General features: G+C 41.9%; 1 protein-coding gene across 1 annotated transcript; it reads left to right on the top strand.

Moving 5' to 3' along the window:
• Positions 1 to 55375: 55375 nt before the first annotated feature.
• Positions 55376 to 274701, top strand: TULP4 (TUB like protein 4). Its single transcript, XM_089669724.1, has 15 exons — positions 55376 to 55466; positions 128818 to 130794; positions 151788 to 151916; positions 165313 to 165474; positions 201494 to 201674; positions 224951 to 225085; positions 231389 to 231555; positions 234933 to 235157; positions 243572 to 243806; positions 245070 to 245214; positions 251852 to 251996; positions 254107 to 254200; positions 265075 to 265218; positions 267339 to 269911; positions 272737 to 274701. The coding sequence occupies exons 2-15, from the start codon at positions 130543 to 130545 to the stop codon at positions 272851 to 272853; spliced, it is 4704 nt and encodes a 1567-aa protein (XP_089525850.1). The 5' UTR covers positions 55376 to 55466; positions 128818 to 130542; the 3' UTR covers positions 272854 to 274701.
• The last annotated feature ends 3980 nt before the right edge of the window (positions 274702 to 278681 follow it).

Here is a 278681-nt window from a genome sequence, read left to right as displayed (position 1 = left end):
ATATCACACAGGCATACATATGACCTAATGCCTACTAACCCTACCAATTTAGACAAGAGCCAATTAACCTAGCAGCATGTCTTTTGAGTGTGGGTGGAAGCAGGAGTACCCAGAAGAAACCTATGAAAACACAAGGAGAACATGACAAATCCTTGAATGTCACAATTATTATACTTTCTCTGTAATACTCAGACTGCAGTAAAAATCAAAGTATTCAAAATTTAACCACTTGCACGTGCTCCAAAGCAGTTTTACTGCTATAGGGTGGCCACTGTGCACAGAATCATGTATATATACGTGATTCTGCATTTTCAGGTAGGGGGCATGCGCGTGTGCCATCCTACCTGCACTGTCATTGGCTCCTGTAGATGTCAATCACCAGGTCCCAGCCAGCAATCGGTGGAACAGCTGACAGGAGAGAGACCTGTGAATGCAAACAACACAGATCTCTCTCTTGTCAGCGGAGGCGTGCTGGTGTTTATCTCTCTGCAAAGCACACACACACTTAACCCTTTGATCGCCCCAGATGTTAACCCCTTCCTTGCCCAGTGTCATTAGTACAGTGTCAGTGCTTTCTGTTAGCACGGGAGATTGGAGATGTCAGTGACAGCTAGTCAGTTCACACCTAGTGTCAGTGTCAGAATGCCCACTGTACTAGCGAAGTCCCGCTATAAGTTTCTGATTACCGCCTTTACTAGTATAAAAAAATTAATTAAAAATTCCAGTATATATATATATCATAGTTTGAAGACGCTATAATTTTCACGCAAACCAATTGATATACACCTATTGGGATTTTTTTAACCAAAGACATGTAGCAGAATACATTTTGGCCTAAATTTATGAAGAAATATTATATATTTTTTTATTTTTTATTGGATGGGTTTTATAATAAAAAGTACAGTTTTTTTTTTGTTTTAATTTTTGGTATTTTTTCATTTATAGCACGAAAATAAAAAATCCAGTGATGATCAAATGCTACCAAAAGAAAGCTCTATTTGTATGAAATAAATTATGTAAATTTCATTTATGTAAAAGACCACGCAATTGTCAGTTAAATTAGCGCAGCAAAAAATGGCCTGGTCATGAAGGGTGGTGGTTAAAATACAACATACAGTAAAGTTCTGTAAAGCTAATCTCCACCTTTCAATAAACCTTACATAGTATACATATACAGTGCTCTGCATAAGTGAGTACACCCCAACAGATTTGTCAGAAAATCTTTACGTTCCTTTCAGTATCAACCTTTTCTATGAGACACTATAGTACTAAATACTCCCACAAATGCGGGCCATTGATTGCAAGCAAGATTTGTTCATTTGCACACACAAAAAAGTATTTTTCCTAACAAATGCATTCAAGACCATGTTGCAAAAATGAATTCACCCCAATGGAGCAAAGCTAAATTTTAGACAACAAAATCCTAATTAACAAGAACTCAACTACAGGTGAGTCTAATTATTCATTAAACAGGTGTCCAGCAGACAGTTGATCATAAAATACTTAACAAAGAAAACCCTTTCCCATTTCATGCTGTCAGCAATGGCACCACATGGAAGAGAAATGTCACAAGAAAGGTGAAAGCTACAAGAAGATCAGCTTTACTTATCAGTCAGAATACTGTAGCAAAAGTGATACAAAATTTAACAAAGATGGAACTGCAACCATCTCACAGAGATGTCCAGGCCATAACACCTCGACAGAAGCATCTTCTGATAGGGGTTGAAGAAAATCACCATGCAAGTTCACTGCAGGTAGCTGAAGAAGTAGAACGCAAAACTGGGGTGATTGTTTCCCGTGACACAATACCGCGTACACTGCAGAGCAATGGCATGCATGGGTGTCATCCACATAAGAAGCCTCTCCTAAAGCCCATGCACAAATAAGCCCGCCTAGAATTTGCCAGGGCCCATGCTGAAAAAGAAGAAGATTACTGGGACTCTGTACTCTGGAGTGATGAGACCAAGATAAATGTTTTTGGAACTGATGGCTTCAATACTGTACAGCATCGCAAAGGTGAGGAGTACAGAGGAAAATGCATGGTGCCTGCAGTGAAACATGGTGGTGGCAGTGTCCTTCTCTGGGGCTGTATGAGTGCTGCTGGTGTCTGGGAGCTGCATTTCATTGATGGTATCATGAATTCACAGATGTACTGCTCTATATTGAAAGAGAAAATGCTACCATCACGCCGTGCCTCTGGTTGTCGTGCACTTTTCCAACATGACAATGATCCAAAACACATATCTAAGGCCACTGTTGCATTTCTGAAGAACAGGGTGAAAATAATTCAGTGGCCAAGTATGTCTCCTGATCTGAACCCAATTGAACACCTATGGGGAATTCTGAAGAGACAAGTGTGCATCACTCTCCATCCAGCATCCAGGCTCTAAAAGAGGTCGTTCTTGAAGAATGGAAAAAGATGTTGCAGTATGTCGCCAACTTGTTCATTCCATGCCTAGAAGTCTTGGTGCTGTCCTTACAAATCATGGAGGTCGTACAAAATACTAGATGTAGTATTTTTTGTTGTGGGGTGTATTCATTTTTACATCAACTAATTTGAGTAAAACTGAAGATTTTGTAATAAAGTTATATTATTAACCTTAGTTTCATGTAATGAGCCAAACAAATGTTCTATAAAACTCAGTTTTATCGAAATTGTTCTTGTGTTCATTGAAATATTGATTAAAATCTTACTTTTCAAAAGCGGTGTGCTCATTTATGCTGAGCACTGTATGTACTATGTCCCCCAATAACCTGTGAGGCCGCTGGATGTGCAGTATAAACTGTATGTAGCTGCGGCTACATGCAGCACACTGCACACTGTGTTCTGGGTTCAAGCTGGGACTTCCAGTCTTAGTCACAGAACACAGTAGAGTCTATTACAGCGGTTCTCACCCATTCAGAGTAAGCAATGCATTCTAGTACTAAAACCATAAATAAACAGGCGCTTGCTCAGTATGGTGTCACTCTAAACATAAATAACATATGACATGAAAGATATTACATAAATATGTATAAAGTGCTATCCCAGCACCACACTCAATATTAAAAGTCCTATAGTCCAAATGTGTATATGAAATAGAGTCCTATAGAGAAGTGCCACTTTGGTCCAGAAAGAACTTCACCACTTGTCAGTAATGTATAAATGTTCTTTGTCTCAGGGAAGCCCAGCGCCCTGCACCAGATCAGCTGTTCAGCTTTCCTCCTCCTGGCCGGGCAGCTGCCACTCTACATTGATCTGGCTGTCAGTTCTAGAATCCGCTATCCGCCTTGCATCTTTCACAGGTGAAGAATCTGAAGAGGTAATTGATGGTTGCATGGTACAGAGAGCCAGTAAGTGGAATATAGGCATGAAGATCTAGTTACACATCGCCTGTCAAAGAGGATCACATCATATTTCCAATGAGTCCTTCTGAGAGCCACTATTGAAAAAAGGAGAGCCTGGAGACCCACCATAGGAGAGCTTACAGATGGGAATCCACATGCCATTTGATCATCTAAGTGATATTTGACCATCCATTATGGGGTCAACACCTTCTAGTGAGTGGGAAATTTATACATTACTTACAAGTGGTACACAAGATCTTTCTGGACCAAAGTGGCACCCCACTATAAGACTCTCATTCATATACACATTTGGACTATAAAACTTTTAATATTGAATGTAGTGTTGGAACAACTGCAACACCCAAATAAGAGGAAAAGAGTTCTTCTCCCCAGCCCATAGTTAAACTATTTAACTGCACAGTGACAGTATTTTGTATTCTAGAAAGGTAACATTACATCTACAGTAGGTGGAATTCGGTATAATGTTCTCAAAAATAAATAAGTCCTTGGACATTTATAAAGGATTACAGCTGAGCATGCTTTGTAAAATGAGAGGAATACTATATATCTTCATGCACAAGAAATGATGGAAAGTTAGACCGGTACAAAAGTCCCATATGGGCCAATCCATACCCAAAGTTGAACAAACTTTACGGAAAAATAGAAAAAATATCAGAAAGCTACATTTTGTCAGGCATTTCATGCCACATTCCTTAAATCCTTTCAACAATTGCAGTAGCAGTCTGAGTTACCATAAAGTACATGATTTTATTATCTTCTGCAATTAGATGATCGTAGCCAACGAGGAAAAATAATTTGCCCTTTTACTTCACCTGGCAGCAGTGCAAGGCAAAATTAGCCAAAAAAGTTTCAAGAGGAGCATGAAAGATTTCTACTGTCTCTAAATGTTTCAAGTTTCCTTTTGCACCGTATTTTCTATCTTTAAAGGAGAATAAAACTATAGAGCAATACACACAGGATTTAAAGAATATTTAGAAAACAAAGTTAGATAGTTTGAAGTAGCCTTAGAATAAACTGGAAATACTCAAGGCAGTTATAGTGTCACTTTAAAAATATGTTGATAACCTTCTTGAAATTTTTTAGGCATAGTAGTGGTTGGGGCTTTATCTGGTTTAAAGGGCTTAATAAAGATTACATTTTTAGTTCTTTACAGTAGCTTTGACCCATGGTGGTAATGAATCACCTCAGCCACAGATATTTTTAATTTATCCCATAAAGGGCATTAAAGTGAAGGTTAGGGCCCATTCACACCTGGCCATTACAGTAATACTTGTCAAAATTAATGTTTCCACAACACACCGCATATAGAGCAGGCGCTTTGTGGAAAGGTCTTTTTTTGGGAAGCATTGTCATTCCTTGTAACTGGCACCCCGACACATTACAGTAAAGTAGAATGCACAACAAACTGCAGCACACCACTAAACACATACTGGATGTTTTAGAATGCTGCGTTGCTTTGTTCTGTTGTAGTGTCCTGAAATGGGCTGCCTTAACTTAACACAAAACACATCACATGCCATAATACGTGTCATTACACGTGCATTAACACACTGTAATGAAATGCTTAAAGTGCATGTAAACCCTTACCCAGTACCCAGTGACATTACTAGCCTCAGGTGATACACAGATATGAAACAAATCCTCCTACATTAGTTGTTCCTGTTTATCTGCAGGATTATCTTCTCTACATCAGTTTAAAGTTCAGAATTTATCCAGTTTATCTGAGATTCCAGAAAGCAGGGGGGAGGGAAGCTAAATTTGCACTTTGCAGAGCTCAGTGAGAGCTGATTGGAGGAGATGGACACACCCCTTCACACAGCACACAGGAACAGAGCTGAGGCTGTCAATCGCATGCTTTGTGCTGCAGCTCCCCCTCTATTTTTCTCTTGGTGTCAGGAAAACTTGTTGGAAGTGACTAATGCAGATAGCAGAGGAGCAAGGCAGCAGACAGAATTGACACTTAGTTTTCTGGATTGGGACAATTACACACTATAGTGAGATATGCTCTGTTCTTATTTCATGTCTGAGGTTTACAACCATTTTTAGTGAGAATGAGCCCTTAAATTAGGGATCAAGATCCATTATTTTGATCACATTTTTCCAGGAAAACTGAACAGTAAAATCTGATGAACAACGTTTTTTTCTCCTGTTTTTAACCCAAATAAAGTCTAAAACAACCTAATGTCTTTTTTGTATAGGTATGTTTACACATAACACTTTTTACTGGTATTACATGGTAAAGTAGATATGATTATCCTACAGAGAATGTGCAAAATTTTCAGATACTAAGTGGTATACAGAACCCAAATGTAGATACAGTATCTTGAGACAATGAACAACTGAGGTTCTGACAGAAAATACCAATTCCCTGGTATAGAGCATTTTGACCATTTTCTGATGTATATATTGCCAACTGAATAAAATGTAAAAAAAAAAAAACAGAAAGCTTTAATGTAAGATGAATGAAGGGATCTTCTCCTCCCTATCTGTTGCCATTCCCGTTCCCATTCCAAACAAAACAAAGACTTTTCGGAATGGAGAAGAGGACAGAAAGGGGACAGAAAGGGGTGGATGGCCATCAAGTAATTTTACTAAACCTATATCCCACCTCTCCCCCCAAAAAAAAATATTAACTAAACTTAAACTTGAACCTTACGGTGAAATCTTTGATGGCTTTACATGCCTATGTAACTTAAGCCAAACACAGCAGCCACAAGCTTGTCAGCGTGATTCAGATAAACCTCAATGGTACAGTGTGGGTGACAGTTCTGAGATTGCGTTTGACCTGCTTTGTGCTGCAATGAGTTTCTCCGAATATAGCATGTACCATTTGAGATGCTTTCAAACATATTGGTTTGAGCAGGGCTGCGTTTAAATGAAAAAGCCAGAAATGACAGCAATACCTGCGTATACAAACCCTTATTGTGATAGGACTGCAAGTTCACCATATAATTTCTAACATCACAATACTTACAAATGCATTTTAATATTGTGTGTCCCATTACGGTATTATTTGTGACATCAGAAGATGTACAATAACATAATAGAACAGACAGTATTATCACTTTAACAGTATTTGCAATGATAGGAGAAATACAGATGCATCTCAATAAATTATCATATTATCAAAAAGTTAAAGTGTTACTAAACCCTCAACAGTAAAATCAGTCTGTATATGCAGTAGAGCATGCTTGTTATACTCACTGTGCAACCTAAGGGGTTCATCCTCTGCGTTATATAAAAGTTCTGTTTGATCCTGACTTCTCTGTTCCTCCCCCTCTTCCAGTGTCCCCCTCTTATCTCCTGATAAGACATATCATGTAGAGACACTCTGCACATGCTCAGTTTGGAGTGTATTGCTAGAGAGTTTTTTTTTTTTTCTTGGGAGAGTGCATGTGATCAGCACAGGGCCAATCAGCACTGTCCAGACAGAGATCAGGGGTTCTGCATCATCTTAGAGCAGAAAGAAAACTCTTCCTACAATCTTTAACCAGTGCTCTGCTGAACACTGATAGAAGTCACAAGACTGCTCTAACTGCTGATGAGAAAAGGTATTTAGCAGTTTATATTTACTAAAATAATTGCATTTCCATGCAGTGTGTACTGTGGGAGACCAGATATAGTGAATGCAGGGTCCTAGATTTAGTAACACTTTAATTTATTTCAGTAATTCAATTCAAAAAGTGAAACTCATATATTAAATAGATTCATTACACACAGAGTGATATATTACAAGCTTTTCTTTCTTTTATTTTTGATGACTATGGCTTACAGCTAGTAAAAACCCAAAATTCAGTATCTCAGAAAATTAGAATATTGTGAAAAAGTACAATATTGTTGACTCATGCTGTCACTCTCTAATCAGCTAATTAACTCAAAACACCTGTAAGGGCTCGTTCACACTTGGCTGTTTTACCAACGCTTGCCAAACGCCCCTATAGCGTTTGGCAAGCGTTGGTCCGGCGTTTGCGGAGCGGTTTTTAACGCTTGGCAAACGCTCCGCAAACGGCGCATGTGCGGTTTAGCGGAGGTTGCTAGGCGTTTGCCAAGCGTTAATAATGCCCCACAAATGCCTATAATGCAGTTTAAGTGGTGTTACCGCCCCGCAAACGCGTCGCAACCGCACCGCAAACGCCGGCCGGGCGTTTGAGGAGTGGCACCATAGACAAGAATAGGAGGCTTCAACGCCTCCTGACTCAACCAGAGGCGTCCGTTTTGCCGTGACACGACGCAAACGCTCCTGTTAGAATGTGTAGAATTGGCAGAGGCGTTTGGAAAGCGGTAAAAACGCTTCCCAAATGCTTCTCTGCCGCCTGCACACAACGCTAGTGTGAACGTAGCCTAAAGGTTTCCTGAGCCTTTAAATGGTCTCTCAGTCTGGTTCAGTAGGTTACACAATCATGGGGAAGACTGCTAACTTGACAGTTGTCCAGGAGACAGTCATTGACACCCACCACATGGAGTGTAAGTCACAAAAGGTAATTGCTAAAGAAGCTGGCTGTTCGCAGAGTGCTGTATCCAAGTATATTAATGGAACGTTGAGTGTAAGGAAAAAGTGTTTTAGAAAAAGGTGCACAAGCAACAGAGATAACCACAGCCTTGAGAGGATTGTGAAACAAAGGTCATTCAGAATTTGGGGGAGATTCACAAACGGGACTACGTCAGGTGTCAGTGCATCAAAAGCCACCACACACAGATGTATCCAGGACATGGGCTACAACTGTCACATTTCTTGTGTCAAGCCACTGCTGTCAGAAGCGTCTTACCTGTGCTAAGGAGAAAACGCACTGGACTGTTGCTCAGTTGTCCAAAGTTCTCTTTTCGGATTTAAGTAAATTTTGCATTTCATTTGGAAATCAAGGTCCCAGAGTCTGGAGGAAGAGCGGAGAGGCACAGAATCCAAGTTGTATGAGGTGCAGTGTGAAGTTTCCACAGTCAGTGATGATTTGGGGAGCTATATCATCTGCTGGTGTTGGTCTACTGTGTTCCATAAAGTCCAAAGTCAGCGCAGCCCTCTACCAGGAAATTCTAGAGCACGTCATGCATCTCTCTGCTGACCAGCTTTATGGGGATGCTGATTTCATTTTCCAGCAGGACTTGGCACCTGCCCACACTGCCAAAATTACCAATACCTGGTTTAATGATCATGGTATCACTGTGCTTGATTGGCCGGGCAACTCGCCTGACCTAAATCCCATAGGGAATCTGTGGGGTATTATCAAGAGGAAGATGAGAGACACCAGCCCAACAATGCAGATAAGCTGAAGGCCACTATCAAAGCAACCTGGGCTTCCATAATACTTCGGCAGTGCCACAGGCTTATCGCCTTCATGCCACACCGCATTGATGCAGTAATTCATACAAAATACATTATATTAATTGTTATTGGTATATAAAAAAGACTAGGACATGGCAAAAATGACCAACATCAAACCTCTGTGACACAACAATACTGTTTGTAAAATGTTTCCATAAAAGCATCATTATATTCAAGTCTAGATCAAGTGGTAGGCAAAATAGGCGTCTTGGGTTTAAAGGACCTTCTCCCAGCACTGATTATATGGATTGTAACATAATGGCTACTATAAGACCCATGATATTTAATATGATCATAAGTTCTAATGAGCAGGGCCCTCTGTTTCCTCTTGTGCCAAATTGTATTGTAACTGTTATGTCTACCTTCATTTTGTAAAGCACTGCGCAAACTGTTGGAGCTATATAAATCCTGTATAATAATAATACTATGACATACAGTTGCAAGAAAAAGTATGTGAACCCCTTGGGATTACGTGGAGTTTTGCATGAATTGGGCATAAAATGTGCTCTGAACGTCATCTAAGTCACAACAATAGAAGAACACAGTCTGCTGAACATAATACTACACAAACATTAGATGTTGCCATGGTTTAATTGCACATAACATGTAAACATTCACAGTGTGGGGAGGAAAAAGTATGTGAACCTTTGGACTTAATAACTGGTTGACCCTCCTTTGGCAGCAATAACCTCAACCAAACGTTTCCTGTAGTTGCAGATCAGACCTGCACAACGATCTGGAGTAATTTTGGACCACTCCTCTTCACAAAACTGTTTCAGTGTAGCAATATTCTTGGGATGTCTGGTGTGAATCGCTCTCTTGAGGTCATGCCACAGCATTTCAATCGGGTTGAGGTCAGGACTCTGACTGGGCCACTCCAGAAGGCGTATTCTGTGCTGTTGCAGCCAGTTTTGTTGAATTACTTGTATGCTTTGGGTCATTGTCCTGTTGCATCACCCATCATCTGCAGAGCTTCAGTTGGCAGACAGATGGTCATACGTTTTCCTGCAAAATGTCATGATAAACTCTGGAATTCATTTTCCCATCAATGACAACAATCCGTCCAGGCCCTGAGGCAGCAAAGCAGCCCCAAACCATGATGCTCCCTCCGCCATGTTTTACAGTGGGGTAGAGGTTTTGATGTTGGTGTGCTGTGCCTTTTTTTCTCCACACATAGTGTTGTGTGTTCTTCCCAAACAACTCAGTTTTGATTTCATCTGTCCACAGTATATTTTGCCAGTAGTGCTGTGGAACATCCAGGTGCTCTTTTGCAAACTTCAAACGTCCTGCAATATTCTTTTTGGACAGCAATGGCTTCCTCCGTGGTGTCCTCCCATGTACTCCATTCTTGTTTAATGTTTTCCTTATTGTAGATGTGTCAACAAAAATGTTAGCATGTGCCAGAGATTTCTGTAGGTCTTTAGCTGACACTCTGGGTTTCTTCTTTACCTCATGCAGCATTCTGCGCTGTGCTCTTGCAGTCATTTTTACAGGACGACCACACTTAGGGAGAGTAGCAATAGTGCTAAATTTTCTCCATTTGTAGACAGTCTGTCTTACTGTGGACACATGAACATCAAGGATTTTGGAGATACTTTTGTAACCCTTTCCAGCTTCATGCAAGTCAACAATTCTTGATCGTAGGTCTTCTGAGAGCTCTTTTCTGCAAGGCATGGTTCACATCAGACAGTGCTTCTTGAAACCAGTAAACCCAAAACAGGTGTGTGTTTTTTAAGGGCAGGACAGCTGTCAGCAACACATCCAATATCATCACACTGATTGGAGTCAAGGTTGGCTCACTCCTGGCTCCAATTAGCTCTGGGAGAAGTCATTAAGCTAGGGCCTCACATACTTTTTCCTCCCTGCACTGTGAATGTTTACATGTTATGTGCAATTAAACCATGGCAACATCTAATGTTTGTGTAGTATTATGTTCAGCAGACTGTGTTCTTCTATTGTTGTGACTTAGATGATGTTCAGAGCACATTTTATGCCCAATTCATGCAAAACTCCATGTAATCCCAAGGGGTTCACATACTTTTTCTTGCAACTGTAAATCATGAATGAAATCATAGTATTGACATCGAGATTTCTTTAAAAAAACCAATAAGAATAGTAGTTGTGAGATCACATGACCAATATCATGATATTGCAATCATACCTCGATTTTGTAACATTACGACACCTACTATGCCCAAGATGCGCCATAGTAGAACACAAGCTCTGAGTGAGGGGGCATGAAAGTTGCTGGGGTTTGTAACCATGGGAAGAACTCTCCCACTGCAAAACATTATTACATTATTAGCATTAGAGGAACAGCAAAAGAGTCACACCTGTTTGTGATGTAATGGTGACGTGTGATGGAAGACTCTTTCCCACCAACATAAGTTAGGACAATAGGATCAGCTTGGGGGGCAGTAGAGTGCAGGACATGGACACGGCATGAATTTTATGGTTTATTTTCCCAAGTGCCTTTATCCTAATTGAGCAGTGGATATAGGAGGAAGGTGTTCTAAGGGCTCACATAGCTCCTATAAATAGTGCAGCTTGGGTGCCATAGTAACATAAAGATAGCCACAGGAGAGTGCATGCTATTATGCTACTGTGCAAACAGTAGAATTATTACAAACCTATGTATAAAAGAAATACAAATCCTAACTGTTATGTAAAACACAAAGATAAAAACATGCAAAGCAAAGCAAGAAGAATTCTGATCGTTATTTAAAAAGCACACAGTTGGGTGAATCTGCTAGCAAGACTCAAAAACGTATGACTGTTTCTTGTTTATATAATTTACTGCTTAATGATGGTATAAGTAAGGATTTCTTGTTTTTTGAATCCTTGGAAAGGAGAACTGGGGAAGATATTTTTAGCCAAGTTAATAAATTCTTTCAATCAAACAACATGTTTTGGGCCAACTGTGTTAGAGTTTGTACTGATAGCCTTGGCTGCTAAAAAAAACCCCCAAAAAACAAAAACAAAGCACTTCAATATGCCATTATTATTGTGAATTTTGTGAAAGCAAGTGCATTAGACAGACAGCTTTTTCTATCTTGCTTATAAAAGGAAGTTAGCACTGACCACAATAACCTCCTATTATAGACAAAATTAACTGGCTCTCAGAAGGCAAGGAACAATACCATCAATTACAATCTTGAAGTGTATGTATAGCCAAAAATGTTTTTGGGGTTTCTTTTTTTCTGGATAGAGTGGGGAAGAGTTAAATATGTGTCAGTTTATTTTTGCCTTCTATGTTCCATTGGGTGGATTTTCCTGCACTTTTTTCTGTGGAGACACAACATATAGTGTACAAGACTCAGAAATGCAGGACTTAGGCATAGGTATCACATGGAGAGCAGGGCTTAGGAATGGGTATCACACACAGCGAAGGGCTTAGGAATGCATAATGCAGAGAGTGCAGGGGTCAGGAGTGAGAAGATCATACTGTACAGAGTGCAGGGCTCTGAAGTGCATCATGTACAAAGTGCGAAGCTTAGGAGTGCATAACGTAGAGAGTTCACGGCTCAAGAGTGTGTATCACACAGAGTGCAGGGTCAGGAGTGGGTAACATAAAGCGTGCAAAGCTAAGCAGTGTGTAATGCATGAAGTGCAGGACTCAGAAATGTGTAATGCACAGTATGCAGAGCTCAGAACTGCGTAATGCATGAAGTGCAGGACTCAGAAATGTGTAATACACAGAATGCAGAGCTCAGAATTGTGTAATGCATAAAGTGCAGGACTCAGAAATGTGTAATGCACAGTATGCAGAGCTCAGAATTGCGTAATGCATGCAATGCAGGACTCAGAAATATGTACTGCACAGAATGCAGAGCTCAGAATTGCATAATGCATGAATGGACGGGCACAAGAGTGCAGGGGTCAGGAATGCTCATCACCCAGTATGCTGGCTCAGGAGTATGTATCACACAGTGCAGGGCTTAGGAATGCATAATGCACAGAGTGCAGGGATTAGAAGTACATACATGGTTCCCTTCTTGATGATTCTTCATGGCAGCATACACTGGGTTGTGACTGTACTCCCTCAACCTGATAGGACTGGTTAACTATAAGTTTAGGTATTGTCACGGTCGCCCGATCGCCGCCACCAACATGCAACAATCGCACGACCGCGACCAACAATAATACGTCACGCCCGCGGCGTTAGACCCCAGGCCTTCTCACCAAACTTGTGACCGAAGGACCGGCCGATCTAAAACCGCGGTGTGATGCACGTAACAATGCCACACTCAGCTGCACCCTGCACGATTGTCCAGCTAATGGAACGCAATCGATGCACCGGCAGCCTGAATGCGCTTGTTACTGGGTCGGGTTAATTACGCAACTAACCCTTCACTGCCACCACCACTTTTTGTACAGAGAAAGGGGAAACTCTCTTTATCAAATATACACTGTAACGGCTGAAAAGTCTCCTGTCCAATACGGTCACCGCAGGCTGATTGGGCAAAGGATTAAACAAACACAGTAGCGTCTCTTCAAAAGGCAAGAATTCGTGAATTGCAAGTAAGCGCTTAGAAACAGTTTAACACTTTCAGAAAGAAAGATTTATTACTAAAAGAGTCAAACAGGTGCAATAAAATATTTACAAAGAAAATGTAACTAGATATATACAGTGGGGCAAAAAAGTATTTAGTTAGCCACCAATTGTGCAAGTTCTCCCACTTAAAAAGATGAGAGAGGCCTGTAATTGGCATCATAGGTAGACCTCAACTATGAGAGACAAAATGAGAAAAAAAATCCAGACAATCACATTGGCTGATTTGGAAAGAATTTATTTGCAAATTATGGTGGAAAATAAGTATTTGGTCAATAACAAAAGTTCATCTCAATACTTTGTTATATATCCTTTGTTGGCAATGACAGAGGTCAAACGTTTCCTGTAAGTCTTCACAAGGTTGGCACACACTGTTGCTGGTATGTTGGCCCATTCCTCCATGCAGATCTCCTCTAGAACAGTGATGTTTTGGGGCTGTTGCTGGGCAACACGGACTTTCAACTCCCTCCAAAGGTTTTCTATGGGGTTGAGATCTGGAGACTGGCTAGGCTACTCCAGGACCTTGAAATGCTTCTTACGAAGCCACTCCTTCGTTGCTCGGGCGGTATGTTTGGGATCATTGTCATGTTGGAAGACCCAGCCACTTTTCATCTTCAATGCCCTTGCTGATGGAAGGAGGTTTGCACTCAAAATCTCACGATACATGGCCCCATTCATTCTGTCCTGTACATGGATCAGGTGTACTGAAATGCAGGTGTATGGGAGATGATACCCTTTAGTGCATTGGGGTTACAATCAAAATGGCACTGCACTATTGTGTGCATATTGTGTTGCTGTGCATTGAGGAAACATACTGTAATTACTGCTATGTATAGGTGGGAACCCAGCCTTAGTCAACATAGCTGTGATGATAAAGGTATCCTATTTATTAATCCTCAGATGGCAGCTGCAAAAACTATAAAGATGCTTGCTGGCAGATGTTTCATATTAAATGTGAATATAAAAGTGATATACTAAAGAATTATAAATGTGAATGCTCCTCAGTACAGAGGAAAAAGAACTTCTCAATTTGTGCAGATTAAATTGTGTCATTCCACTGCAAAAGTTTGACTGATTAATTGATGTATATAAATATCAATTCCCCCATAGCTTTGGTTATATTTACTGTAATTGCAATATTCAGTTTGTATATAAAACAAGAAAACTATATGTTTAATTCACAAAGCCTTAGCATAAGGTTAAAATGGAGCTATCGGCAAAATAAAAAAGACATATATGCTGCGGTCTGTCATTAGCATTAACACAGCAGTTTTTGTTTTTGTAAGTTCTCTTGTGAAACAGTTTTATTAGCTGCTGCCACTGCCAGTAGAACTGTTAATTATCCGTTTCCATTAATAGGGTGACAATGCTGTTCATTCTGCAGTGAAATCATGCAACAGCATTGCCCCTGCCCCATCCTGTTCATAATAAAATAACAATATAATTTTTTTTCAGGGGCTTTTCCTGGATTGTTTTTTTCTGGTGGCCCAGCTCCCCTGCAACCATTCTGGCCTAGGCCTAGGCCAGAATGACATGCCTTTCTCCCACAGCCTCCTGGAACACCCCACAATCCCAGGAGCTTGCAGGAACCCATTCAGAGATTTTGTAGGGGCGAAGCTGCTCCATTATCTTGGGCTGTGCTGCCTGAACCCGGAACAGACAGTCTAGTTTAAGAGACAAACAACTTAATCATAACTCCAACGAATACATTATAAGCAGGTATTGCAACCTTTTTTCCTTTTGAAAAAATAAAAGGTTTAAACCATATAAATTAAAACTTACCATTGTAAGCACTCAAGACCTGTTATATTGTTTATCCAAATTGTAATTGACAATTTTGCTGGACAGTTTGAGGGGGTATGTCTTTAGAAGAACAATAGCTGATGTGTAATAATATTGACAGAATGCATCATATATGGAATTTGTGCCCCTATTTACATTTTAATGATCATTTAGTCATGGGACTGTCAGTTTGAAAATTTTTTTTAAAATAAAGATTCTTTTTCTGGCGTGTAAGCTATGTAAAACAAAGTTTATATTTTATAAAGTTTAATTAGGGAGCCTTAAAAAGATATTTTCCCACTCTTTGTTAGTACCTCAAAAATTGATCCCTAGATAATTACAGACTCTCACTCTACTTTTGTAACAGTTCAGTTCTAGGTACACAAATGCAGACTAAGCTAACTGTAAAGGCACAGTACAGTATTCCACCAACAAAACTGTATAGGCTGTACTTAGGTAGCAACATCAAAGACCCAGCCCATGGGATTGGCATATAGGGTAGAATTTTAAAACTCTTAATATCTGTCAGAATGTGACTGCATCAGTAGAATTTGTAGGCAGCTGTGTGACACTCCTCATGCCTTCTGCTCTAAGCAGAAATCTGGCCTATGGGTAAGAGATAAAAGAAAGAAACCATTTACCCAAATCAGAAGAGTGGTGTCTATGAAGGATCATTCCTGGATATTCTTCTTAGAGCCAACCTGAGCATGAGACTCTTACTTCAGGGACCTTGCTACATCTTGGTGTCCAGGGCATGTTTCACCTTTTTTGCTCCAAATCTTCCCAGTAGCAGCCAGTAGACTTGGACTTTAAGCCAGTTGACAATAATTATAATTGTCTTAGACCCAAATCCGATTCAAATATAAATATAATTTTTCAAAACCAATATAATGCATTCTTAGATTTCAGCTTAATTATATACACGTTATTTAAGAATTAGGGATGAGTTTAAGGTTTGGTCATATATCTGAGGACGCTGCCAGGTGAAACATACGTAGAAGCTTGATACTGTCACTTCTGGGTTCCCGTGACGTCACATTTGGCCCACCGAAAGTGAGGCTTGAAACACAAGCTGGCCATCACCATTGGAAATAATACAAACACAGGATGCATAGACTGGTGCCGGTTTCTGGGCACTAATACATGTGAGTGCATCGATATTTTATCTACTTACAATTTTCAATAAATACTACACTTTAATTTTAATTTATTTGGCTTATTAAAGCTGCTTATTTAAGCTGCTTGGAGCAATATATATATCTTGAGGAGAGCCTGGGACTGGGAATCCATCCACTATTTGTATACCCAGAGTCCTGTGATCACTAAACTGGGGGCAGTTATCTTTGACCCCCCTGGATCCACATCTCATATTAGGAGACCAGGAGGCCTGATCCAGGAGAGCTTGTTGCTGGTCGTCAATATTTATGATTACAAAGTGCTATTTGACCACCTTAACCGGGGTCAGTTTTTTCTGGTGGTTGAGAAATTCACGTATTGTCTGCATGTGGTGACAGAGGAAATCTTTGGTCTACGGGACTACATCTTTATGGGACTGTCAATAAATATATGTTCGCTTTTCATCATATTGTGTCCAGGATTATTATTTGTTTTATGTTATTGTTAGATAATTTTATTTTTGTCATATGACATATTTTAGCGCCTACCTATTCATGTATCTATTTGTAATAAGTGTATTTCCCTATTTAGGGGCAGCTGCTAACTTTTCCGGCTTAGTGCGGGCATCATTTACTATTGTTTGATGTATTCACCTATCTAGGCGCCACAATATTGCTTTTTCACATATCAGTCAGATATCTGCCTTTTTGGGCAATAATCTGACTTTTATGTGACAGCTTCCTGTAAATGGTTGTCAACCAGTGACCTCACCCACATGCCCCCAAATATTTACTGGTTGGGAATTCCCAACCATGAAAAACAAAGGGGCAAGGATAGCACTGAGATCACTGACCAAATATGGCCACCACTTTATACTTTTCACTTTTTGTTTTTGAATGAGTAAGGGTACTTATTGTTAAAGGGGGCTTGCAGATTCCAATAAGTCCCACACCTGCAGATCCCCACAACAACTGGGCCACAGTGGTTGATTCAATACAGGGGAAGCCCCTCATTTTCCCCACCAGGCTACATGCTCAAACAAATTTCTGGTATGGATCTGGGGAAGGGGATTTAAGAGTAATTTAAATGGCATTTTTTTTTTTGTAAATGTTAGTTTTTCCCTATTGTCTAGATTGTCCTTGGGGTGTAGAGTTCAAAAGGTGCTTGGAGCACATTGTCAACATCTTTCTCAACGCTAAGTTGCAGAGACCAGATGGTCCTCAGAAAACAGATGATATTATCCTAAGGGTGCAGTGTTGAGATGGTCTGCAGAGGCAAAATGCTCTCAGGGAGTAGTTTTGAGATCATCCTCAAGTCACAGTGTTAAGATGGAAACAAAACATGCAGTGCCTCCCCTAATCATCCAACTCAGTTATGAAGCCAGTGCTCTGGGAAAATGGTTGCTGAACACATAATCTAGAGAAAGAAGCCGACACAATAACATGTATCAGTGGCATGAATATAGGCACATAAGGCCTGGATGGCTGAAACATATTGATTTATTTGTGGCTGTAATACCCTGCATTAAATAAAACCCATCATGCCACTGACACATGGCATTGTGTCGGCTTCTTTCTCTGAATACAGTGCTGAGATGAGCCTCATATACATAGACAATAAGGTCATCAGTCATAATGGTGCAGAGACAATATGGTCCACAGGACACAGTGTCTAGATGGATCATAGTGGTCCACATAGATGACATAGTCGGCAGAGCGATGTGTTGAGATGGTCCTAAGGGTGCAAAATCAAGATGTTGAGGCTCAGAGAAGAGGTGGTCCATGGAGTGAAAATGCCAGTATCTTCCACAGGGTACACTGTTGAGAACGTCCGCAGGGCACATTTTCACTATAATCCTCAGGGTACAGAGATGAGATGTCCTCAGGGCGCTGAGACAAGATGATCATTAGAGTGCAGAGACCAAATGGTTCTCAGGGCACTTTACACGGAGACGTGTCAATAATTAAATAAACACAGAGGAAAAGTGACTTCAGACACCACACTGAGTAACATGCCCACCCAATTATCTAAAAGTATCACAATTTATAGAACACCATCCCTGCTTGACCCCCTAGCCAATACCCTCTCAAACTGACTAAAGCAAACAATAAAAAGTATGTAAAATAAAAGTACTCTATGCAAGTATAAAAATGCAGAAAAACTTGATAGAACATTAACTATACTCAAAGCAAATATAATAAAAGGCAATGCAACATAATGTGAGAAAGTCCATCCGCTTAAGTTGCAGTCCATGTCCAAGCAAGGCAAGCAGAAGGATCTTAAATTCAACATGCAGTAATTGTAGAAAAACAGCAGAGATGATAGAAGCTTAGGACAACTACATAAACCATGCTTAGCCAGAAGGGGAACAAGGGAAGAAGTTATCAACATAGATCTATGTTCAAACTTGTAGCTGTCACATCAGTCCCAGCATTCCATTTGGGCTTCCTTGATTTAGTATGCAGCAATACTTTTGAATATAAACTCTGCCTTTAGGTTGTCTCTGAGACTTGTATTGTCTGCCCAGGAATTCCGAGACTATTGAGCATCTCAGGGAGGGCCAACAAGCTTCCCAGCTTATCATCCAGCCATTACACAAAGCAGCGGAATGGGGGGCATATCCAATTATATCAATGCATTTTGTCACATAATAGACTTCTTCAGGGAATAATGATCCTCCTACAGACGGGGTCTTTTCACTCAGAATTTTTCCTCATTATTACAGTCAATCTTGGTACATTATCCCCCAGTGGCTTTAACAGTAAATAAATTAAAATTGCAGCCATTTTTGTGATTTTTGGTCCCTAGGGGCAATCAGGATTTCGGGGCTCTGATGTTCCTGTGTCATATTTACTGACTATACTCACCAATGCGTTGGTACCCCTTTAAGGGAAAAAGTGAGCATAATTTTGAGACAAAATTCTGAGTGAAGAAATCTGCTATAGGACAAAAAGTGTCAACCTCATTAGATGCGCCCCACCCCCTCCTGCTCTTTGGCTGTTGGCGTGGGGTGTCTCCCCTCCATGAGATGCTCAGTAGCCACAGAATTCCTGGGCCAGCAAAACAAGCCTCAAAGACAACCTAATGCATGGCTAATGTTGTTTTCCTATGCTTAAATTATCTCTGTTGTTTTTATACAATTAATGCATGCTGTATTTAAGATTCTTTTGTTGGCTTGTTCTTACTTGAACATGAACTATAGCTTAAACTGAAGGACTTTGTTTCCTTTGAGTATCAGCAATGATCTGTCTGGTTATGCTGCATATTTATGTTTACATAGAGTACTTTTGTTTTACATACTTTATAGTGTTTTGCATGTAGACAGTTTGAAAGGGGAGTGTGTAGGCACGTGGCTACTTTAAACTGTACGTGTGTATGTGTGTAGCCATCTAATATGTTCATATAATATTGGCTAGTGCATGTAGGGGTTTAATGTATTCTTTGACATACAGTTGCAAGAAAAAATATGTGAACCCCTTGGGATTATGTGGAGTTTTGCATGAATTGGGCATAAAATGTGCTCTGAACGTCATCTAAGTCACAACAATAGAAGAACACAGTCTGCTGAACATAATACTACACAAACATTAGATGTTGCCATGGTTTAATTGCACATAACATGTAAACATTCACAGTGCAGGGAGGAGAAAGTATGTGAGGCCCTAGCTTAATGACTTCTCCCAGAGCTAATTGGAGCCAGGAGTGAGCCAACCTTGACTCCAATCAGTGTGATGATATTGGATGTGTTGCTGACAGCTGTCCTGCCCTTAAAAAACACACACCTGTTTTGGGTTTACTGGTTTCAAGAAGCACTATCTGATGTGAACCATGCCTCGCAGAAAAGAGCTCTCAGAAGACCTACGATCAAGAATTGTTGACTTGCATGAAGCTGGAAAGGGTTACAAATTATCTCCAAAAGCCTTGATGTTCATGTGTCCACGGTAAGACAGGCTGTCTACAAATGGAGAAAGTTTAGCACTCTTGCTACTCTCCCTAGCCGTGGTTTTCCTGTAAAAATGACTGCAAGAGCACAGCGCAGAATGCTGCATGAGGTAAAGAAGAATCCCAGAGTGTCAGCTAAAGACGTACAGAAATCTCTGGCACATGCTAACATTTTTGTTGACACATCTACAATAAGGAAAACATTAAACAAGAATGGAGTACATGGGAGGACACCACGGAGGAAGCCATTGCTGTCCAAAAAGAATATTGCAGCACGTTTGAAGTTTGCAAAAGAGCACCTGGATGTTCCACAGCACTACTGGCAAAATATACTGTGGACAGATGAAACCAAGATTGATGTCATTGATGGGAAAATGAATTCCAGAGTTTATCAAGACATTTTGCAGGAAAACGTACGACCATCTGTCCGCCAACTGAAGCTCCACAGAAGATGGGTGATGCAACAGGAAAATGACCCAAAGCATACAAGTAATTCAACAAAACAATGGCTGTAACAGCACAGAATACGCCTTCTGGAGTGGCCCAGTCAGAGTCCTGACCTCAACCCAATTGAAATGCTGTGGCATGACCTTAAGAGAGCGATTCACACCAGACATCCCAAGAATATTGCTACACTGAAACAGTTTTGTGAAGAGGAGTGGTCCAAAATGACTCCAGATCGTTGTGCAGGTCTGATCTGCAACTACAGGAAACGTTTGGTTGAGGTTATTGCTGCCAAAGGAGGGTCAACCAGTTATTAAGTCCAAAGGTTCACATACTTTTTCGTCCCTGCACTGTGAATATTTACATGTTATGCGCAATTAAACCATGGCAACATCTAATGTTTGTGTAGTATTATGTTCAGCAGACTGTGTTCTTCTATTGTTGTGACTTAGATGACGTTCAGAGCACATTTTACGCCCAATTCATGCAAAACTCCACGTAATCCCAAGGGGTTCACATACTTTTTCTTGCAACTGTAGTTTTCCCTGCATGTGTGTTACTAAAGCAGGCCATAGATCATGTGATTTTCTTTCCTGCAACCACTGGAGCTGTCCCTGCAGGGAGAACACAGTGGTTACTGCTAGCAGCTATAGCTGCTAGCAATAATTGCATGCTAAAAATTTGACATGCTGGTTGTATCCAAGTCTTTTGATGGATTGACTTGGGTACAATCCGACTGCCCACAGATGGATCAAACCTTGGCCCTGCTGTACCTACCGAGGGCATAAATACAGGGGGACCCTCCTGAGTCAGAGAGTCTGGACTTGGAGCTTTAGTGTGTGGACCAAAGCAGCATTTTACTGGTTTTCTTTGCAGTACACCCTTCTATGGGACCCGTTCTTTAAGGTTTGCATGTACAGTTGTGTTCAAAATAATAGCAGTGTGTTGAAAAAAGTGAATAAAGCTCAAAATCCTTCTAACAGTTTTTATTTCCATACACAGAAATGCATTGGGAACACTACACATTCTATTCCAAATCAAAACATGAAGAAAAATATATCAAATTGTGTTGTTCCTCTAAAAAAATTGAAGAAAAGTGAATATTAGAAAAGAAAAAACCTCAGCGCCCAGGACTCTCCTATTAAACGCACAATTCCCCGTGAGATGCTGCTGTACACAGGTGCAAAAACCAAAAAAACTTATATCAGTAAATACCAGCGCAAACCCACATAATAAATTGCATTACCCAACCAATTAAACAAACTTAAAAACCGTGACACAAAACCACTTTTGTGCTGGTACAATAAAAAAATAATAAATTATATATAAATAAATATATAAATAATTTTTAAATTCATAAGTCCAGTGACAAAAAATCCCAAAAAAATTAACAGTCCCGTGACAAAATAGGTCAAATTGTAATTATATTGTAATTTTCATTGGATTCTTCCGTGCCTTTGATCCCTTCACCATCCACCAGTGCAAAAAACCAACATAAACCGCACTCACCAGATATTAGTGAGTCACACGCCTTTCAGGAATATTAAGGGCTCCTGGACCCCCTTTACTTTTTATGAGACCTCCAAATACTGCTTCCTCTTGTATATGGGTACCTCTTCTGGTTACTCCTCTCACCGAATCCCCCAAGGAAAATCAGGAAGAAGAAAAGACCATAGCGTGATACCGTAGTGGTTTCTCATCAAAATAATCTCTCCAGACCACTCACATTTTAGCGGGATATAACCCGCATTTTATTTGAAACAACAACGATTTTCTTTAAAAAACGATCCACTTTCCAAGTACAGCGACTTTTGCATAAAAGACCCCACAGCCTAGTATACAGCAGGATGGCAGACCTCAGATGCAGACTCATCCACTATGCTAAGATGGCCCCTTGGAACGCACCGCTCGGTGTGCGCTCCACTCACCGGAAATGACGTCAGACGCCGGAACAGGCAACCGGAAGTGCGTCAACGCATTTCGCCCCACCCACAGGGCGTTATCAAGACGCTCTTTTCCACTTCCAAGCCGTTTATAAAGTAATGGGAGATCCCTCCCACTAATTAATCTGGACACAAACCTGGACACAAACCTATCCATCACCGCCATCCCTCTGTATACCCATGTGGGGTCCCCTTACAACAGAAACAGATGCATTTAAATTAGATGCATTTAAATTAAAAACCATACTTTTATCCATCACCTTAAGTCTTCTACCCCAAACATAAAGGTAAAGACAGGGAATTACAATACATTAAATATAAAAATAAAAATCTATATGGAAATAAAATAAAAAATAAAATAAAATAAAAATAAAAATAAAATTAAGAATAAAAATAAATAAAAATAAAATAAAAATAAAAATAAAATAAAATAAAAATAAAAATAAAATAAAAATAGAAATAAAAATAAAAATAAATAAAATAAAAAAGAAAAGAAAGTAAAAATAAATTAAATAAAAAACAAATAAAGATAAATTCCAAATTTATATAAAAATATATATATATAATATGTAAATACCGTATATAATATAAAAATTCAAAAACACCTAATCATGAAAACGCACTTCGGACATTAACTATATTTTACCAATTGGACAAAAAGCAATTTATATCAATATCTGCATTCAACCCATTAGGATACAATGTACCCATTTGATAAATCCACTTCGTTTCATTTTGAGAAACATTTATTACCATATTTCCTCCTCTCCAAGGGGCTTCTACTCTATCTATCCCACAAAATTTCAACGATGCCGGATCTCTATTATGATGCTTTCTAAAATGATATGATAAACTATGATGTTTGAATCCCTTCTTTATATTTCTAATATGTTCTCCCAATCTGGTGGCAAGTTTTCTCGTTGTTCTCCCTATATACTGGAGTTTGCAAGAGCACTCCAGCAGATAGGTGACATGCGTACTGTCACATGATATAAACTTATTGATCTTATGGGATGCTCCATTATAACAGGATTGAAAATCCTTGTAATGCTTTTTCCTGTCCCTTTTCAGGGATCTACAGGCCAAACATCTCCCACACTTGAAAATTTTTGAAAAAACTTGAAAACTTTTAAATTTAGCTATGTCACATAATTACTTTTGGTATTCTGGTAAATACTATAGGCAAGCAAGGGGTGTGGCCATGGGGGCCAAATATGCACCATCGGTGGCGAATTTGTTCATGAGTAGATGGGAAAGTGAAGCCATTTTCAAGAAAAGAACTACAGAGTTGCTAGTTTATAGAAGATTTATCGATGATATTATTATAATTTGGAAAGGTACAAGAGAGACATTGGAGGAGTTTATTCAAGAGATGGGGAATAATTCTTTCAATTTATCATTTACTAATAATATTAGTGAGGAGGTAGTAGATTTTTTGGACCTGACAATTTACAAGAAGGATGATAGGTTTTATACCAAGACATATTTCAAGCAAGTCGATAGGAATGGATACATCCCAAATTTTAGTTGCCACCATAGAAATTGGCTAAAATCCATCCCTAAGAGCCAGCTTATTAGGATCAAACGTAATTGTGATGATGAAGGTGTTTTTTTGGAGCAGTCTGAGGTGTTATTGCAAAGGTTTAGGGAGAAAGGCTATGGAGAAGAAAATCTGGCTGTTTCATTGGAACAGGTTAGAAAGATTAGTAGAGATGAACTCTTAAAGAAAAAAGAAAATAAAAAGAAGTTGGGAGATGTGGCTTTCATTACAGGATATTCTAAGCATTATAAATTGGTTGAAAACATCATTAAAAAATATTGGCCAATTCTAATAAGGGACGATACTCTTAGGAAAGTGCTACCTAGTAAACCCTTGTTTATATATAGAAAACCACCAACTTTAAGATCTCGTCTTGTAAAAAATGTTCCAGATGTACCTAAGAAAATGGTTACTTTTTTAGATAGGGCTGGTTTTTTCAAGTGTGGGAGATGTTTGGCCTGTAGATCCCTGAAAGGGGACAGGAAAAAGCATTACAAGGATTTTCAATCCTGTTATAATGGAGCATCCCATAAGATCAATAAGTTTATATCATGTGACAGTACGCATGTCACCTATCTGCTGGAGTGCTCTTGCAAACTCCAGTATATAGGGAGAACAACGAGAAAACTTGCCACCAGATTGGGAGAACATATTAGAAATATAAAGAAGGGATTCAAACATCATAGTTTATCATATCATTTTAGAAAGCATCATAATAGAGATCCGGCATCGTTGAAATTTTGTGGGATAGATAGAGTAGAAGCCCCTTGGAGAGGAGGAAACATGGTAATAAATGTTTCTCAAAATGAAACGAAGTGGATTTATCAAATGGGTACATTGTATCCTAATGGGTTGAATGCAGATATTGATATAAATTGCTTTTTGTCCAATTGGTAAAATATAGTTAATGTCCGAAGTGCGTTTTCATGATTAGGTGTTTTTGAATTTTTATATTATATACGGTATTTACATATTATATATATATATTTTTATATAAATTTGGAATTTATCTTTATTTGTTTTTTATTTAATTTATTTTTACTTTCTTTTCTTTTTTATTTTATTTTATTTTATTTATTTTTATTTCTATTTTTATTTTATTTTTATTTTTATTTTCAGTTTTATTTTTATTTTATTTTATTTTTATTCTTATTTTTATTTTTATTCTTAATTTTATTTTTATTTTTATTTTATTTTATTTTTTATTTTATTTCCATATAGATTTTTATTTTTATATTTAATGTATTGTAATTCCCTGTCTTTACCTTTATGTTTGGGGTAGAAGACTTAAGGTGATGGATAAAAGTATGGTTTTTAATTTAAATGCATCTAATTTAAATGCATCTGTTTCTGTTGTAAGGGGACCCCACATGGGTATACAGAGGGATGGCGGTGATGGATAGGTTTGTGTCCAGGTTTGTGTCCAGATTAATTAGTGGGAGGGATCTCCCATTACTTTATAAACGGCTTGGAAGTGGAAAAGAGCGTCTTGATAACGCCCTGTGGGTGGGGCGAAACGCGTTGACGCACTTCCGGTTGCCTGTTCCGGCGTCTGGCGTCATTTCCGGTGAGTGGAGCGCACGCCGAGCGGTGCGTTCCAAGGGGCCATCTTAGCATAGTGGATGAGTCTGCATCTGAGGTCTGCCATCCTGCTGTATACTAGGCTGTGGGGTCTTTTATGCAAAAGTCGCTGTACTTGGAAAGTGGATCGTTTTTTAAAGAAAATCGTTGTTGTTTCAAATAAAATGCGGGTTATATCCCGCTAAAATGTGAGTGGTCTGGAGAGATTATTTTGATGAGAAACCACTACGGTATCACGCTATGGTCTTTTCTTCTTCCTGATTTTCCTTGGGGGATTCGGTGAGAGGAGTAACCAGAAGAGGTACCCATATACAAGAGGAAGCAGTATTTGGAGGTCTCATAAAAAGTAAAGGGGGTCCAGGAGCCCTTAATATTCCTGAAAGGCGTGTGACTCACTAATATCTGGTGAGTGCGGTTTATGTTGGTTTTTTGCACTGGTGGATGGTGAAGGGATCAAAGGCACGGAAGAATCCAATGAAAATTACAATATAATTACAATTTGACCTATTTTGTCACGGGACTGTTAATTTTTTTGGGATTTTTTGTCACTGGACTTATGAATTTAAAAATTATTTATATATTTATTTATATATAATTTATTATTTTTTTATTGTACCAGCACAAAAGTGGTTTTGTGTCACGGTTTTTAAGTTTGTTTAATTGGTTGGGTAATGCAATTTATTATGTGGGTTTGCGCTGGTATTTACTGATAAAAGTGAATATTAGACTGTTAAAAAAAATAGCAGTGTTTGTATTCTTCTTTACAAACTCAAACATTCACTAAATAATCTGAAAAATGTTTGAAGATTTTGCTTTCCTTTGAATCACTTAATTAATATTTAGTTGTATAAGCACTGTTTCTGAGAACTGCTGTACATCTGTGTTGCATGGAGTCAACCAACTTCTGGCACCTGTGAACAGGTATTCCAGCCCAGGGTGATTGGACTACATTCCACAGTTCTTCTCTATTTCTTGGTTTTGCCTCAGAAACTGCATTTTTTATGTCACCCCACAAGTTTTCTATTGGATTAAGATCTGGGGATTGGGCTGGCCCCTCCGTAACGTCAATCTTATCGGTCTGGAACCAAGATGTGGCACGTTTACTGGTGTGTTTGGGGTCGTTGTCTTGTTGGAACACCCATTTCAAGGGCATTTCCTCTTCAGCATAAGGCAGCATGACCTCTTCAAGTATTCTGATGTATTCAAACTGATCCATGATCCCTGGTATGCGGTAAATAGGCCCAACACCGTAGTATGAGAAACATCCCTATATCATGATGCTTGGGCAACCATGCTTCACTGTCTTCACAGTGTACTGTGGCTTGAATTCAGTGTTTGGGGGTCGTCTGGCAAACTGTCTCCGGCCACTAGACCCAAAAAGAACAATCTTACTTTCATCAGTCCACAAAATGTTGCCCCATTTCTCTTTAGGCCAGTCAATGTGCTCTTTGGCAAATTGTAACCTCTTCAGCACGTCTTTTTTTCAATACTGGGACTTTGCGGGGGCTTCTTGCAGATAGCTTGGCTTCACATAGGTGTCTTCTAATTGTAACAGTGATCACAGGTAACTTTAGACCTTCTTTGATTTTCCTGGAGCTGATTGTTGGCTGAGTCCTTGCCATTTTGGCTATTCTATCCATTCGAATGGTAGTTTTTCGCTTTCTTCCACATCTTTCAGGTTTTGGTTGCCATTTTAAAGCATTTGCGATCATTTTAGCTGAGCAACCTATCATTTTCTGCACTTCTTTATATGTTTTCCCCTCTCCAATCAACTTTTTAATCAAGGTACGCTGTTCTTCTAAACAATGTCTGGAACGACCCATTTTCCTCCGAATTTCAGAGAGAAATGCACTGTAACCAGCATGTACACCATTTGCTGCCTTTCTTCCTTAAATAAGGGCAATAATTGCCACCTGTTTTTCAAAGAATGAATGACCTCACTAATAGAACTCCACACTGCTATTATTTTGAATATGCCCCTTTCAATTAGTGATTCAATTATACAGAATCAGCAGCATGCATGTCATGACTGTTGGGTCTGTTGGATTTCTATTACTCTACTACACCTGCTAGTAAATTATTTGCCATGTAGAAATATCATTTCTACCAAAAACAGTGATTGATCAGGTTAGTGATGTCTGACTGCTATTATTTTGAACACAACTGTATATGGACTTGATGCAAGGACGTCTTAAGTTATGGGTTGCACCATTAGAAACATTTAAGCAGATGCATGTACCAATTAATTGTGCACAGCAAATTGCAACACTTGCCAACTATGTGTAAAAAGGTGTTTTGATGCACCAAATTATTCTACTTCAATTAGTAATCATTTAATGATTCAGTAAATGGAAAAGTTATTCAAAGGAGAAGTTGTGTGTGTCAATTAATAGGGGAAAAGGAAATCCATGTTTCTAGCAGTGTATAGTTATTGTGTATCAAGAAGAATTGGGAACTGGGAAGGAGAATGTACTCAATCCTCTGGGTTTTTAGAAGTCACTCATGTGCCCCTAGGGGGTGATGTTCCCAACACTTGGCTAATCGGCAGGATACACCATGCAAGAAACTACACTGAAGAAAAGACATGTGACCAATGGCATATGCATGATTGGCTGTTGCAACATAGCAGGATGGTAAATCATGCTTGGTGCAGAAATGCCCTCCCTACCAAGTGGAGGGTGTGTATTCTGGAAGCTACGTCACTATGGCCAAACAGGTGCTGCCTTAGAAAGTGTTGGCAGAAATGGATGTGCCCATTCTAGATACTGGGGTACATTATGGGTCCAGAGGAGGACTGTTCACTATATTCTAGTGGGAAATAGTAGCGTTCTACATGGGTGACCCCATGCCACTATTTAAAATGGTGGCTTATGCCAGATTTTGCAAGAAACAAGCACACTAAAGGCACAGATGTGTGCTGGCTTCATATGAGAGCCAGAGTTAGAGCTCAAAGCCCCACTGTCCAAGGGGGTCATTGTGTGAAGGGAGCCATGAGAGGTGCTGCTATGCACCATACTGTCCAGGTTGGGACAGACCAAGGCCTGAACCTGAGAGAGAGTCCATGAGGGATAGAGCAGCTAAAGAGCAGCAAGGAAAAATGCAGATCTGAGGTGCAGAGTCTGTGCATGAACACTGGGACATGTTTGATGGTCAGGAGGACCAAAAAGATACTAAGGGTCAGGAGGACCAAGAGATACTAATCAGAGCAGTAAAGCTGCAAGAAAGAGCTAGGAGGCTGAATGTCATGTTTTGTTTGTATTGATAATGAGAACCCCCTGCGTAGGAAAATATACCGGTATGAACTTTACTTTCTTTTAAATAAAAGTGGGCAGGGAAGCCCTGAAAACTGTTCTGACATGCAGTAAACTCACTGTTTTGGCACTAACATTGAGCTAAGAAACCCTGATGGTTATCTCCATCCTACTCTCTATGAGCACATTGTGCCAGCTGCAAACAATTCCTCTTTGAAAAGATGATGGCAGAGACAGAGGAACCCAGGGACATTGATTGGGATGGACTGGTTAAACCTGCTCCTGGTAAACTCCAATAACCTATAGTAGTGGATGCCTTTTCCTAAAATACCATCTAAAGATGTTCCCCCCAGACCCTATTGCTGGCAGTTTGGTGCAGATCCCTCATGGATTTATTGGCTGTGCCAGACTGTGGGGGACCCGTCACTGAAAGTGTGGTGTCTGTAGTATCTCCTATGCCTCAAATGACTACAGATCTTACTGAAATGGAGCCCATCTTAGCTCAGTTCCAATTCACCATGGAACCACAGTATACACAGCATGGAGAGACCACTAAGGTGACACCTGCTCCTCCTTCTACTTAAGAAGCACCCCTGTAAGAGACCCTGTGTCTAGTACGGCACCTATGGTTTCTGTGTCTCCACTCATCCTAGCATCTTTACTATGGAATGATCTGCTCTCTCCAATGGTCTGTAGCAATGAGGCAACAGAGCCTCCAGAGTCAGCACCCCATAAGTTGCTGGGCAACAAAAAAGCGGTCTTTTACATCAGCTATCAGCAGTATGCTTTTTCTAAGCAGAGGAGTGGCGTTATACTACTGCAAATTACCGCAGAGTGCCAGATGCATAGCTTCTTCCCAGTGAAGCCCAAGGAAAGCGTTTGACCTTCCAGGCTCACGAGCTGTGACTCATGTGCCCCTAGGGAGCGATGTTCCCAACCCACCCCAAAGCAAGGGGTGAAGGGAGGAGCACGCCACCCACCAATGACTGGGAAACATGAATTTTTTTAGTTTATATGCAGTGTCGAAAATGTCTGCAGAATGGAGTTTTGTGGTGGTCCTCAGGATGCAGTGCCATCCAAGCTCACAGATGAGATTCTCTGCATAGCTCTAAGAGAAGACTGTCCCAAGGGCACTGAGACAAGAATGTCCTCAGAGTTGAGTATCAAGATGGCCCTCCAAGCTTAGAGACAAGATGGTCCACAGGGCTCAGAGACAAGATTGTCCCCAGGGCACAGAGAAGAGATCGTTCTCAGGGTGCAGAGAAGAGGTGGCCCTTGGATAGGAGAGCTGAGATGGTCCTCCAGGCACAAATGTGAGATTGTTCTTAGGGTGCAGTATCAACATGAATCCCCAAGGCGCAATGTCAAGATGGTCCTGATGGTCCACATTAGACGGTTGTAGTGCTACCCTTTTGAGAGCCACTGAGTTTTTGGGTCCCCCTAAGCTCTGCAGAGCCAGGCAACATGCATTTTCACTCTTGCATTCAAAGTCAATAATAGTCCAAGAGCTTGGTTTTTGTTGTTTTATTAGGGGTTTATAACTTGGATGGAGTCTAGCAGTACACGGGATGCCTAATGGAACTGAAACAAATTGGAGGACAAACTTCCTATGTTCAAAAAGGTGGAAAAATCCAGTCAGCACACAGTCTTTTCTAGGAGCACTTAGTCCCCTTAAAATTAACCTTCTTCAGACCCCAAATGAAAATCTCCTCATCCACCTGGCTGTCGTGAGGAATATTCCAGGGCAGGGGATTCTAACACACATGAGAATGCTGCCCCAGGGAGAACTAGCTGGGTATTGCACTGGACTGCCCTCTCCCTTGTAGGCCCAGGAGGTGTAGAGATACTCACACTGTCCAATTCCTGTAGCTGTAAAGGTAAAGCTGCTTTCAGGCCTTAGGCTGGGCTGGCTTCTTCCCCTACTGACAGGCTGTCCTTTTTTGTAGACTGTAGAACAGTGGAGGTCATTCTTTCCAGCTCCCAGCCTGTAGGTAAACCCTCCTCCTCTGGGATCCCCTCCCAGGCTCCACACCAGCAGCACTTCCTCACTTCCACCCAACTCCCCTGCTGGCCAGGCTTTCTCATATTTATGAGCTGATCTCCCACACTGCCAAGCCTCCTGCCTGGGATTGGTCAGATTCCGATAAATATGCAGATCAGCCCCTCTTCACCTCTGCTCACTAGCTTCTAGACACTTCTCCCAGTCTCTAGAGCAGGGGGAGGTACCAGAGGACTGAACTGTTGAGCCCTCCAGTTTTAACCTAAAGTAACCTTGCTGACTCACACCCAGGCTTCTAGCAAGCCTTTAACTATACACAAGAAAAACTATCTACACTGTTACATTGTCTACAAGGCACAGAGCAGAGATGGCCCTTAGGGCACAGTGTCAAGATGGTCCTATGGGTGAAGAGATGAGTTAGTCTTCAGGGTGCAGAAACAAGATAGTCTAGAGGGCACAGAGTCGAGATGATTTGCAAGACCAGTGTTGAGATAGTCCTTATGGTGCAGTGTTGAGATGGCCCTCAAGGATTGTTCTCTGGGTGCAGTATCGAGATTGTCCACACTACACAGAGAGAAGATAGTCCTCAAGGTGTAGTGTCAAGATTGTCTGCAGGGCAGAGATTCAAGATGCTCTTCAAAGCGTAGAGATGCGCTGGTACTAATTGAGCAATGTTGTTATGCAGTTCAAATGATGTAGTTATCCTTGATGCCCACCGCACCATTGTTTGTATGCACTGCAAGCAATTCTTTTTACTGATCATTTATGACCACCTGGAGCAGTGTTTGTATGCAATGTAAATTATTTTATTTTGTTGCTCTTTAAAGCCCTAATAGAACAGTGTTATTTATAAAATGCAAATGATGGATATATCATTGAAGTCCAGTGCAGCATTTGTTGTATGCAATGCAAGTAGTTCCTCTTTACTGTTCTTTTATGCTCACCTAGAGCAGTGTTAGTATGCAATGCTATTGATTTCCCTTTGCTGCATATTAACTCTCAAAAAGATCAGTGTTCTTATGCAATGCATTTGATGTATTTATCATTGAAGTCCACTACAGGGTTTTTTTTTAGCAATTCAAGTAATTACTAGGTTAGGATGCTAGATACATTTTTGGCAAACAAGGGAGCAGTGATTGTTTGGTCTGGTCTGTTCACAGTTTCACAAGCTGAGAGTTTGATTGCTTCCCCTTGCCTCTAGGAAATTTTCTAGAGCTTAGGGTGGGAGAATTCAAATGACCAGTCTGAATATTGATTAGGGCCCAGCCAATCCCTGAGGAAGTGTGCCTAGACGATGGCTGGGAAAGCTGATAAATAGTCTGAAGACCTGGACAGATTGTCTTTCCGTAAGAAGGAGAGTATCTGGCCTCAGGGGGCTATTGCCCCTGAGACAGCCTATGAACTGTGTTGCTGTTCTGTAAGGTTTCAGTGAGGGCAGAGCTGAGACCTGGAAGTGTTTGGGAACTGACTGCAGGAGTTCCTCAAACGGATCTGGTCTAGAGAAGGACCGTCTCACTCACTCAGCTGTCCTGGGGACTTGTGAGTAATGACCCTGAATTGATTCCAGGTGACTGTGTGCTTTTAGGATTTAAGTGCCAGAGGTAGCTTGGACATAAGGTCTCAGATACTGGCCATTCCCCATCCTCAGCAGTGTCCTGGACTGTGAGCTTAGAGAAGTATGCCCTCTTGTACTGTGCAGTGTTCCTGAGATTGCACTGAATACCAATAGCTGTGAAGTGGTGCAGGGTAACCCATCAGGCCATCCTCATGAAGTCTGTTTCTGATTGAGGTAATTTTGTAGGGCTCTGGCAGTGCTCATCCTGTTCCTCTTTGCATAAAGGAGCAGAAACCAGTCCTGCTGATGGGTTAAGGACCTTATATGGCTCAGTCCAGCTCTCCTAGAGTAACTGCCTGTCTCCTGGAATCTCCTCCATGCTCTTGAGACTATGCTGGGAGACACAGCAAACCTTCTGGCAATGGCACTTATTGATGTACCATCCTGGAGAAGTTGGACTGCTTGTGCAACCTCTGTAGGGTGCAGCTATCGCCTAATGCTACCAGTAGTGACAGTGACCAAAGCCAAATGCAAAACCAGTGAAAAACAGTCAGAAAAGATGAGTATGGAAAAAAATGTCAGTGGCATCCACCTGTAAAACCATTCCTGTTTTGGGGGTCATCTCATTGTTGCCCATCTAGTGCACCTGTTGTTAATTTCATTAACACCAAAGCAGCTGAAACTCATTAACAACTTCCTCTGCTACTTAACTGACCAGATCAATATCCCAGGAGTTTAATTGACTTGATTCTATACTCAGATTGAAAAGTGTTCCTTTAATTTTGTGAGCAGTGTAGAACAATGTTCATATGCTGTTCAAACAAAGTATTTATTATTGAAATTCATTGCAACATTGTTTGTATGCAATGCAAGAAATTCCCCTTTACTGCTCATTTATGGAGAGGAAGATACAGTGGGGTTTATTTACTAAAGCTGGAGAGTCCAAAATCAGACTCCCTTCTGCATAGAAACCAATCAGCTTCCAGGTTTCTTTGCCAAAGCTTCATTGAACAAGCTGAGGTTAGAAGCTGATTGGTTTCTATGCAGAAGGGAGTCTGATTTTGGACTCTCCAGCTTTAGTAAATAAACCCCAGTATGTCTGATGAAAAAGGTAGACAATGTGCCCCCACTGTTCCTGGGAAGAAAGTCTGTTTTCAAGGGATTCATATGCTTCCTTTTCTCTTCCACCCACAGTAGACTGGGAGAAGAGAGTAGAATCCTTTCACCAGCAGCAATCCCAGTCACTATTCCGCCTAACAGAAGTGACGTTGCAGTCACTCCTGGCATTTACCAGAAAGCTGGAGAACTAAGCCCTGTTGCCAGAGAAGTGAAAACTTGGCATCACCTGTACAAAGCCAGTAAATTACCAGGTATGCCAATAGCAGTGGAGTTGGTGTCTGCAATGAGTCCGGATGCATTGGATGTTCTGGAGACAGCCTGGGTACTAATGAGGTGCTGGGAAGGTTTTGGGCCAGATATGTGTAGAATGGACACAGGAATATGCATTAGCAGGAAGTGGAATACTAGTCTGGCCAGCCAGGTGTCAGCAATAGCTGACCAGCAGCAGAGGCATCAATTCAGAAAGCAGAAGAAAAGTAAGAGTCTAGGCCAAGTTTCAGATCATATGGGCAGCAGAGGTTCCTAAACAGAAAGCAGAAGGCAAAGTTTGGATATGAGTCAAAGTTAGCAGTGGGAGCGGACTACCACCCAGCAAGTTTCCTAAGATGTGCTGAGTTTTAAATAAGGTGATGGGCAACAATGTCAGTGCTGGATGTGCATTAATTTGCATGTAGCATTATCTAAGCACTGGACCATGGGTTGCAATACAGTATGTGCATTTGCAGATCTTTGGGCACAGTCATGAGTCTGATCATATTTTTTCAAATTTCTTATCCCAGAGAAACCAGTGAGAAGTCGGTAGCCATCAATATTACTGGCTGTGCAATGGGGTCTACTGCACTTATTTTCCAAATCCTTCACTATCTAACACTAGATCAGACGCCCTTATGTCCATGAATATTTTTGTCTAGCAAGTTGGTTCTATGATCAAACCAATCAAACTTATCAGACACTAGTGCTGATAAGCTGTTTTTGTAAAGGGTTGGTATATCTATGTAGGGCTCTAAGTGAGCGGCGTCTTTAACACAGAGTAAGCCCTCTCTACTGATTGGTTACTGGCATGTGGTAGGAGAAAAGTGAAAGCTCTGATGGGCAAACACAGTTCGCTTTTGACATAAGTTTGCTTCTGGGATCATTCAGAATTCATTCCAGGTTCAGTTGACCTGCATTTGACTACTAGCGATGGGTATTAAGGTACAACATCTGTGCTCCCTATATGGATATGGATGCTGGGGTGTGTTCTTGACCCTCACTAGAGCTGAAGAAATATCTTGGATCAGCTACAAAACATCCTCAACATTACAGTTGAATGTGACTAACTACTACTAGCTGCTTTTGCCATTCTTCTGCAAGAAGTCTTATTTGCATATTTTGATACCCTAGTGCATGTCATGTGTTTGCAGGATTACTACTTGTAATATTTTTTATAAAATTGTGTTATGTTAATGTGAGAGGTCGGTGTGCCCTCTCTTTGCTGTTGTTTTCTGGTGCATGAAAGGATACCCACAGTCCTAGGGGGGCAAAATGATTTCCGTTATATGTGCAAGCTTACCAAGTAGAGAGTTCATCAAATCTGCAAGCACCACACCTAAGTGCAGGAGGTTATTCTTTGGGTAAATTACACTGACCCTGACCTATGATCCTGACTTTTACTCTGAACAAGACCTTGTTAATATTTAATTATATTTTACACACTTTTTTGCTTACAATTTTCGCCTCTAGCAAGGAGAAATGATACAAATGATCTTTTTCTCCATTCAAGGAGGAAAAAAACATAGGGGTGGGCTGTATAGTGACCAATCACTCTGATAGCCAATCACAGCGATCAGGTAATTGAGAACCGGTCCTTCTGTTATCTGATCATTAGTAAGAGACCTGGAGATGTTTGTGACACCTCGGTCTCTGTTCTGGGACCACACTGTGCCCTGCGCTCTCAGCACAAACAGCATATATGTGGCATCATGGATAAAGACCCTTTTTTGTGAAGCTCAATATACAGATGAAACTCGAAAAATTAGAATATCATGCAAAAGTTCATTTATTTCAGTAATGCAACTTAAAAGGTGAAACTAATATATGAGATAGACTCATTACATGCAGAGCAAGATAGTTCAAGCCGTGATTTGTTATAATTGTGATGATTATGGCTTACAGGTCATAAAACCCCCAAATCCACAATCTCAGAAAATTAGAATATTGTGAAAAGGTGCAATATTCTAGGCTCAAGGTGTCCCACTCTAATCAGCTAATTAAGCCACAACACCTGCAAAGGGTTCCTGAGCCTTTAAATGGTCTCTCAGTCTGGTTCAGTAGGAATCACAATCATGGGAAAGACTGCTGACCTGACAGTTGTGCAGAAAACCATCATTGACACCCTCCATAAGGAGGGAAAGCCTCTAAAGGTAATTGCAAAAGAAGTTGGATGTTCCCAAAGTGCTGTATCAAAGCACAGTAATAGAAAGTTATGTGGAAGGGAAAAGTGTGGAAGAAAAAGGTGCACAAGCAGCAGGGATGACCGCAGCCTGGAGAGGATTGTCAGGAAAAGGCCATTCAAAAGTGTTGGGGACTTTCACAAGGAGTGGACTGAGGCTGGAGTCAGTGCATCAAGAGCCACCACACACAGACGGATCCTGGGCATGGGCTTCAAATGTCGTATTCCTATTGTCAAGCCGCTCCTGAACAACAAATAACGTCAGAAGCGTCTCACCTGGGCTAAAGAAAAACAGACCTGGTCTGTTGCTCAGTGGTCCAAAGTCCTCTTTTCTGATGAAAGCAACTTTTGCATCTCGTTTGGAAACCAAGGACCCAGTGTATGGAGGAAGAATGGAGAGGCACACACTGCAAGATGTTTGAAGTCCAGTGTGAAGTTTCCACAGTCTGTGTTGATTTGGGGAGCCATGTCATCTGCTGGTGTTTGTCCACTGTGCTTCATTAAGTTCAGGGTCAATGCAGCCGTCTACTAGGAGATTTTGGAGCACTTCATGCTTCCTTCCGCAGACGAGCTTTATGGGGATGCTGACTTCATTTTCCAGCAGGACTTAGCACCTGCCCACACTGCCAAAAGCACCAAAACCTGGTTCAATAACTGTGGGATTACTGTGCTTGATTGGCCAGCAAAATCGCCTGACCTGAACCCCATAGAGAATCTATGGGGCATTGCCAAGAGAAAGATGACAGACATGAGACCGAACAATGCAGAAGAGCTGAAGGCCGCTATTAAAGCATCCTGGTCTTCCATAGCACCTCAGCAGTGCCACAGGCTGATAGCTTCCATGCCACGCCACAATAAGGTAGTAATTGCTGCAAAAGGGGCCCAAACCAAGTACTGAGTACATATGCATGCTTATACTTTTCAGAGGTCCGATATTGTTCTATGTACAATCCTTGTTTTATTGACTGCATGTAATATTCTAATTTTCTGAGATTTTGGTTTTGGGGTTTTCATGAGCTGTAAGCCATAATCATCACAATTATGACAAATCACGTCTTGAACTATCTTGCTTTGTATGTATTGAGTCTATCTCATATATTAGTTTCACCTTTTAAGTTGCATTACTGAAATAAATTAACTTTTGCACGATATTCTAATTTTTTGAGTTTCACCTGTATGTGTATGCAGAGTGCGATGGGGTTTAAATACAAGGGAGAAACATCACCAGCAGACCAAAGTACTCCAATATGGGACCAAAGCTTTAATAAGCAATCACATAGTTACAGCAAGAGCAACGTTTCTGAGTCTCGCAGGACCCCTTCATCAGGCATGGGACAAGTTGTGATAACATAGAGAAACTATTTAAAGAAACCATTCACCGATCAGTGCGAGCTGAGAAGGCTAAGCCCCGCCCCTAAAATGTCATATTCCCACCATATGTATGTCTAAAACATATAAACAACATCATTGCCATTTATCATAAAGAACACAATGTAAAACAGGGATCAAACAAACAAATTGTTTAGTACATGAGTGGTATAGAATGTGGTCACATACATTGTTATAATTTGCCCCTCGAGTGTCTGCTTGTTAAAAACGGTACTCCACAATGTAAACTAGGAGAAGATGGGTGACAAAACAGCTGGGTCTCATATCCTGGAGACACAGACGGTGTGTCTCCGTACTCCAATTACGTGCCCCGTGATGCGCATAAATAACTCCCTACGTCATGTGGCAAGTGACTGGTCTCCTAGTGACTGGCTCATGTGCATTATAGCCTATGCACGCACACCTTTCTTTCTTGCTAGATCAGGATAGGTAGATGGGTGGGCTCAGCTAGAACAGAATGTGGATGTGGCTCATGAATTGCATAGAAGTCAGAACCAATATTGATCAGTCCGTGAATGGATGAAATCATGAAAAGAAAAAAAGGGGGAGAAAAACAGAGAAAAAGGGAAAATGGAGAAAGAAATGTAAGAGTGGATGTATGGAAATCAGCAAGCACAACCAAAAATCAAAAAAGTAGAAAAATTAAAAATGGAAAAAAAGGAATGAAACAAAATACAAATAAAATTCAAATTAATAATTAAGAAAAGTGAAAAAATTAAAATATAAGTTGAAAAAAAAAAATTTGAAAAAAGAACGAAAGAAAGCAAAAGTACAGCTCACAAGCTCAACTAAGACTAAAAAGAGGTGTGAAATGAGAAATTTGAAAAAACTAAACCCCAGAAAGTATGTAGAAAACAATATACAAATTCAATCATGAGGAACCACTACAACCCAAATTAATCGCTCATCCAAAAAACAGATACAACGTATTAGTATTCAAACCCCCTGGCTGTATTGTGCCAAGGGTGTGTATCCAATAGGCTTCACAGCAGAGGAGCAAGTTGTCATGATCTCCTCCCCTCGCTGGCCAATCGACATGTTTGATAGCCATGCCCCTTAACTCGTGTACCTGGTGTCCCGCCGGAGTGAAGTGAATTGATACAGGTTTACTTAAATCAACGGGTTCCCCCACATTTTTTTAGTCAAGGTTGTTTTTATATCACTTCTATGTTTTTGGAACCTACATTTGAACAGGCCTATAGTTTGCCCACATACGCCAGTGAGCACGGGCATTTAATAGTAAACACACAATAATCAGTATTGCAGTTCAAATAACCCCGTATCTGGTAACGTTTACCACTGTGGGAATGTGTGAAATGTTCAGTACATATCAATGAATTACATATGTTACAATTGTAACTCTTACAACAGCCCTGTTTTTGTGAAATTTTTACTACTGTCTTGGTGTATTTCGACCTAGGGTCAGCCTGAACCAACATATTGCATATGGATCTACCCCATTTGTGGACTATTAATGGGTTTTTAAAATCATGTGTAAGTGTTCCGTCAGCTTTGAGGATGTTGATATTGTGCATGGTTACCTGTTTAATATGTGCAGATTCTTGGTTGAAGTCTTGTATAAACAAGGTCTGTTAGCTGTCTTGGGGCCTCGTTCCAGACTTGAAACTGCCCTAACTAATGCGTTAAGCAGTACGGTGGTGGGATATCCATGTTTCAAAAACTTTTCGGACATGGCTTCAAGCTGTTTTGTTCTATCATCTGCACAGGAACAAATCCGAATCACCCTCTTGAACTCTGAGATGGACAGGCTGTCACGAAGATGCCTGGGATTTGCGCTCTGATAGTGTAGTAAAGTACTGCTATCTGTCGGTTTAGAGAAAATGGATGTCTGCAACGTGCCATGCTTATTAGTGATCATTACATCAAGGTATGTGATAGTACATGGAGAAATTTCAGGGTGCCATGAAATATGTAAGTCAGATGATCAACAAAATCAAGAAAAATGAATGATTCAGCTTCTCAAATGAGGAAGATGTTGTCTATATATCTTAACCAACATTTAACATGATCAATGAACAAATGCATTGGGTAAATATAATGTTCTTCCATATACCCAACAAACAGATTCGCAAAAGAGGGGGCAGCAGAGCTGCCCATAGCGGTGCCCTGAATTTGTGCATAAAATGTACCCTTGAAAGCGAAAAAGGTGCTTCCGAGTACAAAATGAAGACATTCGATAAGATATTCACATGGGGGTCCCCTGGCTGTCGACCCAGACAGAAAATGTCTGACTGCGGATAAACCTGCTTCATTTGGTATACTCGTGTATAGGGACGAGATATCCATCGTGGCTAATTTCTAGTTTGCATCGAAGGCCAGGAATCCCCCAAGTTTATCCAAAAAGTCACCTGTGTCCTTGACATATGACAGCAGATATTGGACTATAATTTGAACATAAAAGTCCAATAATTGAGCTAGAGGTTGTGTAATTGATCCGGTTCTGGACACAATAGCCCTGATTTACTAAGAATTGAGTCTACCAGTAGACGCTGAACATTCAGGCAGACTCAATTCAATCAATCTAGACCTGTCAGTCATCAGAAAGGCGTCTAGCAAGCTCATTGAAAAGAGTCTACTTTGTAGACTCTTTCCTGTTAGTAAATCCAGAATCACGTCAGGCACATTTCTAGATGCAATACCGTATATGTTTGCTAGGTGGTGCACAACCGCGGGCTTTGTCCCGTTCGCATTTTTCTGTTTGCATATGAGAATACTTATAATTTAAAATAAAAGCACACCTATATTATCATTTTTTTTTTTTGCTGTTTCTCCAAAAATGATCGGCCAACTAATGCATTTCCTAATGAATGTCATACATACTATTTTCAAATGTCAAACATTTTCACACTTTTATCTCAAATAATTTGAATGTCTAGTTCTAATTCCCAATATAATTATATATCTTCCTTCTCTTTAATCATGTAACTATTCTACATTGCAGCTCAAACTCTGTTTCCTACAGTGGCTTAGTGGTTAGTACTCAGGACTTACAGCACTTGGGTCATGGGTTCTAATCCCAGTCATGACTGGCCTGTCTGGAATTTGCATGCTTTCTCTGCAGGGGTGTGTCTCTACCAACACTCCAAAGACATGCTGTTAGGTTAATTGGGCCTAGTATATGTCTGAGCTTCTGGCCTTAGATTGTAAGCTCCTTGACATTTGTGAATGCCCAAAATATGGAGATCAATTTCCAGGGTTCTGTCAGTGCCAGGAATATTGACAAACAATGGGAGTGAATCTTACCTGCGTCCTGTTCTTCTGACAAGTTTGAAACTTTCAATTTTCCTTCTGTTTATATTTCATTACAACTTTGTTTATCTTCTCTTAGGCTACATTCACACTAGCTTTGTCAGCAGGCATCAGACAGGCGTTTGGGAAGTGATTTTAACACTTCTCAAATGCCTATGAAAATTCGGCACATGGCAGCACACTGTGCTGTTCACACTGAAGCGTTAGCGTTGCGTTGCAGCAAAACTGGTGCCTCATGTCGAGTCAGGAGGAGCTGAAGTCTCCCATTCAAGTCTATGGTGCCGCTCCTCAAACGCCTGGCAGGCGTTTGCTGTGCTGTTGCAATGCGGTTGCGAGGCCTTTGTGGAGCGTTAATACCATTTAACTTCATTACAGGCATTTGAGGTGCAGTTTTAAAGCTTGGCAAATGCCTATCAAATGCCTCAAAACCGTGCATAGGGCATTTGGGGAGCATTTGAGGAGTGTTAAAACGCTTCCCAAATACCTGTCAAACGCTATAGGGGCGTTTGGCAAGAGTTAGAAATAAAGTCAAGTGTGAACGAGACCTTAAACCTCTCTCCTTATACAACTTGACCCCCTCCCCCATCCTCCCTGTCATCACCTGTTCCATCTGCAAATATATGTATCCCTGCCCCACTCTTTTTATTTATTTACTGATCTAGTTAATGTGCCTCATTTCCTATCAGCTACAGCTCAGATCTCGCATTATTATATGATTCCTGATTGTATCTCACCACTAGTCTGATTGAATTCACAATTCCTGGTCACTCCCATTCCCTTACCTATAGGGCCTGTTCACACTACATGTGTTTCAGTTTTTTTTTGCATCCAAAACGCACAGAAAGAAGATTATATGGTTGTCAATGTCATAGTCACATCAGCGCTTGCAGTTCCAGTGCGTTGCAAGTGTTGCCAAAAATGTCGAACAGGCTGCATTGTTTATGCATAGAACTGTACTGGAATGCAGTAAAACGCCCTGGAACGCATTAAAACGCACCTGTCCCTAATTAAATTTAAGAAAAAGAGAATGGAAAAAATTAACTGGAATGCATAAAAAAATGCACTGGAACACATCAAAAATGCATCCAAAATGCACTAGAACACATCAAAAACGCATCCAAAATACACTGGAACATGTCAAAAACGCATCCAAAATGCACTGGAACACGATGTTTAGCATCGAAAAAGTGCATGAAAAAACGCATCTGGAACACATCTAGACTGTGTTTCTATAGTGTGACTTATATACTGGCCCTTAGGACTTGTTCACACCATTTGTGGTGCAGAAATGCATGCAAGAGCACGCATTTTCCTGCACAGCAAAGAAATGCAATGCCCTCTGCAGATGTGCGCGGGTACCATGATGAAAACTTAATTGCACCTCCACACGTCTAGTAAATACAGACGCATTCACAGCCACCAAAACGCATGGCACCACACTACTGTGCGGTTAGGTGCCACACACTTTCAAAATAATATGCCTGCAGTATTTTTGCATGTTCCCACACGTTAGGCAGCCCATTGAAATTAATGAGCTGAGGGAAAAAAAAGTAAAAAATGCCACATTCGCACAGGTCCTCTGGCCTGTACAGCATAAATGAGTGGGTTGTTCATGTGGCTGGAGCCACATGTTACACTATGGGGACTCAGCAGCTGTATGAACACAGGTATAAATCTGACAGGTGTGAAGGCGTGGGGAAGTGGCCCTGAATGCTGTCTGTGTTCAGGGCTATACACCTGCACCCACATGCTTGTCAAATTAGGACCTGCAGCATTTCCATAGTGTAACATAGGTTGCCTGCAAATGGTGACAGCCATAAAAACAAACCACTGATTCTCACTCTACAGGCCACAGCACCCATGTGAATGAGCCCCAAGACCTCAATTACACACACAGCTTTATTTATGAACTCAGTACAGTTTTATCATTTAGATTTCACAGGAATATGGTTGGGATTGTGTCCATTAATAATATTTTTAGTGTATTTTTACCATAAATATAATTTGGATATTTTCTCTGGTGATGGGGGGGCTGTCAGGTATGCTGTACGAGGCCCTGTGAAATCTAACAGTGGCCCTGGGTGTATGCTTGTGTCTGTACCACCTGTATAGTTAGGAAGAACAATAACTCCTTCTATGGAATACCTTGAACCTCTGCTATGTACCTCAATGTATCTAGGAATGGGACATGTTTTCAACTGAAAATACAACAATTAGTAATGTTTCCCCTGCAAATGAGGATCAGCTCCTCGGTCGAGAACAGCGATCTCGCCATGTCCAGATGTGGTCTGGAATTCCACAAAAGAACAATTCACAAAGCTAAAAAATAGACTTGCAAATTACCACTAAACTCTCCTAACTACACTCCCATCCACTAACACTCCCCACTAACACTTGAAAACCTCCTTCTGCAAACGTGATGACATATTTCCAGTATGACAGCTGCTCTAGCGCCTCCTCCAACAGCCGTCTTGGCGTTTATTTGTGCACCATAGCAATTTTCCATGTGACTCCATTGTGTATATGACATTCGCAAATATATGTTTGCAGTTCTATTGTGGATTTGGCATTGGTGAATATATGTTTGCAGCTCTACTGTGTATATGACATTGGTGAATGTATGTTTGCAGCTCTACTGTGTATATGACATTGGTGAATATATGATTGCACTCTACTGTGTATATGACATTGGCGAATATATGTTTGCAGCTCTACTGTGTATATGACATTGGCGAATATATGTTTGCAGCTCTACTGTGTATATGACATTGTTGAATATATGTTTGCAGCTCTACTGTGTATATGACATTGGCGAATATATGTTTGCAGCTCTACTGTGTATTTGGCATTGGTGAATATATGTTTGCAGCTCTATTGTGTATATGACATTGGAGAATATATTTAAAATGGGGCCTAATTTATTACTGTTAAGAGGATTGTAGAAAAAGAATAGCTAGCTGCACGACCTATTCATTGGTACATAACATGGTCATGTGGTGCAATAGGGGGCTTTTGGTTTGTTAGTTTGGACATACTTGCATATGTGCACTCTAACAAGCTAGATTTGGGCATATTATAGAGCTCACAAAATATAAGTGTTAGGGGTGCTAGTATATTGAACTTGAACATGAAATAACCTCCCCAAAAATAAACATAGTCCAAACGTTTATTGATCAAATATATATTCCACATTTATTTGGAAAGCAAAGTAGGTAGTAGGTAGGTAGTCAATTTCTTGGTGGGGAAAAAAAAAGCAGGATTGATGTTGCTAAAATAGAATGGTCCTGCTCATAAGAGCTTACAATCTAAAAGATTATACTTCTAATGAACTGTGCTGTCACAGGTTACAGCAGGAAACAAACAGTTAATATGAATCACTTAGTTGGCTTATCTATCCACAAAACAGGCTGCAGATCAAAATATCAATATAAAAATACATACGTGCCAAAATAAAACACCTCCCCAAATCCCCCACACATACATTTCTCATCAGGTTTGTCCAAAAACTGCATTTCAGTCTAAATAAGCAAGCAAACTATAGCCAAGTGCAGATTTGGAAGAGCAGAGCAATTGACATGTGTTAGGGTTACAATGTAAAGATAATAAACACACAATCATTGTACAATAACACACAAACACACCTTAGAAGGTAAAAAATGCAAAACATTTACAGCCCACATCAAAACACAGTGTCAGTGTGGCCTGGGGCAATTCACCACAATATCTCTTCCTCCCAAAACCACCACAGGCAAGGACTTGCTGAAAATAACCTGGCCTGTACAAGGAAAAATCGCCCACTACTGCATCTCTTTATATAAAATAGACCACACCCACCACTGTTATTCATTTGGTCAGAGAAAGTGTTTGCACCTGATGAATCCTCTTCCCACCTGCGTTAACCCTTGGTATATAGGCCCCACAAATCAGAGTCAGAAAGAAAGCCACAGTGAAGTGTACCAGTGCAGCACACAACAGAACATTGAACAGGGATGTGAAGGGGAACCCCATTGGCAATATTTATTGGCACAATTCACTCCAGATTATTCCATGAGTTAAGGCAGTCACATGACCACATCTCGCATGCAATACTGAAAATGTCAATTCACTTTGGCTAGCATGCGGGATTTCCCATAACTCGGAAAAACACTCAGGAAATCAAACATAAAAAGGCCTTACACCCTGGTCACATCAAAGCCAATTTAGAAATCGTGAGACTTACAGTGAAGATACCGATTTCCTTGCGATTTGCAAGACATCTGACACAGATATCTATGCAAATTGCCACAAAAGTAGTACATGTACTACTTTAGAAATCAGAGTAGAAATGCGACTGCTCTAATAGCAGACAATAGGGTGCGACTTGGCATACGATTTGAAAGTCACATTCAATGTGACCGGTATTAGAGCATTCATATTGGTGTGGTTCAAACTTGGTTGGAGCCGCAACAATTTCATGCAATTTTCAGAGAGATCTGTGTCAGATGTCTTGCAAATCGCACTTTAAATCAGCATGTCCCCCGACTTTGAAATCATGCGACTTCACTGTAAGTCACATGATGTGACCGTAGTGTAAGTCGCACCACTTCAAAATCCACTTTGATGTGACCGGGGTGGCCCCCATTCACATCGGGTGCAATTTGGCATGCAATTTGCATGCCAGGTGACTTGCAAATCGTAGGCCAAGTCGCACTCTATTGTCCACTATAGGCTCCATTCACATCCAATCTGATTTTGAAATCGTGCAACTTCACTGTAAATTGCCCAATTTCCAAATCGGATTAGATGTGACTGTGCTGTTAGCCCCCGGTCACATCGGGTGCAATTTGGCATGCAATTTGCAAGTGCGATTTCAGGTGCAATTTGGGAATTTAAATTGTACCTGATATCGGATCTAATGAATGTGGATGTGAGTGTCTTAACGTAAGAGATTTGCTGCAGCACAATTTCAAAAATAGTTCTTGTCTAACTTTTTCTGCATTTTGTATCGATTTCACATATAGACAACAATAGAAATCGCAATGCAAAACACAATTGAAAACGCAATAACTCATTGGTAAATCTACAGAAAGCACGGTAAAATTGCCAACAAAAAGCACAATTTTAAATTGCATCTAGTGTGAACCAAGCAGGCAATTCAACAAAGGAATTAAATCTTTGAAGGCATGCGGTATCTGCATGCTCGGATAAGGGTCTGTTATGGATTTGGAGGGGGACTCCATGCCATTATTTTATTCATTTTTTTTTTTAAATCCTTTTCTCTCTCTCTCAGCTCTTGGCTTGACAAATCCTTCCCAAAAAGGGGGTGGAGTGCAAACCAGCATTATCAAATCAATCATTAGTCCAGGCCCTTATCGCATCCCATCGTTTGACATACACATAAGGTGCAGCTTTAAATGTGTTTGAACAGACAAGGCCTCATTCTAATTCACAAACTAGGGATCATTTAGACAGAAAGCAAAGATGCTGCCACCAGCACATCTATGTTAGGGTAACCACCCAGGGAGATCATGCAACTTCATTGCCCTGGTTGGGATTCAAACCGACGACCCTAGCGCAGTGAGGCAGCAGTGATAACCACTTATCCACTGAGCTGTTGAACACTAATCCAGCCTGTATTTCTGTGTTGTGAATCAACCCTAAGTCCCTGGGCAAGGTCAGTGTAACTAGCCAGATATCTCAAATGTGACACAAATGTTGTACTATGTTGCCAATTCAGATGTATGTTGGTTCTATGTATCCCAATACAAAGGATTGCAATACTAGTACAGGCGTATTTTGGTTTACCAACGCCTCGGTTAACGTCATTTTCGGTTTACGAATGAAAATCCATTGAAAATAATGCCTCGGTTTACACAATTGTTAATAATTTTTTCCAGAATACAAAGTGTATGTCGATGCTGATTTTTAAATGCAAATGCCAGTCTTTTTTTGTTCTTCACTATAGTTCACAAGTTTAGATATCACTTTCCCTGAAGCTACAGAAAACTTTGTATCTTTTAATAAACTAAAAGTAAACATTGTTTCCTTTAGGGATATAAACTCAAAGAAAACTTTCTCTTTTAGCTGGGGGAAGTGACAGCTGAATTTCTGAGCTATAGTGAAGAAAAAAAAGTGAGAATTACATTTAAAAACCGGCACCATAATAAATAAAAAAAGGCGTGGGGTTCCTCCCAAAATCCATACCAGACCCTTATCCGAGCATGCAGCCCGGCAGGTCAGAAAAGGGGGGGGACGAGTGAGCGCCCCCCCCGAAACATACCAGGCCACATGCCTTCAACATGGGAGGGTGCTTTGGGCCCGTGGGGCTTTTCCCCACAACCCTGGCCGGTGGTTGTGGGGGTCTGCGGGCAGGGGGCTTATCAGAAGCTGGAAGCCCCCTTTAACAAGGGGTCCCCAGATCCCAGCCCCCCCCCCACGTGAATGAGTATGGGGTACATGGTACCGCTACTAATTCACAAAAAAACAAAAAGTGTAGTGTAAAAAAAACACAGGACCGGGTCTTTGACAAGTCCTTTAATAAAAGAAAAATCTAAAAGAATGTCCCACGAAGTAGATCAAATGTCAATCACGGCTGGCCCCGCCCCTTACATATTTAAGAACTGTCAACCCAGCCAATAGCAGTGTGCTGGATGCCATCGTCGGGAAAGCAACCTTTTTTTGTTTTTTCTCTTTTTACCTTCGAAATATGTAAAACCATTACAGAAATAACTATAAAGGATAAGAAACAAAAACAGAATCAATAGAACTAACAAAATCAAATTAGAATACATAAAGATATGCCTAGCTACAAAAAGTGCTGTTTATTAAACACATGAGACGCGATCGAGTGCCGTCTGTCAGAGGACTCCAAACTGAGATTTACTAGTAAACAGCGTCTAAAAAGAAAGCGCCCACGGCAGACGGCTAAAATGTGTTCTGCACATGCGCATTTATATCCGTGCATAGATGCTGGAAAAGCGTCTAGTTCTTGACTGTCATGAATTCCTTTAAAAAAAAACTATTTTTTACACATTTAAAAGTTTTTTTGAAATGTAAGATATTGTTTAAAGTGAAGTCCCAATATTTGTGAAAGCAAATTTCAATGTGAACATGTCTCTGCAGTGATTTTTCATTGTTAGGCATGCTTCTTAGCAAGTCTGCTTTCTTAGACTGATTCCTGGATTGTACCCGGTTAGTAAATTCAATTTCGCATCTACTTGTTGACGCTTTCTTTAGTAAATGTCTTTGCCGTCTAAAAGGAGATGGTCGCTATTAAAAAGAAGATGTTAGCCCACGGAAATGCGCCTAGGCACATTAGTAAATCAGGGCCGAAAAGTCCAGATGAGTAGGTGTGAGTGAAATCCTAAATGGAGGGGAGAGTACTTACAGACTGCAGAAGATCTGTTCAGCCTGCATCAGAGCGAGGGGAGCTTGTTGCTGATGGGATGTTGGGAAGGGAGCATTTCCGGTCCTGAAATGTGTCCCAGGAGCGGCCGAGCATTGGTGCTGGAGATCTCGAGGCAGTGAAGCCCGCCGGGCTGCATTGTGTCTCCCCCAAAGGTAGCAGGTGATTAGAAGACAAAATGGTCTGGGCTTTGTCCGGGATGGTCAGCACGTGACTACGTAGGAGAAAGAGAGCTTGCATGGGAAGCCCCAGCAGTATCTTATCTGGTGGGTAAGCAGAGCTGACACATAGGGCTTCATCGGCGCTGTTTCACAATGGTGGTTTGAGACAGGTCTGCAAAGATCTGGTAGTGGTTGTCCTGGAACTGCAGGTCCACTTTCTGCCTGGCCGCACTCAGGATAGTTTCTTTGGTATGGTAGATGGTAAATTTAATGATGATGTCTTGGGGTGGGCCCTCTGGTTTTTTAGGGCCAAGCGCTCTTCTTGTAGAAAGTCTCAGCTAGAACCCCAAAGGGCTTGATTCCTCATTACGGCAAATGAGATTGGACCTAAGCTGCAATTCAATTGCATATCTACTGTATCTACCAAGATCCCAGATGACTTGGCTGACAGCTCAAGCAACATGCCAGAAATCTCAATAATATTGCTAGCAGTGAATGGCCTAAGTTATTCATCCAAGTCTCTTCCACCGCAGGCTTCCAGTGGGAGTGTCCTACAGTTCAAAAGTTGAAAGCAGTGCCTCCCGAGGAAGGAATAATCTGAAGATCCTTTGGATCTGCAGGAGAGATTTTTTCACTTCACTTTCAATTCAACTTCAAAGTGGTTATGCATGCTTTACCACCCATTGAGAAGTGACTCAGTTCCCTCAATGACTGCTGTAGGCATCAAGACACCAACATCAAATGACCACAAGTGAGAGTGGGTACCTGTCAAAACCATGTTTTTGCCCACCCTCTGAAACAAAAATATATTCTAAATGTGACAGAGGAGAGGGGCAGGTTCAGGATCAGATAATCAGGCTTGATGAAGGGGAAACAAGAAGAAACAGTGCAATTTTTTAATGTGATGTGTTCACTTTAAAACATTTTTGGATGGTATTTTGAAGATCCATGGTGTGCTGATGATATACTGTATGTTTTGACTTGCACCATGAGACATCAAGGGATGTGTCCAGTAGTGATGCTTGGTTCTCTCCTCCTCAATCTCTCTCAACCTTTTACTTTTCCAGGGATGAGCTCTGGTGTGTTCGGATGCTAGTCCGAACCCATGTGAGCTATTCAGCCAGGAAACTGTCACTGCAGATCACCAATCATGAATGGCTGAGGCATCTCCCACCCCACAGTTGTGTCTGTACATGCCCATTGTATATGTGCAGGTTCAGAAAGGGAAACGCCTTAGCTGTTAATGATTGGCAGTGCATGGTGACAGCTTACTGGTGGGATAGCTGGTGGGATGCAGGTTTGGACTAGTATCTGAATACACCTGAGCTCATCTGTTCTCTCCTCAACAATGAGGAAGAGAGCCACAGCAATCAAATTGCTTGTACGAGCCATCAGATGTTCCGAAATTAGCAGACAGCCAGTTAGCACACCTCTCACAGGACCAGGGAGCAAAAAATGGCCTCAAGATATTATATTTGCATAATTTATTTACATAGTATATTGATTTTTATGAATTTGGAGATAATTTATGACCTGGGGAAGTGATTACAGTATTAAACATGTCTAAATGCTTTACACACAAAAACATGAATGATTTAGATGCCAATGTACTTGTGTCTCACACTAACAGCTTCTGAAATCTGGATTTGTCATTTATTTGAATACAACCATATGCCTGTGTGTACATGAGGCCTTTCACTTAGTGGTATGGCACCTATTTCTATGGCTGTACATTCCAATGTTGCGTTTGCAGCATGTCCATTTGAGGTGTGTTTGCACTGAAAATAATGCAGGTCAAACATTGGCTTCATATTTAACGCAAAAGGCAGCATTGGGCAACATTGCCGGTGAACACGAACCATATGCCTGACTGGCCCTGTGGATAGCAGACTATTGGAATCCTCTTCAGCCTGGTTTCACACTTGTGGTGCGATTTTCAGGTTCATTTTCAATACGAATTTCCAAATTAGTTCTTCAGCGGTTCAGGTGCGATTTAAGTGCAGTTTTGGCAAAGCTCAAACTGTGCTCAAATCGTGTTCACAACTGATGACACATACGATTTTAGAAGCATTCCTATTTAAAGCAGAGCTCCACCCAAAAGGAGAAGTTCTGCTTTAAGGCTTTGTCCCCCGCTGCCCATTAAGGATTGGCACCTTTGGAGAGCGAGGGGAGTAGGTACCCGAATTTGACAGGTACCAGCTCCCACTTCCACTGCGATTGCCCCCCCATCCCCGTAGTCTTCTGGGACACGTGACAGGTCCCAGAAGACTACGGGACCATTCAAAAAGTGTAGGACTAATTGCCATGCGCAGTGGGCACCCGGCTGTAAAGCCGCAAGCTGTCACAGCCAGGTGCCCACACTGAAGATGCCGGTGTCGAGGAGACAGGACAGTCTGTCAAACCGACCAGTGTGAGAACACCACGGGATCGAGGGACAGGTGAGTGTCCGTCTTTTAAAAGTCAGCAGCTACAGTTTTTGTAGCTGATGACTTTTATTTTTTTAATTCCCACTGGAACTCTGCTTTAAGTCATTGACCCTCTAATTCACACCAGACCCACACCACACTGCTCAGAAAATGAACAGGACTCTTTTTAAATTCACACTGCGGGTACACTGCATATATGTGAATGGCCACAATAGAAGCCAATGTTATTTTACATGTCATGCAAATCAATGCATTTTAAAGGTGTGAACTGGGGATCATTGATTAGAAAAGGGTGAGACAGATTTATAAAGCACCAATGTACAGTCAGGCCTGGTTCACACTGAGGTGATATCAGATGCAACTTGTGTCACATAACAATGGAAATAACATTGCTTCCAATGGAGTCTGTTCACATTAATGCAGCGCAGCTGCGATGCATCTTTGGGAAAGGGTCCTGAGCTACTTTGGCACGATTTGCAGTGCTATTTGGTCCATAGAGTATGAAACCACATCCAAAACCTAACCAAAGTCTCACCACATAATGACACTGCAAACTGAGTCAAAACTGTATCACAGTAGTTTGAACCAACCCTAAAAAGACAGATTTGTTTTTTGGAATTTGTTGGTAATGAATAGACAGAGATGATGATTTTATCACACCCACCACTGGTCTTCAGGTACACTGAGATAGTCAGGTATGATATGCATTTATAACATCTTCCTATGGATATACAGTAATAGCCAAACATATTGGCACCCCTGCATTTCTGTCAGATAATGCACCATTTCGCCCAGTAAATTGTTGTAATTACAACTGTTTAGGCATTCTCATGTTTATTTCTTCTGTTTGTATTGGTATGACACAAAAATTGGAGAAACAAAAAGCAAAAATTGACACATTCCATGCAAAACCTAAAAAATGGACTGAACAAAATTATTGGCACCTCATAATTGTAAGAAGTAATTGCATTCCAAGTTTGTGATGCTCCTGTAATTTGTAATTAAACTCACCTGTATCAATTTGCAGGTGCTGGCAATATAGACATCACACCAGCAACCAGTTAAAATGGTGAAAAATTGACTCAACCTTTCTGTTGTGTGTCTCTGTGTGCCACATGGAGCATGGAGAAGAGAAAAAGTAGCAAAGAATTCTGAGGATTTGAGAACAAAAACTGTAGGAAAGCATGAACAGTCTCAAGGTTACAAGTCCATCTCTAGAGATCTTAATGTTCTTGTGTCCACTGTGTGCAACATTGTCAAGAAGTTTACATCCCATGTCACTGTAGCTATTGTAGCACCCTCCTAGTTTAGCTAGGAGGCGCTAGACCCTAATGGTTAATGAGGAGCTGATTAGCAGCTCAGGTGAGATAGTCAGAGGGGTCAAATTCTGGTCAGGACTGAGAGACTCTGCAGGCCACCCCCTCTGGAATTTTCCCTTGCTCTGAAGTTTTCGGAGGAGGGCCTTAGGGGCAGTGGGTGGATCTGAGGAGTGGCTGGCTACACTCTTGAGGGACCTCAGCCAATTCCCAACAGGAAATTTTGAAAGTTGCTGGGGCTCCCTTGAAAATGAAAGAGCCTGCTCAGTAGCAGCAGTGTGGTGGTGGGAGAGCTAAAGAGCTGAGGGAAGATGAGAGGCTGGAGGAGGAAGGCTGCCAGGAGGCCTAGTGAGATGGGGCCTGCCTGCAAGCTTGGAGCTGGAGAGGAGGAAAACTTGGAGCTCACTGGCCCTCTGAGTGAGGACCACCTGTATGGCAGGAATGGAGCAGCCCAGCTGATAGACTGGTTGCAGCAGCCAACCCGCAAGCGGTACAGGAGAGAATCTGAGTGAGTACACCTGCACCCAATGGGCTGATAGGGGAAAGAGCACTCTGGTGGGAAACCAGATTAGCCCCTACTAGTGACTGTCTACCTCATTCAAAGGAACAGGAGCCAGATCCTCTGCTCAGGAAGGAAGTCTCCAGATTGCTGGGTGAAGACGAGTTCATCTAGGATCTGGGGTTGTATAACTAGGAGATGCTGGCTAGCACTCCAGCAGAGAATGCATCAGAGAAGAGAAGCGTGTGAATACTTTAGGAGGTTGTCCTCAGATATCAGTTCCCTTTGGCATCCAATACTCCCTTACCCTATCCAAGTTCTAATCCCCTCAATAAAACAACAAAACCAAAGCTCAAGGACTGATCTCTGTCTCTGGATGAAAGCTTGTGCGAAAAATACTAAATGACTGGCTGTGCAGGACTATAGGGGGACCCAATTCATTAGCAATCCCTAAGGGGGTAGTACTACACTAATCTCCCTGGACGTGGACGAAAGAGAAAAAATGATCAAAGACTGCAATGAAGGATTGTTCAAATGGTGGCTAAAGAACCTCAATCAACTTCCAGACAAATTCAAGCTGACTTTCAGGCACAGGGTACAACTGTGTCAGCTTGCATGAAACGTCCCCATCTGAATAAAAAGGGATGCTATGGTAGGAGACCCAGTAATGACACAGAAACATGAAAAAAGCCAAATTTTACCTTGCAAAAACTTACCCGAGGAAGTCAAAATCCTTTTTTGGAGAATGTGCTATGGACAGAAAAACAAAATTACAGCTGTGGGCAGGGGTGGACTGACCATTTGGAAACTCGGGCACTGCCCGAGGGCCCGGGGTCAGTAGGGGGCCCCATGATCCCCTATTGCCCGGGGGCCCCATGAGTTGTCAGTCTGCCCCTGGCTGTGGGTAAAGCCTATCATTCTACTGTTTTCAGAAAAAGCAATTATTTAAAGAAACTTAAAAGAAAAGAATACAGTCCCTACTTTGCTGCTTCAGGCACTGGATATCTTGACCATGTGCATGGCATTATGAAATCTGCACTGCGCCTTTTAGGGCTAGGCCCTTTGGCTAATTCCTGGGCAATTTTTGCTACGGGCCTCAGGGCCTGGCCAGTGCACAGTCTGCACGGCCACTTATTTATTTATTTTCTCTCCCACTTTTGTCACTCTTCACTTTTGTGTGTGTTTTATTTCTCACAGGATGGTAGGGTGTGGGTCCTTGGGCCTACCCTGAAGTCTAGGGGGAGGATGTGTGGCCTTTTGGTTCCTTCCTCCCCTGTCCCTAGGGGGTTTTCTCTTCGGGAAAGCCCCCTTACCAAGTACTTGGTGGCTGGCTTCGGCTGGCCACAGGGAATGAGGGTCCACCAGTCCATTTGGCTAGGCAGACCACATGGGAACCTTGTCCCTGTCAGGAGCTTCGTGCCCCGGGGGATCAGGGTAGAGGTCCATCCCCTTCGGGGGAAGGAAAAAGCACACCCCTAAGTGCACTTTTTTGTGTGGTGTTTTGCACTTGCACGTTTTTTTGTGAACACTTACGGGTTTTTCATTATTCGCAGGTTCGCGGACTTAAAAAAAAAAATTTGGAAACTTGGGCACTGCTCAGTAGGGGGCCCCATGAGATGCCCTTAGTACCTTTTTCATAGGTTTTTTTTTAGTTTGGGCAAGGACACAGGGGCCCCATGATCCCCTATTGCCTGGGGGCCCCATGAGTTGTCAGTCTGCCCCTGGCTGTGGGTAAAGTCTATCATTCTACTGTTTTCAGAAAAAGCAATTATTTAAAGAAACTTAAAAGAAAAGAATACAGTCCTTACTTTGCTGCTTCAGGCACTGGATATCTTGACCATGTGCATGGCATTATGAAATCTGAAGACTACCAAAGAATTCTGGGGTGCAATGTAGGGCCCAGGTGTCATAAAGTTGGGTCTCCGTCAGAGGTCATGGGTCTTACAACATAACAATGACCCAAAGCACATGTCAAAAAGCTCCCAGAAATGGTTTCAGACAAAGCGCTGGAGAGTACTTAACTGGCCAGCAATGATTCCAGATCTCAGTCCTATAGAGCACCTGTGGAGAGATCTGAGAACAGCAGTTGGGAAATGAACCCTTCCAATCTGGGAGACCTGGACCAGTTGGCGAAAGAAGAGTGGTCTAAAATTCAAGTTGAGAGGTGACCAGGAAGCGATTGATTTCAGTTATTTTTTCCAAGGGGTGTGCTACCAAATATTAATGGGCAACACAGTGGCTAAATGGTTAGCACTTCTGCCTGGCAGTATTGGGGTTGTCGGTTCGAATCCCAACCATGGCACCACCTGCCTGGAGTTTGCATGTTCTCCCTGTGCCTGTGTGGGTTTCCTCCGGGTACTCCAGCTTCCTCCCACACTCCAAAGACATGCTGGTAGGTGAATTGGCTCTTGTTTAAATTGTCCCTAGTATGTGTATATAGGAATGTGAGTTAGGGACCTTAGATTGTACACCCCTGAGGGTTAGGGACTGATGTGAATGTACAATATATGTATGTAAAGCGCTGTGTAAATTGACGGCTATATAAGTACCTGAAATAAATGCCAATAATTTTGTCCAATCCATCTTTGGGGTTTTGCGTGGAATGTGTCAGATTTGGCTTTTTGTTTCTCCACTTTTTTGTGTCATATCAATACAAACAAAAGAAATAAACACGAGAATACCTAAACATCTGTAATCGCAACAATTTTCTGGGCGCAGTGGTGCGTTATCTGACAGAACTGCGGGGGTGCCAATATTATTGGCCATGACTGTCTATACGTAGTACATATGGGGAAGGGGATGTTTACATGAAGGTTACCTTTTTCTTATGAAATGAAAGCAGACTCCAGGCTGCCTATCTATCTGCAGGCCTTGCTGGCAGTGTGCTAGGCTCAGCCATTCCAGTCACACACTCCATAGGCTGGCAGAGGAGGAGGCAGGGGGGAAGTGACAGACAGCCTGGAGCAAGGGGCAGGCTTGGGAAGCCGAGTCATGTGACAGGGATCACGTGCTCGGAGGGATGGAGGAGGGGGGGACATTGGAGAGATAGGCCCTGCATTGAAGACCCGAGACAGGCAGAGGAGGGCTGCTTCTGCACTGAGGTGAGGTGCGGGACATGAACGATTCGGTGTGTGTTGTCGTAGGTGGGAGCACAGGATTCGGAGGGGGAGCCGCCATGTAGAGCGCTCATTGCCGCAGGCTGGGATGTGTGTGATTGCATGCAGTCATCTGTCTAGCCATGCATTGGGGTGTGCGGGGATTGCTGCAGATAGCACGGCTGCCGCTGCCAGGCTGGGGGAAGTGGTCGCTGATGGAGCGGTGCAGGCGCGATGTACTGATGTGTAGGCGGAGGGCACCCTACATCACCTATCACCATCACCACCTATCACCATCATAACCACCATCATCATCATCCACACCTATCACCATCATAACCACCACTATCATCATCACCACCATAACCATCATCATCATCCACACCTATCACCATCATAACCACCACTATCATCATCACCACCATAACCTATCATCATAACCACCATCATCATCCACCTATCACCATCATAACCACCATCATCATCCACCTATCACCATCATAACCACCATCATCATCCACCTATCACCATCATAACCACCACCTATCATCATCACCATAACCACCTATCATTATCACCATCATCATCACCACCACCTATCACCATCATCACCACCAATCATCATCACCACTTATCATCATCACCATCACCACCTATCACCATCATCACCACCACCACCTATCACCATCACCACCTATCATCATCACCACCACCACCTATCATCGTCACCACCACCACCTATCATCGTCACCATCACCACCTATCATCGTCACCATCACCACCTATCATCGTCACCATCACCACCTATCATCAATCACCATCACCACCTATCATCATTCACCATCACCACCTATCATCATCACCATCACCACCTATCATCACCACCACGTATCATCATCACCACCTATCATCACCACCATCTATCATTATCATTATCACCATCACCACCTATCATCAATCACCATCACCACCTATCATCAATCACCATCACCACCTATCATCATTCACCATCACCACCTATCATCATCACCATCACCACCTATCATCACCACCACGTATCATCATCACCACCATCTATCATTATCATTATCACCATCACCACCTATCATTATCACCATCATCATCACCACCATCACCACCACTACCACCATCATCACCACTACCACCATCATCACCACTACCACCATCATCACCACCACCACCTATCATCATCACCACCACCACCTATCACCACCTATCATCGTCACCACCTATCATCGTCACCATCACCACCTATCATCGTCACCATCACCACCTATCATCGTCACCATCACCACCTATCATCGTCACCATCACCACCTATCATCAATCACCATCACCACCTATCATCATCACCACCTATCATCACCATCACCACCACCACCTATCACCACCATCTATCATTATCACCATCACCACCACCTATCACCATCATCATCACCACCATCACCACCACCTATCATTATCACCATCACCACCACTACCACCATCATCACCTCCACCACCATCATCACCACCACCACCACCACCTATCACCATCACCACCACCATCCATCCATAGATCATTGCTCTGTGCTTTTCATCATGATTATATGCTGGGGACCCTGGGAGGATCATAGGGAGGAAGGCTGTGTGTGATGATTATGATGATGATGATCTCTGTCGATGTGCAGCAGGTTATACAGAGCTCTCACCCCTGCCATGGCACCCTGTAATGCTACTACTGTTTAGAAACGCGTCATCATACATGAAACCCATATCAGCAGTAGCTGCTGCCCCTGCCATGGCACATAGGATGCTACTACTGTTTAGAAATGCGTCATCATACATGAAATCCATATCATCATCGCTGTCACCACTGCCATGACACATAGGATGCTACTACTGTTTAGAAACACATCATAATACATGAAACCCATATAATCAGCAGCTGCCGCCCCTGCCATGGCACATAGGATGCTACTAATATTTAGAAACGTCATCATACATGAAATCCATATCAGCAGCTGCCGCCCCTGCCTTGGCACATAGGATGCTACTACTGTTTAGAAACGTCATACATGAAACCCATATCATCAGCAGCTGCCGCCCCTGCCATGGCACATAGGATGCTACTACTGTTTAGAAACACGTCATCATACATGAAACCCATATCATCATCGCTATCACCACTGCTAATGCACATACAATGCTACTACTGTTTAGAAATATGTCATCATACGTGAAACCCATATCATCATCAGCTGTCACCCCTGCCATGGGGTGCAAATCTACTACTATTCTTAAACATTGATATATATGTCGTGACTATATACACAAAACCCTATCGCCCCTGCCATGACACACAGGATGCTACTACTGTTTAGAAACATGACATCATACATGAAATCCATATCATCATTGCTGTCACCACTGCCATGGCACATACAATGCTGCTAATGTTTATATACATGTCATCATAGATGGAATCCATATCATCAGCTGTCACCCCTGCCATGGCACATACAATGTTACTACTGTTTAGAAACATGTCATCATCGCTGTCATGGCACATAGGATGCTACTGCTGTTTAGAAACACATCATCATACATGAAATCCATATCATCATCGCTGTCACCCCTGCTGTGACACATGCAAAGCTGCTACTATTCATAAACATTGATATGCGTGTCATGAGTTCATACACAAAACCCATATTGTCATTGCTGTCACCCCTGCCATGGCATCATGTAAATCTACTACAGTTTATATACATGTCATCATACATGAAACCCATATCATCATCAACTGTCACCACTGCCATGGCACGTGCAATGCTACTACTGTTCATAAACATCAATATACATGTTGTTATAAAATCAATATCATCAACTCTCACCCCTGTCATGGCACCATGGAATGCTACTACTAGTCATAAACACTGATCTACAATTCATGACATCATACATGAAACCCATATGGTCATAGCTGTCAACCTTTGTCATGGCATAATGCAGATCTACTAAAAATTATAATCATCGATATACCGGTCATCATACATGTGATCCATATCATCATCTGTCACCTCTGCTATGGCACCATGTAATGCTACTACTATTTGTAAACATGAGTATACATATCTTGACTTCATACAAGAAACACATATCATCATAGCCATCACCCTTCTTTGCTGTGACATCATGCAAATCTACTAATATTTATAAACATCGATATACTTGCCATCATACATGAAATCTATATCATAATAGCTGTCACTCTTTGTCATGGGACCATACAACATACTAACATTTATAAACATCAAAAAACCTGTCACTATACATGAAATCCATATCACCAACTGTCACCCCTGCCATGGCACTATGCAAAGCTACTACAAGGCAATAAAATTGATATACATGTCATGACATCATACATAAAACCCATATGGTCATAGCTGACACTCCTTACCATGCAAACATACTAATATTTATGAATATCAATATACCTGTCCTCATACATGAAATCCATTTCATCATAGCTGTCGCCCTTTGTCATGGCACCCTGCAACTTTCTAATATTTAAAAACACTGATGTACTTTGCATTATACATGAAACCCATATTAGCAGCTGTCACCCTTGCCATGTTATCCTTCAAAGCTACTAATATTTATAAACATGGATGTACTTTGCATCATACATATAATCCACATCCTCAGCTGTCACCTTTGCCATGGCATCATTCAAAGCTACTAATATTTATAAACCACAATGTGCATGTCATCATGCATGAAACCCATTATATTATAGCTGTCACCTCTTGCTATGGTACCATGCAAACCTAATAAAATTTATAGACATCAGTATACATGTCATGTAATCATACATGAAATCCATGTTGCCAGGCCACCATGCAGACTGCTAATATTTATAAACACTGATTTACATGTCATCATACATGAAATCCAAATGATCAGTTGTCGCCCATTTCCATGCCACCATGCAAACTACTACTATTTATGAACACTGTTGTACATGTAATCATACATGAAATCTATATCCTCAGCTGTCTCCCATTGCCATGGCACCATTCAAAGCTACCAATGTTTATAAAGCTCAATATACATGAAATCCATATCATCTTAGCTATCGCTTCTTGCCATGGCACTATGCAAACCTGCTAATATTTAAAAAACACTGATACATGTCATGTCATCATATGTGAAATCCATATCATCAGCTGTCACTCCTTGCCATGCTACCATACAAATCTGATAAGATTCATAAACATTGATATACATAAAACCCATGTTATAGGTGTCACCCATTGCCATGGCACCATGCAGACCGCCAGTAGTTAATTATAAATAATACACGTCATAGCAAAATATATGTAATCCATATCATCAGCTGTCACCCTAGCCATTGTACTATGCAAATCTACTGATTTTCATAATCATCAATACACATCATGTGAACATGAAATTCATGTCATCATAGCTGTCATATCTTGCTATGGCACAATGCAACCTGCTAACATTTATAAACACTGATATACATGCCACCATACATGAAATTCATATCATCAGCAGTCAGCCCTTAACATGGCACCATTCAAAGCTATTAATCTTTATAAACATCAATACACATGAAATCCATATCATCATAGCTATTGCCCCTTGCCATGGCACCATGCATACCTACTAATATTGATAATCACTGATATACATGTCGTCATACATGAAATCCATGTCATGTTACCCCTTGCCATGCTAACATGCACGTCTAATAAGATTTGCAAACATTGACATACAGGAAGTTCATGTCATAGCTGTCACCCATTGCCATGGCACCATGCAAACTGCCAATAGTTTATAATCATTAATACACGTCAAAATATGATCAAATACGTCAAAACGTATCAAAATATATAAAATCCATATCATTGGCTGTCACCTTTGCCATTGTATAATGCAGACCTACTAATATTCGTAATACACATCATGTCAACATGAAATCCACAGCATCATAGCTGGCACCCCTTGACATGTCATCATGCAAACCTGCTAATATTTACAAACATACTACATGCCCTATCATTATAGATGTCACGTTTGCCATGACACCATGCAATCCTACTACTATTTATAATCATCAGTACATGTGAAATCCATGTCACCATAGCTGGCACCCCTTGACATGTCGTCATGCAAACCTACTAATGTTTACAAACATACTACATGTCCTATCATCATATCATCACAGATGTCACGTTTGCCATGACACCATGCAAACCTACTACTATTTATAATCATCAGTACATGTCATGAAATCCTTGTCACCATAGCTGGCACCCCTTGACATGTCATCATGCAAACCTACTAATATTTACAAACATACTACATGCCCTATCATCATAGATGTCACGTTTGCCATGACACCATGCAAACCTACTACTATTTATAATCATCAGTACATGTCGTGAAATCCTTGTCACCATAGCTGGCACCCCTTGACATGTCATCATGCAGACCTACTACTATTTACAAACATACTACATGTCCTATCATCATATCATCATAGATGTCACATTTGCCACGGCACCATGCAAACCTACTACTATTTATAAATATCAGTACATGTCATGAATTCCATGTCACCATAGCTGGCACCCCTTGACATGTCGTCATGCAAACCTCTTAATACTTATAAACATCAATATAGAGGTCATGTCATTATACATGGAATCCATTTCAGCTGTCACCCTTGCCATTGAATCGTGCAAACCTACTAATATTTTTTAAACATTTTAGTTAAACAAGATCCATATCATCATAGTTGTCACCTTTCCCATGGCATAATGCAAACCAACAATATTTATAACCATCAATACACGTCATGTCATCATGCATGAAATCCTTATCATCATAGTTGTCACCTTTCCCATGGCATAATGCAAACCAACAATATTTATAACCATCAATACACATGTCATGTCATCATGCATGCAATCCTTATCATCATAGTTGCCACGGCTTACACAGATCTACTACTAATTATAACAATCCATATACATGTCATGTCAACATACATAAAATTTATATCATCAACTGTCACCCCTTGTGATGGCATCATGCACCTTACAAATGTATATTATTATTATACAGGATTTATATAGCGCCAACAGTTTGCTCAGCACTTTACAATATAACGGGAGACAATACAGCAACAATACAGTTCAATACAAGAGGGACAGGAGGGCCCTGATCCTGGGAGCTTACAATCTAGGAGGCAGATATAAACATATATATACATGTTATATCATAGGCATGCTTGAAATCCTGTATTATCATAGGCCCAATTCACAGAGCTTTGATGCAAGGATAAGGGTCTTTATTTTTTCAGCCATGTGACTGTATATTTCCAATTTTATTGAACTCCTCTGAAAATAACTCCCATTTTCTGAAAATAAAGATCCTCCTCATGGTGTGTTATCTGTGTGAATTGAGCCTCCTAGTTCATACTGTATATGAAATCAACTAAGCTGAAGGCTTGATGGGGATTGGTGTTACGGTATGTTTAGTTTTCAGCCCAGGCTTCCATGGTATATTAGCATTCGGCTGGCAATTGCACTGTATGATCTGTCCTGTTCACCAAAGCAATAACCCAGATAGGTGGTATTCTAAATGTAACTATTTAAAATCAAGATACTTTACCATCCCCTATTTACTCTAAATATTACTGCCAATATTTAGGGCAATATGTCCTATTCGGAATGATCGTTAGTATTTTTGTTTGGTTTTACTCTGAACTACAATGCAAAATTGTCTTTTTTTTTTTTTTGCAGTCATGTTGAATGTGAGTGGTGTATTTGTCACAATAGCGTATAGATCTGTTTGTGTATACATATAATTAACATTTTTGTTATTTTTTTAAATTTTTCTTTCACAATATCTAAAATACATTGTTGCTTTTGTTGCTGTTTGAGGAATTGCTACCCCAAAGAAGTGAATTTCTTTTGAACAAATAGCAATTCACACAAGCTTTAACGGACTGTTAAATCTATTGTCTTTAAAAAAAAACTTGTGGCGTGCGCAGACTAAAGAGAGCGCTTTCAGAAACTAAGATTTCTGGTATGACCACTCCCGAAGGTTTTTTTTTTTTCTTAGCTTACCAATAACAAAAGAAGATGGCATACGATATGCTGTCATTGTCCTCTCCCATAATCAAAGATATGAGTGCATGATGTGCTTTAAATTGAAATGTTTTTTTAATGCCCTGAAATCTCTTTTTCGTAATGGAAGCATAGAAATCCTTGTAACATAGGCAGTGTTGTCGGTTGTGTTTGCTCAATGAGTCTGTCTGCTATGCCACAATTGTTCTTTTTCCAGCTTACTTTTCTGTTCGCAATGCTGCTTCTTTGTATGCAGTAACATGCAGAGAGAGTAAAAACCTCTGGCTTTCTTGTTTTTCAAATGAAGCTGTACTTGGCACCATATCTGAAAACAAATGTCACCTAAAGTATTAAACTACTGGCAGACAATTTTATACCAAGCCTGTGTGAAAGTGACCTGTCTGTAAAAATATGGTTTTGCTGTCTACGCATTATTTTTACTTGATGACTCTGTGCTCCGTTGGTAGTGGTATACAAGATATGTATTTTTTGAGCCATGTTTAATCGGGAGATCACATTCCTGTTCAAGTGTTACATTGAGATGGGATTATATAGGGAGGTGAAGGTGGTCAACTTTAAGCCCTGGTTCACATATATACGGCCGTGAGGGCTGCATTTTGCACGGGCACGAAAGCCCATTCATATGAATGGACTCCCGTGCCCCGTGACATGCAGGGAAGAAATCCCTGCACTTTTGAAAACGTGGCTAGCATGGGAACCTTGGTTCCCAGTATGGTTGCGCTTTCCAGTGCAGGCGGCGTTCCATTAGAACTAATGGCATCCGCCCGCAGGTCCGCATTCCTCTGTGCGGGTGGTGCGGCTGCACGGATTTTCGTGCTGATCCGCAGCGGCACCACCTGCACATAAGTGAACCAGAGCTAAGAGGATCTTCAGTGTCCCCCCCCCCCCCCCCCCTCTCCCAAAAAGTAAAAGTCAGCAGCTGCAAATACTTTGGCTTCTGACTTTTAAGATAATGAGACTTACCCATCCAGGGATCCAGTGCCATCCTCACCTGAGCTAGTTCCTTGCTGCTCTTCTGGTTACCAACTCTGGCATGTTTACTAAAGGAAGCCGGCTGTGAGTCCTTCCTATTGCGCATGTGTGAGGCTTGTTGTGCTTCGTGAATGATCCCGCAGCTTTCTGGGACCTGTAACGTGTCCCAGAAAACTGCAGGGAGGGGGGAGTGGGCGAACGTCTGCTTGGATTGCCTAGGAAATTCCCCCTAAAGAAATTGTGTTGGGAACTGGCCAAAATTCACTTTGTGGGTGGCCCTGTCAGCTCTCTTGTCCAATATCCTTCACTTGAAAAATTGAAGGTACCAGGCAGAAAATTGTCAGCTAAACAGCAACTGCAGCTAGTCCAATGCAGCCGTTGTTCAGGTATTCTGACAGCTGTCTGTGGTGGCTGTCGGAACACTATAGCCCAGCAGGGGGATTTGTCCATTCATGTAAGCTTAGCTTATATTGGATTGTCAAAAATATGTAACTATTGTTTGTACTGATGTTACAATGTTGATTATTTAAAATAAAAGTGTTTACCGTGACCATAAATTTTCTTTAATATTTGTATTTCAGTATGTGAGCAGCTAGGCAGAAAAATGCTGATTGCTAGCTGCTGAGATCCAACACTATGTACTGAAGGGTTGCAGGTTGGGCAGCAGGTATCTAGAGGAGAAAGGCAGTACGAGGAACCAGTGTGCAGCTCCAGATTGGGCATCTGAGTTGTAAGGGATCTAGGGTAACTGCATTGATATTGATTACCTTGCTGCAGCAAACTGGTGGTGATGGTAGATCCCTAGGGACAAAGGTAGCCTGGTCCTCTGGAACTCTATAACAACGCTATAACAATTTATTTTAAACTTCACGACGTGTTATTTGTACAGAAAACCTCATCGGGCTGTTTTGCCTCTTGTGCTCATGCGCATTGTGGTATGTTTACATGAATTGTGTTGTGTTGCACTGAAAAAGGGTAAGGCTACTTTTTTCCCCATTTCATCTTCCAGGACAGCACGAGAGGATCCACCCACCTAAAACAGGAAACGCATCATCCACAGTCAAATAAAAAGAGGATAGTCGCCTAGTGTCCTCCAGTATTTGTGTTTCCTCCGGCCTAGCAGGAACATCAGGATGGGTTGTTATTCTTTCCTCAGGCCTTTGTGCTCCTTGCAGGGGCCTCCTAGTATGTGATTCCCCTTGATTGCAGGGACAGTGGACTTGGAGGGGTCACATAGCTGGGGTTTTCTAGTCTACTTTTGTAAGTATCCTAGTTGTGGGACCTTCCCTCTCCATTACTTTCTTGGTTTTCCTCAAGGTTTCTTCTCCACTGGAGGAGCAGCTATCCCTGTGGGCTCTGAGGCTCTAGTGAAGCCCTCCCTTACTCACATTTGGTCAAGCTCCAAGTCATCCGTTGCTGGCTGAGCTCCTGATTGGTATGGATGGATCATGACTGCTGGCTTCCCCAAATCTTTTGGAGGGAAAAATGCATGGGTGGAGCAGGCTCATACTCCACCCCCATGTTTATCAGTGATGCTGGAGGCATCTGGAGTCCCTGACTACTTCCAGATGTGGGGTGCATGGCTGCTGAGCCAGGTGAACTATGGTGCATAGTCCAGGACAGAATACAGCCTGCTATGTTGCAGGTCCCCCTAAATTTGCAGCAATATGGTGGGTTTGTGAGTATATCTTGGTGCCAGCATCCACAGACACCAGAGAGGGAGCGCAAATGGGTGGGGGAATGGAGCAGTGGGTGGACCTGGATCTTCCCAGGAGTATTACAGCAGATTTCATCTGGTCGGCAAGGCTACACCATGCAGTCTGATTCCGCCATGACAGCTGCTATGAATCTGGCAGATGACTCCAAAATAGGTTCAATGTAGTTTTTTTTTTTCCCCTACCTCTCCTTCCTTCCATGTGGTGAGGCACTCTGTGGGGTTACCGTTAGGAGGATGTCCTCCCTTTGGCTGTTGATTGCTATGGGTGTTTGCGTACCTCTTACAAGCACATGGGGAAAGTGCTTTGTGTTCCTGTTCATGATTAGTGTGGTAATTTGGAGGCAGAGGCCCTAACACCTGTCAGTCTGCGGAATAGAGAGATCAGCAGAAGCTGCAACCTGTTAACTCCTTCCTACATTTATATTACACGTTTGCATGTGCAAGGCTACTGAGGTCTATTTACTCCATGTTTACCATCAATTACACTCTCCTTTTTTCAGCAAGGGGAGGTGAGTGGACAATTTACACTTCTGATTGCCTAGGCCAGCCTTTCTCAACCAGGGTGCCTTGAGGTTTCTTCAGGGGTGCCTTGAGGTTTCTTCAGGGGTGCCTTGGCAAAATGTCTAAAAATTGCCCAAAACTTGTATACAAGCCAGAGGGTGGAACAAGCCTGCCTTTTAGTTACACAAAGCCAAAGGTTTTCATTGTGCACCATTACGACCTTCTAGCTGCTGGTGTCCTGACAACTAAAGACATCATCAGTTGATAAGGAGGATGTCAGCTGCCTGAACACCATCCTAGTTTGACCCTCCCCTGCCCCTCTCCATCAGTGCTGGGGTCACATTAGCTCAGTGATGGAGAAAAACTGGGGGAGAAGAGAAACATTGGAATACTAGGCAGCACCAGTGTGCAAAAGTGTATTTGCTTTGGAAGAATAAATCACCTCTAATGTTGGGTGTACTACATGTGTGGATGTTGCTGTGTTATATAAAAGTATTCAAATGGTTTTTCACATTTTAGAATGGGGTGCCACAAGACTGTCCATAATTTTAAAGGGTGCCTCGGGACCGTCTATAATTTTTAAAGGGTGCCTTGACTGAAAAAATTTTGAGAAACACTGGCCTAGGCGATCGCAGTGAAATTGGGAGGTGGGTCCCCCCCCACTCCCCAAAGGTGCCATTTCCTCCCAGGGAGCAGGGAACCAGTACTTATGTTGTCTTGAGGCATGTACGTAGACAAAAGGGGAGTAGATGGTTTAGGCTCCATGCACACTGGGTGTTTTGATAACGCTGGTAACGTTATCTGTGTAAAGTTACGTTAAAAACGTGAGTTTTTTAAGCATTTTTTAGCATTTTTGCATTAGCGTTTAGTGGCGTTTTTCCATGTTTAGCAGCGTTTTGCCACGTTTGCGGTTTTTAGTGGTTTTTTTAACCAAAATTTTTTATTTTTTTGCTCAAAAAAAGTCCAAAAACGCTGGTTTGTGGCGGTTTACCACGTTTTACCACGTTCTTCAGCGATAGAGCGTTTTTACAGCTAAAAAACTCCTTTAGAAACCCACTAGTCCTGGAGTTTTTTTTCCAGCCAAAAAACATCCCTGCCAAAAAACGTTGATCACAGTCTATGTGTGCATGGACACATAGAATAACATGCTGGGGGGCTTACTAGCTGTATAAAAAAAAGTGTCAAAAGCCAAAAAGAGCAGCTGTAAAAATGTCCAGTGTGCATGAGGACTTAAGGTGGGAACACACGATTAAAAAATCGACCGATTGGTCATCCGACGACCGAGAGGCTTTCGTTTGTTGGTAGAAATTGTAGCCCACATTAACCAATCTAAAAAAACATTCGTCAGGTAATACGTATTGTTGACATCTTTCATACAAGTGGAAGTGATGCAGTGTGCGTATGACCTTATAGCCACACCCTTCCGGCCAGAACGAGCGATATATAAAACAATTACCAGCAATGAGTATAATATAGTTTATTACATTATCTGTATACATAAATAGTGATGCATAAAATATAATATGCAGAATTATGGTTTTATTATCTCATTAGGCCAATCTACTTTTAACATTTGGATTTTTCGTTCGTGTTTACGAAGATTCCCTGGACATAAACATCCGGGTCATCTTCTGTTTCTGCTCGTGCGTGATAGCGCTTGATAGATTTTTTTCATACGACCGTCATACCACCGCATAGAAAATCGATCATTCGTATGCAAAACGACAAATTTTTCACTGTTGTTCAACTGGATTTTTTCGTTCATAATATTGTTATCGGTTAAAACATTCTGCTCATCAACGAACAGAAAATCATTCAATCTGTGGTTCCGTGAAATTTTTTGTACCATTTTCTTATCATGTGTACAGGACATTAGAGAGAAAATCTCTGGTCACTGAGACCTTAGGGAATCTTTATGCAATGTAACAGGCCATACATACATATAAATTTCACAACCTATTACTTTATATATGTAGTATTTGTTATTACATAGTCTTTGAAAGATGGTCCTTGTAGAAGGTTCTGCAAGATTTGTGGTTATTTCTTGTATGGATATACCTCAATACTGACCCTGTGTATGCTACAGGTTACGTTAATTTTATGTTCTATTTTACATACATGACTTTGGAGGGTCATTCTCCTTTTTATATATGCATGGAAAGCCCATGGATTATTGCTGCTGAGGCTTTGTTCAGCAGAGAATCAAATTCCTTACATTCAGCACACATTATAAGGTGCACTCCCCGTGCCTGAATCTGGTAAGAATCGAGGGCAATCTGGTAAGAATCGAGGGCAATCTGGTAAGAATCGAGGGCAATCTGGTAAGAATCGAGGGCATGGTTCCAGTCATCTCCCATAGGAGGTAGATGGAATAAGAAAAATCTTCTTTTTAGGCATGTAGTTCGTAAAGTAGCTTAGCAGGTTTCCTCATCATATATTTATAGTCTTCTTCTGGTGGTGGTATTAACATTATAGTTGAATATGTGAAGCCATATAATTTACAACACTGGGCCCTTTACATGAGGTTGTGTGGGCACTATAAACTTTCCTATGGTGTATATCCTTTATATAGTAGTATAAACTTGTATGACTGGTTGTGTAGCTGGGGTAATGGGCCATTTTGCTGCAGATGCAGACAGCTTATTTATTTGATGCATACCATGCGGCACAATGTATGCGGAGTTATGGGCAGGAATGTGGCCTGTAGATGTGGTAGTATGACTTGCTATGACCCTTATACCTGACTGGGTATGTTTAAGTTCAGTACTATATGTTAAACATCAGTCCATTTCAATTACACAGTTGGCCTAACAGAACAGGTATAGCAAGTCAATATGAATGTTCTGTTACTGCTACAGGCTCAGTCTCCTGAAGTAGTGATAAATTAACGCACGCCAGTATCACAATGTGCCATATGGGGTTGGAGCAGAGTCAGATTTCAAACATTGGGCCGGGTACCTGCCGTTTATAAAACGGTCAGGTTCATTATTTACCCGGTTCCTTTACGCTTTATATTGCAGTTAAATGTAGGCGTTTGGGTATACAGAACACTCACATAGTTGCCATACCAACATTCAGAGGGGAGAGAGGACACAGGTATGGGACTATGCATTTTGGGTATGTATGGGTTTGGGGCAGAAATCTCCTAGAGAAATACAAGGGCCTATTATCTAGATGTCCATAGGTATCTCTGGTATGAAAGTTATTATGTGGGCTGTGAGGTGTCATTGTATCTGATTGTCCTTTGATATCGCTCATATGCAGTTGAATATTTCCTATACATGATATAGCAAAGCTGTAAATAAATAGGTTTCGTAGTTGCTGTCTGATACTAACCTGACTGCATGGAAGTAAATGGGGGAAAGTCTCAAAACTCCTTTCCCTAAAGGAGAAGATGGTGGCCAGGTCCTAGGCACATGCCTAGTTTTTGTGATGTAGGTTTTTCCTGCCTTCCCCTTTACTGCCTGCTTGATCCAAGAATCCCTTTGGGGGAAATGGCAAGGTTTTTCCTTACAGCCCTAAATAGCCAAAAACTGTTGTGATGCTATCATGCTACATAGACAGTGCAAGACTTCTCATAGCTCCAAGTCAACAGTGATCTAATGCGCCAGTGCCCTATTCTACACCCCCAAGGCCACTGCATGGTTTAATGGCTATTCAGCAGTCCTGAATGTCTTTCTTTTGTACACTGTTAGACAAGGACATTATTTTTAGGACCATGTTACTAGTAGATAGTTAGCCTTCATGAAATTCCACTATACGTTTTAACCCAGACTGGTTACTTTTTACAGTAGATCTGAGGGTTGGAATGCCTAAGCTACAGGCTTAGGTATTGGTGATTCCTTCCTTATTTCCAAACAAATCCTAAGATGGAAGTAAAGCCATAAAAAAGTAAAGTAGCTTTCTGGTACTATTCACAGGACCCAAGTCAGTTGCTCAGGTGTCTATGAACACTGTAGGCAGGTGGATCACATTCACCATTTTGGGGCACACTACATAATTTTAAAAGTAGAACCTCCCAGTGGATTTGGGTCATTTCATAGATCTTTGGCCTTAGCATGGACAAGAGAATAAGGGGTTTTGCCTCAACAACTCTTCAGAGTTACCAACTGGTCTAAATTTCATAGGGTGTTTTGACACATCATGATTGCCCTGCTGTCCTTTCAGGACTAAGCTTTGTGGAATGGTTCCTGGAAGCAGTAGCCTCACCCTAATGAGTATGTCTATAATGTCCTCTCGTGCTGTCTTGGAAGATGAATGGGAAAACAAGAGTTAGTTACCTGGTAACTCCATTTCTATGAATCTTCCAGGACAGCATGGATTCTCTCCCTATATTCTGGGTTGTATTGACTTATGTTATTCCATTAGTTGCTTTTGGTTCTTCCTTACTACTGAGGACATCTGGTGACTATGCTCTTTTTTGTTTGATTGTGGATGATGTGTTTCCTGGTTTAGGTGGTTGGAGCCTCTCATGTTGTTACCAGATAGCTAACTCTTGTTTTTTTTTCAGTGCGGGGCAGCACACATCTGCACAACGGACTGGTGTAAGCTGCTCCTATTACCATACATTGCTGGAATATATTGATCAATGCTTGGCCATTCATCTGGTGTGAATGGACCTTTAAAATTACAGTTGCTTATGTAGTCAGAACTCATGCTTTGCAAACTTGCTTGGGGTCAATGACTCAAATTTTTGAAGCCCCTGGATAAGTATTACTGGTGGGAAGATAGCATTTTAGGAGAGGTCAACAGTGGCAGCCCCCATACTTTCTCAGGACTCAGGATTCATTTCATCTGCAATTTGCAGCAGGGGTTTATCCAGTGCAGTGCCATGTCCAACTTAGATGGGCACATGAATGGTAGAATGGACGGAGCTTTCATCAGGGGTAACCAGCCATGGGTAGCGTTTCTGCTTGTGGCTTACAACTTCTTTAATGGTTTAAACACAATCATTTATCATACTCTAGTATAATGTTGTAAGAGAGTTTGGAGAACCCTGACCTACAGTTACAGAGGATGGCTTGACAGAGCTACTGTATCCTGCTGCATGTTGTTGGTTTTAAATAGAATAGTTAAAAGTCAATATTTCTTTAATGATTTTATTTCTGTTTGTGACCCTGTTGTGGTATTTTCCCCCTGTGACTTCTGTACAAGAAATGAAGGGAAAGGGCGTGCAGTCATGGCCTCCATTAGAAACAATGGGGCCTACCTGACCGCTTCCTCCTGGGCAGTTGGAGAAGGATGAGGCTGCACGCTGCAGTGATTAGAGTGCAACTGAATTGCGCAGACAGTGGGGGGGCATTAAACATGAGCCTACATGTAGAATACAGGAGTCAGACGTATGCAATGTAGAGAGTGGAGGTATCAGGATTATGTAACTTACAGAGTGCAGGGCTTGGAAGTGGGTGATGCACGGACTGAATGTATCGGGAGTTTGTAATGTAGCGCAAGGGCCAGGTGTGTACAATGGTCAGAAGAATGCAATGTACATGCGCTACAGCTGGCTGAGTGGTTGCTATTGGTTATAGCATGTTAGCACATTACCATTTGCATTGCCAAACTGAAAATTGTAGTTCATGTCCCAGCTAATCAGAAGGAATCTGTCATTGACTATGAAGTGATTAGGGTTGTTGCACATTATTATGTTCCTAATCCATAAAATAACCCGAGCAGTGCCTTATGCATCTCACTAAGCTGTAGCAATGGTGCCTCTGCAAAGTCTATCTCCAAAGGAGCAGCCATCATCTTGGCTGGACAAGCGACATGCTTATCCTTGCACTCATCTCCAGGCTCAGGCTATAATGTGCTCAGTTCTTTGCAGCCAGCTCCAAATCCCATCTGCCTGATATAGGGTCACATAGCAGGACAGAACACTTCATCTACAGATTCTTGTATTTCCCCCGTCCCTGATTATTACATTGTTGCAGTCAGCACTGAGGGTAACTGGTCCTCAACATGCATAGGACTGACCAGAGTCCTTCTACTGAAACTAATCACTCCTTGTGCACCTTGTTTGGGTTATGACCTAGAAGACATTATTATTAGAACTGAACTATGGTGATCTCATCTCATAGCCTGCCAGGTCAGGGCTCCCCTGCTGATCTGATGGGGCCTTGTACTGGGGAACTGCCTGTGCCCAATTATTGGCAGCCCTAGGTGCGGTCATCCGCATGGCAAGAAGGCAAATACTGCTTTAAAATCCTTGTCAGAAGCTCAAATCCTCCCTCACTTAAATAAATGTGTGCTTTTTGTTTTTATCTCTGTTGTAGAGATTTCCCATCACATCCTCTCCTGACTATTAGGATAAAGAAAATATGAAAAAGCACTGCAAAAGTAGAGCGGCTGTAAAGGTAAAATGTTTTTTACCTTAATGCATCCTCTATATTAAGGTAAAAAAAACCTTCCAATAACAGCAGCTTAAATTGGTGCAATATCTTTCTTACTGCAAATGCATGCACATTGATCCCACATTGACATTTTGTGGTTCTTAGCTACTTCTTTTAACAATGGTCATCTCTTGAGTTGAATTTGCAGGGCCTGCCTGTCCTAGACAAATTATCATTTGATTGAAACCTACACCACTTGTAGAGCATTTTCCTTGCATTGAAATGATTGATTTCAAATCATTTGGCAATCTTTTTAAATCCCTTTCCAGACTCAGACATCCACAGCCTTCTTTTTGAGGTCCTTAGAGAGCTCTCTTAATCTTGTCATGGTGATACCACACATGTCAATAGCAAAGAGAACACCAGTCCCTAGGTGTATGAGTTTAAATAAGACAAGTTCCACCTGCGTACTCCCTAGGGCTAGCTCCACACGTATGTGTTTGGTGCAGCTTGTGCGCGCACAGCATTCCATTCATTTTAATGGAATGGTGAACCTGCAAGCAATGCGGAAAAAAGATCCCTGCACATTTTAAAGTCATAGCTGCATGGAAATTGCATGATGTTTTTGCACCTTGTGATTTCCCACACTCGGCAACACTCGTTTTTGGGAGTTAGTGGGGTACCAATTAAAAATTCATGGCACCCCCACCTGTTTGCTGAAAAGCAGCACATTTTGCCTGTGGGTGTGTGAATGCATGTAAGGAGGTTCTATTCATTTGCACCTAATCTAGAACCTTGGATTCTAATTGCATGGATTTGAGGTGGTGGTAAATGTTGGAGTGTACCTACTTTTTCCATATGACAAATCTGCATTTTAATTATTTAGATCATGTAAATTAATATCCCATATCAAGGTTATATGTCATTTTATCTGTAGCCACAATTTGAATCAAGATACCACACAGGCTATCCCCGCTTCAGTCTATCCTGAATACTGCGGCCAGACTCATCCACCTTACTAACCGCTCCGTATCCGCCACCCCCCTCTGCCAATCTCTCCACTGGCTTCCGATTGCCCAACGGATCAAATTCAAAATGCTAACATTGACATACAAAGCTGTTCATAATACTGCCGCAAACTACATCACCGACCTGATATCCAAATACCACCCTAAACGTACTCTCCACTCCTCACAAGACATCCTACTCTTTAGATCCCTGGTCTCTTCCTCCCATGCCCGTCTCCAGGACTTCTCCAGGGCTTCCCCCATCCTCTGGAACTCCCTACCCCAATCCATCAGACTATCGCCTACCCTCCTCTTCTTTAGACACATCCTGGAGACCCATCTCTTTAGGGAAGCCTACCTCTCCCTCAGCTAATTGCCGATCTCCTCCACTCTTCCTACCACTCCATCCCCCACAGCTATCTCCTCCTATACCACTATCCCCTCCCTCCTAGATTGTAAGCTCCAAGGAGCAGGGCCCTCGAACCCCTTGTGTATCGAATTGTATTGTTACTGTACTGTCTTGTGTACTGTCTCCCATTGTAGTGTACAGCGCTGAGCAAACCGTTGGCGCTATATAAATACTGTATAATAATAATATAATGTTTGCCTGTTTGAATTTGAGTGAATATACTTTACTATTTCATGACTATATATTAAAGGATAAAAACTAGTTCATGACAGATGGACATCTAGTAGAATTTAAATCTATCTATGTACGTATGTATATGTATGTGTGTGTGTGTATATATGTATATATGTGTATATATATATATATATATATATATATATATGTATGTATGTGTATATATATATATATATATATATATATATATGTGTGTGTGTGTGTGTGTATTATATTATTCCAAAATGGATTAAATTAATTTTTTCCCTCAACATTCTACAAAAAATACCCCATAATGACAACGTGAAAGAAGTTCATTTTGAAATCGTTGCAATTTATTAAAAATAAAAAAATTAAAAAAAACCACATGTACATAAGTATTCACAGCCTTTGCTCAATACTTTGTTGAAGCACCTTTAGCTCCAATTACAGCCTCAGTTCATTTTGAGTATGATGCTACAAGCTTGGCACACCTATTTTTGGGTAGTTTCTCCTATTCTTCTTTGCAGTACCTCTCAAGCTCCATCAGGTTGGATGGGGAGTGTCCGTGCACAGCCATTTTCAGATCTCTCCAGAGATGTTCAATCGTGTTCAAGTCTGGGCTCTGGCCGGGCCACTCCAGGACATTCACAGAGTTGGCCTTTAGCCACTCCTTTGTTATGTGGGCTGTGTGCTTAGAGTCGTCCTGTTGAAAGTTGAACCGTCCCCCCAAGGTCCAGAGTGCTCTGGAACAGGTTTTCATCAAGGAAGTCTCTACATTGTTGCATTCGTCTTTCCTTTGATCCTGACTTGTCTCCCAGTTCCTGCCGTTGAAAAACATCCCCACAGTATAATGCTGCCACCACCATGCTTCACTGTAGGGATGGCATTGGCCAGGTGCTGAGTGCTGCCTGGTTTCCTCCAGAAATGACGCTTGACATTCAGGCCAAAGAGTTCAATCTTTGTTTCATCTGACCAGAGAGTTTTTTGTTTCTCATGGTCTGAGAGTCCCTCAGGTGCCTTTTGGAAAACTCCAGGTGGGTTGCCATTTGCCTTTTACTGAGGAGTGGCTTCTGTCTGGCCACTCTACCATACAGGCCTGATTGGTGGAGTGCTGCACAGATGGTTGTTATTCTCGAAGGTTCTCCTCACTCCAGAAACCTTATACAGGTTTATGCCTTTCCTAATCATGTCCAATCAACTGAATTTCCCACAGGTGGACTCCAATCAAGTTGTGGGAACATCTCAAGGATGATCAGTGGGAACAGGATTCACCAGAGCTCAATTTTGAGTGTCATGGCAATGACTGTGAATACTTATGTACATGTGTTTTTTTTTTTTTTTGTTTTTAATAAATTGCAAATATTTCAAAACAAACTTTTTTCATGTTGTCATTATGGAGTATTGTTTGTAGAATGTTAAGGGAAAAAAATGAATTTAATCCACTTTGTGTGTGTGTGTGTGTGTGTGTGTGTACACACACACGCACACCGATCAGCAATACTTGACCACTGACATGCTAAGTGAATAACATTGATTATCATGTTACAGTGCCATCTGAAAATCAGTGGAATGTATTTTACAGAAAGTAAATATGTTTTGCCTGAATTTTATGTGTTGAAGGCAGAAAAAATGGTCATTACAGCTTGCTGTGTATGGGACTGCGTAGCCGCAGACCAGTCCAGTTGCCCATGTTGACTTGTGTCCACGGCCAAAAGCTCCTACAATGGGCACATGGGCATCAGAACTGGACTACAGAGCAACAGAAGAAGGTGGCCTGGTCTGATGAATCACATTTTCTTTACATCATGTGGATGGTCAGATGCATGTGTGTTGCTAACCTGGGGAGGAGATGACACCAAGATGCAGTAGACAAGCCGGAGAAGGCAGTGTGATACTTTGGGCAATATTCTCCTGGGAAACCTTGGGTCCTGCTATTTGTGTGGATGTTACTTATTATTTTATTATTATTATACAGTATTTATAAAGCGCCAATAGTTCGCTCAGCGCTGTACATTACAAAGGGGGACAGAACATGTGACAGAACAATACCAATACAATGTGATACACGAGGGGTTCGAGGGCCCTGCTCTTTCGAGCTTACAATCTAGGAGGGAGGGGGTGGTGGCACAGGAGGAGATAGCTGTGGGGGATGGGGTGGTAGGAAGAGTGGAGGAGGTTGGCAAGTTAGCAGGGGGTGGGGTAGGCTTCCCTGAAGAGATGGGTTTTCAGGGTGCGCCTAAAGGAGAGAAGAGTAGGTGATAATCTGATGGGTTGGGGCAGGGAGTTCCAGAGGATGGGTGACACCCTGGAGAAGTCCTGGAGGCGGGCATGGGAGGAGGAGACCAGGGAACTAGAGAGGAGGTCTTGTGAGGAGCGGAGTGTGCGTGCTGGGCGGTACTTGGATATTAGGTCAGTGATGTAGTTCGGCGCAGTATGGTGGACGGCTTTGTACGTCAGCGTTAGGATTTTGAATTTGATCCGTTGCGCAATCGGAAGCCAGTGGAGGGATTGGCAGAGGGGGGTGGCGGAGACAGAGCGGTTAGAAAGGTGAATGAGTCTGGCAGCCGTATTCAGGATGGACTGAAGCGGGGATAGCCAGCGGCGAGGCAGGCCAGTGAGGAGGGAGTTGCAGTAGTCGAGTCGTGATATGATGAGAGAGTGGATGAGCTGTTTAGTGGTTTCTGGGGTTAGGAACGTGCGGATTTTGGCGATGTTGCGGAGGTGGAGTCTGCACGAGTTTGTTAAAGATTGGACTTGGGGCTGGAAGGATAGGCTGGAGTCCAGAATGACACCCAGTACTCTGGCCTGCAGGGCGGGCTTGATGGTAGCGTTGTTGGATGTGACGGAGAAATCAATGGGGGGTGGTGTCCGGGCTGGGGGGAAGACAAGAAACTCGGTTTTGGAGAGGTTCAATTTAAGGAAGTGGAGCGACATCCAGTCTGATATGTCGCTCAGTAGGTGTGTGATTCGGGCTGAGACCAAGGGGGTGAGGTGGGGGGTTGAGAGATAGATTTGTGTGTCGTCGGCATAGAGGTGGTAGTTGAAGCCGTGAGAGTGTATGAGTTGGCCAAGGGAGGAGGTATAGATGGAGAAGAGAAGGGGCCCAAGGACAGAGCCTTGAGGGACCCCAACAGAGAGGGGGAGTGAGGGGGAGGTGGTAGCATTATAGGTAACGCTGAAGGAGCGTTGTGACAGGTAGGATGAGAGCCAGGAGAGAGCAGAGTCTCTGAGGCCGAGGGAGTGTAGTTTTTTGAGGAGGAGGGGGTGGTCGACTGTGTCGAAGGCCGCAGAGAGGTCAAGGAGTAGGAGCACTGAATAGTGACCATTAGCTTTGGCGGTTAGCAGGTCGTTGGAGAGTTTGAGTAAGGCGGTTTCGGTGGAGTGTAGGGGACGGAAGCCGGACTGTAGGGGATCGAGGAGGTTGTTGTCGTTGAGGTGAGAGCATAGGCGGGTGTAGACTAGGCGCTCGAGGAGTTTAGATGTAAATGGGAGCAGGGAGATGGGTCTGAGGTTGTTCGGGTCATTGGGGTCCAGGGAGGGCTTTTTAAGTATGGGGGTGATGTGTGCATGTTTCAGAGGGGAGGGGAAAGTGCCTGAGGAGAGGGAGAGATTGAAGATGTGGGTGAGGGAGCGTAGGATGGAGGAGGAGGAAGGTCGTAGGAGTTGTGAGGGGATAGGGTCGAGGGGGCAGGTGGTGAGGCGGGCATCAGAGAGGATCTTGGAGACTTCCTCGATGGTAGTAAGGTCAAAGGTGCGGAGTGTGGGGGGAGCTTCAGTATGAGGAATGTAGGGTGGGGTGGAATAGGAGGTCAGAGCAGTGGTGGGGCCATGGGAGAGGGGTGATGAGGGGGTAGCTGAGTGAGGGTGAAGGGGGTTGGAGAGAGTTTGAGCAGCGACAAAGTCCCTGCGGGTTATGTCGAGGGGGAGGGGGGATAAGGGGGTAGCTGTGTGAGAGGGGACGGGTTGAGAGGGTGTGTGAGTTGCGGCAATGTCCTTGCGAATTGTGTCAATCTTGTTTTTGAAGTGATTGGCAATCTCAAGGGCAGTGAGTGATGTGCTGGGTGGAGGGGGGGGTGGAGAGAGTAGAGAGTTGAAGGCAGAGAAGAGTCGGCGAGGATTGGAGGAGAGGGCCTTGATGAGGGTCAAGAAGTAGGCCTGTTTGGCAGCATGGAGGGAGGAGGTGTAGGTGTGGAAGGCAGATTTGTAGCGGGTGAAGGCTTGTTGGGATTTGGTTTTGCGCCGTAGTCGCTCCAGGGCACGACTTTGTCGTTTGAGGGTTTTGGTGGGATCAGTCTGCCAGGGCTGGAGCGGTCGGGGTCTGATGTTGCGTGTGGTTAAAGGCGCTAGTGAGTCAAGGGCTGTTGAGAGCGCATTGTTGTAGGCGGTCAAAGCCAAGTCGGGGCAGGACAGGGGGAGGATGCGGTCGTGGAGTTGATCAGCTGCAGAGTGGAGGGAGGCAGGGTTAAGGTTGCGGAGGTTACGGCTGGTAGTAGTGTGACATTTGGAGGGGTAGGCGTTGGAGGACGAGGAGATAGAGAAGGTGATCAGGTTGTGGTCAGAGAGATGGAAGGGGGTGTTAGTGAGGTTGTGGGGAGCGCAGCGGTTGGAGAAGACAAGGTCGAGGATATTTCCGTCGGAGTGGGTGGTGGATTGTATGCACTGTGCAAGTGCAAAGGAGGAGGTTAGGTGGAGGAGACGGGCTGTGTCTGGGTTGTCGAGGTTGACAGGGATGTTGAAATCCCCAAGGATGATGGTGGGTAGCTCGGAGGAGAGGAAGAAGGGTAGCCAGGAGGAGAAGTCATCCAGGAAGCGGGGTATGGATCCAGGAGGCCAGTATATCACAGCAATCTTCAGGGGGGTTGGGGAGAATAGTCGGAGGCAGTGGGCCTCGAAGGAGGAGAAGGATAGGGAGGGGGGGTTTGGGAGGACTCGGAAGGTGCTCTGCCGTGACAGGAGCAGACCAACCCCACCACCTTTACGCCTGGGTGAGTGGGTCCAGGTGAGACCTCCGTAGGAGGGTGCAGCAGGGGAGGTAGAGTCAGTGGGCTGGATCCAGGTTTCCGTCATCGCCAGGAGGTTGAGGGAGCGGGAAACAAAGAGGTCGTGGATGGCGGTAAGCTTGTTGCACACCGATCGGGCGTTCAGGAGTGCACATGAAAATGGGGGGGAGATTTTAGAGAGCAGGGGGACAGATACTAAGTTGTGGGGGTTGCAGTAGGACGTGGAGGCGGGAGGGTTTTGTGCGGGTGAGGGAGGTGGTGGAGGGCCAGGATTCAGGGAGATGTCCCCCGCGGTTATGAGGAGGAGAAGGGTGAGAAAGGTGGCATGGGAGCGGGATGTGCAGGAGCGTGAGAAACTCCTAGTGGAGGTGTTGGGGTCAGTGGGAGAGTGGAGTGATAGGAGGAGGTGGTGGGTGCCATAGAGGGGTGAAGGAAGCAGTGAGGACACAATATACAAATGTTTGGGAGGGGCAGAGGGATATAGTGAATGGATTTTGGGAATGGAGGAGAGGAAAATGAGGAGGAGTGGAAGAGGCATTTTGGGGAGGTGAAGAGAGCAATAGTAGGGAGATGATAGCAGTGAGGGGGAGATGTACAGGTTGTGGGGTGGAGCAGAGGGGTAAAGAAATGAGATTTGGGAACAGAGGATAGTAATATGATTAGGAGAAGAGGGGCGTATTATATAAAGGTACACAGAGTGGGTCTCAGGTATGTAAGATGTTTCCCAGGGTGTTTGCTTGTAGTCTGTCCAGCGTTGCAGTAGAGCTTCTTGCTGTTGTTGTGTCTTCCTGCTGCTTAAGTTCTCCTGCTTTAGTTCAACTGCTGTGTTTAACTGCTTCTTCTATGCACTCCTTCTAAGCCGCACTCACTCTGAAGCAGCACCCCCATCAGAGACTGTGCCCCCCATCAGAGATCTCCCCCATGAGCTGATCTAAATTTATAGGGGGATGCTCAAATGAGCATTCAACTCCACCCCAATTAGAAGCTTATAAGGATCAAGTGAGTAGTGGGGGATGATTCTCTCAGGAAACAGACACGATCATAAAACGGGTGCAGCTGGAGGTGAGAACTGGTCAACATACACAAATATAAATACACCATTTGTTCTGAATATAGCAGGAGTCAATGCGTTTTGGAGTTAAGAGTGGAGGTAGGAGAAAGGTGCATTTACTCTGAAGCAGACACATACCACCTACCTAAACATTGTTGCTGACCAAATATACCCTTTCACTGCCTTTTTCAGCAGGATAATGTGTTCTGCTGCACTACCAAAAGGGTTCAGGAAAGGCTTGAGCACGATGGGTTTGAGATGTTGACTTGACCTCCAAATTCTCCAGATCTCAATCCAATAAATCATGTGGGGAATGTGCTGAAAAAATAAGTCTGATTCACGGAGGCTCCATGATTCTACTTATTGGACTTAAAGGATCTGTTGCTGACTGCTTGGTGCCAAATACTGCAGCATACCTTCTAAATTCTAGTGGTGTCCATGCATGCCTTGATAGGTCAGGACTGGTTTGGAGGCAAAAAGGGGGACCTACTCAATATTAAGTGGGTGATCATTATTGCTGATTGGTGTGTGTGTATGTGTGTGTATGTATGTGTATATATATGTGTATATATGTATGTGTGTATGTATGTGTATATATATGTGTGTGTGTATATATATATATGTGTGTGTGTATATATATATATATATATATATATATATATATATATATACAGTCAGGTCCATAAATATTGGGACATCGACGCAATTCTAACATTTTTGGCTCTATACACCACACAATGGATTTCAAATGAAACGAACAAGATGTGCTTTAACTGCAGACTGTCCGCTTTAATTTGAGGGTATTTACATCCAGATCAGGTGAACGGTGTAGGAATTACAACAGTTTGCATATGTGCCTCCCACTTGTTAAGGGACCAAAAGTAATGGGACAATTGGCTTCTCAACTGTTCCATGGCCAGGTGTGTGTTATTCCCTCATTATCCTAATTACAATGAGCAGATAAAAGGTCCAGAGTTCATTTCAAGTGTGCTATTTGCATTTGGAATGCTGTCAACTTTCAAGATGAGATCCAAAGAGCTGTCACTATCAGTGAAGCAAGCCATCATTAGGCTGAAAAAACAAAACAAACCCATCAGAGAGATAGCAAAAACATTAGGCGTGGCCAAAACAACTGTTTGGAACATTCTTAAAAAAAAGGAATGCATCGGTGAGCTCAGCAACACCAAAAGACCCGGAAGACCACGGAAAACAACTGTGGTGGATTACCGAAGAATTCTTTCCCTGGTGAAGAAAACACCCTTCACAACAGTTGGCCAGATCAAGAACACTCTCCAGGAGGTAGGTGTATGTGTGTCAAAGTCAACAATCAAGAGAAGACTTCACCAGAGTGAATACAGAGGGTTCACCACAAGATGTAAACCATTAGTGAGCCTCAAAAACAGGAAGGCCAGATTAGAGTTTGCCAAACAACATCTAAAAAAGCCTTCACAGTTCTGGAAAAACATCCTATGGACAGATGAGACCAAGATCAACTTATACCAGAGTGATGGGAAGAGAAGAATATGGAGAAGGAAAGGAACTGCTCATGATCCTAAGCATACCACCTCATCAGTGAAGCATGGTGGTGGTAGTGTCATGGCGTGGGCATGTATGGCTGCCAATGGAACTGGTTCTCTTGTATTTATTGATGATGTGACTGCTGACAAAAGCAGCAGGATGAATTCTGAAGTGTTTCGGCAATATTATCTGCTCCTATTCAGCCAAATGCTTCAGAACTCATTGGACGCCGCTTCACAGTGCAGATGGACAATGACCCAAAGCATACTGCAAAAGCAACCAAAGAGTTTTTTAAGGGAAAGAAGTGGAATGTTATGCAATGGCCAAGTCAATCACCTGACCTGAATCCGATTGAGCATGCATTTCATTTTCTGAAGACAAAACTGAATGGAAAATGCCCCAAGAACAAGCAGGAACTGAAGACAGTTGCAGTAGAGGCCTGGCAGAGCATCACCAGGGATGAAACCCAGCATCTGGTGATGTCTATGTGTTCTAGACTTCAGGCTGTAATTCACTGCAAAGGATTTGCAACCAAGTATTAAAAAGTGAAAGTTTGATTTATGATTATTATTCTGTCCCATTACTTTTGGTCCCTTAACAAGTGGGAGGCACATATGCAAACTGTCGTAATTCCTACACCGTTCACCTGATTTGGATGTAAATACCCTGAAATTAAAGCTGACAGTCTGCAGTTAAAGCACATCTTGTTCGTTTAATTTCAAATCCATTGTGGTGGTGTATAGAGCCAAAAATGTTAGAATTGTGTCGATGTCCCAATATTTATGGACCTGACTGTATATATATATATATATGTATATATATATATATATACACACACTGTATGCACTTGGTGTGTCAAGGGTCCCTTATTAGACCAATGAACAATAAAAAATCATAAAATGTTAATATACAAAATCTAAGACCCATATACTAACAAGCATCCAGTACAAGCAAGCTGCTGCTAGCAAGTGCCCCAGGAAAATTAAAAATGAACATGGACTGCAGCATCGGTTCAAGCTGACTTGCAGAATTCTTTCAAAGTGAGTGTACCGGGCTAGTTGGCTGTGATACAATTTTCCTGCAATTGTCAGAATTGAACACTCAGAGGCTGCATATGCCAGATATCAGACTTTAGAACCCCAACTGCACAGAACACAAACTTCAAGGCATCCTGCTTATATTTAACAAGGCAGACAGTGAAAGGGCACATTTAGGTAATTGGGCGGAGGTGTATGTTGCTAAAGCTGTTATTTTCTTCTTTGACTTCACTAACTATGCCATAAAATCTAAAGGTGCAGAAGACGCTAGAGAATGTTTGCCTAGTATGGCAACTATCTTCTGTCTGCAAGTCTTCCCCCAACTCTGTTAAACATCACCAGATAGTGTTTTTGGGGAAAACGATTGGCCTGGTTGGATTTTTCCAAATTTGTGATTTGTATGTACCCAGTTTTCCCACCCTCATTGTCAAAAAAAAGGTTTGTTTCTTGGCCATACTGTGCATGTGGCATTTGGCTGCCATCTTGAGTTGGCATGTTTTATATGTACAACACTGGATATAGAAATGACCAATAGGTTGCATCACATCAACTATTCCAACGCTCTCCTTGTTAATTGGCCCACTGGGGGTATTATGTAATGCATTGGACCTGCACACTGTGACTTGCATTGGTTTGATTTGTCAAAAGTGAACATTTTGCTCACATAAGAATTTAAAAGCCATTTGACTTAATGTCCAGCCTTCAGTCAGAATTCACTTAAGAATGTTTGCCTAGCATCCCCCTTTTAAACATTTTTTCTTTGGCTAAAATATTGATTTTGCTCATGCCACTTCTCTGTACATTTGTGTTATGTGTAGGGATGCACTGAAATTTTGGTGGCCGAAATGAAAAAAAAAAGCACCGATACGGGTGCTAAATAAAACCTGCCCCTCGCCGTCGACCGCCCAACGCTGCTGCCACTCGGTAGTTCTCAGCCTTACCTGAGAAACCATCGATCCCAGCGCTGGGCATAGAGATGAGTGAAGAAAAGATGGCCGCCACTCATCTCTATGCCCTTGGAGGACCGAAGTGATGTCACTTCTTGTTCTGCCCATTTTTTTTTTTTTTAAAGCACTAGATCAATGCTTTTTTTTTTTTTTTATCCAAATGCTTTGCATTGCATAGGAGAGATGTGGGGTCTTATTCACCCCATATCTCCATAAAGAGGACCTGTCACTAATTATTTCTATCACAAGGGATGCATGTTTAAAGTACCCCCAAAATCGCATGCATCAGTGAACGCATGCCCACATATGTAAATGGTGTTCAAACCACAAACGTCAGAGCAAGAACAGTAATTCTAGAACTAGGCCTCCTCTGTAACTTTACACTGCTAACCTGTAAAACTGTTTAAAGCATCACCCATGGAGATTTTTACTGCAGTTTCACGCCATTCCACGAGCGTGCACAATTTTAAAGCTTGACATGTTGGGTATCTATTTACTCGCCGTAACATCCTCTTTCATATTTTACTAAAAAATTGGGGTATATATATATATTTTTTTTTAATTAAAGTGTATTTTTTTCCAAAAAATATATATTCATTTTTAAAAACTGCGCATTTCGGTTTTCGGCCAAGTGCATTTTGAATTTTCGGTTTTGGCACCAGAATTTTCATTTCGGTACACCACTAGTTATGTGTACACAATCAACTACCATGGCATCACTGAGCATGAATAGTACCACCTGTACTAGAACCTATATACTACAGTAAGCTTGAGCCCAAGAGCTGTACAAGCAAACAGCCATAAGTGGTGCCTTTTTGTGCATGAATAATCTTGTTATTCCTGTAAGGCTATTTTCACACTAGTGCAACCCCTTTGTTGCGTGACTTTCATGCAACATTAGAACTTATGGGACTCTAAGTTGCATCAAAGTAGTGAAAGAACCTTTTTTTGAAGACGCTGCAACTTGAGTTGCATAGATTGGATTATTATTATACAGTATTTATAAAGCGCCAATAGTTCGCTCAGCGCTGTACATTACAAAGCGGGACAGAACATGTGACAGAACAATAACACTACAATGCAAAACATGAGGGGTTTCGAGCTTACAATCTTGCAGGGAGGGGATGGTGGCACAGCAGGAGAAAGCTGTGGGGGATGGAGTGGTAGGCAGAGTGGAGGAGGTCGGCAAGTTAGCAGGGGGTGGGGTAGGCTTCCCTGAAGAGATGGGTTTTCAGGGTGCACCTAAAGGAGAGGAGAGTAGGTGATAATCTGATGGGTTGGGGCAGGGAGTTCCAGAGGATGGGTGACACCCTGGAGAAGTCCTGGAGGCGGGCATGGGAGGAGGAGAGCAGGGAACTAGAGAGAAGGAGGTCTTGTGAGGAGCGGAGTGTGCATGCTGGGTGGTACTTGGATATTAGGTCAGTGATGTAGTTCGGGGCAGTATGGTGGACAGCTTTGTACGTCAGTGTTAGGATTTTGAATTTGATCCGTTGCGCAATCGGAAGCCAGTGTAGGTATTGGCAGAGGGGGGTGGCGGATCGGGTGCCATTGAAGTAAATGGGTTTTGACATGTCATGTGACTTTGTATCACAAGTCGCATTAGTGGGAATTGAGCTGCCTGGAAAAAAAACAGAACTAATGGGTTTCACTAGGAGTTTTTTAGCTGTAAAAACGCTCTAGCGCAGGTAACCGCGGTAAAATGTGGCAAACCTGCAGTTTTTAGCCAAAATTGGTATTTTTTGCTAAAAAACGCTAAAGCGGAAAAACACAAATGCAAAAAAACTTGTGGTTTTCATGCAACTTTATACAGCTAACGCTATTGGCATTTTGTAAAATGTCTAGTGTGCATGAGGCCTAATTGTTAATTAGAAAACAGGGCACTTATAGGCATGTATAATGCTTTTGTGCATGTCTCTCTGTACTGTATTTTTATTGTTTGGATTGTAATTTGAAATATAGAGAGTAAACACAATACATAACAAAAATGGTTTAGCAATAAATTTGTATTAGACTTATACACTCGCTGTCCACTTTATTATGTTCACCTTGCTACTGCCAAGAAAATATCCCCCCACACAATTACACCACCACCACCATCAGCCTGAACTGTTGATGGATGGATTCATGTTGTTTGTTCCAAATTCTAACCCTACCATCTGAAAGTCGCAGCTGAACCAGTCTGCCCATTCTTCTATGACATCAACAAGGCATTGTTGTCCACACAACTGCCACTCACTAGATATTTTTTCTTTTTCGGATCATTCTCTGTAAACCCTAGAGATGGTTGTGCATGAAAATCCCAGTAGATCAGCACTTTTTGGAAATACTCAGACCAGCCTGTCTGGCACCAACAACCATGCCACCTTCAAAGTCACTTACATCCCCTTTCTTCCTCATTCTGATGCACGGTTTAAACATCAGCAAGTCGTCTTCACCACGTCTAGATGCAGTGAGCTGCTGCCATGTGATTGGCTGATTACCAATTTGTGTTACCAAACAATTGTACCTAATAAAGTGGCCGGTGAGAGTACATACAGTTATACAATAGGTACAAATATCCAAGTATGTCATATTACATCAAGCATAATATAGCAAAGGTATTTACTCCACTGTTGAATCACAGCAACAAACATGCATGCATATAGGTACAGTGAGCTACATTTAGAACGTATAAGAGCTGATGTTCATAAAAACAACAGGTGTACCCAGAATAATGAAAAACAGCTGAACCAAACCCTGGTGAAAAACGAGAGGAGGAAAAGGAAAAAAAAATCTTGGGAATGTAAGAACCTCTTTACAAAACATTGTTTTTTTTTTTCTCCTCCTTTCCTCTTTTCACCAGGGTTTGGCTCAGTTTTCCTTTTCATTACTGTATTCTGGGTATTGAACTCCTGTATGTATTTCTGAACATCAGCTCTTATATGTTCGAAGTGTAGCTCACTTTACCTATATACAGTGCCTTGAAAAAGTATTCATTTTGTCATGTTACAACCAAAAACGTAAATATATTTTATTGGGATTTTATGTGATAGACCAACACAAAGTGTTGTCTAATAATTAAGTGGAAGGAAAATAATAAATGGTTTTCAAAGTTTTTTACAAATATCTTAAAAGTGTGGCGTGCATTTTTATTCAGCCCCCTTTACTCTGATACCCCTAACTAAAAATCTAGTGGAACCAATTGCCTTCAGAAGTCACTTAATTAGTAAATAGAGTCCACCTGTGTGTAATTTAATCTCAGTATAAATACAGCTGTTCTGTGAAGCCCTCAGAGGTTTGTTAGAGAACATTAGTGAACAAACAGCATCATGAAGGCCAAGGAACACATCAGAGAGGTCAGGGATACAGTTGTGGAGAAGTTTAAAGCAGGGTTAGGTTATAAAAAAATATCCCAAGCTTTGAACATCTCACGAAGCACTGTTCCATCCATCAATTGAAAATAGAGTATGCCACAACTACAAACCTACCAAGACATGGCCGTCCACTTAAACTGACAGGCTGGACAATGAGAGCATTAATCAGAGCAGGTAGGAGAATCTGTCTACAGGACAACCATTATTCATGCACTCCTCAAATCTAGCCTTTATGGAACAATGGCAAGAAGAAAGCCATTATTGAAAGAAAGCCATAAAAAAGTCTAATTTGCGGTTTGCAAGACACCATGTGGGGGACACAGCAAACGTGGAAGAAAGGGACTCTGGTCAGATGAGACCAAAATGTAACTTTTTGGCCTAAAAACAAAATGCTATGTGTGGCGGAAAACTAACATTGCACATCACCCTGAACACCCCATCCCCACCATGAAACGTGGTGGCAGCATCATGGTGTGGGGATGCTTTTCTTCAGCAGCGACAGGGAAGCTGGTCAGAGTTGATGGAAGATGGATGCAGCCAAATACAGGGCAAATACAGCAGAAAACCTCTTAGAGTCTGCAAAAGACTTGAGGCTGAGGCCGAGTTTCACCTTCCAGCAGGACAACAACCCTAAACATACAGCCAGAGCTACAATGGAATGGTTTAGATCAAAGCATATTCATGTGTTAGAATGGCCCAGTCAAAGTCCATACCTAAATCCAATTGAGAATCTGTGGCAAGACTTGAAAATTGCTGTTCAGACTCTCTCCATCTCCATTCAATCTGACAGAGCTTGGGCAAAGAAGAATGGGCAAAAATTTCACTCTCCTAGATGTGCAAAGCTGGTAGAGACATTCCCAAAAAGACTTGCAGCTACAAAGTAAAAGTATTGATTCAGAGAGGCTGAATACAAATGCACACAACACTTTTCAGATATTTATTTGTAAAAAATGTTGAAAACCATTTATCATTTTCATTCCACTTCACAATTATGTGCCACTTTGTGTTGGTCTATCACATAAAATCCCAATAAAATACATTTACGTTTTTGGTTGTAAATGTGGAAAATTTCAAGGGGTATGCATACTTTTTCAAGGCACTGTAGGTGAAATATAATGTGCTGTTGTCTCTATTCTCAAAAAGAAACAAGTACTTGGACATTTATAAAGGATTACAGCTGAGCATGTTTTATAAAATGAGAGGAATACTGTATATCTTCACAAGAAATGGTGGAAAGTTAGACCGGTGCAAAAAGTCCCATATGGGCCAATCCATACCCAGAGTTGAACAAACTTTAGGGAAAAATAAAAAATATATCAGAAAGCTACGTTTTGTCAGGTGTTTCAGAACACATTCCTTAAATCCTTTCAACAATCACAGTAGCAGTCTGAATTGCCATAAAATACATGATTTTTTTGTCTTCGGCAATTAGGTGATCCTAGCCGAGGTAAAATAATTTGCCATTTTACTTCACCTTGCAGCACTGCAAGGCAAAATTCGCCTTGTATTTTTTCTAGTGTGATTCACCAGTGGAACAAATACCTTTTCTGTATTATTCTTGATGTGATATGACATACGTGGATATTTGTACCTATTGTATATATGTCTAATACAAATGTATCGCTAATGCTTTTTTGTTATGTACTTGCTCTCTATATTTAAAATTCTTGTATTAACAGATTGATACACTGTGGTTTAAGCACTATAAGAAATAATCTATTGTTCGACCCTATTACTACCGAGGAGGTTTCCAAACTCCTTTCCAAGGTTCATTTCACCACCTGTCGCCTGGACCCTGTCCCCTCACGATTATTGCAGCCTCCTTTCTGTTCTATCCTAAACATTCTAACCCACATCTTCAACCTCTCACTCTCCACGGGCACCTTCCCCTCCCCGCTCAAACATGCACTGGTTACCCCATACTTAAAAAACCCCTCGCTGGACCCCACCTGTTTGAATAACTTGAGACCCATCTCCCTGCTCCCGTTTGACACCAAGGTTCTCGAGTGCCTTGTTCACAACCGTATGAATTGCTACCTCGCCGACAACAACCTTCTCGATCCTCTACAGTCTGGCTTCCGCCCACAACATTCCACCGAAACTACCCTACTAAAACTCACTAACAACATATTAACTGCTAAAACCAATGGCTATTACTCCATACTCATACTCCTAGAGCTTTCCGCTGGCCTCCGTGACTCTGCTGTCTCCTGGTTCTCCTCTTACCTTTCTCAGCGCACTTTCAGTGTCACATACAACAACTCCTCTTCCTCTTTCTGTTGGGGTACCCCAAGGCTCCATCCTTGGGCCTCTCCTTTTCTCTCTATGCACCTCCTCCCTGGGCCAATTGATAACCTCCCATGGCTTCCAATACCACCTCTATGCTGATGACACTCAGATATATCTCTCCACTCCCCAGCTCACTCCCTCAATCTCCTCACGTATCACTAATCTACTAAGTGAAATCAGTATGGATTTCACACCACTCCCTTGTAATACTAGACTCTGACCTCTCCTTCGGACCCCACATCCAATCACTGGATAAATCCTGCCATCTCAACCTCTGCAACATTTCTAAAATCTGCCCCTTTCTGACCAATGACACCACAAAACAACTTATCCACGGTTTGGTTATATCCCGCCTTGATTACTTAAACTCCCTCCTCACTGGCCTATTGTTACACGTGTTATCCCTTCTTCAGTCTAATATGAATGCTGCTGCTAGACTCATACAACTTGCCAACCGATCAGCGACTTCTGCCCCTCTCTGCCAATCACTTCACTGGCTTCCTCTAACCCAGCGTATAACATTCAGAATACTAACCACAACATACAAAGCCACCCACAACACTTCCCCTAATACAAACATTATCAGCAGTGCTTTACAGTAAAGAAATCAGTGATGTCAGGACCCTGCCCTCAATGGAGCCTGTAATCTAATGTTACTACGTCAGTCATACACATGGGCATACATTCTACTGCTAAAGGGTAATCTATACTGCTTTTTAAAATCCACCTCTAGCTGAAGCTGATTCATAACTATCAATGTTCTTATTGGTAATTCTTACTGCTTCCAAAATCTTTAACTCTGTCCATATTACTGTGGTGTTTATTTTGCTCTTATTGTCTAACCCAAATTTATGAACTGATGCTAACTTTTACAACCCTGCCCTCCTGCTCTTTTGTTGTCTCTTGTAGTCCTCCTTTGGTGTGAGAAGTTTGCCCTGCTAGCCATGTCTCTCCTATGCATTCCTAATTGATTAATTGGCAATACCCCCACCCAACTCAGTATAAATGTAGGCCTTCCTTAGGGGAGGCACAGGTAAGGGCAGCACAGCCAGGGGTAGTGTTGACAACTATCATCTTGGATTAAGTATTGAGCATTGTACTTCGGCTCTGCACTTCATCGAAAGCACAAGACAAGAAACCACAGCAGACAACTTCAAATACTAATCAGACTACAGGTGACCTGTTACCCCATCCAGCTCTTTCGGCTCTTACCCAGTCTGCTTCTTTATCTCACCACTCTGTAACATGCACACCTTTCTCCTCCTTCTTACAGTTGTATCCTCTCTTCAAACTCTCTCGACTCTTCTTTACCCTACAGCTTATATATATATCACCCTCACTCCTGTCTTCACCTTATTACTGTACTCATCAACTCTGGCTAATTCTGAACCCACATATTAATAAAACCTCCAGGACACTGAGACCTGTCCCTCCATGTAAGTCATACTCCCATATTACCTCTCACCTTTCTGCTTCTCCTAACATCTGGAGACATTTCCCCAAATCCTGGGCCACCATCTTTTTCCTTTGACCAACACACCCTGCAAACCCTAGCCTCTAACAGTGACCGCAATCCACACAATCTGGCTACTATTCCTCTTCTTCCTAGAGCCAGCCTCCCGTTTTCCTGTGCCCTTTGGAATGCCCGCTCTGTCTGTAACAAACTCACCTTTTGTCCATGACCTTTTTATCACAAACTCCTTTAACCTACTTGCAATTACGGAAAACTGGCTTCATGAATCTGACTTTCCCTCTCCTGCTGCTCTTTCCCATGCTGGTCTCCTCTGGACTCTCCCAGGCCTAGTGGACAGAAAGGAGGTGGAGTTGGAGTTGTCCTATCCCCTCAAAGCACTTTTCATCTCCTTCATTCACCTTCCTCTCTGTCCCTCTCCTCATTTGAAGTTCATTGTATTTGTCTATTCTCTCCAGTTTCTTTAAGAATTGCTGTGATCTTTCGGCATCCTGGACCGGTATCAAGCTTCCTTGATGACTTCTCTGCCTGGCTGCCTTACTTTCTCTCTTCTGAAATTCCCACAATCATTCTTGGCCACTTCAACATCCCTGTTAATCTTAACACTCCTGCTACTTTTAAACTTCTGAGCCCAACCTTTAAAAATGGACACATGCTTCTACTCTAATGGTAACTGCCTCAACTTTGTGTTCTCCTACCTATACACTCCTTGCAACCTCACCAACTTTCCCTTTCCTCTCTGATCACTCGCTTATTAGCTTCACTCTGTCCTTGGCTTCCTCCTCCTTGTCTTCCAACTACCGAACAGTTATCCGTAGAAACCTTTACTATCTTAACTCTTCTCTTCTTTTTTTGGTGACAAGTTGTCTCTATGACAAATTCTCTATGACAAAGTAACATTGTACTACTTTGGTCATAGTGAAATATGAAAAAAAAAATCTTAAAAAAAAGAAAAAAAAATATAATAAAAAATAATAAAAAAAAACTAAATATATAATTTTTTTTTTCATACTGTCACCAGTCAGTGTCCCTGATCACTGCCATGCCAGTTATATGATGACGCTGTACTGCACTGGTGACAATATGTAAAAAAAAAAAATAGTGAAACTAATTTTTTTAATTTTCCGAAAAATTATGACCAAAAAAATACAACTTCAAAAAACTCGCCGTGCCTCTTATGAAGTACGTCGGACTGTCTACTTTGCAAAAAGGGGTCATTTGGGGGATACCTGTACTGTTCTGACATTCTTGGACCTCAAGAAATTAGATTGGCTGTCAGTACTTCAGGATTGATCAATATTCAGATCTATACCATAGTTTGTGAACTCTAAAACTTTCCTACAAACTAAAAAATACATCCTAATTTGGGTTATTTTCACCAAAGACATGTAGTAGAATACATCTCGGCCTAAATTTATGCAGAACAATTATTTATTTGCAAACGTTTATAACAAACAAAGAAAACCTTTTTTTTTTCAAAATTTTTGGTCTTTTTTTGTTAATTTAGCAAAAAATAAAAACCCCAGTGGTGATTAAATACCGCCAAAAGAAATCTCTAGTTGTGTGAAGAAAATGATAAAATTTTAGTTTGGGTACAATGTTGTATGACCGTGCAATTGTCATTCAAAGTGTGAGAGCGCTGAAACCTGAAAACTGGCCTGGGCAGGAAGGCGTAAAATTGCCCGGTATTGAATTGGTTAATTAGGCTACTAGTTTTTATGTTACCACTTACTTTGATTGAACTTCTTTCCGCACATAGAACATGCTTATGCTGCAGTTCAGTACCTGGAGACAGACGTGTCATAGATCAGAGCTATAGAAATGCGCCATCCAATGTCCAGGTTCCTCCATCCTTTCCTAATAACATGGAGAGCTGTCAGAGAGCAGACTAGCAAATGTGCTGCACCTTTCATGTGATCTGTCACAGAGCAGTGATCAATCCGTGTGCTGTCTACAGAGGGGAAATCACATGGGGCATGGACCACATTTAAGCAGTGTTTGGTTAGATGCTGCAAATAACAGCTGCAGCCCTGATGTCATTCACCTTATATTTGTTTTATACTCCTGTATAATGGTTTCCATTATTACCTTGCACTCCTGGGTCCCTAGGTTTAATTTAATTAGAATCACTGTTTTTGGAGCATCTATATGTTTTCCCAGTAGTTATGGATATTTCAAACTCTTTGCAAGTCTTCCACTATCAAAAACCTATGGGTGGGTTGGTTATCATTTGTTTACATTTGGCCCTAGCATTTAGGAGTATTATAAGTTAAAGTGATATTAAACCCAAAAGCACACATTTGTTATGTTACAGCTTCCCAGTTCTTAGATGTGATGGCTGTATTAGTTTCCTTTTTAGGCTTGCTTTCTTCTATTTACATTGGTGATTCAGCCAGCAAGTCTGCTGATTTCAGAAGCTCAAGCTTTCCAAGGGGAGTGTATCAGTTTACATGGATGAAACAATCCATTTACCACGGGCAGGGGTGATTAAACTGATCAGCTTTTATTTATTCATGTAAAATCTTCATCCCAAAAGAAAAAAAAATGCTGTAACTGATTATAAAGGGTGAACTGGAGTTTGATTTATTTGTTATTGTATTCAAATCTGCTAATACATTTAACACTACCCCCCCCCCCCAACTGATAAGGCTGCTGTGTCCTGTGCTTATTTCTCCAAAGTGGTTTATCACTAATACAAGAGATTTCTTACTGGCCAGATCACCAGGGGAAAGCAGATGGAAAAAAATCCAAAGAAGAGAAAACTGATGCAGCCACCACATCTAATGACTGGTAAGCTGCAATATAATACAGTTTTGGGTTTGGGTTTGAGTTTAATACTGATTTAAGATTCTAAGCTAGTTCAAAAGCAAGCTCTAAATTTAGGCAATCTTTACTACATCAACTCTTTATAAATAGACACTTTCTTAAAGGAGAAGTACAGCCAAAGCTCATTTGGCGATACTTTTCGTTCTGCACTCTAGTGACCCGTTTTCTGCTGACAGTGGGCCAAAGCTGACATCATACTGATATCACAGAGCTGGTCTAGGCTGGGAAAACCTCCTGACTGGAACCTGGCCCCGCCTCTTAGAGAGCCGCTGAGAGCCTGAGCCAGCCGCTTATGCCCCCTCCACAACCCAGTGCTTGGGGGGGGGGGGGGGGGGGGGGGTCAGAGCAGACTGTGGAGACTGACAGTCACCACTCTCTGCTTAGAGTGGCTGGGAGAACTGAGTGATCCGCAGTGTTTGATCTCTCAGTTCTCGCTCTTACAGCCGGGAGGGGACAGGTGCAGCATCAGATTGATGCGGCATTCACCTAGCTTAGTATGATTAAAAAAACAAACAAAAAACAATGCTTCTTTTTTTAAATATACGTTTTGTTTAATTAAAATTCCATAATAGATTCCATAATATATGCAAATGTATAGTAGGCATGCAAGCAATCATTCAACCTGTGAATGGTGTTGTAACAATAACACAATTATTTATTGGCCCTGTTCCCACTGGTCTTAATGCCATGTCCCTATTAATGAAGAGACTAGGTGAAAGAGACTGTGTTTCCAAGCAACTGTCACTTCTTTTTTTTTTTTTTTACTTTCCATTCATGTGAATCAGGTAAGGTTAGGCATGTCAAGAAGTTGTACCTAGAGAAAAAAGAAATGTGACACAGTAAGCTTGTTGATACACACACACACACACACACACACACACACACACACACACACACACACACACACACACACACACACACACACACACACACACACACACACACACACACACACACACACACACACACACACACACACACACACTGACCATAATACAATTTTGTGCAGTTCAGTTACATTATTTTCATTTTGAGACCATGTTGCTTGGAAGGCAAGATCTTTCCATTCAGATGGTTTACCCCCACTGGCAGTTATAAATGTAATCATAGAACACTTCCAGGGGTTCAGGTGAAATGGCTGCACTAATAACACGCAATTGATATAAGTGTAAGCTATTGACTAGAAACTATTGTGGACATACCAAACTGTACAGTATATGTGCATCTGACATTTTTGTGTGTACATGTCCTTTATGGAGAAATAGACACTGCATTATGATGGGAAATGACCGTTCAATTTCTTGGTGAATTAGAATTTTGCAATGTTATTGGCCAGCTCAAGTCAAATTTGAAATGTAATTGTTGACCCTCTGCTGCCTATAGACAGATAATGCCTGATATTGTATGCATCTGCTTTCATCGGGATCAAGGATCATTCAATTTTGTCAGGAAATAATCTTGTTCAGGACTCAAAACAGGTTATAATGCCAACAACAAATAGAGCTGGCTATATACTGTATAATATAGTATGGAGAATATACTCTTTAGCAGGGTGTATGATGTGCAGCTGTGTCAAATGGAGACTTTTCAGTAATATGCAGTAAGAAATGTACACCAGTGTAGAATACAGCCTCATGGACACCATGGAATATATTATATCCAGCACAATGAACAGAACTAAGCTGTGTATCAGTATATAATGTACACCACAGTCTACAGATCAGAACAAATTACAGTATACACCAGAGTCTGGCATATCTAATGCATAGCAAAATGTACTGAGCAGAGTGGTGTGACCTAGTATATATAATGCATAGCACAGTGTGTAGAGTGAGGGGATTTGCAGTATGCAGCATAATGTATAATATGGAGCTGTGTGGGGTATATAATGTAAAGCACAGTGTATGCAGTAAATAGTGCATTACTAGCATTAAATCACTCTACACCATTTACAAAACTATATGATATTGCAAACGAATATAAATAAAATTTAAAAATCCTTCACAATTGACTGTAATATAGTGTACTTTGCCTTTAACTATGTACCACCTTCTGTGCTTGTTTTCAGTAGTACGTAGTAGTAAGTAGTGCGTGCATAAACCACCACCAGATGTACTCTCACCTTTCGTTTATTGACCTCACAATAATGTTCGGTCATAATGCACTTGTGTCCCTTAAATGAGAAATGTCAAATTCCTCCTGGGTACAGCCGATGTTAGTCTCCACAGCTTAATAATCACCTCCTTTAACACAAAGATGGTGTTTATCCTTTATAAAATATATTTCCTTCAACAGATGAACAAGTGTACACTCACATTAAAAGGGTGCTGAATCACACTAGATATACACAGTTTATTGTCTCAGACTTGGCAGTCTTGTGCAATATGGGCAGCACAGTGGCTAAATGGTTAGCACTTCCGCCTGGTATTGCTAGGGTTGTTGGTTCGAATCCCAACCATGGCACCAGCTGCCTGGAGTTTGCATGTTCTCCCTGTGCCTGTGTGGGTTTTATAGCACTTCCGTCTGGCAGTGCTAGGGTTGTTGGTTTGAATCCCAACCATGGCACCACCTGCCTAGAGTTTGCATGTTCTCCCTGTGCCTGTGTGGGTTTTGTCCATGTACTGAGGTTTCCTCCCACACTCCAAAGACATGCTGGTAGGTTAATTGGATCCTGTCTAAATTGGCTATGGAAGGTGTATGTATGAATGTCATTTAGGGAGTTTAGATTGTATGCCCCGTGATGGTTAGGGACTGATGTGAATGTACAATATATGTATGTAAAGCGCTGCGTAAATTGACGGCACTATATAAGTACCTGTAATAAATAAAATAAATAAATATCGCCGCAAACCACTATAGGTTACCACACTTCCACCTTCAAACAAGCGTTGAGATGTCATCCCTACGTGTTTCGTCACCATACACGATAAATGGTGTATAGTGATTTAATGCTAGAGCTGCACTACTTACATTTGTTTATTTGATTACTGATTGGTATTGAAATTCCATTAGGTGCCTAGCAGCTGGTACAGGGGTAGTGCACTTTGCTTTTATTTATAATTTTGTAATTGTGGTTTGCGTTGACTGACGTTTTGATACACATAGTGAAAATGCCTGCTTAAAGCGGCCTTCCAGTGAAAATAAAAAAAAAATAAAAGTCATCAGCTACAAAAACTGTAGCTGCTGACTTTTTTAAAAGACGGACACTCACCTGTCCCTCAATCCCGTGGTGTTCTTACACTGGTCCTGTCTCCTTGACACCTGCATCTTCAGTGTGGGCACCTGTCTGTGACAGCTTGCGGCTTTACAGCCGGGTGCCCACTGCGCATGCGCAATTAGTGCTGCACTTTGTGAATGGTTCCATAGTCTTCTGGGACCTGTCACGTGTCCCAGAAGACTACGGGGATGGGGGGGCAAAATGGACACTTACCTGTCCCTCGATCTCACGGTGTCCCCCCCCCCCCCCCTTTCCTGCAGCCAGTTTCACAGGCTGCCCTGTGTTCCTGGCACCGGCATCTTCAGTGTGGGCACCTGGCTGTGACAGCCTGTGGCTTCACAGCCGGGTGCTCATTGTTCATGAGCGAGTAGAGATGTGCTTTGTGAATGGCCCCAAGTCTTCTGGGACCTGTCACGTGTCCCAAAAGACTATGGGGAGGGAAGGGGAGAAGGACAACTTCTGCTTCCGATCGCCTAAGCCACGGGTCTCTAAACTTTATAAACAAAGGGCCAGTTTACTGTCCTTCAGACTTTAGGGGGGCTGGATGGGGGCCAAAGGGGGTAGAACATTTCCTGGGCCTAGCATCAGTGAGAATAAACCTTGCCTCAGGGTTAGTAGTCAGTGACATAGTGCCATTGGTGAGGAGGAGGAAGAATAGTGTATTACTGGGAACACCAGTACTCCATCATTGGTATCAGTGGAAGGAATAGTATACCATCATTGGTATCAGTGGAAGGAATAGTGTGCTATCATTGGTGTTGGTGTGAGGAATGGTGCCCCATCATTGATATTAGTGGGAAGAATACTGCCCCATCAGGAATAGTGCCTCGCAGGACTTTTTTTTAGCGGGAATGCGGGGGAGCGCAGTTCCGGAACCCCCAGCACTAAATGTTTGTAATGGCAAGGGGTGCTTGGGTGTGCTGGTCTAATATTGCTGGCTATTGGGGGATCTATTGTCCCTGAAGGGTATGTATTTTTATGTGGTGGTCTATTGTTGCTGCTGGGGGATTTATTGTTGCTGGGGGTCAACTGTTGCTGGAAGGGATCTATTGTTGAGGGAGGTGTCTATTGTTGCTGGTTCCTGGAGAGCCTACTGATGCTGGCTGCTGGGAGATCTGTTGTAGCTGCTGGGAGTCTATTGTTCCTGGGGTGGTATTTTGTTTTGGGAGTCCATTGTTGCTGGAGGAATGTATTGTTGCTGGGTAAGAAGGTGGGGCTCTGCGTCTGGCAATGGGGAATCTATTTTTCTGCTTTTCTTGTTATTAACAATTTCCAAGTAAATTATTTAGCACCACAAAATGATACTTGGCTATGCATCTAGAAGGAGAGGTACTGGGAAGTGGGTAGGGGGTGGAACCAAGTGAAAATGCTTGGAGGTGGGTAGGGGACAGAGATGAGAAGTGACTCAAAAGGGGGGAGTTCCTGCAGCTATTTTTTTTGAGAAAAAAAGCCCTGGTGCCTCATATCAGTGGGAGGAATAGTCCCCAGGGGCCAGATAAAGGCTAGCAATGGGCCGCAGTTTGGAGACCACTGGCCTAGGCGATCGCAGCGGAAGTGGGAGCAGGAACCTGTCAATTTTGGGTACCCGCTCCCGAAAGGTGCCAGTCCTTAAAGCGGAACTTCCCCTTCCTCCCACTGATATGAGGCACCAGGGCTTTTTTTCTCAAAAAATAGTTGCAGGAATTCCCCTCTTTTGAGTCACTTCTCATCTCTGTCCCCTACCCACCTCCAAGCATTGTCACTTGGTTCCACCCCCTACCCACTTCCCAGTGCCTCTTCTTTTAGCAAGGAGAAGGGGGCAGAGGTGAGCAGGGCAGTTAGATCGATCCCTGGCCACAGCTACAGACTCCCCCCAGGCAGCAGCAGCACGGGTGAGCCTCAATGAAGAATGGAAAGCTTCCTCCAGCCCCTACTCAGGTTTTTGCTGTTCAGTCATGGTCCACTGCTGTCATGGTCAGAAAACTGACCCATAGCAGTAATATGCTACCAAATCGGGAGCAAGAACATGTAGATCAGTGTTTCTCAACTGGGGTTCCGCATCGATCTACCTGTCAGTCGCAGGCAGCTGACAGGTAGATTGCATGGACATGTGTAGGGAAGCGGCTGGCATACTATTGGCTGTAGCATGCTATTCCCCGCCGGCCCCTCTTGTCCATCTCGGGTGCTTGTATGTGACATCATCTGGGATGGAGAGGAGCAAGGGCCAGCGGGGAATAGCGCACCATTGGAGGACTGTTGAAAGCCGCTTCTGAAGCCGGGTAGAAGAAGAAGGAACCCGGTACAGTAGTGTGCCCAGCCGTGGCCCACACACTGTGCCCAACAGTCTGTCCCATGTAATATGCTCTGTGTTTTGCCCTGTGCAATGTACCATGTCCCATGTAATGTGCCCTGTGCTCTGTCCCATGTAATGAGCCCTGTCCCATGTAATGTGCCCTGTCCCATGTAATGAGCCCTGTGCCCTCTCCCATGTAATGAGCCCTGTCCCATGTAATGAGCTCTGTGCTCTGTCTCATGTAATGAGCCCTGTCCCATGTAATGAGCCCTGTCCCATGTAATGTGCCTTGTGCTCTGTCCCATGTAATGAGCCCTGTCCCATGTAATGTGCCTTGTGCTCTGTCCCATGTAATGAGCCCTGTCCCATGTAATGAGCCCTGTGCTCTGTCCCACGTATTGTGCCCTGTGCTCTGTCCCACGTATTGTGCCCTGCTCTTGTGTAATGTGCCTTGTTCCCACAAAATGTGCCCTGCCTCCATGTAATGTGCCCTACCTCCATTTAATGCGTCCTGTTCCCACATAATTTGCCTTGCCCCCCTGTAATGTGCCCTGCCTCCACGTAATGTGCCCTGCCTCCACGTAATGTGCCCTGCCTCCACGTAATGTGCCCTGCCTCCACGTAATGTGCCCTGCTTCCCCTCATGTAGTGTTCCCTCCTGAGCCCTTGTATCATGCCCTGCTGCCTCCCACACACTGTTTATCCCAAGTTGGACCCAGAATGGAGCATCTCTGCAGAAAAAGAAAGCACGAGTTTCACAGTAAATATGTGCATTTTATTATTTATTCTTTTATTTAATGCTATTTATAAAAATAATTGATATTATCAACAGCTCACTAATCATACCAATGTTCCGTGAACTGTAGATACGAACATTATTTCAGGGGTTTCCCGAGATGTCAAACTTTTTGGCAGGGGTTCCTTGAAGGTAAAAAGTTTGAGAAACACTGATGTAGATGAACATGTAGAGCAAAGGTGGCTGAAAGGTTGTAAGGTTTTACAGGTCAGCATCACTGACCTGTAAAAAAAAAAAAAAAAAATATTTAGTGGAAAAAACATGGCGATTTTTCTTTTTCCTTTTTTTTTTAGTACGCAGTGCTTTATCAAACTAATTGTCACCCAGTTAGGGTTTAGATCGGCTTTAGTGAAATGGGGAGGTGTTCTGTAGTGCTGTCCAAAAGTGGCAACAGCTAGCAGGGTCACCAGGTGATGTCAATGGGTATGAGGGAAAGCCTAAAACAAAGAAAATTAAAGGCATTGTACACTTTTAGATGTTTTCGTTGTTTTACCTAGGTGTTAGTATAGTTATATTCTTTATTTTGTTTGATTACCTTACCTTGTAATGATGGGCTAACATTTTGTGCTGTAGTGTCTTGGCCAATCAATTCCCTTGTCCATTTTATTAAAAGGACAGTTAGCTTCTTGTTCCGTGTTACACAGCGTCCTGTGCATGATTCACCATTTTCTCAGTGTTGCTTCACAAATGTCATGTGTATATGATGTGAAACTGCATGGTGAATATTAATTGCTCTGCCCCTTTATATCTGTGTCAGATCTGATAACTGTTTAGCTCTCACCTGCAGAACCCTAGACCCAGGGATTGTGGGATATATAGTTTCTTCACAGGAAATGTCAATTTTCACACTACAGACATAGGTCATGCAATATGCTGTGCAGTGCTATGCAGCATGCCTCTTGTTTAAACACTAGCCTACAGGGCACTTATACCCCCTTCCTGCCTAGGTCAATTTCCAGTGCTGTTGCACTTTGACAATTGCGTGGTCATGCAACACTGTACCCATATGAATTTTGTATCTTTTTTTGTGACAGAGCTTTATTTTGGTGGTATTTAATCACCTCTGGGTTTTTATTTTTTTCTTAAACCAAAAACCACAGAAAATTTTGAAAAAAAAAAGTTTTTTCTTAGTTTTTGTTATACAATTTTGTAAATAAGTGATTTTTCTCCTTCACTGATGTGCACTAATAAGGCTGCACTGATGGACACTGATAGGTGGCACTGATGAGGAGGCACTGGTAGGTGGCACTGATGGGCATTGACAGGCATCACTGACTGGCACTGATAGGCGGCACTGACTGGCACTGATAGGCGGCACTGACTGGCACTGATAGGCGGCACTGACTGGCACTGATAGGCGGCACTGACTGGCACTGATAGGCGGCACTGACTGGCACTGATAGGCGGCACTGACTGGCACTGATAGGCGGCACTGACTGGCACTGATAGGCGGCACTGACTGGCACTGATAGGCGGCACTGACTGGCACTGATAGGCGGCACTGACTGGCACTGATAGGCGGCACTGACTGGCACTGATAGGCGGCACTGATAGGCGGCACTGATTGGCAACACTGATATGTGGCACTGACTGGCACTGATGGGTGACACTGAAAGGCAGCTCTGATGGGCACTGAAATGTGGCACTGATGTGACACTGGCAGGTGGCATGGATGAGCACAGTGCCGGCACTAATGGACACTGACAGGTGGTGCTGCTGGGGCTACACAGATCATCAGGGCACACTGATCATCAGTGCTCTGATGATCAGTGTACATTTCCCCTCCGAGGAATGCCAATTACCGGCTCTCCTCTCCTCTCGAGCTGTCAGCGTGACAGCTCGTGAGGAGAGAAATGCCGATAACCGTCATTTCCCTGTTTACATGTGACCAGCTGTGATTGGACACCGCTGATCACATGACCGAGCCGACAGCTTCGGCTCTTTCCGTGGATCGGTGATCCGCTGTGTCCGAGGGAGCTGCGCATGCGCGGTTAGAATGGGAGGACGTCATATGACGTCCTCCCAGAACGAGAGAACCGCCTTGCGTCCGTCATTTTACTATATGGCGGGTGGGAGGCTGTTAAACACAAACAGAAACACCTGACACAGAAATGTGAAGATTTTACTCTACTACAGTCCGTGTGTACAAGGCAATAAATGACACCATGAAACCTTGTGATCAATGCACATCGTATGCTGGTGAAAAACACAAGGTGCAGGTGGGAAGGTTTATAATGCCTTTAATGCAGCTGCCACATCTAAGGACTGGTGAGCTAAAAAAGTATTTTCCTTTGGTTTTGAATTTAGTTTTAAGTCAGAACATGAATATAGTCGTGACAGTAGGCACTTTCAGCTTGCCTGCAGTCTTTAATGTTTCTTTAACATAGGAACTACATGGGGGGAGTAAGTCCTCATGCACACTGGACGTTTTTACAGCAGCTGTTTTTGGCTTTTGGTGTTTTTTTTCTATAGCCAGTAAACCCCCCAGCATGTTATCCTATGTGTCCATGCACACATAGACTGTAATCAACGTTTTTTGGCTGGAAAAAACCCCAGCGGAGTTTTTAGCTGTAAAAATGCTCTAGCGCTGAAAAATGTGTCGAAACGCCAATACAAAAATGCTACAAAATGCTGAAGAAACTCACGTGTTTAACATGACTTTACACAGCTAACGTTACCAGCATTATCAAAATGCCCCGTGTGCATGGAGCCTAAGGGAATGGAATAGTGCAATGGGTGCTTTGCTTCTTCTTCTACTTGCATGTAAAGTGTTGTGGAGTGGTGGGATACATGCCGAGAACAGAAGATGACAGTTTACATTGTTGCAGGGAACCCAGCCTAAAGTATAATTTTTTTTTTGCATACACCATAATACAAATATATGCAGTCCACAGAATTACATTTCTCCATCATTTATTGAAGAATATAGAAATTCTGAATCTGCGGCCTACAGATGGTTATTCCAACCATCTGTAGGCCGCAGATTCAGAATTTCTATATTGAGCATTCCGCTCACAAACAGAGAAGTTTTTAAGCTAGCCCATGTATAACCCCCTTTCTACCCAGCATGTTTCAGTTTTGCTAGTATTCCAAGAGGTTGGGCACTTTTTCTTTCAGCTCTACTGGAAAAAAAAAAGTATAATTTTTTTATGCTAGTCTTCTATCCTCATAATAGTTGTCCCTTAGTGACTTCAACGGAGATTCTCATGGCACTGCTGATGGTTTTTTCCTCTGGTTTTAATTGTTTTCCACGTTGTTGCTTGAACTGTTCTCTGGCCTCAGCAATACTTTTGGTGGCTGTACGTGGGCCTTGCTGGTTTGAAGGATTGTGGGGTTGGCCTTGAATGTGACCTCTGGGCACTGGCCTCTGCATTGGGGTGCATTCTTGACTTTTGTGTACTGTGTTAGTTTGCCATGGATCACTTTCTGGGTTCAGAGACTTTGTGTGTCAAACCATGTAAGAATGGGTAAAATCCCTCAGACTCGGTTTATATCTGTGCGGTACCCACATCAACAGCCGCAACCACCCACAAAGGAAAATACGGGACCCATTATTCCTAATGGCACGCTGCCTGCACTTGAAATCACACCCATACTGGGAACTTTGGTTACCGTGCGGGCTGGGATTTAAAAAATACTGTAGGGACTTCTTTCCCTGTGGGGCACGGCAGCCCATTCAAATGAATGGGCTTTTGTGTCTGTGGAAATCACAGACTGCACAGCCGTACAGGCATGAACCTAGCTTCAGAGAGGATCCCACTAGAACAGGGGTAGGCACTCCATTTATAAAGCCTTGTACTTTAGTTATGATGGTTTGTTACAAGCATTTCTACTTATGTCTCATGTGGGAATGATTTCTTTTCATATTTGTAAAGCACTCTGGCTGCATACCTACAGCTTAGGAAAGGACTTCTGTGACAGATGTTTTTTCCATGCTTGGGTCTTCCACCTGGTTCTTTGGAACTGATGGTCAGGGGTTCCTTTTGCGAGTCAATATTCTGACCTGATCTCCATTGGACACCACCTAAGCCCATCAGGACTTTCACCTGTGAGATGTTGGGGTTAGGGAACTCTCCCTGCAAAAGGTCTAATGACCTTTTCTTGGTGCTGGATGGCGCAGTGTGTATCATTACTGAGCAGATTATCTGTCTCTCCTAGATATAAGCTGATGCTGTATTCCCTCAACATTGGTCTTCACATTGAATGTTGAGCGTGTCTTGACCCTCTGTTTGGCTCCATGTACTGCTTGCTCAAAACACTGAAGCAAGCTTGGTAGAAGAGGGGTTGTCCGGAGGCTGGCTTCCAGCTTTTTGTTTGCTAGGTTCCCAACCTCTTGTAGCAAGCATTGTATAACCTATTTCTAAATTCCTGTGTATTTTATTTTATCACAATAGCATTACTTTCACTATGAATGTTGCCTTGCCAGTATGATAAATTCTCTTCACTAGTATTTTACAGCTGAATTCCCAGTATGCATTTTAGCATGGAAGTTGGAAATCACTGTAGTAGGCACTGCTACTACAGTGATTGCTGCTAGCTTCTGGTTCCTGCGTACAGCAGCTGCCCTGCTGCCTCCTGAACACAGAATTCCCAGTATGCATTTTAGCTATGCAAAGTTAGATTGGTCCAGCTTGGATCAATGTAAGTATGCATGTGTTATACCGGGAAGATCTCCGTGGAAGTTGGAAATCACTGTAGAAGCAATGCTACTACAGTGATTGCTGATAGCTTCTGGTTCCTGCGTTGAGCAGCTGCCCCGCTGCCTACTGAACACAGAATTCCCAGTATGCATTTTAGCTATGCATAGTTAGATTGGTCCAGCTTGGACCAATGTAAGTATGCATATGTTATACCTGGAAGATCTCTGTGGAAGTTGGAAATCACTGTAGTAGGCACTGCTGCTACAGTGATTACTGCTAGCTTCTGGTTCCTGTGTCGAGCAACTGCCCTGCAACCTACTGAACACAGAATTCCCAGTATGCATTTTAGCTATGCATAGTTAGATTGGTCCAGCTTTGACCAATGTAAGTATGGATGTGTTATACCTGGAAGATCTCCGTGGAAGTTGGAAATCACTGTAGTAGGCACTGCTACTACAGTGATTGCTGCTAGCTTCTGGTTTCTGCGTTGAGCAGCTGCTTATGGAACACAGAAGGTCACTTCCACTTAATTGCATGAGCGCAATTCAGAGAATATTTTTCATCTTCTCAATTACTGCAAAGCATTTCCTGATTTAGCAAGGTGCTGACGCTCCAGCAGCCCTCTTGGATACCTTTGTCACACATTTGGGAGGCAGTGGGAGCCTATTTAGAGCAGCCAGTGTGGCGGAGCTGAAAGTCAGGGGGCTGGACAAACCCAGATAGGGATTAGTCCCTATGAGGAAGTCGTTGTACAGAGTGACAAAACGCATCAGGGTGGCACCGTCAGCATGCCCAGAAGGTTGTGAGTCGCCATTTTACCATATCTCTCCTGCTGATGTCTATACTTAAAGAAACCACTTGTCATTCAATAGCGATTGGGATTCAGTGTACTGGACTATAGAACGCACTTTCTTTGTGAGTAACATTTTAACTTTGAATGAATAAAGGCTTGAGCAGTTGTATATTACACTATGAGATCGCTTATTCTCTTTATATCCTCCTGGGTGGAGGAGTCTGTATGTGATTATGGAGCAGTGAACGCTGGGAGTATTGCAATATTTCCCAAAGCCAGTGAACTGGGAAGAGGAATTTGACTTTCACCATATGGTAGCTCATGTGTTGGAGGTAAGAGTCAGTGGAGACAGGTGGTGGTACACAGCGGTGGAACGATTTGCACTTTGGTGTGGAGCAGTACACAAATTACACTGATTAGGGCCCCATGTACACGGAACGTTTCTGAATGATGGAAACTGACTGCTGGAAAACGTAGGTTAAAAAACGTCTGTTTAGCCGCATTTGTATAACGCATTTATGCGCATTTGCGTTTAGAAGCGTTTTTTATAGATAAGCACAGGAGAACCTCCCAAATGCCCAAAATGCACTGAAAGTGGTAAATTATTAACTATTTCAGACCCTTTCATAGATATAAACACAGAGTAGAAGCAGAGACAGCAGTATGTGTTGACACTAGCTAGGTGTGAGTTGCTCATTAACATTTCTTTTGTTTCCAAGGGTGGGAAGGTGTCTGCTAGAGTGAGTCATTAAGGTCACCTGGCAGGGGGTCTTCATGAGGAATTTGAGGTGTGAATGGGCATTAACATATCTTTTGTTTCCAAGGGTGGGAGAGGTCTGAAGTGTGAATTGGTCATTACAATGTGTGACAAGCTTGGTAGGAACATCCTGTGTTAAGTGTTTTGTCTATCTGAGCACCTTGAAAACTCTGCATGCATTTTTCATGATGAGAAAAGGCTCTGGATAGCATTGGGAAGTGGAAGAGTTAAAAAAAAATTTTCAACCGCAAAGTCTTATAAACGTGATTTGATGCCTTTACAAGCATTTTGCGTTTGAACAGCTGATCAAATCAACATCTGAACGCAAGTTTTTTGCGTTCACAAAAACGACTTGTAAACTCAACTGCCTGTAAACGACTGCAAACGAAGATGTGTACATGGACACATAGGAAAACATTAGGGAGAGTTCAGGGGCTGCTGAAAAAAACGCTGAACAGCTCCTGAACGTGAGTTTATCAGCTGCAGTGTACATGAGCCCTAACGGTGAAGTCACGGGAATATCCAGAAGAAATCTTTCCGAATTTCATTTGTTATATAAGGACTTAAAGCTTTATTTTGACACGGGATTGCACTATATTTATTTATATGTTTTTGGATGGCATATAATATACACCATTGTAGTGCACAGTTGATGGCATTTGTTAATAATTTTGATGATATTCACTTGCATAATGATTTAGGGGTGTTTTACAAATTAAGGGGCTTTTGTTGCGCTTCACTTTTTATAGATTTTCCTGATGGGGATTAGGATGGTGGCGGAGGATGGAGGTTCTTAACAACTGAATTGCTGCAGGGCAACGCTAGATCTGCAGAGCAAGTGAATGTGTTTTTGTTTTGTTTTTTTTTTATGTTTTAAGAGAACCTAGTGAAACAGAAAAGGGGAAATGTACAGGAGCAATTGTATTCTATTTTAATTTGGTTTCTCCCTGATTTGAGTATAACATATGTCATATTTTTATTTTTGGATGTTTTATTGCTTCTTTATTTTCTATTTTGTGGCTTTATCCAAATATTCAGATAAAGCCACAACCTAAAAAAAACCCAGAAAAATAGTAAAACATATTTCATCTTGTTTACAACTACAGTATACTTGGTTGGTAAAGTGCTGTTAATAATTTAACTATTTACAGTATCTGATTTGTCTGGTCCTCTTATATTTTTTTTTTCCCCTCATTTCACTGTGAAACCTTATGCTGTCTGTCAGTGTAATTCAAATTTCAAAACATGTTTAAAAATGCTTTTTCACTTGATTTGTCTTGATGTCTGTTCTGACTGGTTACTGCGGACACATTTTTCCATGTGTGACAAAGCATTGGTGCTAAATTCTACTTGGGTAAGTGCTCGGTGTTGGGTGGGGCACCTCAAGAATCTATTTGTGTAAACCACCGCCAGACAATGAAATAAAATCATGCAGTTGCCAGGAGACTGGCTGCACATCTTTGTACTATGAAAACCATAGAAATATTGACTAAGGTCCACAAACTCTGGTGTGCAATTACAACCAGAACAAAAGACCTTGTAAAATTCAGCGTTGCGTGTTCTGTAACTGCAGTATCAAAACGGCAAGCAGATCCAGCTTTTTTACTTGTGATTTTTAAACCACCCGTCCTTTAAGGAGAAAATATCTTAAAATGTACATATGATTTCAAACGTGTGATTCCTCTTCAGCTGCATTTTGTTAAAGCTTCTGGAAACAAAAACTGCACTTATTGCTCTTTTTTTTTTTTTTTTTTTTTAATATATATTTGCATTTAAAGCAAACCTGTTGGATATGAAATCAGTGTTGCAGAACAGACTGACGCACTGAAGAAATTGCTTCAGTTGTTTTTCACAAATGCTGCCATTGCAGAGTAAGCTGTAGCTGGGAAAATAATAGGTTTTGATGCCATTCCTTTTAAAATGTATCTCTTAACCACTTCAAGTCCGGACACTTTTACCCCCTTCCTGTCCAGGGCAATTTTCAGCTTTCAGCGCTATCACACTTTGAATGACAATTGCGCGGTCATGCAACACTGTACCCATATGAATTTTTACCATTTTTTTGAGACAGATAAATCTTAATTTTGGTGGTATTTCTTCACCGCTGGGATTTTAATTTTTTTTGCTATGTAAATGACAACATCCAAAAATTTAGAAAAAAAGTGTTTTTCTTATACAATTTTGCAAATAAATAATATTTCATCATAAATCTTGGCCAAAATTTATTCTGTTATCTTTTTAGTAAAAAAAAAAATAAGCCAAATTAGTTTATAACCAAAAATTATAATTTTTAAATGTTTATTTTTACATTTTTATTTTATATTTTTGTTTTTTTTTACATACGGTCACCCTAGCACTGTACTACTTGTGGGGGTGATGAAGATTTTTTTTTTTTTTTTACGCTGATTGCTTTTACACCCATATAGGATGTAAAAGCAATCATTTCTCTTTCTCTCTGTCTGCATTCTTGCAGCCATTGAGAACTACTGAGTGAGCTGTGATTGGTCACAGCTTGTCACATGGTACAAGGCTGTTGTGAATAGCCTTGTACCATGTGACCTCTGTGATCATTCACAGAATTCACACGTAGTAAGCAATGTCAGAAGTGACATCTTGCTTATTACTTTGCATGTGATCACTGATTGGCCAATCAGTGATCACATGATCAGGACCTCATACAGAGGTCCCGTCCGACGATCGGTGTTTCAATGTGTCCAGAGGACACAGCGGGCACCGGATCGCAGTGCTGTGCGCTCCCAGGGAGCGAGCACAAGCAGGGTGCGGGGAGGCCGTTTATAAACGGCCTCCCGACCCTGCATTGCCACTGTCCAGCAGTTTATATACAACGGCCGGACGGGAGGTGGTTAACTAAAGCTGGCCAAATGTGACCGGTCCAGTAGGGATTGGCCATATTTTGATCTTGATTGTGTTTGGGCTCTCCCAATCGTCAGAGATTGTTCATTCAGCCTATGCCAATCAGGGTTCTTTGTCAAAATGCCTTAAAAACTGCACCAAATTGCCCCCAAATGTTCAACAACCCTGTAAGTGAAACACGCCTGTTTTTTTTTTTGTTACAGAAAGCCACATGTTTTTATTGTGCAGCATTACATTGTTGGACACGGTGCAGGCCAGCAGCTGGCATCTTAACAGTTAATGACGTCATCAGTTGATAAGGAGGACAAGTGCCTGCAGAGCATCCTCATTTGCCTCCCCTTCCCCACTGTGTCAGCACTGGGGTCACATTAGCAGAGAGAAGAACAGAAACTGGGGGAGCAGAGAAATGCTGGAATACTACTCAGTACCAGTTTGCAAAGGTGGATGAATATATCTCCTATTGTTAGGTAGCCCTTGTGTTTGGATGCTGCTGTGAAATGTAAAACTATTATTTTACTTTTTTTTTTTTTTTAGTTAGAATGGGTGCTCTGAAATTTTACATACATTTAAATGGTGCCTTGACTGAAAAAAGAAAGGTTGGGAAACACTGGCTTAATCTACTTCTGTTGAAGGGACATGTTCGAAAATTTTTGGCTACACGCCGGATGAAGCTGCTGAGCTGTGTATTCTGACAGCGACGTGTCCTAACCGTATATGGCCTGCTTTAGCCTTTTTCAGGGAAAGATTATAACCCATCAGTTTTTAATTGTGATCTGTGTCTTTTGTGTTGATGTAGGATCACCTGTTTCAATGACATCTGCCAAGCGGTCCTTTTACATGAACGTTGTTTGTTTCCATCAGTTTGTATATACCTCTCCGGTTCAGTGTACATGAATATGCACCAGTATGCATCTGTTCAGCTTACGCAGATGTATACATCAGTATATATCTGGGGTTTTTATTAGTTATTAAAGAAAAAAAGTATAAACAAAAAATATTTCTTGCCTAAAAACGAATGTAAACAGGCTTAAACGTTTTTATCCATTTAAGGCCACTTTTACATGGGGCAGATCAGTTTTGCTCAACAGGTCCACTGATCCACTGTTGAGCAGAGTGAAGTGGATGGATGACAGGTGCGTGTCCGCTCTGCATAAGCATAGGATAACAAACACAGTCAGACCCCTTTCATGCTGCGTGGACTCCACTTACTCAACAGGGGAACTGCATATTCTGTAGATGCAAGGATCTGTGAGTTTTTTCCTTCAACCCGCTGGTGTGCCTATATCATTCTTTAGAATGGACATAGAAAAGAATAGGACAGCAAACACAGGACTACGATCCCCCCACTGATCAGAGCAGAGCGGGTGGATGACAGGTCAATGTCTGTTCCGTTTATGCAGAGTGGACACGGACACAGGCCGCTCTGCTCTATGGACAGCCAGATGTAAACAGACCAGCTGTTCCTTTACACCTGACTGCCCTCCGATCCTCTCCGCTGGTTTTTTCGCTGGATTGGATCGGATTTGATGTAGGTGAGTGTAAACGGACACAAGTCCGTTTACATCCACTGCTACATAGAGATGAATGGAGGGTCTGGTCAGAATGTTCTTGTGAAAGGGGCCTTCATCTACTAAAACAGAAAAGGATGCCATCTGTTTACATCCACCTGATCATAGACTTGCATTGTGGTTCCATCTGGATTCATCTGAAAACCTGAGACTGATCCAGGCTAAATGTTTCTCTAAAAGGGCCCAAAATTAGGATTTTCCCCTCACTTTGCAGAGATGTCCTCTTACTCCTTGTGTTGCACAGGGAACGAGGGAAAATCTACTAATGGGTCAAAGATAGCAAAATTATTTAAAAAAAATGAACAAGGTTTTAATCGCCCCTGTCCAAAACTGCTTTAAACAATCATGTTTAAAAACTCATGTTTGGTGTTTATAAAGTCATATACTGAAGTTGTTTATATTGTTTCTTTTTCCTTAGGATTTAAATCTTCAACTATATAGCATATCTAACTATTGAGGTGGAATCCTTCAACTATTGTCACAGTCAGGGTTCAGGCTCGGAGACCAGTAGCTTTAGCAGTGGAGAGATTCCCACCGACCAGCTGGATAAGTTTACAAGGCAGTCACCCTGAATCATGGCATAGGCTCACCCGATGAGAACATCTAAGCAGTAACCAGTATTCACCAAAGGTTCTTATGCTAGAGATGGGTTTTGCTCAGGTCCTCAGGATTGCTCCACCAGGAGGTGAGCAAGCCGAGGTCCAGTAGCAGATATAGAAAGTAGGGATCAGGCAGAAGCATAGTCAGTAAACAAGCCAAAGGTTGGTAACAAGTGGTTGATGGTTGGGATAAAGCAGAACTGTGGTCAAGGAGCAAGCCAAAGGTCGGTAATGAGTGGTAGCAAAGATACGAACAGGAAATATGAAGACATGGCTTAAATCAGAAGTTCGTGGGAGGGGCAAAGAGTTCCAGGTTTACCAAAAACAAGGTACAAGGCAAGATTGTCTAACAGATCAGACAGGGAGCTGCCCAGCAACTTGGGTGTCCCAGCAAGAAGAGTTACTGAAACACAGCAGAGGTCCATGGTTCAGATCCAGGCCCTGACAACTGTTTTATGCCTGGGCACTGCTTGTAATTATTCAGCATGGCGTTGTGTCAGGAGGGAATTTTGTGTTTTATTGTAACTTAAATCTGGGAACTAACTAATTTGACAAACCTGTTACAATATCTAATGATTAGATCTCCAAGGGCTAGATAGCTTGTCACACAGGATTAACAGCACTGCATTGGCACTACATTGAAAGCATCAGTACAAACCTTCATGTTGTATATTCATGTTGGATGGTGCCACTGGACTTGTATATATGCAGGAAGGGGGGAATGGGAGCAGCTTTTTAATCCTTGGAAACCCAGGTGATGTATAAAAGTGGATAATTAATTAGACAGCGCTCCTTGCCAAACTATTCTGTAAATGTGCAAACCCTGAATATTATGATGTTAGATCCCTCCACCCAACATCACAACAAGCTCATAATTCATAAAAAAGTAATCATATACAATAATACATGCATATATAATCATACTAATGTGAATAAATGACTATACAAAATTAATATCCCAGTGTCCAAAACGTCCATAAATAAATAAAAAAATGTACTTATTCAATTTTCTCATAAACCTTCAGTGTTATGCAACACCACCACCATGTGAAATCCACCATCAAACAGAATGAATAAACTCACCAGAGCTCCATGCCGGTAACACTATAAACCAGCTAAAATGCAGTGGCTCTGGGAGCAATGATCTGCAGAGACGCCAACTGACTGTTACAACTCCTTAGTCGGGTCCTGGTATACATATATGGAACCATAAGAGGAAAGGAAGAGGAAGTGTCATAGTGGACACTCGAATAACACAGGAAGAAAGGTCTGCCGCACACCGGAGGATCGATAAACATAGTGTATATTTATTGATCTATAGGACATACAAAACACCAGGACATGAATACAGGTTCTGTGTGTCCTATGGATCAATAAGTATACACTATATTCATTGATCCTCCGGTGTGCGGCTGGCCCTTCTTCCTGTTGCATCGTGTGTGGTGGCGAGCCAGAGCCTGCACCTGTTGTGGATTGATCTGGATCAGACCAAAAGAAAGCTCTATTTGTGTGAAAAAAAATTATAAAAATTGCATTTGGGTACAGTGTTGCATGACCACGCAATTGCTAGGTACAGTAAAGTAGCACAGTGCTTAATAGCAAAAAATGCTCTGGTCATGAAGAGGGTAAAACCTTCCAGAGGTTAAGTGGGTAAATCAGACCTTACCTTAAAAGTGGTAATTGCTGTGGTTTGCCAAATCTGTTTCCAATTCTTCTCCAGACTGCCTCCAAGATCTCTCTTGATGTTCCAATTATGGGGGGGATTAAGGGCCTATCCTTCTAACAGGGAGTTAAATATCTGGTAATATTTATGCTTTAGAGTTTGTAAGAGAGAGAAAAAAGTGTGGGCAAGAGAGTTTTTAATCTGTAGGACGCTGCCTATTTCTGATGGTGGTGCTTTGTGTAGATCAACCCTTTTCAACCAGGGTGCCCTGAGGTTTCTTCAGGGGTGCCTTGGCAAAATGTCTAAAAATTGCCCAAAACTTGTATACAAGCCAAAGGTCGGAACAAGCCTGCCTTTTAGCTACACAAAGCCACAGGTTTTCATTGTGCACCATTACAACCTTCTAGCCGCCAGCATCCTGACAACCAATGACATCATCAGTTGATAAGGAGGATGCCAGCTGCCTGCTCAGCATCCTAGTTTGACCCTCCCCTGCCCCTCTCCATCAGTGCTGGGGTCCCATTAGCTCAGTGATAAAGAAAAACTGAGGGAGAAGAGGAAGACTGGAATACTAGGCAGTACCAATGTGCAAAAGTGTATTTGCTTTGGAAGAATAAATCCCCTCTAATGTTGGATGTCCTACATGTGTGGATGTTGCTGTGTTATATAAAACTATTAGAATAGTTTTGCACATTTTAGAATGGGGTGCCCTTTTAAAATTATGGAAAGTCTACAGGCACTCCATTTTAGAATGAGGTGCCTCAAGACTCCATAATTATAAGGGTGCCTCGGGACTGTTCAGAATTTTAAAGGGTGCCTTGACTGAAAAAAGGTTGAGAAACACTGGTGTAGATTTTGAAGGGAAGGAAAACTAATAACTCCTGAGAGGGTTTACAAAGTAGGGTTGCCACCTCATCCTTTTAACCGCTTGCCGCCCTGCCACTGTATATATACGTGTGCAGGGCGGCACTCAGGCGCAAAACCACGTTTTAAAACGGGTTCCGCGCTCCCGCCGACCCGCGGGTGACACGATTCGATCCCGGAGGGATCAATCATTAGATTTCAGCCAGTGATGTCTGGCTGAAATCAGATGATCGGTCCCTGTCCTATCCCGTTCCAGACAGAGAAGAAGACACAGTAAAAGTGAGTACAAAGCACTACACTAACAGTTAGAACACACCTAGGTCACATTTAACCCCCTGATCGCCCCCCCCCCCAGTTAACCCCTTCACTGCCCTGTCACCAGTGTCACTGATCAGTGAACCGATTTTTACTGATCACTGTATCAGTGTCGCTGGCGACTTCCGATAGTGTTAGCGCCCCTCCCAGATAGCGCCAGATTGCCCGCCAGTACACCAGTAATCCCGTTTAACCCCTTGATCGCCCCCCCCCCCAGTTAACCCCTTCACTGCCCTGTCACCAGTGTCGCTGATCAGTGACTCAATTTTTATTGATCACTGTATCAGTGTCGCTGGCGACTTCCGATAGTGTTAGCGCCCCTCCCAGATAGCACATATTAATTACCCAGGTCCTGTGGCTGATTAAGGCTGTATCTGCATTAATTTAGCCTCAGAACCTGTGTAATTAATGTGTTCGGGTTTAAAGGGATGAGGTGGCAACCCTATTACTAAGTCATAAACTTTGTAAAGGCTCTTTGCCACCCACCACCTAAACCTAGTCGGTTCTGTGTATTCGACAGCGATTAATGGATTCAGGCTGTGAATAATGGAAGTGCATGGAGCATAGGGAGAAATTACTTTACTAGAGTACTTGACATTCTCTCAAACTTGTAATGAGTGGTTTATAATCGGGTTGCATCCTTTTGTTCGGAAGGATGGATTCAGAGTAATGTTTCCACCAAGTTTTGATCTCCTTCAAGGGGTTCAAGCGCAACATATGCTGTAGTGGTGGGTTTGTCGTATTGTAGTATGTTGAGGATTGTGCCGCTGTAAAAAAATTATAAAAGACAAATCTCTTGGATGGTCCATTGCCCCAGATGAATGCCAATATTTGACTCTGGAGGATGTTCAGAATACGAGAGGGAATTTTAACAAGGAGCATGTGGAGTGAATACTAACGTTCAGATATAAACATCATTTAGACTGCTGATTTTGTGGTCTAGCCAAGAAAATTCCAAGTGAAAAGGGAAATTGATCTAGTCTTGCAAGGTACTTTTCGCTCCTTATTCAGGAAAGCTATTGGCACAATATAAATTGTGTATAATAACAAAAGTTAAAATGTAGTGGAAGGCAGTGCATGTCACTTCTGTCTTTGAAATACATCGGCTATTTCATAAACTAAGGGCGTGTTGACAAGTGACATAGAAATATCACTTCTGAAAGCCTTATTATAAATCTACACCGTTTCCTCTGGTTTATCCCCCTTACTAAATACAGGCTGGTGTTTTATGTTATCTAGCAAAAAAACTCTAACCTACATAATTTTACTGATAAATCTGTTCTATTTGGACTGTGAGCAGCATGTAGTAGAGAAGGAAGTCTAGACTGACTTGGTTTCGGATTAGGAATGAAGGGGTCATTATCACAATATGATGGAAATCTATGGTTGGGTTCATACAGTTTATATGTCTTTTCCTTTCATACATTTTATATAAACACAGGCTTCCACCTACAACAATTTCTGCTACAGGGACAATTGATAGCATACCATTTTAATGCTTTGAAACATCTTTGGCTATCAACATCAAGTCTGAAGTCTGAATGGGCCTTACGGTTTTATAATACAGATTATTCTGAAGAATTTTTTTCTATTCATTTGACTGGGTTCTCTTTTACTTTTCAACTGAATTTTAATGAAAAAAGCCTTTTTTTTTTCCTCTTAACAGGCCACGTTTGCTTTCAAGACAGATGTGTATTTTGCAGATTGAAAGCAATACTAAAGGTTTGATTTTTTTGGAACATAACAAAGATGTCATACTTACCTTCTCTGTGCACGGGTTTTGCACAGAGCAGCCTAGATCCTCCTCTTCTCGGGTCTCTCATTGGTGCTCTGGGCTCCTCCTTTCTGTCAGGTGCCCCCATAACAAGCAACTTGCTATGGGGGCACCCTAGCCGCTGCTCCGTGTGTCCATTCACACACGGAGCCGCAGCTTGCCCCCCTTCCTCATTGGCTGACTGACTGACTGACAGCAGTGGGAGCCAACAGCTCCTGCTTGCTGTCTCAGCCATTGAGGAGGCAGAGACCCGGGACAGCTGAGGTTGTTGTGCACATCCATGGCTTGCGATGGGGCTCAGGTAAGTATTGAGGGGGCTGGGGGCACTGCTGCACACATAGAATGCATGAAGGTAAAAAACTTTGAGCCTTTACAACCACTGTAATCACTGCAGCCCCAAGCCTATTCTGACACGTCTCTCCAAATGTAAAAAAATCACCATTTTTTTTTTTTGCTGGGAACTACTTAGATCCCTCAAACATATATAAACTTATTTTTTTTTAATACAGTTTAAAGCATTTTAATGCACAAAAACACAATATAATACCCAAAATATAAAAGATGATGTTACGCTAGATACTGAGTACTTAAGTTGTCACTTTAAAATTGTGCATACTCGTGGAATAGTAACAAACTACGGTACTTAAAAATCTCCATAGGGGACGCTCTAAAAGCCCTTACAGGTTACCAGTTTAGAGTTACACAGGAGGTCTAGTGCTAGAATTAATTCTGTTGCTATAACGTTTGTGGCATGATGTGAACAGTGTTTACATGTGTGTTCGACCTAGAATGCGTTCACCTTTGTGCATGAGCACAGGGGCGCTTTAAAAATGTTTGTTATTATTTATTTTATTTAACCACTTGCCTTCCTGAGGATTTACCCCCCTTCCTGACCAAGCCATTTTTTGCTATAAAGCGCTGCGTTAGTTTAACAATTGTGCGGGCATGCAACACTGCACCCAAATGAAATGTATGTATTTTTTTTCCCACTAATTGAGCTTTCTTTCGGTGGTATTTGATTGCTTGTGTGGTTTTTATTTTTTTGTGCTATAAAAAAAAACAATATTTTTGACTTTTTGCTATTAAACATGTCCAGTAAAAAAAAATTAAAAAATCTAATTTTGTCATAAATTTAAGCCAAAATGTATTCTGCTACATGTCTTTGCTAAAAAAAATCCCAATATGTGTAAATTAATTGATTTACGTGAAAATTACACATTTTCTTTTGCTAATAATGGCGGCGATCAGCTACTTGTAGCGGGGCTGTGACTGACATCCCCAGTGACACCAATACAGTGATCAGTGCAAAAAAAAAAAGCACTGACAGTGTACTGACACTGGGCAGAAAGGGGTTAACATGAGGGGCGATCAAAGGGTTAACTGTGTGCTGGGAGTGTTTTACTAGGGGGTGGTGTGTTGGTGGTTTACTGTAAGGACATTGCTCTCGATGGCTGTACTGTGCACAGCCATCCACAGCACTGTGCCCAAGCTGACAGGGAGGTGGACTTTTTTATGGGGCTATTATACTCCATATCTCTCCTCTGCCCTTAAGAGCATGTGTTCAAACCAAGATTGGTTTGATCAGATACTTTCACCAGCCAGTAACAGTTTTTTTACATCCTATTGAAACCGAAAGTGACAAAATGCTTGTCCAGTTTCTTAAACCATAGAGATGATCGGGGACATTCTGGTCCTCTATGGTTATCTTTATGGTAGGCCGGCAGAACTGGCTACTCAGTGGGAAGGGAGAGGCCAGGAAGATGGCTGAAGGCGGTGGTGGGGTCTTTTAAAAGTGACCCAGTAGCTCATTAGGCGCTTGTGTCACGTTTACATAAAAGAACATCGCCGCCTGAAAAGAAAGATACTGGGATGATGCCTGTAGTTGCAGGCATCATCCTTGTATAATCACTTCAACCTGGTGATGAACAGGTATGTCGCTGAAGCTTCAGTGGTTAATGGATACGTTTCCTTGCGTGGGAGACGCAGCAAATGACTTGTTATGCTGATCTACATAGCTACTTGCTTATTTGTCTTTAGTGTCTGAGGTGGCAAATGATGATTTCCACATTGCTGGGATTACCAAACTCCGGCACATTCGGCAGATGGGAAAATTGTACACTGAGCTGCGCATAACATTGTCGAGGGAATTTGCAAGAAGGGAATCTTACCTTCCTGTTTGCAAAGACATTTAGTATGTCTCTGCTGCAATAAAAAGCCAGTTTAGTCACTCTTTTTAAATTTGTATGTAGGGCCAGTTCACATCAGTACGTAGTTCGGGAAAGATATTGTTCCATGTGTGTTTCTGGCATTGTGTTCAAAATGCATGGTCCTTGTGATCTGCTGCAGTTGCCAATATATTGTCAGTGGAACTTTTGAAAAGTAGTGCATGCACTACTTTTTGAACGATCTGATGCGATTTGCAGCCCATTCGAATAAATGGACTGAAAAATTGCACTGCACTTAATCACACAAGAATTGCACAGGAACTCTACCTTAAAATGCATATCTGATATAAGGTGTTTGCAATTACCAACATTGCAGCCATGGCAACTAAAGGGACAAAGTTAGCATTGTCATCCTTTAAAGAATAAGTTCACCTTTTAAAAATAAAATAATAAATGCACATTTTTTGCAGTAAAAAAAAAAATTAGCATTACTAAATTTTTTTCTCTCAAGAGCCCATAAAGCATTGCACTCGCAATCAACAGATCGTGGGTGCAGTGTCAGTTTTCTAAAGACTTAGTGTAGCTGTCTCCCCAAATCTCTAATACGTGCAGGCAGTTATTGTTCACCAGCGCCCTCACAGTTCCTTGAGAGTTACAAGCCATCAGCTGCAACTGGGTGGAACATGTAATATGTTCCCAAAGGTGTACTTATCCTTTAAACAGGAGGTGCTTGGCATACTGCGAATTCCTGCAGGAACACCAGGTAATAAGCATAGAAATGTATTCGGTAACAATAAAAAAGACAAAAATAACAAATAATCACTATGTGCTAGATCTGCTTCCTAAAGAAAAAAAAAAAAGAGAAAAACTGTACATATGATTATAATACATATCTTTCAATAGTGACTGGTATATGGAGAAAACTGTTTAACTTGTTAAAAAATGTTCCTCATTTAAGTAAATCTCATATCCAGCATATAGCACTGTGTCACCACAGTATCACTGGGCCTCTATCACACCGGGCGGACTCTGCCTGCTATCCATCTGCTCATCCCTGCAGAGCAGGTGGATGACAGGTTCCTTTCTGCTCAGCTTATGCAGAGTGGACACAGCTTGCTCTCCTCTATGGGCTTTCGGATGTAAACGGACCGCCTGTCCATTTATACCTGATCCCCATCTGTCTGGTTTTGGCGGATTGGATTGGATGTAGGCGGGTGTCAACAGACACATGTCAGGTTACACCCGCAGCTCCATAGAGGAGAATGGAGGTTCTGATCAGTCCGCCTGAAAAACGGACAGGTAGACTCGATTGGTCATGTGAAAGGGCTCTAAAATTACAAAAGTGTTTCATATACAGTTTATATTTCAGTATAAAGACCACTTTGGAAATAGACAGTAGAAAGAGGCATGGATAATTTTTTGAAGTTGTAATAAACATAAATAAAACATTTGTGAGACTTTTCACTGCCTAGATGCATAGAGAGGCCCAAAATCCAAGGATGACCCTTTTTGGGCTTTCAAGGAACATAAGTCAAGCATATCATTTTTTTAATACCTATCACATTCTTAGAGGCCCTGGAGCACCAGGACAGTGGAAACACCCACATTTTGGAAAGCAAACACTCCAAGGTATTTTCTGAAAGGCATACTGAATTTTTTAAATATGCCATTTTTTGCCACAAGTTTTTGGAAAATGCAGGAATGAAAACAAAAATGTATTTTTTTTTTTTACACTAAGTTGTCAATAAGAAAGTTCTAACACACATAATGGACATACTTAGCATTACAACCCAAAACACATTCTGCTACTCCCCTTGAGTATGAGCCTGTGAGACCTTTTCAAAGCCCAACCACATATAGAGTTCCAAAATCCAAGGAGCAACTTTAGGCGTTCTAGGGGCTAAATTACGCATCTAATTTCCTGACTATCACATTTTCGGAGGCCCTGGAGCACCAACACAGTGGAAACACCCACAAAATGGCCACATTTTAGAAAACAAATACCTAAAGGTTTTTTTTTTCCCAGGCATGTTGAGTCTGTTGAAGACTTCATTGTTTTGCAAAATAAAGAAAATAAAAATGTATTTTATACACACAGTCAGTTTAATAAGATACAATATTTCTCACACACCGCACGATCATACTAAGAATTACAATCCAAAACACGTGTGAGACATTTTCACTTTTTGGACTGATTATATACCTGACATTGTATCTTGTGTATCACACAAATCAACCAATTGTATCAAAACAAAAGTACTGTAATGGTCACATCTATACGAGTGGTGTAGCATCACCTGTAGCAGTCCCAGTTCCTATAAGCCAAACAAGCCTAGCCTACATGCACATGGTTGACTACAGGAATGCCATGGTCACTGGCCAGAAATTGCAGGATGCTAAAGAAAAAAAGAACAAGAGCTTTCTTGCGGTTCCATAAGTGCAGTTGTCTGCAGGGCATGGATGAGACTGGTGTCTCACAGAAACCTAGTCTGTCGAACATGCTGATGGGTCAGTTCAGGCTGCAGGCAGAGACATGGTCAATAAACAGGCCATGGTTAGTACAGGTGGCAAGCAGAGGCAACACTGCATTGGTGTGGCGGTCATCAGGATCACTGTTATTGGCTTACAACTGGTCTGGTGACACTGGGGACTAGTGTGGCAGCAATTAGGAACATGTCTAGTGACACTGGGACTGGTGTGGTGACAATCGGGGAAACCGTTGCTGGCTTACACTGGTGGGTGGGACTGCGACTTTTGTGGCTGTGATAAGGAACACTGTTGCTGGCATTTACTGGTCTGGGGACACTGGTCTAGTGTGGAGGTGATCAGGGAACACTGTAACTGATGTGAAGGTGATCAGGGACAATATGACTGGTGAACCTGTACTACTCTAGGAAGGTGATTGGTATTTTTTTTATACACTATGATTTCTTAATACAGTAATGATCACTGTATAAGCAATCATTTACACTGTGTAATGGCATCCATTCATAATGGCATTGTCTACTATGGTGATATTTGTGATTGGCCATAGCTATCATATGGTACAAGGTCGCTGTGATCGGCCCTGTACCATGTGATAGTTGTGGCCAATCATAGAGATCACACCAGTAAGCAATGGTGTCATAAATGACAGCCATTTTTTGCTACTGGACATTGTGATTGTTTTGATTGGGCACAGTGATCACATGGTATCAGGGTGGAGCAAAGTGGCCCCATAGGCTGGCTCTTGGGAAGAATTATGCAAATATCAATATGTCTTAAAGGGTGGGTGTCAATATAGAGGAATGAGTGTTGCTAGGCAGACTGTATTTGCATGTAGACCATGCTAGGTAACACCCACATGTGATGCTGAGCCTCCATGATTGAAAGAACTGGTATCCAGTGAATGAAAGGGGTGGGCCAAGGACAGTCAGGCTGAGAAGGAAGAGGCTAGAGGATGGTGGACATCCTCCAGCCAGGAAGTGAGTCAAATATCAGACTTGCTGCAGCTTCTAATGCACACTGTACAGAGTTCACAGTGTGCAGTAAAATTGGAGTAAGCCATTTGAGTACAGGAGATGAGCCTGTGCAACTGTGCAAGACTGAAGGGAGGACCGGAGTTTAGCATTAGGCTGATTTAAACTGTGGGTTCAATTGGGCTTTAAATTTTCCCTACAGCTCTGTGCAGACATCTGGGGAAAGCAATGAACCAATTACTCAAGCAAGAAATGAGATTTCTGAAAATGTTCTGTGCACAAACCGTACTACCAAAACTTCAGTGTTGCTTTGGTTAATGGGAAGTAACATTTTAATTTTTATAGCTGCCCGCAGCTTGACATGGAAAGATAATCCTTAAAGAGGACCTGTACTGTGGAAACTTTGCCTAGAAAAAGAACTAGCAGAGGGCAATGGAGAAGTTATCAGTATTTCTGGTTGACTTCCTGCAGCAGATCCTTTCAGATTACTAACTTTATCACACCTTGTTCTGAACTCTGTCACTTTTGGAGGCAGCCATCTTACTAGAGAAGCAGAGATTTGCTTCCTGATGTCAGAGCTGCCCCCAGAACTATTGATCTGGTGGGGTGATGACCAAGCTGCAGAAGAGGTGGACGTAGCACACATCCACAAATTGAATGAAGCAAAAGCAGGCTTTGCAGATCCCCAGGTACAGCTTTCACTCCAGGAAGCGCTCAGGAGAAGGGTCAGCTAAATGTTATGAGACTAGCAGTCAGAGGCAGCAGTGCCATAAGTCAGTGGGGTTTATCTACTAAAGCTGGAGCATGCATAATCCTGGTGCAGCTCTGTATAGAAACCATTTTTTGTCAAAGCTTAATTGAGCAAGCTGAAGTTAGGGGCTGATTGGCTACCATGCAGAGCTGCACCAGATTTTGCACTCTCCAGTTTTAGTAAATCAGCCCCAATGTTTCTTAAGTTTTCCATTATGGCACCCTTTAAATATGTGCAAAATCTTGTGGTACCCCTGACATAAATATTACCATCAATAGGAAATCTGAACCTGGGATTATGCACACAAGCACCTTGAAATAAACTTCAAATCAGTATCCCCCCCCCCCCCAATGTCCTGTCATCACGTCAGAAACCCCACCCTAGCAATCAGAGTCTCCCTCTACACCAAAGTCCCCTCTTCCCATCAGAGCCCTATGTTATTACAACAGCATGGCAGAGGGCAGGAGGCATTGCAGGTCTGAATGGATGTGCTCCTTGTCCTCTCCTGAATGCCCTTCCATGCTGCCTACTCTGAACCAACATCATACACTATATTGCCACAAGTATTGGGATACCCCTCCAAATTATTGGATTCAGATGTTCAATCACCTAGGCAAGCAGACAGCTTCTTCATACTCTTAGAAGTGCTGCCCAGTGCATGTTTCCAGTTATCCTGAACACCAGCTGTCATCTTCAAGTTGATTGTCTCCATGGCAGATGTGCCCTATGAACTTTTCTCTTGCATACTATGCAGACTGCTTCTACAAACATTTGTGAAAGAATGGGTCGCTCTCAGGAGCTCAGTGAATTCATGCGTGGTACTATGATAGGTTGCCACCTGTGCAATAAGTCCATCCGTGAAATTTCCTTGCTACTAAATATTGCACGGTCAACTGTTAGTGGTATTATAACAAAGTGGAGGCAGCTGGGAACAACAATAACAGGCCACATAAAATGACAGAGCAGGGCCAACGCATGCTGAAGCGCACAGTGCGCAAAAGTCACCGTCTGCAGAGTCAGTAGCTAAAGACCTCCAAACTTCGTGTGGTCTTCAGATTAGCACAACAACAGTGCGTAGAGAGCTTCATGGAATGGGTTTCTATGGTCAAGCATGCATAGGCATGCAGACTGTTTCTACAAACATTTGTGAAAGAATGGGTTGCTCTCAGGAGCTCAGAGAATTCAAGTGTGGTACTGTGATAGGTTGCCACTTGTGCAATAAGTCCATCCGTGAAAATTCCTTGCTACTAAATAATCCACGGTCAACTGTTAGTGGTATTATAACAAAGTGGAAGCAACTGGGAACAACAGCAACTCAGCCACGTAAAATGACAGAGCGGGGTCAGCGCATGCTGAAGTGCGCAGAAGCTGCCAACTATCAGCAGAGTTAATAGCTAAAGACCTCCAAACTTTGTGTGGCCTTCAGATTATCACAACAATGTGTAGAGAGCTTCATGGAATGGGTTTCCATGGCCGTGCAGCTGCATCCAAGCCTTACATCACCAAGTGCCATGCAAAGCATCATGCAGTGGTGTAAAGCACGCCACCACCTCCGGACTAAGACTGCGATGCCATTAAAGTTCATGTGCGTGTAAAGGCAGGCGTCCCAATACTTTTGGTAATATAGTGTATGTTGCCATGGTAGGAATGGGACACTGCTTCTTGGCCCTAGAGCTTCATTGGTTGTTACGCTGTCCGTGATTGTGATCCACGGCAGTCCCATGTTTGAGGTACCCTGGTTGGGAAAACAGTTTTTGGAGAATTCACATTGCAGATATACAGCTATGAGACTACAGAACAGGAATGTCTAGTCACAGATACATGTCAGGAATGCGCTGCTATTTTTCAGAAGGAAATCAAGGTATAAAATTCAGGGTACTTCTTAGGAACATCTACCATTCCTTTACTTTTTGAATTCAGGTCCAGCATAACACATTTAAAGTGTCAGTAAACCCAAATGATGAAAATCCAATATAAGCTGTAAATGTATTATGTCTAAGGCCCCTTTCACGTGATTGGTTCAGGGTTTATCGGGTTAGCCTGTCTGTTTTTCAGGTGGACTGGATTAGACCCCCATTCACCACTATAGAGCGGAGGATATAAACGGACTTGTGTCCGGTTACATCTGCCAACTTCCAATCTGATCCGATCTGCTAAAAAAAGGGAAGAGCATCCATTCCCCTGCGTCTGGGTGGATTGGAGGGCGGTCAGTTGTATTTACACCCGACTGTCCATAGAGCAGAGCTGGTTTTGTCTGTGTCCACTCTGCATAAACGGAGCGGACATTGACCTGTCAACCACCTGCTCTGCTCTGATCAGTGGGGGACCACAGTCCTTTGCTGTCCTATTCTTTTCTATGTCCATTCTAAAGAATGATATACAGTACACACACCAGCGGGTTGAAGGAAAAAACTCACAGATCCCTGCATCTACACAATGCGCTGTTCAGCACTGCAGCCATTGGCTTCAAGCTCTGATCAAATGCTGGTTTTCCATTCATCAGAAACCATTTGTTAGACTGGCTTCTGTTGAAGAGACAGCAGTGCAAACATTCCAAAATTTGACCAGTTCCTACTGAACCGTGAAATTTTCAGTGCGTGTATACCCAACATAAAATGGTTGTAAAAGCTTAAGGTTTTTTTTACCTTCATGCATTCTACGCATGAAGGTAAAAAACTTCTGTGTGCAATGGCTTCCCCAGCACCCCCCCCCCCCACCACCAGTCCTTACCTGAGCCCCCTCTGATCCAGTGTTGTTCACAATAGCCTCAGCTGTATGGAGAGTCTCTCTCCTCTTTGACTGAGACAGGAATGGGAGCCTGTTGACTCCCACTGTTGTCAATCACAGCCAGTGAGCCAATGAGTAGAGAGTGGGGGGCAGGGCCGAGCCACGGCTCTATGTGTCTTATGGACACACAGCTCGGGAGCGAGCATCTAGCAGTGCTCTAGGGCAAGGAGCTTTCTCTGGGGGCACTGCTCAAGGGGGAGGAGCCGGAGTGTCCACGAGGGACCCAAACTAAGGATCAGGGCAGCTGTGTGCAAAACTACTGCACAGAGCAGGTAAGTATGAGATGGATGTTATTCTTTCAAAAAATTACTTTCACTTGCTGTCCAGAGGATTTATCCCCCCCCCCTTCCTTGCCAGGCCATTTTTTTCGATATGGCGCTGCGTTACTTTAACTGACAATTGCGCAGTCATGCAAGGCTGTACATAAATTAAATTTATGTCCATTTTTTCCCACATATAAAGCTTTCTTTTGATGGCATTTGATCACCGCTTTGCTATCTTCTTATAGCCTTCTCCAGCTTTGTGAGCGTCAACTATTTACAGTTTCAGTTTTCTAGACAACTGCTTAGAAGAACCCATGGTGCTGATTGTTGGGGCAAGGTCAGATGAGTCTGGGCATTTAAAACCTTTGAGATTGACATAACCTGGTCTTCCCAGATGATGATTGAGAACAATCCATGACACTGGCATGTCTCAGCTTGGCAAAGGGGGCAGTGCATGCTATAAATTCTGCAGGGTGCCCAAACTTTTGCAGACGCCATTTTTTTGTTTTCTGTTATTTTGAATGTGTAAATGATGGAAATAAAATCTAACTTTTGTTGACATATTATAAGAATGTCTAATCTGTAATTTTGATGCCTTTTGGAGATTTTTCCATCTTTCCTTGGCTTCTTTATGCACATTAATACAAATTTTTACCTGGGGTGCCCAAACTTTCGATCCCTACTGTGTGTGTGTGTGTGTGTGTGTGTGTGTGTGTGTGTGTATATATATATATATATATATATATATATATATATGTACTTCTACTATTGGGCGGTGGGCAATTATTATATTATTATTATACAGGATTTATATAGCACCAACAGTTTGCTCAGCGCTGTACATTATACCATTATAATGGGTGACAGTACAGTAACAATACGATTCAATACACGAGGGGTTCGAGGGCCCTGCTCCTTGGAGCTTACAATCTAGGAGGGAGAGGATAGTGGTACAGGAGGTAATAGCTGTGGGGGATGGAGTGGTAGGAAGAGTGGAGGAGTTCAGTAATTAGCTGAGGGCGGGGTAGGCTTCACCACAGCATATCTTCAGAGGTTTAGTGGCGTCTATGGGTTATGGTGGGTGGTCATAATTTTATGGCTGATCGGTGTATATTTAGAGTCACTTTAAATATACAGTTTCATAGTGGTTCTATAGCCTTAGGCCTTATAGAGCTTGTTTTTTGTGTTGTATTTAAATTTGTTAATCTTGCTGTTTTTCAGTTTTATATCTCCCCTGGGCTTTAATGTGTCCTGATTTTCTCCCTGGGGGTCAGGTTTATGCTATTGTAACGTTGCTTTGATCTTTCAGAGCTCTATGTTTTCTCCATAAGAAGCATGTATCTACTATGTAACACTGTAGTCTATCTTTTAAAAGAAGATTATACAAAGTCTTCCTTCAAAGATCAACTGGATTACTATAGTGAGGATTCCCTTTATTAAGCCTGTTTGATTTTTATATTTAATTGTCTTTCTGATGTTTTTGATGTATTTAATGTGTCTTTCACACCAACTATATTTTAATATGTATAAGGCCTGCATCGCTGTACAGCAAATCAGTAAAATCTGAATAAGTGTGTATGTATATGTATTATACATTGTGTGTGTGTGTGTATATATATATATATATATATATATATATACACATTTTTTAATTTTTGAGGTGGGGTGCTTCATCTAGCAGTAGAGATTTGATTCTATAGTCTTGAGAATTTCTACCTTTTTGCATCTCATTTATTCTTTAGATCTGTGGTCTCCAAACTGTGGCCCAGGTGCCAGATGTGGCCCTTTTCTTGCCTTTGTAGGGCCCGTGAGACAATATTCCTCCCACTGGCACCAATGATGGGACACTGTTCCTCCCAATGATACCAAGCAATTCCAACCACTAAAACCAAGGATGTGTCATTGTTTACAACCTCTGGCCACATTCTGCCCCTCTAAAGCCAGAAAACCATAAAACTGGCCCTATGTTTAAAAGGTTTGGGGACCCCGGATCTAGAGACTACTGCCTACAACAAGTTTATGCTTTGCCCAAAGTGACAGTTTTGCGCTCGGCATGTTTTATTCTTGCATTCAACTGTTGTTGAATCCTTAGTACAGCAAGTTGATGGTTTATTAGATGCCCTGAACTCTACATTCCTTTTATAAAGAATAAGTAATATATTTACTTTTTCTTACCAGCTCAAGCAAACTCAGGTATATTAAAATTATTCACGTCAGTGGTAAACAAGGGAAAACATATAAAGCAGCAATAATAAGAGTGTTATTAGAAGCCTTCAGACATATTTTAATATATATATTTTTTTTCTTTAAAGTCACCACGCAAATGAGATGTAAAAATATATAAAAAAAGAAAACATCTAACACCTGAAAAAATGCATAATAAATCACTAACCTAAGTCAATAAATGAGTGCATAAAATGTGTAAGCATGCAGCTGCCCCAATGGTGAATAATGCAATAATCACCTCATGAACCAATGATGAATAAAAGCAGCGCAAAAAAAAAAAACGGTTTGATAAAGTCAGGTGACGAAACGCGTGTCAGGGTCAGGCCGCACGACGTATTCTGTAATGAGGCATCCACCTTACATCCCCCACCGGAAGTGATGTATCACTGGCGTGCAGCAAGGAGGATCGGGTGAGACACTCGCTCCATGTGATATATAGGTACCCTTAGCGGTTAATGTGGATATTTTGGCATGCTTTCATTTATTTATTTAATTTATGTGATACTTGCTACCAAATAAATGGTTTTTAATGGATTCACGCTATGAGTTTCCATTCAAATCTTTCCCTGATTATGGAGTGTTATAGTTTGGAGGATATCCCACCATCATGTCAGTCTCTAATTGATGAAGGGCTTGTTGATTGATGATCTGAATCCAAATATTAATAATGGTGCTGCGCTCCCGTGCTATTAATAGTGTTTGCCCATGATATAATGTGATAATAAAATAAATAATTAAAACAAACTTATATACATCTGTGATTAGTGTTCATGTTCAAATTATAAACCTGATTATTACCAAAACCTAAACCAAAAAATATATAAAATGTGATGGCCAAAACAAAATTAATACATTTTTTTTCAATGAAATCCAATAAACCAAATAAACAATTATAACTCAAAAAATGTCCATATTAGGTGAACAGTCCTCTTAATATATGGAAAAATCTTGTGACATCCAATGAGTGAAAAACCAATGAATACTGCTATATTATGCGCTCACCTCCTTTTTAGCCCAATAAATATAGGCTAAAATCGCTTTTTGTCCTGGAAGGACAGATGTAACTATTCCTGCTCCAAAAATCCTTCACAGGTGATTCCTTGTGGCAGTATATTGATAATCCACCTGGTGATTCTCCAAAAAGATGCTCCCTGTACTGGATATGGATGGATGGATATCTCACCTACAGGGGTCTGTGTCTCCTTATATCCCCTCCAGAGCTGCACATGTATATTATTAAAGAAAAGAAGAAGAAATAGTGCCTTATCCTTTTAAATGTTTTATTGTTCAAATATAAGTCCCACTCACATGTAAAACAGTTAAAATGCGCCTGTGATAAAAAGCCTTTGTGTGTGCTCTGCACACTTCCTATACTCGCCATAGACAAGCCGACAGAACGTGGTGACGTCAGAGCCCCTCCCCATGATTGATGATCTGTACTTTGCTGACACTCACCATAAGCGCTATTGCCTGTTAAGCTTAGATGGGCCACGATATCTGGTGAGTTCCACTGAATTGGGGGAGGTTTTCCTCTGGAGCACGTGGTGATATCTGAGTGCACTTTACTCCTTATGTTGTTCACGTGGTGATTTCGGTGGATCAATAAGGACTTTGCACTTCATCACAATTTTCATTTTTCAGTTGATGGGCTTATGTCAAATGATTTAAATATTTGTGTATATTCACAGTGTTAAAGTTTGTGTTATATTTTCACTCTGCTAGTGTTTTTTATATATATTTATATATTTTTTGCTTTTGTTCCGTAGGCCACTACAAGATTTCACCTGGACTGAAACGCCTCCTCAGAATTCAGCACTGCACAGCACTGCCAAGTCTGCTTTCCTAAATTGTCCTTTGTTGCAGGCAGCTATGCAAATCTCCAACATCCCCATACCACTTCATCACTCCCAACAGGAAAAAATAACTGAGATGTGTGCCAATGTACTGCTCGGCGTTCAGTAACCCAGAAACAAACCTTTGGTTGGATTTTTTTTTTTTTTAGGTGAAATGCCAACGAGTTTGTAGCCAGCTGAAAAGGAAGCTGGAAAAATTCTCTACGAAAACATATAATTAAAAAACGGTCAACGCGTATGCTACAAAATATCAGAGGCCAGTAAATAGCAGCATCTAATGTGTGCTGATGGTGTGGAAGGGAGCATGTTAAAATAGACAAGTCTGGGCATTCAGCTGACAAATAGACTTTACTGTGCACTGTGTGAACTGGGTCGTGAAATTAATTTACTTTTTTCCCTTCATGTCTTTTACTCGCTCTCTTCTCACTTCCTTAGATGGTTTAAATGCCATTTAAATCATAACTTGGTGGTTGACTGGTTCTCCAAAGGAAAGAGGCATGCCTGATTTCTCTTACTTCATCCTTACAAATGATCAAATATATTTGTGGGGCCAGTGAAAGGGCTGTAAGCAAACAAAAAGTACTGAGTTAAAACAAGAAATTTTGTTTCTTAAACTACTTTGACCTCCCATAAGCTCTTTTCCTAGAACTATTTGTATCTGATATTTTGTCAACTTGCTGGCAGTGTAAGACTTTGCACTGGTGTTCATAGTAGTAAAACACTAGTGTTGGTGGAAAATGAACGTGCTGGTTTATTATCAGTGTTGTAGAACACACAGGGAAGACTCTAGCTAGCAGAATAATCAGCTGCTTCAAACTAACATGGGAGAGCTATTACTTCTGCACTACTGGTTAATCAGATCTAGGAAGGGACGTTGTGTGTGGGTGGTCCGCATTTCTGATCATTCATCTTTAAGGAAAACCGTTGGCTGCATAACCAAAATAGGGTTAGCAATAGCTGTACTGTAGGGTTGTAACAGGCATTTTTTAAAAAAACTAATTTTTGCACAACTGGATTTATCTTAAAGCCGTTCAGAAGAAAAAAAAAATAGTTGGCCTGGAAATTTTGCACAGTTCATGTGCCTTTTTGCTTCTGCTTTATATGCAAATATGTGTTGGCTGTAAGAACCTGCCAGAATGTGACACAGTGTCAGAGAAATGTTAAAGCAGATGTGTTGTGCATTGGAAGGACATCGGTGTATGTACACGAAGCCTTAAAATACTTGAAACCTTTACAATCCTCTCCTTTGTGGGAACATGTCTGTGATCTTATTGAGCAGATCTAATGTCATCCTGGAACTGGAATCTCAGGCTGTGTAAACTATTGCATAGTAACTTGTTGGTAAAGTAAACTGGGCAAGCGGAAAGGAAACAGGACCAGTAACCATGACTTTCCAAAGGGAAACTAACCATACAACCTTCATGGCAAGAATCCAGACTGCTGGTTAATTTTTTTAAGCCAAATCACCATCATCATTTTGTACATGGATATCTGTTACTATGCATTAAGAGGACCTTTGTCGGAACTGACCTTTTAAAACACTGAAGGTCAGCTTTAACATTTGAAGAACTTTATTTATCTTTCTTTTTGTTTTTTTTAAACATCTTTGAGGGTGTTGATCTAAAACTTTGTGACAGCATGCATGCATCCGTGGAGCATGGGCCTGTGCTTTGCAGTGATTCCAACATATTATGCCTCTCTTGGAAGGGAAGGGTTCCAAAAAGTGAAAAGGAAAAGCCAGTGTGTCGGAGACGCTACTATGAAGAAGGGTGGCTGGCTACAGGAAATGGAAGAGGAGTCGTAGGAGTAACATTTACTTTGAGTCATTGTCGGAGGGACAGGAATACTCCTCAGAGGACCAACTTTAATCTACGAGGGCATAACAGTGAGGTAAGCTGCATTTTTTTTCTCTTTTGTTTTTTTCATTTTCTTTTAGGTTTGGCTTACCTGCATGTACCATGTAAAATAAGTGCTAAAGAAATACCACAGTTGTGAAAAAGTTATTATTTTTTAGTTGTTGTGCCTCTCTCACCTATCTCACCTCTGTTGTCCCCTATCTTCTCTTGCTCTTTCTCTCTCTTGTCTGTCCTCTCACTCTCCCTCTCTCGTCCTCTCTTTCTGGCTTCTTTCTCGTCCTTTCTTTCTTTGTCTCTCGATCTTTCTCCCTTTCTCTCAACCTCCCCTTTGTTCATTTTCCACCCTTTTTCTTCAATTTTTCTTGGCATTGCGGATGAAAACGAGTGTCGATTTGTCAACACTAACAATTAGAAAATCAAAGTTCCTAAATGAAAAATTTTTACAAAAATTCTACTATTGTATATCCAGCTTAGGACCTCATGCACAATGACCGCTGCTCCTACGGGTGTCTGGAATTTTTTTTTCTGCCTCTAAAAGCCCTATTAGCCTTATTATGCCTATATGTCTGTGCACACATTGGGCTTTAGAGGAGTTCCAAGGCAGAAAAAAAACACTGCCAGCACGTCCAGGAACAGCAGAAAAACTGCTTGTTTAACTGTGCGTTAACGCTAGGCATGTTTAGTACTTGAGCGTTAATTTATTTAAATGGCCAGAATAAATTATTATTGACGCGCCTAGTGTTAAGCGTTTGGACAAGTGTCTTTTCTTCCAAAATGCTGCTGCTCGTGGACGCGCTGGCAGTGGGTTTTATTTTCAGTGGTTTGCATATGTTTATAGGCGTAAATTGTTTTTCTGCCAAAATGCCACTGCCAGTAGGAAAGGTGTCTAGAAGATAGAGCAAAACAGCAAAACATCTAGTGTGCATGAGGTCTCTCTCTCTTCTTTCTCTCTCTCTTCTTTCTCTCTCTCTTCTCTCTCTCTCTTCTCTCTCTCTCTCTCTTCTTTCTCTCTTTTCTCTCTCTCTCTCTCTCTCTCTCTCTCTCTTTTCTCTCTCTCTCTCCTTTCTCTCTCTCTCTCCTTTCTCTCTCTCTCTCTCTCTCTCCTTTCTCTCTCTCTCTCCTTTCTCTCTCTCTCTCTCTCCTTTCTCTCTCTCTCTCCTTTCTCCCCTTTCTCTCTCTCTCTCCTTTCTCTCCCCTCTCTCCCCCCCTCTCCCCCCCTCTCTCCCCCCCTCTCTCCCCCCTCTCTCCCCTCTCTCTCCTTTCTCTCTCCCCTCTCTCTCCTTTCTCTCTCCTCTCTCTCTCCTCTCTCTCTCCCCTCTCCTCTCTCTCCCCTCTCTCTCCCCTCTCTCTCCCCTCTCTCTCTCCCCTCTCTCTCCCCTCTCTCTCTCCTCTCTCTCCCCTCTCTCCCTCTCCTCTCCCCCCCTCCTCTCCCCCCCTCCTCTCTCTCTCCCTCTCTCTCCCTCTCCCCTCTCTCTCCCTCTCCCCTCTCTCTCCCTCTCCCCTCTCTCTCATTTTTTTTAATTCTATCTCGATGCTGTTCTCATTTTCGGAAAAACAATATGATTAGCAGGCTAAGTTCCTGGCAGAAATGTATTTGGTCAAAATAATATTAATTATACTTTTTTTTTTTTTTTTCTAATTAGAATGCAAGTTAGAATGTAAAATTAGCATTTGCAATAAAAACAATTTTTTTTCCTGATGCAGCATGTTGTCCTTTCAGCTTGCAGTATAAATTCCTATTTTTACCTATATGTACCTTGCTTGCTTTTGAGGACAATCTACTAATACTGTGCTGTATTTTTTTTAAAACCATACCTTTGATCAAGACACTACTTGTTTTTTTCTGTGAAGTGAATGAACATGTACCTAAAGGCTTCCAGTGAATTCTTGCATATTTGATCCAAAACTGAACGTAAGAGAAGGTTTGCAGCAAAAACATAATCCACAGCTATTTATGGCTTTTGCTCTTGATTAATTGAATTGCAAAGAGGGGTTCCCGAGGTTTAAAAACTGTTTGAAATGCTCGAGAATTTATTAAAATTAATTGGGGAATTTGGTCATAGCTCTTTATATGTTTCAAGCCATCACTTTAAATTCCTACAATTTTGTTTCTGAAAAAGTTGTTTGAAGCTGAAAAAGAGTACTTGTTGCAAAAAAAAAAAGTGTATTTATTACTCCACTATATTGTTGAAAGTAAAAATTGCTATAATAATATAATTTCTATGTTAAAAGGTCACAGCACGTAAAAAAAAATATCCTGTAACTGAACTTAACACCTCTCCCCCAGCCTCTCCTTACATCCCCTGTGTTACACTTGCCTGCCCTTACTCCTGCCAGATATTTGTTGCAAAGTCTCTTGATAGGGGCCAAGATGACCATCATCTTCCGTGTATGTGTGGATATTCTTTATTTATTCCTATGAAAAGGCCATAGGAATTTGAGCAGTAGTGATTCAGATTCAATTTGAATTTGCAAATTCTGATGGGAGTTGTGGTAGATTCTTACGCAGACCCATAATGCCCTGTGCACCACAGTTATTAATGATAGGTGAATAAGATGAGAACAAAAATTTAGCTGGCCATAGATGGATAAATTTTTTTTTTTTTGTTCAGCTGGTGAATTGATAAATAAAATTGCTTCCCCCATTCACACAAGTGAGATGGATGGCTGAATCCGCCCCACTGCTATGTATTCTGACAGCAGGGACTCCTACACTGTCAGGATACACTGATCAGCTCTGCAGCCTATTGGCTGCATGCACTGATCAAATTACCAATTTCCAGTATTCCCGTTCGAGAGAAGCCAATCGTTAGATTGACTTTTTTCATGTGGGAACAGTCCCTGCGGAATTGGCTGATCCATCTGTTTCCAGCTTTACTTTGCCCATATGCAGATAAGGCCAGTTACACTCTTAGGACAAGGTATTGTCATATGTACAAATCCTTGTCTGTCCCCAGTGCCAGGTAACAAAGGTTTGTTAAGTCAACAAACCTTTGCTACCTTCACCACAGACTGCAGCTCCCTGGTTTCTTAACCACTTCCCTTCCAGCCCATGTACATAAATGGCCAGATGGGAGCAGTGCAGGGATGGGTGGCCGTTTATAAACGTCCTCCCACCTCCCTGCCTGTGTGCGCTCCCTGGGAGCGCATAGCACCGTGATCTGGTACCCCCTGTGTCCATAGGACACAGTGGAACACCGATCGCTGTACAGGACCTCTGTGTGAGGTCCTGATTGTGATCACTGATTGGCCAATCAGTGATCACATGAATAGTAGTAAGTAAGATGTCACTTCTGACATCATTGCTTAATACTAGTGAAATCTGTGAATGATCACAAGGGTCACATGGTACAAGGCTATTCACAACAGCCTTGTACCATGTGTCAAGCTGTGACCAATCACAGCTCGCACAGTATTTCTCAATGGCTGCAAGAATGCAGCTAGAGAGAAGGAGAAATTATTGATTTTACAGCCTTTATGGGTGTAAAAGCAATCAGTGTAAAAAAAAAAAAAAATCTTCATCACCCCCCCACAAGTAGTACAGTATGTTAAAAAAAAACCAAAACATAATATAAAAAAATAAATAAAAATGTTTTGAAAAATTATAATTTTTGGTTATAAACTATATATTTTTTTTTCTACTAAAAAGATAGCTGAATACATTTTGGCCAAGATTTATGAAGAAAGTTTATTTATTTGCAAAATTTTATAAGAAAAACACTTTTTTTTTTCAAAATGTTTGGAATTTTTCATTTATATAGCAAAAAAAAAAAATCCCAGTGGTGTATAAATACTACCAAAATAAAGTTTTCTCTGTCTCAAAAAAATGCTATAAAAATTTATATGGGTACAGTGTTGCATGACCGCACAATTGTCATTCAAAGTGTGATAGCACTAAAAGCTGAAAATTATCATGAACTGGAAGGGGGTGAAAGTGTCCGGACTTGAAGTGGTTAAAGAGTGCATTTGTTTACATGCAAATGCATTCCGCTAGTAAGTTGTCAAGTGGTACTTATAAATCAGCATCACGATGAACTCTAATTAACCTGCTTCAATTTATAGAACTGGGCTTGTGTTGCATTTTTAAAAGGTATATGAATTGATTACCTTTCTTTAGTTAGAATCTGAGGTTCCAATCACAACTTGGAAGATTGTGAGTTGATTGTGCTGAAAGTGCAAAGATTGCTATTCTGACTTTTTGTTTTGCTACTGTGTAAAAAAAAAAAACAAAAAAACTCAAATAAGGACAACATACACAAAAAACAATTGCACAAAACCCAAGAAAACAGCTATTTTTAATCTGATTTGTCTTTTCTGTGAGAAACATTGAATAACAGTGCAGCATAATAAAAAAGGCCGTACTGTAGCTGTAGTTTTTCATCATGCTATTTTCACACTTTTTTAAAACTTGCTGTCTAAAATAACAAAAAACTACATCCAAAACAAAGCGCGTTCAATGGAGGACAAACTGGAAGAACAGGAATTGTCTTGGGCCATACATAAAAATCTCTAACAATAAAGATGGGTACTCATGATCTGAATATCGGCTGGTTCAGCAGGAACTAGCCAACATTTGGTACGTGCGTACCTGTCCAAGAAAAGCAAGTTGTGAGACCTATCTGTTGAACAGACATGCTGGAAAACCAGAATCCGATCAGCGCTGGCAGCCAATGGCTGCATGCAGTGATCAGTATGTTCTGGCGGAAGGGGTGGCAGTCCCCTTGTCAGAACAGAGTAGTACAGCGGGGAAGATTGCCACACTAACATTGCTTTTGTAAGGGCTCGTTCACACTTGGCTGTTTTACCAACGCTTGCCAAACGCCCCTATAGCGTTTGGCAAGCGTTGGTCCGGCGTTTGCGGAGCGTTTTTTAATGCTCGGAAAACGCTCCGCAAACACCGCATGTGCGGTTTAGCGGAGGTTGCTAGGCATTTGCCGAGCATTAATAACGCCCCACAAGCGCCTATAATGCAGTGGTGTTACCGTGTCGCAACCGCACCGCAAATGCCGGCCGGGCGTTTGCGGAACGGCACCATAGACGAGAATAGGAGGCTTCATTTTGCAGCGACGCAAACGCTCCCGTTAGAACAGCAGCATGTGCTGTAATGTGCAGAATTGGCAAAGGCGTTTGGGAAGCGGTAAAAACTCTTCCCAAACGCCTCTCTGCCGCCTGCACACAATGCTAGTGTGAACGTAGCTTTAGTATGTTGATCTGTCTGGTTTTTTTTTGTTTGTTCAACCCAGCAGAAAAAAACAAAGTGTATCTACACAGTTTAAGGATGGCTGATGAGCAGAAAAAGTCGGACAGATCAAATTTAAACTATGTGCTGTGTAGGGAGGTAGAAGGGGGGGTTGTGGGTGGTGAAGCCCACCCCAGCACCCCCCTCGATCCAGCCATGAAGCACTTACTTGCCTGGAGCTAGCAGAGAGTCACTGCATTCATTGCTGCCGATGCTGTTGCAAACAGGGCAGCTCCAGCATCCCTCCCGGTGTGCCTGTGCTTGGCTTGTAGTCCATGCCTGCCACCGCCGCATCTGCTATTGCAAACACGGCACCCCTCCAGACATGAATGGGCCTTGTTTGTCTGTGCTGGGCACTGTGGCTGCTATACTTTTACGGCATCTCTCCAGACAGTCCCTGGGCCGCATGCTTAACACTCTTGGGCCGTGGGTTGGACACCCCTGTCTACATCAAGGATGCCAATAAACTCGGTCTCCTGTTTATCGACCACTTCCTTCATTCCTTTCTTATCTTGTTGGCTGGAGTTTCATCTTTTCTCTGGGCTGGCATCAGCCAATAGGAAGAACTATAATTGCAAGAAGTTGGTAAAAGGAGCCATGGTGACGTTTGAAGATCTTCATGCAACATGCTCTGCCAAAATATTGATCTCATTTATACTATCCCCAGATCAAACATGATCTCTATTTGTTACGGTTTCTCTTGTATGTTTCTCTCTATGCTCTATATCAGGGGTCTCCAAACTTTTTAAACAAAGGGTCAGTATCCTGTCCTGCAGACCTTAGGAGGGCCAGCGGGGGCAGAAAATGTCCTGATCCCAGCATCAGTGAGAATGAACATGGCCTCAGGGTTGATGGTCAGTAGGAAGAGGAGTAGTACCCCGTCATTGGTATTAGTGGGAAGAATAGTACACCGTCTTTGGTTTCAATGGAAGTACTGCCCTATTGTTGGCCTCAGTGGGAGGATCAGTGCCCCAAGGGCCAGATAAAGGGTAGCAAACAACCATATCTGGCCCTCAGGCCACAGATTTGCGACCCCTGCTCTATATTTCCACCTTTGAATGCAAACCTGCTGCATTTCTGATGTCCCAGTGACTTGTCTCTAATTGGATAGTGGGCTGCAATTCCCTACCTGTTATTTACTACTAATGTTAAATATTAACAAATATTGCAGTTATAATATTTTCTATAGTAATTCTCTGCATTCAGTGCCATATGTATACCTCATAATCCATTGGCTGCCCATTCATAAAACATGGGATAGAGCCAATTTCCAGTGAATAGCAAAGCACTGGTTGGAAACTGCACAGCTATATCCTATTGCAATGCAGTGTTACAAGATGAACCTGCTCCCTTTTGTTAATTAAAAACATGGCACTGTGCAGTAAAATAATATCACCATGAGCTTTAGGAAGGATGCTGATGGTCTGCAGTTCTTGAGCAGATTTCTAGATGCTGCCGTACAATGTCTAATGAATTGGCAACCATTGGGTTATGGGGCGCATATCTTGTATATATTTACTTCAACATTTCCCAGTCAATGCACAGGCACAGATTTGGTGATAGGAAAATTTTAGATCATGGCACCAAAAGAAAGGCTTAAAGCAGTATTAAACCCAAAAGCTAACGTTTATTATATTGCAGCTTCAATTCTTAGATGTGGTGGGTGCATTCCTTTACTTTTATACGTTTTTTTTTTCTTCTATTTGCACCGGGTTATCTGGCCGGTAAGTTTGTTTTTCAACAGAACAAGCTGTATTGCCAATGTAGCAGTTGCAGGGTTGATACAAACCACTGACACGGATGCTTACAATGACCAGCTTTTATTTATGGAATACCGTTATCCCAAAAGGAAAAAAGCTGTTTGCTGTAACTGATTATAAAGTATTAGCTGGCATTCAGCTTCAATGTGTTAGTGTATCTAAATCTGCTAGTGCAGTGGTAGGCAACCTGCGGCTCTCCAGCTGTTGCAGGAGTACACGTTCCGTCATGCCTCTGCAAGTCATAGCTGTAACTGTCAGTTTTGTAATGTCGCAATGCCTCTTAGGAAATGTAGTTCCACAACAGCTGGAGAGCCGCAGTTTGCCCACCCCTGTGCTAGTGCAATGAACAACTCCCTCCCTCCCAGGTTAACAATGCTGTTGTCCAAAGGTTCCCCTGTGATCCTTCATCCAGAGTGGAGTCATTCTATTACAGGAGTTGTGCTACTGGCCATATCACCTGGTGAAAATAGAGGGGGAAAAAAAGCTTGAAAAAAAGAAAACTAATGCAGTTAGCACATCTAATGATTGGTAAGCTGTGATATATTATGTTTTTTGTTTTGGGTTTAATACCGCTTTAATTATCCCCTAAAATATGTATTACTTCAGTATCATAAGAAATGACTAAATTATATCTGAATGAATAGGCCTGTAGCTAAAATGTAAGTATTGCTCTGCTGTAAAAGTTGTAAAAAGATACAAGAGTTGTTAAAACATTTCCATTTTGCATTGATACAAGTATTTATGTATATTAAACTGTTTACATTCTCACATAATTTTACAACTTAAAATAACCTAAAGATTTTCATAAATGGACTATGGAATTTTCATGTATTTTTCCTGCAGATGTTCTTTAGAGCAATATCATTTTTATTGTAGCATGAAAAAATAAAGACGATAAAATGAGAAGGTCTATGGTTCTCTTTCTGACTTCAATGACCCTTGTTGTATTTGCTTCATCAGCAGTCCTGTTCCATTTTGAAAACTATTTCCCAGGGTGATTGGGGAGTTGTCCTTTCAGCACCGCAATTCTTTTCTTCTAGATTGGCTCTCTCATTCTTATTTAGGGAGCTACTGGGGTCACTGGTTGCCAGACTCAGGATTTTTTATTTGTAACAACCGAATTATTGACAGGGTTACTAGTTAAGGGACTACATTTACGCATTAAAGTCATATGTGGTACTGTTTACGTGACAGTGTTATTTAACAAATGCTCCAAAAACCAATTACAGTCACATTAATACCCAATTTTTCCATAGAGTAAATCCACTACCAATTTATAGTCCACTATAAATCTTATGCAAATACACTAAAATGTCCCATCAATTCTTCCAACGATATTCCAAAAAACAGTCCACCTCAAAAAAAAGAAAAACTCATATAGTGCATTATCCTTTTTAAAATTATATATATAAAAACTTTATCTGTACTTCCTACAGTGAAAATGGGTGAAAAATAGTGAAAAAAGCGTGAACCACACGTGATCAGTGAAAAACCACTTCAGTGTACATAACACTATTTCAGTGCCACATCACAAAAACTCCAATACTAAAAGTGTGTACACTTCTAAATGCAGTAAGGGTACCCTTACCAACTTTCCCAATATAATAGGCTTTATAGTAATCCAGGAACTCCACAGGCTGATCCACTCAGGAACCTCTGCTGTGTCCCGCAGCCACCCTTTTTTTGAGGTGGACTGTTTTTTGGAATATCGTTGGAAGAATTGATGGGACATTTTAGCGTATTTGCATAAGATTTATAGTGGACTATATATTGGTAGTGGATTCACTCTATGGAAAAATTGGGTATTAATGTGATTGTAATTGGTTTTTGGAGCATTTGTTAAATAACACTGTCACGTATATAGTTTGGTACACTTTCAGGGGAAGGTGTTGATTGTGTTATAGGGTAATTATATTAGTAAGGAGGTGGTTGATTTTTAAATATGTGGTACTGTTGCCTAAATGACTTTGGCAGCTTTCATTTCTAAATATACAGTGCAAAATAGCTAACACATACAAGTCAGTTATTAGAAGACGAATGGTATGAATATTTTAGACCTATATGGGGGAATGTGAAAAGCACTACCAACTTTATGGCCCTTTAAAATGGCCCGTGTCAGATTAACCACTTCCAGTCCGGACACTTTTACCCCCTTCCTGACCAGGGCAATTTTCAGCTTTCAGCGCTATCACACTTTGAACGACAATTGCGCGGTCATGCAACACTGTACCGATATGAATTTTTTACCATTTTTTTGAGACAGATAAAACTTTATTTTGCTGGTATTTATTCACCGCTGGGATTTTTATTTTTTTTGCTATGTAAATGAAAATGTCCAAAAATTTTGAAAAAAAGTGTTTTTCTTATAATATTTTGCAAATAAATAATATTTCATCATAACTCTTGGCCAAAATTTATTCCGTTATCTTTTTAGTAAAAAATAAAATAAGCCAAATTAGTTTATAATCAAAAATTATAACTTTTAAACATTTTTTTTTACATTTTTTTTAAAATTATTTTATTATTTTTTTTTTTACATACTGTCACCCCAGCAGTACGGTGTCACCATGGTGACACTGTACTACTTTTGGGGGGTGATGAATATTTTTTTTGTACACTGATTGCTTTAATACCCATATAGGATTTAAAAGCAATCATTTCTCTTTTCTCTCTGTCTGCATTCTTGCAGCTATTGAGAACTACTGAGTGAGCTGTAATTGGTCACAGCTTGTCACATGGTACAAGGCTGTTGTGAATAGCCTTGTACCATGTGACCTCTGTGATCATTAACAGATTTCACACGTAGTAAGCAATGATGAAAGAAGTGACATCTTGCTTACTATTTTGCATGTGATCACTGATTGGCCAATCAGTCATCACATGATCGGGACCTCGTTCAGAGGTCCCGTCCGATGACCGGTGTTTCACTGTGTTCGGAGGACACAGTGGGCACCGGAGCGCGGTGCTGCGCGCTCCCGGGGAGCGCGCACAAGCAGGGTTTGAGGGGGCCGTTTATAAACGTCCACCCGACCCTGCAGTGCCACCATCCGGCCGTTTTATATACAACGGCCGGTCGGGAAGTGGTTAAAAAATCCCTGCTGCCTGTTTCAATAACTTTACTGCCATGTGCATCAGATTCACGTAGTTCTTAATAGTTCCACTTTTGCAAAGTGGCTGTTTTAATGCAACAAATTTAAAAATAATTACCTCCAGTTCGTAGATAATTAGGTAATCAAGGCCTACCTCTACCTACAGGTATAGTGGCCTGTCCCTATTCACAGTGTAGCAGGGTGGCATATTTGCCACTTCTACCCCCTTATTGTCACTGGTTATCAAGGACTGTTGATTTAACAGTCAACTGGCTCCTAGCAACCAGTGATGCTACAGTGAGCAGAGTCTGATGGGGAAGTTGAGACTCCAGTTCCCCATCAGGTCCGCTCTTGACTTGTCTGTCCTTAGCTGTCTATAAGCTATGGATCTGCCCACTGCCAGCTGTCACTCAGACCTGATGGGGAACTAGTGTCTGTAAATCCCCATCAAGCTCCGTGTCTATATGGATGACCAGGCCTCAGTAAGCCTCTGCACCAAAGTAGAATTGAAGGTAATTTTTTATTTTTTTTTTACCTGCCCTCTACCACTCCTTACAGCCTAGGCCAGAAGGTTGTGTCCCTGGCCCTGCACATCTGCCCAGAGGCTGCAGGATTGGCACACAGAATGGCCAAGGGGCAGGCAGAAGGCAGGCCCAGCCTGTCATCAGGGCTGGCTGCCTTCACCCAGGGGAGGCAGACAGGTGAGGAGGACCACTGTTTGGTTGAGTATGTGTTTTGAAGAAAACCCAGGAGCCACAGGTAAGAGGAAAAAAACATGGGTGGGGTGGGGAGTTGAGTACCACTTTAAATGTTTTTGTTGTGTCGGATAATTACAAGTTACAATCTTTGGTATGGTTTCAGTTTTGATGTATTTATGCCTTCTGAGTAGACTGTTCCTCTTCACTTAACCACTTAAAGACCACCTGCCCGCAATGTACGGCAGACGGATGGCAGCTACAGGAGCAGCGACGTACTCATATGTCCCCGTGTTTCTCTGGGTTTGGAGAACGCATGCATGCGCCCCCCCCTGTCCCTTGCCGTCATTCCCTGAAGGACATGTTTGTCAGCAGGTCCCGGCCAATGATTTTAGACTGGGACTCTGCTGATCTCCTGCAACAAATGGAGAAGCAGAGCTGTGCTTGTATTTGTAAATACAGGCCAAAATCTAGCTGGATCTTCTCTCCCTGGAACCTTTTCGTTCAAGGGAGAGAAGAAAGACACACAACATGAGAGTAAAAGTAGCACATTTGCACCCACACAATAGTTAGATACGTATTAACCCCCTGATTGCTATTTTTTTTACCCTTTGATTGCCCCAAATATTAACCCTTTTCTGCCCAGTGTCATTAGTACAATATTGATTCTATGTATTAGCACTGATCACTGTATTAGTGTGAGTTCCCACCCACTGTCAGAATTCCCATCGCAGTCCTGCTAGAAGTTGCTGATCGCTGCCATTACTAGTATTACAAAAAAAAATAAAAAATTCTAGTGTATATATACCGCATTTATAGATGCTATAACCTTCACAAGGATTTTAAACCTTATACTTAAAATCGAATATTTGAAAACTGCAAACAGGCGGGCTATCTATTACAGAAGAGAGATGCAGTGAACAGATAGAATGTGCAATCTATGATGACATCGTCACTCCTGAAAGAATTTTCACTCTCCCCAAAATCTTTATGGAGTGCTGTGCAGTTCAGCTAGAAGTTGGCTATTCCTGTGGTTGATCCTGCTGTCTCTGTCCTAAACAAACATCTCATTGTTCTTATTGAACATGTTCCTTATTCCAAAGAGACTGCAGAAAAAGTTTGAGATGCTCCTAAAGGCTCTCTTTAATCTTGCACATCCAGCCCTGAAACTAGCTCTTGTTGCTATATCAGTATATCAAATTTAACTGGTCTAAGACAACGAGCAATCAACATGACCTTGTATTTCAGGATTGTGCTTCCACAGCAGTTTAAGAATGGCTCCAATCTTCGTTCACATGCATAGAATCTTACAGCTAAAAGCTTGAAAAGCTAAAGCTGCCTGCAAAACGGGCCTCACACCTATGATTTCCAGGAAAGATGTCTGTGAGGCACTTGACCTGTTTATTTCATCAAAGGGAGGAAGGTTTTACTTCCACATTGGAAGGTCCCATAACCACCCTCTTCAGGAGCCCCTAGCTCCTCTAAACACAGAGTACCTGCCCATTCTTACCAAGCTTCAGCTTCAAAACCTTTCCTTTCAGCACAAGGCTTGACCCTTCAAGGCCACCAAGCCTTCCCTGAAATCCTCTTCACAATAAAGGAGCGCCCCCCTACTCCTATGAGTGGGGGGGATCTGTTACAGTTTGCCTCTTTCTGGGTCACAGACATCCCAGAGCTGTGAGTTCAATTTGTGGTTTCAAAGGGGTGCAAAATAGAGTATAACACTATACCACCTCACCAATTTCATTTTTCAAATCAACCAAAAACTGCCCTAGGACAATTAAATGTGATAATGCCCCAAACCACCTCGTATCCCAGGGAGTTTTTGGTTTACATTGCATTGCTTGCTACAAACTGAGGACTCATGAAGTGGGGTATGGTTATAGGGGCGGCCACCAAGGGGTGTATCCTCTAAAGCACGGATAGGCAACCTTAAAGAGTTGGAGATCTACCTGAACAACATAGTAGAAGTCAAAGATCACCAGGTACAGTGTGGCCTCCTCATGCCTGATTTAAACCTCTAATTGCCGTACTACCATGTCACAGTTATGTGCATTGCACAGCATTCATACGTATTATATCAGGTGGTGAGGAGGCAACATATCGCCTCATCACCATCTGTCAAACACACTCTGATTGCTTTTCAGAGGAGCAGCAGTGCTGCACTTGTAAATGAGCCCTTAGTTGCATTCGGCAGTGGCACCCTCAGCGCTCGTTTGCACGCAAAGTTGGGGGATGGTAAAGCCCTGCAGTTGAGACACTTAGCAAATGTAGCACACTCCTAGTTAGGTGCTAGTATAGGTGTTCGTAGGTAAATTTAGTTGTTTTTTTGGTTCACTTTCAGAAACTGCACCAAACCCAGTATATTGCTTCACACTGACCTAAGGATCTCTTCTTTGCTGTTGCAGGCACCACTCTGGGGCCGCTAGCCAGGATAAGAGGTGGAGTGCAGTTGGTGTCACTCTGCATGGGACAGGGGCCAGCACACAAAAGAGGCATTGGCTTATGTGGCTCTTGCTCCTTACTACAGCTCCAGCTTTACAAGTAGTCCCTCTGATTCGCACTCTGATTCTCTGGGATGGCGGTTCAACAAGCCCAGACTGCGATCTACCAGTCACCTGGTCAAGAACTACTGGTAGATCACGATCTAGAGGTTGCTGACCCCCTGTTCTAAAGCTTTGCCAGTGTCTGATCAGCTGAAGATACAGACCAATAACCCATGGTTTATGGATACTCTGCCTGTGTCCTGTAGTCAAAATTCTTATTTTATTCCTATACCTAGTAAATGAAGGATGTATGAAAAGATTATCCAAGATTTGCAATTCTAGTCCTATGTTCTGTTGTATGTTATACAGGGCAAGGTCTAATGTTTTTAGTCACTGACTGGTGCTCCCTCCCAGTGTATCTATGATTAAGATGCTGTTGAGAGTGAAGGAAGGTAAAACCTTCTCATAGAAAAGCTTGTGATAAAGGCACTATGCATTTATAAAATCCTTGGGAAGATAATATGTGCGAATGTGGAAAAATAGCACTTAACAAGGAGAGGAGGATGAATTTCAAATGCAGAATGGTGTGTTCATTCCCGTTGGTCCTTTCAACTTTATACGCTATTAAAAAATCAATTTGAATTGCACACAAAAGTAAGAAATTAAAGTTCTTGAACTTTAATTAGGCGGTTGAGCTTTTTAATTAAGAACCATGTTTCAGCCTCACTCTACTCATTGTATCCAAAATGATATTGACCATGTTTTATCAAACATCATTTCATGGATATAAGGATGCGTTAAGCTTTACAACATTTGTTTGATTTCATGGTGTTCTGTATAACACTAGTGAAGATAAATAAGCTCCATAGAAGATTTAGAGCTTTTTCCCCATCATATGCTTTGGGCTGTGCAGGCAACCTTGCCCAATGCAGTCCCAATGCATGGACAAAGCAATTTACCCTGAGTCCCATAGGTTCAGTTCACACCACTGCGCCTCGATGGTGTGTACTGAAAAAAGTAGGATATGTGCTATTTTTTTTTTTTTCCCCAGCATAGCAGATTGCAACACATTACTGTGCATCACAGCCTAGCTCAGGGGTGGGCAAACTTTTTGACTTGAGGGCCGCAATGGGTTCATATATTGGACCCGGGGGCCGGACCAAGAGTAGATGAATGATGTGTATGTGTCATCCATAGTAAGTATAGTAATATTCCCCCATAGTGAGCATAGTAATTAATCCCCCATATAGTAATTCATCCCCCATATAGTAATTCATCCCCCATATAGTAATTCATCCCCCATAGTAATTCATTCCCCATAGTAATGCATCCCCCATATAGTAATTCATCCCCCATATAGTAATTCATCCCCCATATAGTAATTCATCCCCCATAGTAATTCATCCCCCATAGTAATTCATCCCCCCTATAGTAATTCATTCCCCATATTAATTCATCCCCCATATTAAGTCCCCAAGGCCCCCCTGTGTCAATTCACTTACCTTTGCTCCGCGCGTTCCTCTCGCCGTGTTCCCGCGCCGTTCCGGTCTTCAGGGCGGACTGTGAGAGGAGCCTAGCTCCCCTCCCCTCACGTTCGTCATGCTGCCCCGCCTACACACATCCTGACAGCCACATCCGCGGGCCGTAGTTTGCCCATTGCTGGCCTAGCTGCTCATTTGCTGCTAATTTGAATGGGCTACTGTACCTGCTGGAAACTCAGGGAAAAGGTACCTACACTTTTCCTAAAATCTCAGATTCACGTAAAACCGCAGGATCCTTTGCGTTTGCGTACACAGGAAAACGTGCTGCGTTTTCCAATGCATGGGGTTGCTATTAAGAATTAATGACATCCCCTCCTAAACAGCAGCTCATTTTTGTTGCTGGTTTTGGAATATGTGCACTTTACACACTGTCCCACACTCCCCCATAAATGTGAAGCCAAATTAAAGAAAAATTAAATGTCACTTCATGACATTTCAGTAAAGTTAAAAAAGTAAATGTGCAGTGTGCCATTTATGACGCATCATTTCCGCTACCTTCACCGCACAAGCTCTTAAAGAGAGCTGAATGAAATAATGAAACAGGATCTCTGAATGGAGTGGGTGGATCCTTCAGTCATCCGCACATCCTCCATTCATAGATCACTTTCCATTCATAGCAGTAGTATGTATTCTATGGCAGAGCTAGGTGGAAAGAGCAGGCGTAGTAAGCATCCTTGATGAGGGTCCGAGACAGCCCCTTAACCCCCACTGCATCAGATTATGGTGGTGGAGGGGACATAGAGAAGGATTTCACATAACAAATAGGACATCATCACAGGGCAAACATCCTACTGACTGTAAGTTATGTCCCTTTGTTCCAGTTTTTTTTTTCTGGCTGCACTTAGGCTTTACAAATACCAATGTATGCAGTTATGTATCTAATAAAAATAATTATATATATTTTTAAGTGCAACTAGTATAAATAGGGAGCTGGCATAATACAATGAATTCTGCTAACAGTTTTAGCCATTGGCAGTAATCATATGCAGAAAAATTTGATAGGTTGGTTGTACCCAAACCGATTGATGGACCGACTTTGGTACAGTATGCTTGCCCATACATGGATGGAAATTGGGCCGATCCATGCTGACCTGGTCAATTTTTGATGCATGTATGGCTGACTTTACATAAACCATGTAGAAAAAGGCTATTATACTAGGACTCTTTATGCAATAATAATAGTATTTCTATACAATTGACAATATCTATGAAGTGTAGTCTTGAACAGTCCATATGATATTTTGTTTGCAATTTTCTATTGATATTGGTTTTTATTGCAGAACGATAGCTGTGCCTTTAAAGGTTATTTATTCTGTGTCTATAGTGACTAACCTTTTGTGATGAAAAATATTCCAATTTAATTTCCATAGCTGATGAGCTGACTTTTTTTTTTTCTTCCTCTATTGCATAGCGTCTTTTTCATGTAGGCAGTGCCATTGATTCTGGTTCTATTGATCTTAATCTGTGAGCTTGTGATAAGAACCATTCTTGCTGAATAATTCATTATCTTATCTGGTAATTGACATTTGTTTCATGAAGAAGTAGGTTGAAATTTGGTAAGAAAATTAAAATATATTATTTAGAATTAATGTTACTTTACTCCTTGGCATCCAGTTATAGGGGTGATAGGCTGTGTTTTTTTTTTTTTTTTTTTTTTAATTTTAAGCTTTTAGCAGACAAATCCAGGTGAGCTAAGGTAATGTAACACAAAATACTCTGTAGCTTCAATCTCAGTACGCCACAGTTGTCATGTGTGAGCAAGCCAAAAATAGGCTCCGGAGAAGAATAAAGGGGATTGTTTAGAGACTAGAAATTTTATTTTGAACTATATGCAGCTAGAGAACACACTTTTTTATGCTAAACTACAATAATAGGCTGTTTTGTCAGCATTATAATTGTCATGAAAGAAACACCAATAGAATAGCTAAGTGGTTAGTACTTATGTCTAGCAGCACTAGGGTTGTCGGTTCGAATCCCAACCATGTCACTACCTGCCTGGATTTTTCATGTTCTCCGTGTGCCTGTGTGGGTTTCCTCCGGTTACTCTAGTTTCCTCCCACACTCCAGAGACATGCTGGTAGGTTAATTGGCTCCTATCTAAATTGGCCCTAGTATGTGTATGTATGAATGTGAGTTAGGGACCTTAGATTGTAAGCTCATTGGCAGTAGGGACTGATGTGACTGTACAATATACTGTATGTGTAAAGTGCTGTGTAAAATGACTGCGCTTTATAAGTACCTATAATAAATAAATAGAATATATGAAAATATCCCTTTGAAAGATTACATTTTCCGCTGACTATGAATGAGACCATTTTCAGAGAGTGCCTTAATGAGTCTGCCATTGTAAGTCTTCTCACTTGGCTAGGGCTAATTTATTTTTGTGTTCATTGGTAGACACAGCCTTCACTTCTTGACTGTAGGATTATTCCACCACCTTTGGAGTAGGACTAAGCAGAAAAAAAAAAGAACAAGTGCAGTACCGCCTATGGGCAGTCTTAACTGGTAGTAAATCCCCTCTCTGCTTTAGGCAGCTCAGTTTTTTTTTTGACTAATATAAAATTAAGGACCTAGCTCCCTACTGGGACCTGTGATTCCATAGGTTTTTTATTTTTCTCTTTATTTTGCGGGATCTTCAATCAACTGCCGGGCTGGGCGACAGACTGGATAATATAGATCCTTGTAGTCTCCTCAGCCTGGGCAATGAGCGCATGCAGACCTTATCTAAGCGCTGGGTAGGCTGCGACGAGCCCCATCCTGGATCGGGTGGTAGGTGAGTTAACTGTCTCGCAGGGACACATACAGTATGACCAGGCATCTGACTTCTGTGTCACAGTGTCACCATAGCCAACAGTCTCCCACTCCTGTCAATGAACTCAGAGAAAAGGATTTTCGGTGAGTAACAAAAAATCCAGTTTTCCTGGCTGTCACGCTGACCCTCTGAATTCAGTGCTTTAAGGTGTTAATTCAACTATGCTGATAAGAGTTACAGTATAGTGTGATTCCGACATTCCTGATCTGAATACTTGTCAGTGCCCTTTAACAGTGCTGATGACATTGTGTTAGTATAATAGCCTGGCAACTAGCTTTTTCAGAAGGTGGTAAGCAGGGGTAGCCCACATATTTGAGTTAGGCAAGATTTAGGATACAAACCTTACAGCCATAAAGCTGTAGAAGTGAACAAGAACTGAAATTATTATTATTATTATTATTATACAGGATTTATATAACGCCAACAGTTTGCTCATTGATTTACAATATAACAGGAAACAATACAGTTCAATACAAGAGGGATAGGAGGGCCCTGCTCCTTGGAGCTTACAATCTAGGAGGAAATAAAAGCATTGTCCATTTTCTTTGATGTAGTGGCATGAAACACAAGGCATTCAGCAGATGCTTGTTTTGCACTCATTTCTGTGTGGCCACTGATGCCAGTAAAGCAGTTTTACTGAGCTTTAAGAGGGTGACGGAGGAGGCTACAGAAGTGTAGCCTGAAATTAAAATGTGATCTGAGAAAGGGAGCAGTAAGATTATTGGAAAGTATGAGCCCATATACAAGTTTTAGTTATGCGGATACACCCTTGAGCTTAAAAGGCACATCAATCATTGACAGATTTTGACAACTTGCTGTTTATAGGTCATTTAAATATGAATTGTTAAAACAAGTTAAGCTTGGTATACTTTTTTTCTTTTTTTTTTTTGTAGCTGGTAACTGTTTATTTGGCTGGTTTCTGGACTCTCCTATTCTTCAGGGTAACCTAGGACTCAGGGCTGCCATTAGAAATCATGGGGCCCCATACAAGCAACCTGACAACCCCCTTCCAAATATACAGTTTATTATGCTTCAGTTATAAATCAACATAGTGAGTGATAGATACCAATCACTCATTGAGTTCATTCAGGAAAAGAAGGGGCTGGTAAATGTGACATATTAACTGGTCCGGTGATCGGTGCGGCACCCAGGGGGAAATTACTGGAACCGATCCTCTGTATGGCTCTCTGCAGCAGCTAAAAGCTGGCTGAGGGAGAGGAGAAGAAGCCAGATTTCAGCTGCTACAGAGGGAGCCATACAGGGGTTCGGTTACAGTAATTGCCCCCTCCAATGCTGATCACCCTCCCTGCCCACATCTGATTCACCCAGTTGCCTGGGCCCTCCTACTGGCCTGGACCCCGTGCAGGAAGACCAGCGGTACCCCCTTATCCACGGCCCTGCTAGAACCACTGTAAACTGGCTCAGGATGGAGAGCAAGAGGAGCTCAGGGAACATCTGTTTCCAGATCTCGTCTTTGACTAAAGAACCTGAAGCATTTCTTCACTTCCTGGTTCAGAGCTATCATTCCTCAGCTGTTGAGGCGAGGGAAGCAGCTTATTAAGCACAGTCTGTGCTTGAGTAGCTGCAGTGGAGAGTAGTTGAGACATTTGGTGATCTAATGGAACCTGATGTCTCCATAAAGAGAACCGGTCACCTGCACATGCTATCACATAGAGACTTTTGGCCCCCTTGTGATAGCACCAAAGTGAAATGAAAAAAGCATAGATATAGATTAACAGCAACCTTTCTGCACACACATGAAAGTAAATTCATGCATACGGCATGCGTGTGTATGCAAACAATGATTTGCCGCACATATGAGGTATTGCAGTGAATCAGAGTGGCAGCAATGGTTCTGGGGCCATCATTCATGGTAGACTCTAAATTTATGAGCTGTAAAGGCTTTTAAAGCATCCCCTATGGACAATTTTGGGTACAGTAGTTATCCGCCATTTCACAGGCATACAGTTTTATGGCTTGACATGTTTGGTATCTGTTTACTCAGTGTAACCCTATATTTTAATTGGGTATCTTTATTTGTTTGTAAAAAAAAAAAAGTTTGGTAAAAAAGACGCTATTTGAATGCACACAAACAGTATGCATATATGCGACCTCTCAGCGGGTGGGCTTTAACGCCAAAAGGCTGCATATAAGTGTGCCTATGTAAATATTTTCTGTGCTGAGAGCGTGCAAGCTCCCAGCATGGTTACCCGCCTACTTGCGATCTGGAGCTTTACAATCATGTGACCGTTGACTGCCAAACACAGTGGTCACATGATTGAAATGGCCCTCCTCCGTTTTCCCAGCATTTAGAATCTCTTAAAGGTCCAGGAGGAGGAAGTAGGAAGGGGTTAAAAAAATGCAGATTTTAACATGTCTGTTAAAAATTACAAAATTGCCCTGGACTCAAGGTGGTTAATACATACACCTAGTCAAAACTGGAAATGCAAATATTCACGTTCTGCTAATCTAGTGGTCAGAACAGAAGTTGGCATAACAACTGAACATGAGGCTTCTTGTCACATGGGGTACTTGCCTTTAATAACCTGAATTTAACCACGTGATAATACACTTACATCGAGTTGTAATGCTTGCATGAATGAATCTAAATATGATCAGTTCTTTAAAGGAGTTTTAATAAATAACTAGACCAAAAAGAAAAAAGTTGTTCAAAAGTTTTATATAAGTAACCCTGAATGTAGAGTGTGCTCAGCAGTGCAAAGTCTTATAGCCTGTATATTGCACAGGAGATAGACTCTTCTTATTAGAAAACACGAATATGGTTCACACAGAATTCGGCTTTAAAATTGTGCTACTTCAGCTGTAGCAGTGCGATTTCATGTGCAGCTTGCTGTCATCTGTGTGACTTCATGCACAGATGTCAATGCAAGTTTCACATGAAATCGCCAAAAATAATGCAGGAGCCTTATTCAAAATTCGTGCTAGTAGGAGTCACAAATCGCATTGGTGTAAACAGGGGCTTAAGGGCCAGGACCTAAAGTTATATTCTGCATCAGTTAATTTAAGGTAGATTGACTGTGGCTCTGGAATACACTGAATGTTCTCAATTTCTGCCCCCAGGTTTTCAGTGCTATGCATTTTGGGGTGTGCCTACCCCACCCCACCCTTCCCCGCCTCGCCTAACTTACAGTTAATAAAGTAAAGTTGTAATGCACATAGGCTAACTTACATTGAAATTAAGTAAATATGATAAACCACTAAGCTCTCTTAGAACTTTTTTTTGTATAGCTTCAAAGCTCACACATTTTGCATGCAGTGATAAAAGGTTGACAGTTTCGACTTGGAAAGATAAATTAGAAGTTAATGAATCATAGCAAGTGTAGATATATAAGGATCATGCAGCTTTTGGTAATGTTGATTGATCATGTTTGTGTTGTTTTTCAGGTGGTGTTAGTGAGATGGAACGAACCATTCCAAAAGTTGGCAACCTGTGATGCAGATGGAGGGATATTTGTATGGATTCAATATGAAGGCAGATGGTCTGTGGAATTGGTCAATGATCGGGGAGCACAGGTGGGCAGTACACTGGAAATCTTTTAGATGAAAGTGTTATATTTCTTTATATTACTTCTTTACAATAAATTAGCTTTGCATTATATTTATTTCTGCCAGTTCTTTAAATTAGCTTTTGCATTATATAATTTTGGTGTGTGCTGATGTGTTGTATTGTCTATATTGTAAGTAAAAAGTGTGTTTTTTTTTTTTTATGATTACATTTTTCTTATCAGTTTTTGAATCATACTAGTGCTCGTCTCCCTTGTGTTTGAAAAAGTAATCATACTTGACACAAACCTGTGCATTGCTCGTATATGAGAAACTGACAAGTTTATTGTGTGAGCTACACACAGCAATACACAAAAAACACCATTTTGCTACCAAATGGCATGCATAAACCATTAACAGAGCAACAATTTTTTAAAACATCTAGCCCAGACCTGGGCAAACTATGGCCCCAGGACCACATCTGGTCCTTTGGCTGTCTCTATCTGGCCCTGAAAATCATATTTTCCTGGTATGAAGCCAGGAAGTAGCACCCATGGAAATGTGTGATTGAAAGGTTTTTGTCCTTTTTCCAATTGGGAGGGGAAATGAAAATTGGCCTTAAGTACCATTAAAGGTCAGATCTCAGTTCCATTAATTTTTTTTCCCAGAGACCGTTGTTTCTCACTCTTTGTTTCGTACTTCGTGCATGGTGTAACGTGGACTGTCTATCAGTTCATCCCTTGTGTCCTTGTGACTTGAACGTGGTCTTGGCTGTACTTGCAGAAGCCACATTTTGAACCAGTTCAAGAGACTCTGTTAGTTCTTCTGTTAGTTCTGGCTCGGAAGGTGGCTTCTTTGGTTGCTATCACTTCGGCAAGGAGCGTGTCAGAGCTGGCAGCTTTTTTATGCACGTAGCTGTTCTTGGTCTTGTATCATGATGAGTTGATGTTGCATACTCCTTCATCTTTTTTGCCTAGAGTGGTTTCTAGTTTTCGCTTGAATCAGTACAGTGTCTTGCCTTTCTTTTTTCCTAGTCCACAGTTGGCAGGAAAAATATCGCTGCATGCTCTGAATGTAGTTGGAATGGTCAGTTCAAATGGTTACTTGAGTTCGGTGGTACAGGTCAGGAATCCTGGTTTGTGCAACCAGAAGGGCCAACAGCATCCAGGTCAACTATTTCTCATTTGGATCTGCCAGTTAATCATTCAAGCCTATGGTTTGAAGGGTAAGGTCTCACTCTACTAGGAGTATGGGGGCATCTTGGGCTATTCGCCATCAGGTGCCAGTTGCGCAGGTTTGCAAGGCCGCGACATGGTCTTCAGTTCATACATTCACATGGTTTTGCAAGGTGGATGTCAGAGCTGCAAAGGATTCTGCCTTTGGCCGCAGCTTGTCACGTACGGCTGAGTAGGATCTTTGGGATAGATTGCAGTGGTTATTATGATGTCTCCCACCCCTCAGATCTTTTATTGCTTTAGGACATCCCACATAATCATGAATAGCCTGCTCTGTGTCAGGACAAATCTGATTATTGGAGGAGAGCACACGGAGTTCCCAGCACAGCTAGAAAACTGACCACAGTGTGCTCTCATGCCTAGTGTAGTCACTGTTTAATAGGTAAGTAGAGGGACTGGCAGGAACACCAGTGATTTTACAAAAGGAAACAATGCAATGCAAAGTGAACTGGATACGTTTTCATACAAGTACATGGTACAGCAGGTCCATATCAGGAATATGACATGTTGGATTAACATATTCTTTAAGCACATCTAAAGCTTAAAAAATAGAGTAGGATAGAGTACGAAGGGTTATAAATCATGAAACTGAGGGAAAATACTACATTTGTAGTAGTTATCATTGAAACTGGATTAGAGGAAAAGGCTTCCAATAGGGAGACTTGTGGTGACAGCTCACTATTAAGAAATCTCCACTCATTTGCTGATTGAAAATTTAAAAAAGTGGGATTTAACCCTTTCTTAATCTATCCAAAAATGTAAAAAAGTTTTGACTTTAGATCTACTTTAACATCTTCCTCCAGCAATTCTTACAGACTCTTTAGAGACTGGCACATCAGAAGACTAGTGTTTGTGTCAGCCTATCAACTATACATGATTACGATGTATGTGATGTCTTTATTTTTTAGATGCTCTTGGGTATTTTCTTCTTTGGTTTAACTCGAGGAAATTTTATTTTTTATTATGAATTTTTGTGATGCAGAAATCTTAAAGCTTTTGCTGTAATATTCACATTTAATCCAGAGATTTTCCCTGCAGTACTTTCTTTCTGCCACTAGATGTGTTCAGTAGATGACCAGCATCACTTCTGCTGAGCCCAGGTTATGCTGGGCCCACCCTAGCCTGTGACTGGATAATGAAAAAAAGCAGCACGTTGATTTGCTCATCTCTCTATCACTCTGCTGTTTTTCCTATCAGCATATTTCTTGTCAGTACATAAAGTGATTTGCTCCTTGTACTGGTTCTTCTTTTCACACTACTATACAAAACCTGAAAGATCCTGTTGCCAGGTCAAATTGCTTACACTGCCTGCATTTAAAAATACATTTAATGATGTATTAATGATTATAGAGCTGCATTGACTTGTGGCTTTCATGTCTGCCTAGAGCTCAACTTCAATCTTTACGTATACAATTTATGGCTGTCTGCTTGTACATATTTTAAATGGTCTCTCAAAAGCATATTAATAAAGCAAGACATAAACATAAATCTCTAGCACAGAAAACTCTTTGCATTTTCAGAAATGACTCTAGACATTGATGTCATCATGTTGCCTGCAATAATGAAGCCAAGCATGGTAGCCTGAGCATAATAATCTATTTAATGGGCTTTTACATGAGGCCATCCATCTAAATTAGCTAAACTGGATCAAATATCTATCATTTCTCCTTTGATGGAATTGCTTGCTCTAATACCAATCATGTAATTGAAATGCAAAGTGTTCAGTTCCTTTTAATGACAATATATCTGAGGTGCAAATCTGCAGAACTGCTTTGAGAAGGGTAATATATGTAAGAAAATTGCCAGCAAATGTAAATTGTTTAAGGTGTAGATGAAAGTTTATCCCCAGACATATTTATTGGCCATCAAGAGAAAGGCGCAGTAAAGCTATAGATGCAAGTTACCTTAACCTCATCATGCTAGCCCTATGCATATACAGTTGTTTTCAAAATAATAGCAGTGTGTTGAAAAAGGTGAATAAAGCTCAAAATCCTTCTAATAGCTTTTATTTCCATACACGCAAATGCATTGGGAACACTGCACATGCTATTCCAAATCAAAACATGAAGAAAAATATATTAAATTTGTGTTGTTCCTCTAAAAAAAATTGAAGAAAAGTGAATATTAGACTGTTCAAAAAAATAGCAGTGTTTGTATTCTTCTTTACAAACTCAAACATTCATTATGTAAACTGAAAAATGTTTGAAGATTTTGCTTTCCTTTGAATCATTTAATGAATATTTAGTTGTATAAGCACTGTTTCTGAGAACTGGTGTACATCTGTGTTGCATGGAGTCAACCAACTTCTGGCACCTGTGAACAGGTATTCCAGCCCAGGATGATTGGACTACATTCCACAGTTCTTCTCTATTTCTTGGTTTTGCCTCAGAAACTGCATTTTTGATGTCACCCCACAAGTTTTCTATTGGATTAAGATCCGGAGATTGGGCTGGCCACTCCATAACGTCAATCTTGTTGGTCTGGAGCCAAGATGTTGCACATTTACTGGTGTGTTTGGGGTCGTTGTCTTGTTGGAACACCCATTTCAAGGGCATTTCCTCTTCAGCATAAGGCAGCATGGCCTCTTCAAGTATTCTGATGTATTCAAACTGATCCATGATCCCTGGTATGCGATAAATAGGCCCAACACCGTTGTATGAGAACCATCCCCATATCATGATGCTTGCGCAACCATGCTTCACTGTCTTCACAGTGTACTGTGGCTTGAATTCAGTGTTTGGGGGTCGTCTGACAAACTGTCTCCGGCCACTAGACCCAAAAAGAACAATCTTACTTTCATCAGTCCACAAAATGTTGCGCCATTTCTCTTTAGGCCAGTCAATGTGCTCTTTGGCAAATTGTAACCTCTTCAGCACATGTCGTTTTTTTCAACAGTAGGACTTTGCGGGGGCTTCTTGCAGATAGCTTGGCTTCACATAGGCATCTTCTAATTGTAACAGTACTCACAGGTAACTTTAGACCTTCTTTGATCTTCCTGGAGCTGATTGTTGGCTGAGTCCTTGCCATTTTGGCTATCTTTCTATCCATTCGAATAGTAGTTTTTCGCTTTCTTCCACGTCTTTCATGTTTTGGTTGCCATTTTAAAGCATTTGCGATCTTTTTAGCTGAGCAGCCTATCATTTTCTGCACTTCTTTATATGTTTTCCCCTCTCCAATCAACTTTTTAATCAAGGTACGCTGTTCTTCTGAACAATGTCTGGAACGACCCATTTTCCTCAGAATTTCAGAGAGAAATGCAATGTAACCAGCATGTACATTTGCTGCCTTCCTTCCTTAAATAAGGGCAATAATTGCCACCTGTTTTACAAAGAATGAATGACCTCACTAATAGAACTCCACACTGCTATTATTTTGAACATGCCCCTTTCAATTAGTGATTCAATTACACAGAATCAGCAGCATGCATGTCAGGAGTGTTGGGTCTATTGGATTTCTATTACTTTACTACACCTGCTAGTAAATTATTTGCCATGTAGAAATATCATTTCTACCAAAAACAGTGATTGATCAGGTTAGTGATGTCTGACTGCTATTATTTTGAACACAACTGGATGTGCCGTTCAGCGGGTGGGCCTTAACTCCGGCCCTGTGTAAACAACTACCTATGCTGAGAGCGTGTTCCCTGCACGCTTCCAACAAGGTATCCAGCGGGGATCAGTAAGCTCGCAGTGCATACTTGCGATCAAGAGCTTTCTGATCATGTGACCACTGTGAAAGCCAAGCACAGCAGTCACATGACTCAAATTCCTGCCTCTTGGCTTTTAGAACTCTTTTTTCTCATAATAAACTTTTGTTTGGTTTTACAAACATAGTTACAACAACAAAAAAACAAAACAAAAATAGGACAGTGAAAAGCTACACAATATCACAGTATAGGTGTTGCGGTAAATGCTTTTAGAACTCTTAAAGGGCTGAGAGGTGGCCAGCGTGAAGGAGTTAAGATAGAGATATACAACACCAATTTAAGAAAAAAAATTGGGACACTTTGTAAAATCTACATAAAAACAGAATGCAATGATTTGCAAATCTCATAAACCCATATTTTATTCACATTAGAAAACATATCAGATGTTTAAACCAGGGGTGTCCAAACTATGGCCCTCCAGTTGTTGAGGAACTGCAAGTCCCATGAGGCCTTGCAAGACTCTGACATCTACAGGCAAGATACCCAGAGACTGAGGCATGATGGGACTTGTAGTACTTCAACAGCTGAAGGGCCATAGTTTGGACACCCCTGGATTAAGCAGAGAAAATGTACCAGTTTAAGAAACAAATAAGGTAATTTTTAAATTAATGGCTGCAGTACATCTCAAAAATGTTGGGACAGGGCCTTGTTTACCACAGTGTAGCATCTACTCTTCTTTTAACAACACTGTAAATGCCTGGGAACTGAGGAGACCAGTTGCTGGAGTTTTGAGAGAGTGATATACAGCGGGTAAACTAAGTCAGCATTTTTCTCTGTAAAAATATTTTTAAAGGTGCTATTGATCTGAACTTTTCACCAAGTGTTGGTAACAACCCATGCAATCCAATAAGTTCAGAAATTAAGTTATGTGTAATAAAAAGGAATGACACAGGCAAAAAGCAGTGAACACATGAAGAAAGGGAGGTGCAAAAAGGCACGGAAAGCCAGTTGAAATCTATCAGTAATTAGAAAGCAATCCTGCTCCTTGTCAGTGCAAATTAATATCAGCTGGTTCAGTCTCAACTGATGGCCTATAAAAAGGTGTCTCATTACCAAGGTGTCAGACAAGAAACATCTCATGATGGATAAAAGCAAAGAGCTCTCTCAAGACCTCTGCAACTTTATTGTTGTAAAACATACTGATAACATTGGTTACAGAAGGATTTCTAAACGCCTGAATGTTCCATTGAGCACTGTTGGGGCTATAATCCAGAAGTGGAAAGAACATCATTTCACCATAAACTGGCCATGACCAGGTACTCCTCGCAAAATTTCTGACAAAGGAGTGAAAAGAATTATCAAAAGAGTTTTCCAAGAGTCAGGGACCACTTGTGGAAAGCTTCAGAAAGACCTGTAATTAGCAGTTACAATTGTTTCAAAGAAAACAATAAGTAATGCACCTAACCGCCATGGCCTGTATGCATGCTCACAACGCAAGACTCCATTCATGAAGAAAAAGCATGTTGAAACTCGTTTAAGGTTTGCTGGACAACATTTAGACAAGCCTGTGAAATACTGGGAGACTATAGTCTGCTCAGATGAGACCAAAATTTAACTCTTTGGATGCCATAATACACACCATGTTTGGCGGTCAAATGGTACTGCACATCACCCCAAAAATACCATACCAACAGTGAAGTTTGGAGGTGGGAACATCATGGTGTAGGGCTGTTTTTCAGTATATGGTACTGGCAAAATTCATATCAATGAAGGATGGATGAATGGAAAAATGTATCAAGATATTCTTGATAAAAATCTGCTGCCATCTACCAGGATGATGAAGATGAAATGAGGGTGTACATTTCAGCAAGACAATGATCTCAAACTTAAAGCCAAGAAAACTCAATTGGTTTCAAAGAAAGAAAATAAAACTGCTAGAATGGTTTAGCCAATCACCTAACTTGAATCCAATAGAAAATCTATGAAAAGAACTAAAGATCAGAGTTCATCAAAGATACCCAGGGAACCTTCAGGATTTGAGGACTGTTTGTGTGGAAGAATGGGCCAAAATCACACCTAAGCAATGCATGCAACTAGTTTCTGCATACAGGAGGGATCCTGAAGCTGTCATTACTAGCAAAGGATTTTGTATGAAGTATTAAATACATTTCAGTTAGCGTGTTCAATACTTTCATTACATTTTATTACACATAACTTAATTTCCGAAATTTTTGTGTTGGTTTCTTTGTATGTATGGATTGCATGGGTTGTTACTGACGTGTGGTGAAAATCTCATGTCAATAGCACCATTAGAAATATATTTACCAAGAAAATTGGTGACGTGTTCAATACTTATTTTACCTGCTGTAACTAAATAATAATTACAGCGCTGGTTCAATAATATAAATTATTCTTTGTGAAAATTAATGGCAATAAATCATTCAATAAATATTGTGATTAAATAAAGTCCTCCAAACAATTAATAAAAATATTTTAACCAAAATTAATTTCAAACAAAAGAAGTTCAATTAAAAAAATCCAACGGTCTAATGACTAAAAAAGAATCACATCACCAGGAGATAAAATGTGCACATTTGAACAAGAGGAGAGCAGAGACGTCAGAATCAAACCGCCTTTTTACACAATACACAGCAATACACACCAAATTGTGCATGTGCGGAGTGCCTCCTAGGGCTCTGTACTGTCAGCAGATGGATTGGGGACTGTAGAAGAAGGGGAGGATTGGAGAAGGCAGGATCAAACGGCCGTTTTACACAATGCAGAGGATTAACCCCTTAGGTTCCACAGTGAGCATAACAAACATGCTTTACTGTATATACAGACTGATTTTACTGTTGTGGGTTTAGTAACACTTTAATTCCAAAGAAATTCCAAGCAGGGGCAGTCCACTTTAAAGCTTCACCTCCACTACTGTCCTCTCCCCATTCAGTGGTTCAGTAGATTTCATAGCCAGCATAAAAATCATAAAATCACAGGATCCCATAGTGTAGCATTGTAATCATCTAAATGTATTTGAAACACGTAATCAAGGTACTCACAATCGTTTAAGCGTAAGCTTATAATCTAGCCTATACAGGTGTTGGCAAAGATATACAGAGAAGCCGCAGGCAAAATGCTTGCTCCTTATTAACAAAAAATAAGAGCCGAAGCTGCATGTTCTTATCTTTACCCGTCCTTGCTCAGCTGAGTGCGTGAGGAATGAGGAGGCTTGTTAGCCCTGAAGGATCTGCTTTTTCAGTGTAATCCTTGTGCGGGCAAAGAGGGATATAAGCTGTCTGCTGACAGTTCACATCCCGTACACCAGCTCAGAGCTGGTGGGATCTACAGCAGTTGTCTATATGGAAAACTGCCACATTCTCTCTGTGAAGTGCAGACCCTGTGCCAGTTTCTGTATCTCTCTGGACTATAAACTGGCACGGGTGGTGCAGATACACCCAAAACAGGTTTATCTGCTTAGTTAATGTGGTGCATACCACTCCGCATTTCTTTTGCCATTATAGTGGCGCTGGAAACTTCTTTAATTTCCTGGTTTGTGCTCTTTTTCATCTCAAAGTTTGGAGGTATGCATAAGGAAGATGATTATTGCACACCTGTGGGACATCACTTCTCACAAGACCACACTATGGAATATTTTAAATGTTGGTTCCTAAACGGAACTTTAAAATACTAAGGAAAGGGGAACTTTTTAACTATGAGTCTATGAATAATAATTGTATTTGACACAAGAAATAATGGACTAAGGTGTCCTTTTATCATGCAGCGGTAAATGACCGCTGCTCAGTTCTTCGGCATTCTCAGAGGAGATAGTTTTGAATGCCTTTTTTTATGAAGCGGTGTAGATCGCTTCTGCGAATGAAGAGAGAAGTGATCTACAAACGCTTTGAATGCTGGCAAACGGCTGCTGTTACTATAATCTCACGAGATTACAGTAAGAGATCAGTCAAACACCGTTTACTAAGCACCGGTAAATTACCGCTGCTTCGTTTGCGGTTCTCCCAATTTTCCAGCTCTGGGCTGGAGAATCTGGAGGGAGAACACAGATCGCCAGTGAAGGGCTGACATCGCTCCTTCATACACTGGCAGTCTGTGTGCTGAGATGATCAGCGGAGAACATGTTCTCCGCTGATCATCTCTGTTTCCTAAACCACTAATGATCTGGGAACAACAACGATCCTTAGGATTTCCGCTGATCTCTGTTTCATAAAAGGACACCTAAATGTGGACTTCTGATTGCTATATCACTAGCCAAATGACTATTCCTATCCAGACCCCACATTCTCTTTCCCTATTCCATAGCCCACTACTTTCCTTATCTAAACTATCCCAGTTTAATTACATTACTGTGTACCATTGTGTACCATTGATACTTGGACCAAAAAGAAAGGAACGTTTGTCCTGAAAATAAGTTGTTTGTACTAATACGGCTACAGTCACCCCCCATTACATGTAATTTTTAGGTATCCAACTCCAAAAACACCAAGAAAGATAATTTTTTTTCTCTCTCTCAGTCCTGGTCTGGGACTGTTTGCTCCTAGCAAATTATAATCTCCAGTGTTTTTTTTAGCATTAAAACCATCACTTATGGTTTCTGGCAGTGAAGACACTGACTCAAACAAGAATTATAAGCAGATACTACCATTGTTACATAACTAAACAGTTAGTAAAAAGTCCAACCCGAGGTGATCATATTCTAGACCTAGTACTGACAAGTTGAGATAGACTGTCTAATGTTGAGGTGGGAGAAAATTTGGGTTCTAGTGATCACTAATGTCTTTGGTTTGATATTAAAAGAGGAACTGAAAAGTCATGTACAAAAACAAAAGTTTTAAATTTCAAAAAAAGACAAATGTTGCTGAAATGGGAGAATTTCTAAATAATTGAAAGGTTGGAGTAAAACAACAGGAGTAAGTAATCAGTGGGCACTGTTAAAGTCTACCATCCTGGAGGCAACTAGATTATATGTCAGGCAAGTTAGTAAGAATAAATGGGAAAAAAAACCAATATGGTTCACTAAAGAGATAAGTAGGATAGCAAAGGGAAAAACAATCAGCATATAGGTGTTTCAAGGAAATAGGACGTGTAGCTGACAGAGAACAGTAAAAGAAGGCCAAACACATTATTAGTGCTGCCAAACCACAGAAAGAGGAGGAAATTGCTAAATCTATTAAGACGGCAGATAAAACCTTTTTTAGGTACAATAGTGATATAAAAAATACGATGGGATCACTAAAAATGAAAACTGGGCACAACACTTATGTTGAGGGAGACCTGGATGTAGCAAACCACTTAAACAATAACTTTTGTTCAGTCTTCTCAGAAAAAATTATACTAACAATAATAAGTTGGGAAATCATATTGGTTCTAGTAATGATGGTTCATTTTTAGGATTTCTGGAGACAGAGGTAGCAGAGGAACTGGCTCAGTTAAAGATTAATAAAGCAATGGGTCCTGATGGTATTCATCCCAGAGTTCTAAGAGAACTTCAAGGTATAATTGTTGGACCATCAACTGATCTTTTTTTTTATCAATGTCTTCTTAACAGGAGAAGTTCCCTATGACTGGTGGACAGCCAATATTTTACCTATTCACAAGAAGGGCAGCAAGGTAGAAGCTGGCAATTACAGGCCAGTGAGTTTAACATCTGTTGTAGTTAAGTTAATGGAATCACTCCTGAAAAGAAGAATCATTGATCACGTAAAACCACACAACTTGCTTGATCCAAAGCAGCATGGCTTTATTGAGGGCAGATCATGTCAGACTAAGTTGATTTTTTGACTATATTACCAATGTTTTGGACCAGGGTGGTGCTGTGGACATAGCGTACCTTGATTTCAGCAAGGCATTTTATACAGTTTCACATAATGACCTAATACAAAAGTTGTACAAGCTAGGACTTACAATAGCCCTTGGGTGGTTCAGTGGATATGCAGCTGGCTAAAGGATAGATACCAGAGTGTGGATGTAAATTGGGTTCACTCGGAAAAGAAACTAGTAATGCACCACAACATTGCTGGAAGATTGGGAAAAAAATGTTTCTACATGTAAAATAATGCACCTAAGGAAAAAGAATCCCTTGAGAGAGTACAACATTGGGGGTACGTTGTTGGCCAGCATTCCAGAGGAAAAGGACTTGGGGGTACTTATTTCAGATGATTGCAAAATGAGCAAACAGTGTGACCAGGCAGTGGGGAAAGCAAATATTATTGTCGGATGCATCACTAGAGGGGTCACCAGCAGGAGGAAGGAGGTCCTGATTCCTCTATATAGGTCTTTAGTTAGACCTCATTTAGAATACTGTGTACAGTTCTGGAGACCTCACTTACAAAAAGATATTGATAAGCTAGAACGAGTTCAGAGACGGGTAACAAAAATGGTGAAAGGTCTGGGGGATAAAACATCAAGATCGATTTCAGGAACTTAACATGTACGGTCTGGAGGAAAGAAGGAAAAGGGGAGTCGTGATTGATACCTTTAAATACATCAAGGGCATGAATAAGGTTCAGGAGGGCAGTATTTTCAACATGAAACCAAAATCAAGAACATGGGACATGACCTTAAACTAACTGGAGGAAAGTTCAAAACTAATCTCAGAAAATACCATTTTACTGAAGGAGTAGTTGATGCTTGGAATAAACGTCCAGCAGAGGTAGTGAGCCAGTCAATAGTAAAAAGCTTCAATGATACTTGGAACAAACCTAGATCTATACTCAGGCAAAAAAGTTAAAAACAAAAAACAACCCCCCCCTCCCCCTTCAAAAAAAACAAAAAAATAATACTCTATGGTCAACTCAGTCTTTTTCTGCCTTCACTATTCTATGTTTCTGTTGTTCTCACTCTTGGTGTTCAGGCCGCAGACAAGTTAGGACTATGATGGTAGCTCTTCAAGTAGATAATAGATTCTTATTGCTGTCACCACTGGGGAGATGTGTTTAACCACTTGCCCTCCTGAGGATTTACCCCCCATAATGACCAGGCCTCTTTTTTCTATTCGGCGCTGCACAATTTCAAGTGATAATTGGGCGGTCATGCAATGCTGTACCCAAACAAAATTTTTGTCCTTTTTTTCACACAAATAGAGCTTTCTTTTGGTGATATTTGATCACCTGTGTGCTTTTTATTTTTCGCTCTATAAACAAAAAAAGCCTGAAAATTTTGAATAAAAACAATATTTTTTACATTCGGCTATAAAAAATATATAGTAAACTCAAAGTTGGTCATACATTTAGGCCATAATGTATTCTGCTACATGGCATTGGTAAAAAAAAAATCCAAATAAGTGTATATTTATTGCTTTGTGTGAAAGTTATAATGTCTACAAACTATAGTTACTGCAATTTACGCTATTTTTTTTTTTTTTGCTATACAACGCTGCACTAGTTTAACTGAGAATTGCGCGGTCATGCAATACGGTACATAAATGAAATTTACGTACATTTTTTTCAAACAAATAGAGCTTTCTTTTAGTGGTATTTGATCACCTGTGTGCTTTTATTTTATTTTTGGCGCTATAAACCAAAAAGTTTTGAAAACAAATTAAAAAAAAAAAAAAAAAACCTTTTCGGAAAGTAGACACCCTAAGCTATTTGCTGAGAGGCATATTGAGTCCATGGAAGATTTAGTTTTTTTCCACAAGTTTTTGAAAAATTACAAAAACTTTTTTTTTTTTTACACAAAATTGTCATTTAAATGATATATTTCTCACACAAGCCATGGGTATATGTGGAATTACACCCCAAAATACACTCTGCTGCTTCTACCAAGTATTGGGGTACCACATGTGTGAGACTTTTTGGGAGCCTTAAATCCAATGACCACTTTGAAAGCCTGAAGGTGCGAAACTTCCTCATTTCACTTCCTGACTACCTATCACAGTTTTAGAGGCCCTGCAATGCCAAGGTAGCACCAACCCCCCCCCCCCCCCCAATGACCCTTTTTTGGAAGTTCGACATCCCAAGGAATTTAAAAAGAGGCATGGTGAGTATTTTGCAGATCTAATTTTTAAAAAATTAAAAAAGCAATCATTTCTCTTTCTCTCTGTCTGCATTCTTGCAGCCATTGAAAGCTACTGAGTGAGCTGTGATTGGTCATAGCTTGTCACATGGTACAAGGCTGTTGTGAATAGCCTTGTACCATGTGACCTCTGATCATTCACAGATTTCACACGTAGTAAGCAATGATGTCACAAGCGACATCTTGCTTACTACTTTGCATGTGATCACTGATTGGCCAATCAGCGATCACATGATCGGGACCTCGTACAGAGGTCCCGTCCGACGATCGGCATTTCACTGTGTCCGGAGGACACAGCGGGCACCGGATCGCGGTGCTGCGCACTCCCAGGAGGCGCGCATAAGCAGGGTGCGAGGAGGCCGTTTATAAACGGCCACCCAACCCTGCAGTGCCACCGTCCGACCGTTTATATACAACGGCCGGATGGGAGGTGGTTAAAAAAATCAGACTTTGATAAAAGAAAAGACTTGCCCATCAAGTCTAACTAATTTGTTTTACTCTTTATCCCTTTCAGGTTAGTGACTTTACCTGGAGCCATGATGGCACACAAGCTTTGATCTCGTACCGCGACGGATTCGTGCTTGTCGGTTCAGTGAGTGGACAGAGGCATTGGTCATCAGAGATAAATTTAGAGAGTCAAATAACCTGTGGGATCTGGACACCAGATGATCAACAGGTAAGCAATATGTTTATTTTATTTAATATTTATTTTCTCTTCTTTTCTGACCAACCTAAATACACATTTACCCTGGGTTCACATATATGCGGTACGGTATATCACATGTGATTTGCACGGGAACCGTACCGTATTCCTGTTCAAATCACATGCGATTTGTGTGCGGTGCGATTGGAGCCATACATTTTGTATGGTTCTAATCGCACCGCACCCGCACCAAAAAGGCACAGGACCCTTTTTTTGGTCCACACTAGAATCGGATCGCATGGGTATTCACACCTATGCGATATGATTCTGCACATCGCACCGTGTTTTGCGGATTGCTTTCGGGGTGTTGTTAACTTGACATAAACACCTGCAGTGGGTCGCATGAACGGGGTGCTATTCTGATGCAGTGCGGAATTAGCATGGAAAACGCTGCAATTTCCACACCGCATCAGTGTGAACCAGGTTAATGTGCACCTGCTGGCCTTATTACAATTGCTTTTTGCAGTATGTAAATGATGTAACGTGAACTTTGGCAAATGACATTATCCACCACCATTAAAGGAGCTTCTGTATTCTGCAGGGGGAGTTCTCACCTTCACGATCTGTGTGTTCTAATTGAAAGTCTCTCTGGCATCCAAACAAGACTGACAAATCAGTATTTAGTATATTGACCCTTTTAATTCTACTTTGAGCCCTACCACTTTTTTTTTTGTCTGCTTTGAGACAGGGCTCACATAATAGGAAGTCATTGCTATAGTAACTGGAATGTTTACATAAACAGAGACTTGGCTGTCCATTAGTCAGGAAACACAAGAAAGAAAATTGCATTATAGGAGCAGAATCTCTTGGTTACTAAAGTGGTGGTCTGTGTGGTTAATCTATGTGCAGCTAAGAGAGGAGCTTGTAAGTGTGTGTACAATATATATTCTTAATATGATGCATTTTTTTATAGAGACGAACACTGGGATGCAAGTGTCGGAGGCTTAGATACCTCCTAAATTGGTGAAATTTCAGGGGAAATTTGTTTCCTTTTGAAAGGATGTTTTTATAGGTTTCTGGCCTAACTATCTATATGGTTATGCTATAAGAGAAAGCAACAGACTTGCAATCCTTAGAGAAGAAATAGCCTATGCTGGCCTGCAGAGAGAGATTGTGGTGGCAGTTTGTAAGTACAAAGCTATTGTTTTGCAGAGCTGGACAAAAGGCACACTTCCCTGTAAGAGAGGGATACGGAACCATATAGAAATGGACATAGAGGCTAAGATTTATTTTAATGCATTTTTTTTACTAGTGGAAATGCTGCCCAAATTTGGTGGTGGGAATGCAGTAAACCCTGGTTGCATAGTTAATCTCATCGCATTGGCCCTTTAAGAGTTTCAGAAGCCAGGAGGTGGGGCGGGGTTTTAGGGTCATGTGACCACTGTGATTCGCCATCATGGCGGTCACATGATCGGAAAAGGTCCCGATCGAAAGGGGAGATCAGGACCTTTACAGGAGTCGTCAACATATGTGCTATCAGCACATATATGTATTTTCTAATTGCGCCCAAATATGCTGCTGCTCGGCGTCAAGGCCCAGATGCCGAGAGGCCGCATATCTGTGTGCGATCGGCTTCAAGGGGTTAAAGGAGAAGTACAGCCAATGCTCGCTTGGCTGTGCTTCTCCTGTGGATAACAGGATTTCAGTTAATTTTACACTGCTGTGACCCACTTTCAATTGATGGCGGGCTAAAATCCACTTTCAGCTGGCAACACTCAGCCGATCCAGGCTGGGGAAAGATCCTGACTTTAAAGTTGCAATCAACCCAGATCCCTAGACTGGCACCCAGCTCAGACTCTCAGGAATTCGCTGAGAACCTGAGTCAGCTGCTCCCGCCCTCTCCATAGTCCAGTGCTCCAGTGAGCCTGGGGGGTGGGGGAGCAGATAAGAGCAGAGAACGGTGACTGAGTGTCACCAGCAATCTGATCACTGAGAACTGAGCGGTCAGTGGTCTTTGATTGATCATTTGTCACTCTTAGGGCTCATGTAGGACTTCAAAGAATGTCTCCTGTCTTTTTTCACACTACAGCTTTTTTTTTTTGTGAATGGGTAGCGTTACCATGTACCCCATACTCATTCATGTGGGGGGGGGAGTGGCATCTGGGGGCCCCCTTGCTAAAGGGCGCTTCCAGATTCCAATAAGCCCCCCGCCCGCAGACCCCCACAACCACAGCCCAGGGTTGTGGGGAAGAGGCCCTTGTCCCCATCAACATGGGGACAAGGTGCGTTGGGTGGGGGGAGGCCCCTCCACCCCAAAGAACCCCCCCATGTTGAGGGCATGTGGCCTGGTATGGTTCAGGGCTCACTCGCCCCGCCCCCTCTCCTGACCTGCCGGGCTGCATGCTCGGATAAGGGTCTGGTATGGATTTTGGGGTGGAACCCCACGACATTTTTTTTTTTTTATTTTGCCGTGGGGCCTCCCCTCAAAATCCATACCAGCCCGGAGGGCTTGTTATGGATGGGAGAGGGGGACCCCACGCGGTTTTTTGTTATTTTTTAATTTCCGGCAATTCTTTCTTTTACATTCAGCTGTCAGTGCTTGACTTGATAAAATAACTTGTGCGATATTTTAGTAGCCTTTTTTAGTGAATTTACTATTTTTCAGTGCATTCTGGGCATTTGGGAGGGTCTCCTGAGGTTATCTTTTAAAAGCGCTTCTAAACGCAAACGTGCATAAATGCGGTAGATAAACGCAGCTAAACTGACGTTTTTAACCTACGTTTTCTAGCAGTCAATTTCCAGCCATCAGGAGAGTTTTTCAAACACCCTGTGTACATGAGCCCTTAGGGACAGCAAGGGACAGATGCAGCATCGGACCGATACTGCATCCACCTAGAAAAGTATGTTTTTTTTAAAAAAAAAAACAAAAAAAAAACCTCAACTTCTTTTTTAAATATGCAGACATTGGGCAGGAATACAGGCGGACTGTTGTTTCCCACCAATAGGTTCCATGTACACGGGACACTTCTGAATGATGGAAACTGACTGCTTGAAAATGTGGTAAAGTGGTAAATTATTAACTTACTGTTAACAGACTGTTTCAGAGAAATACAGAGAGTAGAGGCAGAGAGAGCAGTATGTGTTGAGATTAGCTTAGGTGTAAATGGTCATTAACATATCTTTTGTTTCCAAGGGTGGGAGAGGTCTGAGGTGTGAATTGGCCAGTTCAATGTGTGACAAGCTTGGTAGGAACATCCTGTGTTCAGTGTTTTGTCTATTTGAGTACCTTGAAAATGCTTTGCATGCATTTTTCATGATGAAAAATGTCTCTGGACAGCATCAGGAAATGGAAGAGTTAAAAAAAAATTTAAATTCATACGCATATAAACACGATTTGCGTTTTGTGTTTGAAACGCTGATAAAATCGACTGCTGAACGCAAGTTTTCTGCGTTGAAAAAAAAACTACTGTAAACTCAAATGCCTGTAAACGACTGTAAACGAAGATGTGTACATGGACACATAGGAAAACATTAGGGTGTGTTCAGGGGCTGCTGAAAAAAACGCTGAACAGCTCCTAAACGTGAGTTTATCAGCTGCAGTGTACATGAGCCCATACTTGTATGAAATACAAAGCATTAGAGGAGAGACCTTCCCCACAGTCACTTCACACCCTTTTGCTCTTCAGTTTTCCTGCTGTCGGCTCTTTGCCCCTAAGCATACTGATTTTAAGGCTCACTAACCTTTAAACATATTTCACATTTGTGCCTGTTGGTGCTCGTTCACACGGGCGGCTGGTGGATGATAAAAGCAGGTGGTTGAGCCACGTACGTAAACAAAACAAAGCAGCTACTCAGGACTGTACCTATGCCATTGCTGCAATGCTTTGCCACAGTGACAAATTGTAAGGCCAGTTGCAGGTGGTACTGCTGCCGAGCGGGATCCATTCAAGTTAATAGATTAACAAATCCAAAGCAAGAATTGTTGAAATTATTGAAACATACATAACACCCTTAAGGACCAGCCCCTTGAGAACATCATCTGAGACGAAACATGTAGGGATGGAGCCTGTGCTGACATTATTATGCTGCTGGACTGAGCAATGGCTGAGTTGTTTGTTTTGCTTGTATACTCTGCTGCTTAATGTGAGTACCTCTCTTTGTTGCTAATAAAATGCTAAAATGTTTTTACACTATGGACACATGTTTGTTTCCTTTGGTGTATTCCTGACACATGCTGAGTGGAGGTAATGACTGCCTCTGTATTCTGTTAATCTCTGCTGGAATGTGGTGTGGTTCCCAATCATCCCAAGGCATTTGCGTTGTGTGTGAACTGACCTCTGAAGCCTTGAGGTATGCTCATCTGGTAAGAGGCTGTCATTTTATATATTGGTGGTGGAGTCACAAGGGATTTGAAAGAAGTTTATATCACTGGATCACAATTATACTGGGTATGTTGGACTTGTACAGTGGGGATCGAAAGTTTGGGCACCCCAGCTAAAAATTTGTATTAATGTGCATAAAGAAGCCAAGGAAAGATGGAAAAATCTCCAAAAGGCATCAAATTACAGATTAGACATTCTTATAATATGTCAACAAAAGTTAGATTTTATTTCCATCATTTACACTTTCAAAATAACAGAAAACAAAAAAATGGTGTCTGCAAAAGTTTGGGCACCCGGCAGAGTTAATATCTTGTACTGCCCCCTTTGGCAAGTATCACAGCTTGTAAACGCTTTTTGTAGCCAGCCAAGAGTCTTTCAATTCTTGTTTGAGGTATCTTTGCCCATTCTTCCTTACAAAAGTCTTCCACTTCTTTGAGATTTCTGGGCTGTCTGTCACGCACTGCTCTTTTAAGGTCTATCCATAGATTTTCAATTATGTTGAGGTCAGGAGATTGTGAAGGCCATGGCAAAACCTTCAGTTTACGCCTCTTGATGTAATCCCCCGTGGATTTCGAGGTGTGTTTAGGATCATTAGCCATTTGTAGAAGCCATCTTCTCTTTAACTTCAGCTTTTTCACAGATGGCATCAAGTTACCATCCAAAATTTGCTGAAATTTTATTGAATCCATTTTTCCTTCTACTCGTGAGATGTTCCCTGTGCCACTGGCTGCAACACAACCCCAAAGCATGATTGATCCAACCCCATGCTTAACAGTTGGACAGAGGTTCTTTTCATTAAATTCTGTGCCCCTTCTTCTCCAAACGTACCTTTGCTCATGCCGGCCAAAAAGTTCAATTTTAACCTCATCGGTCCACAGAACTTGTTTCCAAAATGCATCAGGCTTGTCTATATGTTCATTTGCAAAGTTCAAACGATGATTTTTGTGGTGAGGACGTAGAAGAGGTTTTCTTCTGATGACTCTTCCATGAAGACCATATTTGTACAAGTATCTCTTTATAGTGGAATAGTGTACCACAACTCCAGTGTCTGCCAGATCTTTCTGGAGGGATCGTGCAGTCAAACGTGGGTTTTGAATTGTTTTTCTCACAATCCTGCGAGCTGTTCTGTCTGATATTTTTCTTGGTCTTCCAGATGTTGCTTTAACTTCCACTGTTCCTGATGATTGCCATTTTTTAATTACATTCCGAACAGAGGATATTGACATCTGAAAACGCTTTGCTATCTTCTTATAGCCTTCTCCAGCTTTGTGAGCGTCAACTATTTTCAGTTTCAGTTTTCTAGACAACTGCTTAGAAGAACCCATGGTGCTGATTGTTGGGGCAAGGTCAGATGAGTCTGGGCATTTAAAACCTTTGAGATTGATATCACCTGGTCTTCCCAGACAATGATTGAGAACAATCCATGACACTGGCAGGTCTCAGCTTGGCAAAGGGGGCAGTGCATTCTATAAATTCTGCAGGGTGCCCAAACTTTTGCAGATGCCATTTTTTTGTTTTCTGTTATTTTGAAAGTGTAAATGATGGAAATAAAATCTAACTTTTGTTGACATATTATAAGAATGTCTAATCTGTAATTTGATGCCTTTTGGAGATTTTTCCATCTTTCCTTGGCTTCTTTATGCACATTAATACAAATTTTTAGCTGGGGTGCCCAAACTTTCGATCCCCACTGTATACACATTTTTACAATTAATGGTGTTATGAATGTTTTAATAATTTTAAATGTATAGCGCAACAAATTTAGCTTTTGGATGTATTACATCAACATCTACATTACAGTTGTATCTACGTGTTTTTGAGTGCTGCTGTACATTTATTTTCTCACGGTTATTATTTTATATATTTTGCACCAAACACAGATTTTTCTTTTATATTTAAGGAATAGGGCTGCTCCATATCCATCATGCAGTGCACATGGTTGTGGCATGGTGGTTCAGCATTATGAGGGTTAAAGCAGGCAGTGAGGCGGAGACATACAGTTGTGCGCAAAAGTTTGCATGCCCTGGCAGAAATCATGACATTTGGCATTGAGACTGAAAATATGAGTGATCATGCCAAAATACTGTCTAGAGATAGAGATCATATGAAGCCGTTTATTCTTGCATAATTGTTTGGCTCCTTTTTAAATCATAATGATAACAGAAACCAGCCAAATGGCCATTAGCAAACATTTACATACCCTGGATTGTTTGGCTTTGGTGTAGACACAGAAAGTGGCACAAACAGGTTAATATGGCAATTGAATTTTAATTTTCCACATCTGTGGCTTTTTATATTGCAGTTAGTGTCTGTGTATAAATAGTCAATGAATTTGTTAGGCCTCACGTGGATGCACTGAGCAGGCTAGACACTAAGCCATGGGGAGCAAAAAAGAACTGCCAAATGACCCGTGTAACAAGGTAGAGGAACTTTATAAAGATGTAAAAGGATATCAAAAGCCTTGAATATGTCAGCCAGTAATGTTCAATCACTAATTAAGAAGTGGAAAATTCAAATATTTTTTGATGCCAAGGTCAGGTAGACCACAAAAGGTTGCAGCCACAACTACCAGAGGAATTGTTCGGGATACAACGAAAAACCCACAGGTAACCTCAGGAAAAATACTGTACAGGTTGCTCAGGAAAAAGACAGTGTAGTTGTTTCAGAGAGCACAATATGATGATACTTGAACACAAATTAGCAGCATGGTCGAGTTGCCAGAAAGAAGCCTTTAGAGTGCCAGTGCCACAAAAAGCCTAGTTAAAATATGCCTGACAACGCTTTGACATGCCTCACAGCTTCTGGCACACTGTAATCTGGAGTGATGAGACCAAAATAGAGTTTTATGGTCACAACTATAAGTGCTATCTTTGAAGAGTAGTCAACAAGGTCTATAGCGACAGGAATACCATTCCCACTGTGAAGCATAGTTGTGCCTCACTGATATTTTGTGGGGGTGGACTCTAAAGGCACAAGGAACCTTGTGAAAATTGAGGACAAGATGAATGCAGCATGTTATCAGAAAATATTGGCAGACGATGTGCGTTCTTCTGTACGAAAGCTGTGCATGGGATGCTCTTGGACTGTCCAGCACGAAAATGACCCTAAGCACAATGTCAAGTTGACCCTCCAGTGGTTATAGCAGAAAAAGGTGAAGGTTCTGGTGTGGTCATCACAGTCTCCTGATCCTAATATCATAGAGTCATTCAGGGGAGATAACAAACCTGTGGTTCATGCAAGTTAACCAAAGACTTCGCTTGACCTGGAGGCATTTTGCTAAGATGAATGGGCAGCTATACCACCTGCAAGAATTTGAGGCCTCATAGACAACTATTACAAAAGACTGCACGCTGTCATTGATGCTAAAGGGGGCAAGAACTAAGGGGATGCAGACTTTTGAACAGGGGTTATTTCATTTGTTTACTTTTTGCCATGTTTTTATGATTGTGTCATTCTGTTATAACCTACAATTGAATATAAATCCCAATAAGAAATAAAAGAAATGTGTTTTGCCTGCTCACTCATATTTCCTTTAAAAATGGTACATACTATTACCAATTCTCCAAGGATATGCAAACTTTTGAGCATAACTGTATCATCATGGAGTGGTTCTTCTCCTCTGCTGCATCTGTCCGAGTTCTGTGATTGAAAAAAAGTACAAGTTCATCTACCAACGTAGCATAGTCTGCATTGAGTTAAAAAAAAGTCCCACTACTTGTTGTGCTCCTCTACCTAAACACTCACCTGACTTCTCCACTGATCCAGAGCTGTCCTGTCTGCAGCACCGCTGCTCCCACTTCTGTTCTCACAGGAGATGCTAAAAGAAGAGTGAGCCATGGGCTGTCAGTCAAACCCTGTTAGGAGGGAGCATGGGGCACAGCCAGCGGGACACCCATAGGAGAGAGGGGTGGAGAGTGCTGGTGGGGGACTGCTGAAGATGGGGTAAGCCGCCACTCCACTCCACCATCTTATCATTGGACAGAGAAGGTAAACATAACATTCTTGCATTTTAATAAAGAAAAAAAAAATAGCCTTTATTATCACTTTAGGTACATGCAAGCAGACCTGGGCGGTTTTGTAGAGCAATAGCTGTGTCTTTGAAACATATTGTATTTTCATTAGTTATGTTTTTGGAGTAATTATAACAGTGTTTAATTGGAAGTATGATTTTCACACTCTATGTGCTTGTTCTTTCATATGTTTGTACTAAATATAGAAGCTTGTTGATTAGCTGACAGAGTAAGCAAATGCTCAGTTTGTAGTCACTTTCTTTCTGATATTAGCAAGAAAGACAGTGTATTGTGAGCAACCTAGTGACCTAATGGTTAGCACTTCCGCCTGGCAGTACTAGGGTCGTCAGTTTCAAATCCCAACCATGGCACCACCTGCCTGGAGTTTGCATGTTCTCACTGTGCTTGCGTGGGTTTCCTCTGGGTACTCCAATTTCCTCCCACACTCCAAAGACATGCTGGTAGGCTAATTGGCTCCTGTCTAAGTTGGACCTAGTATGTGTAAATGTGAGTTTGGGACCTTCGTTGTAAGCTCCTTGAGGGTTAGGGACTGATGCGAATGTACAATATACGGTCAGACATCACTAAGCTGATCAATCACTGTTTTTGGTAGAAATTATATTTCTACATGGCAAATAATTTACTAGCAGGTGTAGTAGAGTAATAGAAATCCAACAGACCCAACAGTCATGACATACATGCTGCTGATTCTGTGTAATTGAATCACTAATTGAAAGGGGCATGTTCAAAATAATAGCAGTGTGGAGTTTTATTAGTGAGGTCATTCATTCTTTGAAAAACAGGTGGCAATTATTGCCCTTATTTAAGGAAGGAAGGAAGGCAGCAAATGTTGTACATGCTGGTTACAGTGCATTTCTCTCTGAAATTCTGGGGAAAATGGGTCATTGCAGACATTGTTCAGAAGCACAGCGTACCTTGATTAAAAAGTTGATTGGAGAGGGGAAAACATATAAAGAAGTGCAGAAAATGATAGGCTGCTCAGCTAAAATGATCGCAAATGCTTTAAAATGGCAACCAAAACATGAAAGACGTGGAAGAAAGCGAAAAACTACCATTCGAATGGATAGTAGATTAGCCAAAATGGCAAGGACTCAGCCAACAGTCAGCTCTAGGAAGATCAAAGAAGGTCTAAAGTTACCTGTGAGTACTGTTACAATTAGAAGACGCCTATGTGAAGCCAAGCTATCTGCAAGAAGCTCCTGCAAAGTCCTACTGTTGAAACAAAGACGTGCTGAAGAGGTTACAATTTGCCAAAGAGCACATTGACTGGCCTAAAGAGAAATGGGGCAACATTTTGTGGACTGATGAAAGTAAGATTGTTCTTTTTGGCTCTAGTGGCCGGAGACAGTTTGTCAGATGACCCCCAAACACTGAATTCAAGCCACAGTACACTGTGAAGACAGTGAAGCATGGTTGCGCAAGCATCATGATATGGGGATGTTTCTCATACTACGGTGTTGGGCCTATTTATCGCATACCAGGGATAATGGATCAGTTTGAATACATCAGAATACTTGAAGAGGTCATGCTGCCTTATGCTGAAGAGGAAATGCCCTTGAAATGGGTGTTCCAACAAGAGAACGACCCCAAACACACCAGTAAACGTGCAACATCTTGGTTCCAGACCAACAAGATTGACGTTATGGAGTGGCCAGCCCAATCCCCGGATCTTTATCCAATAGAAAACTTGTTGGGTGACATCAAAAATGCAGTTTCTGAGGCAAAACCAAGAAATAGAGAAGAACTGTGGAATGTAGTCCAATCATCCTGGGCTGGAATACCTGTTCACAGGTGCCAGAAGTTGGTTGACTCCATGCAACACAGATGTACAGCAGTTCTCAGAAACAGTGCTTATACAACTAAATATTCATTAAGTGATTCAAAGGAAAGCAAAATCTTCAAACATTTTTCAGTTTATATAGTGAATGTTTGAGTTTGTAAAGAAGAATACAAACACTGCTATTTTTTTGAACAGTCTAATCACATTTCTTCAATTTTTTTAGAGGAACAACACAAATTTGATATATTTTTCTTCATGTTTTGATTTGGAATAGAATGTGTAGTGTTCCCAATGCATTTGTGTGTATGGAAATAAAAGCTATTAGAAGGATTTTGAGCTTTATTCACTTTTTTCAACACACTGCTATTATTTTTAACACAACTGTATGTATGTAAAGCGCTACATAAATTGATGGTGCTATATAAGTACCTGTAATAAATAATAAATAAAAAATTGTTTTCTGTAAGTCTGCGGACTTAAATTTGCATTGTAAAACCTAGCAGCAAAGCAGCCCTATTACATAGCACTGCAAAGCAGGAAGCAGAGGCTGCATATATAAATACGGTGAAGGAAATAAGTATTTGATCCTCTGCTGATTTTGAGTGTTTGCCCACTCACAAAGGAATAATCAGTCTAAAAATCGAATGGTAGGTGTATTGTAACACTGAGAGACAGAATAGCAACAACAAATTCAAAAGAAATGCATGTCTAACAAATTATGCACTGATTTGCATGTTCATGAAGGAAATAAGTATTTCATCCCCTATCATTCAGCAGGATTTCTGGCTACCAGCTGTCTTTCATACAGGTAACAAGCTGAAATTGGAAGCAGTCTCTTAAAGGGAGTGCTGCCAATCTCATTTTGTTACCCGTATAAAAGACACCTGTCCACAGAAGAAATCAAACAATCAGATTCCAAACTCTCCACCATGGCAAAGACCAAAGAGCTGTCCAAGGATGTCAGGTACAAGATTATAGACCTACACAAGGCTGGACTGGGCTACAAAACTATCACCAAGCAGCTTGGTGAGAAGGTGACAACAGTTGGCGCAATCATTTGCAAATGGAAGAAACACAAAACAACTATCAGTCTCCCTATGTCTGGTGCACCATGCAAGATCTCACCTTGTGGAGTGTCAATGATCATGAGAACAGTGAGGAATCATCCCAGAACTACACGTGAGGATCTTGTCAATGATCTCCAGGCAGCTGGGACCACAGTCGCCAAGAAAACAATTGGTAACACACTACGCCAACAAGGATTGAAATCCTGTAGTGCCCACAAGGTCCCTCTGCTCAAGAAAGCACATGTCCAGGCCCGTCTGAAGTTTGCCACTGAACATCTGAATGATGCAGAGGAGGACTGGTTGAAAGTGTTGTGGTTAGATGAGGCCAAAATTGAGCTCTTTGGCATCAACTCAGCTCACCATGTTTGGAGGAGGAGGAATGCTGCCTATGACCCCAAGAACACCATCCCAACTGTCAAACATTGGTGGTGGAAACATTCTGCTTTGGGGGTGTTTTTCTGCTAAGTGGACAGGACAAATGCACCGCATCAAAGGGATGATGGATGGGGCAATGTACTGTCAAATCTTTGGTGAAAACCTTCTTCCCTAGCCAGGGCATTGAAAATGGGTCGTGAATGGGTATTCCAGCATGACAATGACCCAAAACACACGGCCAAGGCAACAAAGGAGTGGCTCAAGAAGAAGCACATTAAGGTCCTGGAGTGGACTAGCCAGTCTCCAGACCTTAATCCAAAATCTGCGGAGGGAGCTGAAAGTTCGAGCTGCCAAACGTCAGCCACCAAACCTTAATGACTTGGAGAGGATCTGCCAAGAGGAGTGGGCCAAAATCCCTCCTGAGATGTGTGCAAACATGGTAGCCAACTACAGGAAATGTCTGACCTCTGTGATTGCCAACAAGGGATTTGCCACCAAATACTAAATCATGTTTTGTGAAGGGGATCAAATACTTATTTCCCTCATGAACATGCAAATCAGTGCATAATTTGTTACACATGCATTTTTTTTTTAATTTTTTGTTGCTATTCTGTCTCTCAGTGTTACAATACACCTACCATTCGATTTTTAGACTGATCATTTCTTTGTCAGTGGGCAAACATTCAAAATCAACAGGGGATCAAATACTTATTTCCTTCAATGCATGGCTGCCCCCATGTACACATAGAATTACAAATTCTATATATTGAAATTAGTGGGATTGGGACCACTCTGTGCAATACCATTGCACAGAGCAGGTGAGTATAACATGTTTGTTATTTTAATTTTTGAAAAAACAATTGACTTTAGTAACACGTTCATTTCCCATGGTCAGTGAAGGAACTGAAGCTGAAAAGTTGTTGAATATCTCAACAATAGAATGATCTGAAATACAACTCAAAATCAACAGTTAAGAGAAGTTCATCTTTGTGACCATTTTATATTATACACATTCTTAGGGTGCAACTTGGAACATGGTCACCGTGTGCAGCGGTCCATCTGCCACCTTGCCAGAGGGATCTGTAGTTCTTAATAGAACACAAGTATGGTGACGTCACTGTACTTGTAGTCCATTGTAATTTATTGATACTTCCTGCAGCCCTGTGACTCTGTGTGAACCTGCGCTGGAGAGAGTCTGCAGAAGCCAGAGCATTGCACCCACAATCCATTTGCTTTTCAGGCTCCAATGCCAAACAATAATGAATGCACTTTAATTTATTAAGCAGTGTTTGTGTGTAGATAAATAATTTTTTTTTTTTTAGAATTTTAGGCAATTATATGGTTTTTGATGACCTACATGGGCTTCTTTATTGTTTAATTTAAGCAATAAACATCCAGTACATGCCAGAACAAGAAAACTGATAGCTGGCTACATAAAACATTTGGAGGCTGTGATTGTAGCCTGAGTGGGTTTTACAGAATAATGTGTGTATCTTTCTCTCCCCTCTCTCACTCTCTCTCTCTCTCCAAAATGTTTGCACCCTGTCATTCAGAAAGAGACTTGGAAAGAGAGCCTTTTCCTATGTTTTTTTTATCCTTGGCATCAACAAGTTCCCCCTCTCATGTGAAGTGGTTATTGAGGAACCAGAATTAATGGTGCATTGACGTACCTGTTCTGAGTCATTCTCTCTTCTTTGTTTTTCAAATACTGCATCTTATAAATTTGTGAACATGAGTACAGTATGCATCTGTTGAGGCCAACTGATGCAGTACGATGGAGTGAGAACGGTTAATAGTACGTCTATTTCTGGAATTGGCCATATGCTAGATACTGATATCTCAGGAGCGGTTATTAACCTAAATTTGCTCCCTGCCTCTAATTGTCAGAACATCATTAAATCCTGCTTGTCATCAGCCATCTGAATTATCTTCATATACACTCATTTAACTTGATTTCCCTTGGGAGGATTAAAAGCATATTTATCTGTACAAAACCGAAAAATTCTAAAGAGCTTTCTTTGTGTTACTAATGGGTTTCAGGTCATATGTACAGTAGACTGCTTAAGATATAGGGGGCTTGAAAATTGTGGATCGGCCTTTCTAAGCGGTTTCCCCATCAGGTACCTCCCTTTACTGCACCCTGCTGTATTTTACTGAAAAGAAGGGCAGGAATTGAACCTACCCCCCCCCCCAACCCTCCTTTTAACACACACACACACACACCATAGCTGTGATTGCTGCAAAGGTGATCTATATACCACAAAAAAAGAAAACATTAGCCTAGTGCTTTTGGTGTCATTGTAGGTACCGTACATGGAAAAATGGAACATGATGAATATGTTATATAAGAATAATTAAACATAGTTTGTTTGATTATAATACAGTTGTATAAAAATAGATTGTTCAATTGTTAGTCTGTCTGAAAGTAGCAAAACGTTGGGGTGCAATTAGTAAGCAATTAAATTTTAATTGACAAGCAGTCTTTTTTTTTTGGTTCTTATACGTCAGACCAAGATGAGTAATGGCTATTCAGAATAATTTGTTTATATCAGATCAGCAGTTTTAGGGAGCATTTTCAGTGCTGGTTCTGTTTGATGTGGAACAGTTATGTTTGGGCATCGGTGGCTGCATAATTTAGGAATCAGTCATTGGTCTAGGTCAGTGGTCTCCAAACTGCGGCCCAGGTGCCGGAGGCGGCCCTTTGCTTACTTTTATCTGGCCCTTGGGCACTATCCCTCCCACTGACAATAAAGATGGGGCATTGTCTATTCTCACTGACGTCGGGACATATTCTACTCCCAATGGCCACAGTTCGGCCCCCCTAAAGTCTGAAGGACCGTAAACTAGCCCTTTATTTCGAAAGTTTTAGACCCCTGGTCTAGGTGATCAGTTTTCAGGGTTAACTATATTGATAAGTTCGATTTTGGGTTAGGCAAGTCATAGATGATACAGTTTTCTTTTCTGCAACCACTATTTACAAGAAAGAAAATTGCTGAATTACCCTGTCAACACCGTCAGCGTTGATGGGAGAATCCCTTCCACAGGGCTCCCTGCCCGCAGAACACAATAATCCCTGCCAGTGGCTATAGACGCCGGCAGTAATCACATGTAAAAAAATCTGACAGGCTCTTAGTACTGAAGTCGATCAACTTGGGTATGGTACAACCAGCTTGCCCACAGATGGGTCAAATCTCAGCTGATCCCTGCTGTACCAGCAAAGATTCAATCCATCTATGGCTCCAGGAACATAAAATGGGTGTCAGGGAAAAATTAAAAAAAATTTATTCAGTACCTCTCTACATTACATGCACATTTCACCATGTTTTATCCCTTTAAAATTAGAACTGGTGCAGAAAAACATGTTGTGGTCTTGCTGCGCTGAAAACCCAATTATCCAATCATGTGCAAGCAAAAATCTTATTTTGTTTTATTTTATTTTCCTTGCAGGTGATTGGGTATTCTTTTCAAAGTGAATTTTCATCACATCTACTAAGCTAAGTGAAAGTTCCCTGCAAAGTGAATATGCGTATACTCTTTTAGTCAATCAATTCCAATGTGTGTAGGGAGAGAGCTCTTGGGAGATTGTTAACTTCATTAAAGGGAACAGAACCTCCAGGAAATGCCACTGCAAGAAGTTTGCAAGCCTGTTGCTGTTATAGGGCGTAATAACAACTTGCTATTCATTACAGGAACCTAGTATATTGAAAAAATAATGGCAGGATAAGCTCTAGAGGGGAAGGAGGAGGTTTTGGGGGTAAATGTGGCTTATACCTGGGAATATACTTTTAAGTTTGAGGATTTGTTGGAGCAGCAGTTCAGTTCAAATAGATTTTGTCAAAGCTATAATGCAGCATATCAAAAATTCTATTTTTTTAGGTATTAGTAATTAGGTACTTTAGTAACATTTACACCCTGAATATGGTGTAACATGTTACTAAGGGTCCTTTTACACGGGCATTCCGTTTTTTTCATCAGTTCAGTCAAATTTTTTCCAAGAAAAAAACGGATCGGTTTACATCAGTTTTTCATCAGTTTACATCTGTTTTTTGTTACATCCTTTACCAATGCAAAAATGGACCGTATGTCTGTTTACATCTGTTTTTCTTCCCTTACAGTTTTTTTTCACAGAAGAAAAATAGGGTCTTCTTCCGTTCAAAAAAACTGATATTAACGGGTGCAGACATTAATGGATGTAGACAGAAGATCAACCGTTTACATCTGCTATTCCAGGGCTCACAATTTCAAGTCCTGAGATACTAGCCAGGACTTGTTACTCGCCTCCAGTTGCCCTACCCTGCACCTCATTTAATTCTGCCTCTAAATACGCACTTGTACATTATCTCATGAAATGACACTATAAATGTTCTATGCAGAATGATGGACGGGAAATGGCAGGATGGAAAGGAAAGGAGGGAGGGGTGGAAGGAAGTTTTGGAGGGCTGGAAGGAAGAAAGGGATGGAAGGAAGGGTGAGAGGGAGGGTGGGATGGGTGGAAGGGAGGGGTGGGTGGAGAGAAGGAAGGGAGGAGTGGGTGCAGAGAAGGAAGTGAGGGGTGGAAGGGAGGTAGTGGTGGAAGGAACGGAGGGGTGGGTGGAAGGAAGGGAGGGGTGGAAGGAAGGGGCAGGTGGAAGGAAGGGAGGAGTGGGTGGAAGGAAGAAAGGGAGAGGTAGAAGGAAGGAAGGGGTGGGTGAAAGGAAGTGAGAGAGGGGTGTGTGGAAGGGAGGGAGGGAGGTTGGACTCACATGACTCAGTCAGAAGCATCATAGCTGTCAGTTGCTCTGTGTACAATTTCCCACTCACACATCCTCTGAAGCTGCATCAGCAACTAATATCGGGAGAGTGGTCACTGCATCCCGAGACGTTCTCGGCAGCCTGCCAGCATTTGAGAACTCCGGATGTGGATCTTCTGACTTCCTGATACTACAAGTTAGGTTGTGTCCAGGTCAAGAGTCCCACTGGCAATAAGAGGAGATGCACTGGTAACACCTTAAAAAACAGTTCTTCCTAATCTATGCCTTCCCCTGATTCAACTATGGCCGCATCTTTGAACAGGATCCAGGAGGAGGTAACACTGATAATAGTGATAGCCTGGCCTAGCCCAGGAAGGGCTTGTTACACCGACATAGTAAATCTGGCAGTGGATGCTCCTTGGACACTTCTGGTCCACCCAGACCTATTGGGTTCAATATTGTATCTTGATTTGCAGTCGCTCGGATTGAAGGCTTGGCTATTGAAGACCGGGTCTGAAAGGATCAGGGGGTCTTGGGTCCAGTTATCTCCACACAGTTGATTGCCGGGAAGCCAGCTTCAGGGAGCTTCCATTACAGGACTGGTAAATCTTACCTGCCTAGTTTGAAGCTAGGAAGCTGCTTCGAAGGAAATATGTGAGAGATATTCATCTTTTCTTCAGTCGGGAGGGGAATTGAAATTTGCCTTAAGTACCATTCGGCTTTATCCAATTGTTTCTAGAAACGTTGTTCTCGCTCCTTGATTCATACTTTGTGCAAGGTGTAACGCAGATAGTCCCGTCTGTCAGCACCTGTGGTAGTGAGCTCTTGTTAGTCCACAACTTGGGGTTCCCCAGGGTGCGGAGCCTAAGCCCCAGCCTGCTTCTTCACCAGAGCCCCTGATGGGGATGGACTTGCAGCAAGCTGGGACCAGGTTGCGGCCCCCAGGTATGCCCAGCTGAGGTTGAGGAGACCGCTCGCGGGAGCAGAGTATAAGGGAGGAGACAAACGGAATCCGATAGGCTAGCCGAAGTCAGGACAGGCAGAAAACAAGCAAGGTCAGAGAACGAAGCAGGGGTCGGTACACAAGTAGTCAATCTAGGATTCAGACAGTAGTAACACACACGAGCTCCGTCAACTAAGAAGTTGCTCAGGCAAAGTGGCCTAGTCTGAGCATGTCTTATATAGACAGGCAAACAAGGAGGCGGGCCAGGAAGTGATGGAAGGGAAGGGAATAAAACCCAGAGGATAGCAGATGGGGCCCATAGGTGAGCACAGATCAACCACACATGTGAAAGGAATCAGAAGCAGCAAGGAGGTAAGAATAAACAAACAAGAGGCTAACTTGTGACACCATCTGTCGGGCCAACCTTGTGTCCTTAGAACTTGATCTTGGCTGTCCTTGCAGAAGCCACTGTAAGGGACCGCCCGGCGGTACCACTAGCACTCCACTGATCGGATGTTCCCAGCGCACGGAGTCTAAGCCCCAGAGTACTTGTTCACCAGGGCCCCTGATGGTGGGGATGGACTTGGAGTACCCCAGGACCAGGTCGTGACTACTGAGGGCACCCGTCAGTGGTAGGGGTATTCGCCAGGGGCTCCCACGGGAGAGAGCCAGGTATGAGGAGGTCTGGAGACCCCGTAGAGAGGGACGGATGGATGGATGGATGGCTGAGCAGGAGCAGGGTCATACAAGCCGGGTCGGTAACTATGGGGACGGTGCGGTACAGAGCAGCGGGCAGAGAATAGTCGGGTCACACGCCAGGTCAGCAACAGCAGGTCAGATCCAATAGGGGGCATTCAGGAGAGAGGTCAGGCAAGCAAGGGTCAAGAACAGGAGAAAACAGCAAGGTCAGGGCACAATCCGGGTCAGCAACTTACTTCAAACAGGTTCACAGGATACAAGAGACCAAAAGGCACTGAATGACAGCTCAGGGCCGTTTAAATATCCCGCCCTGCGCTGTCATTGGTGCCAGGCGCGCGCCCGCGGTCACCACTGCGCATGCGCGAACCTGATTGCCGCGGTCGGCCAAGTCCCGGTGCTCGCGTACAGGGAGGTGTACTGCGCCTGCGCCGAGCCCAGCGGCGCGACGATCTCTGACATTGCCCCCCCCCTACGGGCAACCTCCGGATGCCCACCCGATCTCTCCACCACGGGTGATCACGAAGAAACTCTAGTCTAGTCTAGGTGCGTGGACATTATGAGCCGGTTCCCAGGAATTGTCCTCAGGACCATAGCCCTTCCACTTAATTAGGAATTGGGTCTGGCCCCCCCTTCTTCGGCACTTAAGGATCGTTTCCACCTCAAATTCCTCTTGTCCTTCGACCGTTATGGCCTCTGGGGGTCTGGATTCTCGTTCTGGGAAGGCATCTGGGATCACTGGCTTCAGCAGGGATACATGGAAGACTGGATGAATTCTGAACGTGTCCGGAAGGATCAGCTCATATGCCACTTCGTTGACCATCCGCTTTACCTGAAAAGGCCCCACAAATTTAGGTCCCAATTTTTTCGAGGGACAAAGCATCTTTAAGTTGGTTGTGGCCAACCACACCTTCTGCCCAGGCCGCAACGCCAAATCCCCTCTTCGTTTCTTGTTAAACTCCTTCTTATTGTCCTCTTGGGCCCGAGCGATGGCTTCCTGGAGTAATTTGTTATTGACGGAGAAGAAGGTCAACGCATCCTGCGTTGCTGGAACTGGGCATTCAGAGACCAAATCAGGGAGAAAGACAGGGTGAAACCCATAATTCGAAAAGAATGGGGACTGCCCCGTTGCCGAATGGCTTGCGTTGTTATAAGTGAACTCCGCCAGGGGTAAAAGAGACAGCCAATCATCCTGCAGGAAAGACGTGTAGCAACGCAAGTATTGCTCCAGGGTCTGGTTCGTCCTCTCGGTCTGACCGTTGGTCTGAGGGTGGAACGCGGAGGAGAGGGACAACTTGATGTCCAGGGCCTTGCACAGAGCCCTCCAAAACTTAGATGTACACTGGACCCCTCGATCAGAGACGATGTCCTCTGGTACTCCATGAAGTCTAACGATCTCCCGGATAAATATTCGCGCCGTCTCGGTTGCTGACGGAGTCTTCCTTAGTGGCACGAAGTGAGCCATCTTGGATAGGCGATCAATGACCACCAGAATTGCTGTGTGGTCTTGTGACGGTGGGAGCTCGACTATGAAGTCCATCGTGATCTTCTGCCAAGGCCGTTCAGGAATCGGCAAAGGTCGCAACAGCCCCCAGGCTTTGCTCCTTGACGGTTTGCTCTTCTGGCAGATGGTACAGGATCTCACGTAGCGCTTGCAATCCTTAGCCATGTTTGGCCACCAAAACGAGCGCCGGAGAAGCTCCAGAGTCTTGACTGGGCCAAAGTGACCTGCCAGCGGGTGATCGTGGCAATGCCCCAAAACCAGGGTCCGGACTTCCTCAGGTACCACGATAGAATCCTCCTTCCACAGGAGTCCCCCTTTGTTCTGGAGGGATACCCCAACTGGGGTTGGTGTGGCCGTAGATGCTTCTATTAACTTGGAGCGAAGGTCCGTCTGGAGCGCCAAGAAGTTCCCTGAGGACAAGATAGTGTCGGGTACCAGTTCTTCTTCGGAGTCCTCAAACATACGAGATAGCGCGTCAGGCTTCGTATTTTTAGATCCGGGCCTGTAAGTAATATGAAAATTGAATCTGGAAAAGAACAGGGCCCATCTTGCCTGCCGTGGGCATAGACGCTTGGCAGTCCTCAGATATTCCAGATTCTTGTGGTCTGTGGAAATCAATATAGGGTGTGAGGCACCTTCCAGCAGGTATCTCCATTCTTCTAGCGCTGCTTTGATAGCCAGCAGCTCTCGATCCCCGATATCATAATTCTTCTCTGCTGGGGTGAGTTTCCTCGAGAAGAATGCTACGGGATGGAGTAACTCTTTGGTGCCTTTCCGCTGAGACAGGATGGATCCTACCGCATTCTCCGATGCATCTACCTCCAAGATGTAGGGCAGGGCCGCGTCCGGGTGGCCCAGGATGGGTGCCGAGGTAAATAGCTTTTTCAGAGCTTCGAAAGCTCTTTGAGCCTCTGGTGTCCATTTGAACCGGGTTCCAAGTTTGGTTAGTTGGGTAATGGGGGAGACCAGACCCGAGAAGTTTTTGATGAACTTCCGATAAAAGTTCGCGAACCCTATAAACCGTTGGACACCTTTTTTGTCCGTGGGTTCAGGCCAATCTAAAATTGCAGAGACCTTCTGGGGGTCCATCGCGACCCCCGCAGTGGAGATAATCAGGCCTAGAAACGTGATGCTAGATTGCTCAAAGCAACATTCTCCGCCTTCGCATATAACCCATGCTGCCGCAATCGCCCCAAAACTTTTGCCACATGTATCCTATGATCCTCTAGAGAGGGTGAAAAAATTAGTATGTCGTCCAAGTAGACGATAACGAAGACATCCAAAAAATCCCTGAAGATGTCGTTCACAAAGTGTTGGAAGGTGGCTGGTGCATTGCACAGCCCAAATGGCATGACCAAGTATTCAAAGTGGCCAAACCGGGTACGGAAAGCAGTTTTCCACTTGTCCCCCTCTCTTATGCGTACCAGGTTATAGGCCCCCCTTAAATCAAGCTTTGTGAAAATAACCGCAGCCTTTAGGCTCTGAAACAGTTCTGGTACCAATGGCAATGGGTAACGATTTTTGATCGTGACCCTGTTCAGCTCCCGGTAGTCGATACAAGGTCTCAGGGTTTTGTCTTTTTTCTCCACGAAGAAGATTCCCGCTCCTGCTGGAGAAGTGGAGGGGCGGATGAATCCCTTCTGGAGGCTGTCCTCGATATATTCCTTCAGGGCCCCCAATTCAAGCTCAGATAGGGGGGAAATACGCCCAAAAGGGATTTCAGAGCCTGGTAACAGGTCGATTGGACAGTCATACGGACGGTGGGGGGGCAGAGTATCGGCTCCCCGCTTACTGAACACGTCCAGGAACCCATGATAGGCTGCGGGAATAACCTGTTTCAAGTCGGAGTCTCCTTCGGAGCAAAGGAGAACTCGGGGCCCTGCGGGGCCCGAAGTGCGACAATGTTCCCGACAGTATGGGGAAGGGAACGAGATTGACCCAGTCTCCCAGTCAATCTGGGGGTTATGGGCCCGTAACCATGGGAGCCCCAGAATGACTGGGAAAAGAGGTGATGCAATAGCGTCCAGGCGGAGGAACTCCTGGTGCTGGTTGGCAATGATAGTGGCAATGGGGGGAGTTTCCTGATTAACTACCCCCGATTTTATCTGGGAACCATCAGCCAAAAAGATGTTGAAGCCCTTCTGTCTGTGTTGGAGAGGGATACCCTGTTGGTGAGCAAACTCTAGATCCAGGAAACAGCTGCATGCCCCCGAATCAACTATGGCTGTCACCTCCACGATCTTTCCTGGAAGCTGAAAGGAGAGGGGCACTACTAAGTATTGCGAAGGACAGGTATTGCTAATAGACAAGGAAGAAAAACGGGTGCACTTACTCATTTTCTGAGGGCAGGATCGCACCATATGACCAGCTTCACCGCAGTAAAGGCAGAGGTTCTGGGCTCGTCTGCGCTGGCGTTCCTCCGGTGATAATTTAGGCCGTGCCAGACCTAGCTGCATAGGTTCCGGAACATCTCCTGGTGGTGGGTTCATGATGCTTTGTCGGGTTGGTGGGCTGGGGCCTAGGAATGGACCCCAGGTATTTCCGCGACCCTGGCCGGACCTCTCAAGCCTGCGTTCCCGCAGTCTTCGGTCAATCTTAATTGTCAGGGCAATAAGGTCTTCTAGAGACTCGGGAACCTTCACCCGGGCCAGCTCATCTTTCAAGGGATCGGAGAGCCCCATACGGAACTGGTGCAATAGAGCGAACTCATTCCAGCGTGTGTCCCCCATCCACCGCCTGAAATCAGAGGCGTATTCCTCTGCCGCCCGCCGGCCCTGTCGGAGCGCATATAAGGTCGCTTCGGCAGAGGCTGCCCGCTGTGGGTCATCATACAAGATGGCCATTGCTTCAAAGAAACTATTGACCGATCCCAGGTGAGGATCATTGTTTCCCCTTAGCCGGGGGGCCCAATCCTGGGGTTCACCCTGTAGTAGTGAAATAATGAATCCTACCTTCACGTTTTCGGTCAGGAAGGTACGGGGTTGTAGCTCAAAGAACAAGAGACAGGAATCACGGAATGACCGGAAGCGTGTGCGGTCCCCGTGAAAACGCTCCGGTAGGGGTACTCGGGGTTCTGCCATAGGGAGCGGGGCGGAAGCCCCTGAGACTGGCTCCTGAGCTACCAGGGCCGGGGGTGCAGAAACCGGGGCCTGTGGGGCAGGGTCAGAAATAGAGCCAGTCTGGATGCGGTTCTCCAGCTGCATGCATCTGTCCTGCAGGACCGTTACGGCCTGCGTCAAATTAGCTAGGTGCCTGTAAATTTCCTCTAGCGGGGAGGGCCCTCCTCTAGGCTCAGTCATGGCCTTTTGGTACTGTAAGGGACCGCCCGGCGGTACCACTAGCACTCCACTGATCGGATGTTCCCAGCGCACGGAGTCTAAGCCCCAGAGTACTTGTTCACCAGGGCCCCTGATGGTGGGGATGGACTTGGAGTACCCCAGGACCAGGTCGTGACTACTGAGGACACCCGTCAGTGATAGGGGTATTCGCCAGGGGCTCCCACGGGAGAGAGCCAGGTATGAGGAGGTCTGGAGACCCCGTAGAGAGGGACGGATGGATGGATGGATGGCTGAGCAGGAGCAGGGTCATACAAGCCGGGTCGGTAACTATGGGGACGGTGCGGTACAGAGCAGCGGGCAGAGAATAGTCGGGTCACACGCCAGGTCAGCAACAGCAGGTCAGATCCAATAGGGGGCATTCAGGAGAGAGGTCAGGCAAGCAAGGGTCAAGAACAGGAGAAAACAGCAAGGTCAGGGCACAATCCGGGTCAGCAACTTACTTCAAACAGGTTCACAGGATACAAGAGACCAAAAGGCACTGAATGACAGCTCAGGGCCGTTTAAATATCCCGCCCTGCGCTGTCATTGGTGCCAGGCGCGCGCCCGCGGTCACCACTGCGCATGCGCGAACCTGATTGCCGCGGTCGGCCAAGTCCCGGCGCTCGCGTACAGGGAGGTGTACTGCGCCGAGCCCAGCGGCGCGACGATCTCTGACAGCCACCTTTTGAACCAATTCAAGAAATTCTGTTAGTCATTTGACTCGGAAGGTGGCTTCTTTGGTTACTATTACTTCGGCAAGAAGTGTGTCAGAGTTGGCAGCTCTTTCATGTAAGGAGCTGTTCTTTATCTTGCATTATAAGAGGATGTTGCGTCCTCATCCATCTTTCTTGCCTATAGTGGTGTCTAGTTTTTACTTGAATCAGGACAGTTTTTTTTCTTTCTTTTTTCTTAGTCCATAGTTGGGAAAGATGGCTGCATACTCTAAATGTAGTTGGGGTAGTAAGGATTAACTTGAGTTTGGCGGCACAGGTCAGGAATCCTGGTTTGTGCTGGCAAAATGGCCCAGGAAGGGCAGACAGCTTCCAGGTCAACTGTTTCTCATTGGATCCTCCATTTAATCATTCAAGCCTATGGTATGGTTTTGAGTGACAGCGCACTCTACCAGGAGTGTGGGGCACCTTGGGCTTTCCGCCATCATGCGTCAATGGCTCAGGTTTGCAAGGCCCCTATATGGTCTTTGGTTCACAAGGTTCTATCAAGTGGATGTTAGAGCTACAGAAGATGCTGCCCTTGGCTACAGTGGGTTGCGGACGGCAGAATAGGTCCTTGGCTGATGACAGTGTCTGGGATTTGTGTTTCCCACCCCTTAAATGTATTGCTTTGAGACATCTGAGGTAGTAATGAATATAGCCTGCTCTGTGTCCCCTGATGTACGATAAAGAAAATTGGATTTATTTCTACTTACTTACGTGTAAAATCCATTTCTTTGAGTACATCACGGACACAGAGGTTCCCCCACCCCCTTTCTGGAATTTCATTTCTTGCTACAAAACTGAAGTACTTCCTGTGTAGAAGGGATTATATAGGGAGGACTTCCTGCTTGATTGATCTGCCAGTGTCCATTCACCTATAGGTGGCACACAACCCAGATAGTAATTATTATAGCCTGCTCTGTGTCCTGTGATGTACTCAAAGAAATGGATTTTACAAGCAAGTATGTAGAAAACAATCCAATTATTAACACTTCTATTTCTGAAAGCATTCTTAACTTATAGCATTTTTTTCATACCTGCCTAAGACTTTTGCAGAGCACTGTAGGTCCACGTCAATCACAATGGACGATGGCCATCGACAGCACAAAAAAAAAAAAAGCACTGCTCCCATTGTTTCCAGTGCAGAATGATCTCTGATTCCCCCTCACTGCAACATCCATTTAGGTCCGCTTCCAGAATTTTTCCGTTGAAAAAATCCTGTCCTGAACAGTGGATGTGGATGTAAATAGATGATCATCCGTTTACAGCCATTTGCCCATAGTAATGCATTGCTGTCTGTTTTTTTTATCCATGTACTGATGGATGAAAAATGGACAGACGGAGCATCTATGTACAAGGGGCCTTAACTTAAAGGAGAAGTACAGCCAAAGCTCTTTTCCTTCTGCACTCCTGTGACCCATTTTCAGCTGACAGCAGTCTGAAGCCCGCTATCGACTGACGTCACTCAGCCAGCCCAGGCTGGGGAAATATCCTGACTTTAAAGTTGGGATCCACCCCAGAGTCTGGAGAAGCACCTGACTCCGCCTCTCAGCAATCTGCTGAGAGCCTGAGCCAGCCGCTCCCTCTACAGCTTAGCATTCCAGTGAGCATGGGGAGGGCATAGCAGACAGCAGTGACTGACAGTCACCGCTCTCTGCTCAGAGCAGCTGTGAAAGCTCAGCGATCAGCGGTCACGTGATCTCTGTGTTCTCACATTTAGAACTGGCAGGGGACAAATGCATCATCGGACCAATGCTGCATCCACCTAGATAAGTATGATTTGGGCAAAAAAAACTATTCCCATACTGTGATCTCTAAAGACCATACATAAAGTGGCAAAAATGAATGCTCTGTGTATACACGTTTATTTTTGGATGTGTGAGCTTATGGGATAAGTAGTAGTTGGGTTGATACAGATTCAACCAAAGGTAAATCAGTAGTAAAAGGTTTTTTTTTTAAATAAATGCAAAATACTGTAAGATAAATGATTCTAAAAAAAAATACATAACTAACCAAATTCAACCAAAGTTTTACAACCTAAATTATATCTAAAACCCTCTTTTTATATGGGGTAGAGTAAGGGAGGGTTAAAACCAATGTAAATTTTTTGTTTTCTTTGGCAGTTGTATCTCATTAAGGGGATTATCCTTCATTTCCTGTCCTGTAGACCCAATGGCATGGATATCATGGATAGATCCCTTTCCAATGTGAGGAAAGCCCCCTCTTAAATACTGATTGCTGTACTGTGCACAGTCATCACAAGCGGTGTGCTCAAGCTGACAGGGAGGAAGATTGTTTGTAAACAAAACAATCTTCCTCCCCGTTGGTGACCCTCGGTAATCACTGGGCGCTGGCGGGTAATTACCGGCTGGGACCTGGTGATTGACATCCGCTGCCGCGAATGGCACCACGGGTATGGTGAGCCCCGTACCCGAAAATGCAAAATGACGGGTATATATACGTGATTCTGCGCACAGCTGCCGCCCTGTAGCAGTATATCTGCTATAGGGCGGTCCTTAAGCGGTAAAGATTGTAAAAGACCCAATGGTGCTGTCAATTGCCCTTAGCAACCAGATCTGTCACTGTAAAGGAAGCCGCAGTCATAGACTTGAGGTTTTGAAATTTAAGTTGTGGGTTTTTTTCCCATTGCCGTTAACCAATCAGAAGTGATAAGGTTATAAGAAGGCAAACTAATCTTCATGAGCAGTGGCAATTGTGACTTTGGCTTTGGCCTTGACAAATAATCTTCGGATAGAGTTAGGAAATGAGTTAGAGCCTGCGGGACAGGTAGATCAGCTTTTGCTTGAAGTACAAAAGTGTTACTAAACCCAGTACCCTGCATTCACTATATCTGGTCTCACACAGTATTATTATTATACAGAATTTATATAGCGCCAACAGTTTGCTCAGCACTTTACAATATAACGGGAGACAATACACTTCAATAGAAGAGGATTAGCAGGGCCCTGCTCCTTGGAGCTTACAATCTAAAAGACACTGAACATGTAAATGCAGTTATATTAGTAAATAGAGTATAAACTGCTAAATACCTTTTCTCATCAGTGTATAGAGGTCTTGCGACTTCTATCAGTGTCCGGCTGAGCATTGGTTAAAGCTTGTTGGAGGAGTTTTCATTCTCCTCTGACTGTCCTATGAGGCTGCATGACCCCTGACCCTCTGTCTGGACAGTGCTAATTTGCCCTGTGCGAAGAGTGACTCCTAGAGCTCTGTACTATCAGCAGATGGATTGGGGACTGTGAAAGAAGGGGAGGATCAGAGAAGACAGAATCAAACAGCCTTTTTACACAATGCGAAGGGATTACCCCTTAGGTTCCACAGTGAGTATAACAAGCATGCTTTACTGCATATACAGACTGATTTTATTGTTGTGGGTTTAGTAACACTTTGAATGTAGAGCGGTTTAATTTTTTTGAATTTGAAAGTGGATCTTATGGAGAGGCCAGCGACCGCTAGAAGCTTGTATCCATTGTCCTAGAGGAGTAAAGGGGTTTGTATGATTGCAGCAGGACAGGTCACTTTGCTGCACATAAAAAGGAACGCCCTTCTTATTGAGCAGTGGCAACTGTAACTAGGGCAAACCATCTATATTTTTTTTCCTTCGACCATGGATGGATTGACTTGTTTAGACAGCCTGCCCATACATGAATCAAAATTCAGCTGTGGAACTGGACGAATTTCATTCCATGTATGTCCGGCTTTAGGCTTTTATTTTTATATAAACTTTTTTGTAGAACTTGTTTTCTTAGCTGCAAACCAATACATTTGTCAGCATAGAATTTGAAAATAAGATAAGATCATTTACTGACAAACATACATAGAATGGCTGTGTGCTTTGTATTTCTGGTATTAAAGTTGTTATGAAGGCTCATGGGTTTTTTTTTCTTTCATGCATTCTGTGCATGAAGGTAAAAAATCTTCTCTGTGCAGCAGCTCCCCCAGCCCCCTCAATACTTACCTGAGCACCATATCAATCCAGCAATGTGAATGACAGCCTCGGCTGTCCCGGGTCTCTGCATCCTCATTGGCTTCTGCTGCTGTCAATCACGGCTAGTCATGATGAGAGATGATGAGAGAGAGGGGCAGGGCCAAGTCACGGCTCCGTGTGTGAATGGACACACGAAGCAGGGGGTGCCCCCACGGCAAGCTGCTTGCTGTGGGGGCACCCGACAGGAGGGAGGGGCCAGGAGAGCCTTTGGGGAACCCGAGAAGGGGAGGATCCAGGCTGCTCTGTGCAAAACCACTACACACAGCTAGTAAGTATAGACATGTCTGTTATTCCCCCCCCCCCCCCCAAAAAAAAATTAACCTTTAGAATTGCTTTAACATTTCATTGGTCTTTCATGGCACAAAAGAAAAAGGAACACTCTGGCTTTCATGAATGCAGCAATTATGATTATGTCTATAGGGCCTTGTTACTGTTAGACACCTGTAACTTTTTTTATCTGTTTTAATCTTGTTTTTATTACATCCCCTGAAAGTGTTGAAATTTTCTCTGAACACAAATGGATCACTAGGACATGACACGATTATGACTATTGTAATTCATTTGCCTTATTTCTTGTTGTCATCAACACTGGGAGACCTGCTTGCTAATTGTGAGTGAGCTTTTCTACATGCGTACCCATAGAAGAGGCAAATAATGAGATGTGTGCTAAATTAAGTGTTTGTGATTGATGATAATACCTGACCAAAGTCAACAGGGACTTGATGAAGACAGCAAGGAATAATTTTGTATTCATATAATTGTCCACAGACAAATTACTATCATTGATGAATTGCTGCATTGTATAATTCATGTGGCACTGATGAAAAATGACCTATTCATCTCCTCTCCTATTTGGATACTTTGGATTATTGATGTGAAGTACATATACAGTGCCTTGAAAAAGTATTCATACCCCTAGAAATTTTTCAAATTTTTTGTCATGTTACAACCAAAAACATAAATGTATTTTATTGGGGTTGTAATAGACCAACACAAAGTGGCACATAATTGTGAAGTGGAAGGAAAATGATAAATGTTTTTCAATTTTTTTTTACAAATAAATATCTGAAAAGTGTGGCGTGCATTTGTATTCAGCCCCCCGAGGCAATACTTTGTAGAACCAATTTTCGCTGCAATTCCAACTGCAAGCCTTTTTGGCTATGTCTACCAGCTTTGCACATCTAGAGAGTGAAATGTTTGCTCATTCTTCTTTGCAAAATAGCTCAAGCTCTGTCAGATTGGATGGAGAGCATCTGTGAACAGCAGTTTTCAAGTCTTGCCACAAATTCTCAATTGGATTTAGGTCTGGATTTTGACTGAGCCATTCTAACACATGAATATGCGTTGATCTAAACCATTCCATTGCAGCTCTGGATGTATGTTTAGGATCCTGCTGGAAGGTGAACCTCCACCCCAGTCTCAAGTCTTTTGCAGACTCTAACAGGTTTTCTTCTAAGATTTCCCTGTATTTGGCTCCATCCATCTTCCCATCAGCTCTGACCAGGTTCCCTGTCCCTGCTGAAGAAAAGCATCCCCAGAACATGATCCTGCCACCACCGTGTTTCACGGTGGGGATAGGGTGTTCAGGGTGATGTGGCAGTGCTAATTTTCCTCCACAGATAGCGTTTTGCTTTTAGGCCAAAAAGTTCCATTTTGTTCTCATCTGGATAGAGCACCTTCTTCCACATGTTTGCTGTGTCCCCCACATGGCTTCTCGCAAACTGCAAAAGGGACTTCTCATCGCTTTGTTTCAACAATTCTTTTTTGCCCCTCTTCCATAAAGGCCATTTGTGGAGTGCACGACTAATAGTTGTTCTGTGGACAGATGCTCCCACCTGAGCTGTGGATCTCTGCAGCTCCTCCAGAGTTACCATGGGCCTCATGGCTGCTATGTTTAATGCTCTCCTTGCCTGGCCTGTCAGTTTAGGTGGACGGCCATGTCTTGGTAGGTTTGCAGTTGTGCCATACTCTTTCCATTTTTGGATGATGGATTGAACAGTGCTCCGTGAGATGTCCAAAGCTTGGGATAGTTTTTTTTTTATAGCTAAGGCATAATAAGTTAACCCCGTTAAGATAATTGTGTTTGTGTGTGTGTGTTTGTTTTTTGAGTGTGTACACTAGTATCAATGTAGAAAGCTAACTTGCCAATGTAAAGATCCTTTAGGCCCTTTCACACTTGAGCGTCTTGTAATTGTAGCTCGAAGTTCAGAAACAGTCAACAAGCAAAAACCTATTGTTTTCAATAGCTCTTGTTCACATCTGAGCATTCTGTCATTTGTAGCAAAATGCCTGTCACTCAAAGTACAGGAGGTACTTTTCAGGCAGAAAAGCTGCAAATATTTGCAATTCTGTTCCAAAAAATGCTTAAAAATGCATGAAAACCTGGCCTCTGCGGATGCGCGTAGGAAGTCATCTCCATCCATGGCCCATAAACGCGCTCAGGACGCTCTGGCGACAGAATTGGACCTCCTGGCCTCTTCGGAGGCGGAACAGGCCCTGCGTTGGACCAAACATAAATTCTATTCCTGTGCTAATAAGCCCGGTCCCATGCTAGCCAGGAAACTCAATTCTGTGGGGAAACCCCATAAACCGATTCGGCTTCGACTTTCCACGGGTGGCTGTACTTCTAATCCCCAGCAGATTGTTTCCCGATTCTCGGACTTCCTTTCGCGCCTCTATGCTGCCCCAGATCCCTTCCCTGTGGCCCGGGCAGAGGCATTCTTTCAGGACCTCCATCTTCCTGGATTAACCGAGGCAGCACAGGCGGCCCTCAACGCTGGTGTCACCGTACCGGAAGTGCTCCAAGCGATCAAATCTTTACGGTCCACCGCGGCCCCAGGTCCAGACGGCTTCTCTGGTCTCTATTATAAAAAATTCTCAGCCCTATTGGCACCCTTTTTAGCTGCCTATTTCAATGAGTTACGACAGGGCTCCTTGCCCTCTCCGGACGCACTTAGGGCACATATCTCTATGATTCCTAAGACGACCGATGATGTCCAGGAACCGTAAGCCTTCCAGCCCATTTCTCTTCTTAATGAAGACTTGAAGATATTGGGCAAGATCCTTAGTTTTCGCATCAATAAATATTTGTGTAGACTGGTCCACAGGGACCAAGTAGGGTTCGTCCCCGGGAGGTAGGCGGGTGATAACGTCCGTAAGGTGGTCCATCTTATACATTTTCTGCAACAAGGGAAAATCCCAGGATTCTTACTGTCCTTGGACATATATAAAGGTTTTGATTCTCTATCCTGGGAATATCTGCGGTTTGTGCTGTCTCGTTGGGGTTTCAGGGATTCTATTCTCTCTTGGATTCAAGCCTTGTATTCCTTTCCTTCGGCCTCCGTTAAATACGCTGGGTATTTCTCAGATCCCTTTCCTGTTGGGCGAGGGACGAGGCAGGGCTGCCCGCTGTCCCCGGCGCTCTTTGTCCTGGCGCTTGAGACACTGGCTTTAGCGCTCCGGACCGATTGCAATGTATCGGGGGTTCCATACGCGGGACAGGAGTTTAAGCTGAGCCTCTTTGCGGACGGTGCCCTCTTGACCCTTACTAATCCTCTGACGACGCTTCCTAACTTTCAACGGGTTCTTGAGCGCTTCTCCTTGATTTCGGGTCTACGTATTAACTTGGATAAAACCGTCGCTCTCAATATTACTTTGGCTTCAGATTTGGTTTCGCGCCTACAATCCCACTTCCCTTACCGGTGGGCTTCCTCTTCTCTTGAATACTTGGGCATTCGCTTGACCCCCACCTATGACTCTCCTTTTGCTGCAAATTATTATCCTTTGCTTAGCTCTTTATCTTCTCTTATGCATTCCTGGCAATTTCCGCACCTGTCTTGGATAGGACGGGTTCATTCAGTGAAAATGACCATCTTGCCGAAATTGTTATATTATTTTCGCACCCTGCGGGTTCCCCCTCATTTTCTTTGGTTGCTTCAGGCGAAGTTTATGCGTTTCATCTGGGCCAATAAGCATCCCAGAGTCTCTAGAAATACGCTCTTTGCTCATAGACTCCAGGGTGGTCTTGGGGTACCCAATGTAACTAAGTATTATCAGGCGAGCCAGATTGCCCCGCTGTCTATGTTGCACGCTTCCTCCGATGTTCCTCTCTGGGTCCTGGTGGAACTACCTAATTGTGCCCCTATCGCACTGTCGACACTTCTATGGCTTCCCCCTGCCCTGCGCCCTATGGTGCTAAGTTCGATGTTGCTCCATGGCCTGCGAGTCTGGGACTCGGTACGTTACTCCAGTGGCCTGATGTCACCCTTTTTGCCCTTGCTTCCAATCGTTAACAACCCTCTTTTCCCGCCGGGTCTAGATCACCCGAGGGCATTTTCTTGGTGGGTGGCTCATGGTTTCTCACAGGTGCGACAATTTTTGATTTTTCGGTCCTTTCCCACCTGGAATGTCCTTCGGGAGTCTCGGGATGTTCCCCCAGCGGAATTTTTTCGGTACCTTCAATTGCGGCCCTGGCTACTCTCGCTGAGGGCCACTTCTGCTTTCCCATATCAGAAATCTGCCTTTGAACGGCTTTGCCAGCAGCGTCCGGGCGCCCCGGGCCTTATCTCCCTTCTTTACGCAGCTTTGAACAGACGCTCGTCGCACACTTCTCTTTCATATGTTGTTCAGTGGGAACGCGACCTGGGAGTGGCTGTGGATCCGGAGGACTGGAATAAAGCCTGGTCACTCATAGCTAAATGTTCGTTTAATACGACCACGCTGGAAGCAGCCTACAAGGTATTGTTTAGTTGGTATTGGGTTCCGGCTCGTCTGGCCCAGGCTAACCCTGCCTGTAGTGATTGATGTTTTCGGGGTTGTGGCCATTGTGGTGATGTACTGCATATCTGGTGGTCATGCCCGAGGTTGGTTCGTTTTTGGTCTCGTGTGTTTGGCCTCCTTTTCACTTTGTTCCATCTCTCCATATGCCGGGATGCTCGGTATGCTTTGCTTCATTGCCCCATACCGGGCTTCTTGGCTCGTCAGCAGCGGTTGGCTTCCTATTTGTTTTTATCGGCCACTAGGACAATTGCTCAGGCCTGGAAGAGTCCGTTTGTACTTTTTCAGGGGGTGCGGGATCGTATGACTACTATGATGCTCAATGAACAGATGTCGAGTATATGCAACGACTCTCAACGTAAATTTTTGAAAAATGGGAGCCGTGGTTGCAATATGCCTTTCCCACGCTCCCCCCAGCCAGTGTAGGGAGGTGATGGAGTTTGGTATTGGCGCTCATGGACCCTTGCTCTTTGGTGTGCGTTTTTTTTTTTTTCTTTCTTTCTTTCTTCTCTGCTCTTCTTCTCTCTTTTTCTGTTTGTTTTGGTGTGACAGTGGACAGCTGTCTTTAGTTGCGATAGTCAGAGTTTCACTGATGTTATTGTAACTTATGTGCCATTGATAGCCCCTGCGTGGGCATACGTTTTGCCTTATTGGAATTAGAGCGTTGTCTGCTCTATTATGCCTTTTCTATCTGTGCAATTGATAGCCCCTGCGTGGGCGTGTTTTGTTGCCTCTGTTTTATACTGTTTAAAATTCATAAAAACCATTGAAATACAAAAATGCATGAAAACATGACACTTAGGTGTCAATGTACAGTGATGTGAAAAAGTATTTGTCCCCTTCCTGATCGGAGGATTTGCCCAAAAGTCTTGCGGATAATCAAGATTTTTTTTTTTTGCCAATTGTTAAACGAGCCTTTGTGTTTTTTTGGTCAGCAGTGGTTTTCGCCTTGGAACTCTCCCATGGATGCTATTTATGCCCAGTCTCTTTCTTATTGTTGAATCATGAACATCGACCTCAACTGAGGCAAGTGAGTCATGCGGTTCTTTAGATGTTGTTCTGGGTTCTTTTCTGACTTCCTGTATGAGTCGTCGTTGTGCTCTTGGAGTACTTTTGGTAGGCTGGCTACTCCTGGGAAGATTCACCACTATTCCAAGCTTTCTCCATTTGTGGATAATGGCTCTCACCGTGGTTTGCTGGAGTCCCAAAGCCTCAAAATGGTTTTGTAACCCTTTCTGATACATTACTTTGTTTCTCATCTGTTCTTGAATTTCAATAGATTGCGGCATGATGTGTTGCTTTTTGAGATCTTTTAGCATGCTTCACTTTGTAAGACAGCTTCTATTTAAGTGATTTCTTGATTCAACAGGTTTGTCAGTAAGCAGTTCTGGGTGTGACAAGTGAAATTTAACTCCGCTTTCCAAAAAAAATGTGGTTAATCATAGTTCATTCATGATTTAGCAAAGGGGGAGGGGACACTTACTTTTTCACATAGGGCCCAGCAGGTTTGGACAGCTTTTTTCCCTTAAATGAAATCACCATTTAAAAACAGCATTTTGTGTTTACTCGGGTTATCTTTGTGTAATGTTAAAATTTTTTTGATGATCTGAATCATCTGAATCTGTGTGACAAATATGCAAAAAATTATTAAGGGGGCAAATACTTTTTCACTTTTGTGTAGCCTGGAGCTGAACTCCAGGATAAGGAAATATTGTCTACGTACAAGAGTTATGCGTATTCTTCCTTGAATCATGTTGTGCTTTGTGTATTTCCTCCAGATCTGTGCAGGAATCCAGCATGAAACTTTGCCCCTGTGCTGGAGCTTCCTGTAATAAAGACCAGTCACTGCTGTTCTTTCTTCTTGTACAGCAGGGGTGTCAAATTCTATTTTATCGTGGCCATATCAGCATTATGGTTGTCCTAAAAGGGTCGGTTGTATCTGTAAGACTAGATGTCCAAAGCACCCCTACCCCCCCTTACATCAGATGTCAAGAATCCCACACCCTTCCTAACATCACCGTGTACCCCCTTTGGGAGCAGAGCTGCAAAGCAGAAAGTGCAGGGTCTGGAGGAGGACCAGAGGAGGAGTGGAGTCAGTTACTGGAGTCTGCTGAATGCTGAGACCAGGGGAGGCAGAGATAAGGGGGTGCTGTGGCTGCAGGATTTGGCAGAGGAGTTCTATTCTCCTCTCTGCTGCCAACTGCTGAGACATGGTGGGGGCGGAGACAAGGGGGTACCTGCAGGAAGGGTACAAGGGCCACATGAAATGACCTAGAGGGCCAGATTTGGCCCGCGGGCGTTGTGTTTGACACCTGTGTTGTACAGGGTGACTGGTGTTGTATCCGCCCCCTGTAGTTTTCTGCTGGCAGTATGTAGTGGGTGGAGCTGATGGTTGCCTCCCAAAGCTCTGCTCTCTGTACAGCACTGTGTACAACACACTGATGATATCACTTTTACAAGGAAATAACCTGGGTTTGCAAAGGCATTTGGTGCATACAAAGTTGTGGATATTAAGGAATATATTCATAGTTTCTGAGTTCAACTGTAAGTTGGAGAAACATGGCTTGAATCAGCCCAAATTAAGTTCTCCTGAATCAGCCCAAATTCAAGCCGTGGGTGGCCTTGCTGACAGAGTCCAGTAAGATTTGAAAATGAGGATTATTATCCTTGTGTTTGTGAGTTGAGCCTATAGTGAGGGTATTGTCATATAATATCAAAAGAAAAGTGTTCTTTTAAGTCCATCTCCAGCCAAAACTTATTTTGTTTTGGATGGAGCAGAAAAGGGTTGAAATCTCTGTCAGGTTCTGATTGCCATCTATGCCACTGTTGGGAAGAGTACCCTGCACTCCTAGACTTTGATTAACTTATTTCATCATAATTTTATTTTGTACATTAATAGAGAACAGATTGTAAGCTCCAAGGAGCAGGGCCCTCCAATCCCTCTTGTATTGAACTGTATTGTTACTGTACTGTCTCCCTCCATAATGTAAAGCGCTGAGCAAACTGTCGGCGCTATATAAGTCCTGTATAATAATAGAACAATTTTATGAAATTCAGACTGTAAAGTGATACATGCGTGAGATAGTGACCTAAATGCAATTTTTTTTATATCAATAATTCTAAAATATCAAGTATGCTATAGCACTGGGTTTTTTTTTAAAGTTTCTTATCATTGTTTTCAGCCTTTTTTTTTTTGTTCTGTATTCTGGGTTCTTGCGTGTAATTGGAATTGGGTGCATTCACAAGTGGCACAAATAGCTATACATTTTTTTTATAACTAGACTCCTAGGTGTTAAAATGTATAATTTGTGTCAGCCATAATGTTTTTTATTTTGAATAGAGTAGGGAAGGGTTCGATTCTATTTTTTATGTATTGCTGTCTGTGAGCTGGGATTCTTTTTGTCCTGGTCACCATTGTTGCCAGTGCAGAAATGATGAGAAATCCAAAAATGTTACAGTTGTCACTGGAACAACTGAAGTAACATCTTTTAGTCAGGACATCTGTTCTGGGGCAACTGTTTTAACCATTTCCTACTAAAAGTTTTGGTTTTGTAACCCATTTGTTTGAAATTGTGTTTTGTTAGTCTAAATTGGCAAGTATTTTAGAACCATGAAATAGAACCCGCGTCTTCTATTGAGTTTATACAAGAATTTTTAGTGAGTCCAGCTTACTTCATAATATAAAGTACAGATTACTGCTTTCAAATAACATGTTGTGTTCTTGTTTTATAGGTGTTGTTCGGCACTGCAGATGGTCAAGTTATAGTAATGGATTGCCATGGCAGAATGCTTGCTCACGTTCTCTTACATGAATCTGATGGTATAGTGAGCATGTCATGGAATTACCCAAGCTTTCTAGTGGAAGACAGCAGTGAAAGTGACACAGACTCTGATGACTATTCACCTCCACAAGGTAATTCATTTCTTTTTCTTTTTCTTTCTTTGATATACTATGCCTATACTTAAATCTAAGTTCACACTAGTGCAGCTGCAATTTAATATGATTTTCAGTGCGATTATGTAGTACAACTTGGTTGTGTTTTTGATACTACTGTGTTTTGACTCATCCCCATTGCTAGCCAACAGTGATGAGACATTGGCTGTTAAGGAGCTGGCACCCGCCAGCATCCCAACAACCAGTGGACTTATCGCTGTTCTGACAACAGGAATGAGTCACTGGTTGTTGGGAAGCTGACTGGTGCCAGCTCCCTAACAACCAGCACAAATTGCAAGAAAAAACGCACCAAAAACTCATGTAAATGAGTATTTGGTGCATCTCTTTTGAAGTCTATTGGGCACACAATTATGCGATGTCACACCAAAGTAGCATTGCAGTTGTGTTGCATTGATGTGAAGGGATACATCATTATCATGTGATTTTGTGTGACTCAAGTCACATCTGAACTCACACTAATGTGAACTAGGTCTAACTGAAATATTCAGTGCCAGTTGGTGCACAAGGATGCTTTTAGATGTTATTAGCTTTATATTGCATATTTATAAAAAATCAAATACCTCTATTATGCCATACACATACAGTATTTTTTCTTAAACTCCAGATAGGGATAAAAAAAAAGTCTGTATAATCCATGTATGTATTGTATGAAAAAATAAAACATTTAAAGTATTTTATATATGACTACCTTTAAATAACTGAATCTGTGTTGAGCTCAGCCTTTTGATATGTCCAGTACAATAAGGCTCATACTTCGAAAAGAGATGTCAGACTCTGAGCTCAGTCTCTGTTGCATTATGTAGCAGTGTTAGGCTCCCTTTTTGAACATTGATATAGGAATGGAGAGCAAAGTGATAATCTCATCAATCGGTATTTTGTTGTTTGCCTGGAGTTCAATTTAACAGTCTTTCAGATAGTTCTTAATAATGCCAAATGCAAAAATGAATACCCCCCTTTCATACATAATGAAACTGGAGGTGATCAAGACCAACTGTAAGTTGGAGTATGGAGACGGGCAGAGTGCCTGTCCCTGTATGCATTTTAGCAGAGCTGCCGCCTCTATCCACTACCTGTTACTGGTTGATAAGGATACCTCCTAGCAACCAGTGATGCTGCAGTGGGCGAAGCATGATGGGGAAGCTGAGACACTAGTCCCTCATCAGTTCTGCTCTTTTCTTGTGAGTGACAGCAGGCAGTGGATGAAACTTATAACAAATAGCAGGCCGTCCTGGCTATGTATTCATCAACTTTCTACTGTCAGTCACAAAGAGAATGGACTTGATGGGAAATTGGAGTCTGTGAATCCCCATCAGGCCATGCCCCCCGATACAAAACTCGCTGTTGCTGTGTGACAGATTCAGTGGCAGGAATAAATGAGGCTGCACTGTCTGTATGGACACTACGGATTCAGTGCATGCCAAAAATTCACATATCTGTTCTAAGCAGGTACAAGGATCTGTCGCCCACAATGAATTTTGTCATATGGAGTCATATAAGAATGCTAAAGAGTGCCATAGACACACTTCATGAATTTCCCACATTGAACAAGGAGGATGTTTAATTAATCGTGTAATGTGCAAATATAGACTCTCATTTCCAGAATCAGATTGCACCTGGCAGCTTTGGGATTAGGTTGGGAGCGTGGTTTCTAATCATGTGACTACCATGATTTACCAGTTATGGGCATTACACAAAAAGTTTGTGCATGCTAATAAATGTTCCTGTTGATAATATAATTTTGTACTGCTGTGGTAAAAGACAGAGATCCATGAGATGGACAGCAATCCTGTCCCAAAGTTGGCAGGGGGTGGGAGGGTATGTGTCCACTGTGTGAACAATTATTAGGCAAGTGAGTATTTTGACCAAATCATCATTTTTATTCATATTGTCCAACTCCAAGCTGTATTAGCTTGAATGCTTATTGGATTTAGGCATAACAGGTGATGTATATTTGTATAATGAGTGAGGGTGTGGCGTAAGGAGATCAACACCCTATATCAAGGTGTGCATAATTATTAGGCAGCTTCTTTTCCTCAGCCAAAATGGGCCAAAAAAGAGATTTAACTGAACTCTGAAAAGTCAAAAATTGTAAAAAGTCTTTCAGAGGGCTGCAGCACTCTTGAAATTACTAAGATATTGGGGCTTGATCACAGAACCATCAAACATTTTATTGCAAATAGTCAACAGGGTTGCAAGAAGCGTGTTGAGAAAAAAAGATGCAAATGAACTGGCAAAGATTTCAAAAGAATCAAATGTGAAGCTACCAGGAACCTATTATCCTCCAGTGCTGTCATGTTCCAGAACTGCAACCTACCTTGAGTGCCCAGAAGTACAAGGTGTTCAGTGTTCAGAGACATGGCCAAGGTAAGGGAGGCTGAAACCCAACTACCACTGAACAAGACTCATAATTTGGAACATCAAGACTGGGGCAAGAAATATCTTAAGGCCGATTTTTTTATGGACTGATGAGATAAGAGTGACTCTTAATGGACCAGATGGATGGGTCTGTGGCTTGATCAGAAATGGGCACAGAGGTCCACTTTAACTCAGAGGCCATCAAGGTGGAGGTGGGGTACTGTTATGGGCTGGTATTATTAAAGATGAGCTAATTGGAACTTTTCGAGTTTAAGATAGACTAAAAATCAACTCCCAGATCTACTGCCAGTTTTAGAAGACACTTTATTTAAGCAGTGGTACAGGAAAAAGTCTGCAACTTTCAAGAAGACCATGATATTTATGTAGTCCAACCCACCAAAGAGATTATTTTACCAGTCTCCAGTTGCAATGTGGTGGTGCAGGCTTTCAAGGGTTAATACGAGTCTGTTAAATGTCTCTGAAAAGGGATACACCATGGGTCCCTTTTCTGAGGGGCAGTAATGTCATCATCAAGTGCAAATGATCCTTTAAAATGTATGTCAGGGCATTACCTAAATTTACTCCTAGCCACCCTCTCCTCCTCTAGATCATTGCCCAGAATTATATTATTTTTACCTTATACATGTAGAAAGAAAAAGGCTTTTACGATGTCCTGCAATATTCTGTCGTTTTTGTAAAATGTATGCAGGGACAGCTGCTAGGAGGTCAGTTCCTGTTATGGTAGACATTTCCCCAGAACTACATTTCCTAAGAGCCCTTTCCATATGTGGAGGGTAGTAGGAGTCAAGGCTGCAGTATGTTCCTGATTTGGTGGGAATTAAATCAATGTCTGCAGAGTAAGACAAAGAGGGGCAGGGATAGGTCAGAGACGCATATGCACATTCTGAAGGAGTTAACTATAGCACCTATAAGATGCCCATTGATACAGTAAAGAATACTTGTAGAGTATCCCCCCAGTCAAAAAAAAGGAGCTGTATAAAAATAAAGTACTTTTTCTAAGTGACATGTTGTGCTTGTAAAATATTACATTTTACATTTTTATCTGTTCAAATATAATACATACATCAAAATGTATTTTTCAGGCCATCTGTGTTCCATTTGAAAGATTTCCCTTATTTTCAATTAAAGGAGAAGTACAGCCAAAGTTTTTTTTTTTGGCTGTACTTCTTCTATGAATCACAGTTGTGCAGTTAGTTCTGCACTCCTGTGACCCGTTTTCAGCTGACAGTAGAACGAATCCGCTGTCAGCTGATGTCACTCAGCGGGTCCAGGATGGGGAAAGATCTCAACTTTAAAGTCGGGATCCACCCCAGAGTCTGGAGCATCACCTGGCTCTGCCTCTCAGCGAAGCGCTGAGAGCCTGAGCCAGCCACTCCCTCCCCCTCCACAGCCCAGCACTCCAGTGAGTGTGGGGGTGCTGAGAAGAGAGCAGTGACTGACAGTCGCACTCTATGCTCAGACCATGTGATCACTGACTTCTCACCCTTTGAGCTTTTGTGACAACTCATTACATTTTTGGATTTTTCCTTGAAGCGATTCAAAAGGTTAATTTTTTTTTTTGTAGTATAACAAACATGCTATACTTACCTGCTTTTCACAGAGCAGCCCAGATCCTCCTCTTCTCAGGTCCCCCGCAGGCTCTCCTGGCCCCTCCCTCCTGTTGGGTGCCCCCACAGCAAGCAGCTTGCTATGGGGGCACCCACTGCTCTGTGTTTCCTTTCACACACAGAGCCGCGGCTTGGCCCTGCCCCCTCTCTCTCCTCATTTAGCTGACTGGCTGTGGTTGACAGCAGCGGGAGCCATTGGCTCCTCATTGCTGTCTGAGCCAATGAGGAGGCAGAGACCCGGGACAGCCAAGGCTGTCATTCATATCACTGGATCGCAATGAGGCTCAGGTAAGTATTGAGGGGGCTGGGGGCACTGCTGTACACAGAAGGTTTTTTACCCTCATGTATAGAATGCTTGAAGGTAAAAAACCTTAAGCCTTTGCAACCACTTTGACTTCAGTCCTGGTAGTAGGAGTCAAATGGTCATGGGGCAAATAGAGTGAATCTTCATAGTCAAATACAGAATATCACATTTTGGTCAGATTATTGACAGCAGAGATGAATTGGTTGTCCAGAACCAACCAGTAGGATTGAAAATTATTGTATGTCTTTGGGCACTCATCAGCTTTAGTAGACATCACCTGAATGTCCAATAGTGGGGGAAAAAAGGCTTAGGTTTTGCAGATATTTTCTTTTGTTTTCATGAGGAAATTGCAACACCAGAGGTAGCTGCTGAACACATGAATCTACATCAGTGCTGGATTAAACTCTGTGGGGGCCCCTAGACAGTTGAAACCTTAGGGCCACCTTTCACAGGTTTCTGGAGGCTTCTTGTGTGAATGCTCTAGAGGGATAACATTGTACCAAGTAGTGTGCAGGTCAGTCTCTAGATGGAGTTGACCATTACCACTGTACAATAAACGTACATAGGTTGCACCAAATCTTTTTACAAATTGACAGCTGTAGGAAGATGAGCTTTTAAGAGACAAATTAATGTGAACCTGATGCCTATGATGTATGTACTTTAAGTTGTTATTGGGTACATTACATTAATACAGTATTTTTCTTTCAAGATCAAATGATTATTATTTTGATCCGTTGTCACAGGGCTCTTAAACGGCCGGTGCCTACTCTGCCTATTTGGTAATCCGGCACTGATCTACATGCATTCTATCTGGAATTTATTATCTTGGGATATTCTAAAAGTTCTGCTATGGGTATTGACAGCAACCCAGTATGATGCAAAGTAAAATTACAGTACATTTTCTTTCTTGTACATTACACAGAATTCAGTTATTCTGAGAGAGTTGGTTATACTGCTGCATACAGGAGTATTATGACACTGGCAAACAAAAAATGCCAGCCAGGCATAGCCCTTCCCACTCCCATCACGCTTCTGTTTTTTTTTGCTCAATGTATTTTAATAAAGTTTACAATACAAAATAGGAGATTTAAACCATCACATGCACATATTAAGTTTACAAAGCTTTACATAGTTGAAAGGATCATATCCTGATCCAAAATGTATATATTAAGAATTGTAAATCAAACAGCCTCTTAATGAAGAAGTCAAGATAATGTAAGTCAACAAGGACGCATTTTCAGCGTATCAAACTAAAGATGATGACTAGATTTACTAGCGATTATACATCATGGGTGCTCAACCTGTGGCCCTCCAGCTGTTGTGGAACTGCAATTCCTATCGTGCCTTGACCTTTCTGAGCCATGCTTGTAACTGTCAGCCTTGCAGTGCCTCATAGGACTTGTAGTTCCGCGACAGCTGGAGGGCCACAGATTGCGCACGCATTCTACACATAGTCAGTTTAAACATACACACTTCAGTGTTTTGCTAGTGTCCCAGGAGAACAGGACATCTTTCTCTGCTAAGAAGAGTTTACCCATTTGTGTAGGCTGGCCATACATTATACTGTACAATTTTCCTTTAGATTTACCAAAACTATATAATGTGATTTCAAACCTAAACACTTTCAATTTGTATGCAATCAGACAGGACCTTGCACTACATAGTTGAAGTAAATCTAAAGCAAATTGAATAAGTAAATTGTATCATGTATGGCCAGCCCTGGTCTTTATTTTTTTTAAGATATTTTACTGTCAATAAAGATTTCATCTGCATGCTGCATATAAATCTTTAGGCGGCTATTTAAATCTGTGTTCTATCATCAGTATCTTTGCTAATACCAAGACCCCGCTGGACCAAAGATTGCGGGACCTCCCTGGGATGTGACTTTCTTGCCCTGGGTTCTGTTTTGGTGCTGTCCAGACCCTTGTGTTACCTGCAGCTCCAAAGTCTTGGCACAAGCTCTGGTGTAACCCAGGATCTGTACACTCACTTTGTGAGTATGCCCATGGACAGTTAAACTGGAAAGCATTAAACTGGAATGGTATCCTCAGGCACATTAGCTGTTGTCTACTTCTGGTGCTTTCCAGACCCTTGTGTATTGTGCTAGTTAGCCAGTTTATGTTTTTGGTTTATGCTTTTTTTTTTCTTCCTGCATCATATTTTTGTTGGTGTTGTTATCTTATTGTACATTTTCCAACTTTTATTTGCATAGAAATACCTGTGATGATACAAGGTGGTGGCTGATATAGCGTGGACTGCTATTCATTGGTTTATGATGTTTGACCAAGCTTTGGGTCAGATAGAAACTCAAATGCTCCTTATGACAGACACTATGATTGGGTTCTACTATTCAGATTTGAGCTATACAAAAGTTCATAATGGTAATGCCCTAACTCCTTGGCTTGAACACATATATGTACTTTAGTTATGTAATGCCTTGCTTCATTATAATTTAAAATAAAATCTACAGAGAAAAAAAAATACCCAATAGTTTTGGATGTATAAAAATTAAGGACAGGCAGCTTTAAATTAACAATATATGTAAGAACCTCAGGCGTATATGAGAATTTGAATTAAAAAAACATAACATTTCTGTTCATGAGTTTGGCAAAAAATAGTAATAATAAAAATATGATTAGTCAATTATTTTTTTATTTCTATTATTACTAATATTTGTATTATTACAGGTTTTCACCCAATTGATACAGTATATAGCACCGGCAATTGATGTAGCGCTTTACATCTACATTGTACATTAATGTCATTGCCTGCCCTCAAGGAGCTTACAATTTAAGGTCCCTAAAGCCGGCCATAGGTAGATCGAATATCGGCTGGTTCAGCAGGGACCGTCCAAGATTCACCCATCTATGGGTAGGCTGGTTGTACCCAAGTACAACCAGCCACTAGTAGTAATCGTCTTCTGCCAGAGGGGAAAGCTCCCTGCCAGCAGAGCACAATAGCGCTGCGGGAGGGATTCCCACATCAACACCTGGGAAGTGGAAGGAAAGAAATCCAATCATCTATGGCCTGCCTACTGTAACTCACATTCATACATACACAAACTAGGGCCAATTTAGACAGCAGCCAATAAACCTACAAGCAATTGTTTTGGGGTGTGGGAGGAAACACACTGAAGCCTAGTAGGAAAATGCAAACTCTATTCAGGTAGTGTCCTGGTTGGGATTCAAACCTACAACCTTCTGGAGAGGTACACAAAGAGCCTCTCTTGCTATTGTTTCTCTGTTCCTTTCTAATTGTCATTCTAAGGGACCCTTATCCATTTAGGGATAGCAATTGCAATGTGATGGGTGATACTGCCCATCTATTCACACATCAATATAGTCTTTACATTGCAATAAAAAAAACTTTTGACTCTTAATTACACACAGAACATTAATATCTCAGGGTGCCCTGGCGATCTTTTACTAGAAGGCTTTGAGTCTAATTTTTTTAACCAAATGCTGAGGCTCACACTTCTCTCTTTTGGTTGATCTTACATCCTTCTTGGGCTCCTTCCATAACTCTGTACTGATCAGGGGAATCTGGGTCTAATCCTGACCTCTTTCCTATTCACATTTTCCTTCAGTACCACATTCTTGATAATGACAGATCCCATAATTAGGAACATACTCTTATTAGCACCCCTCAGAAAAATTTCCCTTGGGTTATGCTGGTGGACACATATCTCTCTGGCTTACAACTTTCAGATTCTTTCCTGAGCTTTAATATGTCCTCCTTCCTCCTGTCAGGGTTTTTGGATTACCAGTTTGCCTATTTTACAGGCTGAGAAGCCATTCTGCTTTTGCCTCCTCAAAAAACCTGGCCCTTTTTACTGTTTGACGCCATGTGCTTGTTTAATATTGTTAAAGGTCTCAATACTCTCCTTATGTGTCTTCTCCACCTCCTCAAAAACCTGACCTGTTACCGTGTGACTTCATGCATTGATTTAGTACTCATAAAGGTCTAAATGCTCCCTCTCCACATTTGTTTCCCTCTCCACATAGTCTAGGGGTGGCCCTAGCACTTTCCTGCCTCTTACCAAACATTTACTGCACTACTGACTTTGCCCAGAGATCTTCCAGCATTTCTATTTAACTGATGTTCACCAGTTATGCGCCTTCAAACATCTAGGTTGGGTGCCCTTCTTTTCTAGGGCATGCAGATTGCTTTCCCCGTACTCTGCAATTTAAATTTGCAGTAGTTCTCACCTAGTGTAATGGTAGGGAACCCCATCCCATAGTTTGTTCCCATTCCTCAGAATGCAACTTGGATCTTGGTACCCTGCAGACTTTGGTTTGGCCTTGTATACCCTTCTTCTTTACAGCTTGGCTCTTGCACTGTACACTCTTATTGTGTCTCTCTGGGCCTTCATTCAGTTGCTTTTGCCCACACAGAGCCCTCTTGTGTTTTAAAGGTGTTAACACCCTTTAAGGGAACTGAGCCTTCTTCCCTCCATTTCTCCTTGGAGACCCCTCTTTTTATTTTGCCACATGGGTACGAAGTATCCAGGAAGCCAGTCCTTGTGAACCTGAGGCTGTTTTTATTATTATCTTGTTGCCTTCATTGAGCATGTAATTTTTCTTCCCCATGTTTTGCCTTGAAGGCAGGTCAAACAATTTATGATTCACATTAAGATTGGAGTCAGGACTCTCTTCTATGGCTGCCTGCAATGTCTTTCCTTGGATGCATGAAGGGAAAAAACCTTTAGCCTTTACAACTGCTTTAACATGGTCATACAATTATTATACAGTCCAAATTAAACACCATCAATAAAGGGCTGTTTAACTCCTAAGAATGGTAACTCGTCAAGAGACAAAGTCCAGAGATTACTGAACTAGATGACAGATACAAATTTTACAGTATTTTAGAGTCGTAATCAACTAACATTTAGGCACTGTGAAGGGAACATAATACAGTTAGGTCCATATATATTTGGACACAGGCACAATTTTAGTTTTTTTCAGATATTTACCAAAACATATTCAAGCTATCATTATATAATGGATATAGGCTGAAAGTGCACACTCTCAGGTTTAATGTGAGGGTATGTACATCCAAATTGGAGGAAGGGTTTAGGAATTACAGCTCTTAAGAGTAGCCATCCCCCCTTTTTGAAGGGACCAAAAGTAATTGGACAATTGAATCAAAGGCTGTTTCATGGCCAGGTGTGGGCTACTTCTTCGTTATTTATTCACCAATTAAGCAGATAAAAGGTCTAGAGTTGATTCTAAGTGTGGTATTTGCATTTGGAATCTATTGCTGTGAACCTACATCATGCGTTCAAAGGAGCTGTCCATGCAAGTGAAACAGGCCATTGTAAGGCTTTAAAAATGAAACGAATCCATCAGAGAGATAGCAGCAACATTAGAAGTGACCAAATCAACAGTTTGGTACATTCTGAGGAAAGAAGAACACACTGGTGAGTTCAGCAACATAAAAAGGCATGGACGTCCACGGAAGACAACAGTGGTGGATGATCACAGGAGCCACTCTATGGTAAAGAAAAACCCATTCACAACATCCAGACAAGTGAAGGACACTCTCCAGGAGGTGGGCGTATCATTGTCAAAGTCTACAATCAAGAGAATACTTCACGAGAGCAAATACAGAGGATTTACCACAAGGTGCAAACCATTCATAATCCTGAAGGATAGAAAAGCCAGATTAGACTTTTCCAAAAAACATCTAAGAATGCCAGACCAGTTCTGGAAAAGCATTCTTTGGACGGATGAAACTAAGATTAATTTGTACCAGAATGACAGGAAGAAAAAAGTGTGGAGAAGGCTTGCAACAGCTTATGATCCAAAGCACACAACGTCCTCTGTAATACATGGTGGAGGCAGTGTGATGGCATGGGCATACATGGCCTCCAGTGGCACTGGGCCATTGGTATTTATTGGTGATGTGACAGAAGCAGCTGGATGAATTCTGCAGTGTTTAGAGATATTCTGTCAGCCCAGATTCTGCCAAATACAGCAAAGTTGATTGGACGGCGCTTCACAGTACAGATGGACAATGATCCAAAACACACTGCAAAAGCAACCCAGGAGCTTTTGAAGGAAAAGAAGTGGAATATTCTGCAATGGCCGAGTCAATCACCTGATTTCAACCCAATTTAGCATGCATTTCACTTGCTGAAGGCAAAACTAAAGGCAGAAAGACCCACAAAAAAGAACAACTGAAGACATCTGCAGTTAAAGCCTGGCAAAGCATCAGAAAGGAGGAAGCCAAGTCTTTGGTGATGTCCATGGGTTCCAGACTTCAGGCAGTCATTGCCAGTAAAGGATTCTCAACAAGATATTAAAAGTGCACATTTTATTTACGATTATATTCAATTGTCCAATTACTTTTGATCCTGTGAAAAAGGGGGGATGGCTACTCTTAAAAGCTGTAATTCCTAAACCATCCAGTTTGGATGTACATACCCTCAAATTAAAACGAAGAGTGTGCACATTCAGCCCATATCCATTATATAACTAGCTTGAATGGGTTTTGGTAAATACCTGAAAAAAACTAAAATTGTGCCTGTGTTCAAATATATACAGTCATGGCCGAAATTGTTGGCACCCTTGATATTTTTCCTGAAAATCAAGTATTTCACACAAAAAAGGTATTGCATTAACACATGTTTTGCTATACACATGTTTATTCCCTTTGTATGTATTGGAACAAATATAAAACAGAGGCAGAAAAGCAAATATGACATAATGTCACACAAAACCCCAAAAATGGGCTGGACAAAAGTATTGGCACCCTTAACTTAATATTTGGTTGCACACCCTTTGGAAAACATAACTGAAATCAGTCGCTTCCTATAACCATCAATAAGCTTCTGACACCTCTCACCCGGAATTTTGGACCACTCTTCCTTTGCAAACAGCTCCAGGTCTCTCTTATTGGAAGGACACCTTTTCCCAACAGCAATTTTAAGATCTCTCCACAGGTGTTCAATGGGATTTAGATCTGGGCTCATTGCTGGCCACTTCAGAACTCTCCAGCGCTTCTTTGCCATCCATTTCTGAGTGCTTTTTGACGTATGTTTGGGGTCATTGTCCTGCTGGAAGACCCAGGATCTTGGACGCAAACCCAGCTTTCTGACACTGGGCCCTACAGTGCGACCCAAAATCCTTTGGTAATCCTCAGATTTCATGATGCCTTGCACACAGTCAAGGCACCCAGTGCCAGAGGCAGCAAAACAACCCCAAAACATCATTGAACCTCCACCATATTTTACCGTAGGTACTGTGTTTTGTTCTTTGTAGGCCTCATTCCGTTTTCGGTAAACAGTAGAATGATGTGCTTTACCGAAAAGCTCTATCTTGGTCTCATCTGTCCACAAGACGTTTTCCCAGAAGGCTTTTGGCTTACTCAAGTACATTTTGGCAAACTGTAGTCTTGCTTTTTTATGTCTCTGTGTCAGCAGTGGGGTCCTCCTGGGTCTCCTGCCATAGCGTTTCATTTCATTTAAATGTCGACGGATAGTTCGCGCTGACACTGATGCTCCCTGAGCCTGCAGGACAGCTTGAATGTCTTTGGAACATGTTTGGGGCTGCTTATCCACCATCCGGACTATTCTGCGTTGCAATCTTTCATCAATTTTCCTCATCCGTCCACGACCAGGGAGATTAGCTACAGTGCCATGGGTTGCAAACTTCTTGATAATGTTGCGCACTGTGGACAAAGGCAAATCTAGTTCTCTGGAGATGGACTTGTAACCTTGAGATTGTTGATATTTTGCCACAATTTTGGTTCTCAGGTCCTCAGACAGTTCTCGTCTCCTCTTTCTGTTGTCCATGCTTAGTGTGGCACAGACAGACACACAATGCAAAGGTTAAGTGAACGTCTCTCCTTTTTATCTGCTTTCAGGTGTGATTTCTATATTGCCCACACCTGTTACTTGCCCCAGGTGAGTTTACAGGAGCATCACATGCTTGTAACATTCTTATTTATCCGCAGTTGTGAAAGGGTGCCAATACTTTTGTCCAGCCCATTTTTGGAGGTTTGTGTGACATTATGTCGAATTTGCTTTCTTTCCTCCCTTTTTTTGTTTTGTCCCAATACACACAAAGGGAATAAACATGTGTATAGCAAAACATGTGTTAATGCAATACGTTTCGTGAGAAATACATGATTTCCTGGAGAAATATCAAGGGTGCCAACAATTTCGGCCATGACTGTATATATGGACCTAACTGTATTTGCAAATCAGTCAAAACTGAAAATCAGTCAGACTGTCATAGTTGGTTCAAAAGAAACAAACTTTTTTTTCTTTGCTGTAGGCATGTTTCCTCTGGGGTTCTTCCTCTATAAGTCAACCCTACTTTGTGAATCGTTAATTTTATGCAAGTGTCTGAAGGTGATAGACCTCTTTTCCTTCAAGGAGAAATGGGCTTCACTAGTTTATTATTTTTCTTTATTATTTTCTTTGAATTCTTCAATCAACTCCTCTTGGTCTTCTAATGCCTACGCAGAAGCAGTATATAGGGATCGTTGCAACCTTGGTAATACCTTGGGAATTGTACCTCGACCCTGTTCTTTAGGGATGGCTTGTAATGTCTACCTTACACGCTTACCCTTTTTCCCATACTCTACTCCATGAGTAACCGCAGGGGAATACTCACTTTTATCTTTGACGAATACCAAACAAAAAGCCAGTTATAAATAGCAGGAGAACATTTGCTCTGTTGAATGCCCACACAACACTCAACCTCAAAAAGACGTTGAGTCCCTTGCACCGGAACAGGACCACATTCTAACACCGATGTCTGCATCTGATTCTAGCTCTTTTTTGGGCACGCAATATGCAGCCTACCTGGCTAAAGCAAAATTTTCTGCATCTGTGTCACAATTCCTTGAACAGGTTACAACCTTACTACAGCCATCTTTGTCCAGGGCTCAGAAACATCCCGACTCTTCTCATGCTCCCATTTTTCAACTGGAGTCTGATCCCGATATGCCAGCCTAGAGGACAGAAACACAGAAGGGAATGAAGTGGACATGGAGGAAGCTGCAGAAGATATCTCTTCCCCAGACTGCTGCTATGTTGAAAGGATCTTCACGCGACATGCTTGCTAACACTCCTTTGTCTCGCCATGCACCTTTGGATATAAAGAAACCCATTAATCCCTGGAAAACACTCCCTGTTCACAAACAGATAGAATGTGCAGTCTGTTATGACTGGGTCATGACAAAAAGTATTTTCACTCCTTCAGTCTCTATCCAGTGGAAATAGTTTGCAGTTTGGTTGTTAATCCAATGTTACCAATGCACACTACCATGCCAATTTGTTCCCCTTTACTGTTCTCACTCTACTTCGCTTTCAGGGAATCCTCATAGTGGGATATCTGGATGACCTTCTTCTGAGGGAGCAGTTGACTCAGGCTGTGTCAATCACTGTCCAATGGATCATATAGATCTTACAGAGATTCATGTGGATCCTAATTCTCTAGAAATCAGTGCTGGAACCGTCTCAGTACTTGGAGTATCTTGGTCTGATCTTGGACATGGCCTGGTCTCAGGTTTTTGTTTCCCCTGGACAAACTCCAATCTTTGTGCTCCCATGTTCAGACTTTGCAGTCCAGGAGGTTTTCAGCCTAATAGTGTCCTCTGTCAAGACTATTCCATATGCCCAATTTCACTCCAGACTGTTGAAACCCAATCTTCTGGTATCTGGATTGTCCCATATGTCTAATCATGGTGAGATAAGTTTGGAGCTGGAATCAGGCAGATCCTTCCTGATAGTTGTGGAAAGTGCTCACACTGGTTTCCAGCTTTTCAGGCTGCCGGGAAGTCCTAGGTAACCCCTCTGTTCACAAGATCTGGTCATTAGAGAAAGCTCAGTTCTCAGTCAATATTCTGGAACTTGGTTTACCCTTCAGCATTGGACCTCTTATCTGCGAGGTTATCCAACCAGTTTCCAGTCGGACACTGCCATGGCAGTGGTTTACTGCAACAGTCATCAGGGAGGCACCAGAAGTCTCATGGTTCAAAGTGAAGCAGAGCTGATTTTGGCTTAGACAGAACTTCACGTTTGTAACCCTGACTACCGTTAATATCCCAGACTTGAAAAAATATCAGGCGGCCTTCCTCAGTCTTCAAAGTCTGAAATCCAGATAATAGTCTCTTCGTACACAGGTGGGGGGGGGGGTACCAGAATTGGACCACCTGGCTTCCAGGTTCAACAAACTCAACAGGTGTGTCTCCAGATTCAGGGATAATCTAACCTAAGCAGTGGACACTCTGATGACTTTGTGGGATCTGTTCAGCCTAATCATTTTCACTGCATTGAACTCTCCTAGGATGATGTGGTGCTTGGACCTTGTTAGACTGCTGGCAGACTATCCATGGGCCCACCTTGTCAATCTGAATCTTCTGTCCCAAGAACCAGTTTCCTACCTTGTTCACTGGCTTTAACGGCTTGGTTGTTGAAGACCAGGTCCTATGTTACAGGCGCCCATCGGATTTGGTCATCCTATGTTCTTGGTAGGAAATCGACCTCACAAATTCTACCATTGCACTTGGAAAGTGTACTTCTTTTGGTGCAAGACAAGAAAATTGCATCCCAGGAAATTCTCCTCAAGTGAAGGCCTTCGTACAGGGTGTTGCTTATAGCTTTCTTCCTGTATGTAACCCACTAATTCCAAGGGATCAAAACCTGGTTCTATTGGCTTTTCAAACACTGATCTTTGAACCTGATAGGGATTTTACTTAGTCTATCCTTACTCTCAAGGTTCCCTTTCACCTGGCTATTGCTCTGGTGAGGTGAGTCAATGACCTTAACCTGTAAAGAACTCTCTGTTGTGACAAAGGTGTTCTTTTTTTTCTTTCACCTTAACCAGTGCATTGTTCTACCATATCACTGTTCCGCAGCTAAACATCCTAAGGAGATTCCTCACATTATCTGGGTGTGATAGACATTGTTGAAGTTTGTCTCACATCTACCTTTTGACAGTCTGACTCCCTGTTTGTAATTCCACATGGTTCCTGCCGGGGGACAGCCTACTTCTCGTTCCACTATTGCTAGATGGATTCAGCAGCATATCATTCAAGTGTCAGGACCTTAAGGGCCAGATTCCCTCTTTCCCAGCCAAAGAACACTGCATTAGATCAGTTAGTGCTTCATGGGCTTCTTGGCATCATGCATCTTGTTTGCTAGGCTGCCACCTGTTCTTCTGTTCCCGTATTTGTTACATTTTACTGGGTGGATCTTCGGTCTGCATCTAATGCTGGCATTGTTTGTAAGGTACTTCAGGTGGCTCTGTTGAGCAATCTCTGTTAACCTGTTCGTTTTGGTGGGCCTGTTATCCTTTGTTTGCTTTGTTTCCCTCAACTTAATTTGACTGCTTCTGGATGTCCCAATATACCTAAATATGTATTCTATGTCCCGTACAATTGGGAAAATAGGATTTTCTACTTATCGGAAAATCCTTTTCTTTGGAGTATATTATTGGACACAGGTCTCTCCCCTCTCTTCGTATAATTCACTCCTAATATTACTTGCTAACAAAACTGAGGAATGCTGTGAGTGAGAGGAGTTACACTGGGCTGCCTTTACAGCTTTGTTTGCCAGCGTCCAAATTCCTGAAGGCAGCAGCATAGTCCAATATACTGTATCTGTATACTCCTACTGTGTCCTGTGATGTGCTGTGTAATGTGTATAATTTTACTGTAAGTCAAAAATCCTTTTTTTTCCTTTTTTGTTTTACTGTCCAACCTCTGCTCTGTATCTTAAGAGTGTAGAGGGTAAATGACAAGATCAATAAAAGGGAAGGAAGAGTTTTATTAAATGTATACACTTTGACATTGGCTGAGACTGAATGCATCATCAGACCCACAGCCTCCAGGTAAACTAGATCTAATGTGAAGATGGATTAAGCTAGATAACATCTCTGTGTCATTTTAAAGCAAAATGTTTTGCAAAATTATAAATATAAGGGATGCTGGAGTAACTGATATCATTAATTTAAAGTATTATTTTAAAAAGGAACACAGAATGAAGGCGACAAGTTCCACTCAAAAGTAGTGATGATTGTTGGTAATATTTTACTGTTGTATAATTGCAGAAAATACATCGGAGAACATCACTGCTTTATTCATTTATTACAATAAAGTTAAAAATCTAAATTTTAAATAAAAGTAATTTGAAATAAAACTATTCTCCACAGTCTTTCACCAATAGATTTACTTATTTCCACCCACCATCTGTAGGTAATGGTCCCTCGGTACCATACCCTTTGCTGAGGACATTTCTTTAAACATGCCCATTTAGAATTAGCAGCTGTCACCTTTAGCATCCCTAGTTCTGTTACAGTGCCGTTTCTGACAGCCAGTCCCTTGGGTTCCCAGTCATTTGATCACAAGCTGACATTGGGTGGTTGAACTGTCGTTGTGCCTAACAGAGAAAAGCACTTTGAAATTTACAATTGCTGAGCTATTTTGTTTAAAGTAAAATGCCTAATAAAGAAAAATGAATTTAAAAAAATAGTTAAAGTGAAATAAACCTTTTTCACGTAACTTTATACTTTTGGAAAAAGAGTCCATACAGGATCTTATCTCTTGAATGCCATTAGTCAGTCAGAGCTTTGAAATAACAGTGTGGGCATCTCTTTGATTCACACACTCCATTACTCTAATGATTCTCTGACATTCAATAATTCTGTGAAATCTAAAAGTAAAGTCGTAGAAAAAATTGTATCTGTTAAGTGGGGAAGAGTAAGTAGTTGGGAGCAATTGATTGCACTTCCCTTCTCCTGTTCCTGGGCACTATACTGGTAAAAGGCAAATGGGTTGGTTTTGACATATTGAGTGAAGTTGATATCTTTGAAAAAGAGGACTTGCAGTTTTTTTAACACTAGGGAAAATAGGCAGATCTGCTGAGTAAATCTGTCTGTCCAATGGCTGCCTCATTTGGGTTTAATTTAAACCCAATGGATTGGTTCACTTTGATGCTTTGATCATTTTTACTGTTATGATAATTTCACATTGATTCTATGTGGTTGCTTAATTATGCATTTCCAGAAACTAAAGATTTTTATTTTAAAGTATAAATGCACTTTCGCAATGGGTGTACCTATCTTGTTTGCCCCCTTCCTCCTAAAGTATCCACTGCCCTGTCTCCAACCCTTGGTTTACCACAATGTGTACAGTCCTTGGTAAAATCTGCTTTGTGCTAGCCATGCCTGTGCAGTTGATCCTCAAGATTTCTAGAAGGCAGGTTCACAATGTTTGGTAGACCGTTCCTTAGAAGTTGCATGAAATGTTGTCAACGTTACTGTGGGATGCCCATGCAGTTGATCCCCAAGATTTCTAGAAGGCAGGTTCACAATATTTGGTAGACCGTTTTTTAGAAGTTGCATGAAATGTTGTCAACGTTACTGTGGGATGCCCGTGCAGTTGATCCCCAAGATTTCTAGAAGGCAGGTTCACGATATTTGGTAGACCGTTCCTTAGAAGTTGCATGAAATGTTGTCATGTTACTGTGGGATGCCCGTGCAGTTGATCTCCAAGATTTCTAGAAGGCAGGTTCACGATATTTGGTAGACAGTTCCTTAGAAGTTGCATGAAATGTTGTCAGCATTACTGTGGGATGCCCGTGCAGTTGATTCCAAGATTTCTAGAAGGCAGGTTCACGATATTTGGTAGACAGTTCCATAGACGTTGAATGAAATGTTGTCAATGTTGCTGAGGGATGAGGCCATGGGCGCACTTCTCCTTTAAGCAATAAATGTTATTTTTGTGGTTTTCATAATTTTTTTGGTGTTTTTCATTATTTGTTCTCTATTTATGAAGTATGTAGTTTGCAATAATTGAGCAGGTTTGCCAATCGCAATTTGCATTTACCAATTGTAATCTCTTTTGACGTACTTCACAAATCCTAAGCATGTTTTATTTCTTTTGGGATATTCCTAAAAATGCTGTAGTACAGAAAATGTAGTTATGCCACAGTATTTTCCATAATATTTCATTATTCCTGCGCTTGTTATCTGGGAATAAGACTTTACAATATGCCCATTGTCAATGTTTGACAGTTACATACATCAGGAACCTGTTGACATGTCAGTGAGTCACCTTGAAGAGTGGGTGGCAGTTTACAGCTATTTAACATGCTCTGAATCACTGTTTCTCTTTTAGAAGTAAAAATGGAAGAGTAATCAGCTATGCATATTACAGTGTTGCTGCATGACTTGGGATTTTACTTCAGAAAGTAGCTTGAATATGTTCTAATTGTGTATGTTTTTCCAAATATCAAAAAATCAAATGCTTTCAAATCAAGTATATGGAGAGAAAAACTGTAATAGATTCAGAAAAATTTACCTGGTTACCATAATCATTGTTCTATGTAATTAAATAAGCACCCGTTTCTCTGTACAGGATCAGCAGAGGGGGAAGTAAGACTGTGCTTTGCAAAGCTGGCCATACACTGGACAAATTTTGCTTTGTGTGGCTCTGTCAGCCTAAGGGCACGTTCACACTTGACTTTATTTCTAACGCTTGCCAAACACCCCTATAGCATTTGACAGGCATTTGGGAAGCATTTTTACCGCTCCCCAAACGCCCTATGCGCCGTTTAGAGGCGGTTGATAGGCGTTTGAAACCGCACCACAAATGCCTATAATAAAGTTAAATGGTATTAACACTCCGCAACCGCACAGCAAATGCCTGCCAGGCGTTTGAGGAGCGACACCATAGACTTGAATGAGAGGCTTCAACTCCTCCTGACTCGACACGAGGGTTGAGCAGAACTTAGAGTTTTCATTTCTGAAAAATATGGAGATTTCTGCAAAATTTTGGCATTAAAGTGTTACTAAACCCACAACAGTAAACCAATCTGTATATGCAGTGAAGCACGCTAGTTATACTCACTGTGGAGTATAGATTAATCCTCCTCCTTATGTAAAAAGGCTGATTGATCCTGTATTCTCTGACCCTCCCCTTCTTCTACTGTCCCCAATCCATCTGCTCATAGTACAGAGCCCTAGGAGACAATCTGCACATGCTTGGTTTGGTGTGTATGGCTAGACAGGTTTTTTTTTTCTCTGGGAGGGTGCATGTGATCAGCACAGGGCCAATCAACACTGTCCAGGTCAGGGGTCAAGCAGCAGTCAGTCAGAGGAGAATGAAAACTCTTCCCACAATTTTAACCCGGCCGGACAGTGATAGAAGTCACAAGACTGCTATATACTGCTAATTAGGAAAGGTATTTAGCAGTTTATATTTACTAAAATAATTGCATTTCCTTGTTCTATGTACTGTGGGAATGCAGTGAATGCAGGGTCATGGGTTTAGTAACACTTTAAGGAAGGTAAAGTTGAAATGTTTTAGTTTTTGTGAATTTAAAGAGTGTAGGGAGCTCCCGAGGGATACAGAAGCTCCTTTCAACTGCCTTGGACCTGTTCCTTTGTCAAAAAAAGGCCCCATATTATTATATTCCTATAATAATTCCCTCTGGATCAACTGTGGGTATAGGATTGTAGAATTTTTTTTTTTTCCTTTTTATTGGTTGAACTAGATGGACTTGTGTCTTTTTTCAACCAGTCTATGTAACAAAAAGTAAAATAAAAAAAAATAAAGTGACTTATTGTAGGCTTACCTGTAGATACAAGTCATAAAGCAGAGTTGACTACCACTTCAACTTTCCCTGGAGTTTAGCTTTAAGGACTCCTTTTAGGGGGTTTGTTATTGCTCAGGGATGGGTCAAGTATTTATTGTGGGATATGGGAAGTGAATGTAAATTGTGGTGGTTCTTTTTAGTGTGGGGTGAACATTTCTATTCTCCAAACTTGTAAAAAATGATGTTACCGTTATAACCTGCTGTATCCTTGCTGTAGGCACATTTTCTTAAAACTTGCAGACTAAACCAAATTATTACTGATCTGCACATCATAATCCATCATCTCCATGTAATTCCAGTCTTTCTGACCTATTTGCCAGCAATTTTTGTAAACAATGGGAAACTAAAAGATATTTTTAAAGGCTAAGTGCACTTTTTAATAATTAATAAATGCACATATATTTGCAGGGAAAAAATGTGCATTTGTTATTCCTTTGCATAGAAGTTATCCGTGGATCACAGGTGCAATGCCAGGCTCCAGCAGACACTTTCTCCAGCTCTCTGTCCATACCTCATATACAAGCTTTTAGTTGGAGAGCTGGAGGAAGTGCCAATGCATTACGAATGTAATGATCACCGTATTTGAATTCCATTGAGAACTGTAAGTCTGTCTGCCGCAGTGGCAGAATGGATTTGCAGTTCTATCATTTACAGCTATCTGTGAATGAATGACATGACTGCAAGCAATGCCCCACACATCTACGCAAAATTCAAGAGAGACAGCTGCTGCATGGGAGAACCACCCCTACACACTGGGCAGGGAGGGCATTCTGGTGGTCTACCGGGAACCATGTTACACCCTAAATATAGTGTAACATGGTGTAAAGGTTATGGTGCCATACACTAGACGAAATTTTTTTTAAAAACTCTTCAGTTGCACAGTTCGTTTTTCATCCAGTTACTGAGCACAAATTGAAAATCGGTAGTGACTTTTTTTTTTTTGTTTCTAAACTTTTATTATAAGTGTTACATAAAGCATATATAAAAGGCAAAGAACAATATGTTCAGTCAAAAAGATTGCATAGAAACATGGAAAAAAAGTCAGCATTCCACGGTTTTTGTATCACAAGAATGCACCAAATATGAAAATTGACAAACAGGTAAAGAAAAGTAAAAAAATGAAGCAATCATACAAAAACCACTCCCAAAAAGAGAAATACACAGAAGGCACTCGTAGCCTCCCTAGCGGTCTGATTATGTCAGTATTTCTGTGCTCAAAGCGGTACATTTTTTTGCATGGAAATATGTATTTTTTATATTGTAGGTCTGTAAATTTTAGGAATAACTCGCTGAAATCTGTCCGAACAAGGGTCTGGTAAACATCCCGGGTATGTTAGAATTTGAAACACGAAATGAATTATAATTTAATAAATAATCATAAAAAATAATAATATAATAATAATAAATTTAATTCAATAATATAATCAAACCAAAAACACTGAAATTTGAAATAGAGCGCCAAGTTCGCACATCACTGAGCAAAAGTTGCAAAATCGTTTTCAGTGTTTCCCCACGAATCATTATCACTCAATTCTGCAAGTGGTTCTAATTTGCTATCGCTGTTCTCTAGCCGGTTTAAAACCGCTTTTGACCTAAAGGGACGCTTTTTGGACGCCATGGACATTTCTCAGTTTCCAGGCAGAAAGAACAGTAAAAATGTAGGCAAGGCACAGGACAAAGCACTAGGGACAAAATGTATGTTAAATGGTTTGATACAGGAATGTTTTACTATGTGATTTTAGTGTATTTAGTGAATGTCACGTTTTCACATTTTTCAATTTCCCGCCGTTCCGTCCCCCGTACGTCCTGACGTCGCAGGGAACAGAACCCAGAAGACAGATGCTGGCATCGGCCGGAGGACATTGCTGGGGACACTGCAGGGTGGACATCGCAGGAGCGAAGGACAAGGTAAGTGAAGAAGAGATCCCGGAGCAACGCTGCAAGGTATTCCCGAGTGTAGCTCGGGGTTACCGCTTGTGCTGAAACTTTACCCTGAGCTACACTCGGGAATACCTCCAGGGAGGTTAAATCATAGAAATAATACAGGAGGGAGAGGGCAGGAGCTCTAGAAGGGGAGAATCCAGGCTTCTCTGTGCAAAACCGCTGCACAGTGCAGGTAAGTATAACATGTTTGTCATTTAAAAAAATGCCTTTAATATCACTTTAAAAAATAAGGCTTGCTGGCTTGAAATGAATCCATGTGACGGCTAAGAGGCTGCTTGATCAACTACATAAAAATACTGGAACTTCACATGTTTATATACAAGTGAAGTAGAAAATCATAAACATTGCTCTCTATTAGTAGAAGCAATTCCTGCATCTGACACAAACTCCTTTTTATTGAAAAGCAACAGAATACATTTATTGAAGATTTACAGAAAAGCAATGCTTCAGTGATCTGCGTCCTCTTTCTCAGGGCTAACAATAAAACTATTATATGAACAGTAAAACCAGTTGGATGTTGGAATAGTTGACATTATTCTTTTATTTAGAAAGAGCAAACCTCAAAGTGGTTCTAGAGGGTATTATTTACACTGTCTGTGTGCAGAATCCCCCCCAGCCACCCCTAATACTCACCAAAGCCCCTTTCAATCCATCAATGTGCAGTGGAGTCTCAGCTATCCCGGGACTCCCTCTTCTCATTAGCTGAGATGGAAGTGGGAGCCATTGGCTCCCACTGCTGTCAATCACAGCCAGTGAGCCAATGAGAAGAGAGAGGGAGCTGGGCTGAATGGACACACGGAGCAGCGGGTGCCCCCATAGCAAGCTGCTTGCTGTGGGGGCACCCAACAGGCGGGAGTGGCCAGAAGAGCCTGCGGGGGAACCGAGAAGTGGAGGATCCGGACTGCTTTGTGCAAAACCACTACACATAGAAGGTAAGTATAGACCTGTTTGTTATTCTTTCTTTTAAAAAAATGCAACAAAAAACAAACAATAAGTCATCCAATTATCTGATCGTGTGTACTAAGTTTTAGATTTGATAGTAGTTCATAGATCTAAAGGAGATTGCACGATCACACCTTAAGCTGTCCATATCCTTTACAGTCTATATGGTGCATTATGACTCAACATATACCTTCCAGACCTACACATCTAATTGTACTTGTATAGTTTTCACCATATGGCATTTTAGAATCTAGTAATAGAGAATTCCACTGGCCTTTATGTGAAATGTTATGGAAAGAACAGTGGAAAAGGGTATTAATGTGATTCTTTTGTATGCGGTACAATCAATAAAAGATTTATGAGGCAGCTCAATAAATTGCCTATTGAATTGATGTAAGTACATTTATTTCTGTTCGTTTCTTGATTACGTTACACTCATTGATCATTTCAGATGGCCCTGCCGCATATCCTATTCCAGTGGAGAACATCAAGCCACTGCTTACAGTGGGATTTACTTCTGGGGATATTAGTTTGATGAACAATTATGATGACTTGTCACCAACCATCATCCGCTCAGGGCTTAAAGGTATAGGAGTTTTTTCCATTTATGACTTTTGTATGTACTACTTCATAAATGTTTTTTTTTGTAGTGTTGATTACACCAATTAACAGAAATCTTACTAATTTTTATTTTGCATTTTGACTCTAAGGGGTTTTAAAGTTAGAGACACATTTGCCAGATACTATTTTCAAGGTACATTAAAATGAATTATAACAAAGGAGCACTTTTCTTTTAATCCCTTTTCTTGTGCCTATCCATGCCCTGTTGTTGAATGGAAAGCCCACTGTTTAGTGAAGCCCCCACCATTTCTGGGTGTGTTGGAGGCTTTTTCAGACTTTCTGCTCACTCTGCTCTGCTTCTTTTCCCAGCGGTGACACAAGCCCTCTCTGCTTCTGCCAGTGTAGCCTCACACTGTCTCATATGACAGCTCTGAGGCGGTTTAAGAGCATGCCAGCACACTGTAGGTGCACAGCAGCGGTGAATAAAGATCAGCACAGGAAGAGTTATGAAAAGCCACATACGATCATCCTCTTCAAAATCTGCCCTTGCCAAGGATTTCTCATTGCTGCTGTATGCCTAATCTGAGCTTCTCTCCTTAAAGTTATTGAATTTGAATTTTCAGTTGAGCACCCAGCCCTCTAAACCCTCAAGCTCTATGGCAAGATCCAAAATCCTGCAAATTAAACATTTGTTTACTGAGTGGCAAGCAAGGAACCACAAACTATTTTACATCCACCAAGATATGGGTACAGCAGGAGAGGCCAGAAATGAGATCAAAAGGCAACCATGTAAAATAAGTCCCATGATAGCTCCACTCAAAGAAGAACTATCACTTTATATATTATTTGAGGCTTCAGTCTCTTCAGCTTAATAACTTTTAATTGTGCCTGAATACTTTTTCTATAATATTAGACATTTATTTGGTACATTCTGTTAATAAAAACCATGCTCAATTTTGTATTGTTATTATAGGCTTCTTGTTATAAAAAAAAACATATTTTCTGGGAATTAGACACAAGTTACCTTTGCAGTGGGGCTCCCTGTCATGGGAGCCTTACCCACATGCTCCGCTGAATCGGTAAGTAGATGCCCCCTTCCCTCCCTGGACACGATGTGGGGCGCCGATGCTCCCTGGAGCGTTCAGTCTTGCGGGCTCCCTTCCTGCTCCTTAGACCTGGGTCCCCTGTGATAGTTTGCGGCTTCGTAGTCTTCTGGGACCTGTCATCTGTCCCAGAAGACTAAGGGGAGGGAAGGGGGGGGACAACTTTCATTTCCGATCGCTTTAGGCCAAAGGTGCCAATCCTTTATCGGTGAGCGGGGGACAAAGCCTTAAAGGGGAACGTCCCCTTTTGGGTAGAGCTCCACTTTAAAATGGTGCTTCGACATGAATGCTGGGCTGCTGACCAGACCCTGCTGGACCTACTCCCTCTAGAGAAATGTGTCATTGGTGCTGCCTTGGGCCACACCATCCGGAACCTCATGGGTGGTGAGAGTTCCTCCCATCCACAGGTGAACCAAGCACGGTTATAAGGTTTCCACCACTATTTACAGTCCTGACAACGCATGGGGTTTCCTGGTCCGGGACTGATTTGCTCATGCTTGTTCAGAGGGTCAGAATGGAATCCGTGTATTGGATGGTGGCCTCTCCTCTCAGGGGTTTTTTTCAGCGGTGTTCTACAAGGTGCTGGCTACAATTCTGGCATTGCTGAGACAATGGGGGATAGCTGTAACTGGTTACTTGGGCAACCTGCTTCTGCAGGTGGGCTCTTAGGTCACGCCGTCGGACAACTTGTGGAGCACGAAGCACTACCAGCAGGGCTTCGATGGCTCCAGATCCTCAAGCAGGCTGCCTGACCAGGAGACTGAAGTATCTGGACCTGGATCCAGACCTAGAGCAGGCCAACGTGTTTCTCCTGGTGGACAAGCTCCAACAGTTTCAGCCTGCGGTCCACGGACCTGTGTTCCGCGCGTTCCTCCCATCAGTTTTGCCTATGGTATCTGCCTTCTAGGCGGTCCCGTGTGCACAGTTCCATACAGGTATTCTGTGGAGGGAATCCTTTCCACATAAATTGAATCTATAGGCTCCCTAAGCTTCCATGAGCCTTCCTCCTATGGTGGTTTCGATACCTTCTCCTGTCAGTCAGGAAGTACTTCCTCCTTTCCCTCTGGACGATTGTTGTTACAGATGCCCTGCCTGTCTGGCTGTGGAGGAGGCCTGGATTCGCAGTGGAATGCAGCCACTGGACTCTAGAGGAGGTTTGCCTGCTCATTAGTGTTCTGGAGCTGTGGGTGTTCAGATTGCCTCGAGTGTACTGAACTACTCTTCTTTGAAGGGGGCTCCTGGTCAGGATCCAATTGGACAAGGCCACCACTGTGGCCCCTGTTCACCCACCAGGGCTACATGAGGAGTGTAGCAGGCTACCTGTCCCTTGCGGGCGATACAGTGTGTTCTGGCTCTATCTGCCGTGCACATTCCCAGTGTTGGGGCTTGATAGGCAGATTACCTCAGTCAGCCAGTTGCTGGATTAGGGGGAGTGGCCTCGGCTCCTGGTTAAGCATTTGCCAGCTCTGCCTATGATGGAGGGCCCCAGGAGGGATTCTTCTGGCCTCCTGCCGTATAAGAAAGGTTCCATTGTGTTGGCGAGAGTGTGGGTCCCCTAGCAGATACATAGTTACGCTGGAAGGATCATGGGACCAGTGTCATCTCTCTTCAACCTCTCCGGGATGATGACCACAAGGATTTCGGTCATTATGGTGGTTTCAGATTGGTCTTTGGTATGCCATCAGGCAGCTGATCCCGGACACTGCTGGGCGATTGCCTCATCGGGAGGCCCACCTGTCCCAGTGTCTGGTTTTCCACCCTGGGTTACCATCTCTGGCAGGAGGACATGGTGATTGTGAGCTAGCATTGCAGAACAGGAAGTCATCCAGTTTAGTGTTATCCAGCTCTCATGCCTACTTCTCGGAAGAAGTTGTCTTCACACCTGGAAGGTTTGGATTGCGGGTGCTAGACTCTGGATATTCTTCCATGGCCCCTCTCGGTGGCACGGGTGTCAGCCCTTCTTTCTGGCCATTGAACCAAACTTGCATTTAGCACCATTGCCATGGTCAAGTCCTTGTGTTTTTTTTTTTTCTTCAGTGTCTCTTGGCCACGCTCTTCCAGCCTCACACTGCTTTTTTGGGGGGTTGATCAATTGGTGGCCTTTATGCGCTCCCTGCCACCCCCATGGGACTTGCATTGGTTCTTTTGGTTTTCCAGAAGCCTTCCTTTGGAGAGTATATGGAGATTCCCCTGTTTAGTCTTCTCAAAATGTTGCCTGCTTGGTTGCCATTGCTTCTGCGCGGTGGGTGATCTGGAGGTTTTGTAAGTTTGACATATGAGTGAGGTGGTTCTTGGTCTGGGTCCCTCCTTTTCTACCAACCAGTGGTGTCGGTTTTTTCCTTACCTGAGGACATTGTCCTTCTTCCTTTGTGCCCATGGCAGTTGCATCCCATGAGGTTGCATTTCATTCCTTCACTTTGTTGTGGGTGGTTCGTGTGTGGTCTACTGCGGCCTCCTGCCAATGGTTGCATTCCCTTTTCTGCTCACAAATGGCCCTAGGAAAGGCCTGATGGTCATTGAATCTGGCAGCTGATTGTTCAGGCGTGCGCTGTTAAGGGCGGGCTCCTCCCTTCCCTGTTGCATCGCATTCCACTAGGGTTATTACTGCCCCCGGTGCTTTCTGGAATCTGTGTCTTAGGTTGCATGGTGACTATCTGGTTGTCTAAGCCCTTTGTTTTTCCAAACTTATCTCCAGTTGATGTGTTTGCATCTTTGGATACATTTATTCCCCTACGTCCATGTATTTACTTGCCTAGCTTGTCCATATTTGTAAAAGGGACAAGACAACTTCCTGTTACAGGTCACACAACTTCTAATGCCATGCATTTCCACCTGCTTTTTGTGCCACATCTCAAATAAATATATATATATATATACACACAGTTGTGCTTAAAAGTTTGCATACCCTGGCAGAAATTGTGAAATTTTGGCATTGATATTGAAAATATGACTGATCATGCCAAAAAATGCTCTTTTATTGAAGGATGATGATCATATGAAGCCATTTATTATCAAATAATTGTTTGGCTCCTTTTTAAATCATAAAGATAACAGAAATCACCCAAATGGCCATGATCAAAAGTTTACATACCCTGGAATGTTTGGTACAGACACACAAGGTGACACACACGGGTTAAAATGCCAATTAGAGGTTAATGTCCCACATCTGTGGCTTTTTAAATTGCAATTAGTGTCAGTGTATAAATAGTCAATGAGTTTCTCTTTGTATCCAGAACAATTCTTCTGTCAGTTATAGCTGCAATCTTTCTTGGTCTACCTGACCTTAGCTTGGTATCAAGAGATCCCCAAACTTTCCACTTCTTAATAGGTGATTTAACAGTACTGATTGGCATATTCAAGGCTTTGGACATCTTGTTATGTCCTTTTCCATCTTTATAAAGTTCCATTACCTTGTTACGCAGGACGTTTGACTGTTCTTTTTTGATCCCCATGGCTCAGTATCTAGCCTAGTCAGTGCTTCCATGTAAGAGCTAACAAACTCATTGACTATTTATACACTGACACTAACTGCAATTTAAAAAGCCACAGATGTGGGACATTAACCTCTAATTGGCATTTTAACCCGTGTGTGTCACCTTGTGTGTCTGTACCAAAGCCAAACATTCCAGGGTATGTAAACTTTTGATCATGGCCATTTGGGTGATTTCTGTTATCATTATGATTTAAAAAGGAGCCAAACAAGTATTTGATAATAAATGGCTTCATATGATCATCATCCTTCAATAAAAGAGCATTTTTTGGCATGATCAGTCATATTTTCAATATCAATGCCAAAATTTCACAATTCCTGCCAGAGTTTGTAAACGTTTGAGCACAACTGTGTGTGTGTGTGTGTGTGTGTGTATATATATATATATATATATATATATATATATATCCTCCAGCTGAATAATTTGCTCTCTGTTTTGTCTGTGAATGCTCTGCCTGCTTGTGGCTGTCAGATCTATTAAAAGAGAAGTATGGGAAAAATTTTATTTTTTTTTTTAAAATCATACTTCCTCGGTGGATACAGTATCTGTTCCATGCCAGCTCTATGGGTGAGAACTTAGCGATCACATGACTGCTAATTGTGGAGTTTTCACCGCTGCTGTAAACAGAGAGCGGTGACTGTCAGTCACCGCTCTCTGCTCTGACCCCACTCTCGTGCTCACTGGAGCACTGGGTTGTGAAGGGGGTGGGATCGACTGGCTCAGGCTTTCATTGGCTTGCTGAGAGGCTGAACCAGGAGCCGGTCCAGGCTCTGGGGTGGATCCCAACCATATGGTCACAATCCTTCCCCAGTCTGGACCGGCTCTGTGATGTCAGCTGACAGCGGGCTTCAGCCCCCTGTAATGTGATCCATAGGAGAAGTTCAGCCAAAATGGCTTTGGCTGTACTTCTCCTTTTGATGTGTAGCTAGTTCTCACCTGCAGCCACACTAGTCTGAGAGACTCAGGGATTGTGGGATATGTAGTTTTCTTTACAGGAAAATGCAGTTCTCAGACTACAGATAGAGGTCATGTTTTAACCTGTGCAGTGTCATGCTGCATGCCTCATGTTTGAACACAGGACAATTGAATGTAAAAATGTGTTCTACTATAGGCTGTGTGTACAGCGCAACAAATGAAACCATGAAACTTCGTAAACAATGCACCTCTTATGCAAGTGAAAACACATGGTGCAGGTAGGAAGGTTTTTAAAGCCTTTGGGGCAAGTAATACTTCCTATTTATTTCACTGTTAGACTTAACAAGCATTTACCCTTGCAATGCCCTGCTGCAAGGTTACATTTTTCCTAATTCCTGGAGATCAGCTTTAAAGGGTAGTTACACTTCAAATCTGTTTTCAGTATGTTTGGTATCATACTTCACTGTACACAGTTTTCTTCTGAATCTGTTGCAACGTTTCATACTTGGAGATCTTTCCAGCAAAGTCACTTCTGTTGCAGGCCAACAAAGCTAAGCCACTACCTCGCAATTAGCAGCAGTGTTGTCAGCCTTCCTGGCAGAACAAACAGTACAAATTCATGTTGTGAGGAGAAATAGGAGACTGATGTCATTACTTGTATAAAGAGACCTTTCTTATCAACATAAAAGGAAGACTACCGTAAAATATTTGCTGGTTTCACCAGTACCCTATTAAAGAATTTAAACAAGCTGTACATTATTTGATAAATAATTAACTGCCAATGGTTGCTGATAAATTAAGACTTTTGTTTGGTTTCAGATGTAGTAGTTCAGTGGTGCACGCAAGGAGATTTGCTTGCTGTTGCGGGGATGGAGAAACAGAACCTTTTGCCAGATCTTGGAAATGGTCCCTCTTTGAAGAGTGCCCTTATAAAGTTTTATAATGTGCGTGGAGAACATATCTATACTCTGGAGACTCCAGTACAGGTATAAAAACATTGTAAAGAATTAAAATTCTTAAGTCCGTTTATAAATGCAAATTAACACAAATAGGTGGTTGTATGTTATGTTTACCTTGTTAGCAAAAGGCATTCTTCCAAGAATGCAATGTTGTGAAAACTGTGCTAAAGCTTCAAGATTCATTTTCTAAGCACAAACATGACGTGTATGCATGTATATATATGTATGTATGTGTATATATATGTACACACACACATTATATTGCCAAAAGTATTGGGACACTCCTCCAAATCATTGGATTCAGCTGTTCCAATCATTTCCATGGTCACAGGTATATAGGTCAAGCACCTAGGCATGCAGACTGCTTCTACAAACATTTGTGAAAGAATGGGTCGCTCTCAGGAGCTCAGTGAATTAAAGCGTGGTACCGTGATAGGTTGCCACCTGTGCAATAACTCCATCTGTGAAATTTCCTTGCTACTAAAAATTCCTTGGTCAACTGTTAGTGGTATTATAAGAAAGTGGAAGAAACTGGGAACAGCAACTCAGCCATGAAGTCGTAGGCCACACTGAAGTGCACAGAAGTGTCCAACTGTCTGCTGAGTCAATAGCTAAAGACCTCCAAGCTTCGTGTCGCCTTCAGATTAGCACAACAACAGTGCGTAGAGTTGGTTTTCATGGCTGAGCAGCTGCATCCAAGCCTAACATCACCAAGTGCAATGCAAAGTGTCAGATGCAGTGATGTAAAGCACGCCACCACTGGACTCTAGAGCAGTGGAAACGTGCTCTCTGGAGTGATGAATCACACTTCTCCGTCTTGCAATCTGATGGATGTGTCTGGGCTTGGCGGTTGCCAAGAGAACGGTACTTGACTGACTGCATTGTGCCAAGTGTAAGGTTTGGTGGAGGGGGGATTTTGGTGTGGGGTTGTTTTTCAGTTCGGCTTGGCCCCTTAGTTCCAGTGAAGGGAACTCTTAAGGCGTTAGCATACCAAGACATTTTGGACAATTTCATGCTCTCAATTTTGTGGGAAGAGTTTGGGGATGTCTCCTTCCTGTTCCAGCATGACTGCGCACCAGTGCACAAAGCAAGGTTCATAAAGACATGGATTAGCAAGTTTGGGGTGGAGGAACTTGACTGGCCTGCACAGAGTCCTGACCTCAACCTGATAGAACATCTTTGGGATGAATTAGAGTGGAGACTGCGAGCCAAACCTTCACGTCTGACATCAGTGCCTGACCTCACAAATGCGCTTCTGGAAGAATGGCCAAACATTTCCATAGACACACTCCTAAACCTTGTGGCAGCCTTCCCAGAAGAGTTGGAGCTGTTATAGCTGCAAACAGTGGGCCAACTCAATATTGAACCCTATTGACTAAGACTGGGATGCCATTAAAGTTCATGTGTGTGTAAAGGCAGGAGTCCCAGTACGTTTGGCAGTATAGTGTATATTCCTTCAAATTAGGTGTAGCCTGCTGCTGAGGTACTCTGAGAAACCTAAGTCCTAGTATACACGATGAGAAGATTGGACGAACAAAATTGCTTTAGGAGTAATCGTCCAATAATCTGATTGTTAGTACACTGCTTTCGAGAGACGATCACGACAGTTCATGCAAGCTTATTTGAAGGGACAAGCATGAAAAGTTTTCTCATAAGATAACAGACTGAACGATTTTGTTTAATCAGTACAGTATTTGTCCGTAAGATCGCACATGCTTGGAAACAAAATAATATATTATAATACAATACATTCCATCATTGTGGGATGTTGTATTCTGTCTTACTAGAAATTTCATAACTCATTCTCCTGATATTCTCACCGTGTCTACCAGGCTTTAGACAGATATGCACTAAGAGTCTTTGTTTAGATTGTTTAATACTAACTTAAAGAAGCCTCTAGTAGAAACCTAGAGCTTGCTAGAAATGCTGTTTTTCAATCACCTGGTAATGCCTTGTTGTGGCCTGCAAACAACTTGAATCCATGACTAAACAAAGCATATTCTGGCCTGGAGTTTTGATCCTGCAAACTCTTATTTACAGCTACAGTAACCAGAGGATAAAGGCTTTTTCATAAATCAATAAGACAGATGTCTTCTAACACAGTTTACATTAGTTTGGAAGACATGAAACCATATTAGTATGTATGTGTGGCCATCTTATCAGGGGTTACAGCCATACCGAATGTTCAATTGTATGCATGCACAGTTGCGGTATTTAAAGGCGGCCATAGATGGAACGATTTTCTTTCTTGCAACCACTGGTTTTTCCCTACCAGCAAATTGATGATGAAGGAACCCCTCCCACAGAGTCATTATGTTCTCCTGGCAGGGGGAGCCATCCCCAATGATAGAACAAAGTGATTACTGCTAGTGGCTATAATAGCTGCTAGTAAGTATAAGCACAGAAAATCCAACAAGCTGGTTGTACCCACGTTGAGCGATCAATCAACTTGGGTACATTTAGCCTTGCCCATACATGGTTTAAATCTCGGCCAGTCCCTGCTGAACTGGCTGAGATTTGAACCATCTATGGCAGGCAGGCTTAAGACATGTATTCAAGACCAGACTAACCATAAAAGTGCAAAATCAGTTTTATTGAGAGAGGCAGTGAAAAACAAAACAATCCCCTTGAGAAAAAACTGTATACATTGTATGGATTATTAGAAAACCTAACTGCAGACTTTTACTATCTCCTAGTTTGAGGAATTTGAAGTATACCTTAATATGTACTTCCTCAAACCAACTGCTAATAGGAGTGTCAACCTTCATTTTACCTACCTGATCAGTCTGTATTGTACTTAAGGAACAACCCCATTTAGCCATAGGACTTTGAAAGTATCTCACCAAAAGTGAAACTCACATAAAAGGATAAGGAATATGACTTGGCCAATGGCCAAAATCTGGTTAGGTTACGTTGCAGAACACAAATCTTAGTATAGGGTCTGACCAATTAGTGGTCTTTGCAAACATTTAAAACCTTTAATAAAATTAACCAAAAAATGTATTTCCTGTTAAAAAAAAAAAAAAATCATGCAACAAGGTATAAAGAAAAATACAGAGATGTGAATGTAGTGCAAACCTTGGCCATAGGTGTGAAGATATCTTCCCATAAACAGATCCTGAGATATCTGCCCTTCCCTGGGTAACACAAACATCAAGGCAATGATGTAAAAGTGGTATTTTCATGTTTTACTCTGTAGCAGGGGGAAGAATTGGGCCCTTTGGAAGGGTTTTTTTTAATTGGAACGTTTCTATCGGCCATACAAATTTCTTTTTCCCCCAAGGACTAGGACACCCAAAACGTGTACAATGCTCTCTTTTATCTGGTCATATAGTGGTTGCTTATATAGTAATGCAGAATTTGCTGTCTGGGAATTACCTAATGTGTAACTTTTTATTCTGCAGCGTCCTATCACTTCCATTTGCTGGGGCCATAGAGATTCCCGCCTTTTCCTGGCCTCTGGTCCGGCGCTGTATGTTGTACGTGTAGAGCATAGGGTTGCTAGTTTACAGCTTCTCTGTCAGCAAGCAATTGCCAGCTCCTTACGCGATGACAAAGATATCAGCAAACTAAGTCTGCCTCCTCGGCTCTGCTCTTACCTCACCACCGCCTTTATACCTACCATTAAGGTAACCAGTAACAGGTTTTTTTTTTATTCATTTATTCATTAGTAGATAAAAAAAATGTGGCAAGTAAAGTAATCCATACACTTTAATTTAGGGCCTGTGTCAGTGACTTTTATTCTTGTGTCAGTGAGATCACTTTAACATCAGCTTAAGGTGCTTCTGAAGTCACTCAGAATTCACTGACTGGTGCATTTGGGTTTGCATTCTTGCAGACTAGTATGAAAATTCAGAACCCATTCGAAGAGAGCAAAAGCCCATTGAAACAGGCCCTGAATCAGATGTGATCTATTGGAAACCAAGATATTTTTTCTTGTAATGTACTTGTGAGGTTAACACATCAACATTTTCTGCATCACTTTGATATCTGTGAATGATTAAAATATTAGTCTTATATGAATACCAAAAGCCTATCTATTATTCAACGAGGGACATAGGAATATTTAAACAGCCAGGTTATACTGCTGCCTACAGGGGTTTGGGACACTGGCAAAAAATGTTGAAGACAGCCCCCTTATAACCTTGCCTCCAACTGTCATGCCTCATTTTTTTTCTTAGTGTCATAGAAGGTTGGACATCTTTTCTGCTGTTTAGCTATACTTTGATAGCCTTTTTATTATTTTTTCTTTGACTTTCTCTGTTATCTTCAATCAAGATGCTCATTCCACTATAAATGCTTTTTTCTTTGGTAACTTCATTAAAAATTTCAGAATTTCTATTTTGCAGTGTCTACATAGCAGATATTCAGATCAGTGTATCCTCAGCAACAGCTATAGCGGCTGTTCCCCAACTCTGCTGGACTGGAAAGGTAGCCTTGTGAGTCTAGCCTGGAGGGTGACCTTCAGGCACTGAGCTGTGCATGTGGCGCTTTCCAGATTTTGCTGTATTGTGTTAGCCACACAGCACTTTCATGGTCCAGAGTCTTGGTGCAGCCTGTGGTGTGACCCAGTCTCTGAAGACTCACTTTGTGAGTACGAGCCAGTCAGGCATCAGAAGCTACCTCACTGTTGTGCAGTTTCCCACCACAGCTAGTTTCACTGCAGTAAGAGTTTATACTGAGGGAACTCTTGCTCGTGCTCAGTACTCTCTTGTTCTAGGGGAGGTTTCTTGTTATCCCCAAAAGGAACCGACACCTGTATCTTAGATCCTAGGACCATTTAAATAAATAAAACTGTAATCATCACATCACTTCTCATCCATCTAATTAAATGATGGGGTGCAGTTCTCAAAATACTATAGTCACCAAACAAAAGAGACAGAAAATGGATAAACTCCACTATGATTAGAAAAAATATAAAAATCAAATCCTTAAAGTAGTTGCAAACTCTTATATTTACCGAGTGAAGTGACTGGCCTAAGGTGATACATAGAGATGAAACAAACCCTCCTGCATTAGTTGTACCTGTTTATCTGCAGTTTTCTCTTCTCTACATCCATTCAAAGTCCAGAGAGCTGAAATTACAAACTGCAGAGCTCAGTGAGGAGAGCTCTGAGAGCTGATTGGAGGAAGCAGACACACCTCCCTCCACGCAACTCACAGGAACAGAGCTGAGACTGTCAATATGCTGGAGGTCCCTCCCAGCCACCATATTTCTCTTGGTGTCAGAAAAACTTGGCAGAAGTGACTCATGCTGATAGCAAAGGAAAGAAGCAGCAGACAGAAATGAAACTTCGTTCTCTTAATTAAGACAAGTACACACTATACAGGGATATGCTTTGGTCATATTTCATATCTGAGGTTTACAACCACTTAATTATATATAATTTTATTAGAAAAATACTTAGAACCTGGGACACCATTATTATAGGGTAGTCCTCATCATAGTTTTTAAGCTCTGTCTGGTTAGACAACTTTTTTGTCGGTCTGTTACTATGTACTGGAGCAATCTGCTCTAAGCACCCTCTTGTGCCATCTTCACCAGTGTTGAGCTCCAAACCTTTCTGGGACTCCATCTCAGATTGTGTCTGAGAATGCTATTATGATCACTGTTTCTGAGCCCTCACAGTCTACTCCTAGAGAGGCAGTTTTTGAGCAAACTGCATTTGGCCCAGATTTGAAAGAGGTGGTTTCTAACCTGATTGGTGCTGTGCGTACTATGTCACGTTTAGAAAATCAGACCATTTTTCTAGACCTAAGGTCTATTACTGTACAAGAACTGGAAACAACCTGGGCCCCTTCTAAGAATGTATTGCTAAGTGGTCTCTGCACACTGTAAATGTTCCATTGATCCATCTTAACAAAAATACAACCAAACGGGTTGATAATGTTCTCGACTTTAAAGTGGATCTAAAGGCACCCTTCAGTCTTTTTTTTTTTTGTTCCAGCCTAACCCCTTGTCTGCCAACGTACATTTAATAACAGTCTTGTATTCAAGAGATTAATGCAAACACGCAGTTGCTGCTGCAGATGTGGGCTTGGTGTTGACTCCTAGAGGTGACATAGGGCTTTCAGGTAAAAGTGATCCAAGTGACTCAGGAGCCACCTGAGCCACTAAGCGTTTAAAAGTGTATTTACACTTTTTCAGTCTAATTTGATAAATCCCAACTCTATTGCATGTTCCCAGTCACACAGCATACCTAAAAAAAAATAATGAAAAACATGTTTTTATGTTTCTGGGTTTTTTGGTGGGGGGCAGGTTTATATATAGTATACTATAGCCCACTTTTATTCCCTAGAATGGATAACAATGTGCTGATAAGGGACAGGTTGTTTTTTATTTGTTTGTTTTGTTTTTGTTTTTTTTCTATTAACATACAATGTACCACCCAAGCCTTGAGGTCTTTAACCTTTTGTTAGGACAGCCAGTCCTGCACTTCTGGAAACTAGGATAATTATAGCAAACCTGATTCCCCAGCTTCCCCCTCACATTACTTAGAAGGGAAAAGCTTCAGTTTTGGGGTTTTCAGAAAAGAGCAAGTAGAAAGGTTTGCTGCAAAGTTTAAATACTTTGTTATGTAAATAATAACATGTAACCAATATAAAGTAGATGTTTTACCATGTTAGCTGCAGGTGAAAATGTACTTTAAGGTTTTTCCCTTAAAGTGGCTGTAAATGCTCATTTTTATTTGTATTACAATAACAAACATGTTATACTTAGGCTACTGATACAATCTGTACAGCCAGTGACTGCCCATTTGAATTAAAGTAACAATAAGTTTTCTGTGTTTTTTTTTTTTTCTTTTTCTATTTCAATGGTCTTTATTAAATTTTTTAAACAGTATAAACAGAGGCAATAAAACACGCCCACGCAGGGGCTATCAATTGCACAGATAAACAAAATGCAAAATAAAAAAAAAAGGAAAAACAATGCTCTAATGCCAACAGGGCAAAAGGTACGCCCACGCAGGGGCTATCAGTGGCACATAAGGTACAAAACAGTAATGTAACTGATTATAACAATTAAATGCAGCTGTCCAGTCACACCAAAAACAGAGAGAGAGAGAAAAAAGAAAACAGAGAAAGAAAAAAAGAAGAAAAAAAAAAAAAAAGGGGGTGGGGGGGGGGGGTAAAGAGCAGGGATTCAAGAGCGCCAATACCGAACGCCATTACATCCCCAGACTAGCCGGGGGGAGTGAGGGAAGGGCATATTGCAACCACGGCTCCCATATTTTCAAAAATTTACGTTGGGAGTCGTTGCGGATACTCGACATCTGTTCGTTGAGCATCATAGTGGTCATACGATCCCGCACCCCCTGAAGAGGGACAAACGGACTCTTCCAGGCCTGAGCAATTGTCCTAGTGGCGGATAAAAACAGATAGGAAGCCAACTTCTGCTGGTGAGCTAAGAGGCCCGGTATGGGGCAATGAAGCAAGGCATACCGAGCATCCCGGCGTATGGAGAGATGAAACAAGGTGAAAAGGAGGCCAAATACACGAGACCAAAAACGAAACAGTCTCGGGCATGACCACCAGATATGTAATACATCACCACGATGACCACAACCCCCGAAAACATTGATCACTACAGGCAGGGTTAGCCCGGGCCAGCCGAGCCGGAACCCAGTACCAACGAAACACTGTGGTTTTTTTTTTTTAATTAAAATAACAAACATTGCACAGAGCAGCCCTGATCCTCCTCTTCTTGGTCTCCACCGGCGCGCCTGGCTCCTTCCCCCCACCAAGTGCTCAGGAGCGAGCCTGCATGAGTGCCTCCATAGCAAGCAGCTTGCTATACGTGGACTTGTGCAGGCTCACTCCCGAGTCCAGCTCTGTGTGTCCATTGACACACAGGTCACAGCTCGGCCCTGCACCCACTCCTTCCTTACTGGCTGTGATTGACAGCAGCAGGAGCCAATGGCCAATAAGGAGGGAATAGAGCCAAGAGAGCCTCTGCACAGAGCTGGATTGAGATCAGGCTCAGGCAAGTATGAGGGGGTGCTAGGGAAACTGCATGCAGAATGTTTCTTTACCTTGAGAGAATATGCAGAGAATAAATGATGGTAAAACCAACCAACCAAGAAATAAAAAATAAAAAACTTTAGCGTGTCTTGGGTTCTAAGTCTAATTTGAACCCATACAGTGATTATGTGATCAATAATAAGGTGGCCCTTTGTAGAAAAAGCTTCACAAAAACCAACTCACCAAATAGGGTGGGGTTCCATAAGACTATGCACAGTACCAACCAAAAATGCATACAGGTAGCGCCAAAGAGACACTAACCTATAGACAACAGCCTCACAAGGAAACCAACTGCAGCATATTGTGAAAAAAATTTAAAAAACAACCTTTATTAAATACAGATCACATATAAAAATGAATCACCATCACAAGGCATATAACTGAGTTTTCCTAAACCACTTTTAGGGCTCGTGTATACTGCAGCTGCAAAAAACTCACGTTTAGGAGCTGTTCAGCATTTTTTCAGCAGCCCCTGAACTCACCGTAATGTTTTCCTATGTGTCCATGTACACATCATCGTTTACAGTCATTTACAGGCAGTTGAGTTTACAGTCTTTTTTGAATGCATAAAACTTGGGTTCAGCAGTAGATTTTATCAGCATTTCAAACGCAAAACACTTGTAAACACGGCTAACCGTGTTATAGGAGTTTGCACATTTTTTTTAACTCTTCCATTTCCAAATGCTGTCCAGTGCCTTTTTTCATCATGAAAAATGCATGCATGTTTTCCCGGTACTCAAACGGACCTGGCACACCATAATTTGAGGTTTTGCATGAAAGAAAAAATGTTAGACACTGCTGCAATAATTTCTGCACAGAAATGAGCTGGAACACATCCAAACACCACAAAAAAAAAAGACCGCTAATCTCAACAAATACTGCTCTCTCTGCTTCTGCTCTCTCTATTTCTCTCAAAATGTCTGAAATAGTTAATCTTTTACTGCTTTTCAGTCCTTTCTGGGCATTTTGGAAGGTCTCCTGAGGTTATCTTAAAAAAACGCTTCTAAATGCAAATGCTCATAAACTCACATAAATGCAGTATGCAAACACGGCTAAACAGACGTTTTTTTAATCTACGTTTTCCAGCAGTTAGTTTCTATCGTTCAGAAGTGTCCCGTGTACATGGGGCCTTAAAATAGGGGCTGACAATGTTGTTACCTCAATATTACCCTATTTGAGCCCGGGCTGTCACACGCTACAGTCATACCCACATGCATATCACTCAATTCTGAGTATTTGAATGAGCACAACTAGCTTTCAATACCACAAGATTGTACACTAAAGTGCAAGCCGATTTATATAATTGCCATCTCATGAGATTTCAGGTACTTAGAACTTGATATTCCCTGTGGTATACTGAAAGCAAGTAAAGGCAAACACCTAGATGCATCAAGAGAAGATACTAAACGGCAGTGCTTCCTGTACTAGTGATGCAGATGGCAACAGAGATACTAATTACATGGGTAACTATCCTAATAAAATGTCCAAAAGGAAACCGGATCCAAAAAGATTCATTGCCTTATAATTAATGTAAGTACTCATTCAAAGGCAGGTCATTACTGCACCACTATGGATAGTGCCCAGCTGGGTCAATCAGCATAGCACCATGTATAGGCTGTTGTATTGAAACAATGGCCAGAGACAAATGAGGAGCAGTTTAGACGGTAGATGACACTGAGTAGACTGGTGGCATGCATCTGAGTGGGGAGAACAAATCCATAGAGAATACACGAAGGTAAAAAACCTTCTGCCTTTTGAACCACTTTAAGGATTCTTATTTTTTCTTTGGGTCTTGGTCCGGTAAACCTTTCTTGTTGACCACGTTATTTGTTGGTCTGGTTTTTCTCCCATTTAGGTAAAGTTTTTTTCCACCTGTTTTTTTAGTGAATGATTGGTTAATCCTCTACTTTACTGGTTGAGGTCAATCGTTCTTCACATACTAGTTTGTCCTTAGCAGTGATTATCTGTTCTGGTCTGGAGCACCAGGTTTATCCTTGTTGCCCTCCACTTGGTAGTGGCAGTGTTCATATACTGTATAGATTTGTGTTTTTCTTCATCTAGGCTTGATTCAGGTATTGATTCATTCAAATACTCTTTTGTAGAATTATCCCCACATCTGTTGGATCTTTCAGTGGCTGTTTCCCTTGCCTCAGGTGAACTTCTTTGGAAAGACATTACTGTTTTGGACGATTGTTACTGTCCTGAATTTCTGTGTCCCTAAATGGACGTAAAAGATAATGTGATTTTTGTACCACTGTTAAATCTTTTTCTTGAACTCCCCTGAGGTACATAGGTCCTGTCCCTTGGTGTTATAGGCTCATGTACTGCTTGCTCACAATAACAGTGTCCCAATCTCTTGTGTGGGGCAGTATAACCTGACTTTTTTAATTTCCTGAATTTCTTGTCCGTCAATGATCTTCAACAAAAAAACATTTTGGTAAGTGACTTGACTAAATAAAATCTTCCTTCAATTGTATCTCATATGCATCCCTTGTAAAGCAGGTATTTTACTAAAAGATAAATTCACCTTTAATAACATGTTACACGTTACACCTGTATTCAGGTTGTAACATGTCACTAAAGCACCTGCCTGCACCATCACCCCCCCCCCCCCACCCCCGACCTTTGATCCCTAATTGTGGCAGAAAGCAGATAATCCTCTCCTCACACACGCTGTTACAATTTAGAAACAGCACAGTGCTCTGGTGTCCAGCCGTGTCATCCATTCACAGCGATCTGTGGATGAATGAACTACAATGTCCGTTTGCCACCGCGGCAGATGACTTGTAGTTCTCAGTGAACTATGAGGGTGCTGGTGAGCACTCTCATAGTTCATTCATTCTTCCTGGACTTTAGTAACTGTCTACCCGTATGGAAGGTACAGGGAGACAGCTGTATTGAAAGTCTGCAGGAGCCTGACATTGCCCCTGCAATGCTCTGCAGTTCCTAAGAAGAAAAAAAATTATAGATGAATATTTTTTTTTAACTGCAAGAAAATGTTTTTTTTTTAAAGTGAATTTATCCAATAAAGGCCATAGATCTACTTTAAAGTAGAACTAGTAAAATGCTATTTAATTCATTTTTAATTGTTCAGTTATTCTTTATTAATTTCAAGTAACACAGGTTACAATGAAAAAGAAACATCCAAACAGATAAAAAACAACATACAATGTCTAAGCATATGTCCAGTAATTTACAAATCAGTACGACAACATGTCATATTTAATTCATTTTTAATATTCAAAGCAAACTCACCCATCCATCCATGTCCCCATGTTTTATTTTGCTGGGAAATCACTTTGAAAGACCTCCACCCCCCCCCCCTAGTATTTCTGGCTGTGGCCATCTTGAGTAATGACAGATGATTCATGTAGCATTTGCTGCCTGGAATCCATCTGCCCTTAGCTCAGGCATGCAGGCAGGGGGTGTACTTAGCTATAAAACCACTCCTTCCCTCTTGGGATGAAGGACCTCATTTGCCTAGGAAGTAACTTAAAAAATAAAAAAAATGTTTAAAACAAATAAATATATTATACTTTCCTATCAGCATAGCAATATAAGGATTAAAAATAGTCAATGTTGACGGAGAGGGTGAAGTTCTGCTTTAAGCTTTTAGGATGTCTAGTGAAACTGTATGAGGCAAGTAGGAAAGCGTGACTCCATAATATAACTGCTATACTGTATGTTTGATTTACAAAAACTAGAGTGCATAATGTGGTGCAGCTCTGCATAAAAACCAATCAGCTTCCAGGTTTTATTGTCGAAGTTTAATTAAAAAAGCCGAAGTTAGAAGCAGAATGGCTATCATGTATAGCTGCACCAGGTTTTGCTTTCTCCAATTTTAGTAAATCAACCCCATTGTGTCCCATTGATGTTATTGTAGAACAATCAAAACTATCAAAGCAGCCCTTTATAGAATATTGTTATTTCAGGAAACAAAGCTAGTTTTATCAAATGACAGGTAGTATAGTACTTCAGCCATGCCTGGATTTTCTAAATTGTTTAATTATGTTCTATCAAGCCTCCCATTCCTGACCCTAATAACATGCGAGATTTTGTGAGTTACCCTACATCTGGAAATGAGAGGTTGCACTGCACTATGAAGAGGACAGAGGATGATCCAGTGGTTGGAGGACCGTGCTATACTCTTTACTTGGAATACCTGGGTGGACTGGTGCCTGTTCTCAAAGGGCGAAGAATAAGTAAACTGCGTCCAGAGTTTGTAATTATGGATCCTAAAACAGATGGAAAAGCAGGTATTTTTTTTCCCTTCCATGGAATAATTTGTGAAATAATTTTAAACACTTTATACCCATTTGCATTTTGAAGTATAATTAGACTACAAGATTCATTTTCTTGTTGGTCGAAAGGGGAAACAAAAATATTTTTGGTGAGCAGGAAAGTGTTAATAAACCCAGTAAAGGTAACAGTAAAGGTCCGTATCTGCAGTAAAGCACTCAGTGTGGAACCTAAGGACTTAATCCTCTGCATTGTGTAAAAAAGATGTTTGATCCTGTCTTCTCTGATCCTCCCCTTTTTCTACTGTCTCCAATTCATCTGCTGATAGAACAGAGCCTTGGGGGCAAGATGCCTATGCTCAATTTGGTATTGCTAGAAAGTTTGTTTTTTTTTCTTGGGATAGTGCATGTGATCAGCACAGGGTCAATCAGCACTGTCCAAACAGTGGGTCAGGGGTCCTGCAGCCTCACAGGGGAGAATGAAAACTCCTCCTACATGCTTTAACCAGTGCTATGCTGGACACTGATAGAAGTCACAAGACTGCTCTAACTGCTGATGAGAAAGGGTAGTTAGCAGTTTTATATTCACTAAAATAAAATAGTAATTAAAATAATTGTATTTCTATGTTCTCTGTACTGTGGGAGACCAGATATAGTAAATTTAGGGACATGTGTTTAGTAACACTTTAATTTTGCTTATAATAACATTTAACTAAAATCACTTTTTGACACTGTTTATACATTATTAAAATGCTTGCTTGTGTTCATGGTAAAATTTCTAATGGTGTTTGGTGGTGCTTTCTCTAATGGCTATATGTGTGTATCAGAATGCAGAATTAGACCTTGGATAGAAGTTTACTGTATATTACTGTTACAGGCGAGCTCCATCTTTCTGCGCATATTTGATGTTGCACTCATATTTAGGGTGTAAAATGATGCATGCTCCGCATCTGCAGCTCACCGCGGTGCGGTGCGAACCACTGGCCACCAATGATAAATCTGTTTATTATAAGACAAAAAATGCTTAGGCCTACAGAGATTATATCAGAAAGATGGGGCACCAATCTGTTTATGGGACCTATCAAAATAATGCTGTAGGGCCCAGTCATCTGTATTTAAGCACCTATATGTACTTTTCCATGCTGTATCCACTTTGTGTAGGTTTTGCTGTTTATACACAAGCATAGCAGTTCAGGAAGCATTTCAGGAATTCCCTATTATTCTGGTGTTTTTCATATTGCCATGCTCTACTCATTCATTCTTTTACTATTTTGTTTCTAGATGAAATCTATGGCAATGGATTGATCTCCGCAGTTATCGACAGCTGTAATTGCTCAGATTCCAGTGATATCGAACTTAGTGATGACTGGGCAGCTAAGAAATCTCCGAAGGTTACAAGAGCCAGTAAATCTCCCAAACTCCCCAGGTTCTTATATGCTTTTTGTTTTTATGTGTGTTTATATGTGTGTGTCTATGTATATGTGTATATACACACCTACCGGACATTTTATTAGGTACACCTTGCCAGTGCCAAGAAACTATCCCCCACACCATAACACCACCACCAGTCTGAACCATTGATACAAGGCAGGATGGATCCAATTTTTTTATGTTTGTTTCTCCAAATTCTGACCCTACAATCTGAATGTTGCAGTTGAAATCAAGACTCATCAGACCAAGCAACGTTTTTACAATATTTTATTGTCTAATTTTGGTGAACCTGCGTGAATTGTAGCCTCCGTTTCCCGTTCTTAGCTCACAGGAGTGGCACCCAGTGTGGTATTCTGCAGCTGTAACCCATCTGCTTCAAGGTTCGACATGTTGTGCGTTCAGAGAAGGTATTCTGCATACCTTGGTTGTAACGAGTGGTTATATGAGTTACTGTTGCCTTTCTATCATCTCAAACCAGTCTGCCCATTCTCCTCTGACATCAATAAGACATTTTCCTCCACACGACTGCTGATCACTGGATATTTTCTCTTTTTTGGACCATTCTCTGTAAACCGTAGAGATGGTTGTGCATGAAAATCCCAGTAGATCAGCAGTTTTTAAAATACTTAGACCAGCTCGTCCGGCACCAATAACCATGCCACGTTCAAAGTCACTTAATTCCCTTTCTTCCCCATTCTGATGTTCAGTTTGAACTTTAGCAAGTTGTCTCCACCACGTCTAGATGCCTAAATGCAGTAAGTTTCTGCCGTTTATATATTATATATATATATATATATATATATATATATGCTGCATTAGTTTTCCTTTTTTCATGCTTTTTGCTTTTATTTTCACCTGGTAATCCTGCAAATAATTTCCTTCCTCCTATTTTTGGAACCATGGCAGTCATCCACACTAGAATTTTTTGTTTTTTCTTCAAATTCTTTATTTATGAAAGCTGAACAGCAAGTGACAGTCATCACAAACAAACAAGTGTAGCAGATAAGTATATGCCAAAATGTATCCATAAACAATCCATCCAGAGAATGAGATCGGAGAATAGCAAATTAAACACATCTAAGCTCAAGGGACCCAAAAGAGGAAATAGGGACCCATGATAGAAGTACTCTCATATCCAAATACTATAAAAGGAGACACTGCCATACATCTTGTTTTTCGTTTTTGTGGTGTTTTTTTCTTTGGGATAATAATAAAGCAGAACAGGCCCAGGAAGTATAAAGTCAGAAATAGAAAGGAAACATAGATCTAGAAAAGGGGGGGGGATAAAAAAAGAGGAGTGGGAGGTGGGTACAAGAAAGGGAAGATGCTGAGTGAAGGGATGACTACTCTGCTCCTGTCTTGAGGAGAGACTTCCCTTCTTTAGAGTTGATAAACATATTCCAAAGTGTCCAGCTACTAGAACACAATTCATGTTAATATTGGTGCGACAGCACCAGGTCTTCCATGTGGTTCAGTTCCACTACTCTGTACCCAAAGCCCGACCTGTGGGCTTTCTCTCCAACATAGGGAGATGCAAGATTTGTCTGCATTGAATAGGTGATGTAAGACAGGTTCAGAACCTTAATGGTATTATCTCTTCTTTACCGGAACGGGATGAACCTGACCTGATCTTGGCGGATGATGGAAGGCAGGTGTCGAAGGCGTGTGGCGACAATTTTAGTCAATAATTTTAGATCGACGTTTAAAAGAGAGATCGGCCTATAACTTACACATGATGAGGGGTCTTTCTCTTCCTTGGGAAGCACAATTATATAAGCAACCACGTGTCCCTAGAGAAAGAGGCTGAATCACCTAAGGCGTTAAACAATTTGATCATATGCAGACTGAGGTGTGGGAGCAAAGTTTTATAGTATTGCACAGTTAGGCCGTCGGGAGATGGGGACTTCCAATTTTTGCTGTATTGGTAAGGGAAGCCTAGGCATGCCTGTAGGTAATCTTGCAAGTCCTTGGAGGGAGGTGGAGAACCAAGGTTGTATTAAGTGGAATAAAATTCCTCAAAGACCTTGGCAATTTGTGCAGAAGTATGAGTCAATCTCACATACCATACCGCTAAGACTACAGGATCTTGCAATAGGCTTTCATTCAGTTTCCAAGCAGAGTGTCTGAGACTCGAATTCCCAGGAAAGGAGTACCGGAGTAAAACCAGAGCAAGGTCGGACCATGTAATGTTTCTGATGGCCGCCATCGTTATTCACTGTATTTGCCTATGGGGGACTAGAAAATAGTCATTTTGTGAGTATAGCTTGTGCGACAAAGAATAATATGTATAGTCCCATTTCCCGGAGTATACAAGCTGTCAGATATCCATCAGCTGTGCTCTATGCATAGCTTGTGATATACGTTTACGGATGTTGGGAGAGATTGAGGAGGTAAATGTGGAAGTTTCCACATTAGGCATTAGAGGGACATTAAAGTCACCAACCATAATGATATGTCCCCCAGAGAACTCCATAAGTCGGGCAAGCACTCCACTGAGAAAGAGGTCCTGCTGGGTGTTAAGAGCATAGATTGTAGCTAATGTTATTAGGGTGTCACCAATCTTACCTTTCAACGGGCGTTGTCATCCGCCAGTATATCCTTCAGTGCCCAGGGATGTGCCTGGAAATAAAGATCGACACTCCCTTCGATTTTGCCACCTTATTGGTAGCATGGTAGACGAAGGGATAGTACCTATTCTTCAGAAAGGGAAGTCTGTCGTCTCGAAAGTGGGTCTCCTGCACAAACGCCACATCGAAACATAGCCATTTAAAGTTGAGAGAAGCGTTTGTCTTTTCTCAGGAACAATAAGTCCCTTTACATTAAGAGAAATGATTCACAAAGAGTCCACCACTACAGCTGGGAGAGAATTGAGGGAAAAAAATGGGGGGGAGGGAAGGCGAGAGGGGGAGAGAAGAGGAAGAGTGGGTAAATAAGGGGTGACCAGAAATGGGGCAACAATAAGAAAAGAAGGTTAAAGGGCAGATCATACTACGTCACAACCTCACTTATTTACTAGGGAGGATAGCCCTATAGCGCTCACTGGCGCAGCAAAATGCTGCTGAAGCGCAGGCCTAGTGGAGAGCGAGGTTGGAAACAGCCAAGGGGCGAGCTCCCATTCTCCTCCCCTGGGCAAGAAAAGTACTGAGCAGCCTGTATAGCTTATCACCTATTAAGAAAACATCAATATAACAATTAAAGAAGAAGATAAACTTTGACATATAAAGACCACTATAATGTCACAGTCAAAAATCGGACACATGAAAAAGAACACCTAAATCATGGGGGTAGATCCTTAACCCCGCATGTCCAAGGTCCCAGATGTGGATACAAGTCCTGGGCCAGGTGGACCTCGACCCCCTCTGTGCACTCAGGCACATAGAGACAGACCTCCCGAGCAAAACAATTAACCGGTCATGGGATACGCTTATCCACTTGAGCCTGCCAACCAAGGGGTCCCACAGTTTTCATAGGTTAGGTCGCCAGCCTCTGTTGCCGGTGGGGAGGCTCATCCCATGACCAGATTTTAACCCCTATAGGCAAAGAGCCACAATCCGCTCCCCACCACAGAGTCCTCCCATACCAACAATGAGGCAGAGGGATGTATTCCGGGCGGAGGGCGGATGCAGGGCCCAGCCCTGCATAGCGGGCAAGCACGTACCTGAGCAGGGTGTGAGCAATTCACTACAACAGTAGTAGCAGTAAACATTAGGGTACAAAGCCCCTGGTGTAAATGTGAAACAGGAATATGCTGTATGGGGCCCTCACGAAGGAGAGAGGTGAGAAAAATTAAGGTACAAAGCCCTTCCATATAAAAAGAAAAAACACAGAGCAGTATAGGGTGAACTGAAAACATTGAGTATATGTAGGCATGACAGTCCTGAGGCAAGTCTACAGTGGTCATGAGCCATCCGAGAACGGAGGAGGAAGGACCCAGAAGGCGAATAGATGTCCTTGCTGATAAGCAACGGGAAAAATTAAGGCACCAAGACCCGTCCAGGTGAAGTAGCACAGTGCAGATGTTCAGGTAAACGGGTCTCTTCATCTCAAAGACCATCAATACTCAGTGATAAGTGGCTGAGGTATGGGGAGACCATGTCATAGATAGGCAGCAGGTTTAAGACTCACGTGGACTTTCAGTGGATGGAGAGGGAGATCTGCATTGTCGTCTTGGTGGTCGAGGATGCAAGCCAGGGGCAAAGGCCAGAGGGTGAGGGCCGACCCATTTGTCACGGCAAGAGCTGTAGCCAGTTTGGGACCTCGAGCAGTTCCATTTCCATGAACGAAAATAGTGCAGGTAGGTCGCCAGCAGGAATCCCCAGTGGTAGGTCAGCTCGAGTTGAAGAGTTTTATCCGGGGGGGCGCACATCTCTATAGAGTAGCCCAGGAGACATCGGGCAAAATTTTGACCGAATCCCCATCGAAGTCCACCTTACCTTGTGACCAGGCCTTGCGGAGTATGGACTCCTCCTGGTTGTAATGGTGCAGGCAACATATGACATCCCGCAGGCGATTCGGATTAGTATGCTTTGAGCCCAGCGCCCTATGTATTCGGTCTATCTTCAGGTCCACCGGGGAGGCAGAGTCCACCACTGTATGAAATATTGCCATAACAGCATCCTGCAGTTGTTTGGGGCCCGTGGCCTCCAGGAGACCTCAGCGCTGCAAGTTGTTGTGACGGCTCCGGTCTTCCAGCTCTTCCAAATGTAGCTGGAGAGCAATGGCCACCACATCATGGGACTCTTGTGCTTGCTCCAGCACAGAGATCCTGTATTCCAGGGCTGTAACGGAATTCTCACCCACAGAGAGATAGGCAGCTAGGGACTGTACTTCAGAGTGCACTAGTTTAAGTTCTTTGTGGTGCAATTGCTCCAGCCGGAGGATAAGGGCTTCAATGTCGGCCTTAGGTGTCCATTTATGAACCAGCGGTAAATGATCGTTGCTCAGTTCTCCGGAATTCTCGGACAACACAGTTCTCCTGTGAATGCCTTTTATGAAGCGGTATAGATCAGTTCTCCAAACGAAGGGAGAACGATCTACAAACGCTGGAAAATGGCTGCTTTTACTATAATCTCACGAGATTACAGTAAAAGATCAGTTTATTAAGCAGAGGTAAATTATCGCTGCTTAGTTTGCGGTTCCTCCGATTCTCCAGCTCTAGGCTTGGAGAATTTGGAGGGAGAACACCGCTCTCCAGTGAAGGGCTGAACATGTTCTCCGCTGATCTTCTGAGTGTCATAAACTGTGAATGACCAGAGAGTAGCTGCGATCCTCTGAATCGCAGCTATTCTCTGTGTCATAAATGGACACCTTAGTCTGTAATTCTTGAAGGAGCGCCCGTAGGTCATCTCCCCCTTGCAAGAACGGAGCAGAAGCAAAAACTGGTGGAGAGCTAGGCCGGTCGATGATAAAGGCCTTTGGGAGGTCAGAATATGTGTCCGAGGCACACAGTATCATTGGGATCGCTGGAGAGGTACTTTGTGGAGGTGATGCAAATGGTGGTTCACGAGGCCCCGTCATGTTGGCATACAGGTTATGGTGCCTGGTCTCCAGGAAGAAATGGTGGATTCTGTCCTCGAACCGGCCCCCCAAGAAGTTTCTGGTGTTGTCGTCTTTTCTTCTTTTTTCTTATTCTGACTTTCTTCTTGGCTGAGAGCATGGCAGGCAGATAAGGTGGTGATCAGCAGCAAAAAGCCCGGGAAAGTGAGCTCAGGAGCCATGCGTCTTCACTCGGCCATGGCCAGACCATGCCTCCATGCACACTAGAATTTATACATCAGCCTTTGTTCATCTCCATTACATATGGTGTGATGGTATTGGTAGTATATGCAAGAAACATAAGATTTTGGGGGGGTTTTTACATCTGTATTTGCTAAAACTGTTCATAGCTTAAAAATGAAAACTAATACAGCCATCACATCTATTGACTGGTAAGCTGCATTATTATTAGATTTTTGTTCTTGGGTTTAGCTATGCTCTAAATCCACTATTATTTACTGTTCTGAACAATAAAGCTTGAAAACTTCCAAGGGGATGAATACTTTTTATAAGATCTGCAGGTGCAGACCATGCATAGAGTACAACTTATTTCATGGACCAGATAGCTGTAGTCAAGAACAGATCTTAATTTTTTTAGCCACAAATTTCTAACTATTACATCTGGAGTTTCAAACGACCACTGTCAACTTTCCTTGTTTAAATATTCTTACCACATAGTTTGTGTTTATTGGTTTGTAATAGGGATTTTGGCACATTGTGGCATGCTTCTGTAACATGCTAGTATAATGCCAGATAGTTTTACAATATTTTAGATTGTTCATAAGACTGAAAAAGTTTCCCAAGTAGGAACGATATTGCACAGCACAAACGATGGCACCAAGGGGTTTGGGAGCTACAGTATATGAATGAATACAATTAAAACACTGAAAGAGCTGTTTCTTGCTGCATTGTATATGACAACTTTAGGAATGTGTTTGGTTAATACTTTCTGCTGAACTCCTTGGCTAATCTTAATAGATATGAACTACTTAAAAGTATGTGATAGGTGTATACTGATCGAAAGTCAAGAGCATCATTTTGGACCATCATTGTCCTGGCTTGATCCCACCCTACTCAAACGCTTCTGTTTTCTGCAGAATTAACATAGAAGCAAGAAAATCTCCAAAGTTATCCCGAGCCACTCAAGAGATTACCAGGTCTCCTCGATTACCTATACGGAAACCTTCAATTGGGTCACCAAGCCTAACTCGCAGAGAGTTTCCTCTGGACGACATTACTCAGGTGAGACCTAACTGTCTTTCATTACCTGCATTTAGAAGGCCAATACAGTCACACTCAGTTTCAGTAAGGGATAAAGCTGTAGATAAAATTATGATTAAAATTAAATTGTTAGAGGCAAACCTCAAATTTCTTTTTAACTTTTGTTCTTTTCTAAGACTGAAATTCTTATTAGACATGTTATTCTTAAAATTTTGCAGCACTTATCATTCTTTAGTGCCACTAAAGGAAAGGCATGCTAGCCAAGATCATTTTCATTCATCACAGAATCCCCCTCTTTGCATAGTTTCATAGTTAGTCTGGCCGAATAAAGACAAAAGTCCATCCAATTCAACCATTAAAAAAAAAAAAAAAAAAAGTTATAATCCTATACCCACAGTTGATCCAGAGGAAGGCAAAAAAACACAGCAAATCATAATCTAATTTGCTCTTTCAGGGGAAAATTTTTTTTTCCTAATCTCCCGAGAGGCAATCGGATATTCCTTGAATCAACTTTACCTATAAATGTTAGTATCTACCGTATTTTCCGGCGTATAAGACGACTGGGCGTATAAGACGACCCCCTACTTTTCCTGTTAAAATATAGGGTTTGAGCTATACTCGCCGTATAAGACTACCCCTCTTCCAACGCACACCAAATAAAAATGAAAAAACAGCAGATTTGATTTCAATATGGTATGCTATTTCAGTATGGTATTCCAATGATGGGGTGCTATTCTTCCCACTGACACCAATGATGGGGCACGATTCCTCGCTCTGACACCAATGATGAGGCAATACTCCTCCCACTGACACCAATGATGGGGCACTATTTCATCCACTGACACCAATGATGGGGCACTATTTCATCCACTGACACCAATGATGGGGCACTATTCCTCCCACTGACTAATGATGGGGCACTATTCCTCCCACTGACACCAATGATGGTGCCCCATCATTAGTGTCAGTGTGTGAGGAATAGTGTCCCATCATTAGTGTCAGTGGGAGGAATAGTGTCCCATCATTGGTGTCAGTGGGAAGAATCGTGCCCCGTCATTGGTGTCAGTGGGAGGAATAGTGCCCCATTAGTGTCAGTGGGAGGAATAGTGCTCCATCATTGGTATCAGTGGGAGGAATAGCACCCCATCATTGGTGTCAGTGGGAGGAATAGTGCTCCATCATTGGTGTCAGTGGGAGGAATAGTGCTCCATCATTGGTGTCAGTGGGAGGAATAGTGCTCCATCATTGGTGTCAGTGGGAGGAATAGTGCCCCATCATTGGTGTCAGTGGGAGGAATAGCGCCCCATCATTGGTGTCAGTGGAAGGAATAGTGCCCCAGCATTGGTATTAGTGGCAGGAATTGCGCCCCATCATTAGTGTCAGTGGGAGGAATAGTGCCCCATCATTGGTATCAGTGGAAGGGATAGTGCCCCAGCATTGGTATCAGTGGGGAGAATAGTGCCCCATCGTTGGTGTCAGTGGGGAGGAGGAATAGTGCCTCATTGTTGGTGTCAGTGTGGAGGAGGAATAGTGCCCCATCGTTAGTGTCAGTGGGGGAGAGCAGCGGCTGCTCCTTCTTTCAGATTTTCGTGGGGCCGCTCGGCTCCGCCTCCTGGCCGGTGATTGGTCGCCTGTGTGCCTTTCCAGTGCTGGCGCCCAATCACTGGTGAGGAGGCGGAGTCGAGCGGCCGAACTGAAAGAAGGAGCAGCTGCGCTTCCTGGACCGGATCGTCGTGGGACCGGGACTGGAGCCAGGTAAGGTACAGCAGCCCCTCTGCCCACCCCTGTACTTAGTGTCCGTTGAAGGAGGAGGGGGGGGGGGGCGGCGCCGCGCCGCCCCTCGAAAAAGTGCCGCCCTGACACCGGCTCGCTGTATACCGGCGTATAAGACGACCCCCGACTTTTCAGAAGTTTTTCTTGTGTTGAAAAGTCGTCTTATACGCCAGAAAATACAGTAGTTATATTCTGTGTGTCCAAGAAAGAATCCAGGCCTTTTTTAAAGCAATCCACTGACCTGGCAAGAACCAACACTTGAGGCAGATAGTTAATAATTGTAATTACTACATCAAACAAGTAATTAGAAACATTGAATGCACTTGCTACATTTAAAATGTCTATATTTATTTTGCAGCAAAACTATCTTGCTCAGGTCACATCCAACATATGGGGAACCAAGTTTAAAATTGTAGGATTGGCAGCCTTCTTACCAGCTAATCTTGGGGCAGGTGAGTTCTTATACAACTTTATACAGTTTTAAAGTTCTTTGCAGGAAACAAATGTAAGAAATGTAAAAACAGCTGCTAAATGTTAGAAGATGTTTTGCGGAGCTAAGCAATGTTTTAGATTTTTACATGAGCAGTTGTTAAAGTGACCCAGTGCTTTACCCATGGAGAACAAATACCTATACCCCTTATTACATATATTTGCATTCCTTGGTAGTACTTAGTATTTCCCATGTGACAGTGCTGGTGCTTAGCAGTTTGGTTACTCAGGCAGTGCACAGTCATGGGAGCAGGGGAAATAGTCCTTAGCCCTGAGTGAGCTTCAACTGGAATAAACTCAAGAGAGTTGCACAGGGCTCTTCAATCCCAGCCCTAAAGGTTGACAAAAAAATTATGCTGTGGGATGGTCTTTAAATTAAACCAGTTGCTTAAAGCCCCTTTTACATTGATCCGCTGCACTTTCCCCGCAGCTGGGATGCTGCGCAGTGTACCTGCTGTTTGCGTGTGATTTACCCGCGCTTTGCCACAGACTTTTATTAGTAAAGTCCTGAACTTTTGGTGCGCTATCAGAAAACACACCAAAACCGCCTGATCTAATGGAAGTCTATGGGAAAGTTCAGGAAACCCACACAAAAATTGTGGGTATACTGCACTGCACCCATGCTGATTGGTGTGAAAGGCGCTTAACAGTCGCACTGTAATGTGGGTACCCCCATCGCACACTCTACTAAGGGCTCTAGGGGCTGCATACAGCACTCCTGATGACGGTGCCGACACTTTCAGCCTGGAATCCTATTGTCATCCGCTTCTAAGGTCTATTCCCTGCTTCTCTATTGAAGGTGGCTGGTTCTTCTGTTGTTTTGTTTGTTTTTTTTTTTCTCTGAGGTTTTTACCACAGTCATGCAAAACTTTATGGCCCAAATCACCCAGTTATTTTTTGACTATGACCTCAAAAGCCACAAGCACACTCCCATGGCTTTTCCCACAGATTTTGTTTGTAATTTACCTGTGGCCTTGGTGGCGTCTGAGTGGTCAGCCACTGAAACTCTTCTAAATTAAGACCACTTTGGTATTTATTGATGTGGTGCACACCATTGTAAAACTAGATGATCAACCAGTTACTTCTACCAGTGCTCTTTGTCTACACAGTTTGGGAAAACTGTGACAAGCTATTTAAGGCTGTTTCCCAAGCACTTATTAGCCTTGTACCTGTGGGAGAGAATTTTGTACAAAATAAGTCTTCCAATGCTGCTGATGCAGCAGTATTCCACCTTAACAAAGCCAGTACCATACCAGTGGAGGATATACCTGTCTTTAAGGGCAAAAACAATAAGTGGTTTTAAGCCCTATTTATAAATCTTTCTCTGCACAGGTCTCCTGTCAGTACACATTAGTTATAGTGGTGGAATGTAGAAGGATGTCTCTTTGGATCTACTCTTATCAAGGATGCTACCGATGGTTACAACACCCATCTTCTTCAGTGGAAGACGCCTAAAGAACAGACTGAAAAGCCTTATCTGTTAAGAAATTTCCTTTACATTTATCCACTCCCGCACTGTATGTCGTGACCCCCAAGCTTGACTCCCAGTTCAGTTTCTAGATCTGGTGCTCAAATTCTGCCAAATCCTTTAGACACATCTTTTTCAGCTTGAAGGGGCACCCCAACTTTCCAAAGTTCTTTAACCTTTGAGGGCACTTGGTTAACTTGTATCGCAGCCACTTACGTGTACAAGGTAACATCCCAGGGCTTTCCGGTGCATTGCTTTTGAGCTTCTACACTCTGAATTTGTGGTCCTGTCCTGCGACCTCTTGTCTGCACTTCCGGTGTTCACCAAGTTGCTGGCTCCAGCATTTTCCCTACTGTGCTCTCGAAGCATCCCCATTGTGGGATAAGTAAACGACTTGTTGAGGGAACAATTGCCATAGGCTCTATCTGACAATGTGGCTTGCACTGTCTAGATGTTACAGATGTTTGGATCCTCAACCTTCAAATATCAGTACTGGAATCCACTCATTATTTCTACTATCTGGGTCTAGTCTAAGACACAGTTCAGACCAGAGTGTTTCCGTCATGGGAGAATCTTCAGATTCTTCTGATTCTCCACTCTATATGAGAGTCTTGAGACTGATGGTAGCCTCCTTCAAGTCTCTCCCATTTGCCCAGTATCTCTGTAGACCTCTACGATGCAACAAACTGTCATAATAGGACTAGTCAACATTCGTTTGGCATGGAGTTCCCGGTAGTCCTTTGCCTTTTAGCTCAGGAATTCGGCTCTTGAATCAGAGAAATCATTATTCCTATCTTCTGTAGATTCTGTAAGATTCTCACAATGAGTGGCAGCCTGCGAGACTGGAGAAAAATCTTGGAAATCCTGTTGGTGCAGGAAAAGTATTCATTAAATGAGTTACTCCTACTTATTAATATTTTTTGAAATATTTTTGAAAATATTGCTTATGACGGGCCCTGTTTAACAAAAGAGAGGACAGCTGTTCTTCCTTAGATAGCCATTGTACCTGATTTACTTAGAATGGGTCAGTAACATATTTAGCTTTTGCCACTAAGGTCTCTGATTTAGCTAGTTCCAGCTTTTTCCTAAAAGATTTGATTACAGTAATTTGTTTAATGATAAGTCTTAAGGGTGTCCCACACAACATCATACAGTTGTGCTCAAAGGTTTGCATACCCTGGCAGAAATTGTGAAATTTTGGCATTGATATTGAAAATATGGCTGATCATGCCAAAAAATGCTCTTTTATTGAAGGATGATGATCATTTGAAGCCATTTATTATCAAATAGTTGTTTGGCTCCTTTTTAAATCATAATGATAACAGAATCACCCAAATGGCCATGATCAAAAGTTTACATACCCTGGAATGTTTGGCCTTGGTACAGACACACAAGTTGACACACACGGGTTAAAATGCCAATTAGAGGTTAATGTCCCACATCTGTGGCTTTTTAAATTGCAATTAGTGTCAGTGTATAAATAGCCATTGAGTTTGTTAGTTCTTACGTGGAAGCACTGACTAGACTAGATACTGAGCCATGGGGATCAGAAAAGAACTGTCAAAAGTCCTGCGTAACTAGGTAATGGAACTTTATAAAGATGGAAAAGGACACAAAAAGATTCAAGGCTTTGGACATCTTTTTGTGTCCTTTAACATCTTTATAAAGTTCCATTACCTTGTGTATGGGTAAAACATATATAACAAAAGAAACAAACTGTTGCAGCACTTCAGAACTATACAGAGGTGGGATATACACTACAGCAAGTACCATTTCAAAATCCAATAAAGTACAATGTAGAAAAACGTATCTACCCCATGCGTCTACCAAGACCCACCTATAGGAGAATGCCACCCCTCGACAGATCAAACTAGAAACTCCCCGTATGAAGAATATGTAGAATGGTAGGCAATTTGAATTCGACCATGGAGCAAATGTACATTTTCCTTGGTGGTGTGAGTCTCCTGCAGGCAGATTGCAGAAGGGCGGAAAGAGTTTACATAGTCAAACATGGATTGTCTTTTAAGAGTATCATTCATACCCCTAACATTCCACGAAAGTAGTTTAAGTATACTATTAACCACATTTAAAAAAAACAAAAAACAAATAAAACACTTAGTTTTATTAATGAAAGCTAACTATAATAACAACCCTGTATAGGACTCTATCTGTATGTACTGCACACATATATGTGTGTGTGTGTGTATGTGGGAGGGAGTAAAAAAAAATAAATAGAGAGGGAGAGGAGAGGAGGGGAGGGGGAGGTGGGGAACGGAAAAGGGGGAAACGGGGCATAACATATCTTCACAGGAAAGATAGAAGACTAGGGAATTCCAGAAACTAGCCAACTGCTGGGATAGATACTGGCTAGCCAGGCTAATTGGAGTGCTAACACCATATTCTCTAATTTGTATTGTAATTATAAAAAAACTGGAACAAGGATTATCTAATTTTCATCCAAAAATATCAAGTTTCTAGTTTACACACGCCATCAAATAGCAGCCAAAATCCGCCTAGTAAAAAAAAGAGAAAACAGACAAGAAAAGGACATCTATAACACAAGCATAATCCTTATCCCTTATAGTGCTGATCAAGCCACTCTTGGGCGGCCTTCTGAGTCAAAAAAAAAAAAGAAAAAGGCCTGTTCATGTACTCCTAGATTGTGAGCTCCAAGGAGCAGGGCCCTCGAACCCCTCGTGTATCGCATTGTATTGTTACTGTACTGTCTCGTGTACTATCTCCCATTGTAATGTACAGCGCTTAGCAAACTGTTGGCGCTATATAAATACTGTATAATAATAATGTACTGTTCTGAGCCAGGCTGGATAAGTCATGGAGTATGTTAACTTTAATGGTTGCATTCTCTTTTTCATCTTCTCGAAACTTGCTATATGCTTGTGTTTCAGACAAGAAGTCAGGAAAACACATAATTTTTGAACCATTATAATGAATCTCATTCATCATTCTAGGCCAGCGGAAAATACCCTCTTTATCACAATAATTTAACAACCCGATAAAAGATCTAGGAGGGTTGCCCTGTGCCTTTGGATTGGTCAAAACCCTGTGTGCACACTCAACAGCAAAGAGAGGAGATAAATTCTATTGCCAAAAGTGTCTAATAGCCAGTGCTCAGCAAATTTTATTGGGTCCGCCCCCTCCACCTTTTCTGGAAGACCAACCACCTGAATATTATTACGTTGCAGTTTTCAAGATCCTCCACCTTTTGACTTTTTAGCATTAACTTTATGCATAACCCTTTTCAACTCGAATAAATGTAGTGTCCTCACTTGCTGTCCTAACTTGCCAAGTAAGTGCCAGAAAAAAGGCAGAGCATCGCTGAACTGCAGCCAGTAGGCTCTGAAGCCTTTCCATCCACACTTAAATCAGTGATTATATTTCATCCCATTCCGTGTGTGTTCGAATTTTGCTGAACAGAGTTACCACCAATATCTTGCTGCATAAGGCTGCACAGCTTTTGTTGTTTAGGATCCTGACTCTAACTGCTGGTTAGAATTGTGGCTCATAGCCTTCTGTGTAAGAACACCAAACATAGATTGTTGACTTAGATTCAGACAGGTTAGGCTATCTGATTTAGATGCCGGCAAAACAAGAACATTTCATCAAGTTGTGAAATATCAGAAGTGTAAGCACTACTAGGGGTAGCAATCCGCGAACACTTATCTACAGCTGAATCCTTGGATGCTGTCTCACAAACCGTTCCAAGCGAGCAGTGGGCGATTCCTTTGCTTTTTTCGCTCTGCTTGTTCTGGGTATTTGGGGTGGTTGGATAGCGCACAGATCTGTCCCTGTGTTTATCGTGCCTGCTCCCTTTTTTTTTCCTGATCATGCCCTCAAGTGAGTCTATGGACTTGATCCAATCCATGAACAAGTAGATCTATAAAAGGATAGATAGGTGGGTCACTAATAGATGAATGGATATCTAATAAAGTAGTCGAAAAGATACACAGACCCAGCAGTAAGCACATTTAACAGGCAGCAAGCAGACCAGCCAGCCAGAGGATTAGTCAGCATGCAAATGGATTAGCATAGAAGAAGAAAAATGGATAAGTGAGTGGTTGGTTGGATGAATGGATGTATAAATGAACAAATCCAATGGCAGGCAAGTTGGCAAATAAACACACTGAACAAGTAGCTGGATGGATGGAATGCTCCAAGAAGACCAAGCAGCAAGATTATCAGTTGGCCAAAGAAGCAAGCAGAAGTGAGCAGGCATCAAGAATCTCCAAAGTTTCAGATGATTCCAGATAATTAATAGTCTATTCAGTCTGTTTAAACACAAAAATATTTACCCAGCCAAAAGGTATGCACACACTTCCAGTTTCACTCAGCGGTAGATGAATCAGGGCACCACCCAAGACACCAGCCATCGATACAGGTATAGGTTGATATAGGTTTCCATGCAGGTCTCTAAACAAAACACAGCAGACTGGGACCTATGCACTGCAGACCAGGACTCAGGTGAGGATGACCACAGGTTGGGCACAGGCTGACTCAGGATAGAGGATGTCTTTATCCTTCTTAGGAATGACCACTATAGCTGCCTCATACATGGACTCTGGGAGCTTACCCACTTTAAATGCCTTATTCAGGGTAAACAATAAGTTAGCTAGTAATGCCACCCTATATTTCTTATAGATTTCTATAGGGAGTCCATCCAACCCTGGAGCTTTACCGGAAAGCTCAGCACTGCCTCTTCCAGTTCCTGTAGTGTGAAAGGGGCATTTAACAATCTTTGATCTTCTAATGAAAATACTGGAAGGGGAATCCCTCCAAGATAATTTTGAAGGTTTTCATTCCTGTAAGTAATGTTGCTAGAATATAGCGACTGATGTGACCTTTTGAAGACCCCCAAAATAGCCTCTTTCTGAGTGTGGGTACAACCCTTCTGGAACTTCAGATGATTTGGCTGTCTCTCTCAGTGCTGGACTGTTCTATGGGAATATCATCCAATCTGGATTCAGTCATACAGTGTCATAGCGGTGGCATACATTAACCATCAGAAGTCTCAAGGAAGCAAGAGAGGTAAATCAGATCCTGTCATGGACATAACTTCACATTCCTGCCTTGTCCACTGTGTACATCCCAAGAAAAAGTCCTGTATAATAATAGACAATTTGCAGTATTCCTCTACCAGCAGCACCTAGAAATGTTCCCTAAACCCAGATGCATTCCAGGACCTGTGACACAGGTGGGGAGCAGTGGATGTGGACCTTCTCATCTTCAGGTTCAACAAACAAGAATCCTCCAAAAGAAAGATTGGATTCTCTGGTAGCTCTGTGGGATTAGTACACACTGATCTGTGCCTTTCCTCCCCTGGAACGTCTTCCTGGTCAGCTTCGCAGGATCGAGATAAAGTGCATTCCCTTGACCCTTATTGTTCTAGACTGCCCCGGGCAGATGTGGTACACCATTCTGCTAAGACACCTACAGTGCCTTGAAAAAGTATTCATACCCCTTGAAATTTTCCACATTTTGTCATGTGACAATCAAAAACATAAATGTATTTTATTTGGATTTTATGTGATAGACCAACACAAAGTGGCACATAATTGTGAAGTGGAAGGAAAATGATAAATGGTTTTCAAAATTTCCTACAAATAAATATCTGAAAAGTGTGGTGTGCATTTGTAATCAGCCCCCTTTACTCTGATACCCCTAACTAAAATATAGTAGAACCAATTGCTTTCAGGTGTCCCCTAATTAGTAAATGGAGTCCACCTATGTGTAATTTAATCTCAGTTTAAATACAGCTGTTCTGTGAAGCCCTCAAAGGTTTGTTAGAGAACATTAGTGAACAAACAGCATCCTGAAAGCCAAGGAACACACCAGACCGATCAGGGATAAAGTTGTGAAGAAGTTTAAAGCAGGGTTAGGTCATAAAAAAAAATATCCCAAGCTTTGAACATCTCACGGACCACTGTTCAATCCATCATCTAAAAATGGAAAGCGTATGGCGCAACTGCAAACCTACCATGTGGCAAAAAACTTCCACTGCGCATCACCCTGAACACACCATCCCTACCGTGAAACGTGGTGGCAGCATTATACTGTGGGAATGCTTTTCTTCAGCAGGGACAAGGAAGCTGGTCAGAGTTGATGGGAAGCTGGATGGAGCCAAAATTCAGGGCAATCTTAGAAAAAAACCTGTTAGATTCTTCAAAAGACTTGAGACTGGGCCGGAGGTTCATGTTTCAGCAGGACAACAACCCTATACATACAGCTAGAGCTACAATAGAATGGTTTAGATCAAACCATATTCTTGTGTTAGAATGGCTCAGTCAAACTCCACACCTAAATCCAATTGAGAATCTGTGGCAAGACTTGAAAATTGCTGTTCACAGATGCTATCCATCCAATCTGACAGAACTTAAGCTATTTTGCAAAGAAGAATGGGCAAACATTTCACTCTAGATGTGCAAAGCTGTTAAAGACATACCCAAAAAGAGTTGCAGCTGTAATTGCAGCAAAAGGTGGTTCTACAAAGTATTGACTTAGGGCAGTGCTTCTCAAATAGTGGGGTGCGCCCCCCAGGGGGGGCGCGAGACTCCGTCAAGGGGGGCGCGTCGCCGCCCCCCCCCCCCCTTCCGACAGAAGGGACACTAAGTACAGGGGTGGGCAGAGGGCTGCTGTCTCTTACCTGGCTCCCACGATGATCCATCCAGGAAGCGCTGCTCCTTCCGTCACTCCGGCCACTCCCTCACTCCTCACCGGTGATTGGCCGCCAGAACTGTAGCTCAGGAAAGGTACACAGGCGGCCAATCACGGGCGAGGAGGCGGAGCCGAGCGGACCCGCGAAAATCGAGTGAGGGAAAAGCCGGTAAGTGTGCAGTGCAGAGGTGCTGCTGCAACCACATATGCTGGCTGCAGCAGCACCATACTGCAACAGGGGTCAGCAAGTGTCATTGGTGTCAGTGGGAGGAATAGTGCCGCATCATTGGTGTCACTGATACTAATGATGGGGCATTATTCCTCCCACTGACACCAACGATGGGGCACTATTCCTCCCACTGACACAAACGATGGGGCACTATTCCTCCCCCCCACTGACACCAACGATGGAGCACTATTCCTCTCCCCACTGACAGGGTACTATTCCTCCCACTGACACCAATGTTGGGACACTATTCCTCCCACTGACACCAATGTTGGGACACTATTCCTCCCACTGACACCAATGTTGGGACACTATTCCTCCCACTGACACCAATGATGGGGCGCTATTCCTCCCACTGACAGTAATGATGGGGCGCTATTCCTCCCACTGACACCAATAATGAGGCACTATTCCTCCCACTGACACCAATGATGGGGCGCCAATGATTAGGTCCTAAGTAAATGTTGGTGATCGGTTTGAATTCATTATTATTTATTGATTTTATGTATTTTTTCAGTATTTTTTCAGTTTCATATGGTTTGACATGTCCAATCAAAAAATGTTTATAGTTTAATTAAGGATTTAATTTTTTTTGAATTTCTAATGCACTTTAAATCTTTTCTGCTACAGTTAATAAAGCTATTCTTTGTTGTAAATTGATCCACATTTCTTTCTTTTTTTATTCTCTTATACGTTAATAAGGATACAGTGTTATGCAGAGGTGTACTTATAACAATTTTATAGACAAATGATACTATTTACAGTCGCGCGGGGGGGCGCGAAATGTTTTCTTCTTCCTAGGGGGGGCATGACAGAAAATAATTGAGAAGCACTGACTTAGGGGGACTGAACACAAATGTACTCCACACTTTTCAGATATTTATTTGTAAAACATTTTTAAAGCTATTTATCATTTTCATTCCATTTCACAATTATGTGCCACTTTATGTTGGTCTATCACATAAAATTACAATAATATACATTTACATTTTTGGTTGTAACATGACAAAAATGGAAAATTTCAACTGTTATGAATACTTTTTCAAGGCACTGTAGAAGTCACTGCATGCCCTTTGCTGGATTTTCAGGATCTTCTGTCCTATGGACCGATTTACCGTTGTTGTTTACACTTACTAGCTTTAATGGCATGGCTGTTGAAGCCTAGGTTCTGAGATAAAGGGGCATCTATGATTCTGTTTCCTACCATGATAAAAGCTAGGAAGTCTTCTTCTCTCAAAGTCTATCCAGAAATGGATGGCATACTTCTTTTGCTGTTAGACTCTGGACTTCCATCCTAGAACTTTCTCTGTAGGACATATCCTCTCCTACCTGGTGCTGGGTCTAGACCAGCATTTTGCTTTCAGCATGATCAGGGGCACGTTTCTGCTCTTTCTATTTTATTTCAGAGACTATTGGCTTCTTACTAATTTTTTAGGAACTTTGCACAGGGAGTGTACTATGTAGCTTCCTCTGTAACCCCTTGGGATCTGAATCTGTTTTTTGCACTTCAGAAATTGCCATTTGAGCCCAGGCAGACCATCATCCAAATTTATGGTCTCAAGGATTAGAATTCACTATTTCCTTTCAAGGTGCACTCTACTAAATATGTGAGTGCTTCTTGGGCTTTTTAGCATCAAACAACTTTTTTCCAGATTTGCAAGGCGGCTGTCTATCCTTTTGTTTACATATTATAGTTCTAATGAATTTTGCAGCTTCATCTGATGTAAGATTTGGGTGTAAGGTTCTTCAGACAGCTCTTTGAACTGCAGGCAGTCCCCAGTTTGTTCTTGTTTTTTCTTGGGCATGTTAATATTTCTTTGCTGTGTTGCCACCCCTCAGTTGGACTGCTTTTAGACATCACGAAGGTGAAATGCTTTGTGTCTCTCAATGGATGAGAAGGAAAACAGGATTTTTTACCCTAAAAATTATTTTTTTGGATTCTGTTGAGGGATACAGGTCCCACCCCTCTGTGCTTGTTATCATGCTCTCAGTACTGCTGGAAACTGGGCCCTCAAAACACAAGCATAGGGCAGATCTTTATTCTTTAAGAGCCTTTTCACACGGGTAGACTGTTTGGGTCTGCCTTTCTGATTTTCAGGTGGACCTGATCAAAACACCCTTTGTTCTCAATGGGGAGGCGGACATGTGTCTGTTTAAACCCACCGACATACAATCCTACCTGCTAAAATCAGACAGATGGGAATCCATTCCCCATCTATCTAGCAGATCATATGACAGTCGGATGTAAATGGCCCCATAGAGAAGAGCGGGCTATGTCCACTCTTCACAAGCGGAGCAGACACAGACCTGTCTTCCGCTTGCTCAGTGGGCATCAGTGCACAGATCCCCTGCTGAGAAGGTGAATCCGCTTTGGGGAGTCCTGCCAGTGTGAAAGGGCCCTAACAGTAGTTTACAATAATTGTAACAATGATTTATGCTATTAATTTATTCAATATTTTTGTGTTTTGATATAGTTATTTATAAAACGAGTTTGCTACACCTTCAACCAAGACAGATGACCATCTACCTTCCAGAAGTGCGGAAAATTTCAATGGATTATATTAATTTGCCAGTATTTAACACAAATGTTTTCAGTGAAGATGAAGATGACTTACCTGGTGAGTATCTAATGGTTCCTAGAAATCAGAAGAATCCTTTAAATTTGTTTTATTTTGCTTTAAGATTTACAAAGAAATATTTGTACAAATAGCAAAAAAGTGACAATCTTGTACAGTTCATAGTAATAAATCAGTTTAAAACTTTCATGTTCCCACAGGTTCCGAGGCAGATTAGATTTTAGTTGGCTGCTATAAATTTTTTTATCCATTATTCCTTTTTTTGGTGTATACTACATATCATGGTTATATATTTGTTGCATTGAATCCTAGTAATTAGTATGCTTTCTGCAAGTAGCAGCAATTTATCATAAATATAAAATGCATCGCTAATAGTCAATGAGAGGTATCAATATATGCAATAATAAATGATGATAAAAAAATCTATAATTATAATAGGTGAATATAAAATATCTGATCATGAACTGCAAGAAAAATCAAGTCCTGTAATGGTGCTCCCTGTGTTCCCAGTGCATATGGTATAAATGTGCACTAACCATCTGGTCAGGATAAGGACTGGAACTGGAGATGGTGAAGATGAAACGCCCTCGTATGATGAAGATGGGTCCGGAATGCCAGAGGTCCCCTTTAAAGGATATGCGGGTGAAAAATCCTGGATTACAGGTCGTTGCCCCTCTCTGGGACTGGTAGGTGGATCAGAGCAGGGCTCTGAAAATTGAAAGCGGGAAATTCAGGAGCTTTCAATCTTTCAATGGGTGAATGTGCAGTGTCAGAGGCGAAGGAGCATGTGAGTGGGCATTTTTATACTGTTATACTCCATTAAATAGATTACACTATGGAGGTTTTTTTTTTGTTTATTTATGATCTGGAGAGAATATTGTTGGCTGGGATATATAAAGAAGGACTGAAGCGCTTATTTCTGTGAAGGGGACCTGGAAGGTATCCTGGTACTACTCAGAGCGGTGCAATACTCAGAGCGAGCTGCCCCTGTGGGGTCGATGTAAGGAGGTGAGGGGGCATTTTGGCCACTAAGGATTCGCACGGAGTGAACACTTATCACTTGCATGAGCATTTTGATTTTTGATCACTATTATTGGACAATTTATTTATTTTGTGTGGATTTACATACCAATATGTTGGTTTGATCCATGGTTTTCAATGTGTTGTGTGTACAATATGTTATTCACGAGTGCTAGATAGCACACTGGTTACATCTGCACTTACTTATTCCCATAGGGAATTCACGTGTTGCACTTATAATTTACCCCTTATATGCACTGGGGGGTCTTGGGGTTATTCACTACATTATATTATATATTTATTTAGCGCCACACTGTTGTGTTATATCTAGTCACTTCACTCATAAGGTAAGAGGTTAGTGTCGGCAGCTTGAGTGTTAGGGCCCCATTTTTAGCGCAGGAGGATTTTTCCTTTACTTCTGTTATAATTATTGATTTTTTATCATCATTTATTATTGCATATATTGATACCTCTCATTGACTATTAGCTCTGCATTTTATATTTATGCTATTTTCACAAGGTCTTATGTGGTTTTCTTGAATGTTCAGCTGCTTTTATTTTAAGAGCGCTCACTGTATTATTTTATTACGTGGCAGCAATTTATATTTAGTAAAGTTGTTCTTTACCCCTTCCCCCTCCCTTATTGAAGACCAGGTAGTAAAATATTTGCCTCCATCCTTCACCTGAGCCCTGACTGCATCTGTCTCTCAGTGCACCACTTGGCTGATTGATTTCTATGGCTGGAACTGCTGTGAGCATGGACCAGCCATAGGCATGAATGACCCTGAGAATGTGCAGCAATGGCTGTATGTGGCCAGGTGTTTTTACTGCAATGGCTGTGCCATTCCAGGAAGGGCCACTTAGCTAAGATCTCAGGAGCAGGGGTGAAGGTATTTTACTACCTGGGATTTACTGATTGGTGTGGTGGGAATGTTACTTCTTATGTTTAGCTTCACTAAAAGTGAATTTGTTCATTGAGGTAGCTTTTAAAATGCATAACGGGTTTCCAATTTTGGTTTTTATAAAATTTTTATTGTTATGTTAGCTAGGATTTTGGACTAATCTTTTAATTGGATAAAAAGTAAGCTAAGTAATTAAGTTATTCTTTACATTTCCTAAATTAATATTTTCATTTTCTTTAGCAACTGGAACTTCTGGGGCACCAGAAAACAACCCCCCTTGCACTGTGAATATCCCCATTGCACCAATTCATAGCTCTGCGCAAGCTATGTCACCAACTCAAAGCATAGGCTTGGTTCAGTCTTTGTTAGCCAATCAAAATGTACAGCTAGATGTCTTGGCCAATCAAATGGTAGCTCCTGCTCCTCCGGATCATCCAGTAGAAAATGCTGTTCAGTATCCTGCACCAAATAGATATTCCAATCCAGGGCAGGTCATATTTGGTGGAGTTGAAATGGGACGCATGTTACAACCCACTCATCCTCCTTTACCACACCCATCACAGGCTACTGTTCAGATCCCACCTGTTGAAAACAATGAAAGAGACCATGAGCATCCTCAAAAGCCAAAACCATTACGTCCAGTCCCTCAGTTTGCAGATGGAGATGCTGTTGTTTTCACTACTGTTCAAGAAATGCAAATAAACAAACTCAACCCCCCACCTCCGTATCCAGGAACTATACCAGCTCCTCCAACTTCAGCTGCACCTCCACCACCAATCCCTCAACCTCCTTTGGACCTCTGCCTCAAGAAGGGAGACTTTTCCCTCTTCACAAGTGGGCACTACCAAACTCCACTAGGATATGAGCGTATAACAACATTTGATAGTAGTGGGAATGTGGAAGAAGTGTGCAGGCCACGGACACGAATGCTCTGCACACAGAACACCTATACTCTTCCAGGCCCAGGAAGTTCTGCAACCTTAAGGGTTTCTGCAACAGAAAAAAAGATTAAGCAACCATGCACCAGTGCCACATTGAATAGGTTGACTGTTCCCCGTTATTCTATACCACCTGGAGATCCACCACCATATCCTGAAATTGCAGCACAGCTTGCTCAAGGAAGAAGTGCTTCTCAGAGAATAGACAGCAGTCTTATTCATGCTACTCTGCGCAGAAATAGTCGTGAAGCAACTCTTAAAATGGCCCAAATGACAGATAATCAAAGAGCAACATTGCAACATCCTCCTAAAACAAAAAGCAGTGTTGTACCTGGACAGTTTCAACCACGGGCACCAGCAGCGTTGTACACTTGCAGCCAATGCAGCAGTAGCACTGGAGTAATTAGCAGCAGCATCAGTAATCATAGTGGCAATCTTAGCACTAGTACCATAGGAGCAGGAAATATCCGTCCTGAATTATCAACAGCTTGTGGTCCACAGCAGAGTACTGTTATTGTTCACTCTGCTAGTACTGCCCCTTTAGCATCTCAGTCATCATATAATTTATTAAGTCCCCCTGAAAGCTGTCGAGACAGGACAGATTATATTAATTCTGCTTTTACAGAAGATGAATCAGTTTCCCAACACTGCCCAGTAGAAAAGCCAACCAGGCATTTAAATCTGGCTGAGACAGGACTTACAATAAAGCGGCCCCCACCATATCAGTGGGACCCACTGGTAAGTGAAGATGTATGGGTTCCCCAGGAAAGAACAGCTCATAATACATTGCCAATGCCCCAGAGACCACCCCCTCTAATCCTTGGACAAGGTCAGCACTTAGATATGTCTCGTGTGCCATTTATTTCCCCAAAGTCACCCACCAGCCCTATTTCAACATTCCAGACAAGTTATGGAGTTGGGATGACATATAACAGTGGTTATAATGTCCCACCTCCTCTTCAGCAAGTACCAAAACCTTGCTCTCCAAAGGAAGCTTTACCTCCAGCACAGTTTGTGCAGCAAGAGCCCGCTATAATAGTACAGCCAGCATACCCACCCAATTTGCCTTGCTGTCCCTTGCCACCAATGTATCCAGGAAGTAGTAATTGCAATGGCTTGCAGCTTCCTCCAGTGGCACTACACCCATGGAACACATACAGCCCATGCCCACCAGCGCCGAGTTCACAGTCTACATTACCACCGAAACCTCTTTTGGTGCCGGAAAAGCCTGTCATGTCTCCATCTCAGCCAGAGGTGCAAAATAATGTGGGCAGTGAAGTCATGGTGGAAACTGCAGATAACTTCCAGGAAGTTCTGTCATTAACAGAGAGCCCTGTAGCTCAGAGAACTGACAAATTTCCTAAAAAAAATAGAAAACGTTTAGATAGCAGAGCGGAAGAAGGAAATGTTCAGGCCATCACTGAGGGCAAGGTGAAAAAAGAAGCAAAGACCCTGAGTGACTTTAACTCTCTCATAGCCAGTCCTAGGCTTGGAAGAGAAAAAAAGAAGGTTAAGAGTCAAAAAGATCAGCTGAAATCCAAAAAGCTAAATAAGACAAATGAGTTTCAGGATAGTTCAGAGAGTGAACCTGAACTCTTTATTAGTGGGGATGAGCTGATGAACCAGAGTCAGAGCAATAAGAAGGGATGGAAAACCAAGAGGAACCTTAGGACTGCTAGTGACCTGGATGAGTTTAAATGTCGGAAAGCTAATGACAAAGATGATGGCAGGTTGGGAAGCCAAGGATTTGTCTATGTTATGGCAAACAAACAGCCTTTATGGAATGAGGCAACACAAGTCTACCAGTTGGACTTTGGAGGTCGAGTGACTCAGGAATCTGCAAAAAACTTTCAAATAGAGCTGGAAGGTAGACAGGTATGGTGAAAGTTTTGTTTGTATAACATTTATTTACAGTATCAATTATTTTAATCTTTTTTTATTTCTACAATTGTACTTTTATATATACCGTATATATTTTTTTATATACTGTATATATAAATATTGCAGTATATCCCTTACATGGCACTTTTGTAAGGAACATGTTGTGCAGGAGTAGACTGAGACAGATACTGTAGTTTCTTCCTCTAGTAAGATTTTACTTTATTTTGACATCATGCTTAAAATTAAGGACAGATAGGACAATTTATTTTACCATTTCCTGAGGATTTACCCCCCTTCCTGACCAGGCCAGCACCAGTGCTTCACTGTAATCACATTGCTTTGCATGACTCTGCCGTGCACAGCCATCCAAAGCAGTGTGCGCAAGCTGACAGGGAGGAGAACTGTTTTGTTTACAAACAGTTCTCCCCATCGGAGATGCTGGGCAATCACCAGTCACCGGCGAGTAATCACCGGTAAGGACCTGGTGATTGACGGTCGTGAATGGCGACACGGGTAGGGTGCTAAAGAAATATCATGCATGCTTTCCTTCCACTAACACAAAAACAATGCAGCCCCCCCTTCTCTGTTCAGCACATTTCCTTTTTTGCATGTTTCCCCCCTCTGCCAGAATACACTGATCAGCACTTGCAGCCATCGCTGATAGCGCTGATCAAATGCTTTCAGTATGACTGTTTGACAGAAGCTAGCTTCCTTTGAACAGAGTACACACTTTCCAAAAATCAGGCACTTGTTGAACCAGCTGACTTTAGGTGCATTTGTGCCCAGCTTTAGGCTAGTTTACAGTTTACTTATGGGGTGAACAATAAGCACATCTGTCTAAAAGGTGAGGCTTCAGTCTTCTGAAACTAGAAAACATTGCGTCCTCCCTGTCTGCTTTTCTATTATTTTTATTTTTTTTTTGGACAAAAGTTCAGAGATGCTTAGTGTTCCAGTATTATTTTCTGTTTACTGGACTTCAAGTCTGTTAGGAAACTGTGTGCAATGTTTTCTTATGACAGCTGATTCCTGTGTCAAAGTAGCTAAACCGGTCCTGCAAGGTGTAGGCAGAGAAATTACAAGAAATACTTCTTGATCATTGCTAATAAAGAAGCCGGATAGGGCTGTTTCAGTAAAACATGGCCATCTAAAGCAGGGGTCTCCAAACTATGGCCCACGATCCACATCCGGCCCACTACAAGATTTTATCCAGCCCACAGCAAAAATAATCCGTCTGGCTGGCAGTGGATGCACTGACCTGTGTCATAATACAGAGACCGGCGCATCCACTGCCATCCTGCTAGCTATTACCCTTCTCCAGTGCAGATTTTACCTCCTCCCTCTGCTGTGGTTTGCTGCTAAGATCATAGGTATTCTGGCAGCCAATGAGGTGGTTTATAGGAGGATGGTCCAAGCCTGCTGGCCTCCCAACTTTTTCCTTACTGCTCTACACCATGAAAGGTAAGGGGGGCTCTGCTGGGCACTCTTGAATCTAAGAGGACACTCCAGTATGTAGGAGGTAATGGGGTTCTCTGATGGGCTCTCCTGAATGTAAGGGCGGGACTTTGTTGGGCACTCCTGGATGTAATGGGAACTCCTGGATGTAAGAGGGACTCTGATGGGCACTCCTGGATGTAATGAGGGCAGGACTTTGTTGGGCACTCCTGGATGTAATGGGAACTCCTAGATGTAAGAGGGACTCTGATGGGCATTCCTAGATGTAAGGTGGTACTTTATATAAAATTGTTTTTTTTTTGTTTTGTTTTGGGTTTTTTTTACCTGCAAATATTTTTGAATTATGCAATGTGGCCCTCATACTAAAAAACTGAGACCCCTGATCTAGAACACATGTACAATCTAGGTCTTTATCAGTGTACTAGATCAGATCTTAGAGGATCTGTGAACAGGTTAATGTGCAGAGTGCAAAGAAGACCACTTATAGGGCATAAAGTGGAACTAAACCCCCCCCCCCCCCATTCTTTACAGCCAAGGAAGCTGCCATCTTAGCTTACATTTGATTTGCAGTTGCAAATTTTGTTGGGGGGTTTCCCACTTTAATTCTCTTCTTTGGTACATCTTTTAGTAATGTTTAGAATCCTAAACGCCATCATTAGTTGTCCTTGCTGATTTATGTAAACTATTATATACATAGACCTATTATTTTGTGTTGAAATAGACCCCTTTCAGTTCTTCTGGATCTATGTCCAGATTGTGCAGAACTGCTATTTAAAGTATATGTAAACGCTAAGACTGCTTATTATTTGCTACCTTTTGGTCTGTAAGGTATGTACTTTTGTGTTATCTCAGATAAAAACCCTTCTAGTTGCTGTCTTAGGATTGTGTTGTGCACAATAAGATAGGTGGTTTCCAGTTGTTTAGCAAAAGAAAGCAGGGCTAACACCACTCAGTCCACAAAAACTTGTGCTGTCAGCCTAGTAAAGGGCTTAGCTGCATTTTTGACAGCTTAACTGGTATTTTTTTGTGCTTGCATACTTTAAAAGTAAAAAAAAAAAACGTGGAGAAATATCCATGTTTTGCAGAGATGTAATGCATATTTTTTATTTTAACCTAGTACAGGGAACTATAATGATTTTTGATCATTTTCTTTCAGAATTGTGTTAAGTTTTTATATTTTAAAAAATTTAATTTCAATTTTGCTATCTATATTAAACCCTATGTTGTCTTTTAACTATTATTTTTGGGATACAGCACCAAACACATTAGCTACTTGTAACAGTGAGCATCCCGTTGCTTGCTGGTGGTTGTGTCTGGTGAAAATCTTCTCTGTAGTGAATTCTTATTTTTATTCTTTTTTCCGGCAGGTAATGCAGTTTGGAAGGATCGATGGCAATGCCTACATTTTGGACTTTCAATATCCCTTTTCAGCCGTCCAAGCCTTTGCAGTTGCTCTGGCTAATGTGACTCAGCGTCTCAAATGAGTCCTACCACGTGGACATGTCATCTGTTCTTTGAACAGGGGATTAACCAATGTTTTAGTAATATAAACAGAACAAGCGGTAAAGCATTTCAACTGGAAACAAGACATGACTGCCTATGTGATGGCACTCTGTGTGTATTTTTTTTTTGTTTGTTTGTTCATTTTTTTACATGCAATATAGCTGAGGATGGTTGAACGGGAGCCATTTCATGCTACGGTGGGAACGTGGCTTTTGACTTGTATTGATGGTTATGTTCTGTTGTGTTTGGTGCAATAGATGTTAGAATATTACGTGGAAAAACTGCCTTATTTATAATAATATTATTTTTGAAAGCCGTAAACTATGTTGTTCATTGATCTTTTTTGGTTTGGAAAAAAAATCACAAATTAAATGCAACTAAACGATATTTTTAATACTTGAATGCATAAAACAATTAATGGGTACTGAAGGTTGTATAAATATCCTTAAAGGTGAAATTTAGGGTGTTTCTATAACCTGTGAGTTCTGTTAAATTTTATTTGTATAAATGCTAGTATTTCGGTATGTGAAAATGTGCTAAATTTTAAAACTTTTTGACAAGATGCATTTTTAACTAGATTAGAAAATAACTTTAACAACCATAGGTATGTGCAGACATCCTGAGATGTCTTTACCATATGTATTTCATTCTAGAAGCAGATCTGGGCATATTGTAGATAAATCTCAACTTCCAGCTGAGGTTCTAATACAGCCCAAAATCACACAAGTCAAATTGTCTACCTCTTTGTAAGTCCTGCTGACCGGCAAAGAAACGCAACCTTGGAATTGTTGGATATGAGGAACGTAACAGAGCCTCTAACTTCATATGGATGTTGAGTTTAATGTATATTGTGTGTCTTGGTTCACAGGTTCCAACATTGTGCATAAATGGTTTTGGAATGAAACTTAGCATGTGCATGAGCTTTGGGGGCAAAATAGCAAATACTGGTTACTTAGATGTAGTGATAGGTTCACTTTGAGAAATGTCAGAAGATACGTTTTCACACAAACCATAAACCCCACTGGTCGTACCTCAGTTTTTTTGTTTTTTTTTTCCCTGTCGCTATGGACACCTCAAATATTTTACAGGGATGTAGAGCCCTGTACAATATCTACGGCATAAAGTATTGCTGTGTTTAGCGGGGCAGGGTTCACAGCAGGCAGATGGAGGGCCAGTAGGGTGGCATTCATGGTGATATCTTCGGTCAAGAGAATGAAATGCTCCTGAACACAATGTTTGGAACAATAAAATATGAACAAACATTGTCCCATAATATTTTGGTATTTATCCATGGCAACACTGAATATACCTTTTCAGATGAAAGTATACCAATACTAGGTACTTACACATTTAGGCTACATGCACACAGGCATTTAGCGTTTTGCCTGTAGAAGCAACTGTTATCCTATGTGTCCATGCACGTTAGGTTGTCTAACGATGTTTTTTATGCTGGCAGACAAAAAAAAAATCACCTGTTTTGTGTTTTTGAGTGCATTTTTTGAAAAATGCTAAACATTAGTACAAAAAAACTCGCAAAATTAAGGTCTTTTTCTGCCAAGAGCACTGGCGGTTTTCAAGCCAGTGTGCATGGAGCCTAACATATAAAAAAGAATATCAAAACAATAAAATTACAATAATTGATCCTGCCCATAAACAAACACATCCGCTAATACCAACGCACACACTGCATTTATCCGTTGGTTCCTCCCTTCTCTTTCTTTGGATGATGCTCCAACCATGGATTATAAATGTGTGTACTTGTCTGACAGCTATATAACGGTTCAAAAGGGCATTTGTACCCAATTTAATAAAAAATTGCATAAACTGGACTCCTGTCGCTTTCAGTAAAAAGGATAGCGCTCTGACCATATAATATTAGTCAATAAAACAAGATACAGGATTGTGTGGAAATATACAAAGGAACTGCTCATAGCTCCAAGGTGAAAATGTGCAATGAAAGGAAATGCTGAGGTGAGCCAAATAGCGCAACTTGCTTTCCAGTACAGTTTATTTCTCAGTATTCGAAAAAAAAAAAAAGGAAGGATATCATTCTACTTAGGCATGAAATATAAATGCAAACAAAGCAGATCCATATAATGTGATGTTTTGGAATATATAAGACATGTGTAAGTAAGAATCTGAAATTAAAAACCTAGGCACTGAACAGAACTATTAATTAGTCTCCCGATCATCGTGGCATCTATCCAATATATCTATGTGGACAATTCACCTCTAGGTATGTACCCAGTATATCTGTAAAAGATGCAGCACTAGGAACATAAGCAAGTATATCCATGTGGAGGATACAGTTGTACTCCTGTACCAAGTATATTTATGTTAGTAAATACGCTAAAATGGTTACTGGTCACACAACCACTTAAAATCTGAAATATTAGACTACACTGATCCTAAAATAATAATTATAGTAAACCATCTACATGTTACACAGCATGCATTTGGAGCATACAAAATGATGACCGTTAAGGTCTCTTTCATAACTACTTTAGTATCGTTATCCACACCTGATTTTGGCAAATCTCAAGTAATGTGATCACGAATGCACTTTTTTTTAGCTTTTAAACATCAGTATTTGAGTAGGATTTTTTTTTTTTGCTTTTTTAAATTTTGTTTATTTAGGCACACTTGACCTTAACCATTATTTAGCATCTTTTCATGACAGGACTTTGATAGTGCATTTTGTATTTAAATTATATTGTTTAGTGAGTTACTTTGCAAAAATATAATGTAACATAACCAATTATAACAGTTCTATTTAAAGCCATCTTTTGCATTAATGTTCATTCTGAGTATAAAACAGGCAAGGCAACAACGCAATCTATGAAAGGCTTGAGGCATTGGTTTAAAAAAGGTAAAGGTGTGTGTGTCTCTGTGTAGGATATGCTGTTAATTATGGCATCAAATAACAGGTTTTCGAAGCACTTGCTGCTCTAACTTACCCCAAGGCTGCCAAGAATGAATATGCTGTCACAGTTTTGTTGTGTATAAGGTCATCAGTGGTGCTGTAGAAAAGACTTCTCTCTACCACATCACTCAGTTTTCAGCAGCTACATAAGTTTTTGCATTATCAATCAAGTCCTGAATAGTACTAGCAGAGAATCCAGTGTACTCCAGACAAGTCCACAGTAGTAGGTTTCAGGAGCCATTTTCCCATGTAATAAACTATAAATTCCATGTTGAATGAAGACGATGGAGATGTTTGATAAAATAGCAGAATAAAGGTGGGAATACACAATTAGAAAATCGACCGATCTGTCATCCAACGACCAAGAGGTGTTTGTTTATTGGTCGAAATCGTGGCCCACATTACCCAATCTAAAAAAATCGTTCGTCGGGCAATACGTAGTGTTGACGTCTTCCGTACAAGTGGAAGTGATGAAGTGTGCGTGTGACCTTGTAGCCACTCCCTTCCGGCAAGAACGAGCGATATACACAACAATTACCAGCAATGAGTATAATATAGTTTATTACATTATCTATATACATAAATATATTTCTCAAGAACAAAGCACACAAAATAAAAACCCAGAAAAGTAGTCTACCTCCACCCTTGAAGGTTAAAGATAATAATAAAAAACTTTTCTTAAAAAAGTCCAAAATCTCAAAACACACCCCACTTTTAATAAACAAATGTTCAATAAAGTCTCTTTTATTCTTCTTTTCCACGAAAAAATCCTTTTTCTCAACACCCGTACATTCTGATGCCCATATACCTCAAAAAAAGAAAAAACTTAACATAGTGTCATACCTTTTTAGAAATCAAAACACACGTGCCCTTACCAGTGCACCATGCACTACTAGTGAAAATACTCAAGCAAACGAGGAAAAAAAAAAAAAAATATATATATATATAAAAACTCTCTATGTGAATATCAGCCTATATTATTAATGTAGGTATCCGTGTCACCAAATCTATGACCAGTGTGACAAATACAAATCACATCCACTATGTGAGTCTGTGACACTTATGACACTGCAACTTCGTGACACCACACTTGCAATAAGTGATCAAACACACATCCCCAACCAAAACCGTGATCTCCAACTCCTTGTGTAAGGACTGGAGTTGAGAAACACTGACCTAGCCTGATGCAAGGGAGCCAAGCTGCAGGATCACAGATCACTTGACCAGCCTGGGTTAAAAAGAGGAGAATTATATTAATCCTATTTCTATTAAGGGAAGTGTATATGGAATTATGAAATTTATATTTGGACAGATGGAGAATGGAAGATATAATACTTTATCGGACCTAATATTGGATGGATTTCTACAGCTAAGGAGATCTATATCTAGCCCTATCTGTGGTTATAGAGGGTAATTATCCATCTTACACAAGGAGTTGGAGATCACGGTTTTGGTTGGGGATGTGTGTTTGATCACTTATTGCAAGTGTGGTGTCACGAAGTTGCAGTGTCATAAGTGTCACAGACTCACATAGTGGATGTGATTTGTATTTGTCACACTGGTCATAGATTTGGTGACACGGATACCTACATTAATAATATAGGCTGATATTCACATAGAGAGTTTTTATATATATTTTTTTTTTTTTTTTTTTTTTCCTCGTTTGCTTGAGTATTTTCACTAGTAGTGCATGGTGCACTGGTAAGGGCACGTGTGTTTTGATTTCTAAAAAGGTATGACACTATGTTAAGTTTTTTCTTTTTTTGAGGTATATGGGCATCAGAATGTACGGGTGTTGAGAAAAAGGATTTTTTCGTGGAAAAGAAGAATAAAAGAGACTTTATTGAACATTTGTTTATTAAAAGTGGGGTGTGTTTTGAGATTTTGGACTTTTTTAAGAAAAGTTTTTTATTATTATATACATAAATAGTGATACATAAAAATATAATATGCAGAATTCTGGTTTCATTATCTCATTAGGCCAATCTTTTAACATTTGGATTTTTTGTTCTTGTTTATGAAGATTCCTTGGACATAAACATCCGGGTCATCTTCTGTTTCCGCTCATGCATGATAGCGCTTGCTAGATTTTTTTTTTGTATGACCGTCATACCACCACATAGAAAATTGGTCGTTCGTATGCGAAACAACAACATTTTTCACTGTTGTTCAACCGGATTTTTTAGTTTACAATATCGTTATCGGTTAAAACATCCTGCTCATCAATGAAGAGAAAATCGTTCGATCAGGGTTCCGCAAAATTTTATGTATGATTTTCTTGCCATGTGTACGGGGCATTAGGCATTCAGTTGAGTGAGCCCTCTATGATTAGTACAGTGTAAGATGTTGGCCTAGGTAGCCTATATTATCTGTGACTTGGTTTCAAATAGTCATATAGCTTTGAGAATCGCTGCTCTAGAGCTAAAACGTAGTGTAGCAAACCTATTCTTTTATTGCAGTGTGAGGTAGAAAATGATACCAACATCTGGTGTATACCCAATTTGGATTTACAAGCCTTCATTTTCATTAGATAAACCTGTTCAATTGCTTAGTAACACAAATTACTAATCAGCCAATCACATTGCAGCAACTCAATGCATTTAGGCATCTAGATGTGGTGAAGACGACTTGCTGAAGTTCAAACAGAGCATCAGACTGGGGAAGAAAAGGGATTTAAGTGACTTTGAATGTGGCATGGTTGTTGGCACCAGACAGGTTGGTGTGAGTATTTAAAAAAAAACTGGGATTTTCACACACAACCATCACTAGGGAGTACAGAGAATGGTCCAAAATAGAGAAAATATCCAGTGAGCAGCCGTTGTGTGGACAAAAATGCCTTGTTGATGTCAGAGGAGAATGGGCAGACTGGTTCGAGATGATAGGCAA

Source organism: Staurois parvus, unplaced genomic scaffold, assembly GCF_062004578.1.
Source record: "Staurois parvus isolate SC_StPar_1 unplaced genomic scaffold, SC_StPar_1.0 ptg000081l, whole genome shotgun sequence".
NCBI lineage: Eukaryota > Metazoa > Chordata > Amphibia > Anura > Ranidae > Staurois > Staurois parvus.
This window is presented reverse-complemented; position numbering and strand designations above follow the sequence as displayed.

What these genes read in the sequence shown, in the direction of transcription:
- TULP4 (XM_089669724.1), top strand. Translation starts at nt 130,543, where the DNA reads ATGCATGCATCCGTGGAGCATGGGCCTGTGCTTTGCAGTGATTCCAAC. An exon ending in CTCTGGAGACTCCAGTACAG is followed by an intron (nt 231,556 to 234,932) that starts GTATAAAAACAT and finishes TTTATTCTGCAG; the next exon opens with CGTCCTATCACTTCCATTTG. An exon ending in AAATCTCCCAAACTCCCCAG is followed by an intron (nt 245,215 to 251,851) that starts GTTCTTATATGC and finishes TGTTTTCTGCAG; the next exon opens with AATTAACATAGAAGCAAGAA.